This window comes from Pezoporus occidentalis, unplaced genomic scaffold (genome assembly GCF_034315485.1).
Source record: "Pezoporus occidentalis ecotype Australia unplaced genomic scaffold, CSIRO_AGI_Poc_V1 ctg91, whole genome shotgun sequence".
In the NCBI taxonomy this organism is placed as follows: Eukaryota; Metazoa; Chordata; class Aves; order Psittaciformes; family Psittacidae; genus Pezoporus; species Pezoporus occidentalis.
Genome location: NW_026916273.1, coordinates 2,416,029 through 2,700,362, shown reverse-complemented (window position 1 = coordinate 2,700,362; position 284,334 = coordinate 2,416,029). Strand labels below are relative to the sequence as shown.

Sequence of the window (284,334 nt, the reverse complement as noted above, 5' to 3'; positions counted from 1 at the left end):
CCTCGGCAGTGCCTTGGGATATTCAGCTTTCCCAAAGGACTCCCCCTAAGCGGTTCAGTGCCATGAAGTGGGGACAGGGTATCAAGCAGCCATGGGGACTGGGCGTGAGCCGGGTCCCATGTGTTGCTGTCTCATGCTCCCAAGTCTCTCATGTTGTTTGCTCTGTTATTGCTGATTCCCAGGGAAGCTGGATAACCCTGGGTAGCACCCTTAAGGCACCAAAGGCAGGAATAGCTTCAATTTCCCCTAAGATCACAAGCAGCTGCTTTGCCACAGCCCAGATCCTGTGCTGTAAGCATCTGCTCACCAGAGGAGATGAGGCTTTTCCCATGCTGATGCTGCTGTTTTGACCCTTGACACAAGAGGGGGACTTTGGTGGCAGTTGTGGGGTGGCTTTTGCTAACCAGCAGTGCCAGTGCCAGACTGAGCAAACCGATTTGCAAGGTGTGCAGTAAAGATGTGCAGTGAAGAGGTGCTCTCCACACTCTGCACTGCAGTGTAATTGCTTCTGGAACTGCTCGCCAAAGCTTATTTGGAAGAGGGTCTGAGTAATGGGCTTGAGTGGGAGCGACAGCATGCGAGGAGATGGCTGCCTATGCAGGAGGCTGCTGCTGCCTGTTGCTGCCTGCCCCTCAGGCTCACCACCTGTCTGTTCTCTCCCCAGTACGAGGTGTCTGGTGAGGAGCACCTCTACTCCGACTTCCCTGAGATCGATTTGTCTCAGCTGGATGCCAGTGACTTTGACTCAGCCAGCTGCTTCAGTGAGCTACAGTGGTGCGGGGAGCACTCAGAGACCGACTCCAGCCAGTACAGCACAGACGACTCCGAGCTGTTCCAGGTACTCCCATTCTCCTGATACAGGGGACCCCAGGATGGAGGCAGGAAGAGGGCAGGGGAGAGGGAGAAGGAAGGAACACACAACTATTAATAGGTCCTCCCCAGCTGATTAGTGCTCCATTAATTTCTGCACCAGCTCTAAATGGGGCAAGCAGTGTAAGGCTAATGAGGAGGTGGATGAGCAGAGGAGGCTGCTGAGCCAACCCTCCTGTGATGTATTATTAAAAAGGAACTGGAAGAACTACAGCTGGTGTGCAGCTTATCCTGTTCAACTCCCAGGATACCTGGGCTGTGGTGTGGGACAGGAATGTTCATTTTCTGGGAGCAAAAAGCAGCCCCTTCCCTGGCTCCCCAGCTTTGGCATCCTCCCTGTGTTTGGGTTTGGGTCCCTCTGGCAGAGGGTAGCTGGTTTCTCTCCTCACCAACTCTGGGTTACATTTTGGGAGGGAGGAGGATTTATATTTAAACAAGGGGAAAAAAAAAGCCATAAAAACCCCCAATATTTTCTAACCTGCCCACAATAACAACCCTCTGGCTTTTACGCTGTGCTGATGCTGTGCTTGAAAATGGTCCAGTCCAGCTGAGGGACCTTCATCACGAGATGCATATTTTCCGCTGAACTTCCTGGGGAAAAGATAAACAGAAAAGAAATGCAAAAGACAGGCCCATTAGGAGCAGTGGAGTATGATGAAATGTATCCCACTGAACTTGTATGCACAGTGCTCTTAGGCCAATAACAGGAGGAAAAGAGAGCCAAAAACGGAGCATCCTGCTGCCTTTCCCCGGAGCCTCCTCTGGTAACTGCGTGCAAGGTTAGGGCATGGAACAAAAGATATTTAATTTTCAAACAAGATGAGAGAAACACAGGAGGCTGCATGCAGTCAGCAGTCCTCTTTGCAAGCCTGAATTTACCCCTGTGCTAATTTTGTAGCTGATGTTAGGCTGCTTCTTGTTGGACATGGTTTACATTCAGAATATGATGGAGGAGGACCAAATAGGAGGAACTCCTGCTTACTTCAGACTTTCCTCAGCTTCTGCATCCTTTTCTGGGCTTTTATATCATATTTCCAGTCTGGAAAGGGGCTCGATGGGCTATGTGGGACTGGGAGGGCACTGGGATGGCAGGAGGTGCATCAGGCAGGGTGGAGCCCAGATGGGAAGAGGGGCCCAAGGGGGCAGGTTGGGGTAGTGGGCAGGGAGGACGCAGGAACAGCCTGTGGCCCTGCTTGGCCCAGTGCAGCCCCAAACACTCACAATTCTTCTGTCAGCATCCCCAGATCATGCCATTTGCCAGAGGAAAGAGATCAGGGGACCTGTAATATAAAGCCTATCTCGTTCTGGGGGCTATGCTCTGTCAGTAGGGTTCCTCACAGAGCGCTGAGTGCAGCCAGCTTTAAGCATGAGGGCTGAGAGCCCCTGTCGACCTGGAGGTGCCTGTGTTTGGGGGCTTTTAGTGAAAACAAAACCCATACTGCTTGTGCACGTTGTGGCATCTGGCCAGTGGTGGAGCCTGGGATGAGGTTCCCCTCTGCCTTCTTGTCCACTGGGCAGCCCTGGGCCAGGCTCATGACTCTTCACATTTTCTTTGCCTTCCCCATCAGGAGAGCTGAAAATAACTGGTTGTGCCCTCTTGGGCCTCCCCAGCCCCACAGGCTCCCATCCTGGCTGGATTCTGCTCCCGGCCCCCCTCCCATCCTGGGGGAATTTGCAGCCCAGAATCAGGAGGATTTGGGCAAGGAGCCTTTTAATCACAGATCCTTTATCTGCTGCTGTTTGCCCCATGGTGGGGTGGAGACTACTGTTGGGAGAGAAGATGCTCTGACTCATTATTTTCCCACTGTGGTTGCAGGAGGACAGATTGATGCTCCTGTTCAGATGGGTCTGTCTCCTCCTGTTCCCATCCTAGTGTGCTGGGGAAGAGCTCTCCCAGATCCCCTGTGGGGTCACTGGGAAGTGTGGGTGCTGGCGTGGCATCACCAGCCCTTCCTGCCTCTGGCCCAGCATCTTGGAGTCCCTCTGCCCAGCCTAACTCTCCCTCTCTTCTTTGCCTGTTCCTTTCAGATAATAGACAGCGAGAATGAAGCACTGCTGGCAGCCCTCACCGAGACATTGGATGATATACAGGGAGATGACATGGGCCTGGCTGCCTTCCACACTATGGAAGAGGGGGACACGCTCAACCATGCCTACACCTCGCCTGCCCCCTCCCCCAAACCCACCGCCCCGGTCACGGGGGGGCCATCCCCGGCCCCCGAGTTTGATGAGCTGTCTCTAGTAAGAACCCACTTCCTACTGTTTAAGGTGGATTTGGATGAGCCCCTGATAAGCCGGCTGCATGGGTATGATAGGAAGCAAAGGTCTGAATTTTTTCATTCTAGGCTTAAAACTCTCTTTAACCGTCAATACCAAAGCATATACTTGTATTGTATACGTATACATGTTCTGCATCATTGCTGTCACCTCCATCACCATCCTCACGGGAACAAGCTGTGTGTATACAATTATATATATGAAAGGGGTGGGGGTGGGTATTGAAAGGGTGGGAGCTGCTTTGGCAAGACCCACATCTGCTTTTAATGGGATGTGCGGATGTGGGGCTGCCTGGGGGTCTCCCCTAGTGCATCCCAGCTCCGTGCCCATGGGAATGGTGGCTGCTCCCATCCAGCTCTGCCTTGAGACCGAGCTGCCCACTGCTCTCGCAGGAGGGACAGAGGGGGCTCGGCCTGAGGGACAGACAGCCCATGCCCTTGGCTTGGGTTTGAGCCCACATGCTTTCTACCACAACCCCCTCGGGCTGTGTGGCCTCCAGTGTCTACAGATGTGGTGACCTCTTGGTTCCCTGCATTATCAGGGCTCCAGCCCTGCTGCCCGCTCCTGGCCAGAGCTAACTGGCAGTACGTGCTGCAAACCACCACCATCCCCAGTCCACTCCTTCCTGCGGCTCACGGTCCCCCCCAGGGACCCCCAGCCTGGCCCCCGGGTGTCCCCAAAAGCCGGGGCTGTGATGGGGAGGAGTGACATCCAGTGGTGAGAGCGTGCATTTCCACTGCCCTGCGCGGGGGGGTATATATCACACACGATATGTATGTGTATATATAGGATGTATACGTTGCAGGGGTGGGGGGGAAAGGGTGCTGGTTGCTTCCACCAGCAGGAGCTGCACGCCTAAAGCTGTGGGTGCCCTGCTTGATGTTTCCCAGCAGACCCTGATCCGGGCACCCACTATTTCTGTCACTCCTTAAAGTCCCCCCGATGCCTGCCCTGGGGCTCTGTGCCCACTGGCCAGCACAGGAGCCCCAGATCTGTCTCCTCCATGCAGTTCCCTTGCCCCTACGCAGTCGTCTTGCTGTTGAGCTGTTGTCACCTTCAGTTGTTAGTGTGACATGGGTGGAATGTGAAATGTTATTGCTGGGTGTGGGGTATGGGTTTTTTTCCTCCCCTAACCAAAAATGGGTTTGAGTAGAAAAAAATGATATGCTGACCTTGCCATCAGATGTGGTAGCCCAGGGAAAACCCCACTTCCACCACTCATGGGCTTGACAGAGCATGTTGGGGAAGATCCTTAACAGGTCCCACAGGGGCTTGCATCTACACAATGCCTTGAGAGCCCAGGCCCTCTGGATGTTTTGGCTAAATGAGCCTTGGATGGGACCTAAGCGAGCTGTCCAAACCCACCACTTATGACAAAGTAAAGACTGTCACCTCAGGGCAGAACTGGTAGAGTGAGAAGTTTGGATACCACAACAGCTCCTCTGTGCAATGAGAGTAGGGATGCCCCTAGGAAGTAAATTCCCCCATGTCCCCACCACCCCAACCTGCTTGGGGGTCCCTGGGGATGTGGGTGAATGCTGTGGGACCCCTTCAGGGCTGTCCACTGGGATGTGGGAAATGCCTCCCTGTGATTTTATTTTTCCTCCCCCATTTTTGTGTTGCACGTTCAGCAATGGACGTGTCCAGGGCAGTGTGAGCCGGGGGGCTGCTGCCCTGCCGGCACTTTCTCCTACCCTCACTGCGATGCCGACTCCTTTTCTTGCCACTTCTCTTTGCAGCTGAAGAAGTTGCTCCTCTCTCCATCACATGTGCCCCCGAGCTGTGAGGCGCAGCGGGACGGGAGCGCCCGGCGCCTGGGGACCCCTAAATCCCGACCCACACGGCCCTGCACAAAGGTACTTCCTTAGCAGGCAGAGCTCGAGACCACTCAGTGCCCACCTTTCATGAGCCATTCTACGAGAGGTCATCAAAGGATGGTATTGAGAGCATGGGTAGACTTTGGGCTGGGGCAGGGGCTGGGAACAGGCAGGGACCGTACCACCAGCACAGCAGTGCACAGTGTTCCTGTCCCTGCCTGTGCTGGGGCTGCTCAGCAAAACTTTTGGGCTTTGTGCTGGGCTGAGAAAGGTCTGGATCTCATTTGCACCCTGTGGGGTCAGGCCTCTCCTGGCTTCCCTAAGCACTGGCTTGTGAAAGCCCTGTGTGCTCCCTGGTTGTCCAGGTCCCCAGTGACCTGCAGCCCAAGAGGGGAGCCATTGTTATGGGGAGAGCCTCAGAGCTGACCCCATCACTTAAGATAATCTCCTGAATCCCAGCAGAAGTTGCCATCAAAGATTTTTCTACTTTGCTAATGGTAATTGTGCATTAGGCCCAGCAAATTAGATTGCCTGGGAAGAGAAGCAAATCCCTCCTGGGGAGAAGGAGCATCATTGCATGCTGGCTGGGGGGTTGCAGCACTCAGGGTGGTTGGAGTGCCTAGTTATGCCCTCTAGGATGTGAGGCTGACCCCAGCCACGTCAGGATGCTGGGGGACTGGAACCAGGGATTCAAAGATGTGCGGTGGCTCTGTCAGTCTGGGGGGCTTCTCCCGCTGTTCCTGGTGCCTGTGTCAGGCTGGGGCTGTGACCTGACATAAGCTTTCTCCTCTCTCCTCTCTGAAGGTGGAGGGTCCCCGGGACAGAAGGGTGAGTGTCCCGCAGGTGCAGAGCCGCAGCTGCTCTGAGCTGCACCGACACCTCACCTCTACCGCCTCCTGCCCCCAAGCCCCCCGGGTGCCTGAGGAGTGCCCCAGCAGCAGCCACCACCTGTCCCCTGGTGACTGCAACCATCATGAGGATGACAGCGACTTCAGTGAGGACTCTGTGAGCTCCAGCGACTTGGTGACACCCCCATCCTCGGCAGAGGATGGCTCTGGCAGCCAGTTCTTCTGTGAGGGGGAGATGCACTCGGTGGTGGAGCTCATCCGCTACATGCACACCTACTGCCTGCCACCAAGGAAGCTGCCCGCCTGTGACACCGCTGATGCCATGCCCCAGCCCTGCAGCAGCCCCTACAAGAGAGCCAAACCAGACTGCCCCGCACAGCCAGGTACCCCTGGGAGAGCGCAGAGCCAGCCAGGCTGCACCTGGCAGATGAATGGGAGCTGCAAGAAGCCTGGAGCATCCTTCTCCATCCTGAAGGAGCTGCTGGCACGGGACCTGCTGTGCGACGTGAGCAAGCCATACCACCTGGGCAAGCCTGTGTATGCTTCCCTGGTGCAGCCACCTGGCTCCTGCTCCCCTGTGCCACTGACCCGAGATGGGGAGGATGCTGTTGGGACCTGCACATCCAGAGCCAAAACAGCACCAGAGAAGGGTGAGCCACGGCAAAGCCCCCGGGCTGAGGCAGAGGCACTGCAGGAGCTGGGTGGCCATGAGGATGATGCTGGGAAGCATGTGGGCACCCCAGGCACAGCCGTGGGGAAGGTGGCCCGCAAGCAGGAGAGCACTGTTTATGCTGTACGTCGGTCCAAGAGACTCAACCCTGAGCTCGACCACTGGCTCTCCTTCCTTGACGAGCCACCCCCTGAGCTCTCCGTCCCTCGGGAGGCAGGGGATGGCCGCAGCTCCCGCGATGCCCTGCCCTGCAGACAGCCCATACCATGGCCAGCACTGGAGGGCTTCTCCCCTGAAGATCCTGCAGCTGAAGTGGAAGTGGGGGGCACAGCACCATCAGCAGAGCCCCAGCCCCTCTCCCTGGGCTCCCCAGGGGATGGTGAGGTGGGCAATGAGGCTGAGATCCGGCGCTGTGTCCTCCTGGAACAAGCAGGTAAGGGGCCTGGGGACTGCCACTCTGTTCTCCCAGCCCTGGTGTGCCTGCACTGCCTCTGGTAATGTCTGTGCTGTCCCTGCCATTGGCAAGTGCTACTGGCCAGGCACTTGTCACTCAGCAGTGAAGCTGTGAATGGCCCCAAGCACAGCAGAGCCCTGACATGTGCTGGTTGGCTGTGGGGTCCCATGCATGTGGAGTTGGGGGTCTGGTTTTGGGATGCTGTTTCAATACATGGGAGCCTTCTGCCTCAGTTTACCCATCTTTATAACAAGATGAATTTGCTGTAAGGGTGATGAGGCACAGGAACAGGTTGCGCAGAGAAGTGGTGAATGCTCCATTCCTGGCAGTGTTCAAGGCCAGGTTGGACAGAGCCTTGGGCAACATGGTCTAGTATGAGGCGTCCCTGCCCATGGCAGGGGCATTGGAACTAGATGGTCTTAATGTCCTTTCCAAACCTAGCTATTCCATGATTCTGTGATTCTGTGGTTTTATGAAGGAGTCAGTGTAGCACTAACCCAGCAGGGACCAGGCTGCCCCATCCCTTCAGGTCCCTCTTCCTCTGCCTGCGCACCAGGTTCACCTGCATCAGGGCCCCAAACTCTCAGCTATCTGCAAGTGCTTTGTGAGTGGGAATGTCCCAACCTTGACAGCGTTTGCTGCCTCACAGGCAGGCGGTCCCCAGACACTGCCAGGCCAGGGTGGGCAGTGGGGCCCTGGCTCCTGCTGTGGGGGCTGGAGGAAGGTGCACAGCCTCACTGGTAACCCTGCTTCTCTCCTTGCCTTTCAGAAACACCCAGGGGTCTCACACTGTCCTTGGCACAAACGTAAGTGTGCATGGGGCTACAGGAAGCCACTGTGGTGTGTCTGGCTGGGCATGTGTCTGCAGTGAGCGGGCAAAGCTGCTTGCGTAGAGCAGACTGAGCCCTGCAGTGGGGCGTGGGGCTGTGGGGAGCCATGGCCATCGCTTGGGTGCAAGGAGCTCACAGAGCCCTGGGCTGAGGGCAGAGCGTTGCTACCTGCCAGGGGCAACGTGCCCTGGAGCTGTGGCTGGGATGGGGAGGGCACACTTGCTTGCCCCTTTGCCCCTGCACCCCTCTGTGGGGTTGCTCCATAAGGCACGATGGGAGGGGTTGCTTGTAAGCAGTGGTTTCTCAGTTTCCTTCGGGTTTTGGGACAGTTTTAACCTAAACACTTTCTCCTTATTTTCTGTTCTCCAGTGACCCAGCCTTTGGGAAGAGAAACTTTGAGCCGATGCTGACTGTGGAGCTGTGTGGGACAGCAGGTAGGACAGGCTTTTCATTTCTTAATTTTGCAGAAATCCTCCCTGGGAGGGGGCAAATTTATCCTAAATTGAGCCTGGTTCATCAGCTGCAGCTGAGCCCAGCCACAGGGACATATTCGCCCCCTGGCCCAGGACCCCTTTTTGATCCACAAACACAGGAGACTTCCCATGTGCTGCCTCCACATCCAGGCGCTGCGAGAAACTCAGGGGTGTGCGTTTGGCGGGGGGGAGCTGTTCAAAGGGCCTTGTATGGCCCATGGGGAAGGGAGAGTCCTCTGGTCCCAGCTGGGATCAGGCATCCTTCTTTTTCCCCAAGTGCCAGTGAATGATGTCTTGGATGATATGTTCAAAGCCAGGTTGGATGGGGCCTTGAACAAGCTGGTCTAGTGGAAAGTGTTCCTGCCTGTGGCAGGGGGGGTGGAACTAAATGATCTTTTCAAACCCAAACCATTCTATGATTCTATGGATGTGGCTGTGGGGCTGAGCAACCTCCTTCTTTGCAGTGTCTGTGGTGCTGGGGTAGGATGGTGGGGGCAAAGCTGACTTCTGCCCTTTGTTCGTGTGGTCTAGGTCTCACACCACCCACCACTCCGCCATACAAGCCCGCTGAAGAAGACCTGTACAAGCCAGACATCACACAGGAGCTGGGGAAGGAGGATGGGATGGCCCCCAGCCCCGGGGGAGTTGGGGATGCAGCAGCCTCCCGGAAAGCCCTCAGGAAGCACCCTGAGAGGACAGAGCTGTTCGCCCACCTGAGCCGAGCTGCCGGGCGCCCTGTGCTCCCCGAGCAGCAAGGTGTGCTCAAGCGGCCCTTCTCCCGCTCCTTTGGGGACCACGACTACTGCCAGGTCATGAAGCCCGAAGCCGCCCTGCAGAGGAAGGTGCTCAGGTCATGGGAGCCCCCAGGCCAAGTGGAGACAGAGCACAAGAGGAGGGTCCCAGCTGCGCACTACCAGGGGCTGGACCTCAGCAGCAAGGAGGCTGGCAGCGAGATGCTGTGGAAGGATGGCGTCAAACAGCTGAGAGACCAGCAGATCAGAGCCAGCTTAACAAAGCACTTTGGCTTTCTGGACAGTGCTCTTGATGACGAGGACATGATCTTCTGCAAGACCCCTGAGTATGACACCGTCTTTGAAGATAGCTGCAGCGAGAGTGGCTCCCCTGTGGAGGAAGAGGAGGAAGAGGAGGAAGAGGAGGAGGAGGAAGAGGAGCATGGCAACACCAAGCTGTGCCTGCGGAGAAATCCTCTTTCCAGGACCAGTTTGCATTACTGTTCCCGGAGCAGGTCCAGCTCAGGGTCTTCCTGCTGCCGGTCCCGATCACCCACAAGCAGACGCACCTTCAGGTACAGGGGACTGTGGGGAGGGCACTTGGGACTGTTCTTGCCCCTGCATTTTTGCATCGGTCCATGGCAGCCCTGGCTGTCTGTGCTCTACTGGCCCAAGTAATAAAGGTGCTAATTAATGAAAGGGAAAACTGTTGAAATAATTGGTACTACAGCAGCTGCTGCAAACATCAGCCATGTTCAGAGAAAGCAGTACTGGGGTGTGGGCAGGGGCCAGAGCCATGCCAGGGCTAGGAACCCCCTCCAGAATTTATTAGAAAAGACTTTCCAGCATCCTTTCCAGTGTTCCCATCTCTCCCTGGCTGCCAGTGCTCCAGAGTGTCTGCCCGCCTGCTGCGACAACCCTGTGTACCTACCTCAGTTTCTTTTTCATGTTTGAAGCTTTCTCACTGGGTTCCCCCCAGGGCTGACCTCCTCTTCCTCACTTCCCAGGTGTGAGAACAGCGAACAGTGTCAGGGCGGGAGCAGGCACCGGGGCCAGATGGAGAAGAAACGGGAAAAGGCCATCGTAAGTGAGCAGGGACAAAGCAATCCCCAGCCCTCAGTTCATCTCATGCTCTGGAAAAGCAGTGGTGCAGCCCATTAGCCCTGGCTTCAGCAGCCCTTGGTGCAGGGCCAGTGTCAAACAAGGAGATAGGGGTGGAGGGGGGAGAGAAAAACCCAATATGAAGTGAAAGCCTCTGGCAACTGGCAATACAGAGTCCTTGGCACAGAAATGGCTGGAGCATCCCACACTGGTGCTTCAGCACAGTTGGCATTGGCAGTTAGTGGGGTGAGCTGGGGAATCCCTGAAGCTGCTCAGCTGTTACAGATGTGGTTTTGCTGCAGAGGCAGCCTCATGTACCAGGAACCTGGCTTGTGCCCATAGGTGGGAGCTGGATGCAGGGTGAGTGTGTGGGAAATGACCTCTTCCTGTGTAATGTTGTGCACACACACATGTTCACACATGCCCCTCTGGCATTTTATTTTTTCCTGCAGTGCAATTTCATTTTGCCCCTAGCAATTCTTGGGAATGCTTCCCTATTGCAGCCTGATTCCCAGTGCTGGTTTGCAAGGGCTCCTTGACAGCCCCATGTTTCCAGTGCCCATCAGCAGTGTGGAGGTGTGGGGTCATGGAGCCTGAAGCTTCTCACTTGCTTTGCCAGGGGGAAGGCCGGGTGGTGTACATCAGAAACCTCTCCAGCAGCATGAACTCCAGCGAACTGAAGAAACGCTTTGAAGTGTTTGGTGAGATCGTGGAGTGTCAGGTCCTGTCCAGGACTAACAGGTGAGTGGGGAGCGAGTCCAGGGCTCCAGCAGCTACACGCAACCCCTGTCCTCAGGCACCATCAGCACTGCCAGAAGGTGCAGGGTCAGCCCTGAACCTGGCCATGCGTGTGCGAGTGATGCAGTTGTGCCACACCAGCTCCCTCAGTCAGCCAAGCCCATGGTTTCAGTGCTTTGGGCTAAGAAATGCAGTGTGTGCCCAGGCCCAAGAGCATGGGGCGAGCCGGGAGGATGGAGGGACAGCAGGATGGAGGGTGCAGTGCTGGGCAGAGCTGTGTGAGAGGGGCTGTGGGGCACGTTGCATCCTGAATTCTTTCTCTGGTTGCTCAGGGGGGATAAATACGGCTTCATCACCTACCGGTATTCAGAGCATGCCGCCTTATCTCTGAAGAACGGCACCTCACTACGGAAGAGGAACGAGCCTTCGTTCCAGCTCAGCTCTGGTGGCCTCGGGCATTTCTTCTGGACCAGATATGCTGACTTGGGTAAGAAAGCAGGAGCTGCTTTTTCCGAAGCATCTCATTTATCATCACAGAGCTGTAACAGCACATTGCACTGCTGAACACTAGTCAGGCAAGGATCTTAAACATCTTCAGAGCCTGCAGGAAAAGCCCAGCAGCTGTCATATGGCTCACTTAACTGCTCTTAGCTCAGTCAAATGGCTTGGGAAACTAGGGGGAGAGAAGAAAAGCAATTGGTGTGAGGACCTGGAGTGTGTTGGCTGCAAAACATAGCCTCGCACCCTTGGGCTGCTGAGTCTCAGCTGACCACAGCCCATGCTGTCTCCACTGTGTTTCTACAGTGCTGGATGCTTTCCAGCAGAGAAGTCCCTTTCCAGTCATTAGATAAAGCAATCAGCAACATTTCATTAGCACAAGAGGTGATCTGGGTGGTTTGCTGCTCCACAGGACAGATTCACCACACTGCACAAGCATTTTTGAGCCAAAATGACGGCACTGAAATGTGCTGCAGTTGCATTAACTCTTTCTGTGCTGTACAGGCTTCTGTAGCACCTCCTGCCTCTCTCAGTGGCAATATTTGCCAGGTCTTGTTGGACATCAGCCCTTGCAGGTGGCAGGGCTGCAGCCTGAGCTGAGGGGCAGGAATGAAACCCTGTGCTAGTCCTGCAAAAGAAGTGTGATCCAGGCCTTGCTCAGCCCTCGTTGCTGTGATCTTCAGGTGTTTCATAAACAGCACACATTTATTTCTGTACCCTCTGCAGGGGGTGCAGTGGTTCTAGTGTCCCACTTCAGGCATGAGTGACTGAGACCCAGAAATTAAAGCGCCAAGTCTGGGCTTCTCTCTGGATGCTCACTTTGACACACGTGCCTGATCTTTTAGCACCTTGTAATATTTCATCTGCTCAGAGCAGCAGTCCCTCTGATTTTGCCCATTTTCATCTAAATAAATCCGAGCCCCTCATTTTGGGCAGAGAGAAGACAGGAAACAGCACCCCACGATGAAGATCGTAGGGTGGCTGTGCAGTGCTGTGGGTAGCAAGAGACAGCACTGTCCCCACTCCCCTTTGCATTAGTGCTTGTCCAAGCTGGCTCTGCAGCGCTGGGAGGCAGCATGCTGATAGCAGTGCCCTGCCATGCCTCAGTGTTCCTCCCTGCTGTTCCCAGATTGCAGCGCAGAGGAGTCCTCCCCAGCTCCAGTGAAAAGCAAGTATGAGACCATGGATTTCGACAGCTTGCTGCAGGAGGCCCAGCTAAGCCTGCATCGGTAACAGCCTTAACCTTGGAGGAATACCTCAATACCTCAGTCAAGGCACTTCCAATATGTTTACGTTTTCAAAGAAATTATTCAGTCTATGGAAAGCGAGAGAGAGCGTGAGAGAGGAGAGCACGCGAGAGAGAGACTGCTGTCCCTTCCGATCGATGTTTACATTGAACAAAGCTGCTTCTGTCTGTGAGTCCCCATGGTGTTGATGTCTCACTGCCACACGTTAGTCCCTCCGCTGCTGACTGGTTGTTTTAGGGTGAGCCTAGGAGCCCCCCGGCCCCTCTCCCCCATCCCAGTCTCCCCCGTGCTCCCGCCGTGGAGTTGCAGCTGTGTTCACCATAACATTTTTTTGTCCGTAGTGTGTGATGATGAAATTGTTAATTGTGAATAGAATCAGGATTATAAACTAATTTTTAATAGAAGAGAAAAAAAGAAAAGTATATACTTAAAAAAATGTATTTATGGCTCAGATGTACTGTAATTCAGATTTATTGTACCGCTTCCTTGATTTTTAACTATGCACTGTAATGAGGCACTTGCCACTCAGCAAATGGGGGGTCAAAGCAGAGTCACGGAGCATGGAGGCACCTGCCTGCCCTGCTGGCAAACCAGGGTGCTCGGTCATTGTGTCGCAGTCACCCTCTTTGCTGTCAAAGCCATTATTCTTTGCTTGCATGGTCTGAGACCCCCAGCCCCGGCCCAGCTGGGTTGCAGCGCCCGGATGCTGAGCTTGGTCCTGGTGTGTGCTGGAACAGGTGGGCAGTGGGGCACAGCAGCCCCATGCCATTCTCGCCATAGGGTCAGTCAGCTTTGCAGGCTTGAAGGAGAGGGGTGGTAGAAGGATGCACTACATGGCAGGCTGTGGGACCTATGCCTGGCAGCCAGTGCTGCTCCAGCCCCCTGCTGCCTTTGGAGCCACGAGAGATGGGCCAGGGGCCTGAGCTGGCCAGGCTTGATCCTGTGGGCACAGCCTGGGAGATGGGCACCTCCGGGTCCGTGCAAGGGAGCTGGCTTCTCTCTGGCCCCTTGGGCACTGGGAGATGAGACAGGCTGAGTGGCTTGCTTCCCGCTTGCTTCTACCCCTGCAAAGCAAGTGGGGCAAGAAGACCCATTTGTGATGGCCCCCAAAATCCAGAGGGGCAGGTAGGGGGCATGGCAGCCACACTGAATGCCTGCTCCACTGCCCTATCTGTCCTCTGCTCGGTACCTGATAAGCCATACACTTCCCCAGCACCCAGTTGGCACCCAGTGCCTGTGGCACACTTGCCTGCTCTGCCCCTGGCCAGGCACCCTCGGAGCTGCCCAGCAGCACTGCATTGAAGGCATGCTCAAGCAGCAGCCCCCCTGAAATTTGCTTGCAAACCTGTCCTCCATCTCCAGGTGAGGTGGGAGATGGAAAGAGCCCGCCAGTGGCTGGAGCAAACCCCACCGCAAACCGGCCAGAGGCACTTTTCTGGAAGGAGTGGGAACCTGGCTGCTCCTCAAGCCATCTCCATCATTTCCATTTATTTTTCAGACCCAGAGACCACTAGGGATTCAGCCATCCTATGTAGATAGAATATTATAGCCTTAACTCTGTCAATAGATTAGAGTCTCCTGGGATCTCCCTTCCCCATGACTTAGAGGTTTATTCTCATTTCCCTGGTGTGGGAACTATTTCGTCTTGCAGGGAGTTATGACCAAAGCCTCTGAAATTGCACAAGATGTGATGCTAAGAGCCTGAGCCCTGCCGAGGAGGCCCTGGGCTCCAGGGCCGTCCGTGGAGCTGGTGGGATCAGGAGCGCCGGCAGCGCCGATACCAGCACAGTTACCTGGCTATTCCTCCCCGCTTTCGGGAAGCCAAGGTTCTGACAACCAGCCCGGCAGTGCAAGGGCCCATGGGCCACTGCGGGTTTGAACTGTAGGTCCCCAACCTGCCGCCGGTGACCATCACTGCCAGGGAACAGCCCTTGTGCCATTTCAGTCTCAGCAGCAAGGTTTGGTGTCTCTCCTGCCACAAGCTCTCCCGGTTCCTCATCCCACCTTAGCAAACATGAGAAGCTCTGGCCAAGACTGAGCATCTGCTATTGGCAATTGCCTCATTGTAGCTTTGCCTTTTTCTGTCCTAGTATTTCCTCACAATGATGATGTTTACATGTGATTGCTATAGAGCTTATGTAGAATGTATATAGCGACACATTTAGGGTGGGTAGTACTGTCCTGTGCTGTGCTGTTTTTCAGAAAACAATCAATCCAAAAAAAAAGCAAACAAAAAAAAGAAGCAAAGTGGAATTCTTCCATCTACCACTCAGCCGGGCCCTGCTGGGGATGCATCAAGGTGGCAGAGGGTAAGGGTCAGTGCAATGCCTGAGGAAGCCCTCTCCTGGGGGATCACTCAGTCACTTCCCAAGCACTGGTTTTGGTGTACCCAGGTATCAAATTCCAAAGTTTTCCTGTGGCTGGACACCCCGGGTCAGCCCCCAGCCCCTGCTGTGCCTGGCTTCTGAATACCAAGGTTGGTGCTTGGGAAGGGGAGGGCTCATCCTGCACAGAGCTCATCAGCACTGCACCCATAGGGTAAGAAGAGATGCAATACGTGGTCTTTGTGGTGCCTGAAGCCTATAAGTGGGGTTGGGTTTTGGGGGAGGTTTTATTTGTTGGGTTTTTTGTTGTTTTCTTTCCCCATTAAATTGGGATGGCTTCTTTTCCCTCCCGCCCACGAAATTTCTCCAGGACTTATGCACTATGCTCAGAGGTGTGCAAGGTGCAGGGGCACTGTGGCCCATCGCTGCCTGCTCCAGGGGCTTCCCTCAAGGTGTAGGAATAGAGGGTGTTCAGCTCAAGAAGCACAGCTCTGCTGGGTTTAGAATCCCTCACACAGGGTTTGTGGTGAAAAGTTCCCACTTTAGTTGATTTTCTTTTATCTTTTTTAATATAAAGGTGTCTTTAGCTCACAGCGCTCAACGTCTGCAGAGAGGCAGGAAGGAGTGCTCGGGCACAAGGTGCAGGTGAGAGCTCACTCCCTGAGCAGCCCGTGACTCTTCCGGATGCTGACAGGGAAGCCGGGCAGGAGCAGAGCAGGGAGAGGCAGCCAGTGCTTTGCCGATGGCAACAGGGAGCAGGATCACCCTCCTGCAGACAAGCTTTACATCCCGCCCAGCCTGTGGCATCACAGCGGGTGCCCTGCTGTGGCTGTAGCTCAGAGCTTGGCACCCCAAAAAGGGAACCCTGGCCCCAGCTGCCTGTGAGGGCTGGGGCTGCGGGGCTGGTAGGAGTGATACTTCAGAGAGGAACTGGGAGCCAAAGGGTGTATTATGGTAGGCAATAAGTGAGGAGATTTATTTTTTTAAACATATATGACTATAGAATGTCCCCCATTAGTTTCCTACAGGTACTGTGGGGAAATGCTGAATGTGAAGTCTTCGTGATAAAATGCCCCTTTGCCTTTTTTGCACAGATTTGTCCCAGGGAAGCTCGTGGTTCAGGGTGGGATACTGGGTTCCTGACTGGACTCCAGCGGGTCCCTGGGGCTCTGTGGGAAGGAGCAAACATTTCTGAGTGTCTGGGCTGAATGCAGAGGACAATCCTGGGTGTTAGGTTCCATGCTGCCCCAAAGAAGAGGTTTCTCCCTACCCCTACTCAGCGCAGCTGACTGGACTGCATGTCATCTTCAATGAAGCGGCTGCTCAGTCACCATGTTACAGTCTTGAGTGATTCCAGCACTGGTCCGTGCAAAGGAGCATTGCAATTGCAGACCAGCACTGTTTTTCTCCTTTTTCTTTTGTTTTGGGTTGATTTTTGTTTCTTGGAGGCATGCTGAATACTGAGATACATCCTTGTACATCAGCTGAGCCTTGCCACCTTTTCTGTTCCAAGTGTTGTAGTCCATCCCTGACAATCTCAAGCAATATAAAGCCAAATGCAGCCTTTGGGTTTCATTCCTCTTCCCTCGCCCACCCTGGGGTCAGGAGGGGAGGCAGCAGCCTGGCCCCAGTGCCCACAGCACTGAGCCGAGGGCCACGCTGCAGTAAATACTGAGCTGGGGAGGGAGTGTGTGTATGCATGTGAGAAAGAGAGAGAAAGATTAAATTGATGCATTTCTTGAGAAAGGTGTAAGAATTTCACCTAAAAAGGGGCACATCTGCTTTGTTATTTATATTAAAACCCGATAAATTCTGTCTTTTTCTTCCTTTTTTTTTTTTTTTAAGTAAAAGGACACTGCTCATACTTACAGGGGCCAATTCTGCTTCCATTTCTCATGCCGAGTAAGTGCTACTTAACTCTGCAGTTTTCTCCTTGCAGAGTAAGTAGAAGCAGCGGAATTGATCCCTCTGTGATTAAGAATCAAGTTTTTAGTCTTTTTTTTTTTAATTGGTAGCATTTTTTTATATTTCACTGCATTTTTTCCCCAGTTCCGTTCTGTTGTGTCCTTATTTATGTAATATACTTTAACCTTAAAAGGCGGCATGGATTCCTATGCCTTTCCTTTATTATTATTGTTATTATTTTTAAACGAAGAGATTTATTTCTAGTGTGATTTAACTGTCTACCTTCTAAGACAAGAGAACGTTTTCTTGTATTTTTACATTGTCAGATTCTATAGTTTCATAGATAATTTAACCAAATCGCTCAATGTATTATCTCTATCTCTCCGGTGGGTATAAAAGTTCTATTTTAAATTGTGTAAATACTTCAGAACTGGCTTCTTTTTCCAGACTCCCCAGCCGTGGAGTTACTTGTTTACATCAAAAAGACTGTAGAATCTCTACGCTCATGTACTGTAAATAGTGAAGTGATCTGCCTATAAATAAACGATAACATATATACTACAAAGTGGAAACAAAAACCAAAAGGAACGAGTCTGTGCTTCTAATACTTTAGCTCAAGCCTGCTCTGGGAGGAGGTGCTTTTTGCTTTGCTAAAGGTGCTCCCCTGTGTTGGCCTGGCTGGCAGTGGGACAGTTGGGACAAACTGGGGCCCAGCGGGGGGGGCGAAGCCCCCAACTCACTTGCACCAACAGTGCCCTACTGCCAGAGATGCAGGAATATCCCTGGATATTGCTGTTTTAAGTGTGGCTTCTTGCAGTTTAACTCCTGCAGGAAAAACGTGGGCTGTCCTGTGGACTTTGGGAGCGGTGCCACTGCTGCAGGACCCATTGCAGAAGAAGCCTCCCTGACCAGGGAGGGTAAAAATGAAATGGGGCACGCACCTCAAATTTGCTTCAGTGGGAGTAAGAGAGCTGGATTGCAAGGAGAAGTGTGGAAAAAACTCCAGATGGTGATGCAGGAACCATGCAGTTCCCCAGTGCCAGGAGCGCAGTCCCACAGGAGCCAGCCTGTGCTCCCAGAGACACAGCCGAGGTGGCTGAACCAGCACAGGGTGTCCTGGTGTCCTGGGCATCATGGGAGCCCAGGCTGTGGAAGGGATGGATGGAATGCCAGGGCAGCTCTCCTGCAGCACCCAGCGCCCGGGAGCCCAGCACTAGCCATTGCCCAGCTTGGAAATGGTACACTGAATTTATTCGGATGATGCTGCTGGGCAGGAGGACCTGACAGGAGGAGGTCTGCAAGGTGCTGAGCTGGTTTGTCCTGCAGATTTGCACTGACTGAGGCAGCTGCCATAGACCGGTCTGTCTCTGGCACATACAAGGACTCGTGGGCAGGCAGCTGCTCTCGGGGTGCCTGGTGTGGGTGCACAAGAGCAGGGTTCCTGGCTGGCAGGGCACTGGGATGGAGCAGGGGCACACAAGTGAAGGGTCTGCAGAGAGGAACAGACCCACAGCTGGGGTTTTTCCTCCCAGCCTGACCTGCGCTGCGTTTTCAGGCAGCTTCCTGGAAAATACAAGACATTGAGTATTATCCTGAAAGCAGACCTAGAAATCTGAGGGAGCTGTTGGTGAATCACAGCATCATTTCAGCAGCTCTGTTAGTCCCTGCAATTACATCCAGCCGGTTGGAAAGAAAACCAATGTGACAGTTTTCATTTTGGTGTAACTTTGTGATAAAACATCTTTTCACACAGATGGGTTCTTGCTTTTGCAGCAGTTTATGTTGCTGCTCATCGGCTCCTGGAGGGAAGGGAGGCAGTGCTACCTACTGAGCTAGGCACTGTGTGCCTTGTGGGACGGGAAAATAAGTCAGTAATGGGCTGTTGTGAACAGGGGCAGCTTCTGTTGCTGACCTTGGCTGGTTGGCAGCATGGGCAGCACATGCAATGTGGGCATAGTGGTGGTGCAGGGGCAGTGCCCACATCTGCCTTGCTGAGGCAGCATCTGCCCTGGGCTGCACTGGCTTGGTGGGACACCCCTACCCCCAAAGGGTCCCACAGAGAGGCAGGGACACAGCAAGGCAACGCCTGGGAATGCCAGGCCAGGCTCGTGCTCCTGACCCATGTGAAGTGCCCATTGCTTGGGACCGATTTCAGTGCCTGGCAAGCTGTCCTGGGCTGCCCTTTGGAGTTTTCAGCTCCCACCTGCGCTCTGAGCAGTGGCATCCAACACTGCTCTGCTGCTCCCTCCTCCCAGTACAGACAGCTTCTGGGCAATGCAAGGTCTGTGCTGGGGCTCTGGGGGCCATGCTTAGAGTAACATACACATTTGCCCATCCTCTCCATCAGTCCCAGCTTGTTGCCCAGGTCCATCCAGGTGCCTTTGCAGGGAGGAATAGGGCAGGTTTCATTTATCCACTCCCTGCCACCTCTAGACCCACTTCTCTGCGCTACCACTGTAGCTGCCCAGAGTCCCAAAGGACTGATCCCAACTTTCCTTCCCATTTCCTCCCCAGCTTTTCAGCTCCCTCACTAACACACCTGCAGCTCCTGCCTCCTGCTTGCTGTGTGCCTTTAAATACTGGTGGAGTGCCTTCCCCAGGTGCTATTGGTTCAGGGGCATGTAATCGGTGTTCCCTCTTTCCTTCTCCTCAGTCCTTGCCTGGGTGCTGTTTAATCTTTCCTATGCTGTCTCTGCCAAGTACCTTTTCAAACTCAGACTTGGATCTCTTGTGTTTCTCAGCAGTTTCCTGCAGGTAAGAAAGCACCATTCTTTCCATACCACCTTTTCTAGCACTAACCCTGCTCCTCCAAAACCCCACCACCCTGATCCTGGGTTCATCCTGCGTGCCCATGGCTTCTCCAACGTGGCAGACAGCTGGGTGGAGGGATGACTTTTCCTTGCCAAGGGGAGGAGGCAGCAGCTCCCTGCTTGCAGCCAATGGTGCTTCCACTACTGGTTTCTGTTTCACTTCTCATCAGTGACTGCTGGCACTCCACCGCAGCTCGGGCTACATGGTGATGCCGTGACCAGGCTGGAGATGGACCTAACCTGTGCCATCTGCCTGGACACTTACCTTGAGCTGGTGATGCTGAGTTGTGGTCACAGGATCTGCAGGGATTGCACCCAGGAGGAACGCCCGCAGGACCGTTGCCCACTGTGCCATACCCAGGCAGACCCAGAGGAGGAAAGGCCTGAAGTGCAATGTGAAGAGAAGGGGGAAAGCTTGGGACAGCAAGATGGGGTGATCCTGTGTGACTTCTGCCTTCAGGAGCCCCAGCCAGCCGTGAAGACCTGCATGAACTGCGAGGCCTCCTTCTGCCAAGCCCACCTGAGCAAGCACAACACAAAGAGCCCTCTGAAAGAGCACGTCCTGATAGAACCCTGTGAAGCTCAGGTTTTGGCTGAGAGGAGATGCCCCCAGCATGGCAGGCTGCTGGAGTGCTACTGTGTGACAGACTCCGTCTGCATCTGCATGCTGTGCTGCATCATCAGCTCCCACAAGGACCACGAGATCACCACTCTGGAGGAGGCTTTTGGCAAAGCACAGGTAACAGGCTGCCAGGACAGCCCTTAGAGCACAGATTGCACTAGGAAAACCACAGGGACCTGGGGCACAGGGAGCTGCCTGCAGCACAGAGATGAAACGTTTCCTGAGGTTCAGATCTGCAGACTTGGGTTGGGGCTAAATCTCCAGCTTGGGATACTGGGCTTTTATTCCCAGTTTTGCCCTAGATTCCCTCTGGGAATGCAGGGATATAAAACAAAATGTTATGGAAACTTTCTTCCCACCCTGAGAAGCCAAACCAGTGGGACCGGGTGCACGTGACTGTGCTCCTAGTCCTGGGTGCAGTTCCAAGCCGAAGGTATTTTCAGTTTCAAAATGTCTTTCCTGTGCTTGTGATTGCAGTATTTGTCCAGGGCTACAATCTTCCAGTAAACCTTTATGATTCATTTGACCTGAGAGGAAGCAATCCTATGTCCCTAAAGCTGCTGGTCTCGTGCACTTGTGTCCATCCTATCCTGATACCTCCCACTGGTTATTTTTACAGGGTTTTTTTACTGAAACCCTGGAAGCAGTGAAAACCCACGAAGCTGCGCTGAATCACAGCATAGAAAACCTGCTGAAACAAGAGGAGGAAGTAAAGGTTTGTTCCAAGTCCAACCACCACTCTGGGGATGGTTGTGTGCTGGTAGCTGATAAGATAAGGTTTTCTTTTGCCCTTCCCCAGATCGCGCATTCCAAAGTGGTTTTAGTTCCTGGTGGTTTCTCAGTTATTTTCTAGGTTTTGTTTTTTTAGGGAGGATGATGAACAACTTTCTTACTTCCCTTTACTGGGAAGTACATTCTTTGTTTCCAAAGGGCATGTGAGCTTGAAAATTGCTATTAAGTCCATGCTTCCTGATTGGTAGGTGGTGGTATCACACACCATGCTACTGTGGTTTTATTCCTCTTTACAACAAGAAATCCCTTTAGGTTAGCCTGTGGTTCTAAGATGTTGATAGGAATGATGTTAAAAGATTGCCCCAGAATGTCTGGTTTTCACTCCCAGCATGCCAATACCTATGTAAAAGCTCTGGAAGAGCAGTGAATTTAACACAGGTCTCCAAATCCTAGCTCATTCTGCTGAGGCAGAATTGGCACTTGTCTTCCTCCACCAGTAAAAATGATAGGACTTGAAGTCCTGGCACTGGGCAAAGGTCTGAAGACAGAACTGTACTTGGCACTTGGTACTTGTACTTCCTCACCCATCCTTAAAGGGACCAAAGACAACTAATGCAGAATATGGGAATACAGTGGAAAGTCTTCAGCAAGCATCATGCAAGCTTCACTACTTTTTCATCTTTTTCTGGTCAGGTTGCCAGATGCTGGGGTACTTGTGTCACTTAGCCCTTCTGCTGTCAATGGGACATCTTGGTTTGTTGTCACGTGGACAGACACTAAGTTAGTATTTACTTCTCTGAGCCCAGAAGAGACCAGGCTCTTTTCTGAGTGAGAGTGATTGGGTTTAAATGTAAGATTCGGTTCCTAACAGCTTTGAAAGTGTTTTCTTAACAGACTGAGGAGGGCCTGCGGAGGGGTCGGCTGGAGAGCCTCTTCAAAGAGATGAGTCTGCAGCTAGAAAACAGAAAAGAAGAAGTCCTGAAAGCTCTCAGTCACAACGAGGAGCAACAGCTTTCTTGGATTCAGAAGGAGATGCAAAAACACAAAGAGGGGAAGGATGCAGCCAGCCGTGATGTACAGGAGCTGGAGGCTCTGAGAGATCAGAAAGACCTCCTCCTTTTCATCAAGGTACCTAACAGCATCTCCCTTGCCAGAGACACTCAGCTCTTGGGCTACCCTTTGCCTGTGCTATGCTAATTCTGCTTTCAAACTGTCTTTTACAGGCTTTTTCAGCAATTCAGACCAGGTAAGCTCTTCCCAAGGTGGTCTACTATCGCACTACACGTTGCTTTGGGTGACTGATAGCCTAGCCTGCATGTCCTGGGCTCACTCTTTGGCATGCTGGTGGCAAACTGAGCCTGAAGAAGCCCCAGAGGCCGTGTGTGACTTTTCATATACAGCACATCTTATTTTTCTGTGCCCTCTGCACCTATTCTCAAGTCCCATTCTGAGGGCAATTCCTGAATGTTTAGGTCCCTGTATGGGCATGCAAAGGACAGATGAGCTTAGTTATCCTGAGTCATCCTCCAGCTCGCATTGCCTTCTGCTTGTAAGAAGCAAATGTGGCAGGAGCCAAACATGCAGCACAGTCAAGAGTTTACAGAGTTCATGGCTTTTCTCCTGAGCTGTTCTCCCATGGTCTGCCCTGCTCCTCCACCACAGCATGCACACAGGCTCCCCCAGCCCTGCATTTTGGGTTTAGCAGCTCACCTAGGGCTGTGGAAATGCAGCACATCTCATCTGCTGATGAGATCTGATCATCTGATCTCATCAGCATCATTAGCTGTCCCAGCATCATTAGCTGTGCCACCTCATTAGCTCCTACTCCGAGGACAGAGGACTGCAACCGCAAACGGGATGCTAGAGTCTGTCCTGGCAAAGCTGGGCTGAGACAGCTGAGACAAGGTCCTCCATGGACAGATACTGTCCATACTTCAGCCTGCTGATGCTGAAGAGATCTGGAGTTCTGGGAGAAGACCAGTCAGAGAGGGAGTCCCTGGTAAAGCTGCAGAGAGAGGGGAGGGTGGAAGGTGCTTTCTGTGTGTCCCATCAAGGTTTGGTGTGGAGTGGGGGATGTAGTTGTTCACTCAGGGATGGGCTTGGGGATGGTTTTCTGATGCCTTCTGCTGCTCTTCTGATGTCATTCTGTATGTTTTAGGGAACACGAACCAGTTTCTAAGGATGCTGATTTAAAACCAAGGCCACCCATTATTTTGGATAAATTAACAACAGATGGTACTCTAAGGCTTTTCCAGCAATTCCTCTCAGACATGCAGTCCTTATTTAAATCACCTCCTGGTAAGTGCTCATTTCACTCTGTAATGAGAACATGGAGAAGCTAACAAAGCATATTCAGGAAAAGACTGTAGTAAACCACCAGGTACTCAAAAATAGATCTAGAAGAGCTGATTGCTAACACTTACTAGATGATCTTTAAGGTCCCTTCCAAGCCAAACTGTTCTATAGTATTCTGTGATATGACTGCATGATTATTTTCACGTATGTGTACATAAAAGGATGCTTGTCCCAGGCTTCAGTGCTTTGAACATTCCTTGAACATACCCTGCTAAAATGGGTTCTAGGTAAAGAGGTATGGATGTCCTAGGACGTGTATGGGAAGATTTAGGGAGAAGAATAGCAATAGCTTTTCTGTCTGTAGCACCACTTCAATTCAAAGCACGGGGAAATTTGAGAACTCATCACAGCAGTGGCAGGTGGAGTTTGTCTTATGACAAAATAATCCCCTCTTTGTGTGTAAATCTACTCTTTGTAAGACCAACGTACAGTGCTGGTGCTGTGCACAGCGGGAAGCCTGTCCTATTTAATTAGACAAAAAAAAGGTTTCCCTTGTTATTGCTGCATGGAGGGTGCTTGAGCCCTGCCTGACAGTGAGCCTAGGGTCAAGACCAAGAGACAGCTGGGGTGGGAAGGCTCTGCCCAGAGCATGTGTGATGTGCACACCTAATTGGCTGCCACCCGTACAGCCTTGGGTATGCTAAACAGAGCACCATGCTCATGGCCACTCCCAGGCTCGGTCTTTACCATCCCTGTAAGCACAGTCCAGACCTATTCTAGCTAGAAAGCCCCAGAGCCAGGTTTTCCTCATTGTCCATGCCATCTGAGCAGTCCAGGTTAGTTGTCCAAGTCACCGCTGCTATTTGTTTCCTGAAGGAGTAACTTCCACAGCAGAGAACACCACAGAATCGAAACGCATTGAGTGCAAGGGAAGGTCTGAATAAACACATTCTGCAAATTCCCGACTGCAGAATTACCTCCTTGTGCCTGGCCATGCTAGGAAGTTTTAAGAGTTCTAGAAAACACCTTCAAATGATCCTAAGCAAATAAGCATGTATAAAATGGCTGTGCCACTGCTCACATGTTTCTCGTCTGTGGAAGTTAATCTGGGAAGTTTTTAGAAATGCCTAATGAAGCTCTGCATCTGCAGGGCACTGATGGAAAATGAGAATCTCAGAGCTGCTGTCATTGGAAACACAAAGCAAGAAGACATTTTAAAATTGTGAAAGAGCAGTGTTTCTTGAAATGTGGGATCACCCCCTTTTAGAATTACGTGGGAGCAGCTAAGAGAGGTACAGAAGCGCTTTCAGTTAACATGCTTTTAGTGACTTGGGTGGGTTGGACTTGAATGACTTGGATAGGATAACTTGTGTTGACTTGGATTGGGAAATCCAGCCTTCAGCAACTGGGGGATGTGTGGTATCTGTGTGTTGGTTTTCTTTCTTTCTACAGTTCATGAACACCTGACAACTTCAGTGTGTCAAGAAGGCAGATTTGCTTTTGGGAGCAAGGCATTCCATGTGTCCCCATGGCACCTACCCACAGTTCCCAATGTGGATGCATTAACAGCCCCTATCCCCCAATTCAAGAGCAATGAGAGCTTCTCAGAAGGCTGTCACTTCTGGGAGGTAGACACTAGCAACATGAGACGCTGGATGCTTGGAATTGCTTGTCCCAGGTTTCAGTGCTATCTGGAAGCGTCTTCTCATTACCTCTCTCTGTTCCTAGATAAAACACTGATCACGGGAAAGCACTTTCCTACAGCCCTCAAAGTGATCAGGGTAGAGGTAGACTGTGGAAGAAACAGGCTGTCATTTTATAACGTGTCTGTCAAGGATGGAGATCCTACTGACAGTCTCCATCTTTTAGAGGCAGTAAGCATCCCTTTCAGCTACCCTGTCCATGCCATCTTCAAGATATTTGAAGGCTCTCTGAAGCTCCTGTAGTGATGTGGGGACAAGGTGCTGTTTTGTATTTCCAGGCGATCTATCAGGACTGCTGCTGCATGGAAGCTATGCTAAGCTGGCATATTAGAAACTGGAATTGGGGCTGCTGTGATGGCTTTATCTCTGTGAGGGCAAGGCCTCTGTGGGGTGTATCACAGCACACAGCTGCTTACCGCAAGAACTCCTGTCTTCTGTTAGTCACAATGGAAATGCTGTTAAGTTGTGCTTTTTTGCTCAGCTGTACCAAATTCTGTGTTGGCTGCATGCTATTACATCTGGTTTTTACTGAACAGCAGTTCAGTTCATAAAGAAGTTGAACTGCTACAGAACAAAGCAGCAGCAATGCTGATCTTTAATGTACAACTGAAGCCATCCCGTGCAGAAGCAAATCTGGGCTGGGAGGCGAGTAGAGACTAGGTGGTAAGACATCCCGTTTCCTTTCTCTCCACTGCTAACATCCCCTGTGAGGACTCTGATAGATCATTTACCAACTTTTTTGCATGAATTTTGGGTTTTCTTTTCACCTGTGCAAAAATCTCACAGCAAAAGGAACAATAAAGCAGAAAACTCTTGTGCTTTTATTCTGTGCCACACGGGGCCCGGATTAGTTTGTTCTTATGACTGTCTGAACACCTTGGGGAGGAAGAGATGCTATTCCTGCTTGTTCCCTGTGGTTCTACTGTCTTCAGAACAAGCCAAGGTATTTGCATTAAGAGGTCCAGGCAGGAGCTCTTCAACCTAGCAGAGGCAGTGAATGACCTCATGGGACACTACAGTTTTATGCGACAAAAGAAATCCTTGTTCAGGCTTAGAAGAAAGCGGCTGTGCTTTATCTTTCGTATTTTATACACCAAAATGATAGGGAAAACCATGCAGGCAGAGTCGGGTCTCTCAAAGGCACCTGCAGTGGCTGCTGCTCTGCCTGGTCTCGGGTGGTACGTGTGCAGAAGGTAAGCAAGGCTTGCGACATGGTGCGGGGACATTCCTATCCTACAGTGCCTTTACCAGCGCCCATTTCCCTGTGGCTGCAGGTACAAGACCGGCACCAACACCTGTCCCCTGAGTTCTCCCTGCTTTACCTTTAGGGCAGCACCTGTAACCGTTGTGGAGCAGAACCAGAGCAGAGGGAACCCCTGGCTCACTCACGCTCTTCTCACCCAGAGCTTACTACCTCGCTGGCCCTGCCAGGAGCCGGATCTCCCCGGGAGAGCCGAGCGTTGCAGAGCAGCCCCATCCCGCGCCGGCCCCTGCCAGCCCGCTGCGGGCTCGCACATGGAGCGGTGCCCCGAGGGTGAGGGCAGCGGCTGCCACTGCTTACGGGAGCGGTTTGGGGGTGGAACCTGGGATGGAGGAGAAGATGAGGGCAAAGGGGAAGCACTCGCAGCCTCAGGGCTGAGCCTCCGACCGGGCACGGTGCCGAGCACCCCCGCGTAGTTTCGTTTCTCGCAGACCCGCCAAGGCGTCATGTCCGCTGCCTTGCAAGACCTCGGGAAGAAGCCGGAAGGGGTGCCTGCATGGAGGACGAGCTCAGCTGCCCCCTCTGCCAGTGTCTGTACAGGAACCCAGCGCTGCTGCGCTGCGGTCACAGCTCCTGCAAACACTGCATCAACCAGGTGCTTGATGGCCAGCAGCAATCCAAGGCCCCTTACTCCTGCCCCATATGCAGGCACCAGCTGGGCCCATCCCGGAGCTGCAGAAGAATTTCCAGCTGTGCAGCATCGTAGAGGCGTTTACGGCTACTTCCGAAGGGCAACAGGGCTTGAGCTCTGCAGGGGAGAAGAAGGAAGAGGTTCCCTGTGACTTCTGCCTGGATCCGCCAAAGCCGGCGGTGCAGACCTGCCTGGCCTGCGATGCGTCCTTGTGCCAGGTCCATGTGAACAAACACAACACCAAGGCTTCCCAGAAGGACCACATCCTGGTGGAGGTGGGCGCAGGCGCTGCTGTGGCGGAGAGGAGGTGCCTGGAGTTGTACTGCCAGGACGAGGGGCAGTACATCTGCATGCTCTGCTCCATCGTGGCGTGCCACAGGGGCCACAGCATCATCACCCTGAAGGAGACCTATGACAAGAGGCTGGTAAGGGGATCTCTTCTCCCCATGGTCCCTGCGGGGACTGCTCCAAACTCCTGACCTGGAGGAAGAAGAGGGGAAGTGACAGGAAGGGCAACAAGGCTTTCTTGCTCTGGAAGGGGGACGGGGTGCGAGGGCAGGAATTTGCTTTTCATTTCCTCCCTTGTGTTGCCAAAGCAGCCTGACAAGCTCAGCTGAGGCAGTAGAGCAGAGATGGGTATTTGGGGCTGACCAAATCTTGCAGTGTGTGGTGACATGGGACAGCGAGCAAGAGGCAGGGCTTTGCTGTCCAGCACTGCCCTGGTGAGTGCCCATGGTGTGCTGTCCATGCGGCTACAGACTGCCACTCACATGGCATTCCTGGCTGGGACTGAAACGTATTCCTGTAGGGATTACGAAGTCTCTTCTTCCACAGAGCCCCCTTCCCAACTTTGGGTTGGGAAACAGGCCTTCCCACTCAAGTCGCTTCCCTCCATCTCCCTCCTCCCTCTGCCCTTATTTTGCAGAGCAAGTGTCCCCATGGAGATGTGGGGGCTCGATGTCCTTGCCTTTGAGTCCAGCTGCATCTATGAAATGCCCCAGAATCAGCTGAGACTGAGGGGTGAAACGCATTTGCTACGCTCACTCACTGCCTTGCGTTTGAAATGTCGGGGCTCAATACAGAGCCCAAGCAAAACACCCTGCAGGCACCCAAGCGCATGGCCATGAAACGCCTGGCTCGCTCTGGACCTCAGGACAGGTCCCAGCCTCTTCAGGGATTAGCAGGAAGCATCCTTTGCACTTTGAACTAACTTTCTTCCCCAAGTTACATACAAGTAGTTCAGGGCTGCCAAACAGAAGTGGGCTGTGTACAACAGCAACTATTTCCTTCATCCCTGGAGCAAGTAAAGGAGCAAAACTGCCCTGTCTATGGGGAGTCATCTGCAGGGTAAGCTGAGATCACAGCTGCATCTTCCTGTTGGGTTTGTGTTTGGTTTCTTTAACAAACAAACAAATGAACTCCCAGAAAAATCAGGGAAATGGGGAACGCAGCTCTTCAGAAGGCATCATAAAAGGGTTTTGGTGCAATAAACGTCAGTCAAATTTCATCAAGAAATGATGTCTTTCATTCTGCTAGGGTGAACTCTCAGACCTCATGACAAGGCTGCAGGAACGTAAAACAGCTTTAGCTACTGCCCTAGGAGAGCTTCAGAAAGGCGAGAACCACCTCAAGGTTGGTACCCAGATCATCACTAATTCAGAGCATTTTTCCTCCACCATTTCCCAGCAGTATGTGATGGCAGCTCTACTGCTAGAAGCAGATTCATAGAAATAGTCCAAAATAGAGAAAACAGTGGTATAAGAAACTGCCAACCTTTCTCACAGCCTCCCAGCATAGCTCTAGAGGAAGAACCATCTGGGAGACCCCACCATTTATTGCGGCTGCACAGGCCAGGAGTGGCAGACCACAGACTGCACATCACTATGGGGTTTCTTTAAAGTTTTCTACCTGCTGAATGAAAGAAAACCAATTTGAGTTTACAAGTGGAATTTCCGGTGTGTGCCGATACAGTTCTCACATTGCTAACTGGATTTTATCTGATTTTGTTACTGTATCAGGATTAATATTCATAACCTTCTGTTTAGTCAGATAGTCTAAGCAAATGCTTATTGTCCACTTCCTCCTAAAGCCAGTGCAAAGGACAGATAAAATCCTAATTAATTAACAGAGACAAAAAGCTGAAATGAGCTAGCGCACCATTCTGAGCCAGTGCACCATTTTCTCATCTGCTCATTTAGAACAATACAAAAACAGTGACTTCTCAGCTGCAAAAGCTGTTTGAAGAGATGAACAGTGATAATTGAGAAAGAGAAGACGATCCTGGGTGACATTCAATCTAATGAGAAAAAACAACTGGCAGATATTACCAAAGTGAAGCAGGAAATGGAACAGAAGAGAGATGAGGCTGCGCAGCATCTTCAGTCTTTGCAGAAGATGAGAGAGCAACCAGATATGTTCCTCTTTGTCAAAGTAAGCAGTGGTATTCTGTTTTTCTTCATGAATATGCCTGTTTCTCAGCCAGGTGCCTTGTCTGGAAATCATACTAACGATTTTTTTTCCTTTCTTTTGGCAATGCTATTTGCAGGAATTTAAACAGGCCAAGGACAGGTATGTTCCACCTGAAAACACTTGCTTTCTTCTTTACAAAAATATGGTGTTGATAACTGGAATCAACCCCACTGCCTGTGCCCCTCTGTCCTGGCACCGTGCGCTGCAAAGCTGCTCCCTGCTCCAGCTGAGCCAGAGGGCACCATGTCCACACAATTAATGCGAATGGAGAGGTATCTGCCTGCTGTTCCAGTGGTCCATTTCAGTTTCCTTGGCAGCTACATGGCTGCTGGGTTCTGGTGAAAACCACTGGCTTGTATTACCAGAATAACATTTTTATCACAGATGAAGCCCATAGGGTTCAGTTCACAGAAGCACTCCTGGGTGTGTGTTGGTGACACTCCTGCACCTAAGTCCCAGGAAATAGCCGTCACTGCAAAGGTAACTGGCTCATTCCCCACTGAGTTTTGCTTTTGCTCCTGGGCAAGCTTAATAGCAAGACATATTTATTATCCCTGCCCTTGAAAGTGATATATTTAATTTCTAACTTAGCACTTCCTAATTGATGCCTGGGTGTCAAGCTGCAATTCAGTGGTACAAAACCACACCAACTTACAGATCCACAAGAGATTTTGCTGCAGCACTGAAGTACCCAGCTGCATGAAGAGCTAGCTCAAACACCTAGCTGGATTTGAAGATGTCATCTTTATAACTTGTACAAATTAAAGCTGAGTTTGAACTCGGATTGTAAGGATAACTTTGAATCACCATGTACCTAGGGGCTGTGCTGGCAGCAGCACAATCCATTACTCACAGCTGTGCCACAAGTCAAAATCTAGCCTGTGGGATCAAAGTCATTTTCCAGAAGCCTGGACACCATTTAATATGTTTGGCATTTTCCTTCTATCACGACAGCGGTTGTGCTAGAACAGTAAGAGCCTGCCTGCAGCAGGTCAGAGCACTGTTGGCACAAGAGTACTAGCAAAATGCCTCCCCCTTTCTCATTTCCAGCATTTGAAAATCCCTGTTCAGGTTTGGAAAGCAGAAGTTACTGCCAAATATACAAATATAACAATTGCAACTCACTTAACCTTATCAGAGAGCTGCTTACTTCATACTTCATGTTGCCAAAGCACCCTTCTCTTTGTAGAGTCCTTTCTAACAAAGGAGTTTGTTAACTTTTAATGCTAAATGTTTTTCCTTGGTGAAATGACTGACTGTGCCCTAGGATTGTCAGTAAGAATTTCAGCATCAGCACGATGTACATGATGGTGGTGCAGCTGGATGAGGCCACAATTAACTGCTATCAACGCTTAACTTGGGACTTCATGAGAAACCTGGACTCGGCGCTGCAAACCCTGCAGGGTGAGTGATCTGACCCCAAGCGGAAAGCAACAAGCGATGGGTGGCTGATGGGCACAGAATGGTGGCATGTGTGTGCTCTTGAGGGGGCTGACAAGGATTCCAATGGGATCTTGGGACTATTGAAGTGGGGAGGGCAAAGAGGACAGAAAAACTTGTTTCTGGGGATAACAAGGAAGAGGTCCACTCCTAACTAGCATAAGGCCAGCTCCTTTTCATTTATCCACTCCTACCCCCATCTAGTCTGTCCCCAGCCATGAGATCTGAATGCATTGGCATTGCTTGCTTTGTAAAACACTCTTCTTGAGCTTTCTTAGGTAAACTCGCCAAACAAATTTGGTGGACCAGGTAAATCCTTTTCTTTACTTTCAAAAATGTTCCCTGCAAATTTTTCCAGCAGTTATTCATTTAAGGACTGTGTGGCCTGTGCTCCTCTGCATCAGTGTCAAGGAGAGCAGAGTCTAGAAGGCTGTCCCTCATCTCAAAAGGGGAAGCCTCTTACTTCATTATTAGTAAGATGTGATTTGTGTTTTACAAGGCACTAACATTCAGTCTTGTTTCTTTACAGTTAAGCTTCAGACACTGATAACTGCAAAGCGTAAGTGTTCAAAAAATACTAGTTATTCCTCAGGACTCTGGCCAGGGGCTGAGTCTTGCAGAGAAAATCTCTCACCTAAAAATGTGAGTGGCGTTTTGTTGCATGCCTATCCTCTCCTAGCCAGGGGTGAGGCCAGCAGGCAAGCAGCCTCAGAAGCACTTCCCAAAATCTGAAGTGGGCAGAAATCTCTGGGAACTCACCAGAGAAATCATTTCTCTTGAGCCTGAGGGAGAGACTGGGTTTGCTTCAGCACTCAGTAAAAGCGTGAGCCTGCCCGAGGGAAGGACTGTGGAGGGGTTCCCCCCAACTGAGCAGGAGCCGGAGCAAACCCAGTGCCTGAAAGGATCCCCACACAATTCCAAATGCTGCAGGAGATACTAAATCTGTAAACAGCATTTCTCCTCAGGCTAGCTCAGTGCTCAAATAGATTTCTGCTGCCTACAGTGGTGCATCTTTTCTACAAGCTTGTTTGCAGAAATATTATTTAGAAGTTATTTGATTTTTTTAATAGATATTTTTATTTGTGGCAACTAACCCCACCTTGTTTGTTTTTTTTTTTTTCCCCAGTAACTGAATTAGCTTATAAAATATGGAGCAGAGAAGCAGCACAAAAAGCAGGTAAGCGATTAAATGGAGTTTTAGTTACGCAGCACAGCTTAACCATACAGTTGTTTTTATTTAGAATTATGGAACTGATTAGACTGGAAGAAATCCCTTTAAGATCAAGTCCAACTGCTAACCCTGCCCTGCCAAGCCCACCACTAAACCATGTCCCCGAACATCACATCTGTTAAATACCTCCAGGAATGGTGACTGCACCACTTCCCTGGACAGCCTGATCCAGTGCCTGATAACCCTTTTGCTGAAGAAATATTTCCTAATATCCAGTCTAAACCTCCCCTGGCACAACTTGAGGCCATTTTCTCTTTTCCTATCTCTTGGTAACTGGGAGAAGAGATGGACCTTGCTACATCCTCCTTTCAAGTGGTTGTAGAGAGCAGTAAGGTTTCCCCTGAGCCTCCTTTTCTCCAGACTAAACAACCCCACTTCCCTCAGCTGCTCCTCATAAGACTTGTTGTGTTTGACCCTTCACCACTAAACATAATGCCAGCCTCAAATCTAGAGGTATATTTTTAAATCAGTGTACATGGCCATTTATTTGTCTTGTGAGCTCAATCATCTACAAACATACTAATGTCTGTGTTCTATACAGATCCAGACAGCTACTTAAAACAGGGAGGGGGAAGAGAAGAAATATTTTTCTGAGGAAATGCAATGCTGTACTTGAAAGCAACTTATCAAATATGTTATTAACATAGCAATAAAATACTACTTTATTAGTACAGTAAGTGAAACTTTTCAATCTTGTGTATTCCTGCAGCACAAATGGCACTGCCAAGCCCACTATACTTCAGAAGGCAGACCACAGGATCAGAGTCTCACAGACCTGCTGGGAATGAATGGGACTTTTGGACATCATCTAGTCCAAACCCCCTGTACAACACAGGGGTACTGAGAGCAGGTTACACAGGATTGCATCCAGGTGCATCCGAGGAGGAAACATTCCACGACCCGTACCAGTGACCTTCCCTCCTCAGCATGAACTACATGGATTGTCCCAATTTATCCTGAAGTAAGAGAGATGGAAAGAAAAAGTTAAATATTGTCAAAATGTCCTCTTCCCATGGGGACTTGCCAAGTGTCTTGACCTCCCCTGCATGCCTGCTTTGAAAGCAATTCTGTAGCATATGCAGATTGAGAAAAGAAGTGCTAAGAATTAACACAAACATAAGAAAATCTCCACCTGCTGCTGGCTTCCAAACTGTGAACTATATAATCTCATGGTACTAATGATACTTGTGTACTGTTAATGATGTCTATTACTACTACTATTAATACTGTCATTATGTGGTTAGATAACCAAAGAAATGGCTAAAGATACCGATAAGCAAGGCTGGCTGATTTTATACCATTGCTAGAAATTAATTGTTGAGAGCACTGTTTGCAGATGGCTGCAGTAGAAAACTGTTCAGGACAATGCTGCCAATTTAACACAAAGGATCTTTGTGGCAAATAATTACTTATCTTTGTATGAGTCAGCATCCAAGCCACATTTTAACACTTCTACAGAGCGCACAAAGAGCCATGCAAAATACCACGGTCACTAGTGTATGAAGGTGCTTTGCTGGCCACATCTCCATGTGTACAGATGTTATTTTTTAATCAAGCACATGCTGTGTGTTCCAGATGTAGCCCTTATTTCACATACCAACTTCACTGAAGGATTTCACGGACACTCCCAGGCAGGTAGGCTCACTCCTTGTTGCTGTAGGCTGCTCTGTTCCTAGCTGTGGTTCAGATCCAACATAGAGGTTCACAACCTGGGTGTTTTTTCTCCAAATGATAAAAATATTCTACTGCAAACCAGGGTTGCCAACATAAGCATTTTTAAGAAATAAAGGCTAAAGTTCAGGGTACTTCATATAAGTTAGGATTCATGGCCCTAACTCTATTCTGTCACTTGTGATAATCTACATATACCTAATTGCAGAGATTAAAAGCAATAAACTAAGTTTAAATGGACTCACCAAGCTGTAATGGATCCGCAGCCCTTTCTCTGCCGCACACATCAATTGTCAGTGTAACAGAAAGCACGTGGCCAAATTTGGGGAGCTCAGCAGTAGCTCAAGGTGACTTTGCAAGTATTCCCTATTGCTCAAAGCCAGTGAGACATGAAGGACAGCTGCTGTCACTCAGATGAGGCAAAAAGAATGAGCCTGTCCTTTGGCACTTTTATGACCTGGGCTCCTCTCTGGCTGTAAGGTAGTTATTTCATTCTAGGTGAAGGAGCCATGACCAGGCAATGTAGTTCAGTGCTGCTGCTGCAGGCAGCAAGTTACTGCACTGCTGCAAATCACTAGAGTCAGAGATTTACTCGATGGTATTTTAAGTCACACTCCCATCCTACGCTGAGGACACCTGGGAAATGTCAGTACTTCTGTCACCCTTTCTAAAACATCAGTTTAGCATTTCCTCAGTGAAACCTGCATTACAAACGTATTCCTGTGCCTCCAGCTACAGACTGCTGTGGGTGAACTGGAACACCACTCTTGCCTTCACTAGATGAAGGACAGGGTGGCTGGCAGCAGGGTGCTGATTCCTGTGCTCCCAGGCAGGTGTCCTCACCAGTGTGTTCCTAGATGTACGGTTACCCCCTTGCCTGCAAGAGATGTTCACTTTTTAACACCATTTCTGACAGCCTTTGAGAAGCAGTGATGATACTTTTTTCCCCAGGGAGGATGAGGTACTGATTTCACCTTTCCTGCAATGCCATCAGCTGCCAGAATCTCTAAGCCCCTGGTAGAAATGTCTGTGACGTGTTTAGAGGACGGTCCTCCCAGAAACCTTAGCCATGGACGAACATCCAGTTCTCAGGAACGGAGTTACATTCCCAAGAGCCTCTCAGAAGGGCTGGGAGCAGTCGAGAAGGGAGTATGTCTGCAGCAGGCTGGGTCAGGCTGTTTGTGCCCTCAGAAGAGCTCTGCAGCCCTCCTAGACGGTTGTAATGCTGCCTTTGAAGTGTCAATCACACATAATACAGTATTACACTAAAGCTGAAGTACTCAGCATAACTAAACCCCAGGACCAATGGGACTTATTGACCAAAGCAAAGACAATAACTGGATGGCTGGAACTTGCCTAGCATCTAATTTGCAGTGAAAAGTGCAGGTAGCTCTTCCCTGCTAGGCTTATCGGACTCAGATTTGGGGCTGATGTGAATACTTGCCCAAACATAGTAAAAGAAGGTGGCTATTGAGGCAAAATTGATGTGATTGAGGAGATAAGGACTTTATAATCACTGCTAGAGGCCAAAAGCAAAGGGTTTCATTTCAAGCAGATTGGAAAAAATACATTTTTTTTAATACTGCTGCAGGATCAAAAAGCTTTTGGATGAAATTAGTATCTAGGAAGGTAGATTTTCTGAGTTAGATACTAAGCTGATGGTGCAGTTTATTTTCCCCATACATTTGCCTGCTATAGTATTAGCAAAGATAGACTCCTCTGAGTTTGAGACATCATTTGAGTGATGAAGCAGAGCTGGAAGCCTGGAAAGGGCTGAGAAGAGACATTGCAGAGGGGTTTTATTGATGGAGCAGAGGGTGATAATAACACTGTCCTGTGCAGCCCCTAGAGCTCTGCTGTAGGACCAGGGCACAGTGGGGCTGTACGAGAGGGGCAGGGTGAGAGGGCAAGGTGGGAGGGCTTCCCTGGGTGGGAGGAGCCGGGATGCACCGGAATATGTGCCCAGGGGGACAAAACGGAGCCTTCTTCCACAATATTTCGTATTCTGAGGAACTGCCCTCTGCAGATTTGCTGTTCTAAAGGTGACAGGGCAATGTGGAGAACGGAGCAGCAGTCTGACAGGCTGACTAAGCGGGACAGGCAGATGGCACGTGTGTTTGTGTGTCAGCAAGCCCCAGCTCACTGTTCCTTGGCAGGAGATTCTGGAGCATGAGGAGCCCCAGAGGCACATTTCTCCAAGGCCAAAGGTCCCCTAAATGCAGAAATACACTAACCACAAAGCTTAACGTACATCAGGAAGAGGAAGGCAGTTGGAAGTTAAATGACAGAGTTATCTTAAATATTTACTTGTATTTTTCCCCCCACTTTTTAACAAATCATCATACAGTAAAAAGAAAAAATAATAGCAGTGAAAGAAAAAAAAATAACTGATTCTGGAAAATCAGTGCTTAGGAATTTTTTTAATATGTTATTTGTGCTCCAAGAAGATATTATTTCCCTTTTTCTTCCATGAAGACACGAGGTATTAGATGATCCAGGCTGTTCCACAGCCAGTGCCTCTAGAACAATGAAAACACTGTGACACTCATTGCTTGGTTTTGAGGGTTTTTACCAGGTTTGTGCAGGGTCCCTACACAGAAGGCTCCTCTTAAGGCTTTCAACACAGATCTCACTCCTCACAAGGATTCCCTCTGGTAGTCTTTTGAGTCACCACCCACTTAAAACTCAATTAAAACTCATGTGGAAGTCCCTAAGAGGACTGGGAAGTCAGAGCCACTGGTGCTGGGTAACCAGGGGAGAGGGAGTGCGCTGTTTTACTTCCTTTGCAACTTGCCTGTGGTACTTAGCATGACGAAACCCTTGTGGAGGGGGTACATGTTTGCTTACAACTGGAAATACTGTGTATTTCTACAGCAAGATTTATAGCACTTGTCTGACACCGAAAGAACGGGCAGGAATTCTGCAGGCTCGAAGTTGGTCTGGATTTCTCTGCCCATGTATTAATGGGCTTTTTGGCAGCTCAGGGTTCCACCTGAAATGTAAATATTAGGCACTATTCGATTTCAGAGGATGTCTGCTTTGCCGTGCAAGTGCCGAGGGACCTGCAGGAGAGACTGGGCAGGGCCCCTCTGCCTTTGAACCTCCAGTGCGGAGATAAAAGGAGAGCACTGAACAAAAACCTGGTGTTTCCAATACCAGCATTGTCCAAGTTCCTCTGCCCTTCCCAGTTGGAAGTACTCCCAGACACCGGAGCAACTAACACAAAGGGACTTTGAAAGACTCTTTTTAAATGAATAGTAATGGTTTCCCAAAGGGAAATTAGACCGTTTTCCCAGAAATTGTTATGGTTTCCCTATCTGTATCAGTTTAAGGTCATTTTACCTCCAGTTACCACCACATACCTCATCTTTCAACTCAAGAAGAGTGAGAACAACTTAATGAACTGAACCACGGGCTCTTCACTGGAGTTCCTCTGTTTTTTTTTCATTCCAGGTGGTTGTTTTGTGGGGTAGGGAGCAGGACCAGTGAGTCACCCTCAGCACCAGCCTTCCTCAGCCCGCTCCTAATTCGGAGCACACTTGATATTAATTACACGATAAAAACTGACGCTCGGGAGCGGCCTCGGAAGTTGGGTCCTGCCTGCTCCGCTGGGCCTCCTCCTGGCCCGCCCCGGGTAGCGAGGGGCGCGGCGGGGCCGGCTCGGCCCTTCCCTTCCCTTCCCGATCCCTCACGGGGAGGCGGGCGAGGAGCAGGGCTGGGGCGGTGCTGCCGAGGCGCCGGCAGCCGCTGCGGCCGCTCGGTAGGTCGGGGAGTCCCGCCCGAGGTCTGCCCGGAGCCGCCGGCGGCCCGCAGTGAGTGGGCGCTGTGAAGCGAGGGAGGCGTGCGGGGTGGTGCGGGATAGCGGGGCAGGGCGCGGGTGGCAGGGGCATGGCGGCGATGGGGTCTGGGTGCGGGCCCGGCCCGGCTCGGCTTCCTGGGGAGGGGGCTCCACTCGGACCCCGCTTTACGGAGCGGCTCGCCCGGCAGTGGCTCGAAAGAGGGAAATGGCAATGAAAGCCGGGGGCCGGGAGGGGAGGTCTCGCTGCAGGGGTGGGGGTGTGAGCCCGCGGCGCCGCTGCGTGCGAGGGAAGTGATGTTGAGACCGACAGGATGAAACTGAACGTTGTGCGAAAGCTTCCCTTTCGCTGTCCTGCGAGCTCCGACGTTGGCTTCCAAAGTGATACACGGGCTCTCAGGCAGAGCAACCCCCAAACAAAACAATTCCAGGAGTATCAAAAGCGCGTGGGTCCCTTCTTGCAGGTTTTAGAGTCTAAAACCCCACGTTTTTAAGCGCTCTTCTCTCCAGTGCGAACCCTGTGCATGGCGGAGCCGGACGGGTCTCCCGCACAACCCCCTGCCGCGCCAGCGCTGCTCCCCTCGCCGCTGCCAGCGTGGCGTGCTGAGGGCTGGCAGCCGCTGCCCCTGGGGCAGCCCGAACAAAGCTCCCCAGTGTTTTACCTTGGGTACCTAACGGTAAGGGCGGGAGGAGTGGCCTGGCTTGGAAATTACTTGCTGAAAATAAGAGTTAGCAAACTCCATAGCAGAGTGGGTTTGGTTGGGAACTGCTGGCGTGCTGTGCGAGGCGGCAGCCGGTATCTCACAGAGAGATCCGCCTCGGACAGGACATGGTATCCGTCACGCTCGATGTGCAGTCTCTTTCAGGGAGGGCTGGCTGCGAGCGGGGCCACAGGACCTTCCCGAACAGGCTGGTGGCTCTGTAAGGCTGGTGAGTGGCTTTACTGCTGCTGCTGCGCAGGAGAGCTGAGCTTGAAATAGGAGATTGGATATTTCACACAAACAAAGTTTTATTGCTTGGCTTTGTAGGTTTTCCCTCTTGAGTTAATGACTGGGGATTACTGTGCCGACAGTAGGGTCGCTCTGTGCCCAGTGTGTTGCTTAAATGTGGTGAGTGTGGTCTGTGTTTTATGGTTCTTGGTGTTCATACGATTCAAAGTCTCTGGTTGAGATACATGTTTGCAGCTTGGATGTTTTGTTGGAGGATGTTAAGGGTTTTGTCATAAGCCTGAGCTTTCTTCCAGGGTACATCAGTGTTATTGCAGTGCTTATCCCAGTGTACTCATGGCAGTATTGAATTTCCTTGTTGCTCCACAACAGTTAAGAGATTATTTGGGAAAGGCTCTTGTCCAGCAACAGTAACAGCAGAGATTTAGTTTCCAGAGTGGTGTGATACGCTTTCCTTTTATGCTCCTAGGGTGAGATTTCCTGAGGACCCAGAGGTAGTAGTCCTTATGTGGAGCTTGGATTTCTGATTCAACTGCTTCTCCTTTACATCTCTTCCAAAATTATTCATCTCTCTAGATTATATGCTTACTCCTTAGTTTTTAAGTGCATGCTTAAAAGTACATGCAGCTTTCCGTGTCTGGCAAGTGGGTGGGGGTCCCATACAGAGGGGATTAATGCGCATGAAATTTGGGAAAGTAATCTGGCAAACCGTGTTATGGAAAGAACGCTCTTGATTTAGTTTCTACTCTTAAATGCTCACATCTTAAGTGCATAATATGTTATTTCAGCAGGTGAGTCAGATTCACAATCTGTTTTCTAGCTGTCAGGGTGACTGTGAGCTGAGATGGAGAAAAGAAGTCTGAGCCAGCAAGGCCCTTTGCTCCAGGTAGTGTTTTCCCAAAGGCAGGTACTAGCTTTCCTCTGCTGTGTCATGGTGTCAGTAAGAAAGGGCCAGATGGGATCCATAAGTAGTCAAAAGTCATTATATACCAAGAATGCAGTACCTTACCATATCTGTATTTTATGGTAAGTCACTTGATAAGAGAGATGTACTGGAAATTTTCTTCAGGTCTGTGTTGTAGTCTTTTACTTTATGTCTTAAATAAGGCTTTGTGGCAATTGGAGACCCCTTGAAGATCTTACTCAGGCCAAAAGGAGCTTATAAAAGTGCATTCTAGGCACACAGATTAGTTACATATAAATAGCATCTTTGAAAGGGAAAAAACAGAGTAGCTCCCTTTCCAACTTAAATATACAAAATCTCCTTCAGTGTACTGAACCAAAGGGTGTTTGTTTGGAGTTTTTGGCAAGAACAAAACCCAGTTTTACTTGGCAAGTTTGGGCTAAGCGGTTACAGAAGTAATACAGAGCAACACTCTCAGGATGAAACGGGTGTTGGAAATGGTGTCATTTCCCGGTGTCCCGACATTGCGAGAGGCAGTGCAATGAAAGACCCTTTTCATGCCACAAAGAGAAAGTTGTCATGCAGGTCAAAGATCCAGTGTATGCTCGGAGTTTAGTAGCCAAGAAGAATGCTACTTAGAACATTTCTCTACTGTTTAGACATGACTGAGGAAGAACTGGGTGTATGCAGATGTTTTACAGCACTGCCCAGAACTGAACTGAACTATCTGGGGTTTGTGGTGGTGTTCCCTGACATGATAAGAAAAAAATCCTATGTTTGAGTGAGCTGTCTACAAGTCCTGGGTGAGGGATAGGGGAATCAGAATTTCCATTACTAAGATGCTAGAAAACAAACTCATTCAAGCAATTTGCTACTGTCCTGGGTTCAGCAGGCTTAAACCACAACAGCTGCACAAGAAATAGCCTGGGGTGAATTTTTCCCTCAGCTTTTACAGTATTGATTTGCTGAGCTTTGGGTGAGAAGCTTTTTGATTTGTAACTCTGCTTGTGAAATGAGTAAAACTGCTTGAGTAAAGACAACTACAGAATGTGCTTATGCAGAGTAGTGCAGACATGTGCTTTCATTCACTATGTTCACTTCATTTACCCTGTGTAGCATTCGCTTTTTCTTGTAAGTGCTATAAATAATCCCTGCAATTATATACAGGGGAGTGAGATTAGTAACCTAGAAGGTAGGGATGGGTTCTCTTCCATATGAGTTTCTTGTGGGATCTTGGTATGTAATTTCTTGCACTGCGTATTTCATAGAATAGGTGAGGTTGGAAAAGACCTTTAAGATCATCAGGTCCAGCCTTCACCTGAGGTTTCCTCTCAGATATTAATTCTTCATATGGCTCTTTGAGCCCATAGTTATTCTAAAACACATTAAAGATGCTGAATCAGAAGGCATTAGCCAAGGGACATTCATCATTTATAAGGTGTCTGTGTAGGTATGTGAGCCAGTAATTCTGTATGTAAGGCTGCAAGATTACAGTTTGGAATAATGAAGAAAGCATGCAGGCAAAACTAAAGCGTTCTTCTCTTACCTTCTGTTGTGCTAGGTGATTGACTTGTCTAACAAGAACAGACACAGAGGCATAAATGCATGGGAAAATTTAGCCCTAAAAATGTGTTTTTGTTTTGTTTTGTTTTTTTTGAGTTCTGGGTGAACTTACCCTTGCATCCAGAGCTGTTGGTTCTCCAAGTTGTAAGGGTCAGGATGAAAGGAAGACCACAGATACCAGAAACAGGACTTGAGTTCAGACTATGGAATTGTCCACTTAGGTCTCACCTAACCCAGTAAAGCATTAAACCTTTATCTTTGGAGTGTGACTTTCCTTAAAGCAGCTCCTCTGCCTGTGTTCAGAACAGCATGCACAAAGAGGAACGTGCTCTGCAGTTTTTGTGCTTAGAGCTGTTTGCAGCTTTCCCATTTGCAGACCACCCTGCAGACCCCATGCATGTGGTTCAGATGAATTAGGCAGGGAGTTGGAGATATGGCACAGGGCAGGAGCTGGAGGAAAGCACTGATGCACTACCAGCTGTGGAAAATGAAAGGTGGGCATTTAATCAAGTATCTTGCACAGAGCATGAGGCCTGGTAATGCTGTTTGGCCTGCCCTGTGCATCGTACAGGTTCTGATATCATACCAGGAAGGCATAAAGCCTTTCTTACACAGAAAATCCTTCCCTGGTGGTGCCATCATGCTATTCACAGTTTTGGAGCCAGGGAGGTCTCTGTGCACAGCACAGCTCCTTTTCAGTGCAGTCCAGCAGCAGGCTAGCCGAGTGAGCTGCGTTTGGTTGTTTGTAAGGGTTCAGGAACTTACCCACCAGTCACTTGCTGTCTCTGTATCTGAAGTGAATAAAACCGCTGTTTGGGAGTCCCAGTCTGCAGCAGCAGATAAAATGCCTCTGGTATTTTCTGTTGCCTATCTATCAGCATCAACCCTGTCTGTTGACTTTAGATAGCTGTCTGCACACTGTGACCTGGTAGCTCTAGTGAGAAGTATGTGACAATGTAAAGTGGAAGAGTTGGTTTGCTTGGGTTGAATTGCTTAATATTTAGAAGGCTGTTCTAGAAATCTCTGAATATTCTTATCGGAAAAGAGAAGCCAGTCTAAATGTTAAGTATTGCAGCTGCTTCTGCTCTGGTTTGCATTCCTTTGATATGGTTAGGATCATTTGCTTAGGTTGTTTCAAGACAGTAAGAACTTGGGTTGATATTGTCTTTCTAGCCAAAAGAGCTGTAGGTAGTTAATCTCGGTTTGAGCTAGCAGGCTGCTGGAAGCATGGCTGTGTGTAAACCATCATGTAGGGCTGATGCAGGGCACTTTGGATATGACAGCGTCAGACCTGGAAAGAGAGAATGAAAATTGTACCCTCCAGCCAGCTAAACTGAGGTCTAAAAGAAGACATTTCCTCTCTGAGTAACTGTAGGATCAGTGCCTTGTAATAGGCTGACTGCAGGAGAAGCTGGTAGGTAAGTGTCATGCTAAAACTCACTTCTCTCACTTCTCCTCTCATGCTTTTGTGAGACTTACCCTGAAAAGATAGTAGCAGGGAATGTACTGTAGCTACTTGTGAAATGGTGATTAAGTGAACCAATTTTAAGCTGTGGCATCCTCAGCACTGCTAGCTCCAGTACTGATTTGGTAATTAAGTGGTAAACATTGCGTAGAACATTAATTTGGCTGATGTTTGCACTGCACAAAGGTGTAGTCAGCACATAAGGGATATGTTGTTTATTAGCACTCCAGGGCTGCTAGGCAGTATTGGAAAGGGAAGCCTGGGAGTTAGACTTTTCAGGGTGCTGCTGCTGTCTCTGGCCTTGACCTCCACTGTAGCACCAGGTCAATGGGTTTCTGGCTGAGTTTTACCGACTTCAACATACAAGTAGTAGCAGGTATTGCAGCTGAAAGAGAGTTTTCTGGATGATTCTGGAAACTGGGGGTGCTGTCTGAATGCTGGCAATCACTGTTGGTATGTATCATCAAGTTTTGTTAGGGCTTGTTTTGTTAAGACTTTGCTCTTTCACAATGAGGCAATATGTTTTAAGTATTAAATGTGCTTTGATACAATTACCTTGTGATTATATCAAATACTAGAGCATTAATATGATTTCCACTTGTATTTGTTGTTTTGTTCAGATGTAATTTACTTGAAAGCCAGCTTTTAAGTGTGAAGAGCATTCTTTGCAATGTTGTTGGCTGAAAGAAAGCAACTGTTTAACGAGTGCATCTTCTTGGATAACAAATCTTTACAATATTTGACGGGTGTAATCTCTGCATTTTAAAATACATATGAGATTTAGACCAAGCTGTGCAGTGCTAGAAATATACTAATTGTAGTTAATTTTCAGCAACTGAATTGAAGTAACTTTTGGACTATAATGAACCCCATGTCTTATCTTTGTGTAGAACAGGTTGCAGGTACTGATTTTTATCAAGGAAGCCTCCCAGAGAGATGGTGCTGATGCATTCTTTTCCATTTCACAACATTGCCAGCTGATTCTATGGGATATCAGCTTCCCTCCTAGGAAAGGGGATTCCTTGTTTAACGGGGATATAATGGGGAGGCTCTTCGCAAGTTTGCTTGGAAATTGCTTTCTCTGTGCTGAGCTAAGGCTTGTAGCCCACTCTTTTCATAAATACTGTATTCACTCTATTAAAGAGTCTCATGTAGCACATTCATTTATGGTTTAATGAAAACAATCCTTCTTTGCGTTTTTAGGGAGTCCTTGAGATGACAGCAATGGCAGAATTCAACAGCATCCATTCAGTGACTGAAATGCCAGAAGGAGACAATCCTAAAAGTGGTTTCCATCATGGAATGTTCTTGGAACCCCAAGAGAAGAAGAAGAGCATGAAGGCTCTGGTGGTTAAGCAAGCAAAGAAAACTTGTAGCTGCACTCCAGCCAAAGTTAAAGACTTTGTTTTAAGTTTCTTTCCTGTCTTGCAGTGGCTTCCTAAATACAAACTGAGAGAGTACCTACTGGGAGACATAATGTCTGGTGTGATTGTGGGGGTCTTACTAGTCCCACAGTCAATTGCTTATTCTCTCTTGGCTGGGCAGGAGCCTATTTATGGCCTTTATACATCCTTTTTCGCTGGCATTATTTATTTCATATTTGGAACTTCCCGCCACATCTCAGTTGGCATCTTCGGTGTGATTTGCCTGATGGTAGGACAAGTCGTGGATCGTGAGATACAGAGAGCTGGCTATGATGCAGAGCCAGCAGCGCTCAGTGGCCTCACAGCTACAGCAGCATATGCAAACACCACCAGTTCTCCTGTGAATCGGACATCACAGGAGTTGCTCTGTGATAAAAGCTGCTATGCAATTACAGTGGGAGCCACTATGACCTTCATAGCTGGAGTTTATCAGGTAAGAGGAGGTGGACAAACAGGTATTCTGTGGAAATAGTTTTAATTCTTTAGGTCATTGCCACATGAACAGACTGCTGGGCTTGCATGTTTCCTTAATCTGCATCCCAGGGGAGTGGACACAAGGAGCTATGGAGATCTACAGTTCTTCTTGTGCAAGAAACTCCCGTGTCCTCTCCTTTTTTAATAGCATTTTGTGCTTGCATTGCTACTTTGTTGGGGACTGCAAGGACCTGCACATAACTACATGCTGTTCTCACCTAGTAACTCACTACCTTCCTCACTGTGACTTGGAGCTATTTTGTTTTTCTCTGGCTTATAGCATAAACCTCAATTTCATTGGGCCCAAATGTGGTGTGTCAGCTTCTCATTCCAGACTCCAATTATTTGCCTTTTATCAAAAATAATCTGGAAAGTAAAAGATTTTCCTGGACAGTAAGAGATTTCTCCAATTGATTTTTATTTGTCTTTGTGTCTGTAAACCTTGGCTCTTTGTCTGTTCAAAGCAAAACAATACCGAATATACAATATGGAAAGGATACTATTGAGAGGATAAAATGTATTTTAAATAGAACTTTTAATTATTACCTTATTAAAATATGTTATTCAACAATATTTTACCATTCTGTCTCTACCTAGTCCTAGAATTCACTGCATTTGTTCTTACGGTGCCCTCCCTCCAGGGTGATAGCTCATCACACTATACATAGGTGGGAAAGCAAACGTACATGTGCACTTGTTTTGGACACAGTCTTGGACGCTTTCCTGTGCTGCATGTTAGAGTTGAGTAATTTTGGCAATATTCTGGGACTCCTGGGGTGCAGTGGATTTTGTGTTTCATCACTGTAGGATGGATGCAGTTTTGGAGTTGTGCATTGTGCATAATATTCTTTGCAAGTACAAGTACAATTAAGTTTCTGTATATGAAGGAGTCAAATTACCCAAATGTTAGGTATATTCTATCTGCTGCCCTTTCAACTAGCATTAATAAAAATTAATGACAAGGCACTTAAAAATATTGTCTAATCTGCATTGCAAGAGTTTGCAGCTCATGCTACTCATGTCAGATGCACCAAGCTTTATGCAGTGCAAAGGACAGCTGTTATGCCACAGTCTGTACTTTTGTTGCAGGTTGTGAGCTCCAGTGTAAGTCAAAGACAACCAGAAAGGTGTTGGATCTTTGCAGAGTTTGCAAAGTTCAGAAGAACTTGAGAGAAATGGCAAAGGTAGTGGGAATTTCAAATGCTTCCCTCCCCACCCCAGGCTTGCTTTCTTGCCTGCTAGGGTAACAAGAAGTTGCAATCAAACCGAGCAAACAAGAAACACAGGTTCAGGGTATGAAGACCCCCCACAAAAGCCTGCTTTGTGTTAGAAATGCATTTCATTGAGGAGCAGCTGAATGCTGGAGGCTGTTTTCTTCATGCTTAGACCATGCCTTGTGCTCCAGAGTGGGCTCCAGAGCCCCGCAGTGATGACATGTCCAAGATCTGCATCTTAATCTGTTGTGTGGTTGATCCTTTCCAGGTGGCCATGGGTTTCTTTCAAGTGGGCTTTGTCTCAGTGTACCTCTCCGATTCATTGCTGAGTGGATTTGTCACGGGTGCCTCCTTCACCATCCTGACCTCACAAGCCAAGTATCTCCTGGGTCTAAACATTCCAAGGACCAGTGGCATTGGCTCCCTCGTAACCACATGGATAAACATCTTCAGAAACATACACAAGACCAACGTCTGTGATCTCATCACCAGCATCTTGTGCTTTCTTGTACTTATCCCAACCAAAGAGCTTAATGATCATTTTAAATCCAAGCTCAAGGCTCCAATACCAGTTGAACTAGTCGTGATTGTGGCAGCTACTTTGGCATCTCACTTTGGGAAGCTGAGAGAGACTTACGGGTCAAGCGTTGCCGGACGCATCCCAACTGGGTTTCTGCCACCCCGTCCTCCAGACTGGAACCTGATTCCTAATGTGGCTTTGGATGCTATCCCCTTAGCTATTATTGGCTTTGCCATCACTGTCTCCCTCTCGGAGATGTTTGCCAAGAAGCATGGTTACTCTGTGAAGGCCAACCAGGAAATGTATGCCATTGGCTTCTGCAACATCATTCCTTCTTTCTTCCATTGTTTTATAACAAGTGCAGCTCTTGCGAAGACTCTTGTCAAAGAGTCCACAGGCTGTAGGACACAAGTGTCTGCCATGGTAACTAGTTTGGTAATCCTATTAGTCCTCCTTGTGATTGCACCTTTGTTTTACTCCCTTCAGAAATGTGTCCTTGCTGTCATAACCATTGTAAACCTCAAAGGAGCCCTGCAGAAGTTCAGGGACCTGCCAAAGATGTGGCGTTTGAGCAGAGTGGATACAGTGATCTGGCTAGTTACTATGGCAGCCTCAGCCCTCATCAGTACTGAGATTGGTCTTTTGGTTGGTGTTTGCTTCTCTATGCTCTGTGTCATTTTCCGAACTCAGAGACCTGAGGCACCACTGCTTGGTTGGGTGGCGGAGTCCGAGACGTATGAATCCCTGTCTGCTTACAAGAACTTGCAAACCAAGCCAGGAATTGTGGTGTTCCGTTTCGAAGCACCCCTCTACTATATCAACAAAGAGTGCTTTAAATCCATCCTGTACAAGCAAACTGGGGTCAACCCAGTCTGGGTGAAAGCAGCAAAGAAAAAGGCAGTAAAGAGAATGCTTAGAGAGAAAGAGGTAGATTCTGGTGGCAACCAGACCAGCATCTCCATGGATTTTGTCTCTGAACCTCTGGGATTTCACACAATAGTGATTGACTGTTGTGCAGTACAGTTTCTGGACACGGCAGGAATACGCACGCTCAAAGAGGTCTGCAAGGACTACAGGGAGATAGAAGTCCAGGTGCTTCTGGCCCAGTGCAATCCTTCAGTGAGGAGTTCCCTGATCCGAGGAGAATTCTTTAAAGAGGGGGAAGACCACCTTCTCTTCCACAGTGTGCACCAGGCTGTGGACTTTGCATTGGGTGCACAGCGGCACAGTGGGACTAGCGTTTGTAAGAAGTAGCTGTGGAAAGGCAGCAAGTTGGAACAAAGCTTGGGGAAATAATGGTGGTGGGTCTGTATATCTGTGCAATATATATGCACTCAGATAAAATGAAGCAGAGTGGTTGTTAACACACTGATTACTTTGCGGTCTGTTTTGATGCTTTAAATTTGCCTGCTGGGTATAGTGATTCATTAGGTGATATTGAATGAAGGCAATTCTTAACTTGATTATGGTCAATCTGTGAATCTTAAAGAGTTTTCATATGGTTATTCATCTCATTTTTCTTCTCTCTAGAACTTAACATGTCTTGGTTCCCTTCTAAGTTTTGATCATAAGCCTCATAAGTCTTCATTGCAACCCAGTCTCTATGGATGGGATTTTGAAGTAGTCTGGGTACCCTGTCCATCTGAACAATGAGAGACAACTCATTTCTTGTCGCTCATTCTGGCATTGCTTTTCCATAACACCACACCCTTATATTTTCTAAGTAATGACTGATGGGGACTGTTTGCTCTAGTCTGTGCTGTTGAGTGATTGATGGGTGATTTTGTAACGTCCTGAATTTGAGACAGATAGATAAATGAAATGCAAATGTGCATGAAGAACTTTCTTAATGAATAGCTCCTAACAACCTGTCACCTCCAGAGGCTTTGCCAGTGTCTCCTGAGAGCCTACTACAGCCAGGCAGCAAGCCATGGTTGTCTCATTTCTACACAGGCCTTTACATGCCATGAAAGCTTGCCTTTCAGCTTCAACTTTTTAATGTTTTTTTATTCAGATGTGACTGTTTAGAAATCTTTTCATGCTTATGGTCAGGCATTTGTTTTCCTAAAATTTAACAGCTCTTAGAATTGTGGGCATTAGATACTGAAAATGCTTAATTCTTGAGTTTCAATAGAAAACAGTCCCTTTTAGCCAGTTTTATATGCCAGGCAGACAGGATCACAGGCACCAAAACGAAAAGGGCCAAATAGATATCCAACATCTGTCTAATTTTGTCAGTGTTGAACAGATTTCACGTGTGAATGCAGGTTTTGTTGACTGTAGCTCCTTTACTCATGCTCTGTCATGGGCTTTGTGTAATGGGGATGGACAGGACAAGAACTACAGCTGCTAGAAAAGGAGACAGAGAAATTCTGTGCTGAATGTTAGTGTAAATAAACCTTTGTACTTTGGCTTTAATTATGCAGAGCAGTGAACAGTACCTGTTCTTTATGCTAAAACACAAAAGCTGGTTAGGAAGAGGTTCTCTTTTCTTACACCAATAATACAACTGTGAAAGCAGAATTGAGAGATAAACAGCTTAAACTGAGTTCCAGCTGTATGTAGTGCACTGTACATCCTTGGAAGATGGTGGTTTCTCCCAGGTTCTTCACAGCTTTTTGAAAGCGAAAAGTTGCTCTATAAATATAGTATTCTCATCCTTAATCATTCAAGAATGAGTCAGGAGTCAAAAAGGAATAAAATGCCATCTGAATTATGAACTGTTTTCTAAATAGAAATATATTTTGAGTTTAGTTTTTTTCCTCGGATAGGAGTAGTAACTATTCTTCCTATGGAAGCCGGTATGTCTGTGACGTATCACTTCACACTAGGAGCTGGGACCTCAAGGATTAGATAGCAGAAAGATGAGTCCTAGGATCTGGCAGCGTCTGTATGTTACTGAAGTTAGTACAGTTTTGTAAGACATCACAGCAGCATATAGCAATAGGGGGGAAGGTGGTGGGTGGCTGTTGCATACATTGAAAAGGAGTACATGACTGAGATCTGTGCTTCATGTGTTTGAGAACTGGCAGTGTTAAGGAAACAAATCTCCCAAGTATCAGAAAATGCTAAAGATTCTGCAGTATTCAAAGCGCACAAATGGTGTTCTTTCTCAGCCCTAAGGCATGTGTATACAAGGAGGAGAATCCCAAACAGCCACTGCTGAACTTTTTTCTTTTCTGTAGTAATCTCCTTCATGAACTTTCTTATTCTGGGCTAAGAATCCTTTATGCGGTTTGGATAATTGTAACTGAATTGGTATTACCAGAGTGGATTAGCCTAAGCCATATAAAAGCAGTGAGTGGAGTTAACGCCTATGTACGGAGTGAGCGCAGGATGGGAATTATGGTTTAATTCCTCACCATACCTGTTTTCCATTGAGTTCCCATTCAGAGCCGCTGGGTTGGTGTTGAGAGAGCTGGCACAACCATGGCAGCTCCTGCAGCTGGGTGCTGGCTTGGGAAGGGTTTGGCACCATGGCTGCTTTGGCACTGTGCTGGGTGGTGGCAGGGGAGCTGCGTAGACCTGCACACGTGCATTCAGCTGGTGGCAGTGCTGTGTGCTGGGGGAGTCCCTTTTTGGCACAGTTTGTTCACGTTACCAGAAAGCATCTCTAGAGCCTCTGCCCCTTTTAGACACTGATTTTTTTTCAACTAATGTTTTTCAAGAGAGCAGAGCAGTGCCAGAGAGCAGAATGTCTTCTCAAAGCCCTGATGAAAAACTGCAGTACGGCCAACAGTAAGCAGTGTGTGCTGTTATTGCATGTTTCTGCCTACCCGCAGCTACGTGTTCTCACCCCTTTACCCCATAGGCATGGGCAGCTGAGAGGGAGAGGATGAATGAGCAGCTGGCCAAGAGACTTCCTTTGAGGCAGGTCAGTTATGGGTGGGATAGAAGTAAAATAGTAAATGGCTCTGGCTGATCCTTTACACTCAAAATTCCTCTCTCCTGTACTCTTTTCATGCTGCCCAGGTGGAGATATTTTGATCTGTGACCATGCACAGATTTGTGTAGCCAGATTCTGAGAAAGGGAAAACCAATAATTATTTATTAAAAGATATTCTTTCAAATCCATTTCTACCTGTGTCAGGAAGAGAGGAATAGCAGTGTTGCTTCCAAGAAGTATACACTTTACACAGCTAGCAGGATGCATATTTGTAGCTCCTGGGCATCTGTTTGCATAAAAGCACAATAAAATAGCCATAAATTGATTTTCAAATAATTAATTTAGATTACAGCTGAAAGATATACTGGGGTGATTTATTGTATTTGGCTTCACTGCTGTTTCTGCAGACATGACTGGCAACATAGCCTCTAAATTCCATTTTAAGCAAAACACAAGAAGCCGTACTAAAATGCAACAGCAAAAGCAGCCAGTCAACCAAAAGAACAACTTTTAATGTTCTTAAAGATAACATCCAGAGGTCGTAGTATTAATAAGACTAGATTAATACATAGAGCCCTGCTTAAAACTTAACAGAAATAGATGGCATTTTCCAGAGAGTTTGGTATAATAGAGAGTCCTTTGGATTAATTGAAGATTAGAGTTTATCATGTCTGGAATTACTTAGAACAGTGGGGTTTCAGCCATTTTTCTTTGAGGCATAGAATAATTTTTAACAGAGACATGAAACTGATTTAAGTCTACTGGCAAGAAGCACATTTTGCTTAAGTATGTTTATGGACCCTTTAGAAATAATCCAATTTCAAGTTTAAGAATTAGGTTAAAAATAGTTGCCCTCAAGAATTTGTTTTATAAAGGATTTTTGTGTATCTACACATACACATATATGGGTGTACGTATTGTATGTATGTGGATACACACACTTTTGCTGCTCTATTATGAATGCAGCAGGTATATATATCCAGTTATGCTTTTGCAGTACTTGGGTTCTGCCTTCTGCTGTTTTGAATGAACAGTGGAAAACATATACCAGATTTTATAAGGGGAAATTTGGTGCACCCACTGCCTTCTACACTTTCTCTTATCCCTGCCTCTCAATGTAATTTGTAATCTATAGGAAGAGGGAATCTTGGAAGGATTGTGTTTGGGTTTATGCATCTGTCAGCAATAGGAATGTTCATCCCAGGTGCAACCTTCAGAGCCCAAGGCCAGAGTGGGATATGGTGTAAATCAGTTAATCTCCATTCCCAAACATTCTAATCAGCAATTATCAGTCTAAATGAAGAATTAAGATCATTAGCACATTCATTAATGACAACAACACAGCATTATGGAAATTAACACTCACAGTCCCAGCTATACTAAAGACTCCTGAGAAATGTCTTTATTAGTCTCCTGCTAAATGTCAGACTCTATTTTTATGGTTATTGCTGCTATAGATAGTGGGCTCAGTTCCTCCTCATGTGGCGGTTGCACTAATAAATGTTTCACTTGTGTGAACGTTTTGACATGGAAACAATTTTCAGTCCAATTCAAAAACCAGGAAGAGGTACTGCAGTGGGTCACGTGGTGCTTAGTTTTGGATTTATAATGAGATTGCCAACCATAGTCTTGTGTGATTTAGTGATCCTGATTTCCATTGAAGCTCCATCTGCACCTCCCAAATTCAGTGTGAGACCCACCTCCACCCTCTTGACACTTCTGTGTTTTGCTGTAAGACTTTGCATATAATCAACAGTAAATAGAAGAATCATTGTCTTTGTGTATATTGCTATTACATGTGACCTGCCAGATCTTTTGGTGAGGATAAAGCTCCTGAAGAGAGTGTGTAAACCAACCCCACACCCCCATCAGTTCCCCACATGCTGGGGATGGGAGAAAGGGGGCTATGGGCAGCTGGCAGGGGAGTACCACGGTTTCTTTCCCTCCATGAACACACTGGAGCCTCAGTCTGGTATGGGCTGTGTGAGGGTTTGTGTAGCTGAAGGAGTAACAGTGCTGCCCAGAAAGGATGGATAAGGTGAAGGTGTCTTTATTATGGGGCTCCTGTGTTATGCAGCGATGTGTCTTTGTAATGAGTGTAATAATAACACAGGACCTAGTTCCTGCTCAGTGCTGCTGCATGGGTCACTGTCCTGAACTACATATGTAAGGTATATATGTCTCCATTTCCTTCTGAAAGAGATATAAAAGTCTGTTGCTGATGCATCTGAAATGCAGAGGTGAGGTACTGGGGACAGGAAAGCATCCTGCCTGCCACAGCATGGTTTTGAGCTGGGCAATACCCAGCTGCCTCCCACAGCCTTGTGCTGAGGTCACCTGTGTACTCTGCCTGTGCCAGGTCCTAGATCTAGGTCTTACGTGGTGGGTTCCGTTCTTTCTCTGGCCAGACCTCTCTTGAGAAGGCCAGCAACACTGCACGTCTCCTTGGGTGCAGTTCCCTGCGCCTTTTCACTCAAGGGCTGTGCCACCTCACTCTTCCCCACCATGCTTTGGCTACTTGCTGTCATCTCCAGCGCTGCTGGTGCAGATTGCATTTAAGCAACTAGAAGACTTGTCACCCACACGTCTCCACTCTGAAACCAGCGCAGGAACACCCATGCTGGCCCTGCAGCTGGGCACACTGGTCAGCACTGACCTTAACGTCCCAGCACAGTGAGGAGCATGGCTAGGCTGTAGGGAGCTGCAGGTCTGGAGGAGGATCATAGAAACTGGAACAGGAGAAAACCTTTGAGCTGAGGGTGAAACTCTTCAGGCAAATAGTTTGTTTTAGGGCATTATCTTATGTTGCTTGTTTTTTTCACATGCTTTGGAAAGGTGATTACATGATTGAGGTGATTTACATTTTGATACTAATATGGTTAAGCTAATGAAGCTGTGACAAGCACCGGCTGCTCATGCCCTCCAAGGTGCTTTGTATCTGCGTAACTTATTTTGCTTTGCTGAGTCTTGATACAAGATACTGTTGTGAGACTTCCATATTGATGTAACTGTCCACACTAGAAGAGCTTTGCACTTCTACTTGCTGGCATAGAAAAAAGGAACAGTATCATTAGTGCAGACTTTGCACTGTGAATGACCTTGTTAAGTCCCAAGAATGACTTGCACTTGGTTATCATGTTTGTAAGCCTTTGTAGGATCAGCTGCTCATGTGAAAAATTACCTGATCTTTTACTTTCAGTCAGATTCTATCTGAAGGAGAAATAATTCTGAATCTTGCTTTTTCTTCTGAGATCATTACAATGCTAAAAGTGAGGCCTCTGGTTAGGTAAAATGGCAAATATTTTTATTTTTATATATATATAAAAATTCATAGTATAATTAGTACCTTTCTGGTTTATTTTCTATAGATTGTATATGCTAAGGCATTTTGCTGTTCTCTAGTGGGCAAATACAGAAAGTATTTCAGCATTGGATGGAGAATCAAATTTTCACTGAGTATATTTACTGCCAAAAATATGTGTTTGAATTCCATCTCTCTCCAGCTTTGAAAGCACTTGGCTCTTAGTCTGGCTTCCAAATGATCTCAGGACTCCACAGGAAGATAGGAAGTGAAACATTTTGCTGGACTCGGGTGCAAGTTTTTTATGTCTAATTTTTAACTTAAGGAAGTACATTTTCTGTATAATTGAAATGCAGCTGAAACATGGTGAAGGAGAGGTAAAGCTTCATGTTTTCTGGGAAGCACATGATGCTTTGAGTTCATCGGCCTCTTGCGTCCCTGACCATCATGTCTGGTGTCTTGCTATGCTCCAGGGTATGATTTTTTATTTAATTATTTTAAATTCAGAGTAATTTTAGACATTTGTGACATAATATTTTTCAGAATAAACCAAATGGCAGATTTTGCCTAGAGTAGCTTTTTCAGGCTCGAGAACCATTTTAACCAAACAGGACCTCCTGGAGTAGATCACACTGGTCGTCTGACCCCTAACCAGGTTACAAAATGGTTTATTTGAATAACGTTTAAAAATTGTATAGAATGTATTAAGCATCGCTTCTTACTGTGACTAATTTGTGCAGTAAACCCAAGGTATAATGTTTCCCCCAGTGCAGTGGTGGAATCAAGGGTGCTGGGGGAGCATCAGCCCACGCTGGATGGCTAACACAGGCCTTGCCTTGTGCCCAGCATGGGGGAGATGTGCTGCCATCAGCTCCTTGTTGAGTGCTGTGCTCACCGACCAAACGATTGTGATCTGAATTGTATTTTGTCCATCATCATCTATTGTCCTGCAATCAGCTATGGTGTCAGAATCAGCATGTTGTTGACTCTCCTTTATGCTGTTAGCTCTCTTATCAGTTGTCATTTTTAAACACTAATGTGCCTTACTGTCATTGTAGAAGATTTGTTAGCAAGAATTTTCTATCAAATATGGTAAAATCTTTGGGATTTCTTGATCACCATTAAAAGATTGTATTTGTTTTTTCTGTTGTCAGACATGTGCTTACTAGCTTAGGAGATGCTGCAGCTATACATTTTAAAAAGAGAAGCCACACACATTTGAGCATTGAGTCCCCAGTCCCCATTTCTCCTGACAGTTGTGCTCCATCCCTGCTGTAAGGTTCAGTGTATACACAGCTGTGTGCACTGCTCTCCTGCACTGTATGGTACACACATAATAGGCACACATGGAAGTTCCCTGGCAATGAAAACGGGGCATTGACTGACGATATGTGGCCAGCAGCAGGATTTCACCTTGTTCTGACTTCAGTTCTCTGTACAGCCAGCCTGCAGCTTGTCTCGTAACAAGTGATAAGCAATGTGATGGCAGTGATGTGCCGTTTGCCGGTGAGCAGCACCCTCCTGTGGGCCAGGTGATGCAAGAAACGACGGATTTGTTCAGGTTTGGTGCTACTTGCACTTTACAATATGTGTACTTACAGCACGTGGTATTACAGATTTAGCCTTACAAAATAGCTGCAATGTATTTCAGTGTTGACATAACAAGTTATATGACTTGGTCAGGTCATGGCCAGTCAGTCAGAGCAGAAATTAGAGCAGCTCTGGGTGCAGTTCTGGGCAGTTACTGTGAGCATTATCATGTCCTTGAGTTCTGCAAAAGATTTTCTTAATCGAGCACTGCTCAGCTCTTACTTGAGGATGCCTTTTACCTTAGGAAACCTCAGAGCCCATGGTGTTATTTTTGTGTTGGTGCCAAAAGAGCCGTAGGAGCACTCAATTATGGGGAATGCCAGCAGGAGCTTTCTGCTTTTTTGAAAAGCATGGGACAGCCACTGCCTTCAGCTGAATGAGTGATTCATGCTGATACAGAGCTAAGGGGCAATCAGCAGCACCTTTATCTGTGCTCCTCAAGGCCCTGTCTTACCTGTGAACAACTAATTCTCACCAAACATATTCCTGCACTAGAGGAGACCCCCCAGCCCTGTCTCCTGGGTCACAGGCTGGTGGAAGCTGATTGGGAAAGGTGCATCAGGGATCCAGTCCATGCAGAGCCCTGCCAGTGCCTGGTAAGCAGCAGGCTAGAAACTTCCTGAGCACTTAGACCTTTGTCACAGCTTTTGCAGCACTTCTTCATGAAGCTTCCTTCACGTTTCCTTTACTATCATCTTGACTCCCACCACACCCTGTGGCAGCTTGCCTCACTGCTTTGTTGTGTGGAAAAGTTTCTCCTTCAGTTTGAAATCTAATAGGAGATCCAGTCTTGTATAGCAGGTAGTTGGAGATGTGCTGCAGTTCCTGGGCTTCTTACCCACCTGCAGGAACGTCTTTCTGTCCTGTGGTGTTGAGATGTACCCTCCATAGCTTGCCTGTCCACTGCCTTGGTGTGCCATGAGCTGGTGCATGCTGCTGGGAGAGCTCAGGAGCCCGCGCAGCTCTGCCTGACACAGAGCCTGCCATGCTGCAGTGGGGCAAGTTGTACCTACAGGTAGGGTGACCCTGTGAGCCAGCCAACAGCTACAGGGGGAAGCAGCATCCTGCCAACACGGCCTTGGTGCCATGGGGGGCTCGTGAGTAGCATACACGGGTCGAGCCTGAACTGATGCCAAATGACCTGGGCTGAATGCCAGTTCAGTATGAAATAAAGATGTGCCTCCCTGACTTTATTCCACTGCATTCATCTGTAATCTATTTAATCTGCTTACAGAGCCATTATAGCATTTTCAATTGCCAACTTGATCATTTGGAAAAGGGTCATAAGCACTGGACATTCGTCATGCAGAGAAAAACATGAAAACAGCATGAAGTGCCACAGAAGTTAGCAGGGAATTATTTTTACCCTCCTTATATAAATTGGGAGTGCTCCTCAAATGCTTACTGTGATGTGCTTGGAAATGTTTCTTTTCTCCATCTCCTAGGAGTGGGCATCAGTGCTGGAGGGAGGGCTTGTAGCAGGATGTTAGCAGAGTGGACCGCTGTGTACCGTCCTCAGTGGCTGCACAGTTGATGGGTGTGTGACCTCTGCAGCCACATTCTTTTAGATCTGCTACCTCTGCACTTAGTTGCTTTGCAAGGACATATGGTCCATCTCACAGCTTTCAAAATAGACTAAAAAACATGCCTTGCATGTCTGTCTGCACGGTTAATTGCTGGGAGTGAGCTGTAGCTTAAATAGTTGCTCTTTATCATGTTTATTTGTAGATTCCCTGGTCCCTCTCAAACTCTGGAGTGCTGTGACTGCATTACCATGTGCAGTCACAGGGTGAATGACATTTTTTGCCTCATAGTATTTGTGTCTGGAGAGAACTTCGTCTTCGCATTGCATGCTCTGCTGTGATCCCTGTGTGTTAGCATAAACTTCCTTGCAAAGTAGTGGGAAGCTGCAAAAGCTGTTCTATTTTCTGGGATGTCCTGGTGCGCTGGTTCCACGTTCTCTGTTGTTATCTCTTGCAGAAACGTGAATAATTGCTTCCCAAGAAACCATCCAAGAGGTTCTGTTCAGCTTTTTTGCCTTTGGATGCTTTTGTGGCATTTTGCTCTGTCTCAGCAGTGGGACCAATTCTGGGCTTATCTCCTTTTCCTTCTATTTCCCTTAAGAAAGAAGATGATTTGCAAATGTATATGTATTGACATATCATTTCCAAGTGGAACTGATCCAGCAGCCATCTGAAAAGACTGTCAAGTCCCATATCTGAAGGGAAAGACAAGCATCTCTCTTAGATACCTGGCACCATTACCTGGCTCACTTGCCTTGTTTTTCTGTAAAGCTGCGTGTGATAAGTAACTGTGGAGCAGAGGGGTGCAGCCGTGTACTAAGCCAGGCTGGCCCATTTATGGAGCCAAGACATGTGTGCTGCTATTTGACAGGCTTCCAGAAGCCAAACAGTTGTCAATGTATTTACAAGCCTTAAGGCAAATCAAAAATCCTTGTGCAGTGCAGTTAGCTCTGTTCTAAGGGAAATGAGTGATGCCAGCTCATCCTGCTAAACAGAATTGGTGCATTGACACAGTGGCGAGACTTGAATTTGCAGCACTTACCCACTGCAAAGTGCCTGGGTAACAATCTCAGACACAATTTCATGGGTTTTTTCTACTTTAGGATAGGAAAGACAACAGCCCACTACTGCATTTTCCATGTACCTGGAACTTGGACTTGTGCTGCTCTCTTGCTAGCCTGCTGCAATGGCTGTTGCATAGATGAATGCTACATTCCTCATATACTATGCCGTAAGTGCAAACTTGGGATTTCATGCTTTCTGCTTGTCTTGAAAACAGAGGGTGCCATGCTGCTGGCAGGCAACATACTGCCTACAGTTGCATGGTTCAGGCTGATACCATCTGCCCAACCCAGCCTTGCCCAGAATGGAGCTAAACAGTTAAGTGAGTTTATAGTGGCAATAAAGAACGGCTCTTCAAGTTGAGTTTGAAAACAAACAGTTTCAGGAGTTAGCTGTAGTGACCTTGCATTTGGAGCAGTGCAGCCTCACTCGGCTCAAGGTCACATGAAGTTCTGTTGTGGGTTTCTTTTTTAAGCTGTCTTACACACATATTCTAGATCAAAGGTGAAGTGTTTGCAGTTCCTGCCCTTGCCTCACCTCATGCGGTAGAAGTGGTTTCAGAGATGTACACAGTGCTCAGTGTCACTATGTTCTTACACCCCTTCTGCTAGGATGGCGAACATAAAATGACCTCCAAGCCACAGCCTGAACTTCCATCACAGAGAGGACTGCGCAGAACCTGCCCTAGCATGAAGGTTTGCTGTTTTGAAGAGTTTGGTACCGAGAACCTCTGCAGAACAGAAATGCATGGGGAAGCCAGCTGGGACAAGGAGCTTGAGAATGTAATTGCAGTGAAAGTATGGAATATTTTAAAGTTAAGTGTATAAAAGCAACTGGGAATCTGTGCACAAGAAAGGGAGGAAAAAAGTGTAGGGGAGGATGGCAGGGGAGGCACAGAGGCAGAAGGAATGGAAAAGAACTGCTCCCCAAAACCTATTCCCTGAGGAGGTGGAAGAGCATGGCTATATGGCTCATCAAGCAATATCAGGTAGTAAAACAAATCATAGTAAACAAAAATTCCAGATTATGTGAGTGAAGGTGGCAGTAGGAAAGAAAAGCAGCAGCAAGCTGTGAAGGCAGGGGAGAGGTTATAGGTAGCCTGGATCCTGTCACAAATGGAAAAAGGCTTTGTCCCGTTTTCATGGTGGACAGGTCAGAGATGCAGAACTGGAAATTAATGCTTCCTAAACAAGATCAAACCCCAGAGATGAATTGTGCTCAGATGTGTGTCATCCCAGCAAACACGCTGACTTAAAAGACCAGCCTGGCCAGCTCTTTGGTGACTGACTCACCAGTTCTTCAGTGACTGAACTTCAGGATGAAGGAACCACACAGAAAATAGAAATCTGGGTCATTTGTTGAGGAAGAAGGTGGAAAATCTAAATCAGTAAGTAGAGACTACATCAGGCAGGCCAAGACACATCATGAGCAATGTCTAGGAAGGATTATAAAGCATACAAAGGGATCATCTTTTAAAGACAGGAGGAACGACAATATTAAGGAAAGATACAGTCCATTACTGAAAGAAGGGGAAGGGGGGCTATCAACAGATGTACCTGAAAATATATATGAGCTGTGGAGGACTGGCAGAGAATAAAGAATGCATATAAATAGCTAAATACATTGAGCAGCTGTCTCCTCTACCATGTGCTCTCATTTCTTCCTGCTGCCAGAGAGCACTGATGTTTCTTATTTATTTACTTCTAATTACTGAGATACAGGCTTCCACTGATGAGATAAATGTAGCTCAGGATGCTCATCTTCTTCTTCTCTTCCCTCAGGGTGTCTCCCCAGCATCTAAATCAAAGCCTTATGAAAATGGCCCACAGCCATAGCTCATAGCCATAGCCTCCATAGCCCACACCATCTCCCTTAACGCTGTGGGATCTCAGCCCCCTCCCCAAGCCCAGAACACAGTCAGTGCCAGAAGCAGAGGAAGGGGCCGAGCTGCCTCACTGGAAGGCGTTATTCCTGCTCCATAGAGCAATGGCACAGCCAGCAAAATCTTGGGGACTAGGTTGATGGAAAAGAGATGGAAAACAAAGGGTGAAGAATGAGGTGAGTGGGAGTGTGTGCTGAGAGGTCTGGTGCAGGTTGTTTGCAGGGATCACAAGGGCAGAACAACTACAGCAGGTATTTATGAGGCTGCTGTTTCAATGCAGGATGATGGAATGTTACCTTTTTTCCCTGACTGCTAATGCAATTGATCGCCTTTACCTACAAAAGAAATGCAAACCTGCACTTTACCGAATTGTGCTTACTTCTGCAAAGCAAAATCCTTCATTTGTGCTAAAAAAATCCGCTCTGGTCTCTAAAAGCCATGTGCAGAAGGTGGACTGTGCAGGTTTGACACATCGTGAGTTCTTTATCTACCTAGAAGTACCCTGCATCATCATCACCCCTTTGCAGTCTGTGCAGAGCTGTGTCTAACAAAGCCACTGTGAAGCTGGTGCTTCTGGAAGGGGCCAGGCAGTGATACAGGCACACAGGGAGCAGGCGGGCAGCTACTGGGAAAGAAAAGTCATTCTGGAACAAGCTGTGCTTTTTGATTGGTTTCTGGAACAAAAGCTTGTCCAGAACAGATGAAAACCTGAGTGGAGAAGCCCGGCAGGACTTGGGCCACCATGCACTCTCAGTTCAGGGAGGGGCAGAGCAATAGCACAGGCATGAAGGTTTCTTTGCATCGTTCTCCTTGTTTAGCAAACACATCTCCAGATACCAGCAATACTGTTATCTGGCAGGAGCACTTCTCTAAACCCCTTCAATTATTCTTAATGGCCAGAACAAGTTTTCATCAAAAATACTCCCCCAGAACGATGTTTGTTTTCAAAATACAGCTCTGTTTGGCTGGCTGCACCATCTTCATCGGCTGGAGCTAGATAAAAGGGCCAATTGCTTGGCTGAGTAACTCAGATCTCTTCCCAAGGGAAGTGGCACAGGATCCAGAAGGAAGGCGAAGGCAACAGGTTTGCAGTCGTTAGCCTCAAGCTTGATTTGTTCAGTGTGTGCTGCGAGGTGAGGAGACAGATCTGTCCACAAGGGAGAAGCTCCAGGTAGTGAGGAAACACCCCGTGTGTCTCTGCAGCCAGAGGTAAGAGATATGGGATGGACTAGTGATGTGAAACAAACCCGTAGGGCAGGAGAATGGGCTTTCTCATCATCCCAGTTCTGTGTCTGAACTGCAGCCACTCTGGATCTCCTCTTGGGAGAGCTCCTGTCTGTGTGTATTGTTCATTTTTGACAAAAAGGTTTTCGCTGTGCCTGTATTTTGACTGAAAATCTTGAAGCAGCTCTGGGAGGTGCCTGTGTTACTTAACCAGACTGAAGAAGTGAGATGCTTTCATTCTGCAGACAGGAGCCCCTGTGATGGGCCTGTTTGATGCAAGTCAGCAATGTACTTCAATATTTTGAGGTGTTAAAGCAAAAATTACTTTGTACATTGCCTCCTTTATCCGTGTGTTACATTCCCAAAGCATCACTTGGAATATCCCAACATTTTCAGAACAGGTTTTGCTTAAGTGAATGTGTCATCAGGAAATGCAGAATTCCTGATGAAGTGTTAGGTTCAGTGAAATGATATTGTCTGATTTTAGCCCACTTTGCTGGACTGTTTCAAAACAAGAGGTATGTTGGGAGGGAGCACAGGGGGCTTTACAGCTCTGTCCCTGATGTGGGCACCTGTGCCAGTGTGAATGCAGTTCAAACCATGGTTTCAGGGTTGTGGTTAATCAGGCCCATAAATGAAAACCAATAAATTAACCAGCACTATGGGAAAGTGCTTTTCTGTTTGGTTTGTCTGAGGTTATTTTTATTTACGTATCCATGCAATCTGCATGAGCCCTGGAGCTAAGCAAAGCACCTTATGTACATAACTGCAACGCTTCATGGCTGCCTGCTCTCCTGCCTTAGCTCTCCTGGTGCAATGGAGGACACGTCAAGACAGAAGTCAGGACAGAGCAAAGACACACTGTGCTCCCCAGTGCCAGAAGAGCCTCCTTCAAACTTTATACATGTCAAACTGGAGGAGTATGAGCCTGCAGACTTCAGCACCAAGGAACTCATTCTAAAGAATGCCAGAGAGGTCTGCACATGCACTCATCAAACCATCATCACCTTCTTCTGTCGGCTGTTCCCAGTGCTGGACTGGCTTCCCTGTTACAAGGTCAAGACACAGTTGCTTGGGGATGTCATATCTGGGCTCCTGGTGGGGATAGTCGCCATCCCTCAGTCCATCTCCTACTCCCTCTTAGCCAACCAGGATCCCATCTACGGAATCTACACCAACTTCTTCTGCAACATCATCTATGTTGTTATGGCCACTTCACGCCATAACTCTGTGGGCTCCTTCGGCGTCCTGTGCCTGATGATTGGGCAGTCTGTGACCCGGCACCTCCAGCTAGCAGGGTACAGTGATGACAGCGCTGGCTCTTTGCTGCTGGGCAACTCCACCTCCTCCAGTAACGGGACGAGTGCCTGTGACAGGAGCTGCTATGCCATCACTGTGGCCCTTTCTTTGAGCTTTCTGGTCGGTCTTTACCAGGTACAAATATTTGCTGTTCTGCTGTTTCCTTTACGACCTTTCCATGCTAGGAACTTCTCTGTGCTAAAGATCTTGAAGCTCCTGTCTTGGTTCAGGCTTACAAGTCGTGAGAAACCTTTCCTGATGTGGCTAGACCCTGACACCTTTGAATCAAATGTGGTGATTTAGAAACCCACAAACACAACTGAAGGGGGGGGGTGGGTATTTCCTCCTGTATGACAGGCCGTGTCCTTGTATGTCCTTATGATCAGACACAGCAAGGGAGGAGAAAGAACCACTTTCCCACTACCCCAGTCCTGGAGCTGGGCCAGCTTCTGCTGCAGGTTAGAGCAGGTTTGGGGCTGGCAAAAGCAGCTCTCAAAGGCCCTGCCATCAGCAGGGGCTCCTTCAAAGCCCATGCTCCCTGGGGATGTCCTCACTGCCTGAGCCTTCCTGTCATTGAACAGCTTCAGGCTCTTGCACTGGGACAACTAATATTCTGTGCATCACACCAGTTATATGCCACTGAGTGATGTTTTGATGGGGCTGCTGCCTGGACTTTGTGTTAACTATGTGCCTGTATTGCTTGTAAGGAGACAGTGGTAGGGACCTTATAGGCTTCTTTGTATGGCACCCTAACCACAGACAAGTGTTATAGGTAGGTCTCTTTAGTTTGTCGTACCCCAGATTAACTACTGAAGACAAAGTACCCTGCCTCACACTGACTGCTCAGCAGACAGAATAGAAGTGAAAGCAAACTGACATAAATTGACAGCCACCTCTTCCAGCCCTTCTCATCGATGCTAAAGGTATGGCTGGCTTGCTTTTCAGATCCTGCTGGGGGTTTTACAGCTGGGCTTTGTGTCTGTCTACCTGTCAGAACCTCTCCTCAGTGGCTTTGTGACCGGCTCCAGCCTCACCATTATCACCTCCCAGATGAAGTATCTCCTGGGACTGAAAATCCCTCGTCATGAAGGGGTAGGGTCCTTCATCCTCACATGGATTGACCTTTTCAGATACATCCAGAACACCAACATCTGTGACCTGGTTACCAGCTTGGTTGCTTTGGCCATCATAGTGCCTGTCAAAGAAATCAATGACCGGTATAAGGAGAAGATGAAGGCTCCGTTCCCCATAGAGCTGCTGGTGGTCATTGTAGCCACAGTAGTATCTTACTACTTTAACTTTGAAGAGCGATACAAGTCTGATGTTTGTGGGGATATCCCCACTGGTTTCAGGAAACCCACTCTACCAGATATAAACCTGTTTTCCAGCCTGGCAGTTGATGCTGTGCCCATTGCTGTTATTGGCTTTGCTATGACCGTCTCCCTGGCAGAAATCTTTGGCAAAAAGTATGGCTACCCTGTCCGTGCGAACCAAGAGATGATTGCCATTGGCATGTGCAACCTCATCCCTTCTTTCTTCTACTGCTTTGCCAGCTCTGCAGCCCTGACCAAGACTTTGCTGAAGGAGTCCACGGGGACACAGACCCAGGTCTCTGGCCTGGTCACCTCTCTGGTGCTGCTGCTAGTGCTGCTGTGGATTGCCCCGCTCTTCTACTCACTGCAGACCTCCATCCTGGGGGTGGTCACCATTGTCAACCTGCGGGGGGGCCTGAGCAAGTTCTGTGACATCCCCCGCATGTGGCAGCTCAGCAAGCTGGACACGGTGGTGTGGTGGACAACCATGCTGTGCTCCACGCTGATCACCACGGAGATTGGGCTCCTCGTGGGTGTCTGCTTCGCTCTGCTCTGTGTCATCTTCCGCACGCAGAGGCCCCGAGCCACGCTGCTGGGCAAGGTCAGCAGCACAGAAATCTATGAGGACCAGTCCACATACAAGCAGCTCAGCAGCATTGCCAACATCAAAATCTTCCGCTTCGAGTCATCTCTCTACTATGCCAACAAGGACTATTTCAAGACTGTTCTCTATGAGAAAACGGGGGTAAATCCTGGCCTGCTGACTGCTAAGCACCAAAAGGTGGAGGCCCAGGCAAATGCAGACCCAGGCAAGAGAAAGAGCTTTTTCGGCACCAGGTTTGTCTGCCTGAAGCAAGCCAAGAAAAGGTCTGGGAAGCCTCCAGAGGATGCCTGTCCTCCCTCCCTAGACATGCACACCCTCATCCTTGACTGTGGGGCAATGCAGTTCATAGATACTGTGGGTCTCTCAGTGCTAAAGGAGACACGTCATGACTATAAGGAGGTTGGTGTTCAGGTACTCCTGGCCAACTGCAACCCTTCCCTCCGCCACCGGCTCCGGGAGGGAGGCTGGGCTGGTGAGGCAGACAGTGGTGGGCAGCTGGCTTTCCACAGCATCCACGATGCCGTGCGGTTTGCTGAACGGTGGTACCGTGTCCAGCAGGAGGAGAGCAAGGACAAGGATGCTCTCCAGGATGCTGAAGACCTGAACTTCCAGGTGTCTTTATAAAGCTGTGTGTAAGGACTGTTGCCTAATGGGGACAGGCTTGGGATGTACTTGAGAGCAGTTTTAGTCTGCACTCAGAGCATGCATAAAAGACTTTGATGAACTGTCAGCAGCAGGCATGGGGCAGGCATGGGGAAGGTGTGGATTTCAGCAGACATTGCGAATTGGTGGATAATCCGAGCGGCTTCTCAAGGGCTGTCCTGTGGGAGAGGAGCTTGGATGGGGTTTCACCCCTGTCCCTGTCGGAAGGGCTGTGGGGCAGGAGGTGCCGTGGGTGCCGGGACCCGTGTCTCGGGTGGGTTCTGGGGGGCACGATCGAGCCGCGCTGCTCGGCTGAAGCCGGGGCCGACCCCGAGCGCCTCCGTCCCTGGAGCCGCCGCCGCCGGGGGCAGCGGGGCTGTGCCGGTGCCCGCTGCTCCGAGCGGCTGGGGCCGAAGCGCTGCCTCTGGCCCCGGAGGAGGTGCGGCGCGGGGCGGAGCGGAGCGGAGCGCACCCACCGCCCGGAGCACTCGCCGGCAGGGATGTGCGGGAGCAGGGGGTGAGCGGCAGCACCTCCGGGCTGGAGCCGTGCCCTCGCTGACAGGGTGACATTCGGAGCTGGCTGAAAGGGCCCCCAGCATGGGACAGCCCTGTCCTGTGTTAGAGGTGCTGCCGCAGAACAGGTATCGCTGCTGCAGTGGCAACCACAGGAGGAAGCTTTGCAGGGCTCTGTGAACGACCCAAGCTTTACGCCTAAAAATGCTGTTCCCCGTGGCACCCTGGTATTAACCACCATCGGGCTGGTTACTGGGAGAGGGAGGGTTGAAACGGGACACTAAGGCAAAGGAGGGAGGAGCTGTAGGCAAGGTCTGACATCGACTCCTCTGAGGACCACTCGTGGTGCTTCCCGCTTCCCCGCAGGGAATCACAGCCCCAGGCTCGGAGGCCAAGCATGAGGGTTAGCAGCTCCTGTGCTGTGCCTCTTGGCTGTGCAGCTCAAGGTGTGCACCCACACACAAGAAAGGGGCTGCAGCCAGGAAAGCTCACAGACAGACCTTTATCTTGTTATGTGTCGATTCCTTCTGTGTGCATTTCCAGTGCCCATATGGTGGCCCAATGCAGAATAACTGGGGAAAGACATCCTCTCTTGTGGTGCATTCCTTTACAAATTGCACTGTGGAGAAATGAACACCCCAAGGCAACTTCGGGTGCTAGACAACAAAGCCACTCACTCACCTCCCCAGACGTGCAGCAGCGGAGGTTATGGCCTGATTGCAGCAGGGATGAGAGCCACCAGTCCCACTCGCTCCTTCACTCACTAATGTATATTCATCTTTTGCCACCTTTATTTTCAGACTGCCCTTCTCTTCCCACACAGCCAGAGTCAATGTGGGAAACAGATTGCAGAGGCTCATTTATTTTCCAAACACCCTGCTGCATGGAGTTTGCAGCTCCTCAATGGCCACAGAACAACAGCAACAAACTTGGCAACAGCAAAACACTTCCCTTACAAACAAAGAAAGAAGTTTCAGAGAGCTGCATAGGGTTCATTCAGCTGACATTCCTTGCCTTCTGTGTTGTGAGCTGCAGGGGAGGAGAGGTGCCTTCCCCTGCTGTTATTAATAGACAGGGGTTTACATGACTTCCATGGCTGGAATTACAGGTTTCTTCCCCATAAAAGGTATCTGACATCCCCACCTGCTCTTCATACACTGTAAATCAGGAAAAACTGTGCTGCAGCTTGCAATGGCTACGGTTCTCCCAGCGTTTGGAAGAATCTGGGCTGCCTTCCACATACACAGCTGGATGCTGTGCAGCTGCATGCACGGTGCTGTCACTGTCACTGGTAGCAGTGGGGCAGGGCAGTCTCACACCTCCAGCACCACTGGGCGCGCAGCCGGAGGGAGCCTTGAAACGGACACAGGGACCTCTCCTTCTGCTGGGCTGGGATGGGCAGTATCCTGCTGGCTCTGCTCTGCATCCTGAGGGTGAGTCCCTGGTGTGAGCTCAGAAGGCTCCGCAGTATTGCCAAGTGAGAGAATAGCTTTTATTTCATTAGCTCCATCTGTAAAAACACCTTCTATGCTGCATATTTAGTATGTGAATATTCTCCTGGCCTCATCCTGGAAATGCAGCACCAAAGATACCCCACTGAAGGGAACTCTAGCTTTGGCTAGAGCCACTCAGGAGCCCAGGGACAGGAATCTGTTGTAAATAAAGTGTATGGAAACAAAATCCTACTGGCTCTGCTCAGGAAAACGTGTTCTTGTGGTCAAAAGTCTGTTTCAAGTGGATTAAAGAGCATGGTATGCCCAGCTGCTTGGAGGTCCTTGGAGCAAGGGTGTGAGTGTCAGATGAAGGTAAATTGACTGAAGAGGCCAGTATGAGCCTTGCAGGGCTGGATGGACAAGTGTGCTCAGTGTTCCCTGGATGCAGCTGGGGGACAGCTCTTGGGGCACGCTGCACCTCTCTCCAAGGGTCCTTGCAGCCCATCACAGCCACTCCCCAGGGAGGCTGCATCAGGATTTTGCATCAGCCATGGAGCAATGAGTAATGGGGCAGTTTTGTGCCTGAACAGCAAGTCAGTAGAGGAGAAAATTCTTGTTAGCTGCAAGGATTATGACCTTCCTTCCCCTTTGGAATAGCACTGCCATAATTTTCTTTATAAGTGTTTATGGAGAAAATCAAATTGGTTTAGTTAGACTTTAGATGCATTTATGATCTTGGTGGGGTCATAAAGCCACAGCAGGATATAAAACCATTGCTGATAATTCCTGGGTATAGCCTGGTGCAACACAGTGCAGAGGAGATTACTGTCAGAGTGGCAGTTAACACAGCCCCCTGCAATGGGACGTGGCTGTTTGTGAGCAGTTTCTGCTCAGAGCTGAGAAAGCTGTGAAAATGCCAAAGAGATATGAGGCAGTTTTAATGGGATGCCTTCCCTGGGAAAGGAGAACTGAGGTGGCAGCCTCCTTCCCTCTCTTCTCCAGCCCAGAGCAGTTGGGATCTCGCTGGCAGACCTTGCCCAGGCTGCTTGCCCAGATCTGCCAGCTCCAGCATCGTCTTCCAGCCCTCAAGTCAAACCTCCCAGTGACCCATCATTCCTCACAGATTTCCAAGGTAGATCAGGGATAATTGCTGTTCTTATTTCAGCTCCTATAGCAAGGCCTTGGGTTGTAAATGACGTGGAGGAGAGATGGAGAATGACAAATGACATAGTCCAAGATCAGCTTATAATCAGTGTCATGGGAGATCAGGCTGGCCTCCTACCACCTGCATCTCCTGGTGAGGCAGATGTGAGCATGAAGGGACCACAGCCATAGTGGGCTAATTCCTGGTGGTGAAAGGGCTTCTGCTGAGGCCACAGGACCCTTGTCTGCCCCAGCACCCAGCTGCAACAACCTGAGTGCCTCTGTTTGCCAAAGGGCATCAACCTCTCAGCTGGGTGTTGACCCTCAACATCTCCCACCCAAGAGGACCTGCCCTTGCATCCCACTGCTGACCTGCTGGACCTCAGGGTGTCCCATGTGCTTCACCAGGGCCCAAGGAAATGCCATGCAGCTGAAAGCAAATGTTATCCCTCCTGGTAAGCAGCTCACTGGTTCTTCTCCTTCTCTCTCTGCCCCCTGCCTTGCTGTGAATCTATAAATACTCCGGGAGTGTGATAAATGGAGGATTGCTGCTAAGGCTTTGTCAGCTGCTGGTGGAGCTGACTGTGCAACTGTTAATTATGCCGCAGCAGCAGCTGGACAGGTTTAAATCCTTTTGATGCTCTGAAATGCTCCCTCTGGGGAAGCTTAAGGAATAAAGGTTGTCGTGACTCATGGGTTTTGCTTCCCCTTCTAGAAAGTGTACACGACACTGATTGCTGCATGGAGGGCTGTTCTCCTCACTCCCATTGCCTGTTCTTGGAAATACATACTCTGTTTAATGGCAAGAAGTTGATTCTGCAGATCTGTAGCTGCAATCAAGCAGTTAGCATGCTGCCCACATGTGTGGAGAGTTTATCCGTGAAAGCTTTCCCTAGCAGACAAAACTGGGTTGGAGAAGCAGTGAGCTGCAGGGGATAGCACTGGGTTTCTGGGGAGAAATAATAGAGGTTAGGGCCAGTTAATACCTCACTGGAGATAGCCTGGGGAAGAAGGAACCAGTTGACAGTGGCTCAGGGTACCATGATCCAGCTGTGTCAGGCTTGCCAGGCTGAGCTCTTGTGGGTTTCTGTGTCTCCATCTACAAGCTTCCTGCTCTGGATTGCTTTCTGGGTTTGCTGTGCCCTGTTTCTACTTGTGGTTCTCAGAAGAAAGGCTTTGCTCTGACACATGCATGACAGCTTCCAAATTCTTCCCCTGAGTGAGGGGCATGCACCCCAGAGCTTAAATCCTGGAGTTAAAACATTCAGAGTCATGGGACAGCTACATCAGAAACTCCTCCTAAGCCACTGGGTAAATACCTCTCCCTTTTTCTGCCTCTCACCCTTTAGTACAAAGTGCCCCGGGTGCTGTGTGGGTGCACTGTGCAGAGGTATCATCATGGATGACGGATGATGCCCTGGTGATATGAAACTAAAATCCAGTCAGTGTCTCCAAAGCTGTCTGCAGAGCCAAGCCTGGAGCTGCAGGGCTTGGTCCTAGCCACCCTGTCTGAGCTGTGTGCTCAACGGAAAGACAGGGAGAGGTAGGAGGACAGGTCTTCTGTCCTTGCTGTTGCACTAGCTGTGCCAAGTTGTCATTGCATGCTCCAAGTTCATTACTAACCTGAGCTCCACACATCTGCTTAAGAAGTACTTTCCACGCTTACTCGTGTAGAAGATTGTTCTAGGGCACTGTAAAGCACTGTTGAGTCCCTGTCACAAACAATAGGCTGCTTTCACAGATACTTCCTCTTGGACTTCTCCTCCCAACTTCATGACTGCATGTGATTTCTCTCGCGCCATCAAACAAATGATGTTGCTGGCAAAGGATGCTGCCTTCACCTTGCTGGCAGTGTGCACAGGGGTGGGTACCCAGGCACAGCAGCCTGTGTGCACACACACACGTGCACTTACACAGCCAGCCTTGTAGGTGTTCCTTCAGGCACAAAGCTGCTGCACCACTTCCCAGCCTCAGGTCTCCAAGTCAGGATCCCTGTGCAGAGCTTTCAGCACGATTGGGCTGTGAGGATTTGCCAGCAGAGCCTGGGGCCTTACCCTGTTGCAGTCACATGGAAAGGAGCCTCTAGCTCCCATGTCTCCAAGTCCCTCTGTGATGTTTGGACCCTGCTATGAAGGCTACAGAAGTGATGCAGCCTGAAGGTGAGAGCCTGGGGAGGCGGATGGGACCACATCACGCTGTTCCCTGCACCATCCCTGGCACATCACTGAGCATCCAAACCCTCTTTGCCCTCCACCTGCTGTAAAATGGAAGTGGTAAGAGCCACATCCCTGAAGGCTGCTACCAGGGCTCAAAACAGAGAGCTTTGCAAGTGATGATTTTGGTAGCATTTCCAGATTTTCAATAGTCAGAAACAGTGAGGGGAAGAGCCACAGCAGCTTTTGAGATGCAAAATCCCCCATACTACTTGACTGGGAATGTGCTCAATTTGTTTTTTCCACAGAATCTAAGAGATGGCTTTTCTCAGTGATATTCCTGTGAAAACGTGATGTTTTGATCTATATTTTAATGACACAGCTCAGTAGCCTCATTTTAACCAGCCACCCAGCACCCCTGGGAGTGCTGGAGAAGCAGAGGTGACATCTGTCCATCAGCAGCCACTGGCATCCCAGCAATCCTCTTCTCCCCTGCTTACAAACAGCTCTCCTCCAAAGGAGAGCAGATTTACATTAACAGCATGAGTGTCACCTCTTATCTCGGCAGCACCTGGAGCGATAAGGGCAGTTGCATGAGTGATGAACATTAATGTCTAAAGAACCAGAGCACCTTCCTGGAGAGGCTGGGAAATGCTTCCTCATGTCTACCAAGGGAGTAAATGTTGCAAAGTGCCTGCTTACTCTCCCACAGGCATAATAACAACCTTTGCATTACACACCCCATGCTAGATGCTTTTCTGAGCACTTAACAACCATTTGCCTGGACAAATTAGCAGCTGACACACATGGGTGATTGTACCTACACATTGGGAGATGGCCACTTTGGAAACATAGATGTGGGGAGAATCATCTCACCTCGCTCAGGCTGTGCAGAAGTAATTGGGAATGGTAGGCTCTGACGAAGAGAGGACAGAAGCTTCATTCCACCTGAGAGAGGTGCCAACAAGCAGAGAGGATAACTCATGGCTGGACATGCCCTGAGGATCCCAGCTCATTGAACAGCCCAGGCTGGCTGCAGGTAGGGAGAGGGTGTTCTTGTACATCCCTGAAAGGGGTAGCTGTGCCATCACCCCACCACCCACACTGCTGTACCAGCAACAGTCACATCCTGCTTCCCATAGGACCAATGCCAATCCAAAGGGAGATGCTCTCAGCTCTCACAGAGGGAAAGAAAAGGAGGAAGGACAGAGATTAAATGAGCTGAATAGGAAAACTACTCTGGGCAAAATTCCTGCAGTGTCCAGGATACCCACAAGTAGCAGGAGCTGCTGATCTCTGTGGTCTCCTACAAAATAACAAAGTCAACGCAGTGATGGGGAAATGTTTCTGCAATTGCTGGGTTGCTATTGAGCTAGCTCTGCTCTTTGCCCTTGCTTCATCCTCGCCTGGAGAGGAGTTGGATGGAGTCAATTTGCTCAACTTTGTGTCTGGTCATTGTCTGCCTTCTAGTAAGAAAGTTCGCCAGGGAGGGAGGTGGATCGAAGCACCTCTGTTTTACCACTGCAAGCCCAGGGCCTGTGCTGTCCAGCCAAGGCTCTTTAGTGACAAATAATGTTGCCCTCGGTTATTGCCAGGAAATGACCAGCCCCACTTGCCTGGTGGTGCTCCCTCCTAGTTACAAGTGTGTGCTTTGTTTCTTGATGTGCCATTAGTCACTTAGAGGCTCACATCTCACTAGCTCTTAGGACACCTCACTGGGGAAAGTGGGTTGGTAGCTCCTCCAGCTCCATGTGCTTTTGCAGCTCCTTTGCAAAACCACAGTCCTGCGAGGACTGCTGAGATAGGCACAGGACCTGCTCAGTGTGCCTGCAGGCTGAGCTGCAGACACTGCCCTGCTGAAAACCTCAGCTGGGGATACTACAATGCTACCCGAAGCGCCAGGGCTGGGCTGGCCTCAGGAGGCATCTTGGTTTGGCAACAGGCATCCCCCAGGGGCCAGGTAGATAAGGATAATGCATTGTGCAGGCCTACCCAGCCCTGCCATCCACCAGCATGGACAAGCTTGGCACAGCAGACCCCTTATGGCACCTTTTCTGAGGCCAGAGAGCAGCAACACTGGTACCAGTCCATGTGTGGAGTCCACACCACCTCCATATGTACCCTGCCCTGGCTTGAAGGGTCAAACACTGCGGCTTCCCTGGGGATTGTTTAGCAAAGAGGAAAGTAGTGTTGGGTGATATGTGTTTGTCATGACAGCCATGGGCCAGCTCCCGGTTAGATACAGCATATTAGGGGAAGAGTAATCCACCAGGGAAACCATTGATGTGCCAGGAAGTTGAAAAGAAAGGTAAGGGAGAATGAGGGAAGGACATAGCTCTGCTGGTCTGGCACAGCCAGAGCAGCTCCTCAGGAGGGGACACAGACTGCCTGGCCACCCGAGACATCCCAGCTATTAGCTAATGAACTGGCTCAGCTGCTGGTGGTGATGACTGGGACATCCAAGATGGGAACCGTGTGCCAGCGGGACTGAGGATAACAAGGAGGGGGCAGGACGGGAGGGGTTGGACATGGGCACGGACACAGATATGGACCGCAGCCTGGGGATTGCTGAGCTCCACACTGCTTTCTTGGCAGCCACCATCTGGCTGGCTAATTACTGCATGTTATAACGTCCTTTGGGAGTTTGAAGTACTTGTTAGTGCTAATAATGACAGTAATAGTCAAGATTAAAAATAAGGCAGCAAAGTGGAGAGATTGGATGCTCAACTGCACTGATAACCAAGGGGATTCCCCCTGAATCCTTCCCTTGTTACAAGGTGATGGTCATGGTCCCCCTGCATGGGACAAGGATTTGGGGACATTTCAGAAGCACCAAACTTCTGTCTCTGATTTGTTGTTATTGTCTCCTCCTTTGCAGGCTGTTTGCCTCAATTTCAATGAAAAGACAGCAGAGGAGAGTGAGTGATGGCCCAAATAATCTACAGCTGCTATCAAATCAAGGTGTGGGGGTAAGTGATGCTCCACAGAGCGTTTAAAGCAGAGGCTAGTGGTGTGAGCTCAGGTAAATGGTGGTGTTACTGGGCTTTTATGTAGCAATAATACAGGTCTTGGAAACTCAGAGAGGAATTTGTACTTGGTGCTGCTATCACTGAAAAAAGGTGAGAAACTGTTTTTTCAATGCTCCCCTAACAGGCTGTAATCCCAGTTTCTAGCAGCCATCAGGTGTCTGGTGCAAGGGTGGTGAGGGCAGGATCTCAGCTCAGGCAAGCAGGGGATTGCACGGTCTTATCCTGATGGGCAAAAAAGGAGCAGAAAGTGCTTTGTGTTCCTCTGTTTGGCAGCAAAGAAAACCTCTGAGGTTCTCAGCCTTTAGGAAAGCAAGAGAAGCCTCAAAGCAGGATGAAGGTGGTACAGATAAAAGGCAAAGCAGGGGGAGGAACTGAAATGAGCTTCATTTGCTTGGTCTAAAAAAACCTGAGATGGAGAGAATGAACTTAGAGCACGAACATGAAGCTGGGCTTAATGAGCTGAGCAGCTCCAGTCGTCTGCTGCCCTTGGAGTCTATGGCAAAATCCTGCAGTTCTGTCAGGTCTTGCAGTTTTGAGGCTCTTTGGTGGGTGCCTGAACAGCCCCTGCGGATCACTAAAGCCTAAGAAGATAGCTGTTGCATTGTTAAAAAAAAGCATGTAGCCCATAGAAGTAATGTGAGGAAGTACAGAAAAGGTGCTTTATTAAACTTAAAGGCTGAAAAAAGAGAGTCCAACAAGAAGAAAATCTTTATTTTCTTTCCTTAGTGACCAAGGGATGTGTTCCAGCAGGTAAAATTGTGGTTCCTGTAGAAACTAGACACAAGATTAAATGTATTGTAAAATACATGCCAAGCCATACAGCAGCTGGGACTCACAAAGCAGGTAATGGATAACAGGTACTAAAGTTCAATAAGCAAAGGAGAAATAACAGTGGTTAATGCTGACATCTCAAAGTTGTTTCAGTTTCAAACCATCCTTCCCAGGGAATCTGTTTGTCATTTTTCTGTGTTATGCTATATTGTTTTTTCAAGAAAAGAATGTTTAATTGGATCTTTGTGCTTCCAACAAATGCTGGCCCTCTCTTCCAGATCCATTTTTTCTCTAAAGCAGCAGTTGGCAGTGCTAAGAGTCCCCTGCTACTGCAGCTCTGTGCAGTGCTGCTTGGGGTGTTGTGAGCTGGTGGGAGAGCACTTGGCTACAAAAGATTTACTGTGGGTGTTTAAGTCTGGAGAGTATTTATTTTGAGCCAAGGTGGTACTCCAAATTAAAAATCAAGGCAGGTAAAGGTTGTTCTGGTTGTGGTGATGCGCAGCGAGGAGCCGGGCTCACCAGCCACTGGATGGCATTGTTGTTTCACACGGATAAAAGCTGTCGTGGCTTCCCTATGCAGTGCCCTGGGCACCAAGATTCAGGAGCCTCTGTGGTTCCTCTTGCCGTGGTATGAAGGTAGTCAGGGCCTGGGTGACACGGCACATTGGTAGATGTGCCCTCGCAGGGCAGAGGGCTTGGGAAGAGCCTGGTCAGTGCTGCGCTCAGCTGTCCCTATGGCTGCTGCGGCTGAGGCCAGGCTGGGGTCAGCTCCCTGCCTGCAAAGGATGAGCACAGCCCAGGGCACTGCATGGGGGAACCCTTCTATGGGCAGCCAAGGGTGACAGAGGGGCAACCTTTCTGGGTGCCCTTTGCATCCAAAAGGAGCTAACGCAGCTGCTGAAGTATCCCCAGTGTGGTGCATTTAAGAAGAATGAGGATTTAAGATCTGGGAGGTGGGCAGCCATGGCTTACATCAAGCAGAGGTTAAGGGCTGATGACACATGAGGTGCTGCAGACACAATGGAACCCTCTGTGTTTGCTTAGGTCCTGTGGTTACCTCCTATCACCCTTCCTTCCACCCTCACCTGTCCAGGACACTGTGCCTCTAAAGCAATGGGGTCATTCCTCTCCATGGCCCGCTTGTGGGAAGGGAATATTTTGCCCTTTGCTGTGGGGAAGAGGTGCTCAGCCAGTGTGCAGGGAAGAGCCCAGTGGATGGGAAGGTGCCTGCGGCAGACAATGCTGAGCAGGTAACGTTTAAAGGCAAGGAGATGTGCTCCTTTCAGTGCGTTGCAGAGGCTGGTGGCACGCAGGTCCCACCTTCACGTGCAGGCTGGGAAATGAGTATTTGCAAAGGAAATGTTAGACTGGAGGGGTTTGCTTTGCTGGTGGGGTGAGCTCCTGAGAGTGCTTCCTTGAAGCGTGTAGGCAGGTCTGCTACTAATACTGCTTTTCAACTACCTTCATAAGCAGGTCCTGCTTCCCCAGCTTGAAGACACATACCTGTTTATAGGCTCTTGGAGCTATCAAGATCCCCACATCCTGTGCAAGCACCTCTGAAGCAAACAGGAACATTGGTGTGTATTAAAGCATTGGCTTCATGAGAAGCCCCTGGGAGTGCTGTGTGAGCAGGGAAGGACTGCTCCCTGCCTCTTTCCACATGAGGAATCGAAAGCACCAGCTGAAACAGGCCTGTGGTATACTTCAGTTACAGAAAAGGGCACCTCACACAAGGGGTAATTCGTGCAGGAATCCTTGCTGCCAGATGCCAGCAGTGTATTTGTAATGCAGCAGGAGGAATTAATGGAAGAACAATTAGTTGAGGCAGCAGTGTCCTCTCTGACTGAGGGACTTGTTAACCACAGATTAGTGGAGGCTTGGAGAGTCTTAGCCTTTTCCTCAGGAAGCCACTATAGAGAGAAAGCACAGCATTAGAGGGACCGCTTTTATTCCCCAAGCACTATAATAACTGTGCTGAATACTGCTGGGATGCTTTATGCTGCCGTGGCTAGACCACAGGCAGTCATTTCTTTCTTTTCTTCTATTTTCCTGTCTTCCCCCCTAGAAACTGTATTCACACAAACAACACTCTGCGTGTGTGGCCTCGAAGAGGAAGTGCAGCAGCTGCTGCTAGTGAAAGGTGATTTCCTCTTGTGGAGCCCTTGCACCCCTGAGCCCAGCCATGCCCATCACTTCACTTAAAATCTCTGCTGTGTTTGGGAAGCTGCATAATGAATTTCCCTTCCAGGCTGTGCAAATGTTGTGATGCATTTTGCCAAAACCAGCACAGAAACTGCAGACAGGAGAAGTGTAAATGGCTGAAGGTTAACAGAGGACAACAAGGCACTACAGGTGAGTTAAATTTGGGTAGGGAATTGCTGGCATTTGTTTCTTGGAAGTGAGAACACTTCATTGTCTTCTGCACTTATTAGCCCCCAGACTAGTTCTGCAAATCAGGGCTGTGGTTTTCAGTCCTGGCCATGGAGGAGAACTCCATGTGTCCATCTCGTCAAAGCCCAGTCCAAACATGTGGGTATCACAGCTCTGAGATGAGCAGCTCTAGTTTAACTCTTGCTCTGTTGAGCTGCTGCAGATCTCCCAGTGTCATCCTGGAAACATAAGAGCAATCACTACAGTGTTTGAAAGCACCATTCTGGGAAGCCCCAGCCACCATGGCTGCAGGGGTGCAGGAGTGTGGCCTCAGGCTCAAGCACTTACAGCGCTTGTGTGGACATTGGCTGTAACTGTGTGCTAAACACACATGCAATTGCCAGAAAGGGTTTGCAAACCACCTGCAGGCTCCAGTCTGTTCTCTCTTTGAACAGCTCTGAGTAAAGAAGTCTCCTTCTTTTTTCGTCTGGGTTTTGGGTTTGTTCTGTGAAGATTTTTTGATGGGGAATTAATGGTCAGGAATAATGTTTCTTCACCAGGCAAGCAAAGGACTTGGGAAATAGGTTTTCCATCTCCAGGAGGAGCCTCAGTTTTCCTTTCTAGGTAGCCAAGGGCACTCCAGAGCAGTGCTGGGCTGCTGGCCTTGGCTCCAGCAGGCTCCCACCTCGGTGCTGACCTGAGCTGACCTGGCTGTGTTTCCAAGGCTGTGCAGTGCAGCATCAGCATGCGATGCTCCAAACACCACTGCCACTGTTCACTTGGTGGGGAAAGCCACAGTGGCAGCCTAAGGTTTCTGGCACAGAGCAGAGGGTGAACGCTCTGGAGAGGCCAAGGAGGGGGAAGGAAAAAGTCGCTCCCTGGGTTTATTTTTGTTTGTATTTTAATTTTAGGGCTGCTCACAAGTGGAATCGTCTACGTGCTGCCATGGAAACAGCAGCCTTGGTCCCCAGCACAGCTTGCAGCCATCTGCAAGGGAACAATTGTTGGCCTGTTTGTTTAAAACCATCCGGGGTGGTGCTGGGCGGTGTGTGGCTGGCCAAGGGGAAGCCACATGGGACATGACAGGACGTGCTTGTCACACTGAATAACACAGCAGACAAATGCCCACAGATGGGATCGACAGTGTCCTGTCTGGAGAAGCGCTGATGTGCAAAACTGGTGTGAATCACGTTGGTTGAATGACTGTTTGAGACCCAGGAACTGCAGCACATGGCTTGTGATGCTCACATGCATTCACCCTGATGGGTTTCGGTTCGTGTGGACCCCGGCAAGCAGAGGTCTGTGCATGCAAAGTCTGTGAGAGGCCACAGTGTGGGAGCACTGAGCAGGCTGCTGCTCCCGAGGAGCTGGATTTTGACTGCTCCGGTGGGAAACGGAGCCAGGTTAACTTTCTGCACGCGAACAGTTTGACTGAACACACCAGGCTTCTTGGCATGAAACCGGTGCAGAGGACTGAGCATCAGCCAGCATTTGCCAAAAATGCTGGGAAACCAGCTCCTGGCTTTACTCAGCCATGTGCTGGGCTTCAAATCTGTGAAGAAGAGGTTCTGTTTGCCGGCAGTTGCTCTACCTGAAGAGATGCACATAGAAAAGAAATGCACATGGGAAATGGCAGAGAATCTGATCCACACTAACCTCCTCCCTGCTTGGGTGGGACTATTAAGCCCAGGTTTGGTCTGCTGGATCATGACCTAAATGTGCTCTGATGTCGAGTGTGTATTACTCTGATCTGCTGTTGCCATGTGGAAAGTCACTGGAGAGCCCTGCCAGAAGGAGGTGTCCTTCCTCTGCTAGGAATGGGTGAGGGTACAACCTGCTGGCTGCCAGCTCTGCCCTTTACCCTTCAGAGGTCCTTCAGCACCATCAGTACCCAGCTGTGAGCTGCCTTGTGTTTCCTCACCCTTGTCATCTGCCTGGAAGACCAGTGCAGGCAGTGTGGAGGCTCAGGACTTTGCCTGGAGTCCACGGAGGAGCTGATTTGTCCCCATTGGCAGGAAGGGGAGCTCAAACAGTCTCCAAACACGTGTGCATGGAACCTGCTGAGCTGAGCTCGCACACCCACAGTCCTTCCCTCACCCAGCAGCCGAGCACAGCCCTGTCTGACACAGCTGGCAGTCATTCCAGCTAGCTCATGAAACCCCTTCATTTCTGCTTGTTCCCCTCTCTGAGACCATTTTCCTCTGAGATCCCCATGACTGCACTTTACGTGTGAATATTCAGGGGGAAAGATGTTGAAGCTTTTAGGCTCAGATGCCAGAGAAGACACTTGGCTGTGGGAATTTACAGTGGTTGACCTGACTGCAACTATCTCATTCAGCCAAGCAAAGAGGAGAGAAATTACTTGGTTCTCATCTACTTCATCTTCAGAAATATTTAATGAAAGAGGGAAAATAAATTGGGGGGGGGGGGGGCTTGTGGGCATCCTGAGAGTAGAAAAAGAGGTAAAATTAATCCTATCAATAATCCATGATGAATGATTCACTCAGCCTTTTTATTCACACTTGCATATACTTATCCTCATTCACGTGGAGATGCAGTACTCACGGAAATATATACAGACTCATATGCATATGAATTATGAAGCCCAGTGAGGGCTCCTACGCAGCCAGGGTTACAGGCTGGTGTAGCTCACATGTGGTAGGGGACTGCATGGCCCTCGCTTCAGGAGGTTTCCACACAGAGCTTGGCTCCTTGCTGCTTGCATTTTCCACATCAAGTTCATCCATGTGCTCTAGCAGGGATGAGGAGGGGAAAGGGTCTGTGTTGCCCTCCCTCCTTTCAGTGGGGGTTTATAGGAAGAGGGGCTCCATGCTGCCTGGTGGGAGAGGTGATGCCGGTGTCCCCAGCGTGCAGCTGCCTCCACGAAGCTCCCCTGCACTGAGACTTCCCTGTCTTCTGCCAGTTTATACCAGAATCTGGTCTCTGGTTTCGGCAGTGTGGTCCCAACCTCCCAGCAGCAGCCAGTATCTCCTGCAGTGAAGAAAGACAAGCACCCAACCATGCCTTGGTGCTGGGAAGCTGGGTCCTCTCAGCACTGGGAGGAATGGCAGGAGGCAGGAGATGTATTGCTGCTTCCTAGGCAGGTCTTCTTCATTCAAAATGTCTTTGCAGAAGAAAAGAACCAAGTGGAAATTTTTCATTAGAAACGGGATTTTTAAAAACCATTTAAAACAAAATGATGAAAAGTTCTGTTGCACATCTGTGGCTGCAGAGAGAGGATTGAGATGGACCAGGACTCCCTGGAGGAACTGGAGGAGTTGCCAGATGATGCTGAAGAGCAGAGGACACAACCCCATCAGACACTGCTCTGACTTGGGAATCGCTGTGCAAGTGCTTGAGAGGAAAACCCAAAATGTACCCAGAGTAAGCAGCAATGCCAGCCTGCGAGGATGTGGGAGCAGACGTGGCCTTATTGGAGGGAGGAGAAGAGGCAGCCTAGGAGAAACAGCCCCAGCATAGGCGCTGCCTTGCATCCTCTGCAGCTGAGCTACAGCAGCATTCAGCACTTCTGCAGGTACCTACGTCTGCTGAGGATGCTTTATTATCAACTGTCATTTCACCTCTCTCATCCTTAAATCCCTTAAATAAAAGGATTGTTTAGTAGCTTCCAGCTCATGGACTGTAAATGTGAAATTTGTCTCAAAAAAAAAAATTATTTCCCATAAAAAAGACAAACTTGTGCCCTGATACCTGACTTATTTAATATTCTGTCTGGATATTGTGGAATACTATGACTGGAACCAGGAACGAGGTAGGTGGTCTTACTTATCTCTGGCCATTTGAAAGTTGGGGCTGTGCAGTTGATGGAGAAAGAGGGTTTTGTAAAAGACAGCTCAAGCCACCCATTGCAGAGGGGCTGCCCTGTCCTGCAGGGAGCTGCCTGGCCCTGCTCCATCTCCAGCTCATGATGCCATGGTTGCCCCTTGCTTTGGTTTCTTCTCTGGTCCTGAGATAATAAATACCTCAAAGGGTTGCTCTGAGAGGGCATTTCAATGCTTACAAAAAAACTTCGTGCCCCTCAGATGAAACTTGCTTTGACGATGTCTGTATTATGAACAGTGGTAGTTACACTGTTCAAAGTGAATGCAAATGTTCTGCTTTAAACCTTAAAGTCAGATCTACCTTAAACTGGATATTAGGTTAATATATCCAGGTAGCATGATAAAGTGTGGGGAATAAACCCAAGTGCACTGCAAACAGTCAGGTTTCATACCATAGATGCAGGAGTTTATTTAAAGGCCTCTCCATTTAGGTATCACTAACATGACCTTCTTTTCAATCACTTCAGTTTTGAACTTCTTCCCACCTTAGGTCAGGCTGAGCACTTTTATCATGAGTCTCGGAACCTGGATACATGGCAGTGCTGCAGCATCCGGAGTGCTCCCTGGACTAAATATGAGTAATGTAAAGAATAGAGGGGGTGACAACAGTGAGACATAATTCTAAGTAAGGACAAGCACCAAATCAGCTGATGCTGTGAATCAGATGTAGACCAGAATTTTCCTCCTGCCTCGCCTCTTCACAATGGTTTCCCTCACAAAATGGACTGGGATCCAAACTGCTGAGAAATCTGAAGTGTTCAGCTTCTGCATCTGGACTTTTCAGCTTAGATCTGGGTACCAGGAGATGCTGTGGCCCAAGCAGAGTGCTGACTTCAGAGGTAACCTCTCAGCAAGAGCGGGGAAGCTTGCACTTAAAATCAAATAGAAAGAGAGAAGTTCTATGAAATCAAATAGAAAGAAAGAAGAGTGGGAGGGCTGCATCTAATGGCAGGTAGAACCATAAGAAACTTCATTTATTCAGGCTCTCTTTTCAATAAAACCCATCCCACGCAACTGGGCAAAGGAGACCGTGCTGTGTTCAAAGGCAACACACAGTGCACACCAAAAAGCTTCTCTGTTAACTTGATTTTATCTCCCTCTGTCTTATATCTGTGCCTGAAAGCACAGCCAGTGATTTAAAGCAGTGGCTGAGTTACTACTGCAGGAGTGAAGGCAGTGAATTCCACTGCATAGTGACTGTGATTCAGTCCTGATGAATCACTCAGCCACTTTTCTTCTCAACTAGATCTTTGGCTTTATTATTGTTACAGAAGGAAAAAAGGAGGAGGGAGAAAAAAGAAGAAAAAGCCACTGCCTTATCTCCCTCTCTAATCCTTTCCAATTTTTCTTTTAAATAATTTAATTACATTTTTATAGGCATCTCATTCAGGCTGAATAAACTGATAATCCTAGAGAGGAAGTGGCATTAAAAGGAGATGTGATGCACTGTGACCAAAACTGATGACGGCATTGGGGTTCAGCATGACTTGGTTTTGGGCTTCAGGAATACGCAGCGATGGAAGGGTCTTGCACTCCACTTCCTCCATGCATCAAAATCCATTCCCCACTTCATGGTTTGCATCTGATAAAGCAAAGTGAGTGCTGGGATCTTGAGACCAGGACTGCTGTGGAGCAGTGGCAGGTAACCCCACTCTGCTCAGGCACTGCTCATACTTGGGTATCTTTATGCAAGCTTCTGCAAGTGACTCCCTTGGCTCTCCATCCAGCCCACTCTGCAGACAGCAAAACACTTTGCTGTTGTAGCTATAGGTTTTGCCTGGATGGGGAAATGGTTCTGTATACACCTGGAATTCAGGGTGTAGATTATTACTCTCCTTAACATATTGGTGTTATGGGCACACCAAAGGGTCGGGGTGAGGAACTGGGTGGCAGAGAGAGCTCAACCAGGACCCAGTGCTCCTGCAGTGGATGGGTGCAGGCTGGGATTGCTGCCCAAACCTCCAGCAGGACACAACCAATATTCCTGCCAGCACAGCATGGTTTGTCCCTGGCTCTAACCACTGGTGCTGAGGAGATGGAGGCCCAAGATGTGAAGACCTTCCTCTGACTGCAGGTTTTGAATCTGCCTTCTAGCATTCCAGTTCTCTAAGTGCACATCAAGGCTGGTGCAGGAGTTTGCTGCAGTGCCAGCAGGAAAGGGAGTGCTCGGTTGCCTTTTCCATCACTCTCCAGCTTGATGGAGCATCTTTAATCCTGACCCATGGTGCTGCTGGTCTTCAATCCAGTGAAGCATTTAAACACCTGCTAGGAAAGTGCATAAACACATCCAGCTTCAGTTTGCCTGCTCATGTGCAAACTGCAGCATGTGCTTGGCTTAGGGCTCTGCACCCTGATGCTTTCCCTGTTATCGGGCTCATTAGTAGCTGCTGTTGGAGATTCTGACTGAGAACAATGGCAAAGGCAAGTGAGCAAATTGCTCTGAGGACTCAGATCTTGTGAGAACTGAGCTACCACCGCTGGTTCTATGAACAGACATCAAAACACATATATATATAAACTCAGTATTGAAGCTGGAGGCTAGAATAATGACTTGACCAGAAAGCTCATGTTAATACTACAGAGAAGGAAATGAAGCAACACAAATTGTTTCAGGAACACTTTAGCTTCCAGTTTTAAATGACCCATCTCAGCTCCACCTAGACCAGCCCCATCCACTTTGTCCTCGGTGGTGCAAGTCTGAGAAAATGCAGACAAAGTGTTTCTTTGTGAATTTGATCTCAGTTTTACTTTTCTTAATATTTCTCTTTATCTGTCTTTCAGTTACTATAGTGATGAACAAATGCATGCAACAAACCCGAGGCCTGGCAGCCTGGGAAGGCGTGTGTGCTGCAACGGCTGAAAATACCGCCAAAGTTTTGAGAAATCACTTGAAAGATGTTTGCCAAAAATGCTCAGATCTTTAAAAAAATGGGTCCTATCAGACAAGTTGATGATAAATACACAGCAAGCAACATACTGCAATTTGTTGAATGCTCTGGTTTCTCCTGCATCTACACGCTACCGAAGATGCCCCTTTTCCAGGTACAGGGACCTAAATTGTGATTAAAGGACATGAAATGGATTGCTACAAACCAAATTACTTCTCTGAACTTGTGTGTACTCTGGATCACCTCATTCTAGTGCAGTTCTCTTCTGAGAAAGGACAGCCTGAAGAGCTCACAGTCATGTCCCTCAGGGCGACCCACAGAGCCTGAGTGGTGTTGGGTAAGTGCAGCAGTCTGCCTTGAATCCACGCCATGGATCTCACTCAACAGACTCTCTCTTGGAGTCAAACCTGCTGATGTATGTAGCCAGAAGTTACATCAAGATGGGGAGGCCAAACCAAAGGGCCTTGCCCTGTGGATTTGGATTCAATTTGTGAGTTACCCACATCAGCAGTGGCTGTGGGGCACATTTCTTAGGGCACAGCATGGAGTCCACACAGTTACACAGTGGGAATGGAGGACACTTGTCTCGTGCAGACCTGGGAGCACTGGTGATGGAGGGGATCTAGCTAGACCCTGGAGCTGCAGCTGAAGCTGAGTGCTGGTAGTTGGAGAAATCTCTCTTCATTTCCAAAAGCAGGTCTGGTCTGAAATCCTGCCTGCAGCTATCAGTACCGAGCCTCATGTTTACATGAGATTTTTACAGGCACTTTCCAAAGGAGAAGCTGCAGGAAGGCAGTGTAGCTTGAAACCCCCAAAACACAAAGGGCAGATCCAGCTGTGGAAGGTGAGCACACCTGGAGATGCTGCTTTTATGCTCAGTCCAATAACAGGTATTGTAAAAGTTCAGATGATGAGCTGGTTGTGGTGGCCTTGTCTGCCAAGTCTGAGGTTTGTTGAGGGTCATAGGGCCAATTTTCAGCTGCCAAATCTCTATTTGTGCAAAGGAGCTGGGCTGACACTGCGAGAAAAAAATGCCCTTGCAGTGCGGCTCCAGTTCCCTTCTGCCATTTTCGCGCAGACACAAACAAACAAGCACACAGACCCCCGAACCTGGCTTTACAAGCCAAGAGGAGCATCACAAAGCCTTTGCCGGGATCGAGGGAGATTTGCCCTACCCAAAGATAAAAACTCGGGGGACACGTGGCTGCGAGCGCTCTGGGAGGAGGCTGCGGGATGAGGCTGCCGGGGGGCGGCAGAGCCACCTCCACCCTGGGCAGGACGGGGCGAGACGGACCCAGCTTTACGCGGCGGGAGCAGCGGGGTGCGGGAGGAGCGGGGTGCGGGCAGCCCCTCTGCCCGGGGCGGGGCGGAGCGGAGCCGTGGGGCGGGGGCAGCTCGTCCTGCGCTCCCGCCGCGCCTCGGCAGGCAGCGCCGCAGCCCCACGGGCGGAGAGCGTGGTCCCTCCTGCACGGCACCGCATCGCACCCCGCCGAGCCGAGCCCAGCCCGGCTCCGTCCTGCCCCGCCGCCGCGATGAGGAGCCGCGCCTGGGGAGCCGCGCCGTGCCACTTACCGTGGCTCGGCCATGGTAAGGCAGCGGAGCCCCCGGCGGGTGGGACCGGCCTGGCTGAGCGGGAACAGGGGCGCACTCCCGGGAGCAGCCGGTGCGCCTCGGCCCCCGGCCCCGCGGTGGTGCCGGCTGGGATCCGCGCTGCGCCCGCCGCTCCGGGGAGCTGCCCCCGGTTGGCTTCGCGCCGCCGTTTGGTGCCCACTGGTGGGGCTGCGGGAAACGCACGTGCGGGTCGGCATCGGGCGCTGTGGTCACCGCGTATCCCGGCGGAGAGGAGCCGCGCTCCGCGCTCCTGTGGGAAGCGGCGCGGCTTTGGGACAGTGGCTGGTGCGGAGGGGGCCGCAGCGCGGGTTGCCGGGTGTGATGCACAGGCAGGGCAGCGGCTGGGCAGGGGGTTGTTAACAACGGGTGTTGTTATCGGCGTGTGTGTCTGCCGGCTCCGATGCCTCTGCGCTTGTTCAACCCGTGATGTTCAGTGAACTGGTTGGAGTTACCGGTAGAGATCCGCGGGAAGGCAGGAAGCATTGGTGCGGCTGGGACCGGACAGGAGCCCGGTGCCACAGAGAAAGTTGCCAGGAAAGGAGCCTGGCCAGGATCTGCACGAGTGGGAAGCTTGGCTTTCGTGAAGGTGCTGAAGGAAGGGAGGTGTTTTCCAGCAACAGAGCTCTGGGGGTTCAGCCAGCTCCGTGCTCTGACAGGCATGTCCCAGGGTCCACAGTGCAAAGCTTTCCCTGTCACATCCGAGCTCAGTAGCGGTTCCAGGCTCTTGTTGCTGTGGCTAAGCGTTTCGTCACTGCGGAATGCCGACCTGCCTCAGACTTACTCCGAAGCTGAGGAAAGTTAGCATCTCTAAAGTGCTTTGATTCAGGTACTGGGATTGGAGCCAGTTTGTGGATCTAATGCCAGGAGAGACAGAGCTGTGTTTGAGTGAAAAACCAGTGTTATTTCCCCTACCCCCCCCCCCCCCCCGGCACCTTTCCTAGCTCCAAAACAAACTTCCCTCATAGAAACTTCATAGAAGGATGAGTAGCTAAAATGTGACCCAGCTGCAAGCTCTTGTGGCTTCAGGGCAGCCAGGAGGGAGCTGGGTCCTGCTTTGCCAGCTGTAAGCTCCTAGACAGCAGTGGCAGTTGGCCTGGGCTGTGCTTTGAAATGTGTGATGTCATTATGACCTCATTACTCTTTTGACATAAAATATTTTCCTTTTAACGGGAGTATCATGCTGTGTTTGCTCAAGGAGAATGAGTTTCCCTGGCCTGTGTTATAGCAGCTGACTGGTTTTGCTTGGGACAGCAAGGGCAAGGTAGAGTTTCTTAGATTACTTGGATTTTGTCATTGCAGTAGTGGGGGATGTATAGCCAGGCTGAGCTCAGTCTCTGGGAACCAGCTCAGGATTTGCATCCCTCTGTGCAGTACCACTCCTTGAGGCAGATCAGTGGTGTGGGAGCTGCTCCCACTCTTGCTCCTAGGCAGGGGGGACCCAGGGACCTGGTGTTCCCATCAGGAGAGGGACCTCTGAGATGTGCAAGGAGCAGCAGCAACCTTCCTCTCCTCTGAAATGATCTTCACTGCTTCTGTTCTTCCCCCTCAGGCTGACCTCCGCACTGTCAGTACTGTGCAGTAACGCCGTTGAAAAACAAACTTATGAGCGAACCTGTGTGTTTGTTTAAGGAATTAGTACTTACACACCAGGTATGTTTATCTTAATTCCTTAAACAGTCCCCTGCTGGGGATAAACATAAATACTTTCATTTCCTCAGTACTCCACAAACACTGATTTAAAAGTAAGAGGAGCAAGTGCACTGACTGCGCTTGTTGGCTCATTAAAGCCCTCTAGGAAGTCTCCAAATTGAACATGCGGCTCCTCTGCGCCAACTGTGTTCCTGTGAGTTCCATCAGTGGTTCTCCCCCACCTCCTCCTCCCTGTCCTCTGGAGCCAGCTGGCACACCTTTTCCACACTTGCCCCCCTTTTCCAAGCAATCCCTATCTCCAGGAAAACTGAGGCAGGACGAAGAGCAAGGGTAAGGGTGCCTGCCCACAGGGGTCTAAGTCCTTTGGGTGAGAACTGTCTGTTCAGACGTGGTGGAAGGAGTTGCAAGATGAATCTAAGGGAGGTATGGCTTGACATGGGTCAGAGGGCTGCAGGCAGCCTGCGGTGAAGGGGGTGCAAAAGAGGAGATGGGAATTCCCCATCTCTCCTCTGAGAGCGCTTCAGGTCTCTCCTGCTTTCTACATCCCTGCTCCCGGGCAGGAGGCAGTGCCTGGGGGAATGTAGAGAATGAGGGGGAATATAGATCCTGGTGCTGTGATGCACTGGGACAGAGAAAGGAGCTGAGCGTCTTGAGGTGAGGACCACGGTGTCCTCTGTGGTGACTCACCACGTTTCTGGCTGTCCCCCACACTGCAGGAGCAACAAGTGAAGGGTATGGTGTGTATGCTAAGAACATGTGAGGAGGCAACATATTGCCTTGCACATCCAACTGTCACACTACACAATATAGAAACACTCATTGTGGTTTGTGTTTGAAACCAAAACTGTTGTGTGAGTGAAAAGCAGGAGAGTGTTGTCCTCCCAGCACTTACTGTTCTACAGGAGCAGAGAAGCAGGGCAGGATTGCTCCATGCATGGTTCACAGACACTCAGCTTGGGTAGACGGAAGTAATCCCAGTTATTTCACTGAGGAGCCACACTGATTTAAGCTGCCCAAGGGTATAGCACAAGGACTGCAGTGCATGTTGGTATAAATACTGAGAATTCTGCATCTGAACATCTGGAGGGACAGTTTGCTAAGTTGATAGAGCCTCTTGTGTCAGGGCATGATGATCACTAAGCTCCTGAGGGTAAAGAAAATCTTCCCTCATGGGAAGACTACTAATTATCCACTTATGGCTTCCCTAGCACAGTTGCTGGAAAAGACAGTGATGAGTGCCAGGTTAGAGACATCCTCTGTTCGGATGTTGTCATTCCTGTGCTTCATTCCTCAGGCAGTCTCTCAAAAGTTTCCAAGTCTAAGAAGACGATTACACAAAATTAAATGGTATAGGTGTTTGTTTGGAAGCTGGTTGGTTGCTCTGGGAAGCAGTCTTTCACTCTGAGCACGGCCAAGAAGGATGCTGAGGAGCAGGGGGACCCTTTCTGCTTGCTCTGCACTGACTCCAGGTTTTCTTCCTACTGGGCTCAGCTGGTGATGGCAACTTCTACCTTCAGGCCTACACTTGTGGCCCACACTTGCCCTCAGCTGTCTTATCACTCATTCCTCCTCTGAACTGATAGAGGAAAAAAAGAATGTGTGGCATCATTTCTCACCGTGCATGGATTATGTCTAGGGTGGAAAAGGAGGGTGGTACCTTCAGGTCTCCAGAAGCCTGAATGCCAGCATGTTTTCTGCTCCTGCCTCCTGCACGTGTGTGGGAATAAAGCCATCAGAAAGGTAAAAGACACAGTTTAGGATGAGCTGCAGCTCTGAGGTTGCTGTCATGTGGGCACCTGGTTGTGGAGCAGTTTATGGGGAAGAGAAGGAAAGTGCTTTGTGGTTTTCACTTTTAATCTTCTTGCACTTCCGTTTCCTGGGGTTCCCTGTTCTCCCTGGTGCATTTTGTTGTGGGGCTGCCTTTTTGTCTGAAAAAGCTGGTGGTTTCCAGCATGATCTAACCTCTTTGCCTGAGCTGGTGCAGAGGGTGGATTGCCTCCCACAGGAGCCTTCATGTGTGGGTCACGAGAAGGGAGCGGGATGAGCCATATGCTTGTTTCTCAGCTAACATGAAACCAAAACCAGTATGGTCAAAGCAGCTGAGTTTAATATGGTCTTGTTGTGTAATTCCATTATATTTATTTCTATTAGAACAAATAATCTAATTCAGGCCCCTCCTCAACCCTAATGCGTTCGAGTGGCTGCAGACACATGGGTTACAGTGAGACACAGCCAGCAGTGCATGGTGGAGAGCAAATTACTCTGTAAGAAGACAAATTGAACTTTGACAATGTTATGTGATTAGGGGAACAATTAGAGAGAATAGCTGGAGGTGCACTCACCCAGGGGCTTGTGTGCTGGTGGAGATGGGTGGTGGGGTGGCAGCAGCTCTCCAGGGTGAGTCATCCCTGAGCACAGGGCATAGTGGTGCTGGGGTGCAGTGACAGCCCACCCGGCTCCTGCCTCCAGGCTGGGATGGGAAGGTAATGGTGAAAAGGAGCTTGCTGACCTTCTGCGTTGGTGATCCTGGGGTGTTCTTCCCATGTCCTGATGCAGACAGGAGGGTTTGCTTATTCATGGGCGATCTGGGTTTTACAGAGCCATGTCTTGGTTGTGCCTGGTGCAGCAGGGGTTGGATCTGGACCTGTTGCACAAAGTTGAGCAGGGAAAGTGTTTTTTCCTGGGTTCTCCCCTTTGCTCCTAAGATCCCTGGATGTGTATTTCACAGAACCAAGGCAGGAGTTTGGTGTCCTGCCTTCAGTATATCTCATCCCCACCTATTCCACCCTGCCCTCATCTCCTCCATCTGTAAAGGTACTCACACCCACAGGATTGTTTAAAGCCTGTGTAGGTGTAAAATCAGCCCTGCATGGTCCTGCTCTCACATGCACCCCCACCAGCAGCATCCCCACGCTCCCTCTGCCTCCCTTCCCAACTTGGTGCCTGTCTTCTGATCTCTGCCTGGGTGAGAGCCGTGTTCAGCCACATGCTACAAAGCTGAAGCTGTGGTCAGTGGCTACTGTTCTGCATTTGCATTGCAGCAGCACAGCCTACAGCTGCAAGCACCAGAGCAGCAGGGTAGGGACTTCACCCCAGCTGAGAGCGAGTGAAGCAAAGAGCTGGTGTGTGGTGGCAGCAGGGCACTCACTCCTCCATCTGCTCAGGCTCTCTTTGCTCAGAATCACATTGCTGTGAGGCTCGTTATTTTCTTTGACTCTTTCCCCCTGTTTCGGTTTGAGATGGCATAGACAAGTTCTGCCCTTATTATAGTTCCCATGGAGACAGGTTTGATGCTGTACATTAAAGGTGGTGAGGCACAGTCAGCTCTTGCCTGGGCCAGCAGTTTTCCCATTCATTTGCACTGCATCTCTCTCAGTGAGAACCCAAGCTCAGGGTCCCTGTCAGGGTCTTTGTCTTCAGAAACAAAACCCTAAACCATGTGTGTCCTCCTCTTGTTTGTGTGACGGGCACAGCAGCAGTGTCTGACTCTTGCTGCTGTTGGGCTCTGGGCTGGGGACACCTATACTGTGGCTTGTGCTGCCAGGTTTCCACCTTTAAGCTTGGAAGTCCTTGAAATGAGTAAATTTCAACATTATCCCTTTCAGCATGAGCAGCCGTTCTCACAGCATCTGTGAAAAGCTCACAATACTGCCTTCAAGTGCAGAAGGGTTAATTTGAATGGCAACAAATGAGTTAATGTATTTTATCATGTACCATGGCTGCTTTAACATTAGGAAGGTCACAGATGCCACTTTTAAAGCCTTTCTCAGAGGTCTCCCTAAGAGGACTTGAAGGATGCAGCTGAACATTGGATCCAACAAATGAACTTTTCCATGCATGAGTCTGCTTGGCTGAACAAGAGTGTGTACGATCAGGGCCTTATAGTGAGGTGAGTGGCAAGGTGAGATCCAGGCTGGTTTCAAATGGGCCACAAAAGCTGGAGAAGAATATTTGTGGTTTCTTTAAGTGATTATCAGCAGGATCAGTTAAAACCCTTGTTCTGAAGAACCCCAGCCACTGCCTGTGGTCTAGCAGTGTCCATGGCACAGGTAATATACTGTGTTACCGTGGTACTGCACTGATTTATGCCAGTGAAAGGGGGCTCAGCCATGGAAAAACAGATTCCAAAGCTGAAATTCTTGACCTCCTTGAAGTTGACAGTAATATTATCACTAATATAATCTGTGGATTTTTAAAGCTGGGAAAGGACTCCTGTGATTGTCTTGTCTGCTTTCCTGCCTAGAAAAGAAAGACACAAACAAAAGAAGAACCGTAGTTAAGGAAATGTCTCTGTGATTAAGTCTAAAATATCAGATGGGGAATCATAAAAAAGAAATAAGCCAGTTATTTTCTTTAATAATTATAGGAGACAAAAAACTCAACCCCAAGTCCTGCTTAAATGCTCACTTGACTGTGAAGATTTCCAAGCAGCCCATGTAACAGTGTCTGCAAGGACAGAATGAGGAAATCATTTCAGTGGTTTGACCCCTTCCTGGGGTGAACTCCAGGCTGTTCCTGGCAGTTTTGCTCAGGGAGAAGTCTTCTGGTTGGTGCAGTGCCAGGTGGAGTGTGTATGGGGAGAGAAGAGTCAGGGCTCGCTGCTGGAGACCAGAGCTGGCATGCTGCATTGTGCCTTGCTCTGTCAGCACGAATGAACGGCACCTTGGGAAGTGAGGTCCTATTTATGAGGCAGATGAGTAGGGACCGGCAGGAAGGAGAACAGGGGATGCTGTCTTTCTGGTGTGGGAGGGCTCTCAGAGAGGAGCCAGCCTGCAGCCACCCTCTCCATCCTTCCTTCCAGCTGGGCAGCTCCTTTCCTTCCCTGCTTTCCCCATCCCTGGAGCACTTTGTGCCATCATTCACACAGGGCTCAGCTGAATTCTAAACCAAATTTATTACAAATGTGCATATGCTAAACATTAGATACCAAACGGTCCCAGTGGACATTTAAAGAAACACCTGCCTGTATTGAATGGATTCCAGGACTTATTCTGAAGCCAGTATTTTCTGGGATGCTGTCCACAGAGACATGACCTGCTTGATGTCTTAGGAGGATATCACAGGCCTTTCCTGTCTAACCTTAAGTGAACAACTGGTATCCTGCTAATGCCTGTGAGAGAAACAGAACTTTGATGCTTCATCTTCTTGTTTGAAATGTGTCAGGAAGAGCACAGCACAGCAGCTTCCCAAGAGACGTGGGTGCTGTTTGTCCTACAGGACAGCACACTGCATGCCCCCACTGACAGCCAAAGGTGGAGCAAAGAGGTTCACCTCACAGCACGGTGCTATGATCTAAAGCCCCAGAGCATGTGTGGGAAACAAAAAGTTTTCTTGGCTTCCATAGGCTGCGCAAAGCAGTGAATACTTGGATGTGCGCAGTCTTTGTGCCTGGAGGAGCTGAATAGGGAGGAAGATGGAGGTTGGATGGGGCAGGCAGCAGGTAACTCAACATTTGGGGTTTGTAGCGCCCTTAAGAGATTTCTAGAGAAAGAAATATTTTCTAGGAAAAGAAGTCTGGTTTTGTGTTGCTTTTTATTTTTTTTTGGAAAAGGAACATACAGTCAGCGTACTGTGGGACACTTGTAAGGTACAAGAGACTTTTTTGGGCTGGATTTGCTTGTGACATGCAGTGCTATGGGTCCGGATGTCATCGCTCTGCATGTCACTTTTTGCCCTCACTCTGAGGAGGGTGGGTGAGTATTTGGTAGAAGTAAATGGGACACCCACTGTACAAGCACATAAGAGCTAATTGCTTGATGCCAGTTGCTGCTGGTGGAAAATGAAGTTCCCTTTCCTTCCTCCTCTTTGCCTTCATCCACTTTCCATTCTGGAGTTACCCATGCTCTTGGATCTGACTTTCAGGTCCTGTTGCACATGGAGCTGCTCTCAGACACAGGCAATTCAGCATCAGCAGCTTCAAAAATCTGTCAGTAGGAGCCAGGCTAAATAATCCACCCTGTCTTTTACTGTAGGGACATGGAGAGAAGTGCAAAGTAAGCATCTTGCTTCTAGTATGAATTTAAGAGCCTTGCTGGTAAGGGATAAATCACAGAATCTGATTAAAAACTAATTGCAAAGATGCCTTTTATGATGCATGGCTTTCTGTGCACTCTGCTTGGCTACATTTTCTTACTGTTTGGATCCCTTTTGTTTTAACTGACGAAAGAAAACAACCAGCCCTATCTGCACTTCTGTTTATACTTAATAAAATAAAGCAAGCATTACTTGCACAGTGATGATTAAAAACTAACCAGGGAAGTAGGAAATCAGAGGAAGAAAGGAATTTCCTTTCTTCTGCCCATTCAGCTCAGGATTTCTCTGATCCATTGAGTAACCGTTACCACTGAAGGAAGTAACTGCTAAGAGAGAGGAGGAAGGTGGGCTCTTCATGGGACAACATGGTGTGAGACCTGTGGGTTACTGTTTGTTGTAAAGTCAGAGCAAAGTGAGAGCGTATCTGTGACAATATTTGTGTGGTCCTGTGTCCATAGCTGTGATTGCCTTTCCTTGGGCAGCTGCTGGAACACCCTTCCTAAATGCCATGCATGCACCAAAACAATTTCTCTTTGCATCCTCCTTTGTACATATTAAAGTGCTCCAGCAGGGAATATCTCCTTCTTCTGTGGCTCCCTAGAGCATCAGCTCTTGTCCAGCTCTCTCTTAAACTGCACTGACCTATGAAGGGTATGAGATTTTCAGCTCAGTTTTAGGCACTATAGGGACAGCAGGAGGACGAACATGGGCTCTGGTCACTGGGCACTTTGCAATTCAATGCAACATGCATCTCAGATGTGATGTTTGGGGGTCATAACTTTGGGCTTTGCTGAGGTGTCTACTAGAAACACTGACATTGGGATTTGGGTTGGTTTTGCCTGGAATAGCTTCTTCAACAGTGACTTTAAAGTAGATATTCTGAAATTATCATGGGGGGAAGACAGCAGGCACAATGATGTTTTACATTACAATGCCATGACGATGGGATGCCAATAAACTGCCCTTAAGTTCGCATAGCATTATCATCTGGTGTATAAAATCTAGTTGGTAAATATACATTATATGAAAAAATGTCCTACTCAGCAAACTGTGCTTCCAGTGAATTGCACAGGAGATGTCAAAGAGAATTAGGGCTGTATTAAGGGCTAACTTCTTCAAAATAACTATTCTTTATAAAGGGATTTAGGTCAGGGACTTTTTTCAGTTTAAGAGCTGGCATCATGAATTTAGAACGGACCAAAAAATGAAGACCTAAGGGTGTTTGCATTTGAAATGGATTAGTGCTAGCTGGCAGCTTGAGTCCTGAAGGCAAACCCAGCTGCAAAATGTGTTAGTCCAGCCTGCCCTACTCAGGTGGGGAGGGAGAGAGCAGAACACTTGAGAAACCTTTTCACTCCTTCCCTCTCTGTGTAATGAAGATTCACTTTTCCTTGAGCTACCAGCTCTTGCTCCATTAAATTTCCTGCACAAGGGCTCAATTCTGACCCAGGCCTATACTGTTGGGATGCAGCCCACCATCCCTTTGAGCAGGTGATGCTGCTGGAGCCTCGCCATGAGGAACATGGCAGGGGCTGCGATAAACAGGTCTTTGTTAGCTTTAAAGCAGAACCAGGTCAATGTTCTGGCTTAGCAAAGTAAAGTTGGGGAACAACAAAAAAGTTGTTTCCTGCTCCACCAAAGTCACAGGGACCAAAAAGGCACTTGAGCTGCCTTTAAGAATGGAAAAGATGTTGGGCTAAGGAGGCAAGGCAGGGAAAGCTCCAGTTTGCTCCTATGTATCATTTGCCAGAATGATGGACATCACAATAACTAGGAGAGGTGGTAAATGAAATCACTGATAGCAAATAATGGCAGGGAACTATGCAGGTTAAAGAGGAAATGCTGCATCTCAGTGCCAGGAGATGGAGACTCTATAAATACTGGAAAAGATTAGCTAGAGACAAGAGTGTTGCATGTGGATTTTGTTTTGGGCTATTATCCTTCAAGATAGTAAATGAAGGAAAATGACATTTGGCAAATAAATTGGATTGCAGCTCTTGTACCAGACCTCAGGCAGTGCCTTGAAATTTCACTAAAAGACCCAGTTCAGGAAGTTTTCAGCCTGGTTTATAACTTGCAGAGATGATGAACAAACCTCAAGTGCATGCAGGTCTGGTCAGGGATGGATTCTTATTGCAGTCTAAGCAAGAGACTGGGTAAATAGGGGAAGAGTTGAACTTCACCACAATGTAACAGGAATTAATTCTGTATTGAAAATGGTTTGGTTACTTCTGCCCAGTGAAATCTAACACCTTCTGTTTTGGGTATTGCTTGGGAATCACATTTTCCTGTCTTTAAAATATAACCTTGGATGAGCACTTCAGAAGCTAGTAGGCAGAGACCACCTCACAAAGTGATCTATCCCAAATCTCAGCTTTCCAATGCTTTATCGTTCAATCATTCAGTTTTGCCATGTGCCACAATGTACCCCAGGCCTTTACTGAGCACTAGAGCCTTGCTGTGATGATGCTGTTGTACCAGTCTGGTTCTTGATGGGTCTCCCTGGGCTTAAGTGCTGAAGGCAGGATCTATGGGAGCTGTGGTTTCCTGGGGTTTTCTGGAACAAGTATGGGCATTGCTGAGTAGTTCTAGGAGAAGACAAGAATTAAAAGGTGGGGAGTGGGTTGTGAAGAGCATGGGCTGAGTATGGATGTGCAGAAAGCTCTGAAACCCCCTGGAAGGATGAGTAAGTGCTGGGACGTAGTAGAGATGATGCTCAGCATCATCTGCAAAGGGGGAGCTCTTGAACACTCAGCAGCTTTCTTAACATCTCTTACACTTCCCAAATGATTTCAGGGAAAATGTCCTGTTCTAAGGAGGGCATTTCTGAACATGTTTTTGGCCTAGCAGTGCTGAAAGCATTGCGAGGTGGAGGATGAGAGGTGAACAGGCTACAGTATGGCCTGAAGCAGATGGTGCCAAGTTTAGCTTCCCTGCTCAGTCTCAGGGGTCTGGACAAGGCTGCCAGCTTTGTCTTCAAGGAAGTCTTCAACTTTGCTTTAATCCCATTTTGGGGAAAGAGCTTTTAATTCCAGGACAGGCTTTAGGGTTGTCTCCTTCAAAGGACAGCATGGGGACCCAGCTGGCATCTCACATGTTTCCAGATTCCTCCCATTTGCAGCACTGCTTGGGTGTCAGGGTGTGTGCTCATCACTCTGAGCCAAGCCTGCAAGCCAGGGATGCTGAAATTTGCTCAGTGAGGAGACAAGCAGGCTTTGAAAGCTAATTTATATTTCCGGTTACTTTGTAATTCTCGGGTAGATTGGATAATTTCACATTTGGCATTTGATGTTATGTAGTCCAGGCCTTGCTGGTCTTCCACCTACAGCCGGTGGCTCTCCAGGGAGGATTTTGGAGCCCTTGGTGGGTGGTTGCTGTGGAGGGTGAGGGGGCACAGCCCGTGTACTCCTGTCTCGCTTTGCTATTCCTTGTGCTGCACTGCACCACCAGAGCCAGCCCCACACCAGGACTTACCTGGCCAGGAAGAAGGGCAAGGAAAAGGCTTGGGGTGGATGGAGGGTCACCAGCAGCCGAGCATTCCAGCTGCATGGCACATTGAAGATGAGGACTGTGCACAATGGAGCAAGCGCGCTCCATTGTTTATTATTAGCAAAAATGGTAATGGTGGCAGCAGCTGGACTGCTTCTCTTTGGCTCGTCCATGTTTATCTACATTCCAAGAGCTCCCTGCCTTACCCTTCTCAGCATCCCACCTGACAGGCGAGCTGTGAGGTATTCTGGGTTGTTTGGCCCTGCAGTGTTTCCCAGTCAGTTCCTCTCTCTTCCACAGCCACATTCCTTTTCTGTAGCAAACATCAGATCCTTCACTAATCTTTGGGTCCCCGGACATTTACTAAGAGAGCTGTTGTTTATTTAAAAACAAACACACAGAAATATTAGCAACGAGAGCCCAGAACAAGGATCTGATAATAGGGAACCCAAGAGAGACTGAAAACTCTAATCTTGGCACACAAAAACATTTTTAGGTGATGAAGACTTAAAAACCCCAGCTAAAAACAACAGCAAGAAACGCACCCCAAAGACTTCTGCAAAGAAAAATGGCAAACACAGTGCACACTGATTATCATCCTTCACTGAAGCTCCAGCCCCAGGCAAAAATAGCATCAGGCATGGGATGCTGTGCAGCACAGCCAGCGCTGCACTGAGCAGCCAGCGCAGCGAGGCAGGCCTGCCCAGCTCCACATCACTGCTACCCCTCCAGGGACAGTGTCCCTTGGTGGGGCTGTACAGTGACAGCCTTGTCCTTCTGTTCCCGATGATGCAGCCCTGGCTGGATGTGAGGTGCCCCCAGCACTGATGGAGCCCAGCATGGCCAAGTGAGGATGTGGAGAGGGAAGATGCATTTCATCTGCCCAGAGCTGCAGTACAAGGAGAGCCACATGGGAGGCTTTTCTCCAGCTCTCCCTACCCCTTGTCACAGCCTGCACATGCAGAGGTCTGCCCTGGCTGCTGGCCTGCCAGCCACAAGAGGTTGTCTTCCTCCAGGAGTTCGTGTCCAGCCCATTTCAGGTGTACTTTCATGTCCCCATGAAGCATCCACTCACCTCTGTGTTCCAGGGAGACCTCCCTAACTTGGCAAAGGGAAGAGGGTATGCAGTGTATGGTGATGGAGCTCATGGAGATACCTGCTTTTAAAGGAGATTTTCATCTTCCCATTAAATAGGGAAATAAGAGGTGGGTGAGCAACACTAAAAAAGGCTTTATAATTTAACCCCCAGAGAATTTGTATGGATTGCTGTGGAGCACAGGGCAACATTATTTCCCTCCTTTTATGGCAATTCACATTGCTTGTGGAGACTTCTTGGGGAAAGGTCTTCATCCCTTCAGCTTTCCTCTGGCTGTCCCTATACAAGAGCATTGCTTAGACAGTGAAAGCCTAGCAAGAGTTTAAATTCTTCTGCCCCCCTGCACTTTTTAAACAAGTGAATTAGGATTTCTATGCTGCTCAACTAAAGGAAGGCAGGGGCTCCTGTTGCTAGTAGGGGGGAGGCACTGCCAGACTGTTTGGAGCCTTTATTCTTGTAAACTTGTCTCCTCATCTATCTGGCCTTTGAGCAATGCTAAGCTATAACAGAAATCATTAGCAGTGCTCACATTGGTTGAGGAAAGAGTGTGGTCCAGGGAACACTGTCTTCTAAATTCTACAGTAAACAGCTGCATGTGAAGTCGCATCTTGATATAGTTGTGTGTGGTAAAGCTGTGCTCCCACATGAGGACAAGTTCAGGCTGATGGCACCCTGTACCCCATCAGAAACGCGAGGCACCAAGTTGTTACATGCCGTCTCTCAGGCATCTGAGTTTGTCAAAACACTCTTAAATGGAGTGGGCTTTGTCCTGGTACTGTGTGTGCTGGGTCAGGTGTTGTGTGTCCTCCAGCCAGCCCAGCACTGTGGATGGAGTACAAGGCTGGCGTAAATCTGGTGTCATGTGCTTGGCCGTGCAAGGAAGATGAGATCATGGGCTCCTATCTCAACATCAAGATGCCATTTTCACTGGTGCGAGTGTACAGATCTCATATGAATGAACATGAAGTCACAGTCATACATCCAGGCTTGATTATAAATACAGACAGTTTTCCTAAACAGATTTTAAGATCACACTGCAATCTTAAAGGGTTTCTGCTGAGCTTTCCCTAGCACGTGTCAGGCTTCCCTCTAGGGAGTCAACCACGTCTGCCTCTTCCACTGGCATGCTGGATGTGCAATGGCTGCTGCAGTGTGGTCCACTCTGCTTGAATTCAGTCATGAACCATGAAAACCTGCTGGAAGTCAGTGTGAGCCTGTAGCTCTTGGTTACACATCTTCACACCTCGGCTGGCAGAGGTGCATGTGTGTCATGTCAGGAACTGGGTGCAGAGAGTCTGCTTCCCATCAGCCCCTGGTGGGGATCAACCTTATCACAACCCCAGTGCCCACCTCTCCTGACCAAGAGGTTATGAGGATGGATCGAGTGCAAAACTCAGAAGTCACTCTCCTGAGAGTTTCTCCAGGACTCATGCTGTGTTCATCACAGTAACTGCTGGGGAAGATCCTCGCATAAAGATTGATGGACCTGATGATGATGAGTTGTGCTTAGGCAGGAATCACTAACTGCACAAGAAGTGGATGGAAAATGATCGGTTAGCAAGGTATTGGATGGGAAAGGATACAGAAGTTATATACAGAAATCAGGGAATCAACAAAACCCACCAACTAATGCTGAAAAAAAGCAAGCAAAGCAGCAGCACTCATAGAAAGGAATGTGATGTGCACTCATACAGAGGAATGTGATGTGCACTCATACAGAGGCCTTCCTTTCATCACTGTTCTCAGGTTTGAGAACTGCATTTTGTGGAAGGTATGGGAGAGATCAGGAGAGCTCTCATAAATCAGCAGGAGAAAAGAGCAGGGCTGGGGCAGGCTGGCCTTCATGTCAGCTTTGGTGTGGCCAGATTTGTGGTACTGCTTGCGAGAGGTAGGGCTGTGCAGAAAGGAGAGTGATGAACAGATCTCAGTGTCTGTTGGGGGTAAGAAAAGAAGTCAGCAATAAAATGCATCAAGAAAGGTTTAGGGTAGACCCTAGAATGATCCCTGCAGTCTCTCACCCTGGGAGACTGCATAAGGAGAACATGGAATCTCTACCCCAAACATCATTTACAGCAGGTTAAAATGTAGTTGGGTCTGATTAAACAGCTCCTCAGGGTCTCTCCCAGCCCTTTTTCTTCGTCTGATTTTTCTCTCCATGACCTAAGAATCTGTTTTACAGTCTGTCTGAAGAGAAACATGGAGCTGAAACAACTGAATGACAGACCCAGCAGATTTCCTTTGCAATGGTTTGGTTTTGGGGTGGTTTTTTTTCAAGTGACAAATGGAAACTTCCTGTGCGAAAAGCCTGGTTTCAGCATAGTCTGTATTTCTGTGAAAAAGCCAAGATCACAAAGAAAACTCATGGGGAAAAACTGTTTACTTACTGGATCTGCTGACTTGATGGTGGTCAGAGGTCTTACTGAATCTGCTAAGTTGGTGCTGATGAAAGGTTTTGATGCTGTTTTCCATTAGGAGTTCTACCTTCAGATCAAAAGCATGGTTAAATATAATAAACCAAAGATACAGATAACAGGGGAGAAGATTGTCTCAGATCAGTGCTTCCTGCTTCCCTGTACAGAGAGAGTTTATGCTTGTGCCATGGGTGTTTTTAAAGGTTATGTTGTAACTGCAGGTACTCCTGCTCTCTTCCTGAGTGTATCCAGGATGTATACCCAAATACCTCTTGGTGCTTACTTAGCATATAGTTTCCTAGCAGCTTCTCCCCCTGTGAACCCAGACCTTCTGGGAGGAAGAGGAACAAAGACAGACTTAGTGCATGGTGGGGGTTAATCCTGTATGAGCTGCTCCTTTCCACAGTCAGCTTTACCAAAGCCAATCTTCATCCTGTCCTCAGCAGGCTGGGAGCGGGCTCTGCTGGGGAGCTGGGGCTGCAGGAGCTGCATCAGACATGAGGCTGGTGCAGGGATAGCTGGGGAAGCAGAGCCTGTACGTTATTTGTTCAGCCAAGATAAATGCCATGATAAATTGCTTTCCACTTCTCTCTCTCCCTGTAAGATGGATGTATTTTTCCTATGTTCATCATCATTCAGTAAACAGGGAGCTTTTATAAGACCATGTCTCTAATTTCTATCATTAACAACATACGTGAAAACGTAAGGTTTTGGGTAGTCACCAATCACACCACTTACTGGTTATTGTAATGTCCCAACACTTTCCTTCCTCCTTCACCATCCCAAAACAATTAGTAGGAAATTCAGCTGCTGCCTGAATGGACACATTTTCAGCAATCTTCCTTAATTCTTTATTTACTGTAAAATAAGCAGGGAGAAAAAAAAATGCAAAATCAGTTCCTCTTCTGAAGATGGATTAGTTCTCTCATCACATCTCAGACTATCTCCCCTGCCCTTTCCCCTACTGTATCTCAATTTCTGATGAGCTGTGATGAAAAGCAGGCAGGAAAACATCTGATTGCTGCCCATGAATTCCTCGAGTGAGCTCATTTCAGAGGTAACCAGCGTGACAAAAGTTGAGCTATTTTCAATGAGCTCCCTTTATTAGAGACAGTGATTTGTACTAAGTGAGCTGAAACTTTGCTTCTGGATCATTTATAGCAGGACCTGATGTAATTTCCTGCCACGCAGAGAGAAAATTAAATGCCCAATCTGTTGCTTTTAATGAGGAAGGTTTTTAGCAGTGTGAATGGGATACAGTGAAGCAGTAGAGGTACTGACTGGTTGAGGCAGGGAGAAGCAGCCCATTGATGGAGAAGGTGAAGCAAGCTGGTGTCCACTTTATCGGCTGGTATTTCCCTTTTTAAACAGAGCCTTGACCATCACTGCTTCAGGAATAAAGTAGTCTCTGCTGTGAGCACAGACATCAAAACCTGGCCTCACAAAAAGGATCTCAGAATCTCACTGACATTTCCTTTTGATGCTCTGCACAGCCGAGCAAACAGTTCTCAGATCTGTGGAGTCACGGAGTTACGCCTGAGGGAGCACCTTCCCCTGCATTCAGAAAGCAGAGGGGATGGAGAGGAAGATGTCTGTGTTGCTGAAAAGCTTTATGCCAGCTCTGAATAACTGAAAGGCTGAGAGGGCTCTTCCCTTCCTGGCATTCAGCCTGCCCTCCTTACCCTCCGCTACCTTCACTCCTCTGCTGGAGCCCAGGATGGAGGAGGAGCAGCAGGAGGCATGTTCCAAACCCCCCACCAGATCAACAGTTCGTGTTCTTGTAATGGAATAGCAGAGAGAACTGTACAAAAAAAAAGACATAAATGGGTTAAAAACCGTCACCTCAGGTTGCTGAAGCTCAGAACGTTAGTGCCTTTGAAAACCTTTGGTCTGAGCTGTAAAAACCACTATATCACTATATTGCTGGATAATTTATCTGTGTATGAATGCTTTATGGGTCTTATGTCCTATGTCTCATGGTCCCTATGTAAAGGTTGGGGGAGTAATTACTTGTTTCCTGTCTTCTTTATTACAGAAGATCCAATCAGTTATAAATCCACATTTAACTTTAACAGCAAACTTGTTACCTGAACTGCTTTTGTATGTGACCAAGAGCCACATGTGTACCCAGAGAAGGCACAGAAATGAAACTGGTTTGGGGAAGTTGGTTCAAATGGTGCTGACACATTTGGGATCTCCAAGGTTAAGGATCGGGAGCTGGGGACTAAGGTCCAAAATCCCAATGAAACACATGCACAGATTGTAATATTCCTAAATCCACAGTCCCTGTGGCTGTCAGTCACATGCAAAAGCCCTCCTTATAGCTAGCTGCACTGCAGGTGATGTTAACTTTGATGACCCATTGTAGTCAGTATTTACAAATCCTACAAAAATGCTTTCATGCATCAGTAGAGGTGTTAGAAAAGATCTGGGGGGAGTCAGGTGTGCAGGAAGGTTTATTACAGAAGATCCAATCAGTTATAAATCCACAGTTAACTTTAACAGCAGACAGCGTGACCTCCTCTGTCCCTTCCCAGCCTCTGCTGTAGACCATATCGTCTTCAGACATTTTTACTATTGTTTGTCTACCATCACAGTTGTTTTGATTGTATGGGGTCTGTAGGAGGTTCCTGAGCTAGCAGAGTGCACTATGCTTGTTTAAAGGCAGCTCCATTGTCCATGGAGGAGGTGTAAGGAGGTGCTGTTTGCTGTACCGTGGGCAGGAGGTAGCTGGTGGGCAGGGCAGGAGCGCTTCCTCTGGGAGACCCCAGGGTTAAAGGCTGCACCAGAGGCATGTCCCTACTGCAGCTGAGATCAACATTCCTGTCTTTTCGTTGTCCTGAAAGTCAGTGAAGAACAGTTTTCCTAACACAAAAAGCTGAAGCATCTGATTCAGTTTGCTGTAACTTGAGGGGGCTGTTATTCATGAGCATCTTCCAAAAATCTGGAAGTTTCCTGCATTAGTATGAACTGATTATGCATCTGAAAAAAATCATTTGAGACAGAACAGTATTTATGCATTCTGCCCAGCTTGCCTGCGTATCTTTACTGGGTTACTACTGGTTTATTTTTCTAGAAAAATAAAAATAAAATATAATTGAGGCAAGCAGCTTAGTTACTGTCAAAGTGTTTTAAGCTCCTGAGCACTAGTGGTTTGTTAGGATTCATAGATTCTTTTGTCTTCGCTCCTTGCATGCTGCTGAGTACAGAGAACACAACCCAACCTAAGAAACTGATGAATGAGAAATGATGAACATCAGCGCTTAAGTGAATATATAGTGCTTTGTATTCACATAAACCTTTTGTGATGAGTACATAATATTAACATCTACGATTATGATAAAAAAGTCGGTAAGCTGATACCAGCACTCAAAGATCTGTGAGCTACGAGAGTTTCTAAGGGATTTACAGAGAGGTTATGGCCATAGCACTGTTAGCTGGATCTCTCGTGCTGGTGGAAATCATATTTAATTCTAAGGAAGGAAATAGGAAAATTGATGGAGTGGGAGAATCAACACTAGTGTTAAGATTTTTACTTGTTTTTTCTCAGGAATAATTTTTTGAAAAGGCAAGTTAGGAACCAGTGACAAAGTGCAGTACTGCTGGAGCCAAGAGATTTCAGGGTAAAATAAACTCTAAGGAGAAAAGTATGTGATGATAAATGTATGTGTATGGAAGGATCTTAAAGGATTGCTGAGAGCAAACAGCTTGTGCGCTGCTCAGGGACAGAAGTGATGGGAAGAGATTCCAGAAAAGCATAGATCAGACTTTCCTTGGATCCTGGAGAAAATGACAAGACTCATCCTGAAGAGTTTTCCCTGGAATGACAAATAGGAAGGATAAAAAGACAGAAATGATAAATTATTAGTCTTGGATGACCGTGAAAGCTTGCTTGGCTTGGCAATAATTTTTACAGATGGTTGTTTTGCCTGTGTTTCCCATTGAGAGACCATAAACTTGTGTCATGAACATATAACAAGCCTCATGTGACCTTCTTCTTCTTTTTTCAGTTTGTTAGGAAGAGGTGGCAGTTTTGGAGGTGGTATCTAGTAGTAAGATGTGAGAGCACGGTCACTGGAGGGCTGCCATCTCCCACTGCACTTGGCAAATCCTCTGTGGAGGATACCTATTTCTTGACCCTCATTCTGCCCTTCTGCGAGGTCTGGTGTTTTGTATTCTATAGCAGGGACCCAGGCAACTTGTGGAAGCTGATGGCAGTGTTTCCACCAGCTTGCCTCGGAAGAGGGTGTTCAGCTGTTCTTGCTGACTTTGCTATGAATGGTACAACCCGAGGTGAAACTATCTTTTGAATTGGGAAACAGCTAGTGAGCCCCAAGAAGTGTCTGGTTACATACTGCAAACAAGCCATCCAAGGGTGTACCCTAGCATCAGGATCTACCACCTTTTTAGGTGTTGCTGTACCAGGACACAAAACCAGAAGAGCAGGAGAGGTTCAGAAAGCTTTATGAAATATAAACCTAACCATGTTCTATATGCTTGAAGGAATTGTTCATGAAGGCACTCTCCTTGAGGCTTTTTATCCAATCTCATGCTTTCCAAATGAAGTATAATTCCATCTACCACGGCACAGCATTACTCCTGAGAGCTCATTAGCCTGTGTATGTAATGGAGATTCTGGAAGTATGGTGGATTTTGAGAAAATGATGGGGTTTGGGGAGGATTAAACTTTTTCCCCTTTGCATATGCTGTTGTGAAGAAACACCTTTCCTCCGTGGTTTTTTGGTTTCTCCATCCATGAGTTTTGGCAGGTCTTTAGGGCACAGGAAATTGAGGACACTGCCAAGTGTGTATGGACTTAATTTGTCATGCTGCCACTCACACGTGTGTCCCTCAAGCTGCAGGTGTGTAGGAATGTGCATGTAGAAACGCAGTCATGGTACTTCGGAACTGAGACCAGCAAATACAGTTGGCGTAGGCTGCCAAGGCGCTCTCCTGCTAGGAATGGTGCTTCTAGCTTTATGGTCTGCTGCCCTGTTTAGACCGATGGTGAGAGACTTGGTCTTACCTGAAGCTCAGGTGACGTTCTAAGCTGCCATAGCTTTAGAATTCAAGTATTTTCCTCATGCTTTTGTTTTCCATAAGATTTTCCACGGAACACAAGAAAAGTCCTTTTCTTCTGTTATTGGACAAATACAGTTCCATTGCTTAGTGTAGTGATCCTGTTTGCTTAAACAGGAAATAAATCTTAGTTAAAAGCCTTCTATGCAGTTGTTTTAGAGCAATCCTCCTCCAAAAAAAAATGCTGCTGTCCAGAAGATAGAAGTTAAATTATATTTAATAACAGAAATTTACAAAGCCTTATAAAAGCTTTTTAAGTTAGACAAGCGTTAGTAGCCATAACCAGTCCAAAGCACAAGCTAATTTGCCTACAGAGCGAATAAACATTTTAACAGTTACAGCCATCAAGAGCTGTGCTAGTATTTAGTCTGTTTATAGTTGTTTGATCGGATGGTGTTGAATTTGGAGAGATTTTGCTTGCTGCAGCAGGGTAGGTTATAGCTGCCACGTGGCTGGAGGGCGTGAGCTGGATGGCAATCAGACAGCAAACCAAGAATGATAAATCCCAATTGTACAGTGGGAGAAGGCTCTGGTAGTTTATTCTGGCATTCCGTACTCTTAACGATGGGTGACAGTTCACCACAGAGATTTAATGCCGCACGTCAGCATTGCAGGAGAGAAAAGTTCTGATCTTGTGGGTCAGTGCCAGGCCCTGACATAGGAACCATGCCTGAACTGCCCAGGAGCCAAATATTAAACTCAGCTGATCTAGAGGGTGTTAATAAAACTGTTCTGCAACCATGGCATCTAATTTTCCATAGCTGATCATCAGAAAACGGGTCCAGCAGGTGACTTAAGGCCACTCCAAAATGTGGAATCCTGTTTGATACTCATGAAAGGAGAAGACATTACTTGATGTTAATGCAGATGTTGTGCAGGCTCAGAATAGGGAAAAGCTGATTTCTAATCCCAGTTCTACTCCCAGATGGATTTTGTAGTCCTTGTTATGACCTTTAACCTCCTTGTGTCTGGGTTTCCCCTAGTCCATGTGAATGCAGTATTGTTAACTTCCTTCACTTGCTAATTGTGTGGAGAAGTTCGTTCCTGTAATCCTGAAATTTGTTTAACATAATGTGTATGATTGTCATTATGCTTTCAGTGGTGCTTCAGAGAGGAAGAACAGGCCAGAATAGAATAAGATAGAACAGAATAGACTAGACTAGAATAGAATCATTTCATCCCATGTAGACTAGAAGAATTAGGTTATGAAACAGGCAGGATGGGGAGGACAGGCCGGAGAGGAGCTGTACCTGGTTTGCATCTACAGCTCTTCAGGAGAGCATCACTTTTGTTTATACTTTTGAACCTACCCTTATGTTTCTTCCTTTCTTTCAAACACTGTGGTTCCCTCTCAGATGATTTATTTGGACACATGAATAAAAGATTGCAGCCACTGAATGGAGGTGGCTGGCATAGGTTGGCTATAGGGCAGTCAGGCATGAGATGTGTGTGGTCCCAAAGCTGCCTCACTCTACTGGCACAAACATACCTGAGAGGGAGGTCTCAGTGAGTGCTTCCGAAAGCTTCAAGACTGAACTGATGTAATCTCACGGGTTTGAAGCATCAAGACTGAACTGATGTAATCTCACGGGCTTGAAGCATCGTCAGAGCCAACAGAGCCATGCAGGCACTCCGTGTTCTGCACTTAGCTGTGTGGGCAGCAAAGCAGTAGTGGGGGAGACATGGGCAGCTGGGGGTGTAGCTGGAGTAGATGCTGTGCCAGGTCATGCCCAGATGTACATCTTGGAGCAAACAGGATACACAGAGGACAGCTCAGTGCGCACCCAGGACAGCCCTGGGCTCACCCAGGACAGCGCATGCAGATGCTTCTCTTGCACTGACATCACTGGGCTTTTCATGCTATAAACAACACTTCTCCTTGCAGATAGATTTGTAACTTTCCCGTCTTGTACATTATACAAAACAAGGAAATAGGTTTTTAAATTTCAGTTTATAATAACACTTAAGATCTCTGTATTTATGCTGGCTAAAGGTCAAATGAATGGTGCTAACAGTGCAAGTTAAAATCAAAGCCCTCAGTTCTGCTCCACACAAGCAGCATAACATGATGAAGGAGCAGTAGATGTTATGGGAATTCTAAAATAAAGGTCTCTGCCTGGGCCACTTTCATGGAGGACTTACAGGTTCCCTTAGCACCCTTTTCTGGCCTGATTGCTGCCTGGCCTGTTTGGTTCCTGGTGCTTCAAGGATGCCAAGGCTGCATTGAACACTGCCATCGCTAGCTTTTGATTCAGATGGATGAAAAAGATGAAAGGGGAAATAGGCACTGAATACATAAATGACTTTCCTAAGGGTGCAGGAGAACCGCAAAATAGATATATTGTGATGAACCTGTCCTGATAATAGCAGGTGATGGAGGGAGTGGGAAGGAATTACCCATCTAGTGGCTTAGCCACTTTTTGGTAGCAGCAGTTCTTGGCCATGCGTAAGGAAGGTGCACATGCAAACCCTTCATTTTCATTCTTTCCCCGTGGTTCTTCCTCTCGTGTCCCACCTCTGCTTGCACCCATATGCTAAAGAAGACAGGGACTCCAGATTTCCCATTAACATCATGTTAACCCAAACCCCACTGACTTTCCCTTCCAGCCTTGGGAAACACATCCAGGGAGCGAGGGTAGATATTCCTCTCAAGTAATTATCTGGCTTTGTTTCAACAACAGTGAAATTTCTTTCCTCATATCCAGGCTGTGTTGTGGACCCTTAAATACTGCAGCTTTGGATGGAAGGAGACTGGCAGACACATCTGGATCTTGTTTCCCAGCAAGAACATTTATTTTTGGCTAATTTAGTACTTTGCAACTTCTTAGGACAAGTAGGTTTTTTGATTCGCTTTATGATGGGCTGTGTAAGGATGAGTAAAAGTTGATTATTTCACTAGTGAAGAAAATAAAATATAAAAAAAGATCCTTTGGCAAACACCCACGTGGAAGTTTTTAAAAGCAGTCTCAAAATACTAAACTGCATCTGTAGGCTGCAGCTACTCCACCACCGTGTATCTCTGTACTCCATAGAGGGAGTACAGAATGACAAGAAACCACAGTAGCAACTTTTAAAGCCATTTTTTGTGCTTTTATAAATAGCTACACAATTTGCAGAGCAGTGCTGTATTGTCCCCATGCACCGCTATACTTGCTGTACTGCCACTGGAAACAAGAAGGAGGACATTATACACTGGAGCATGGTACAGATGTGCTGGGCAAGGTGTGAATTCCCCTCTGCATCTTCTTTTGCTTTGCTGTTCCTGGGGCACGATTCAGAGTCTGTGCAGTTGTTCAGAGCTGGTCACACTTAAACCCCAGCTGACACTACAGCTATTTTTGTTACATTTCATGGGACATATGAGTCGCACACCGTTGATTCCTTTGCCCACTTGTATTGCCTGAGTGACTAAACCACGTTTTCATTGCTAGTCTTTGCCATTGCAAATTCAAAAATAATAAGTAGTGCACATTATTCAGTTAAAAATCTGCTGTTCCCATGAGCTTTCTTACAGGCTAATTTATTTTCTAGAGTATTTACAGTAGTAGCTCTAACTGCCAGAAATCAGAGATTCTTTGTGCTTGGGAATAAAAAGTGGAAATTTCAAATCTTCTCGTAAGAAACATGAGAATTGCAAAGTGATTTTTTAAGAAGTTTTTTCCAGAAGTTCAAAATTAAATGGAGTGTGGCAGTCATCCCTGCTTGGATGGTGAGGAATGGGTGACTGGGCATTGAGAAGTGGACTCAGGGTTTTTCAGTCTCCTGGCAGCGGTACTGTCAGAGAGAATGAATGTGAGCTGGACCTTCCAGCCTCCACAGGAGATGGTCCAGAAAGGCTGCGATCCTTCAATGTGAGCACATCACTAGGGAGAGTGGCTGGAAAGCATGCAGGGCTGGACCCGCCAGTCGGTTTTTCCCAAAGTGCATACGGTGGGATGAAACATCTGGTGTTTGACGATATCGGTACATTGCCTCTAAAACATCACGTTTGGACCCCTGCAGGCTGCTCCCAGACCTGCAGATCCTCAGCACTTCCTTGCGGCAGCATCGATCCGTAATTCCAGCTCTGAGGACTTCAGCTGGGCTGGCCATTTGTTGGCCAGGGCAGTGGCTGTCCCGCTGTGCTGGTCCCCTTGCTGTTAAGGTGCGAGGCAGGGCTGACCACCCACCGAGTCCGATTGGAGGCACTGGTGCCACTGGGGACTGCTTACAGCTTCCAGTCGAGGCTAACTGGGAAATCAGATCTGTAAACACAGCCAGAGGAGAGTGGATGTTGTTTATTTAGCGTGATAATAAAGCAGCGGTGGGTTAGTCAAACAGTAATTAGCAACAGGTCATGCTGTAATTAGAGAGTCTATTGCAGTTGGTTACCTCTCACTGAATGCCACCAGTAAGTCATCAAGTATTTGGAGTAAGTAGGAGATTAGGATGCAAGTGCTTTCAGGCGCAGTTAGGACTATTTGAGAACATGCAGATCTTTTTCTTTGCCTCCCTTTATCCTAGCAATTAACGTAACACAAGGCTCTGAAGTGGCACTTGCTTCTCTCTCACTTGCACGAAATCTTGAACAAAAGCTCCGAACAGTTCTCTTGAGTGATTAAATCTCATTTGAAAGAGCTTGAAGTCTCAAGGGGTACAAAGGAGTAATTATTTTCTCTCTTACAGAAGAGGGGAAAGGAAAGTTCTGCTCTTCAAGCACAGGTTTGTATTTTACATATGCCTTTTTTTTTTCCTTCTTCTTGCTATTTTAAGAGTCAAGGTTCCATAATACTATTGTCTGAAGATCAGAAGTTTCTCTTGCTTAGACAGGCAGTGAGATTCTGGCGCCTCGTATGTGAAAGGAAAGAAAATACTTCAATCAGTTAACTGCATTCACGGGTTTTTGCTGAATCTTCCTTCCACTGAATGACTTGCTGTGTTTAAAGAATGGAGGACTGAAATCAGTGACTAGAGATGGCAAATAACTACTAGATAAATGCCACGCACATCAGTCTTGGATACATTACTCAATCTTCACACCCTTGGATGCTTCTGCAATGCCTTCACGTTGCAATTTCATCTTTTCAGTCATAGCTTTCCCCTCCATTAGCCTGGCTGTCTGGGGAAGCTCCCCTTTCTGCTCTCTGTTCATCAGCTCAGTTCACAGACTTTGCCTCCCGATAGGAGTGTCTGGTCCTGCTGTGCTGCTTGACTGCGGCAGTCAGAATAAGTACAAGCCAAATATATGCACCTTCTTGCTTGCCTGAATTTGTCTGGTTTCAACTTTCAGCCTTTGGAACATCTTCTGCCATCGGGATTGTCCTTGACTACTTGCAGGACATGCTAAGTCCTTTTTCAGCCTCTTCTGGGATAAACAAAATAGATTACTCTCCAGAAGCATCCTGTGGTAAAAACACCTCTTCCAGTTGTTTCACAAGGCTCATGGCTTTTCTCCTATTTATTTCCAGCTTTCCAACATCTTTCTTATGTGTCAACATCAGCATGGAGTAAGATACCATAGCAGCCTTGTACCTGCTTTCTCATTCAAGATTGTTCTGATAATTATATTAGCCACAAGAGTCGGCAGGCACTTGCATTTTGCTGCTGCTGAGTAGGGGCCTCATTTCCTTCTCAGAGCTGTCTCTTTCCAAGAGCAAAAATGTCTCTGTCCTGTAAATAGTTCCTTTATTTTGCCTTTCAAATATGTTGCCTCACCTCAGCTGTCCTGAAATGCATACTGTTTTCTTGCAAAATGTATCCAAGCAATCTGGATTGCTCTGTATCAGTATGCTGCCTGTTAAATTTATCAATTCCCTTGGTCACCAGCAAACTCTTAAGTGATAATTTCCAGGGATTTTTTCTTGACATAAGTAAGATTCCCAGGGGACCATACTAAATCCAAAATCATTAGGCAGTATTTACATGTTTGTGTGTATGTTTGAGACCCCTTGCCCTCCTGGGTTTAACTCTGCTCAAGAGTCTTGTATGGAGTTGGTATTGTCCTTGCTCCTTTATCAAAACCTCATGTAATACCAAATCAAATGCTTTTCTGAAGTCAGAGAATACAGCAAATTTTTACAGCATTATTATTGTTATCACTGAAAATACCAAGATGGCAAGTTTATTCTCCTCTAATCCACGCTGATTTGCCAAATTCTATTCCCCATCTTTAATTCCTGATTAATTGTATTCTATATGAACCATTTTATTATTGTGCTAGAAAGCAAGCTTGGATTGATAGTCTTAAAATTACTTAGATTGTCCACTTGAGTCTTTCAAAATATTAGTACACTTTTTGGTTAACTTTGACTGTCCAAGTTTACTGGAAATCAAGATCAACCATGTGTAAAGCTCTTTGCCCAGCTCTCTAAAAAGTCTTTTTTTCTTTAGAAGATGCCATTACCTGGACTTGCTAATTTTGAAGTGTCTAGCATTAGCAACTGCTGTTTAACCTTTTGTTTAATATTTGCAGGGATGGAAAAGCTCATCACCACATAATACGTTTCCCCAGAATAGAACAGAAGTGTTTATTGGAGGTGTCTGCTTTTTCTGAATCATGGTCAACAACTCTACCGTTTTCCAGCTGATCAACCTAACTTTTAATTTTTCTTTTTTTCCCAATATGCTCAAAATCCACCTCTTCTGCAGCCTACAGATTTGTCTACAACTGTTGCTGCTTTCTGACCATTTCCAAGCTTTTCTATGTATCCACACCTACCAGCTTTCCTGTTCTTCTCATAGCAGTGTCTTTTGAATATACTACCCAGCTATGACATCTGGCCCATGCAGGGCTGTTGGCATGGAGGCTTCTCTGTGCTTCGGGTCAATGACCTGGTGGTTATCACTCTCTTCTATTTACATCTTTTCTTCTGTTCTAGCTCACTGTTTTCACCTATGTTAAAACCATTAGATATTGTCTAAACTCTTCAATGCACACACAATGTCTCTTCATATATTCCTGCTTTGGCTTTTCTTCTGTTTGCTTCTCAGAAATACGAAGAGCTACCATGATCACCATTTCTTAATGCCATAAGCATTTCCTCTTAGTGTAGCACCATGATGTCCCATGTAGAAGTCTTGGCCAAATGTACTCGCCCTCATCAAGATGAGGGAATAACCCACAGAGCCAGCTCTGAGTTGAAGCCTGGTCCAGCGTAACTGCTCTTTCAGCACATCTCATCATCAGTAGGGTGTTCACCAGTCCCTCCAGGGGTAAAGCATTCTGCATTCATGTCCTGCCAAATTTTCAGCTCTTTCCTTTGGGGATCCGCTGATTCCTTGCAGGGCAGGAATCAAGGGGCTGAGGAAGCCTGCAATGAAAGTGAGATGCGATTTACCCATGAGGGAAGAAATGGCATGGGGTACATTGCAGACAGCCTGACAGAAACCAGCCTGAGAACATTTTTCAGGGAGTAGCAGCCTGAAATGAGCAGAATTTGAAAAATGCACTTGTTCAAAGTACGTGTCCTGGTGGAAATAACTGTTCTCAGTGAAAGCATTGAAAATGAGCCACATGACATTTCATAGCAGCCAGGTGCCTGGTGCCAGACACAGTTAGCATCTGGACAGCTTGTTTTACCTGGAGAGTCTGGCTGATGAGAATTCACAGTCTACCTAAAGCATGTCCTGTCATTCTTTGTTTGGAAACAGCCATTTGAAAGCAGCTTGCCCTGTGAGCTCTTGCATCCTTTTTACCCCTCCCATCAGGAGTGCCATAAGGCTCACTGCTTTAGCCCATGAAAAGATGACCTTCTAAGCCAACCCTCAAGGTCTCATAGCTCCAAGTTTATTTTGGTTTCTTTTAATGACCTGAGGGGGATTCAGTGAGTTAGTAATTTAATTTAAAGGAAGCTAAAAACATCAGCAGCTTCTTGGAATGTGCTGAGCTCAGCATAGTTTGGCAGGGAAAAACACTTCCTTCACATGCATGCTTCCTAAACATGGGAGCACCAGACCCAACTTCTGCTCAACCCCTGCCAGCACAGATGTTGGACCCACCCTGTCCCGATTTACAAGTATCTGCTCTGGGATGATTCCACCTATTGCTTCCACGTGGGGTGATGAGCCTGGGAGCTCATCAGCTGCAGCTGGGATACAGGCTTTTGTTTAAGTCCCATTGCCCTGGATGGCTGTTAGTAGTGTAGGGTATTGGTATGACTACTGGCACAGCATGGTTAAGTGTTGAGCCCCCAGAGGCTGTTTTAACTGCTTTGTACCAAGAAGAATTGCATATTCCAGTTGCTCCCCTCTGACAGCATCAGAGAAGGTCACTGTTCTACTGCTGCAGTATGTAAGTACCTACAATCATCTCGAAGTACTTCTGCTCTGCTATGAAATATTTAGAGCAAACCCTTGTGTAGAGCCTCTGTGCTGAGAATGTATTATAACATGTTCCCTCTCGCATCGTCTCCATCTTTCAGAAAAGTAATTAATTAATTAACCTTTTGACTCTCCTTGATGGTATCAGCTCAACTAGAAAAGATGATGGCTGTGCACTTTATTCTGTACGGATCTGGAGAGCTGTGCAGTCTCTAGGGGACTGTGATTATTTTAGCTTGCTGCACAACTAACTAGCTTTTTGAAGTGAGCCAGAGGCAGATCAGGTTTAAGATGAACGTACTTTGACAGTTTTCCCCCCAGAAGCTGTCATCCTTTAATGGAGTGTGAAGAAATGGCAGCAGAGCCATTAGTCAGGTTGGTTACATATATCTGCAGTTGGGAGCCCTGGGGATTTTGTACCTGCTTCATTTTCTAAAACACCCCCTGGAGTCATGGTGTTTCCAGCCCTGTGCAGGGGCAGCAGAAACCTGGCTGTGCGCTGCCTGTGGCAATCCAGAAAGTTGATGAGAGAGTGTGAATGTGATACCATGAGTTAAACTGGGTGGGGTGTGAATGTGATGCAATGAGTTAAACCAGAGATGTGTCTGTCGGTAATAGCTTCACACCTGCATTAGTTTATTTGTTTTAAACCCCCCCCCCCCACGTGTAGAGAGCTGGGGAGGGGATTTGTTTGGGTTTGGTTTTTTTTGTTGTTGCAAGGATAGTGCTTGTATCAGAGCGGGTTCGTTGGCACCCTTGAGCAGGAGAGAGTAGGGTCTGTGCCTGTAGGCTTTCATCCCATGGGTTATAGGTTTCCAGCCAAGTCTGTGATACGTCCTCTGCTGCAAAGGTATTTAGGCAGATATACCTCAGAACTTCCCATCAGTCAGTTCAGTTAAACAGAAGTAACAAGGAATCTTTAATGCTTGAGATCTAAGGCTTCATCTAAATTCTTTACACAGCTGAAATCACAGAGGATGTAATTCAGCACAACCCTACTGATTTCCTAGTTTTAGTTATACATGAGTAATTACAACATAGATACCTGGGCCAGGAAGCACTCTTGTTTCTGCTGAAGTCCAGGGGTTGCAGAACCATAAACACAATGGTTGGTGTGTCTCGGCGCTGGGCTTCAAAGCAGGAGGTGATTTCCTGCTTGTGTTTCACAGGCTGCAAAACCATCTTATGGCAGCAATAAAAACAAAGCACAGGAATTTTATTCTAACACAATAAAGTCATTGTCATGCATGACCTCCAGATGGGGGGTTGAACATACCCACCGCACAATGACCCATGTAGGAAATGGGGCAGGAGTTGAAGGCAGTGCAGAAGATGAGTTACGCTCTAGTCCCTCTGTGCTATGAATGAATCACAGTGCCTGCAGTGCGGTGGCAGCCTTGGAGGGCTCCTCTCTGCAGAACACAATGAGGAATCTCTCCTGGCTTGCCCATCTGCTTTGACTCATGGTTCTTCTTTGGCCTGGGTGATGCAGTGTTACCCAAAAAGGTCTGCAGGTAGGATGGGAATCCAAACAAGGAACAAAATAGGTGAAAAAGGTTCTCCTGCACAGCAGGCAAAGCAGAGAATAGTATCACAGTAGCTGGGAGTGATTCCAAGCTCTTCCTGTGACATTTCAACACTTGGTGGTAGGGTGGAGATGGATCCTTTCCCTGCTCTTTCCCTTGGCTGTCTCAGGGTGGCAGCTACCAGTGTGTACTCATTAGCAAAGCTCAGAACATCACAGCAGTGTCTCTGTGGTAAGATGAATGCCTATGATAATGTGCATTTTCCATGGGTTATTTTCTGTTTGCTTTAGGGGTTACCTTTTTAAACAAGAGGCTGGAGCCTTAGGCTGTTGCAAATGAGAGGTTTGCCATGGAGTGACACAGTTGCTGCCCATCATTGCCTGTAATGTTCTTGTTGGGGTATGGGTTAACCTCTGCCACAAGACCACTAGCACTTGTCTCTAAAGTTTGTTTGTAGTAGGAGGGCACTATACTGGCTAGTAATTTATTAGAGAATTGATAAAAGCAAGGATCCTGGGTAAAACATAGAGCTGTCTGTAGAGGCAGAGCCGAGTTAGGGATGGTGCTGGGCATCCTGTAGCTGCGGGTTACCTTTGGTACCATTACACCATGTCAAAGCTGAAGGATTTCCATATTTACTAGCATTTACAGTGTACATTTCCCTGCTGCATAAACAAAGTAAGTTTATTTGACTGCAGGCATAGAAAACACAGCTGGTGCCTTTCTAGGGCATTGGTCTCCATACACGGGTTCGTGCTGGTGGAGAACAAGAGTAGCTGGAAGGTGTTTTCTTGGGAGGGAAAGTTTACAGTGAATTATGGGGAAGTTTTATGACCTGTGAGCAAAAAAGGAAATATGGTAGCTTTGTACAAATCCCTATCAAACACTTACGGGTTCCAGTCCTTTGTGCTGATAAGGAGCACTAACACTGTGGCTTGTCCTGCAAACCCATTTGTGACAGTGTCATGGAAATCATGCCCGCCTGTGTTTCTACCCATGCTTCTGATGCACTTGCTGGGCTCGCCCACCCTGCTTGCCTTCATCTGTTGATCGGTATCCCTAACTGTATCTTCGTCTTTGAAAAAGACCCATGCTCTCATGCTAATGTTTCTTGTGGCTCCCTATGCTGAAGGTTTGATATTGCAGTCAAAGACTTGGAGTGTTTTGGTTACTAACTGATAGTAACTGCTAAAGGTGAGAGCAGTGAGTTGTGAAATTTCATAATACCACTGTCATGGTAAATAACCCCTCAGGTTTTATAGCTGCTTTCTCTTCTCAAACCTCTTATAAAAATGTAGCATGGTATAGACAAGGATCTCATACAGATGTCTCTGCACTGGAGCAAAGTCACCCTTGAATAGCCCATAGAAGCTTTACTGCTATAAATATCTGGTCCAAGAGAACAGGTAGGCAGAATTACTTCCATGTACCATTTCTAAGGGTACATCCCCTTATATTGTGCTGTCTGTTAGTATTTTTTTGGTACTCAAATATGGAATCAAAACTTCTGTTTTCTGAAGTGGAGAGCAGCTTGGTGTGAGGTTGAAAAGGCACAGAGGTTATAACTGAGAGGCTGTGAAGGCCAGGTTGACATGAGGCAAAGCCTGCCTGTCTGCAAACAGGAGAGCACGGGGTGCTGGCTTCTGCTGTGACCCTTGTGCTACCTGGGACTCTTGTGTCCTTCAGGAGCATGAGCCCATTAAACTCAGTGCCTGTGGTTTGGGTTGTCAAGCCAGAGGCTCTCTCTAGGAATTTAAATGGCTGTTTTGAGAAATAACTCTTCAGTGAAAAGAATTTCTTATGTCTACTGCAGGTGATGTTGTGCCTCTATTTTTAAGTGCCAGGTTTTGACCTGCTGGAATGCTACGTGATTAAAACCAGTCCAGAGCTCTGTCTCTGCTGACAGCCAAGGGACTTCTTATCAGCTTTGTCCATTGTGGGGAGAAAAGAGACACCAGTGACAGAGAAGGCAAGAAGTGCTGTGGGAGGGGGCAGTGCCTGTAGCAGAAATGGGTGGTGAAAATGGAACTATTTTGTCTGGGAACAAACAAGATGGATCGCTGGTATTTCCTACTCTTCAAGTGTTGTTATGGGCAGGATATTCTCTTGCAGCACTTGGAGGATTTTGGACTGCTCTACAGTTATGAGCTAAAGATTATCTTTGGGTTGAGGTGACTGTCACTTCACAGCATCAGTTTAATGTGGTTTGGGAAGATCTTGTCTGGTTAGCCTTTGCTAGCAGCTTCTCTTTCTCTGATAATGATGAAGATGGAGCTACAATAGAAACCACAGCCCCAAATGTGAAATATGGTGGGAATTGAGAAACTGCCTTTTTTTTTTATTTTTTTTTATTTAATCACAGCTTTAATTTGGCAGATGTTCACTACAGAAAGTGAGGAGCCTCTTGAAATCACAGATTGAGATAGCAGTAGTACTCTATGTTAGAGTGATTCCTCTGGCCTCAATCAGGAATCGCAAATACTGGATGAAAGCTAAATGACTCTGTGAACTTCCAAGAGTTTACACCCTGAGATGTGGAGGAGCAGTTTCTCAGGGAAGGCTAAACAGGCTTTCCAAACACATGTGGCACTGTTTTTTATCAGTCTACTGCTCTGTGTTACCCAACTACAATGAGTGTCTGCAGGGCATCTCTGCTGGTCAGAGGCTGCATCAAGTCATCGTTGCTGCACACCACACTGCTCTAAAAAGATAAAGCTGGCAAAGGATGAGGGAAAGGTAGGGTTTTTTTTTTAACCTTACATTTATAAAGAGAAGAGTGAAGTTGGAGAGCTGCACTGGGAAGTCCAATTCTTCACAAAGAGCATGAGACACTCAGAAACTGAATATAGGGGTTTTCTTTGTATCTCACTCCCTCCTTTGTGGTGCAGAAGGAACAGTATGATATTAGTCTGTTGGTAAAATGAAATGGGCTTTTTAGACTGCCCAGTCCACCCTAGACTCACTTCATTTAAGGTGTCACAAGTGATGAAGCGGCACAATCCAGCACTGCAGGAAATGGGGGTGTAAGTGTTCCAGAATGACTCAACTCTTCTGTTGTCATCAGTTCAGCAGTGATAGAAAGTGGAACTAGATGGGGCTTGAGTGGGTTGGAAATAAATTGGAGGAAGAATGTGTCTGTGTCTAAGTTAATCAGTGCCTTTCAAGGATGATGCCCTGCAAGACTGGTGTGGCTGTTGCTGTTGTCCAGTGGAACATTTTAATCTTTACTGGGCAGACCAAGTCTACCACTTGGCAGGTTTGTGGTCACTTAAGAGACTGAATTAACTGCTGGCCGCCAGCTAATTCCTTCCAGTTTCCAAGAAGCAAGTTCCTCTTTAAGACCTTAAAGCCACTGAGTGGTTTCCCCAAGTATATTCCCAACCAAGCTGTAGGGACATCAGTTTATCCATCTCCTTGTTGCATTTTCCCTTTCCTACCTCCCACCAGTGTGGAGGAGAGGAGGAGAAGGGGCAGAGGTAGGGGAGCATCCACTAAGGTGCCTTTGTGTTGTGTCAGGTGAAGGAGTGAGGCACAAGCATGCAGCTGGTCTCATCTTGATAGATGGGTGGCTTCTGGTTTCCCTGAATGCCATCAGTGAAGCCTTGCTGAGACTTACTACTCTATTGCTTTTGCCAAACCAGAGCCGGTCTCCTGTGCAGTGCTGAATAGGACTAGTCATACACATGTGGTGTATCTGTCTTGCTCTTGGTGGCAGTGATTACTGGAGAACAAAATGAGTTCTTGCCTCACAAGGGAAGTCTATGGAGCTGTCATTTCAAGCCTGCTGGAGATGCTGTGCCTGTATTTTTTTTTTCCATTAAAAAATGCTGCGCTTTGCTGAAGTGAAAATACTGCCAAAATAACAACTTCGGTTGAGTTTCTCTGGGCCAACAGTTCTTTGCAGAGGCCTTCTTTGTTTGGTCATTTTTTTTGTTTGAGTTCCATGACAGATTTTTTGTTTAATTCTGTTATGGAAGATTTCAGTCCTGGGGTAGATTATTGTAGTGAGCTTTTCACTGCATTCCCTGGTAGCAAATCTGAAGACAACATGTGTGAGAAGACTCATTAATACACAGCTGGAGTAAGGAAGCTCAGCCTGACTCTCACATCTGGGCAGGAGAGTGAACCTGTGTCTGAGCAGGAGCCTGTGCTCGAAGCCAGGAACCAGATCTGTAGGAGAAACCAGACCTGGAGCCCCTTTGGGTTCCATGGCAGGTTGTGAGCAGGGCTGCTCTCAGCAAACCCAGGATGGAAAGGGTCTGGAGCCCAGGAGACAAGGCCATGGGTGTGAATGACTGTTGCTCTCAGCCCATGCTGTAGAGCTTCCAACAGCTCAGGAGCTGTTGCAAGCTGGTTGTTTATGTTCAGGAAAACATGACCTGGCTGCATTGACCTGCATGGCTCCATGTGCCTCACCATCATGCATAACAGCAGAGAAGCTCTTTTGTGCTGAAAGGAATATATACATACCATGGGCCGGATGGCATAAGGGTTGAATTAGGAGGGCAGTGTTATCTTTGTGAGGCAGAGAACAGCTTCCTAACTGAGTATGAGTAATCCCTTTAATAACAAAGAATAGCACCAGCCCTTCTGTGTGAGCCAGATGTATTTACGGAACAACTTGTGGAGATTTTTATTACATGGTATTGACATCACTTTTCTTTGTGGGGACTCCGATGACTACAAGTCTGACCACTGTTGTGTCATGGAGAGAGCAAAAGGAAAGGAAGATTCCCTTTCGAAATCCATTATGGAAAAGCTGACAAAAACTTAAAAAATGTCATTGGGTTCGTGTCCTTTCATTATATGTTCCTTGTATGCTTCATCATATGGGGAAAGATGAAAGTAACAGCCCTTAAAACACCACAGGTCTCCTGCACAGTGGTGGCAGGTTTCTGATCCCAGAGGGCTGTGGAATGTGATGAATCAATTTATTGTCCGTTTAGACCCAGATGTTGCTTTTTTTCTATATTTGTGCGGAAAAGAAAACGTGTTTGTGAGGAGAGAAAAAAATGTACTTGGGGCTGCAGAGCTTAGGGGTATGTCAAGAACTGGAAGAAAAAGTAAATTGTATGTGAGGTGCAATATCATTGGCTGTCACACAAACACACCTAACAGCACAGTGAGATGTAGCTGGGTGTTTGAATACAAAATTCCCAGTTTTATAAAAATCCCTACAACCTTCTTTTTTTTTTTTCCCCCTATTTTGTACCAAAAATGTTATTTCTACTCTATAAATAAACCTAAAACAAGTGAAGAAAATACTAATGGAAACAAAATTTTTTTCCCCGTTTTTAAGTGTCACACATGCTGTGACTGAAGGAACAGTGATGCTGGTGCCTATATCGAAAAGCACATTTTGATGAATAGATAAGGCAGCGGTTCTGACACCGAAATTGTGAGTTTTGCTTGGTTTAGAAAGTTTCTGAAGGTATCTTTTAAACCCCGAAGCTGAAGGGAGTATGGGAGACCTGGATACTCCAGATAGGTGACATTTTCTCTTCTTGTGTTCTTACCCTCCACTCTTGCTGGCTCCCATACACACACACAGATGTCCCTTGTAACAGAACTGTAATAGGCATGGACTGCAGCAAAGCAATTTCATAACGTCCCACTGTAGCAGTAAATACCAAAGTCTCTGCTCTTCTGCATGGCAAAGGAACAATTTCCCCTGAATCAGTGTCAATAGACTTTGACTAGATTTTCCTTGTGATGTATCTGTGCTATCCCAGCATAAGTTTAATATCTCTATCTTATGTGCAGGGGCTGCTTCTGCCCTGCTCTGGATCCTCTTGGTGGGGTTCAGTCAAGATCTGTGCCTTCATGGTAAACCAGGATGACAACCTGCTTTTGAAGGATGCTGTAATGCATCTATGTAACTAGTGCTCACAGAGTGTACTGGCAGGCAGAGGAGGTGGGTCAGGATCGTATGTGTTTTGACTGCAGTTTATAAAGTGTTCTATTTGGTTCTTATTTATCTTTTTTGAAATGACAGGACAGGGAAGAATATGTTCCTGTTCCTATTGAAACAAAGCAAATTAAAGTTGGAGGTCAGGTAGGGACACAGATGACTTGATCAGAACCTCTAGACTGTCACCCATGTATTTGCAAAATACAGCAGTATATAAATCACTGGCTTCTGTAGTGCCTTTAGAAACACCAATTGAAGGCTTGAGCTGTAAATAGTGGCCAGATTCTGAAGGTTTCCACCCTCAGATAAAAACATCTTTTGACTTGAGTAAGTTTTGCTTGTAAAGCTATGTATAGTCTATACCTAGCAAAGTACTAATTCTGGTAAACTCTGAGCCAGGCCTGGGTAGTGGGTGTTCATTTGGAGTGTGAACCTGGCATCGTATCTAGGAAGCCTGAGTCAGAAACTTACCCTGTTTTTTTCCATTGGGTTAATAGCACCAAATGCACGAATTCTTTATTAAGATGGTGCATTCATTTCTTTGGAGTCATGATGGAATTTTGATAGAATTAAGAACCCCATTAATATTTATATCTGTGTTACTGGGAGTAAGTACATTTATTTTAACTTGAGCTGCAAATAATTTAGTCCTTTGTAATTACAGTACTGCTATTAAGTATTCATAAGGCTGTACAATATAGTGTCACAGGAAACCTATTTTAATTTAGTGGCAAGTCAATGTTTTAATTTTGTGTAAAAACAGAAACTCATTCACCAAGCATTTTTGCTTGTGTTTTTTTGCAAGCCTTTTATTTTTCATTTATTTCTAGAAACAAGACTATTTCAGCTGTGAAAGTCTTTGGTAATACATAGAGATGGGTCTGTCTGAGGTCATTGGGAGTTTTACCTTGAAGAAGGACAGGATGATTTAACCAAGGGTATTTATGAGCATGCCACTTCCCACACCAGCACCCAGAGCTCACTGGGTGAAGTGTGGCATGCTTTGTGCACTGATACAATGCTTTGGGTTAGTTTCTTAAAATCATTTTTCTACTAAGTCATTTGTAGTAGTTAGAGGAAAGATGCTGCTAGTATTTGGGGCAGGACTACACAGAACGGGACCTTTCAACCAGTAACACAAGGTGTCTGCCGAGGGCTGTGATAAATACAGTTTTTGATGTGGTATGCATGATATCATCTGACATCTGCTTTTTCTCCTCACCCCTGTGGAAACTGAGTGTTTGTCCAGAAGAGTCTTTTCTCTGTGCTGGTGCAGTGGTCCTTGCAGTAGTTTGCTACCTTGCTGCAGTTGAAATAATCCTTTGGGAATCTCGATCCCAGAAGTTCCCAGGAGAAGTGGTGACCATGGAGGGGGGGGGTGTTAGAGGTTGATCTTAGCTTTCAAATGAAGACTTGGAAGCTGATAAGAGGGGGAACTTTTTTTTTGGTTTTCGGTAGAGCCACTGTCCCGCTAGGACCTTGAAGCATTCTGTTAGCACTAAGCTATGCATGAATGGTGGTGTATACACAACCACAAAAGGTTGTCTATCACTTCAGCTTGATTTTGTGTTTCCAGGCATGCACCTTAGTGTTGTGAGATACAAATATGCCAGGGTAGATGACAGAAAACTGTGCTTTGACAGCTTTGCAATGGTATGACTTCATTTGACATGTCTACCAGACTTCTGTTTGCAAGAGAAGCCAGGACAGAGAAGCAAAATGCAGCATACGGGTGTCTTCACTGGGCAAATGTGCATCCGTGAGACAGATCCTGTAACTTATAACTGCCCTTTCTCTCTCCACTGCAGGACGAGGTCTCTTCTATGGACATTGAACTGCCAGCTACCTATGCCTATTGCCTGTGATGGAAGAACTTGATGTTAATGTGAGGTAGGATAAACTACATGGCTCCTCCTATACCTTGTCTTGTCACTAGCGAGCTGCAGGGGGGCAGAAGCTATGTGGGGTGTTTGCAAAGCTACAGGATGCTATATTCTGTTTGTAGACGAAGGTTTCTGCTCATGCAGCAATGCCTGCTTTGGGGTTTCCTGTAGCTTCTGTGATGATGTAGTGTCGTCCTGTTACTTGTGTAAATGTCAGATGTGACCACCAAACCCACTTCACACAAGGACATCAAACTTGTGACTAAACCCGTGCTGCTGGCCCAGACACAGGAGGAAGCAGTATTTCAGTTGCAATAACTCTTTGTGGAAACATACACCTCTCTTCTTAAAAACCACTTGGGGACTATCTGATGTCTCAGGTTTTTATTCTGGGGAGTAGTTCTTCACCCTTCCCCTGTGTGGACACTCAGGTGGCAAAAACATGGGGAAATGTCTTGGAGAAAACTGCTCTGACAGAGACAGATTCAGTGTATACACTCTGGTCCTGCAAGAAGCCTTTCCCTAAGGTGTTACTGAACAGAGATCAGCAGGAAATGCCATACAGAAAAGGTGAGACAGGGTTTTGCACCTCAAAAGGGATCTTGTCGTGCCACCCTGTCCTCACTGCTTTCTCCTCTTGGGCTTTCAGGTTGGGATGTGCCTCTGTGCAAGCCACAACCCATTCTCCCCAGTTGCATGCACAGAGTGAGATAATACATTTTTCAAAGGCAATTTCTATTCTTAATTAGCCCCTCAAAGTGCTGTACTATCAAAGAGAACATCTCTGGTCTTCATTCACCTACTCAAGTGTCAGGGAAGTCACCAGCAACTCCAGGTTGCTGCTTAATGCACACTTAGCAGGTTGCATTTATAACCTGGTGATCAATGCTGAGAGGTAATGTGTTTTCCTTAATGAAATTCATCTTGCCTTTTTAATACCAAGTGTAGTTAAATGTGTAGGCTACTGCTGTTTTTCTGTAAAGGGAATTAAGGTGCTGATACCAAGCAATTTTCCCTACAATATTTTCCTGCCTGTAAAGACACTAGGAAAAAAATCTTCCATTTCTCACTGTGGTAAAAAAAATTCCCCACTATACGTTTCACCATTTATAGAAGGAAAAAGTCAGTTCATAAACACCAAGGAACACAAAGAAACTGGCTCAGCGAGTGCCTGAACCACAAGTGCCTGGGCACAGGGAGGCTGTACTGGAAGGGAAGTGTGACATTATATTTATCTTATCCTTTTTTCAGTACTGTGTCATTTGCCACACGTGGAGACAGACATTGAGTAGGTCTGACTAAGCATGGGTGTTTTGAAGTGATCTGTTGGAGTTTTGTCATTCACTGTTTGTAGGAACCAACAGATCATTCTGTTTCTTCTTATTTTTTAATTTAATTTTAATTAAAACTTTCATTTCAAATTGTTTTTTATTTGGACCCAATTTCAATATAATTAATATTAATAACATAATATAATTATATTATATATGATATTTATAATTATTTAGGTTTATAATTATACATTATAATAATATAATATAATAGGGTCCAAAACCCACCCAAGCCAAAACCCAAACCCAAATAAAGCTGATTCCTATCAGAGTTAGTCTTTCTGTTCTGATACTTTCCTATACGTGATGTCACCTGAACTCAATGAGAAGCGCTCGGGAGGAAAGGGTTTGGGAGCTCCAGGAGTGCATGGACAGAGCTGCAGGGGGGTTTCCTTTGGGAAAATGCCAGTTGCACAAGCCTGTAGAAAGGTATTTTGGAGAGGGTTCCCTCGAGAGACTCTTCTCCCCTGGAAACTGGTTAGCGTGGCCTGACCCTGACAGGGCAGCAGAAGGACCTGTGAGGGGGAAAACCTTGTTTGGTGAGTTATTTCATCTGCCTTCCCATTTAGATGTTAAAAGAGGCACCGCAAGGCATTCCTGGGAATCAGATGATGGAAAACCCATGGGAATTTGAAAGCACTTGTGAATCACTATTGGGTCACTGTTCCGGAGCTGTTTGATCACACACTGTGGTCAGATCTCACTTTGTTATACATCAGGAATGATTTCTATGCTTTTGTTCCTAGGGCTTTTCCTGAGCTGAACTAAGGCAGTCCTTCATTCTGTGTGATTGGTTGCATAAGCTGACTTTGTGGTAGGCACATGGTTTTATTTTGACTCCACGCTTTCCAAACAAGAATTTTGGGGTTTGAGAGCTTTGCTATCAGCCACCAGTAAGTAGCCGATGTTTCTCCTTTAGCTGCCCTAATTCCAGCTTTTTTTGCTGAGATGTGAAAAACTAAATGTTTTCTGTCAAAGCAAGGACCTTCCATGTGCTGTTTTCCAGAGCTGTATGTGGTAAGCCTGAGAGGTGGGAGCGCTGGGGTTCTGCCTCCCCATCCCTATGGGGCTCAGGGATGCTGCAGTGGGAAGGCTGCATGAGAAGGGCAGCAAAGCTTGGGGAAATGGGAGATGTTTTGACAACATGATGACAACAGCAGGCTGTGAGGAGAGTGGGGACAGGTTGACTTTGTTTAGAGCTGAGCCTTGTGGAACAGCAGCATTTGGAGCAGCAAGTTCCACAGTTGTCCTGCTCCAGCCATCTGAGATGGCCATGGCCACAGAGCTCCTGCCCTTGACAGGTTTTGATGAGGTGCTCCAGAGGATGACAAGTGATGAGTGGCTTTACATCTCTGTAGCTACCTGAAGCACTGCAGGCAGCTTCATCTGTGCAAATGTTTTATTTCTGTGGAAAGAATTGGTTATGAATTTTGCAAAGGCTGCAGCGTGAGGTTGGAGACACATTCCTGGAAACTTTAGACAGTCTGCTTTGGAGCTTGTATTTGTCATAGCCAAGGGGGGTGGCAGACCTCATTTTCTTTAATTCTAGAGTAGAATAGAAAAATAAATGGCATTACATGTATTTGATCTATATTTTATAGAATTTTTAATTTTGTGTGACTTGGTGATCGTTATTGGACACATTTATTATAGGCAGTAGGCTAATGAGATACTGTCAAGTGGTTTGGAATGAAAACTCTGACACTGGAATTGGTTAGAGTATGGGGGTGGTGGTGGAAGCTATTCTCTTTATTCTCTTCGTTTCCAACACCTTTATAAAGCTATTAGCTGGGCACACTACAAACGAGTTCAGCAGTCCTTCCCCCTGACCAGTTGTAGCACAGTAGGCACATGGTGGGGCTGTTTGCTGCTGATGCCCTCAACCAAAGGGCAGGAGCTCCTGCAAATTCCTTCACTCTTACCCTCACTGGCACAAGCCCCTTCCTCCATCTGAAGGTTGTGATGTAGCACTTGCAATCTTCTCTTTGGAGCCAGAGCTGGCACAAGGGTTTTAGCAAGCAGGCTGCTGCCCTGCCTGCTCATGACAAGGTGTTTCTTGTAAATCTGTACAAACCTTCAAAACATGTTTGCATTTCTCTTTTTCAGTTTTTCTGTTGTTTTTTTTTGGTGCATTAAGACAATTTCACTTTCATACAAACAGAAGGATTTTGACAGCCTTAGAGAAAGTGGAAAAAGGTTGACTCTCTTTGAGCACAAAAGGAAAATATAGAGATGGTTCAGCTACAGTTTGTTCCACTGCACCTACACTTGCATTTCAGTGCAGAACAGCAGTAAGGTGAATCTCCCAGTCATCCCCACACATGGTCCATCAGTTCAGATCACATAACCCTTGGCAAGGAGACTTGAAAACTGCGTTCCTCTTGGAAGACACTAAACCAGCAGCTCTGCACCACACACTCTGCAGTCCACAATGAGAACTAAAGTTTTTGAAGCATGGGCTCAGACTGTGCAGCTTCCTCATTCAGGCATCGTGGGGACAATCAGGCAGGAGACTGGGCTAAATCCAAACTTCCAAATACCCCCTATGTCCTGCACAGAGTGGAGGTGTAGGGGCCACAGTACCAACTGCTTTGATTTGTTCCGTTGTGCCAAACGACCAGAGAAAATAGACATAGTTTCTGTGTACAGAAGTTACCTGGCAGTCCATGGACTCATTTCTCTGTGTACAAACCAGGCAGGTGGCTCTTGCAGAGTGTGGACAGGTACATAACAACTCTGCCCTTGAAAACTGAGAGGATTTCTGTGTACCAAGAAGGGCACCTGCAGACCTTGCTGAGCAATCCAAAAGGGATGGACTCTGCTTCTTTTGGGCCCTTGCCAATGTAGACAGCAAACGTGCCATTCATGGGGAGTGAGCAATGGCCTCACTAAAGACTATTAAAGTCTTCACAGACCTTTGGTAAGACTGTTATATCAGTATGGAGCATTGACTGTAACCAGGAATAATGTAAAGCTTCCCATTGGCATTCCAGCCTCCTTTTATCACATAGCAGATCAGACTCTTCTACATCACTGCGAGCACAGGTGACTTGAAAGCACACTAGTTCTGAATGGTGTGGTTTGCCATTCGTGTGTGTTTTCCCTTCTTTGAGCTCCAGCACTCCTTCTTCATTCATTCAACCCACTGCTATGGGTGCTGCACGTCAAGCCCAGCATTTCCAGCTCCTGGTCTGCCTCAGAGATGCTCTGCTGGCACATTCTGAAAACCATTGACCCAAACTTTTGCAAGAGCTTTGGCACAGAAATGCTCCGGTGTCATTTACGGCAGTGCAACAGGTTGGGAAGTTGCAGTTATTAACGAGAGGCAGTTTGAACATTTCTCAAACTGCAAACTGATTTTCATGCTCTGGCTGATGTTTCCGTTGGGCAAGCACCCTGCTATTGCATGCTAAATATCGACTGCAAAGTTGTGCTTCAGGCAGCTTTTAAAATGCATTTCTGTTAACATTTTAACCCCAAAGGCCGTGCTCTGGGCTTTGAGAACTGGACTGTTTTCCACTTTCTCACACAAACTCTTTGTGTAAGTCTGTGGACAAATCTTCAAGACTGACTGATTCTCCCCACTGTGACAAATGGAGTTCCATATGAGCTCCAGCACAAGCAGCTCTTAAAGCCCTTAGCTGGGAGAGGAGAAGCAGAAGAGCAGCTGCCTGGTGTTTATAGCCAGGACCGGGCAAGGAGAGCTGTGCTTGTCCTGGCTGGAGCCATTCTCAAACTCTTGGGCAACAAGGAGAAACCTCTCCTATTTGAATGGGTACTCCTGAGTGTGGGCAGAGCTGTTGTGTGTACTTCACACTGTATGAAGGCTTGCTGCTTCCTCGGGTGTTGGGGAGAGGCTGTTATGCTCTTGAGAACTAAGCTTTTGAAAAAAATCATGAGAAGGTTCAGTGCAAGTAAATAGCTTTTATATAAGGCTTTTTATTGTAGCTGTTGGTGGAGGCAGACTCCCTTTGCTAAATCAACTGTGGAGAAACAATGCATTATTTGAATTTGTCACAACAGTAATTGCTTTTTATTTTTAAGCTGAGCCCCCAAACCAGCAGAATTTTAGATTGATGTTAATTGCTTCCAAACTTGGCTTTATCAGCTTTAGTTTTCTCTGTTTGCTGCTGAAGGTGTTTTTGTGCCTTGAACTACTCTGGAAAACACAGAGCCCTCCAGCAGTACTGCGTGGGGTTCATTAATCTTGTCTTGACTTTGAGAAATGAGAAGCAAGGTGGAGGAACAAGGAATAAGATCAGTTGAATTAGTTGTGTTTGTTTGGAAGCAAAAATATTCCATTATTTAACCTAGCTGCTGTTCCCAAAGTCCTCATACAGAGGCATAGTAAACATTATTTCTGACAACAGACCTTCTCAATTATATGCCCTCTTGAATCAAGTTGTATATTGAGTGAGTCCCCAGTCCAGAGCCCTGCCTGTTGGCCCAAGAGGTTCCTTTCTCCATGGACATCAAGAAGTGGTGCTGTTGATGGCTGACTCTAAGATGGGTTTGTTACCTAAAGCTGGTACACTGGCAGGATGGCTGGCTGCAGAAAGAGGCAGAGGTCTTGGGTATATTCTTCCTACCCACACCTGGGGAAAACAGGAGCAATAGTCAGCAATGGGAGAGAGAGGGAGCAAAAGAGCTATATCCCTGAAATCCTGGAAGAAGCTAAGGGATGTCCTAGGAGAGGAGTTGGAGTGTGTGCTGCTCCCCACTTCCTTAAGACATTGGCAGCCAGCAATAAGGACTGAGGGGGGTGAGAACTGAGCTGTGAGGCAGGACAGGCAGAAAACTGGGCTAAAAGCAGTGGTGGCTATTTGGGCGAGGAGGAGGCTGTGCTGAGCGGTTAGAACAAAATAAGTGTCTGGTTTAATGGACCAAAGTGTATAAGATGGAAGGATTTCATGAAAGAGCTTGTGTGCTCTGACTGCCCTGCCAGGGGTGTTCATGGAAAGCAAATAACTTAAGATTCCTGCAGCAGGTTGCAATGTAAGTGTTTATTCTCATGTATACACAAACTCTTTACAAAACCTCCCCAGCTTCTACACTTTGCGTCATTAAATCATTGTTTATCTCAACTTCTTTGATCACATTTCTGTTAGGTGAAAAATACCATGCTAAAACATCATTTAACAGGACAAAATCAGCCTACAATGCTCTTCTTTTCCTAGTCCCCTTTCTAAGGGAAGATCAGCTCTAGTCCTCCTGTAATACCTGCAGCATCCATCCAGAGAGGTATTTGCTCATGCATTTCTGTGGAGACAGAGATACTGATTGAGAGGATTTTCTACAGAGTCCTATCTCCTCTGCCTGCATCCCCCAGGCAAGAATGGTGCAATGATCAGAGGAGCACGTAGATGAGGGCTCTGTGTTTTCATCCCTAGGTATACAAGTGGTATGATGTCCAGTTCTGCTTGCTGAGCTGATGTGGATGGGCGCATCTACTTCCAAGGGTAATGGCAGGCAGAACACACAGTGCCAGAAAAGAGTGCAGTAAAACCCTACAGATCCCTTATGAGGCAAAACTTAACAGTATTGATTTATATCAGCTGTAGATATGACCATGTATAAGCTGTGCTATTGAGCAAAATGACCCATTTTATAAGCAGCCATTTGAAAGGCGGCTGGTTGCTGGGTTTGTTTGGAATCACAGAATAGTTAGGGTTGGAAAGGACCTTAAGATCATCCGGTTCCAAACCCCCTGCCATGGGCAGGGATACCTCACACTAAACCATGTCACCCAAGGCTCTGTCCAGCCTGGCCTTGAACACCACCAGGGATGGAGCATTCACAACCTCCCTGAGCAACCCATTCCAGTGCCCCACCACCCTTACAGTAAAGAATTTCTTCCTTATATCCAATCTAAACTTCCCCTGTTTAAGTTTTAACCCGTTACCCCTTGTCCTATCACTATAGTCCCTAATTAAGAGTCCCTCCCCAGCATCCTTATAGGCCCCCTTCAGATACTGCAAGTTTAGCCTCTGTAAGTCCCACAGGGGCAAGTAGGGAATAGTCCATGAGCTGAGAGCCCTAAAACATGGGGCATTTCTGAATGTGCAGCCATAGACTTTGCAGTGTTTCCTGTATGCTGACAACGGGTGCAAGAAGAGGGGTGAAGCAGGAGGGCGCAGGGAAGGAAGGCACGGTGTAAGGGCTCACTTTTGTATTCTGTGCTGAATGCTCTCTACAGCCCAGGCACCACTCAGCAGGAGGAGTAGCTGTTACCAGCCTGGGTGCTTCTCATATTGTTCAACTTTTTTCTCAGTTTCTAGGGAAACACTTTATAGCACTATATTTATCGGAACATCTTTCCAAACACCTCCGCCAACACTTAATTAATGGAATTTTTAAGCCTGGCTCCAGCTTCTGCAAATTAATAGTGTGCTCCTTTACGGCAGCTGTGGAGCAAGCGGGACATATATACTCTCTGAAATAAGTTAGAGTGTGCAGAGGGGCAGCTCCACCATTTGTCTCTGTGTGCTAAGCCTCCCCAGGGAGGTAAGGCTGTCATGCAGCCTGCAGTGTTTCACTCTGCTTTTATTAGTGTGCCCTGAGGAGTCTGCAGAGATGAAAATGCCATTGTCAAAGAGTTAGGTCACAAAAATTAACTTTTTGGTGTATTTCAGCACATCCTTTCTTTAGCTACAGTGTCTCTACGCAGAGTGGCAGCTAGCGGAGATCTGAAAGAGGCTGTGGAAGGTTGTTAGAACAGTCCCAAAGCCTTAGGATATCCTGGGGCAAGAGCTAGCTCTAGGGCTTAGCAAAACTGGGCAGCAGATTGCCCAGAGCAAGAAAATGGGCTGTACCTTGTTGCTAGCTTTTCCCCACAACAGCTTCGTGGAAGGGTAGTGCTGGGCCCTGCAGCACCAGAGGCTTTCCAGGACACACTCCTTGACTTATCAGGGCTGACCCTCGACATTAGGCTGGCAAAATTCAATGTGTCTCCATGTTTGGGATTTCTTGAGCCAGCCATGCTCAGATGTGGCAAGTAAGGAAGCTGGGAGAGGATGTTAGGGTGTCTCTTAAGAGAGTTGTGCTGTAGAACTGGGGCTGTGTGAGAGACATGGGACACAGCTGTGTAAGGGTTAATAGGGCACCGTATTGACAGAGCCATGTTTCCTCATAGAACAGAGGTGATGGTGTCTCAGAACGAAAGGGTATCGGCTACAGTCAATCTAATCTAATCTAGTGGCTGGAAATCTAATGGCTTTTGCTCTCCTCTCATTGAGTTGAAATTCCCCGAGTTACTTTGGGAGAAGTACAGAAAGAGAGTCCTGAGGTCCTGGGTAGACATCTCTTCTGGGAATGCTGTCTTGGGTATAGGGCTGCAATGCTGAGAGTTCCGCTGAGCTGTTACCTACTGCAGATCCTGCTGTGATAGTGTGCAGCTGCAGAATGAGCCATTCACTGTTTGGGAAAGAGCGTTTCTACTACCTCAGATATGAAAGGTGTTGCAGCAAATCATTTTGTACTGTTTACTTGGCTGTTTCTAGGAGCTGCTATCAGGTAGTGTAAATGGCTGTTGATAGACTATTACCCTGGAGCACAGTGCATCTATGACACAGATAAGAAATGTGCTCCTTTTCTTAGTTCAGTCTTTCCACTATTTATTTTGGCCTTACTGTACTGTGACAATGAATCATCAGTGATGTGACTCCTTGGTCTGGCAACAGTCAGAGGTCTGAACCTCAGTCACTGGCTGAACTTACTTGCCCCATTGCCCCATCTGTTAACCAAGGACTTGCCAACCTGTGTCCTGTGTCTACCTCCTAAAGACAGAACACTAAGGAAAAGTATCTGTTGTCTGAACACAAGCTTTGCCATCTGGTGGACAGGAACCCTGTGGAGATGAAGCTTTCAGGGAGTCTTTGGGTGTTTCGGGTGAATCCATTGTAGGGCAGGTCATTAAAGAAAGGGTCAGAAAGAAAAACCCCAAGTTGAGGCATACTGAAAAATGTAGCAAAGCAATCGGTTCCTCCCCATCCCATGGGGAGACAAGGTGTCATTAGTACTGTGAACTGCTGGGATTACATTGCAAAGTGGCAATTTCAGTCCTTGCACTCGTATCCCTTCATACAACCCAAGCTACTAGAGGCCAAGCTACCTTTAAGCACCTGCATAGGAGGTGGAGAGATGAAGGGTCTGCCTTTTGCAGGTGACTTTTTATGGTTGATGAAGTTTCTACTCTGAAATATTGCAAGCTTAGTACAACCGTATCCAGTTCAAGTCCTTCCCAGGATATGGTGTGTGGACTACAGGGAGAATTTAATCTCACGCTTGACAGATGCCCTTCTATTTCTCACATCTGAGGAACAGTAAATTTGGAAACTTATATATATATGTGTGTATATATGTATATATATATATATCTGTCTATATCTCTATCTCCTTGCAGAGAAAAAGGCATTTGAAACAGAATATCAACACTGGAGAGGGCTACTGAGACAGATGCTGGGTTTCTGGCTCTCTGCTGGTATACCTGTGATAAATGGCCCAACAGCTGACCTTTCTATTGCACGTTGGCATTGCTATAAGCTCAGTGAGGAGTGAAGGAGAAAGAAAAGGGCCCTGTTTGCTTCTAAGGAAGGGTGGGTTGACCTATCTGTCTGTTGATGGGTCAGAGTGAAGGAGAGCGAATTGAGCAGGGCCTTTCCCTTCCTGCAACACATAAGCTTGCACCTACATGAGAGCAGAGGAAAGCTTACGGCTGTTTTGGGGTACCTGTCTTGTCAACTGCCTTAGGTTGGGCACTTGCAGTTCATCTCTAACTGTGGCTCTGTGTGTAGACACAGAGTATTGCCACCTAACAGCAGGCAGATTTTCCTTGCTTTTTCAATGACTCTAAAGCTTTCATGCACCCGGTATCTGCTTGTTTGTTTGCTAAGTGACTTTCACAGCCCAAGCGCCTCCCTACGGGAATATTGGATAGCTGTTCCAGCAGTGTACCAAATAGAGGTAAGAGCAGACTCCGCTGAACAAGAACATGTCTTTTAAAAGAAGTTGGTTCCAGATGTCAGATATGTATAAACACATTACTTCAGTTGGTCCCCTGCTCCTTAGCCTAATCTGGAAAATCACCCAAGCTCCCAGTTGGCTCCTAGAGCTCAGATTATTATTTTCCATCTCCATATCTCCAGAGTTCTATCTATTGGCATTTCAGTTCTGTTCAACTTTATCTTAAAGGTCAGGACCTGAAAATACAGTTTTTGTTTTCAAAGCCTTCTTCCCACAGTGAGATCATAGGCCTGTGGTGATGTGTCAGCTCATTGCTCACTGTCAGTAGACTAGTCTGGAGACTTAACCAGGGCTTGCTCTTTCATCCTGGGTTCAGCAGTAGCAGCCGTTTTTCTCCTTATTTGCTGGTGCAGTGCAGTGTTTTTGACTCTCAGCCTGGGAACAGTGCTGATAACACCAATGTTTTTAGTTGTAATGTTTACTCTGACCAAGGACTTTCTGAGTCTCATGCTCTGCCAGAGAGGAGGAGAAGCTGGGAGGAAGCAGAGACAGGACACCTGACCCAAACTGACCAAAGGGGTATTCCATACCACAGCACGTCATGCCCACTATATAAACTGGGGGCAGTTACCCGGAAGGGCTAGATCACTGCTTAGCTCGAGCAGGGTATCGGTTGGCAGGTGGTGAGCGATTGTATTCTCTTCCCTTGTTATTTCCCTTATCATTGTTATTATTGGTGGTAGCAGCAGTGGTTTGTGTTATACCTTAGTTACTGGACTGCTCTTATCTCAACCCAGGGGAATTACATTCTTTCAGTTCTCCTCCCCAGCCTGCTGGAAGCAAGGGAAGAAAGAAGGGGGGGGAAGTGATCGAGCTGCTGTGTGGTTCTGAGTTACCAGCTGGGCTTAAACCATGACACCTCATGAGCTTCCTGAGACCTATGAGGATTTATCTGGGAACACATAAGAAGACAGGCTGAGAAAGTTGGGTCTGTTCATCCTGGAGAAGAGCAGGCTGCATGGAGACCTCATGCAGCCTTCCAGTATCTGAAGGGGGCCTACAGGGATGCTGGGGAGGGACTCTTCATTAGGGACTGTAGTGACAGAACAAGGGGTAACGGGTTAAAACTTAAACAGGGGAAGTTTAGATTGGATATAGGGAGGAAGTTCTTTACTGTAAGGGTGGTGAGGAACTGGAATGGGTTGCCCAGGGAGGTTGTGAATGCTCCATCCCTGGTGGTGTTCAAGGCCAGGTTGGACAGAGCCTTGGGTGGCATGGTTTAGTGTGAGGTGTCCCTGCCCATGGCAGGGGGTTGGAACTGGATGTCCTTAAGGTCCTTTCCAACCCTAACTATTCTATGATTCTAACAGGTTATTGTCTACTTAATGGGAAGTGTAAGAGGAAAATAAATACATCTGACAAAGAAGATAAGCAGGAAGGACCTGATTCATTGATGTTAATTTAGTCAAGAAGTTCTCAGGACTGAGAACTGAGTGGTGAGGAAGCTGCCCAAGGGCTGTGACATATTTCTGAGCACACCCAGTTAGTTGCTTGGGTATTTGGAGGACATGAGCAAGTAAAGGATGTCACAGGAGTCCAGACAGATATTGAGTTACTCTGCAGAAAGGAGGCATGGGCTGCCAGAGAAGCTTCTTTGAGGCTTGTTCATCAAGATAAACCTCCTCGTTGCTGGTAGACATCCCTGGAAGATTAATAGATTGCCTTTCTTCTTTTGGAATTAAACTGCTTTTGTGGATTTTGGGCCATGCTACAGTGGAAGAATACATATTTTTTTCCTCCATTCCCTAGCAGCTTTGGTCCCATTACTGTCATTATTTGCAATTTCCATTTTTATGGGCCATAATGGGGATGTGATTTTCGGGCTGAGCTGGCAGCTACAGTGAAACATGGAGGTTTTATTTCTTGCAATTCAGCTACTGTTCAGTGTGCTTTCCTGAGCCCAGCAGATCTGGGACTAGTCCAGTGCAGGCACCTAGTGGTTTTGTATTGCTTATGTGTTCTCCTGTAAACCACGCTCTAAGCCCTTGTGGATGCTGTATCTTTGCAGCAACGTGGGGACCTATTTAGAATTAGTCTTAGGTGAGCACTGTAAGACAGAAGATTTCACTGGAGGTCAGAGCTGTAAACTGATTCAGCTGACAGTGTCCCTCACCTGAAATACCTGTTGAAGCTTGAATGAGCAGAAAATGAACCGCAAACCAAAGTAACTTTCTGCGCGCATCCTCAGTTAAAATGCACTTCAGCAGCTTTCCAGAAATGTCACTAATTAAAGTTTTCAGTGCTTTGTGACTGGCAGATCTACTGTTTCCAACACCCTTGCAGACCCCTAAGCAGAGAATTTAAGCCCAATGGGAACACGCTTCCCTGCTTGAGCAGCCTGGCTGCTCAGCACTGCCAGCAACCTGCTGACCCGGGGTTGGAAACTGGTTTCCCTGCTATGAGGTGGAACAAATTACACACAAAAGCAAATGCCTGTTGCAGTCTGTTTGCTCTTTTTGAGCCTTGTGTCTCTATGCTTGGTTGGTCCCTTCTCTGACACTTGAAAAGAACACTGGGTTTGCAGTGTCATTTTATAGGCGTATCTAAGATGCTGGATGCAGGCAGCTTACCTTTTTCTTCTTCACTTGTCTCAAAACTTTACTAATAGGGCCACATGGCACAGCTGACATGCCCAGCCTTTCTTCCTCCATAAGCTTTTAAACCCTTAAACTGATCCTGTATTTCAGCTCTATTTTATCAAATTTCAGGCCTTTGCTTGTTTCCAAGTATAGGGCAATAGGTTTTATTTCCAGTAGGGTATGCCCTGCTTTCCCCTTGAATTCTTCTTCTTCTCCCTTCAGAATTCTTGGACCAGTTTCCTCAGTCAGTGGCAGTGAAGATTATAGACCCGTGGTACCCAGCATATTAGGGTGTAATCTATTTGCAAGTGGTCAGTTATCGAACTGAAAAAGGCTTAAAATCAGTCTGCACTATTTTAGCTGGTAGAGGTAACAGCTTACTCCCAGTTGTGGGTCAAACCAACCTGTGAGTGCAAAGTCCATACCTGATGCCACCAAGAAACCTCGAGGTCTTTTCACTCCTTTGTGGGGAAGAAAGTCTCTTCTCTTCACATTGTTCTCTTCTGTAACAGCTTCCCTAGGAATCTTTGTCAAGGGCTTCTGCAGGTGAGCATGGTGAGACATTCCTCCTGGAAGCTCTTGCACTCGTTAGCCAAAGGAAATCACAACTGAACAAACACTTCCAGAGCTTCTTAGGCTGGCTTCAGAGAAATGTAGGGACTTCTGGGTGGGATCTGGGTTGCATCCGAGTGGAATGCTTGCACTTACTGCCTACAAAGTAGTTCCAACTGCTTGATTTTCCTCTATCCTGCTGCTTGCCCAGGTTGACATCTTCACTTGTTTATTTGAAGTGAGAAATGTGATGAGGCTTTTGTGGAGAGTATCCAGAACATGCACTTAGCTGGGGATATAGAAGGAGGTTTACATAAAACAAGAAATCTGAGTGCTCTGTTCTTGAATCAAGGACTTTCCATGTCCTTGCTTATAAAGGAGCCCAAATAAAACAGTGGTCTGGAGCCCAAATAAAACAGTGAAGTTCATACAAAATGAGCTGGTGAACAAGTGAAAGGTTTCTGGCTGACACCTCTGGAATTAGCTTTGCCAAACTCTCATCTTTATGGTAAAGCTCAAATTAAGGTAGCAGAGTTGGAAATGCATGACCTCTCAAAGATGACTTCTGTCAAGCTTGACCAATGTGTTTTATGTCGGGGTACAGGGAACTGGTTGGGCAGTTCAGAAATCAGGGCATTGGAGAACGGACTAAGGAGGCACATCTTTCCCTGGGGACACAAGGCAATCACCCCATCAACCACTGCAAGGGGCACACACCTTGGGAGCCAAACAGATGAACTCTACCAACAGTCTTCAAAAAGGAAGTGAAAGTGCCTCCTGCCATTGTTTTTTTAATGAATGAGCTGGGAACTGGTTTCATGTGGCTCAGAGCCACACAGGGTGTCTGTGGGGTGTCTCAAATGAAATGTGTTCCAGAAATCAATGTATTATCTTGTCTGTGCCAAGTCTTCCATTAGCAGGGGTAACAACAAGAAACTCTTTCATTCCTCTAGGTCCTTGAAACTGGGAAACTATCCAGGAAATATTAGAAGTTAGACAGCCAATAGCTGTATTTGTCTTTTATTGTCCCAAGCAGTGGGAAAAGTACACATCCTGGATATTTTAATATACAGCCTGATGCCAGGACTCTTCACCAGTTTTGACTAAATGCCTCTCATTTAACAATATTTCCCTGGCTGTAAATACTGCTTGCAAAAGCAGAGCAAAGCCTTCATGCTTTTTGATTTGAAAGACTTGCAACTTCCAGGCTTTTGGAAAAGATGGGAACAGAGATTTTTCCCTGGTTTTAAAATGAGAACTCAGTAAAAGAATGCCCATAAAGACTAAGACCTTCTATTGGGGTGTTTTCATAGAGTTATCTTTGGGGAAACAAAGGTTTGGGCATAGGGCAGGGCTAACTTGGTTTTTCTTGATGGGAAAACCTGTAAGACAGGGAAACAAATGCTTTTAGCCCAGGAGCAGCAGCTCACCCTTAAAGAGAAGTGGGCTCTGCTTGATCAGTCTCAGTTTTGCACATAGTTATTGCAGGAGGCACCACACAGGTTTCTGTGAGAAATCTGGGCACTCAGAGTATGTTTAGCATGATTTTTCCAGCTTATGCCTATCACAGAAGAGGTTATGTCACAGGTCTGCATCACTACTCTCTGTTTCTAAACTACTGAGATAAAGCTTGAGATAGTGATACATGTATGTGTAATGGTGACATTGCTCATGTCTCTGTAAAGTAAAATTCTTCTGTACAATAACTGAATTACAAAAAATCCTGTTTGAAAGTACATACTAGATTCTGTTTTCAACATTTATAGCATACAGAAGTGAAATGAATGACAATTAATGGGAATGCTGCTGGGAACTAAGACGCTTCATTAAATCAGATCCCCTGAGTATATAGCTATGCTGTGTTTGTCATTTGAACATAGAGCCTGCTCTGTTTAAGGCTTCTATATGACATGAGATAGACAAGAGCCACTTACCTGGAAAATAGACGGTAATCACATTATTAATATAGAATATATACCAAAAGTCAGGTTTATTTTTGTGCTTCTTTCATCATCTTCTGTTCTTCATTGAACTGACTTGTAGTTTGGAAGATGCAATAGGCTTAATTCTGAGGAGCAATTCTAATTGGGAACTGATCAAGGCATTTCTGATTAAAGGCATCTTCGATCTTTGGTTTTATTCAGCGTTTACAAAGGAAAAATGATTGTTACAACATCTCTGCTACGCTTTGTAGAGTGCCTAAATTCCTTCCTATGCCTAAACCAGAGATTTGATTTTTCATAATGCTGACCTCATTAAAATAAGTAGACCGTGCATATCCAAAAAGTATTGTTATGTTTGTGTGAACATGAAAGGGAAATATTCAGGAAGTGAGGGGTGTGTTGGGAGTAAAATGTAAAGACTTGAAAGTATATTAAAGGAACAAAACATAGTGCCAAGGTCCTGCAGCTCTGGGTAGATTGTGATTTGTCATTGCACAGGGCTTTGCACAAGAGCTCTACTGCAGTAGCTGTTAGTGGATCCCAAACAAAGTGATTGCAGCAGCTGCCCTTCCTCCATGTAAATACTGTCATCTGAATCTAATGCTAGTTTCATAGGCTAATTTTATCTTATATCTCAGGTGTCAGTCTAATGGTTTTCAAGGATTGTACTTAAATGCATCAGCCTCGCAGCGATATCCGTTCATATGTGGGTGTAAGTTATGTAACACTTGATCTGGGGAAGAACAGAGCCAGGTTTTGTCCTTTGTTGTATGGAAAGTAGAGACAGACGTGGCTGCTGGACTCCCACCTAACTTCCCTGCAAGGGGAGAGGTCCTGAGGCTCAGGCAGTTCCTTGGAGACTAGCTAGGTCTAGGTTTGTCTCCTACCTCTGTCACACATTACCCATGTAACCGTGCAAACTGCTGTGTGTCTCTCTCAGTCTCAGACCTTCACCTGTATGAAGATGATGATAAAGCATCTCATTGTTCAGGGTCATTCAGGGCCACATCCAGTTTCCATCTGGAAAAGGCAAGAACTTCTGCTGATGTAAGCCAAAGATATGGTATGGACCGTCAGAAAGCTGGCTTTTTTTTACTGGGTTTGGCTCTCAGAGCCCCTTATGCCTTGTCTGTCAGCCTGAATCTGAGCAGCCTCACAGCCCAGGGAGCATGCAGGGCTGGAACCATAGCTCATGCCTTGATGTCTCCCAGGGTCCCAAGGCTCCAGTGTGCACCCACTCCTGAATGGGAGAGTGCTCCTGGCATGTACTGATTGACTGCACAGCCCCCACACAGCAATTTTTACAACATTTAAATAGCCTGTCTTTTTTCTTCATCTTGACAATTGATTTTAATCAGTATTATCACCTGCTTAAAACAATTCTCCAAGCATGGCAGCATTCAGCCTCCAGGAGATATGTAGGAGCGGAGGTGTGGGATCAGTGATGTTATCAATAGTTTTGTTTCAAACCATTATAAAAGGAGAAAGCCTCATCCCTTCCCACCCACCCCACCGCCGCAATTTATTTGGTTAAAAAAGAAAGCACTCAAGCTAACCATATGACTGAGTTATTTTGATATGTGGAATGCTGTTTATTTCTGGCTTGTCAATACTTAAATTAATTTCAATCTGTTTCTAAAACAGAAGTGAAGTACATAATTGATTTGAATCTGTTAGAAGTTGTCCTGCCATCTGCACAGTCTGAAGTGAAGCGGCACAGGCAATGTAGCATTTGAAGTCACTAAAAGAAATTACATGCTTCTGGATTAATGCTGACTTATGATTAATATTTTTAGGTGGCAGTACAAAAGAATACGATAACAATTGGAAAGCCATAAATCAAATAATATCTTCCCTATTGTCATGTTTCTATACTGAGACATGCATTATTAGGTTTACCCATAAAATAGCATATCCTGATTTTGAAGTGTTTAACACAGCCTCTGATTTTATGCCTAGGAATAATCAAGGGAGTAGAAAAGAGGAGAGGGAAATGACAGCTTATCTGTGGTTGAAGACCACATGATGTCAGATGGACTTACAGATGTCAGCTGGGGTTACAGAGAGAAAAGCCATGGCTTAGTTGAAAACAACGCAGACCAACTCTTCCATGTATTCCCCATGCACTGAGGCCACTGTTAAATCAGGAAAGCTCTTTCACATGCTCCCACTGCTCCACGTTTTTAATCTCCTTCAGTGAGGATCACACACATCCCTTGTTATGAAGTGCTTACTATGGTCCCTGGGTACCTCCAGAAGATGCTCCTCCAGGTTACCTGTGCAGGCAGAGCTATTCCTCTCCAGTTTGGAAATGGGCTATCCAGCCTCCTTTGTATCAGCTGTGCTTCTCTGCCCCCAAAAGACAAGTCTTATTTGTTCAACCCTCACTCTTTTCCATCTTGCACTCCCGCAGGAGTGTCTGTGCATTACTCAAGGTGCACTGAGCCGTGTATTGGAGAGGTTTTTTCCTGTGGCAGTGCAGGGAGGTCAGGGTGTGATGTGTAACAAAAACCAGAGGAGCAATGTGCGTGGTCTTACCAACATGACTGATGTGTGTGGTTTAATTGCTGCATAAAATATACAGAAGCACTTGAGGTCATTTAGAAAAGTTGTGGTGTTTACAGGAAAGTAGAAACTGAGCTTAAAAAAATAATTACAATTTTTTTACTCACTTTAATGACTATACAGAAGAGCCTTTTAAATACATCCATGCATGGGTTTTAAGCATTCATTCCACATCGGTATTTCACCTTTTTCCTTAAGTGATTTCTATATTCCTACTAACCAACAATCATTTTGTCTGAATCTCATTTCCTCATAATAGCAAACCCATCAATCTCTGCTTTATTAAACAGGGAAGCATGCTTGGGAGCCAGAGTGCTCAGATTTGATAAAAGATGTTATGCAAACCATTGATTTTAATTTACAGCAATATCCACTTCTTTCATTATTAACAGCTTTGAATTACTGTGACTGAATAATTAACAAATATTCCTACTTCGTGATAGATTACTTAAAAGGCAGATGTATAGAAGCATAGCCCAGATGAACATCCTTCCTGCACCCCCAGTGATGCATATGCCTCTTTAATGTTCCCCAGGGGAGCAATGCAACATGGCATGAGAGAAATACTCTTTGGAGAAATCCCCCAAACACTTCCAAAACTATTATCACAGCAAATGCTTCATCGACAAGCGTGCCAGTGTGTGTTCCTGACCTGCTGGCCTCTGTTCAGAGCCCTGGCTGTGGCCAGCCAAGTCAAATGATGCAGAACAGGATGCCTGTGCTTTCAGGGCAGGGGTGCCTGTGTACACTGGCTGAAGCTGAATCACCCCTCAGTCTTTGAGCAGGGCAGCATCTGGTGACATGTGGCTCCGTGCCAACCCCCTCCCAAGGCACTGCATGGTTGAGTGAGAAGCCCCATCCACAGCTCACCACCCTGGCAAGGTTTGGGGATGAAGGAGGTGTCGCTCCCCCTCTGTACACACTGCAGAGTGTGGCTGCAAGGTGCTCAAATAAAGCAGTGATGGGAATTGTTTAGGGACAGCAGAAGGATGGGCAAAGCTAGATAAGACAAACCATAAATCTAATTCAGCCTGGCTCTGTATAAACTAAACCATCATCGTCCTCTTTACCCCTGTGCCAGCATGTGTGTGTGCCTGTGCTCACCCAGGACAAGGAACATCTCTTGTACGGCACTGTTCAGTGTGGTTTGACATTTTGTTTCACAGGTGATGCCACAAAGCAATGTTAGCCTATTGTGAAGGCTTATTTAGACAGGTACAATTACAGCTTGGCAGTCAAGGTGTCTTTGATCCCAGCATCCTCATTGTTCCTGAGGTTTTTCATCCCACCTGGTACTCAGCTAGAAGGCCTGCGGCTGAGACCTCCCTTTGAAGTTCTATTCCATTGCACTTTAATTTTCATGGTGTCTTCTGCTACTGAATGTTATTAATGAAGGCTCCAGCATCGGGTTGTGCTCAAAATACTGATGCTTGGCAGGTGTCTGACCTTCCCCAGCTGTGCAGCAGTGACCTGCAGGAGTCGGGCAAGCAGTGGGCACAGAGCCATGTGTGCACCTCTGGCAGAGGAGCATCACCCTGTGCATCTGTTGTGCATGGTGCCCATAGGGAAGGACCCGCTCCTGGCCACTCATCCTTTTCTGAAGGACTTGTCTGCAGTGCGGGTTCAGGTGTCAGCAACTCCCACCTTCCTGCCTTCCACAGTCTCCAGTGCAGGATTTGCTTCTGAGGAAAATAAGGTCTTGCAGATCAGCTGTATGTGGGGATGGCTGGGAGAGAGGGACAATGATTTCTAGCAGGGGAAGAAGGGACACCTATTCTAGGAGCAGCCCTGTGGTCAGTTCTTTAGGATGTCTTCGAATTTCAGTGTTAGAATAAGGAATTAGATGCCAGTTACTTTTAATTTTGAGGAAAGAATCTCTGTGTGGAATTTGGGGTGCTCGCTGGTGATTAAGAAACAGAGAAACTGGTTCTATTTGCTTGGTTTTGCGTTTAGCATGTTAGTATGAGACCAAGAAGGAAAGCTGCCCAGAGATAGTGTTCACCATGTACTGAGAGCTCAAAAGACAGACCAAAGAGAAGAAGGCCAAAGAATCCTCCACAAGTTGTTAAACACAAACCCACTGTGGTGCAGACCTCTGCGGCATGAGAGAGCATGCAAAGGTGGTACTCCTATATGTGTGTAGGTATTTCGTTTCCCACAGGCCACTGTCAGAATGATGGATTATGCAGTTCCTTTTGATCAATAGGAATTTTATTCTGTCAGATGGGAATAAGTGTGACTTGGGCCAGTGTAGGCAAATTGCAGGCAGCAGTTGCAGTGTAATTGCAAGAACTACAGGCACAAAATCCACTTGTTGAAAGAGTTGTCCAAGAACTAATGAGCCAAGGTATCATGAAACAGCGCTCTCCAGTAAAAACTGGGAAAGACACATTTAGTTCAGGCAGAGCCTCGTCAACATTTCTGCATACACTGAAGTATTTGCCTGGAGCTGCCAGCTTCTTGGAGCATTAATTGCCCTCACTGAAGTTGTGCCAAGTTCAGTAGACACCTTTTTCTAATGAAGTGCAAACTTTCAGATCCTAAATGAAAACACATCTTGCCTTTGCCTTTCTCCTATCTTAGCATCTGTAATTGGCTTGCACAAAAACAAGTGCTGGGTGAAAACCCGTGGCTATGTCTGACTGCTTCAGCATAACCCCAGAGACCTTCCTACCTTAAGCAGGACTATTTACTGACATTTGCACTGATAACCAGCAGGCAAAAGAAGCAGTCATGCCTTTACCTTTGGGTTTGGAACATTTATTCTGATACAGAAACCCACCTCCTTGCCTGATACCCTTCAGCCTTAGACACCCATTCCCCCTTGTCTGTACCTCTGCAGCCCACTTTCAGAAGGCCACGTGCCTGGCAGCACTAAGGGACATTTTGCCTTAAAACCTTGTAGAGTTGTGTCTACTGTATGTGACATTTATTAATCTTCTAGTTTTCAAACAGAAGATTATTGGAATTAAAAGCTACCTGTGCTTTCACAGGTGTGAAAGTACTTGGTGTATGGACATACATTTATGAAGCTAGGATATGCCAGTTGCCTTGAACCTCTTTCCTATTAGCCATATAATTGCACTTGGTTTTGAGCCTGCATGTGTCTGCCTAGTGCTATGGTTTTCTATGAAATTAGTGTGAGGCCAGGGCATCTCTTTTCCTGTTCTTTATTTGCTCATGAACACCCTCATCTGTCTCCCAGTGATGTATTGCCTTCTAAAACATTGAAAATCAAGAAATTCCTAAGGTATTGTTCATACTCAGCATGAAGAATTCAGCCTCAGCAGGCTGCGATCTGACCCACTGGTGCAGTAGGCAGTGGGCAAAAAAAGTTGCACTCAAAGTGGCGTTGCTTTTAGGGCAAAAAATTGAGACTATGATTAAGTGGATGTTCTACAGCGCAGACTCAGGGTGAAGGCAGTTCCTAGAAGCTTATTAACCGGTAGCAGAGGCAGGACTTCAGCAGTCTCTAATCTTTTTCAGCTTTGCCGAAACCAGGACAATTCAAAGGGATAAAGTGTAAAAGTCTGGGCTGTATTTAGTAAATAAGAAATGACCCTGGGGGAAGTCAAAGTAAATCAGAATAACAGTTCAATCTCTCAGTTACCTGCACGATCTCACAACATTAATCCTGGGTGCTGAATGCCAGCTCTGCCTGCTGTGAAGAAATTTCCCTGCTGAATTAGTGTCAAATGCTGTTCTTAATGCCAGTGTATGGACAAATACCCGTTCTCACCAGTGTAAAGTCATAGGGAAAGTTACACAAGATGGCAAAGGTTTAGAATCATAGAATCGTTAGGGTTGGAAAGGACCTTAAGATCATCTAGTTCCAACCCCCCTGTCGTGGGTAGGGACACCTTACGCTAAATCATAAGGATGCATTCTTTATCATCATTTAGGGTGCATTTTGTTCTGGATTCATATTTGGAAATACCTTTAAAAGAAAAGTGGCTCAGAATTTTGTTATAAAACCTATTTTATGAGGAATTGAACTCTATTTATTGTGTGCTGTGCGTTACCTCCCTGCTTTGCAGCCTTCAAAAAACCCAACTTTTTTGAGACATTTGACAAGATATTTGTAGAAATGCAAATTTAAAATAAGTCCAACATTGTGTTCTTGTGTTATCCTTCCTTGTTCTTTTCTTTCTTGTCATTAAATGAAAGAAATTACGGGCATCAGGGTAGAGGGATGTCAGGTTCCTTTTAAAACTTTATTTTCTTTTCCCTAATTGTGGAAAAAGAAAAACGAAAAAGAAAAAAAAAGCCAGACTGCCTTTTGTTCTGTGTTGCAGAGTGAAAGGAAGAGAGAACAAGGGAAAAGATTACATAGATTTCAAAATTGAAGGTGTAAAATGCTCATTTTGAGGAAAACCTTGAGAAGAATGGGAAAATGCAAGAAAACCAAAACACTTCTGCAGAGAAAATAACTTTATTTATCGAGGTGAAAAGAGAATGAAAATGTTTTCAACCAAGGCTCTGAACTGGAAGGGACTTTCAGAAATCAGGCACAGTTCACTGCAGCCCTCAGAAATGGGCTCCTTCACTGCACATGCTGGTGTACCCATCACTGGGAGAGCTGCGTGGCTGCGGGTGTCCTCTGCCTGTAGCCTTTCTGCTGATGAACACAAGCCTTGCAGCCTTCCCCATAAACACAAAATCTCTTTATTAATGGTCCTGGTGGGAAGGCTGCTTTGTTGTGTGGGGATGCTGCTCTCACACTCACAACAAGAAGTGCCCAAGCACCTTAGCACTGCCCACGCAACCCTCTCCCAGTGCCACTGCAGCTTCTCTTCTTTTCTCTTCTCTTCTATTTCTGTGTGCTCCCCAGTTCGAGTGAGGGCTTTGGCGTAGCGGAGAGGATTGTGCTGCTCACCTTCATCTCCGCCGTTATACTGATGGCCATCCTGGGGAACCTGCTGGTGATGGTGGCCGTGTGCCGGGACAGGCAGCTCAGGTGAGCCCACCCAACCAGGGGGAAATGCCCATCTAACAGGGCCCATGTCCACAGCTGAGGGCATAAACTGTCATGACAAGGGGTGTCTTTGTCCATACATTGCACAACTGCGATGTCAGACCCACACTGCCTCAGTGCCTCCTCATTCAGATTTACACTGGGGTGGTGGGATCGTTTTAGTATCCATACTCTACATTTTTAGCACTCTCAATGTAAAGAAACTGGGTAGAACAGTGAAAAACGGAGCTAATTCCTTGGAGAAGCATCTTGCCCTCTACCCCTCTTCCATCTCAGGTTTCCTAATGAGGCTATAAAAAAGCCATGCAGACCAAGGCCTGTGGCCATTGTGCTGCACTGCTGCAGCTTGGCAAAATGCTGCCAGTGATTTTGGAGGGTGGGGGAGTGTTTCCACAGGCACAACTCCTGTCTTGATGCTTTGCTGCTACCCTGGGAGTTGTCAGACCAACCTCAGGAGCAGAGTGAGATATTCAACAGCCTCTATTCATATTCTGCGTGGGTTTTTTAATGGATTTAATTCTATTTTATTGTTATGATTTAAAAAAGTACTCTTCAAGTTAAAATTACAGCTTCAGTCTAGATTCTTCTCCGTGCTTTCTGGAAGGATTTTCTCAATTTACAAGTTGAAATAAAGTTCCCCTTCTCCACCCCAAACTCTCCAATGCAAGCTGTGAGGCGGAGCCACATGCAGAGGCCTGCGAGCATCTATTTGCCTCTTCAGTGTGAGCAGAAAGATGTGTTTATGCAGGGAGCATGATGGATATTAAGCTATAAAACCCAGGAACAAGCCAGCAGTGACCATTAAAATGAGGACTACATTATGAAGAACCATTTAGTGTGATTAAGTGAATTAGACCCAAACAAGAGCTTAAATCTCTGTCCACATGTAAAGGATGCTACACTGAAACTATTCTATGCCCTAATTTTGTGATCTGTCTTGCAGGAAAATCAAGACCAATTATTTCATTGTTTCCCTTGCCTTTGCGGACCTGCTGGTGTCAGTGCTGGTGATGCCATTTGGAGCCATTGAGTTGGTTCAGGACAACTGGATCTATGGGGAAATGTTCTGCCTTGTCCGGACATCCCTCGATGTCCTGCTCACCACAGCATCAATCCTGCATCTCTGCTGTATTTCACTGGACAGGTATGAACAGTAGAGCGTAAAGAGTAATTACAGTTGCTTTAAGCTTTTTCAGTGTTGTTGCTCGTCAGCAGTAGCCAAAGGGAAATATGAATCTGCTGGGAACTGTAGAGCAATAAATTTCTCTCCATAGCTGATTTTGGCAGGAGGTCTCTGAATCCTCATGAGTATAGAAAAACTTGAAAAGAATGAGATTTGTATCGGTAGAGGAAGCCAGGTTCTCAGCTGCTTTGCAGCACAGCTCTGTTTGCATTAATGACCCAACGTGGCACATTCTCATTTTAAGAAAAGACACCTTAAAGATGGATCCACGGGCAAGTCCAGTGTGTTGTGCACAGGATGCTGTTTTAGCAGGGATATTGCCCTCCATTGCAACATCAGGTGCTGCTTACTGCCAGGGGCTGTGGGCAAGGCTTGGCTGGTGCATGGCTTCATGTGTTGTGCTGAACCCTGTCTTCCCAGGGACAAAAACCATTACATTATGTGTCTTTCTCTCTCCTGTCAAAAGAATATTTGACATATCTTCCAAATACTATCAGAACTGCTCTTCCTGCTGCTAGCAGCCATACAGGCAGACAAAAACCAGTATTACTAAATGACATTGAGACATATATTACTAGATTATATGGAGAAAGAGCAAAAAGAGCACACACAACCCCCCTAAATTTTATGGGCTATTTTTCTAAGGCACCCATTTGCACATCTGTATTAGTAAAGGCTACCGAGGATAGTAAAACTGGTGAAAAATATGTATGGGCTCTGTGGAAAATATTGAAAACTTCCTTTTCTTTAGAACTTTTATTTCAAAATTAAGATGAACCTGAAGTCTTTAACAATTTATGGCAAATAATTCTGGTTTACTGTTGTTTGCAGCTTTTCAGGGTAAATGGCAGAACTTCCCATATAGAGTAGGAAGAGTTTGCACAAGGTAAATACTTAGAATAAAACATTTTGACTGGCTATTCTAATAAGCAATATTTGCAGCTTTCATTTGAGCTGTGTGCTGAGATTTCAATACCTTTAAAAATGCTATTACTTATTATTACTAATATGGCCAAAATAACCATAATCATTCTCGTCGTCATGACAGCTAATATTTAAATAACACCTTTCATCCAAAGAGTCTGTACACAGCCAGACTTCAAAAGGTGCTTGATTAACTTCTCCACTGATGGGCAGCATGCCTTTGTTGTAGGACAGAGGGGCACCGGCACAGGCAGCATTGTATCCAGAGAGAAGCTGATGTGCAACAGCTACAGTGAGTTTCCTAATCTGGAAGTTTAGATGGCTGGAATGCAAATAGAGGAAGCTCATTATCTTAAAAACATTTGCACTTTGAGCCAATTACCAGTAAAGCAGATGTTAGGCACTGCGCTCTGTATGTGGCCTTGTTACATGAAATGTTGGAGTTTGATTCTCCAGGCTCTTAATTAAACAGGGGGCTGTGGAGAGAAGGGGATGTGAAGGGAAAATGTTGTTTTACCCCTCTCCTTCACCTCCTGATCTCTGACAACTGCAGGGATGAGAAACCTCCCATGTGGGGTGCACAGAAGGAAGACTCCCCCCTTTCTCCTGCCTGTGCTACCCTCTTGCAGAGCCCTGCCATGCCAGGAGCTCTTTCTACTGCTGCCTATCCCCATCAGTCCCCATGCTCCTCAGACAGCCTTGTCTGGGTGTGGCAAAGGGGTTGGGGACAGTCTTGGGTCTAGGGCTGTTGAAATGCATGGTTTAGAGAGGATTATAGCTCTACTCTTCCTTCTATGCTCTTTTATTCTCTGCCCAGGGAGTCCTGAATTCTCTCTGCTGGATGCAGAGCTCTGTAGCAATGGGTGAGCGTTGCTGCCTGCAGTAACACGTAGATAATTCCCCTTCTTTTGGACAGAGGGAAATAGAGAGATGAATCTGGTGACCCCCACACCATTCTCCCATCCCAGGACAATACTTTAATGAGTAGAATACTACATGGAAGAAGGGAATGGCTCTCTTGAAAGAAAGCAGGAGCTGTAACTGTGCTTTGTAGGAAACTAAACCTCTAAGCTTGTCCTACATGTCTTCTGAGGAGGTTTTGGGAAGGTGCAGTCCCTCCTGCACTGGCATCTGAGGGTGGTGGGCACTGCGCTTGAATGAGTCCCATATCAGCATCATTCCATTTAAGTGCTCGTCCTTTTGTGATAAAATTATTCTGCTTTTAAAGATTTCTGTTTACCAAGTGTATATTTGAACCTGTTGCTTCCTATTTCCTATAAGAATTCTTCCTATTTCTTCAGGATTAAAGTGATTCTTTAAAATAGAATGAAAAATGGACACAGTGGCTAAAAAGAAACCCAAACCACAAACTCACCAATCCTGGTGCCAAACTGATAGGGGCAAAAAAGTGTTTAGAACTCTGAATTTGAAGGTCCCAAGAGCTGGAGATCATCCTAAGTGTCACAGCAAAAAAAAAAAAAACAAACAACAACCAACCAACTTTAAGAAAATGCCTGTAGATTCATCCTTATAAATGCACTGACAGAGAGAAATCCCCCAATATTTGCCATGCCCTCGGTATTGGCTATGGTAGACTAAGCAGCAGTCAAAATGCTTGAAAAGAAGCTGAGGATGAATTCATTAATGAGTGCTGGGTGTGCTGAAAGCCTCTGCACATCGAGGGGTGAGGAAGCAGAGCTGCCTGGGATACAGAAGCACTGCGGCAATCTCTGTGACAGCTGACAAACCTGAAAGCACCAGATGTCAGGGAATTACTTCAGGACACACAAATGCTCTTTCTCTTTCACACGTGTTTACCATACATGTGCTGTTCTTTGCTGTCAGGCAGAGAGAGAGAAAAGGTTCTCCAAGCTGGTAGCTGGATGCAGGCATGGGTAATTATCACAGCCTTTATCTGTTGCTTGCTGCTTTCATGCTGAAGAATGACACCTCTGCAGACTAGCTGCCGAGCTGATCTAAATTTTAGGTAATTCTTTGGTACATTGTTTTTCTTGTTTCTCTTCTCAAAATGGCTTTATTGAGTGCTTGTCAGAGTAATGACCACCACACAATACCATTAGCAGAGCACTAACAGCAGCATCCCCGAGACGGACTGCTTCTCTCTAAAGCACTTGAATTTGCCATAGAAAGCTTTCTCTGTCTTCTAATCTCTGCAGGGCATATATACCTCTCCCAGCCATCCGGTCTTGCTGTAGGAGTTCATCTTTGCCACTCACATGAAAAAAGCCAGGTTTTCATCTTAGATATTTCAAAAGGTGTATTTCCTCTCCCAGTACAAGAAGGCACAATTATGTCTGTATTTGCTGACAGTGAGTGTCAGCTGAGAGAGAAAGCCCAAGATCTCTCTGTCTCAGGTAGAGTGAAGAATCTCAAGTCAGCTGCGTGGCTTTCATCACTTTCTATTTGATCAGACACTTCAGTATGAATCTGACTGAGTGCTAAGGCTGCTGGGTTCTCCCAGAGCCCAGTGTCAAGTTCAGACTCCTCACCATGGTGCTCGAGACAGACCAAGGTGCCTCCTGTAGCACTGGACTGGCTCTCCTGAACTGCTGTGAATGAAACTATTATGAAGGTGGGTCATTCCCTAGTCATCTTCCTCTCTTAAACCTGTATTTCTTCCTCTTACTGATTGACTAATTAACATGATTTTCAAAATACAATTTAGCTGTGGCCTGCTTGTGTCCTCCTGAAGTTTAACATCCACCTGGACATCATCCTTGAGCACAAAAGGAGTCCTAACTTGACCAGGAATTTCTATGCTAATTCCTGAGCTCTTTCAAGTCCCAAACAGTCTATTCAAAAGACTTTCTTCCTGAATTATCACTGTATATGTTATTTTACATTTCTGCAGTGCTTGCTCACCGGCATGGTCTGTCAGCCTGATTAGGTAAATCAGAAAACAGGTTGTATAAAAGCAATTGCTTTTCACCATGCAAGCAGCAGTCGTTGATGTCTGCAGATCCAAAACCCAGTGCCCCTTAGCTAGCAACATTGTCAGGTCTAAACATTCACAAAGACCAATGGCATTAATTTTTTAACCTACTGGGCCTGTTTAATAAACCATTTTCCAATTGAAATGAAACATGAGGTCTTTTCCTCTGTCTTTCAGAGGAGGCATTTGGGTAGAAGAAGTCAGGGAGAATGTAGGCACTTCGATTTTGGCTCTTAACACATCCCTAAGGATGTGCCATGGTTCATTCCTTGCTGCATTGAGGGAATTGAGTGTACTATCAGCAAGTTTGCTGATGACACTAAGCTGGGAGGAGTGGCTGACACGCCAGAAGGCTGTGCTGCCATCCAGCGAGACCTGGACAGGCTGCAGAGTTGGGCAGGGAATAACTGGATGAAATATAACAAGGGAAAGTGTAGAGTCCTGCATCTGGGCAGGAACAACCCCAGGTTCCAGTATAGGTTGGGGAACGACCTGCTAGAGAGCAGTGTAGGGGAGAGGGAGCTGGGGGTCCTAGTGGACGACAGGATGACCATGAGCCAACACTGTGCCCTTGTGGCTAAGAAGGCCAATGGCATCCTGGGGTGTATTAGAAGGGCGGTGGTTAGTAGGTCGAGAGAGGTCCTCCTTCCCCTCTACTCTGCCCTGGTGAGACCCCATCTGGAATATTGTGTCCAGTTCTGGGCCCCTCAGTTCAAGAAGGACAGGGAGCTGCTGGAGAGAGTCCAGCGCAGGGCAACCAAGATGATTAAGGGAGTGGAGCATCTCCCTTATGAGGAAAGACTGAGGGAGCTGGGTCTCTACAGTTTGGAGAAGAGGAGACTGAGGGGTGACCTTATTAGTGTCTATAAATATATAAAGGGGGAGTGTCACGAGGATGGAGCCAGGCTCTACTCAGTGGCAAACAATGATAGGACAAGGGGTAATGGGTGCAAACTGGAACACAAGAGGTTCCACTTAAACTTGAGAAGAAACTTCTTCTCGGTGAGGGTGACGGAACACTGGAACAGGCTGCCCAGGGAGGTTGTGGAGTCTCCTTCCCTGGAGACATTCAAAACCCGCCTGGACACATTCCTGTGTAACATTATCTAGGTGTTCCTGCTCCGGCAGGGGGATTGGACTAGATGATCTTTTGAGGTCCCTTCCAATCTCTAGCATACTGTGATACTGTGAACATTACACTTGTGCTGTGTCATGCTGCAGGTCACCTGTAGCCAGTGACAGTCCCACTTCCCTCTTGTGTCCTTTTCACAGAGATTAATTCACTTTTGCTGCCGTGGATTTGGCTGCAGTTCCAAACCTCCTCAGCAAGCAGGACAATGAGGTTTTTCAGCACAGCTTGGGTGGAGTGGTGGATACAGAATAATAGATCCGTTTTCCATACCAAAAGAAGGCTAAACCCCACCTTTTAATTCTGCCTATTTCTTCCTCCTGATTTTCTTCCTCCTTCCTTCCTCTTGCTGTGGCTGTCCTGGGAGCACCACTTCCAGGTGTGTTTTGGTCTGCAATCATCTTGAGAAGGGCAAGGAATAAATTTCAACATGACTTCATGTCAGTGCTAGAGATGAAAAGTGCAAATATCCACACTTCAGCCACATTTGAATAGATACAAGTACAAAAGTTTTCTAAATCCCACTATTTCTTGAGCACTTTGCCCATTTTTAAAATACTTCTCCTTTTGCAAACAACTCAAAGTTGTGCTGTTCCTGGTGTGTATCAGTTAAAATGTGGGTACCTGAGCGCAGTCTAATAGTGATTAATGACTTGGCAGAGTAACCATCCTCTAGCCCATATGAGCAGCTTACCCAGCAGGTGCTGTTCACTATTAGGATGTCACAGGCTAGCAAAGTCTCCTAATTTCCAGCTGCTGCATCAAATTCTCCTCTTGGGACTTGGACAACAGGCTTTCAAAGCATCTCCCTCACTTGTCCTGTGCAGACACAGCTGAGATTTGGAAGAGTGTCAGACAGTTTAATTTTTGTGGTATTCTGCAGTCATCTCCTAGCAACTTTCAGGTCAGCTCCAAATACTCACTCTGGTATGAGTAAGAGCAATGTGTCTTTCTTTTTCCCTCTTGTCTAGGCTTTAAAGATTGCTGGCAGAAACTTGAATTTCTGTGACAATTTTTGGTTGGTTTGGGGTTGTTTTTTCCCAGAGTGAGAACTAACTCCCAAACAGTGTTCATAGGACAGAACAGATGAAGAGGTAGTGGTGAATGGCCCTAAGAGATCAGAACAGGTAGACGAATGCCTGGGTGTCTGTATGGGGAAGGATGACTCAGCCCATCCTTGATGTATTTTCTACCTCCACAGCATCACTGGTCCTGGCAGCTAGGTTGGAGCAGCACTGACAACACTGCTTCCTTTACAGCACTTTATAGAATCATAGGATCATAGAACAGTTAGGGTTGGAAAGGACATAAAGATCATCAAGTTCCAGCCCCCCCTGCCATAGGCAGGGACACCTCACACTAAACCATGTCACCCAAGGCTCTGTCCAACCTGGCCTTGAACACCACCAGGGATGGAGCATTCACAACTTCCTTGGGCAACCCATTCCAGTGCCTCACCACCCTTACAGTAAAGAATTTCCTCCTTATATCCAATCTAAACTTCCCCTGTTTAAGTTTTAACCCGTTACCCCTTGTCCTATAACTACAGTGCCTAATGAAGGGTCCATCCCCAGCACCCTTATAAGACACTCTCAGTCTCATCTGAAAAAGTGTTTTTCCAAGGTGTCAGAGATCTCTCAGGGCTCGCTGAGTTGCTGTCAGTGGGCTGTGCTTTTCCATCATCTCTTTGGTATTATAATATAAATGAAAGATTTAACCTTGACTTATTTATTGCACGTTTTCTGCGTACGTATCCATTCTTTGTGCCTATGCAATAAAAATAATTGCACTGCATATAAACAGACCAATAAGCTGTGACAGTCTCCAAATATAGTTAACCTGTCAGGAAAGGCAATTTTCTTCTCCAATATTTGCAGTGCACTTTGCAATACAATCACTTCTCTAAGTCTTGGGGAAAAACAAAATCAAAACAAAAGAAACAAAAACCAAACCAAAGCAAAAGAGAGACACAGGTCGTAAATGTCTGTAGCTTGGGGTTAGATGAACATCTGGCAGCTCTGCTCTTCGGGTAGCCAAATCATATTGCACCTTCTCTCTGCTTCCTCCAGCTCTGCTCGTGTCCCAGCCTGTGAAGTCTCCATCTCTGCTCAGCACTAGGTACATTGTTTGCCTGGCATGTTTGAAACATTTGCAGATTTGCTATGTAACACACAGCAAAACAGACCAAACTGTGTGTTTGTATATGCAATGCTGATCTTACTGGAATTCAAACATACCACATAATCACTGCTAAATAGAGGCTAAAGCAAAGCAGATGTATCCAAAGAGTGTTGGAGCACCAGAGTGACAGATGCTTGTTGCACCATTTACAAACATTAATTAACATTAATGTACTGTTCAGACATCAAATTAGCACAGTCCCTTGAGAGAGATGATGTTTTAGAGACTCACAAACTGTGGTGCTCTGCAGTGTCAGTCTGTGGGGAAAAGAAGCCCTCTCCCTGTGCAGGGTGAGAGGAAGCACAGTGTGATAGCACATGCAGAGGGTGCAGGAGGAGTGCCAGGCTTTGAGTGGTAGCAGGACTAATGAGGTTTAGGTTGTGGCTGACTCTGCTGCCTCCTGCTCACAGTGCTGCATCACATCACTCTCCGTGCTCATCTCTTCTGCATGGCCTTAGAAACGATGCAGCCAAGGCAGTGAGGTTGACTGGCTTGCCAGAGGATGCCTGGACCACAGTGGAGCTCAGGGTCAGAAGCATGATGTCTTTCTCAAGGATGGGGAGAAAGGAGCTGTGCCCAGCAGTGCTCTGCAAAACAACTGGCCAGGGCCAGGGAGAGGTTATTAGTGGGGAGATTTATTAAATTACAGGTTAGGCTATCGGTAAGTAATGATTAGACAGTTGGCAATCTGATTATATGACACAAATTCCAGCTGTGGTTTTGTATCAGGCCACAAATCCCCTGTGCCCTTTTCAGTTGGAAAGACATCTGATCTCATACAGCTCTCGGATGCTTAAGTGGGGGAACAGAGAGGCTGCATGGGAAGGGGCTGAGGAAGGGCAAATGCCGCCAGTCCATGAGGGCTATGAGATGCAACACGTAACTGCAGAGTTATTCGTGTCGGCACTCAGCCTGGCGAGAAAACTGACACGGGATTTGCAGGATTCAGGTCCGAGAGCATTAAGAAAAATAACGGAGCAGATGGCCATGGCACACCCTTAGGGATGCACTGTCCTTTACTGATCTTTACAAACCCTCGAGAAATACGGTAATGTATTTTGCCACCGTTGCTGCCAGTAACCCTCAACACACAGCGACCCACACGAGGACCATGAGGGAGACCTCTCTCTGCGTTTGGCAATATACGTTTGTTTGTATTACTAGCTAAATTTATCCAGTCCCAATTAACTGTTCTCTTTAGCATTTTTCTCAGTGTAATTATCTCAACACCAGCAGGCCATTGTTTTTCTAATAAGAATTTAATTTTGTTGCATATAATCGTTTTAGGACTATTTTGTTTCTGGACCAGCGATGCACAACTTTGTTTTATTTGGCGCAGGCAGAGACCATAGTTTATTTGCTCAGTGGGAAAAAGAAGAGAAAGAGCTGTTCCCTCCAAAAAAACGTAACAATGTGGTTATACAGAGGCCAGAATCTGGCTTCACTGAAATATCAGAAAAACCAGTAGCGCTGTTTTAGTTTCACACAGACATAATGAATTGAGATCCTAGCTCCTTAGCCTTCATCACTTGGTCAGGGTTCAGCTGAAGATTCTGGCCCAGTGTGGATTCACTGAGGGAGAGGAAGAGCGTGCAGAACCATGCTCAGATTTGGGTTTTTGAGTGCTTCAGAGTAGAGCTCCGAAAAGACAAAGGGGATTTTCCAGCCTAGCACACTCCATATATATATACTGTGTGCCATGAGGAGGAGTGTCTCTCTTCTGAAATGAATGTCTCTGCTGCAGGAGTTTTCTATCAGTGCAGTTCAGCATCCTCAGCATCTGAGCTGTCTGCCTGGGGTAGCCTCTGGAGCCCCTCTGCCAGGTTCAGCCTCCTCCTGGCTGATGGGTTAAGAGCAGGGTCCCCTGTGTTGGCAGCTGCTGGAGCCTGTCTGTCTGCTGCTTCTGCTTCTTTGGCCTCTCTTTCCTTAGGAGCTCATAGACAAATTTCCACTTTGTTGTTTAAGGCATGGTTGGCACAGAGCCTGTATGGCCATGATTGTTGCACCCTGACTTTGGGATAGAGCTAGTAGAACCCACAGTTTTTCCCTGTTTTTTATAGATTATTTAAGGGGGGTAAAAAATTTGAGTGTTTGGTGAATTTTCCTTGTCTGATTTTGGCCCCAGTGATGACAAAGCATATAGTATATATATAATTGTACACATGCACACGACACCAAATGGTTTTAAATGTGGGCCACCCACGGAACCAGTCTGTTTAGTAAAGGTGGGTGTGTATTTGTCTGTCTGTGCTCTCTAAGGAGCTTCTTGTAGTGTACTGTCTACATGCTCATAGCTCAAAGTTGTATTGCAAACCAGGGAGATGTTTTAATTTTTCTCCAATGGCAAGGAATTATCTAATACAGCTAAGTACATTTCTGTAATGCCAGAAGGCAAGGAAAGAACAGTGGTGTGGTTAGAGCATCACTGATCCTGAGGGGGAAGCTGGGGACTCCACTACTTCTTTCTAGAGGTGTGCCCAGGGCAGCTTTTCTGCTGCCACTTGCTCGAGGAGGCACTTGGATGTCCAGGCTGATGGATGGCCAGATGTGCTAGCTGTTGTATCATTACTTGTTTCTCTTTAATGGCAGAAACTGGAGTATATTAATGTTATTGTACTGGCTGGTTATCTAGATTATTGGATCTTTGATTTCAGTCTTAACCACAGATAATAGTCGCAAATGGAATCTCATGGTGTTGGTGCTTGATAAACATGCAGACAGGCACTACCACAAAGAGCTGTCCTTGCCATGAGCCACAGCTAGAATATGCTGGTGTCAGATCTAGGCCACCAGTGTGTTGAAATTCAGTGCTGTTTCTCAGTCTTAGACTTTCTTGTCTACAAGAACCCGGAAATTATAATCTTGTAATAACTACAGGTGGCATTGCTTAAACGTTAACGTGCTTTTCAAGACTTATTTTTCCTGGAGGAGAGGCAGGCTATGATACAAGAAGCGTGCAGGCCATGCGTATGCATGTAGGTGTGGGATTTTTTCATACAGGCAAAATGGCAACAACACCCATGGTTTACAACACTTACATTTCTGCAAAAGCCTTGGACCAACACAGCAGACTCAGCATTCAGTTGTACAAGGCAAGAACATAGCTGAAGTTCATTTTCTGTCTATTTTCTCTTTGGCTTCACAGCTTTCCTCTTATCTGCCATCTCCTGTTTTCACATATATGCAAGTTTAACATTAGGCAAGCTGTCCATGATCTTGCTGCAGAGGAATATGATATTATGCCTTCTCTACCCAAAGTGCTGAAGGCTGTTAGGTACAAATGTGTTGCTGCTGTACAGTTCATCAGGAATTTCTATCTGCTTTCTGGTTTTATGTTTAGCACTGACTGTAAAGAGGAGCTCGCCGGCAGGCAAAGTGCCAGTCCTGGTGGGAAAGGATAAGATATTTTGCTCTTACAGCTCATGGATATTTTGTGTTTGAATGGCTGTGGCAGCTCCAGCTGATGATGTGAGTAGGAACAAGGAGGAAGTTGCCCCACAGACTGGGGCACTGGTCACTGAAGCCTGAGCATTTCTTATAGCTTTTTTGAATGTAATAGAGGTGCACTGGCATCCCCCTGGAGGTGCTGGGAGAGTGCTTATAACATGACAGGTCCACTGTTACGAATTGATCCATTTGGCTCTAATCAGTCTCCCATATCACTGGAAATTCCACTGGATGACCAGGGAACATCACATTCCTGTTCCTTGAGACAGAATCTGGCCACTGCACTGTTGCATAAAGCCAAGGTGACAGTTGGCAGGTCACAAATCCTCAGTAGCCAGACATATCTGCAGCAGCTATAAAGGCCATAAGTAAGGCCATAGGAGTGATGGATTTCTTCTTTTGAGCCATCTGTAAAACGTTAGCGTTTGAGTCATTCAGGTGGTAAATGTCTGATATGGGGAAGTAAAAGTATTTTAATAACCTTTGCTTTATGGAGCTACTTGGAAGTTCTACAGCTCCAGGAAGAGATTCTTTGTATTTCCCCTTCAGCAAGGAATGTCACAACAGAGGTGGAGGAGAGGATATGTTTTGCCTTATCTGCTCTGCTGTAAGAAACAGGGAAGTTAACATTTTCAGGGAACTGCAGAAACACGGTCTTGACTGATAATAGTAAGAACTAATATTTAATTAAACTTGGACATCATATTAATCATGTGTGTATATTACACCTTATATTCATCCATCACACTGTCATACCAGTACATAATAGTCTTTATGAGCACAGGAAAACAGCTTTAGCTTAAAAGAAAGCAGAAATGTAGAATAAAGAAATGTCTTTATTTCAGCTTTTGACTAAAACCACTGATAATCATAGAGACATGATTACTTTACTCTCAGTGAATAAACAGCTGCTTAAATGCCCAAACCATCATATATATCAAATCACCAGCTACTGCAAAAATTGGTGTGACTTCAGTGATTTCAGTTAGCACACACAGATTTCTGTCCTCTGACTCCTGGGGCCATTGAACGGAAATCCTGCTGAGCTATGGAAAAGTGGATGGTGTGCTTCCCTGCCTCCCTCAGCAAAATGTCACCCACACGCCGATTGTGGAGCCTTGTTACCCATAACAGTGCAGGGCAGCAGGAACCCAGCTCGACTTCTGAACACAAGGGAACTCATGGTAGCAGCAGTTAGCAAAATATCTATCTATCTAATCTTTTGACATGTAAGTGGAGGAAAATTGCTGCTGAATCACTGGGAGGGAAGAAATATGAGAGCTTAAGATGTCATTTTTACAGGCATAATTTTTACTCTAATGGCCTTTAATAGCATGTACAAGTCAGTGTAATGCTGTCAGCTGCAGCAGAGATAGAGTTATAGAAATGTAATAGCTCAAACTGCTTGGAAGAATAGTTTTCCTGCTGTAGTTAATTAGCAATGTATCGTGGTTTTCCTGTTCTGCTTGCTTGTTCAAGTTTTGAAATGGTAGCTGGTGTCTTGGCTGTTCTTTCCCATTTATTCATTGAATTTCTTCTTTTCCTCCTCCTGCAAATAAGTGTAGTGTCTTGGGACTTGAGGAACTTGCCATCAGGCACGTTACAGGACTCCTTTGATGTCCAGCACTGAGTAGCACTTTGTGTTAGGTATCTCTCTGACAGTAAACAATTAATGATGCCAGCTTTATCTCCAGTGTGTTTAGAGTCAGAAGAGCAGTTGCACATAATGCCAAGAGAAGCGCCATCTGTCCTAATAAGCGCTCAAAATCATTACCGAAAATACCTGTTTGAATTCAAAGGTCAGTTTATTTCCTGGGGAAAGGAAATCTGGAGAGCAGGGGGAAATTCAAATCCAATAAGCTCTAGCAACACAGGACGAGGTTATTCAAACACATTGTGGCTGTCATGAAGAGGGTAATTATCCTAGCAACAAAGGAAATATTTATTCTATCCTCTGAAATCATTAAGATACTGAAATCTGACCATGACGGTCTTCATTGTCTGATAGACTGAGAAAAATGCAGGTTGGAAAGGCCTTTGGAGGTCTCTGGTCCATCCTTCCTCTCAAAACAGCCAAACTTAAATCTATTTTCCTTTAATTGGGTCACTCAGGGCCTTACCCAATCGAATTTTGCATATATTTGAGGCTGGATACCATCGCTTTCTCTACTCAGATCCAATGAAGGCAAGCTCCAAAACTAAGTAAATCCTGCTCCTGTAAATTATTCAGCTCCTCCTCTTCCCTGGTGGAAGGAATGTGAGGGCCATGGTAGTGGGGACAGGAATCAGACCCACTGACTGCCATGGCTGCTCGTGTGAGCTCTACAAGAGGAACGTTTCACCCAATGCTCTAAAATAACAGTTACTGTCAAATGCAATATTTCTTTGGAGGTGAAACTTTTCAGAGGAGCAGCCTGATTTTCATGCACACACAAAACCAGCTGGGAATGTAGAAATGATGAAATTGAAATAGTTGAATGCTTCTTTCAACATTTTTCCCCTGTGACATTTTGAATCTTACTTCAGAGAGACTTTAAAAAAACCTTTTCTTTTGACACTTTGATATTATTTCAGCCCTTTGTGTGGAATATATCAACTGATTTTATCAAAATAAAGTAATTCAGTAGATTCCACATGACAAAAAAAAAAAAATCTTAAAAATTTTGAAAATTCATATATTGTTGTGCCTGTTTAGCACAAAACTTCTTGTTCTCGCTCAAATCTTGATGAAACAAATTAAGGACTTCGAGGTCATCTCTCTAATACATGCACATAAACTGTGTATATGTGCGTTTTCACATATGTCATACTTTAATGTGCTGCTGGCACTTAGAAATTCTCATGGGCACCTCCTCAGGCTAGTGGTCCAGCTTTAGTGTGTGCTTCCTAATTTTATGTCTCTAATTCATGATTCTGCTGACCTCATAAAACAGCAGTGAGGCTCTCTCTACACATTGTACCTTGATGTTGAGGCTTGACTCAGAAACATCTCTGACAGATAATTCATTCCCTTTATAGTCACTGAAAATGTGGCTTCATCTTCAATGCAGTGCTCATATCCTACAGGGCCCCATGTTGCATAACTTCTGTGCTTGCCAAACCTGGAAGCTACATCTACCAGATAATCGTTACTCATTCACTAAGAAAATGTATTCATCAGGCACATAGCTGAATGATATGTTTAGTTATTAGAAGACGTGTTTAGTTATTTAGAAGACCTGAGAATTTATGGGCACTTCATGTGTCTCAAGACCCCAGTTCGCTGTCACAGCTCTGGGCACATCAGTGCTGCCCTGTTTCTACAGAGCCTGCTGAAATCCCAAAATCTGAAGATCAAAAATATTTCATTGGGAACCTGAGGCAGACTGTCAGGTCAGGACCATCGACAAGCTGCAATAGGACGATATAGTTGCTCATCTGCCAAGCTTATGGGCATCAGCTAATTTCAGAGCAATTAGATTTCCAGTTTTAGGTTTGATATGCCTTCCTGATGTAGAAATCTGCTAGCAAGTGGGTAGCCGAGGGACCAGACAAACAGAAGAGCTGATTTATTATCTCTTTGTGAAGGCATTTTTAGTTCATGGCTAGTTGTTATATTAAGAGAAGGGACCTGTTGTACTATGAATATTACGGATGTTTCAAGAGGAGAAAAGAGTGTGCAGGGCATGTCCCCTTGACAGTGAAAAGACTAGAAGCCCCATTTGCCCTGTCCTTGTGGCAGAAGGTTAAAGTTCAGCCAGACAAGAGGCAGATTTCTGGGAGGTAGAAAGGGAACTTGGCTATGGAAAAACACACTTTATTTCACTGACATTTTCACAGCTTTGAAACACTTTTCTAATTTGCAATAACAGCTTTTGCAGTCTTGTCAAAATAAATGTCCATTGCAGTTAGGAAAACCCCAACATTTACTCAGTTATGGCTAAATGGGAGGAAGGTGTTCTCATTCATCACAGTAAGGAGGGTGCAGACAGCTTTGTGACTAACTGCAGAGGAAGAGGAGGGAGGAATATGAAGTCACTCCCTTGCTCCGTGACCTCAGACAAACCACAGCATTGATCTGTGCCTCATTTTCCCTAACTGGAAACCAGAAAATACTAGCTTTCCCTTGTAAGGCACTCTGAAACCTTATTTATTCCTGCTGTGAAAATATGCTGAGCTCTTTGTGTAAGAGGCAGTCAATGGAAACCGGCTACAGGCTCATTTTTTCTCTATTTTGAAAGGCAGGAGAAACAACCTGCAGAAAATGCTTTACAGCTTTATTTTTAGAAGACATGGATGTCTCCTTTGATGACTGCTGTTCTCACTGTTCTCCTTGCAGGTACTATGCTATCTGCTGCCAGCCTCTGGTTTACAGGAACAAGATGACTCCATTGCGCATTGCTGTAATGCTTGGAGGGTGCTGGGTAATCCCAACATTTATTTCTTTCCTCCCTATCATGCAAGGCTGGAATAGTATTGGCATCATTGATCTGGTGAGTAGCTAAGGGGGAACACCAACCTGATATCAAATATATTTGGTGCTGTATATTCTTCTTTAAAAAGATGTATTTGGAGAAAAGAAGGGAACAGAGGGGGTTTTTAAGGGGGTTTGAAATGACTCTGTCCTGGAAACATTGATACAAAGACAATGGTGGCCCTGGGATTGGATTTTACATCTACTAGTGAGTTCAGTGAGTAGTCCTGTGAAAACATGCCAAGCCCCAGCTGGCTCCTAATGGGTACCTCAGGAGTTCTTAGTTCCCCTTGACCTTCTTGCCATGCTAGTGATATTTGGAGAGCCATGAAACCCGAACTTCCCCAGAAGGGACAGCATTTTGGGCCAATTCTATCAATATCCTTGTCCTGTTGTGAGCCTAGAAGGAGGGGAGAAGGTGAAGTTCCCCTGTGCAAGTCATTTCAGCAGGAGTCAGTTTTCCTTGCTGCAGTCTGGCTTCACTTGCAGGATCCCATCTACAGGGGAAGGAGTTAAGAGCTGCAAATGCTCTCTCCTTCTAGTGTAAAGATGCAGGAATTAAAAATGGCAAACTGTGAAAACACTTTGTTTAGAAGAGCTTGCTCAAAGAGATGTGGCATCCTCTATGCCAAGTCTTAGCCAAGGAGCTGTGAATACTTTTTGGCTCATGGAGAATAACAGGCGCAAGCTGCCCAGCCTCTAGACAGTGTGATAAAGCCAAAACTGCTTCTAGCCAATCACCATCAGGACATGCATGCTTGCAGCAAGTTAATGATGAGATCTCAGACGATGGACACAATCTGCAGACTGCTGCCACCAGCAGTGTTCCTGGGAAGTTCCGTGTCACCCCCAGCCCTCAGCTGCCCTCCAGTTGCTGCAGCCTGGTCCCTTTCCTGTCCATTTGGTCCTTTCCTAATACCGCCTGTGGGACTCGGCTGTGTGGAACTTGTGCATCTGTGGTGTAAAAGCACACCCTGAACAGAGCAGTGAGCACTGCAGAAAAGCATGGCAGAGAGTGGAGTTGCTCCCCTTTGCTGTGTCTGAACTGGGGAGTTACACTGATTTTCACTGGCCAGGTTGAGGCGTGCTCTGCAATGCTGGAGCTGCAACATGGGATGGTCCAGAAGACCCGAGGGCCTGCAGTACCACAGAGCCCACAGTGTGGGCACAGGCAGGAGAGGCAGCAGTGGGTAAGGCAGGTACTGTGGATAGGAGAGCAGAGGGAGTACATAGTGTCAGAAAGTGGTGATGAGGTCTCCTAAGAAACAGGCTGCTGGTATTAGAGCTGAACTTCTTTCCTTGTTCTTTGTCCTTGTCCTTCCTGCCCCTGTCCCAGGTTCAGCAAAGGCAGTTCAACAAGGCTTCCAACTCCACCTACTGCATATTCATGGTCAACAAGCCATACGCCATTACCTGCTCCGTGGTGGCCTTCTACATTCCCTTCCTCCTGATGGTGCTGGCTTACTACCGCATCTACATCACAGCCAGGGAGCACGCCCGGCAGATCAGGGTGCTGCAGCGCGCAGGGGCCCCCACCGACGGCCGGCAGCACCACCCGGACCAGCACAGCACGCACCGCATGAAGACTGAGACCAAAGCTGCCAAGACCCTGTGCATCATCATGGGGTGCTTCTGCCTGTGCTGGGCCCCCTTCTTTGTCACAAACATAGTGGACCCTTTCATAAACTACACCGTGCCAGGGAAGCTGTGGACGGCTTTCCTGTGGCTGGGCTACATCAATTCAGGGTTGAACCCTTTCCTCTACGCCTTCCTGAACAAGTCTTTCAGACGTGCCTTCCTCATCATCCTGTGCTGTGGTGATGAGCGATACCGAAGGCCTTCCATCTTGGGGCAGACAGTCCCGTGTTCCACCACCACAATAAATGGATCGACTCATGTACTAAGGTGAGTGTTTCTCTGATGCTGCAAAATGCCTGTAGACACAAGAAAGAGTACTTCTCTAGAGTTTTTGTAGAGGATTGGTTTCACTTTGCATTTGAAATATCTGATTGATTAAATGTTTAAAAAGGAAGGGTGAAGAGAAGCAGCCAGAAATCCTTAGGGTGCTCAGACAACCTAGCTTTGTAGATGACAGATATGTGTTGGCATGCACACTTTCTCCAGAGGTGTGTTCAGGGAAGAACAGAATACAGAAGCTGTGCATGCATTTTGGCAAGCCCTGCTTGTCTGGTCTGGGGGGAACAACTTGACCCCATGGGGAGCACCTGGGGGATGCTGCCTGCTCTGTCTTCTCTAGGAAAGAGATCATGACACCTCCCATTGCCCCTTCTCAGACTCTGCCTTTGATGGCCCACCAGCCACTGCTGCAGCTTCTGAGCTAATGAAAGGCAAAGGATGAACTTCCCCAAACACTGTGATCCCGGGACACGTCAGTGGGTCTCTGGGAGGAGGGGGGCTTGCCATTTTGTTTGAGCAGCACAGCAATTCCCAGGGTGTCTGCCTTGCACTCTAACCCAGTCAAACTCCCAAACACTGCGGGAGCCCCAGGAGCTGAGCGTGTCTTGCATGGGCGACAGCCTGGTGTTGACAGTTTGGGTCCCAGTGAATTTGAGCCCCACACCATTCACCGAGTACCACAATGTGTTCATTGCAAGAGGAGAGGGTGTGGACTCTGCACTGTGGGGGTAGAGAGGGATTTGGAGGCCTCTGCGGTGTGAGACACCCTCTGCTGTCTTCTCCTCATCAAGTGGAGAGGTGGGAGGCAGAGCACAGGAGGAAGGGAGGGAAGAACAATGATCTCCCGTAATATCAGAACAAACTGCAGACTCTGGATAAAACTAGAGGTGTTTCTATGCAGCTTTCTAGAGGAGGTTTGGTTCTTTTGTTAGATGGATTCTTGGCTCTTCACATGCAGATAAAGGATTTGGTAACTCTGTGCTCGGAGCTGAACCTGCCCAGTGACTAAATCAGACACTGAGCACTTCCCAGCTGAGCCTCAACTGCAGGTTTGCCCTAAGCTCTCTTCTGCAGTGATTGCTGGCTTTGGAAAGAGTCTGAGCTGTTTAGTGGATGGGAGATGGAGCAGGACTTGTCACAGCCTTGAGACAGACCTCTCAAGCTTTCTAACTCATGAAGGACACTGCAACATATTTATCTTCTGATTAGAAACTGTTTGGGGGCCATGGTCCTAGAGCTGTCTGTGATGGATGCCTGGCACTGTGCCGTGCTCAGCCTGTGTTCTGTCAGAGCTATGCTCCCAGGGACAAAGCTGATGCTGTGGTTAGGAGGATTGAGGGAGCAGCCCTTGTTGGACTCAGCTCTCCATCCCGCAGTGAGCCAGCCAGTACCTCTGGCTGGGGAGCCGTAGGGATAAATGCTGGAAACACATCCCTGCATGGGTCTTGGCCACTCAGGCCAGCTGGGGAGGCTCTGACAAGCTGCAGTAAATGGTGGATTCCACCATGGAGCTGAGATCAGGCATTCCTCATTCTAACTTCTTGCTCCCACTTGTACCACTCTGGTCCCACATAGGACCTTTCCATGGAAATGTATAACAGTCCTGTCAATCTAGATGTGACAACCATTGTATGTGCAAGAAGCAAACCTGTGCAGGGCATCTTGTCCACTTCTAGCTTTTTGTGAGTACTTTAATGGATAAAAGCGTGTTGCTTCTCTTCAACATACTACACGCACAAATCAGATTACCTTCTGCCTTTCTGTGTTGCTCCACCTCTGCAGAAGGCACTTGCTTCCTGCTGCCACATCCTCTCCTCCCTCCCTGAATCCCTGGAGGGATTCAGCTCTGCGCATCAGCACTTCAGAGAGCAATTATTTTCTGTTGTCTTCAGCTTTGTAATGGATGAGAAAAGTGTGACTTCTTTGCCTGGTGCAGATTAAGCACCGATGCTGACAGAGGTGTGGGGATTAAAACAAACCAATGAACTGTAGTTTTTGGACAGTTAATCTTACTTGAGGAATTTTCATGTCTTCAGTGCTTCTCTCTTAAATGCAGAGAAGGTTGGACTCAACATGGATGGAGGAGAAATTTGGTGAGGTGGGCTCTCTGAAGATGTAATGTATATTTCTTTACTAGTTTGGATATATAAGGGATTTGTGCCTAGTAAATGGAATAGAAACCTTCCTGTATGGGCTGACTTCATACCAGCCCAACTGAGAAGCTGCACAGGGGCAGTGCCTGGCTCACACACTTCTTTTCCGACCTCAAAGCTGTTTCTTCCTGACCAAGAGCTGCAAATGGGGAGTGTGATTTTACAGCTGGTTTTTGTATCCTGGAGGGGGGAAATAGTGAAGAGCAGGAAAGACCTTGTGCTGGGTTCCTTCCCCAAAACCTGCAGAGATTAGTATTTTGTATTAAGTTGACATGGGTCATTTAGCCTCAGAGGGAGTCAGGAGTAGGCAGATTGGGGTTTTTAATTCCTTTCCACTTCCAGTCATGAGAAGATCTGAACTTTCCTTCCATCCTATCTGTCCAAACCATTCTGTCCTTGCTCACAATCAACTCACCGGTGCATTTCCAAGTGCAAGAATATGCTTGTCACTGTTAAAACTCAGGCTCTTGCTCTTGGAGGCACCTCTTGTGAGAGTGCCTTCTAGGGAAGGGACAGCAATTCTTCTATTCTTCTTCTGATAATTTTAGTGTCACAATGTTATGACATTACAATTTTGGGATTTTTCACATTTATATTAGGAATGGGAAAAAAAGAAGAAGGAGCAGCAGAGTGCAATAAAACACGTCAGCAAGAAGAGGCAGATGCTCTCACCACACCCAGACTGAAACCACTTGGGAAGCAGTTCTCATTCCTTCTTTCTTTTATAACTTATTTTTCAAGAGATCTATAAAGACTGTGGTGCTCTGGGTGGCCCAGCAGGGAGAGACTTTGTACAGCACTCCTTGGGCCAGACCCAACTGCAGTGACGATGGTGCAAGGGAGGTGACTGCACAGTGGCTCAACTATGATATGAGAGTGATCATAACTTTCTTATTTCCCTGGCAACCGCCTCACTTTAAGTTATGAACCGGAAGATGAGGAAAAGATTTTCTGTCACCATTTAGTTCTCGAACTTTCCACCAGCTGGTGTGAGAGACACCCATTTGTTGGGCATAGTAAGACGTGACACAAAGTGTGTTCTGAAGATGTCACAAGCAGCTGGGAGATAGGATTTGGTCAGAGTTGAATCTGTGTGTATGATGGGAAAGAGTATTAGAATTCAGTATTCAGCTTTGAGAGAAAATTTAGGTTTGCTGTTTTCCAATTTTGCTTTCTGCAAGCATAGGAATTGCCAGAACCCCTTTTCTTACCCCTGAATATTCACCTATTTCAATCCTGATGTGTACCATCAACTGCAAAATTCAGTCAGGACACAGGCAAATGGTGAATTGAAATTTGCAGGTGTGGCTACAATCTGAAATTCACACGCTATTCATTTTTCAATGGTTGAGATTGCAGCTCACATGTCATATACAAAGTTTTGTTTCTCTGGCTGCAGCACAAGTTGTGTAATTCATTATAAATATTTGCAATTCATAGCTCTAATAACCTGTGGTTTGGAATATCATTCATTGAGAGGACTGGGGAATCATTCTGAATAATGAGGGGATAGGAGAATTTGCAATGAGCACTCAACTAACGTATGGCAAAAATTAGTACAATTATTAATTGCAATAGAGATGGGTTTCTGGATGGCTGTAACATTTGTTCAGTTCTGTGCACCATGAGAGTGAAAACAAAATGCCATAATCATCTGAACAGTTCTGTCTTCCCCTTTAACCATATTGCTTGCATATCTTTTGTCGCACAGAGATATTTATGCAACACAAAACAACAAACTCATGCCTTCATGAATCATCAAACTCTCATTTTGCACAGGTGGATGGGAACTCAGATCAGCATTGCTTGAATTCTTGGAAAAAACAAGATCTGAATTTTGCCACAGCAAAGATGAATTTGAGTAACACATATTTGAGCAAGGATTGGAGTAGGCAAACTCTGGAATGTTTAAGTCTAAGAGTTCACTTTGGTGCATTCCCCATTTCCTCTCAGAAGTGCACAGTTCAGCACAGTACAGTGTATTGGTATCTTCAGGGAATGATACAGTGAGTGGTTTATTTACTCATTTTCCATCAGAGAGACAGGTCGTCTCAGACAAAGCCGATGCCAGTTTTATTTCTCCAAAGTAAAACACATCCTGATTTGCCTTTTAGAAGAGCCAAGAGGAACAAAGTGAAAAAAAAAAGCAGCTGCACGCTGGGGGCTGGAAGTTCATTGTCTTCATAAATACAGAATTACATTAATAAGCCAATCAGCCCACACTCGTGTCAGCACTCTGCAGGTGCATAAAACACTGGGAGAAGTGTGCAGTAAACCACGGCGTGCAGCCGGCACTCGACGCCAGAGCTCTGCTGTGGAGTCTTATTGGTCCCAGGAGGGAACATGAGTAATTGTGCCAGTAAATCTCCCAAACTGCAGCGAGCTCCGGTGCTTCCTGGCTGCTGCTGGAACTGGCAACACAGCAACTCAGGTCTCCAGGTCTTAGAAGTTTAGCAACTCCATGGCTTATGGATCTATTGGAATACAAATAAATCCACGCTGGCTGTAGGGAGGAGAAGGTCAGAGCTCCTATGGAGCAAAGGAAGAAGTGATGCGCGCCTATCAGTGATTTCACGGACTGCAGTTGTGGCTGGACTTAGAAAACACAGAGGTTAGTTACTCAGAGCTGCTTTCTGGTGGAACCAGCAGGTCTTTCTCAAGGATTTACAAGTAAAATAATTCCTCCTGTTCTGCCTCCTCCTGTTCCTCTTATCTCTTATCCTCCCTTAGGCACTAAGACAGCCGCAGAGACTGCAGAGCTTCCTGAGGCAGAATAACAGACTCGCTGCTGAGGTTCAGAAAGCCCCAGCAGATCCCACCGCTCCTCCGCAGCAGCAGCCAGTGGTCTTGCCCAGCCCAGCCCAGCAGACAGCATGGCCAGTGCAGGCTCCAGTCCTCTGCTCGCGTGCTTCTCCTCCAGCTGTCCTGAGGCAGAGACGTCCCTTGGTGGTTGGCAAAGCTCTCCCAGCACGAGTGCTTCGTTGGCAAAGGTGCATTTAGCCTCAGATGGGGACACACACCTTCCTTACCGCACTTTCCCATGGGACAGAGTGGTGGCCGCTGGCACCGGCAGAGGTATTTTGGAGGAAGGAAGGACTGTGACAGCGGGCATGGGGGGACAGGTCAGGCACAGCCAGGGTAATATCTCAGACCTCCCTGCTGGAGTCCCTACAACCATTTCAGTATCAGCAGAGAAGAATCTTGAGCCCTGATCTGCTGCTGCATGACACTAAATATTTGCCTCCCCTCTCTTTTCTGTGTTCCTCTCTCATACATGTGCATGGAAGCCATGGAGATGCATAATTGGGTAACCCAGAGGGAATTAATTTCTGGAAAGGAGATGTTTGCAGGCTGCGTTATCAGGGAAGTGTTACACTCTCTTGCGTTGGTGATGTTGGAAAGAGTACGATTTGCGAGGGCTGCAGTGGGAGCCTGGAATTCAGCTCCAGGCTGCAGCAGCAGCCAGCCAGGCTGGGCAAGGAAGGGCTTCAATGCTGCTTAAGGAAAAAAAGAAGCAATCAAAAAGTGAAGAAAAATGAGATATTTCAGTAAATGCACAACTCTTCTTGGATAAACTTATAAAAGGCTCTGATCTTTAGCGGGTGCAAGGGTGAAAGATGAAGGCTTGAATTCAAACTCAGTATGTCCTACTGCTCTCAGCTTCAAAGCCAGCTATCTACGTTGCTCATTCACTCTGCTGGGCTGCCTGTAGGCACGACCAAATTAGCTGAAAGGGTAAAATCCAATATTCATGATTCTTTCAGAGTTTCAGAAGATTTTTTGGCTTTGCTTTAAGGAGAAATAGGCAACCAGCAGGTAGGCACCTGGGTGCACAAAATTCACAAACAGGCCCAAGAAGGGAACAAAAGCCATCAATAACAAAAATGGTGGTTTAGCTTGGTTTGACCAAATTTGCAATTGATATGGAAGTGAATCTTCACCGTGACTTAATTTGTAAACACAAAGGATGCACGTCTTTGATTTAAAATTGATTTTTCTTTATTTTAGCACTCACTACAACATGAATACCCTTCCAAATCGTTCCCCCTTTATGCAAAGTGAACAGATTTCTCTGTCGATGTTCTGTGATTTGTTTTTCTTATCACTAAAGTATCATTTAGAAAAGAATTCCAGTGGCAGGATACTGCTGCCCAAAGCTATACTGTTACGTAGAACAAAACCAGGTCGTTAGAGTTAAAACTCCTGGCTGACAGGAACTGCCTAGGAATTTTGATGATGCTGCAAGATGATGGATCAGAGCTTTGATATATGTTACCAACTTCTTCGCTACAAGTTCATTAGCCCCAAGATGGATCATTTGGACTTGGTCTGCTCTTTCCTTCATTGCCTCATTGCTTGCTGTTTCACACTGGATTTCCATGGGTCATTTTGGAGGCACGGGGTAAGCAGCATATGTTTTGCTGTGCTTGTGAGACTTGGAGCAATTACAGGCTGCTAAGTTTGAGGATGCGTGTTGTAATTTCTCCATCAGTTGCCTTATTAATGGGTCCAGTAGGCAAGAACTTCACCCCTTTGTGAATGTGCTGATGAAGCACATTTTCACTAAGTTCTTTTTAGGAAGTTTCTGAGCAAAAGCTTGGGAAACACAAGAAATGATGACATACCCCTGCCACCTCCATCCCCTGCAAAGTTTGGGGGTTTATGCAAGTCCTTTGTTTTGACAGGGGTTTAGTGGAGACTCTCTGTTGAGAGACACAAGTAATTTTTTTCAGCAGAGAAACTGATGAAATACTGCTGGGGTGCAGCTCCTGTCTTTGTATATGTTTGGCCTGGAATTTTGATTTTTCTCATTGACGGCAGGGATTTATTTTGCTTTATCTCAGCAAATAGGTGCAAACATCATGTTTGCCTGCAAACCACCATGCTCCTGTGATTTGGTTAGCAGGCCTGTGGGCAGCCACTCTCAGCTGACTGTACCCTGCAGGGGCATTATCACATTGCTCCATGGAGGACCTGGGGGAATGCCTTTTTCTGTGCCTCGGAGGGCTCTGTCCTTAGGAACCCTTCAGCACTTAGCAAGAGGCACAAGGAAAGCTAATGAATTTTTTCATGCAATAGACATAAATCTTGGTAGACTTCATTTAATTTGCAGTAGTGTCATTTGTCATCAGCTGTGGGTGCCTGGATAAGCAATGCTGACATCCTTGGGTGCTCTCAGGCAGACCTTTTGACCAGTCTTTCACTCCTTCCCTGTTACAAGTATGCAAAGCCAGCATTAGGCATGGCCAAGAGTGTACCTCATGCAGCATGAGCACTGCTGGAAGGGTATCACATGGGTGGTTCTATGGGTCACTCTGGAGCCTGCTCTTTCCTGGTACAGAGCCGCACCAAGGAGAGAAGCCTTGTGAGAGCTCTTCAGCCCAAGGTGTGGAATATTATATCAATCAAAACATATAAAAAGGGTGACTTCAGAGGTGACAAAGAGTATTTCCTTCTTTCGGCACAGCCCCAGGGTTGAGCCCTCTGGGCAGTGCAATCAGAGATTGCTCAAGATGTGTTTTTCACTCTGATCATTTCGGTTCAAGTCTCAGTTCCCCATGCCAGCAGAAGCAGCACCGCATGGCTTCATACCACAGCCCGAGCATGGCTGGCTTGTTTTGCCTTGCAAAATGGAAACTGAGAGGGGATCTGATTGCTGTCTTTAAATGCATCAAAGGATAAAGACTGGGAAAGGAGGAGTTATTTAAACTAAGGAATAATCCTGTCACAAGGACAAATGAATATAAAGTGACCAGGAATAATTGAAAGCATGGAATTTTACAAGTTGCCAGCCATCATGGTAGTGATAGTTTGAAACAACCTCTTTGTAAAATTACTGGAGGAAAACGTCTAATTTTTAACAAGCTGAAGCTTTATGAATTTACAAAAATCATCTCATTATACAGTATGACTGTGCTAGCAGGAAGCTGCCTTGGGGCCCCATAAACTCCTGCTTTTGCCTTAATTCTGACCCTTGTGGAAACCACGAGAGCTGAACTGCTTCAGATCTTGTCAATACCTGACCACACCGCCTATGTAAATTCCAATTTTCTCTCCCATCCTGCTGATTTTACATCCACCAGGGACTATCAAGAGAAACAGAAGTTGTCCCAGTTTCCTCAAAGACCTCATGAACTGGGTTCTTGTGCTTCCTACCTTACCCTTCCCCTCTGGCAGTGGCTGCAGTGCAGCCAAGTTCGTGACCCTGTGGGTCAGCAGCTTGGTATCCAGAGGTGCTTCTGTCACATTCCCAGGATCCAAGTTTGGCAGACAATCACACCCACAGATAAATAGAAAGCAAGGACATTGTCCTTACATAATGGTGTCCAGACATTCTGATCTAGAATGTGATATAAAAAATCTGAGAAGACAGACTAATGTCTGTCCCACTGGTAAACGTGAGATTATGAAAAGTAGCTCTCAATTCTCCAAGCTAATTCTACTTTATGAGGTTGCAATTTGCAAGAAGTATGATGTGTTTGACTTGGTACCTACATCAGCATGGCATATATTAACTAGATCACCCCCTTGGTTTGTAAACCATATAAATTGCCATCTGCTAGTGGATGTATTTCTAGTCGGGACTCTTCAGGAACAGGTCTTGATCATAAGCAATTTACTTTTAATCTCCTTTCTGGAGAAAAACAAATAATTGCTGATAACATATTCTGATAGCACCAGATTAGATGACTAACAGTAATACAAGCGAGCAGCACAGGGCTACTCTGCCCTCTGAATTACTTGGTTAGCTGAGCACAAGGAAAATGTTTCTACAGTTACAGAAACATAGTCTTTATGGCTGTGCCTTTTTATGGCTGTGCCTCTTGGCACACTGAGCACAGATCACAGGCTAATAAAATGAACAGCCAGTGTGAAACAGGCTTCAGTGCTGAATATCAGCTCCCACTTGCTACTGAGCCTGAAAGGTGAAGGGGGCTGTTCCACAGACATGGAACCGATGCTACCTGCATACCCAGCCCAGGCAGGGTTGGCGGAGGGGTAACGTGCTCCACGAGGATGCTGGAAACAATGACGTGGTTAAAGGTTTCAAATAGAGGCTGTAGCAATATAGTCCTGGCAGATGAACTATTTATTGTCCACTAGAAAAGTAGAGAGACCAGTGCCACTTGTGCTACGTAAGTCTAATGCAGAGATGTGCAGCAAGGGAAAGACCTGGAGGTTTAAAGTGCACAAACTTGCATCAGACAGAGAGTATTAATTTTTTAAAACATAGATCATAAACCATGACCACTGATTCTCATGCAGCTTTCTACCACTAGAAATTTAAGAGTTAAGATTGTATTTCTTTGTAATAACCTCTCTAGTTCAAGAACAGGTATTGAACACAAGAATGAGTTCAGGGAAGACCCACAGCCTGCTCGTGCTGGACATACTGGGTGATGACTCCATACAGGAGTCTCTGCTGCTTGAATGACATGGTCTCCAGGATGGAGATGTCCTCAGCCCCTTTGCTTTCAATCCGTTGCTTTGTTGTACTAGCACTGAGGGCACCCAGGAGGGAGCAAGTTCAGCATTGCTCTGGGTGCTGCACAATTTCAGTGATGCTGAAATAACCCCTGTTACTTCTCTAAATACATTTCTTTTGCTCCTTTGCTCTTATTTCCCAGTTTCTCCTTCAGAGTGGGTATGTAATGGCATGTACAGTGCATACAGACATCTCATCCCATTCTGCTGTTTAAAGCTAGGCTGAACAAAGTAGTTATAAATAGTACAGGGAGACAATCTTGTACCAAGGAAAAGGCTCAGACCGGTGAATTAGAGTATAGCACTTATTAGGTCTTTTCCTTTGCTGATGTTGTTAATCGTAGTCAAGAGATAATTTGGGTTTCACTTAAATGTCATTATTCTATAAAAATATAGGAGATCATTAGACCCAATAACAACTGAACAAAAAGAGTTTTGTTGCTTCTTGAAGGAGCTTTCTTGTAATTTTTTATGAAGCTTTGCCAATATTTACAACCAAACTTATGTTCCAACTTCCCCTGCATGATTTTACAACTTGGCATCAGTATTCTCCACAGTAACAGCCTTCTAGTGTAACATTCACAAATACTGTGACTAGGAGTTGTGAAGGATCATGAGCAGGGCACAGAGTGCTATAAATATCAGGCTCAAACAGGAGATATCGGCTGAATCAGGAAGTGCAGGCTGAGATTATACAATCTGCTCTGCAGCATGGAAGATTCCCTTGGGTCTGGGAATCTAGATGTTCCACAACAGTAGACGTTATCACCATAAAAATAGTTTCACACATAGCCAAGTGCTTGGATGTGTGTTTCTCTGTGGACCATCAAACAACCTACAAACAAAAAGATGGAACATCATCATGTGCACAGCTGTCTTGTCCTTTCTTTCCCCTCTCCATCTGAAGAAAGATGTGTGTATTTCTGTATCTCCTAACTTCTTCAAGGAGGTTACAGCACAGGGCCCCTGCAGCAGCTCGTGGCACCCAGAGCTTCTCCATGCAGCTGATGTGCTGCCAAAGAACCTGAATCCACCCTAGGCAAAAGCATTTGCAATGGTCAGGATGTACATCCAGCATGGCAGTGCACATGGAGATGTGTGGATGGAAAAGCAGCCACAGCCATGGCCAAGCTGATGGGAAGCTGCAGTAAAGGTTTCTTCCCTTCCAGTCCCAGCACTGTCCTACTGTTTGCTCCCCTGTGACAACTGCCTGGGCCCACTGTCCACTGATGCTTCTGTTGACAATACATGAACCACTCATCCTTCTTAGCTCTCTTCCAGCAGCTTTCTTCTCGCTGTTGAAGTGCAAAGGGTAAAAAGGAAAACTGGGAAAAGAAGGTGGAGAGCCAAGGCCAGTGCTACAGCACGGCTGTTTGCTTCAGGTAGTAAAAAGTGCACACACACTCAAAGCTGCCATGAACAAAGGCAAAGCTGGGGGAGTTTTGGCCCCCTTTTATTTAACAGTAACACAGAAACATTTCCAGGCTTTTTCTGTTGTCCTGTAATGTCACCCCAAGGGAAGGGAGTGGGAGCTGCCTGGCTGTTCGGCACAGAGTTGCCTTTGGGCTCCTGCTACACAAACAGCACCAGGCAGGCAGCACCTGCCTGATCACAGGTATCAGCCACTTCCCACATCATTTCAAATCCAGACATTAGAGAAAAGGACCCCCACAGCCAAGAGCTGCAAAAGAGGAAAGGAGACTCCGGCAAAGTCTGGAAAATAAAGAGCAGGATTCGCACCATTAATTGAAGGCAGAAAAGTTGTGTGTGGGTGGGAGCTTATGGCAAGATATGGTAGTTGGGAACCTCTTTAAGCTGCACTCACTGCTTGAGATACAACCCATGCTCTACCCCTGTCGTGGTTTTGGGAAGGCAAAGCGTGTCTGTGCTTACTGAACCAACCGCTAGCACACCGCATGCAGCACACCGCCAGCTTGCGTGGGGGTGGACTGATTTTGTATTGTGGGTGTTTTCTAAAGTTATTGCTGAAACCTTTCTTTGTATTTGTAAATGCAATCAGCTTTTCATTGAGGTTGGGTTATCCCCAGGGTAAGAAGTCGAGACACTAATTTCTTTTCTCTCAGCTGTCATCTGTGAAGTCTGGGGTAAGGTTCCTCCTCCCACTCCTTCCCTGCTTTTTCTTTCCCAGGGATCGCTGCTAAATTTAAAAGCTGAACAGTTTTAAGACTTTTTCTTTTTTTTTCCTTTTTTCCTTCTGACACTTCAAAATTCTTCTGCAAAAAGGTGAAGTCTGGGGAAAGGGCATGGGGTGACCCTCGCTCCCCTCCCTTGCTCAGCATCCCTGGAACAATAGAGCGCTTATGGCATCTCATTGTGCTGTGTGGGCAGTGTGTGAGCACATCCTTCCCTGGTCCTCACTGACTCCACGCCAGTCCCACACACCAGCCAAGCCCTGCAACACCTGCCACCAAAGCAAACTGCCTGTCCCAATACAAACCAGCTCCTAGAGGGACTCCTGCCCTTGGCTAAGCAGATGCTGGCATCTGCACTACACTGTGTTGGAGGAGGCTGGTACCCTCCTTCATCCAAAACCCACTTGGTTTGCCACTAATCAGGGCACTGCTGAAGACTGGTACATGGCTCAAAAAATGCCTTGCCAGAGGAAATTGAGAGCTTTTGATAAGAGAAAAGCTTCTTGTAATTGTACTGAGTGAAATCAAGATACTTATCTTATTTTCAATAGAGTAAAGAAGGGATTAGGGTTTTAAAATACCACAGTTTCCTTCACTTTTAGCAAGGTAATCTCTTTCAATATGTCTCTATATTGGAAAAAGAGATTAGAGCTAAGATAAACCCCTTTTTGTTATCTGGCCTAACACAAGACTCAAGATCAGAACTCTTCTACATCAGTTTGTTTCTGTTAGGGAAGCCAAGGCACTGAAGGGCACCTTGAGCTTGGAAGTGACTGAAATATTAACTCACTTCTGTCTATTTTTAATTGTATGACTAGTGCCTTGGGTAATGAAGGCAACTGGTGTATTCTGGTGGGGCAGGAACTCACTTAAGGCTTGCTTTCTGGTCTGAGATTCACTGGGAGAACACCTTCTGCAGGAAAGAGTGGGGATTTTGTACTCTGTGGGCCATCCAGTGAAGCTGGGCTCAGTCCAACAACCCCAGGAGCTGCCTGCCTGTCCTTGCCACCCCGCATCCTGCTCACTCTTTGTATATATCACCATCACAACCTACATAACCAACCCCTGGCTCAGCCCTGCTACTCTCTGCAAAGCCTCTCTTAATCTGTTCACTGTTTATGAAAAAAGGGAACTAATCTTGTTTACACAAGTTTGGTGATCCAGCTGACAGTTGGAGTGCTGTCGGAGGATGGTGCTGGAAAGAAGGGTGCCCATAGGAAAAGCAGAATAAGGGAAGAAGCCACAGGGACTGCGAATCCTGCTGCAGATCGACATTTCCTCTCTGTGCAATTATTGTTGGGTTTCACTTCACTGTCTCTCTGATTCAAATGGAAACCTTAAGTAATTACATTAATTGTTGTCTTTTCCAATTAAACCTCTCTGGTCTTTGACATGCATGACTGGTTCTTATTTCTCTCAGCTTTGCGCAGCCAGTTTGCATAATGAACAGTGTGTCCCCAGCATTTTGCAATCGTTGGCCTGGAACGGGAACAGCTTCCACATGGAGCCCTGGAGAGCTCTGACTGTGCTCTCCCAAGGGCTTGAAGAATTCCTCCCTTGCTGCAAAGACTCGGCACCTACTGCGTTCTCCCATCCGCTTCCCTCCTGTTCAGTATCTACAGCTTTCCTCTAAGTTTCCTTTCCTCTCTCCTGCAAAAAATGTTGCAGGGAAACAGGAAAGGAGTGCATGACAAAAAACAGGAAAGTCATCTGTCTCGTGGGACTCATTCAGTAAAGGTGGTCTAGATTTCCCATCTAGATTTCCACACATTTCTCATCCTTCTAGGTCTCCTGACAGTAAAAGCCAGCAGCTCCTGTTCTGCACAAAGTGATTTGAATGGTAATTTTAATTGGTTTGGAGGCCTTGATGAAAAAGCAGGACATTAACTGCTGGGGAAAGCTCTAATCTGATTTTTCTTGAGTCTTTACTGATACAAAGCACCATTATTGGGCTGCCTAATTCAATCCCAGCTCTGCTTCCTGAATCAGCAGTACAATGCTGGATACTTATTCAGGTTTATGCACCTAAAGTAGAAAGCTTCTGCTGAAAAATGAATTTGTTCTGATGTAATGGTATTTAGTTGAGATTCTCAACAGCAGTGTCCTGTGCTGGGAATACAGGACAGGCTGACCAGCTGGTGCTGGGACTGGTGCAGTGAGATGAATGAAGCGTACAGGTTATCTGCCTCTCAGCTGTAGTTAGAACTCCGTTCACTGTTGCACCAGGGGCTGGGATCCAATGCCCAGAGAGGAGCCCTGCTGGCCATGGCACTGTGCTCCCTGCAGCTGGACTGCTTGACATCTCCTCCTGCCACATGGCAAAGCCCAGACCTATTGAAAACATATCACTTAAATAATTGAATGCAAGTTAATCAATTACATTTAGGTAAATAAATACATCCTTCATAATGCATGCTGACATACTGAATTTGATTCCAAGCCCCTTGGGACACTCTCCATTCATTCCAGAGGGCCAAGACAGGGTTTAAAACTAATTTTGGTACCTGAATAAATTCTATTATGGACAGCAATTTACTATCCAGCTACTTCCTTTCTGTTTCAACTGCACAGCTCCCCACCAAGACCTCTCCCTCCTCACCAGAGATTAGTGTGTTAGAAAGTCTCAGTCTTTTTAGGCATTGTCTATCAGCATTTGCAAAGAGCTCCACATGCCTTAGGGCTAGAAACGCTATATAAATCTAAGCAATTATTGTTCTAGTTTATTGTTCCTTGTGGCAGCAGACATCTCTCAAATTCAGGGCTAATTGTTTAAGTGCATTTTAATTTTAGGTTAACTGCTTTTTTCTTTTTAATTTTTCAGTAACCTTCTTACTTTCTGATTGCTGTAGGAGAATTTATGTAAGCATTATGTGAACCTCCTGTTGCTCTGTAAACTCACTCAGTAGAAGTCTTCCCTGTTGGTATAGTTAGATTTGCTTCTAAGGCTTTTGACAGGTCTGTGGGAGAGAAGAGCCCTGTTATTCACAAGACATTTTGGGCAACTCTTTGGTATCTCAAGGAAGGTATAAAGCACTTTCAGTGTATCTACTGTTATTAGATTGCCTTTTACCATTCTGCCACTTTTTGGATCCTTAACTGTTGCCTGTATTTCCAGCTTCTGGGTGGCTGCTGGTGCCAACCTGCCTGGTTCACATGCTTCATCAAATTCAGGTACCTGCTAAGCCTGCTGTGAGCTTCTCTGCAGTGCTCATCCACCTGTGATTTCAGTTCTTAGTCAGCTGGAAGCGTTTTTCCATCTTAAACTGAAATTTTCAAAACAGTAAATTCACCATTTTGAGGTTTTTGGGTTTATTTATTTGTCACAGCAAAGATTATAGTTGCTAACATCTGCTGCTCTGTGTGCATTTGCATCTTGAATAGATGACCTGACCTGTGAATTGATACAGATGTGGTTTTGGCTTGGCTTTGCCACCAGTAAAGATGCAGTATTTCTTTATTTATGCCATTGGGAGTACATAATGTCTTGCAAATAGTACATCAACCATTGCATACAGCTGAGTAAGGCTGTTCCTGTATTAGATGATGATTCCCAGTCCTTAGTTCTGCATTACTCTTTCTCTTCTGTGGCTATCACAGGCCGCTTCAGTGTTACTATCATCTATCATAGATGACAGCATTTTTAAAGTTCAGGTAGCCACATTTAGGAGGCAGTTTTGGAACTCATGTTATACCTGGCATAAGGTTCCTTCATTGATCACAACCCTATCAATGGATGACTGTTCTGGATTCTCCCTTTGACCCTATGCCTTCGTTTAGTCCTGATTAAACTACATCATTTCTCTTGCTTAAAGAGCTCATTGAGCCATACATGTTGCATTTCTTTTACCAATGACAAAGTAAGTGTAGTCCTCTCCTTTGAGATGTACAAGCTCCTTAGTATCTGAAGTCTTTTCCTTACATGGTAGGGATGAATGTGGATGTATTTTCTTACTACTGATGTCAAGCCATCTGAAATCCGAATACTGTTTCACTGTGAGCCTTTGTATTTTGCAGGCATTGTAATCAGAAAAGTAGTCATATTTTAAGAAGCAAGATTAGTAACTCCTGGCTGGGGGAACCTGTGACTGACACATGTCAGAGTTCCAAGTCTGTTTTCAAATTTCCAGAGACAAAACATATTCTTCACCCTCTGTAGTGAACATTTCCATGATTTCTAATAGCTCTCACTATTAGGTGTTTTTTTAAGTTCTGTTTCTTCTCTAAAAATATGTCTTTCTTTAATTTCTCCTGCTACTTCCAGTTAACTAATTTACTAAAAATTCCTGTCTCTTGATGTCTATATTCATGGCATCTTATGCACAAAGTCTATATAAGCAGTTAATAAAAAGCAAGTTAATCACCCTCTATTTTACAAATCCATATTTGGATTTAACCTGTGGCCAGCAGGACAAGAGAAGTGATCATCCCCTTGTACTCAGCACTGGTGAGGCTGTACCTTGAATACTTTTTGTTCAGTTTGGGCTCCTGACTACAAGAAAGACATTGAGGTGCTGGAGCATGTGCAGAGAAGGCCAACAAAGCTGGTGAAGGGTCTGATGAGGAGCAGCTGAGGGAACCAGGGGGTGCTTAGCCTGGAGAAAAGGAGGCTCGGAGAGACTTTATAGCTCTCTACCTGAAAGGAGATTGTAAAGAGGTAGGGGCCAGTCTCTTCTCTCTAGTAAAAAGCAATAGGACAAGAGGGAATAGGCTCAAGTTGTGCCATAGGAGGTTTAGACTGGGCATTAGGAGATACTTCTTCACCAAAAGGGTTGTCAAGCACTGCACCAGCCTGCCCAAGGAAGTGGTGGAGTCACCAACCCTGGAGGTATTTAAAAGGCTTGTAGATGTGGCACGCACTTAGGGAAGTAGTTTAGCTGCGGACTTGGCAGTGCTGGGTTAACAGCAGGACTCTGTGATCTTAAAGGTGTTTTCCAACCTGAATGATTCTATGATTCTACAATCATAACTTCAAATCCATAGTCTGTGAACTTCACAAGAGGTCTCTGAAGCACAGAAAATGTCACTAGCACACTCCACATCAAGTGTAATCAACTGTACTCTGAGATACCAGAATAAAGAAAGACTGGCAGTAATGTCTGTGCAGCTAGAATGAACTTTTCTAGTAATGTCTGCTATTCTGTGAGAATTTAACTTCTTACAGACCAGAGGCAACAGGTGAGCAGGAACACATGTTCCTATTGCCACCAGTATAATAGATCCAAGTGTAGAGTATTTGAAGGGTATAATGAGCTGCTGCTTTACATTAAAAGCTCAGAGCTTTCCTGAGCAATGCTGGGAGGTTGTAACTGTGCCCTGGCAGGAATCTGCTGCAGGGCTCCAGACCACCAGCAAAGAAGTTTAAGGGTGGACTGATTTGTTTAGATTAGAGGAAATATCATCTTCTTGATGCTTAAGAGGTTTCTGCTGCTATCCATGATGTCAGTGGCAACTGGTAAATCCATGGTGGGACTCGACCATCACACTCTGTCAAGAAACATGCATTTTTTTCTGAGAGATCATTTGGAGGGAGCGATAACATGTAAACATCTGGTCATAGAGAGGCAGGCTCCTTCCTCCCCGGATGTCATAAACTTGGCTCAAACTGAGCTTCAGCATTTTTTATGTAAAATGTTTATAAATTAACTCCAAGTACAGAGGCATTCTGACCCTAAAGCAGAAATGGCTCAGGCACAGTTGGATGCAGAGCTGCCTGAAATTGCTCAGTCTCATACTTTCACTGCAGAAAACATGAGGATTTTTGAGAACGCTCCAACAGTTTTCCCTTCTTCCTGCAGAATTGAAGTTTATCCTATTAGACTGAAGAGTTAACTCGTAGATAGATTCACTGGCATTTTTCCTCTTTCACCATGGGAGGAAGATGTGCTAGCTCTAGCAGCAGCTCAGTTTAGTTTAGAGTGCTTCCACATATACCAGAGTCAGAGACTCCTACCACAGTCTTCAGCTGGACTTTAATTCCAGAAAACACAGACACGGTACAGGCACAGGCTTTGAAATGAGTTTTGCACAACAGAGTAACCATTAGGATATAGCTGAGCTGCTTGAACTGTACTGTGCTGCAAAGGCAGAACACTGCTGGGGTCCATCCTGCTTTCTTCCTTCTCTTTGATGCTGTTTTCCGGCACACAAATCAAAATAACCATCTTGCTTTGTTAAACCTTTCTCGGCAGTGACTGAGCCAATCGTTTCAAAGTCAGTCGTGTCCCTCGAGGATGCTTGTTGATTCTGACTGACGCTTGTTAAGTGTCAGTGTCACTAACAGTCTTTGAAGAGATGTTCTTGCAGACTTAACAGAAGGGATGTTAATTAAACTGTTGATTTGTGCTATTCCATACGCCCATCAAACACAGCACGGTACTTTAGTAACTAAAGAGACACACAGTACTGAAGAGCATTTAGTTTTATCTATAAAGCTCTATCTATTACCTGAGAAGAATGTCAGGTATAAGCCAGTATCTGTTAGATGTTTTTGCAGCAGCCATCACTGCCTGCAGCAGCCTCCTTAAGTAACAACATCAAATACACCAGTGCTGTGGGAATGCACACTGAGGCTTATAACAGCAGCTGAAGCACCTGCAAATGCTGCTACATCTACTGTGAATCCAAGTGCAGCTGGATGTGTTTGCTTTCAAGATCCTTCACTTTGTTCTAGTTCAGAAAGATGCTCTTTCAGGTCGGTTGTTGATTCTTTTGAAGCTAGTAAAAGGCTTTGTTAGTGAGTTCATTCAATCCCAGGAGAATTCAGTATTGCAAAGGACCACTGACCCATCAGTCGCTAACAGAGCATTAGCTTTCCTATACCTGAAAACAGGCAGGTACTGAAGCAGTCCATAGTATCAGCCAAGCATTAGTATGGCATTTGCAAGTGCATCAGCTTACAGCTTACATTTTGCCCTGGAAGAAGGCAGGCCAACACAGCTTGGGAAACACCACTGTACAGGGTAACTCTTTCTGGACTGCCTTCCAGCTCATCCAACACATATATAATGTCAGACTAAATTTAGCTTATTTGATGCACATCTATTTGTATGAATGAAAAAGCCAAAAAGTTAATTCACATCTCCTTACATCCCATCATATTTTTATTCCATTTTTGTGCTTTGTCTTTGTGTTATGTCACACATCATTTAATATGACATCCTCATAGGAGCACTATCCTGCACTGAAGTCTTCTCCTCTCTCAAAATAAAGTATTGAAATTCCTTTAGCCTCAAAGTCTTCAAACGTCTGAGTCTTGGCAGTGCTTTTTCTACCACTGAAGCAAAGCCACCTCTGGAAAGACATGTAACAGCTGTTTTAAGTGCAAACCCTGGTAATATGTTTTGGGTTTTTTTTCAGAAGTGAAGGAAACACAACATGAATTTGTCACTTTGGAGGGATTGGAATGCAGCATTTGCTGCATGAAACATAGCCAAGCAGGCAAACTCGAGTACTTGTACCTAAGAAAAGACAAACCAAGAAGCCAGTTGTATCTTAAGTTAATGTTATGTATGAATAATTTTATCATTCATTAATCTGTCATCAGCCTGGTAGTGCAAAAAACCAGTAACGGTTTACATTAATGTATCGAAGGCACATGTAATATATTCCGTGTGATTCATGCCCTATGGTGCTTTTTTGACAAGTTTCATAGCACTATAGTTAGTATTCATTAGAAATAAAAGCACTTTATAACACTTTGATACAATATTTGAGACAAGAACTGAACAAAGCAACTACTTCAGAGGCAAGGAAGCAATTAGGAAAGACACTTCAAGAAGTGTTACCGAGAGATCTTCAAAGAGCTCAGTTTCATACCATTGACAACACAGCACCTGGTAATGGCAGCACTGTCAGCACAGAAGATGGAAACATTTGCTCGTCTCCATCCCAGCAGGAGCATCACATCCACCTCCCCAGCAAGGAGATGCACCTTCTGCAGCACCTCAGCATCCCTGGAACTCCCTTGTTACACAGAGCCCTGTTCAACATCTGTGATCATATGGGAGCGAAGAAAACAGGATGCAAGAGTCCATAAAAACAACAGCTCAAAACTTAGGGAATTATGTACTTCAGTTACACATCATTTCCTTCTCTGTTTTTGAAAGAATCTTTGTCCTTAATAAATATTGAAACAAGCCCATAAAAATCCTTTAAAATAAGCTGTAGGCTAAATGAATTTCCTCAGAAATCTCTCTTCCCCTATGCATGGGTTCACACGGGTTTGCCTTGGAAAATTTGTCAGTAAAATTGTGTATGCTTACCTTGGGCTTCTTACGGTCAGCTTAATTAATGGTTGAGCAGTATGGGCTGCTGTGCACATGAGGTAGGATGGCTCCAGAAGAACACCGCATGGTTGAAGTCAGTGGGTGTGTGCGCACACACACAGATTTACAAGCAAATATTTCAGGGTACCCCAGACTCGGTAAAAGTGCTTTGATTTCAGCAGTGCTTCTCCCTTTAGCTTTCAGTACAGACCTGCGTGCTGAGCGTTTTGGAGGCAATTAGATCCTTGTGATCTGCAAAATGTATGTATGCCTTTAAGTAAAAATATAAGTATGGGATAAAACTCATCTTCTCATCCCATAACTTTCTGCTCAGGTTCTTGGAAGGGTACCTGTAATGACCTGGATATATGAGGGGAGATGATACCCTAAGGCTGGAAAGGCAAACATAGGTAGCTTTCACTCCACTGCAGCTAGATTTCAGCTACCTTCTCCTCTTAATTCCCCAAAACTCCCTTTTTGGCCAGGTGTTAAGGATCAGAGTCCCCTTTTCTGATTCCTGTGAGTTGTTTGTAAGTGTGGGAGGGGGTCTATCTGGGGAAGGGACAGGTCCACAGAGAATGAGGCTTGTATGTAAGGACATGCAGCTGAACACAAATCCAGCAGCTCAGCACCCCCATGGGTCAGGAGGGCAAAAGGTTCTCTCCTGTCAATGAATGAAGAAACAAAAGGAATATAAAGTAGAAATAAAGAAGTGACCGCAGGGGGAACAAAGCACAAAGTAACTGAAATATTATTTGAAAGCCTACCTTACAGCGAGAAATTCACAGATGATCTCTTATTTGGTGCCCAAAGGGGAAGCTGGTCTTTAATCAAAGCTTCCAGAGGACAACCTTTAGTATAAAAGGCAGTGAAAAGAGGATCTGGTGGCTGAAATCTAAAATTGGAACATTCACATTGAAAATAAGGCACAGATTTCTAACAGTGAGGGCAGTTATTTAATAGAGAAAATTATCAATTACAACATGACTTTTATTTTACTTGTATCTTAAGAAATGAAAGATACCCCCAAGGATAGAACTGGTTGAGACATTTAGTAAGGTCCTGTGCTATACACAGACAGCAGGGTGCTTTTCATGCCTGGGGTAGCCCAGGTGAAGAGAACAGTGGCTTCAGGATCTACAACAGGGACCAACATATGCCTGTAAATCTTCAGACTCCTTGTCAATGGGCAAAAAATCCCCACTGAAATCCAAGGTAATCCCTATTTATAGAAAGGACTAAGCAGCTCTCAACTTTTCTGCATTGAACTGCTGCTGTTTATAAAAGAACTTTTCTTCTCCATTTGCACTGTATCAGGCTCATGTCAGCCAGTCAGGAGAAAAGTGCAGATTAGGACAGGAGATTGAGCTGCTGAGTGCATGAAGAGGCACTGGTAATTCTCCGTTACACTTCATAGGACTGGTGAGAGACCAGCAGTACCTTGTTCACAGCCCTCAGCAGTGTATTTTTAAAGCTAGCACCGGGTGCTGGCTAGCAGCCAGGTACAGTTATACCTTTACTAAAATTAAATAGTAACTGCTGTATTCCTGCACTGCAGTCTAACAAAATCAGGGAGCTTGACTATTACTCCCCCATCCCGACTTGAAAAAGCAGAAAGACATTTCCAGCATACTGGAGTAGTCAAAAGGTTCAAGGATCACCAGCCAGGGATCTATGGCAGGTCCACGTCGCCTCCATGAATCATATTTCTTAGCAGTGAACATGTCAGTTATCATGGGTAGAAATTAAGTGACATAGTTACTACTCCCTAGACTACTGTTGAAGAGATACAGGTGGCTTCCTCAAAAGAGGCTCCTTAAACAGAGCAAGTGATCTGGTCAGTACTCATGAAATTAACAGGAGGAAGACAACATGTAGCTATCAAATCCCTCCCTACAGCAATACTGGAGAGCTTTTAGAAAGTGTGCTCAGCAGAGAATTCCTGTTTAAAATCCTATCTGTGAGACAGGAAAAGGACATTCTCGAAAAGCTGAAGGACTCCCAAAGTGTTTCATGAAGAAGGACCCTACCTGGTGGCTCACACAGTTCTAACCCCATTGCTACTAGTGTAAAAATCAGTGTCTCTGATTTAGTGGGAGCCTTGGGGATGTAGCTCTAGCTTTGACACTATTGGAATATAGTGTCTTCTTGGTGTTTAATGTTGGGCTAGCTGGAAATCATTTTCCTATTAACTATCTGTGTTTTTTACTTTCTCTCCTTACTACCTCACTGTCTTTCACCTTTTCTGCACTAAAAGTGGCTGTTCCTCTGTCTCCAAGCTCCTCCTGCTCTTCTGCAGTAGACCAGCTCCTGTCTAACCATGAACATGCTCTGTAAGTCCTTTCTTTTATTACTGCAGCTCTGTGTGTGTCTGTTCTGTATTTATTGTAACATAATTGAAAGGATCATTTGACGTATAGCTTAAGATTTGTGTAGCAGAGGCAGAAACCTCAGCTGAAGGGAGATGTTTCACCCCAGAACATTTAGGGTGGGCTCATCGCTGCAGATAACATGCAGCAGGAACACTGGTTGTCTTTTGGTGATGGTTGACCTCACTCAAAGGGCTGTTCTACAATAGCACAGGGTCTCACCAGTAGGTACCACACAAATGCATAGAACAAGATACAGAGGACAGTCACAAGCTGTGATTCATTTCACATTAGGGCTGCATGACACCACATACCAGAACAGAGCTGCTTTCTGCGGCCCCTGGCTTGACCAACCTATGCATAAAGGATACAGGACTTCTAATAATTCTTAGAGTTTAGATACAACCATAAGAGGTTCTTATAGCAATAGGGAAAACTCCAGTACCTGTCTTAAGTCCATTAAACCTTCTGACAGCTCTGAGGCTTCTTCTTCTCCCAGATGGTGTGCAGGGTTCCAGCTGAGTTCCTCCCACAGTGGGACAAGCATCATGGGAATGCTCCAGGGACCAGGCAGCTCCAGACACATAGCTCCAATTAGCTGAACATTAAAAAGAAGAAGGGAATAAGTGTGAAATTGGCTTCCTGCTCAAGATGTTTCTGGAGAGAGTAGGGAAAAAGAGCAGAGCTCATTTTAGGACCAAAAAAATCCTGGTGGTTGCAATGGCAATATTCCTACCTTGAAACTGAGACTGAAAGTCACAAGAACTGATAGTTGATCATCCGAAGACACAAGAAAGCATCTGACTCTTCAGTGTCAGACACCCACAGCTGCTCCAGCATCTCAGTGTTACCAATCCCTCCACCTGCTCTCCACACCATGCTCTCTGCATCTAGGCAATGAATCCACAGACCTGGAGAGATTATACCTCCCAGTACCTGCAGAACCTCCAATTACCCCAACGGATCTGTGGCAGGCAGGGAGTTTCTCTCCTTTTTCCCTTCGATGCTTCTGTTTATTCCTCATTAGGACACTCAGACATTGAACAGAGGCAGCAGATTTCAACAGCTGCTTTAAGGCAGCAGAGTTCAAAGAGGAGAACGCAGTTTCTGTTTCTGCCATCTGTAACTCTCCGTAGCCAGGTTCCCTGGGTAGGACGCAGCATATGCAGAGTCAGAGCTGTCATCAGGCTGCAATCTGCTCCCTGTGCTGGTGCTCAACCTGCTTTTGAAGTTTTACACTGCAGAACTCCCAACCAGTGATGGAGAACTGGCACCACCCCTTCAAAGGCTGTTAGAAATAAAGGACATTCCTCAGCAACAAAGGGTTACCAAAATGCCTTTTTGAATGCAGTGGAAGCTGCATAAGTTGATAGTTTAAAGTAGACTAACACGAAGTAGGGACCTCAAGCACAGAGGCAGCATCCCTGGCTGAACAGGAAGGGAACACTGAGCACTTCCTAGAGAAAAGAAAAACTCAGTAACTTCCAGCATCCCCCAGTTGCTGGCCATCACTGAACCTTGGAGGATTAGGAGAAGACTCTGGGGTGTTTCAGAGCCAGTTGGACTATCCTTTGGGTCTACTTACAGGACCAAGAGCACCCATAAAGCTCCTTAAAGGAGAGGGCTTCTCACCCTTTGCAGTGTCCAGGGCATGGAGAGCAGTCTCCCTGTGATGACTGCCAGCATCACTCCACACAATATCATCTCCTGTGAGTTCAGTTCCTGGGCCTCAAAGGCTATGACAGCAGCTCCAGTTTTCAGCAATATTCAGGTCCTTCCCCATCCCCACAGACAAATACAGCTAGACAGGCAGAGAGGAGACAGAGCACCCTGTATCACTTGGGAGAAAGACAAAGAGAACCACTTCGAAGAGCCCAGGTACAAACCCCATAACTCCCAACCCACAAAGATTCCCTCAGCTGAAATAATTGTCAGTGAGAGCAGGATTAGCACAGCTATCACTGCCTCTCATAGTATCTTTCATATCCTTCCCTCACCTTTTTGATGAGCTCCAGGACAGCCAAGCACTAACAGAGCTCCTTTAATCACCGCACCTACTGCAGCACACAGCAGTGCTGCTCTCCCACGTTTACTCTTTTTATTTCCTCCTCTCCACGGAGGCACTTGGTGCTCATGAGGCTTGTTAGGCTTCCTGCTGCCCTACCCATCTCACTGCTCTGTCTCTGGTAACCCTTTCCTGGCCAGGCTCTGCATACGAGCACCCTGCAGCCACATTTCAACTATGAAAAGATGCTGTTCTACACCATTGAAGGACACCACAAACAAGCACTACCTCAGTTCGAGGAGAACTCCATTGCATATGAGCACTCCCAGTGGGGATTATAATTTTGCAATTTACCCCTTTACCTAAGCCAACTGTCATGGACCAGCTGTCTGTCTACACCTCGTTTTTGCATGTCTGTTAATAGGCATGCACAGAGTGCAAATGCAGCCTCAGGCCATCAGACACTTTCACCGTGTCATGCCGCCTGCTGGAAGGCTTCATGGGGGGACATAAACTGTGCTGGCACCCAGGGCAACAAGAGTGAGGTGGGGTGAAAGAAGACCTCATTCTGCTGGTCACATTCCTCTGAGATGTTTCTTTGGAAAGGGATGCAGAGGGCAAGTCATCCTAGTTCTTCTCAGTTGCTGATGTGCTGCTTGATATTGCTGTATGTAAGCAGTCATTGGCTTGGGAGGTGGCACCCACAGCACCTTCCTTTTCCTAAGAAGGGGTATTAGCCACAGAAGTTAAAAAATCATCCTGTACTGCATGTATATGTAAACGAGGAAACCACAGAAAATACAAGCAGGTATCAGTATGCAAAACCAGTGACAAGTCTGGAGGTGATGGGCAAGAAACAAGCTTTACTCTCTCTGGGATAAAATGACCTGAAGGCTGAACTCCAAATCTGGTTTTGCTCACTGAGCTGCTGTCATCAATGCCAGCCTGTCCAAGCGATGGGATGGAGCTGGAAAGCTGAGACTCACTCAGACTCAGGTTAGGAGGCTTCTGCAGTTTTTGCTTCAAGCAGGTTCGTAACTCTTCTGTATTCTTTGCATTTAGGGATCCAAAAAACTTTACTGGGCATTCATAATTAGATGGGGGTTGAACACAGTATTCAAAGTTCTAAATCTCAGACATAGATGTCTAACGTGTCTGTTAGTCCCTTGGTTCTGTATGTCAGGTGTTTGTGAAATGTCCTCATGTGAGTTTTTGTGTCTGCTTTCCTCTCTCTAGCCATTTCCCATCATATGGTCACATGCTCTTATCCCTGCATAAATACTGCTTGACATGTCCATCACTTAGTTGTAATCCATCTTGACTGCAGTTCTCCCAAATACCTCAACTGAAGAGATCAAGAAAATGGTGATCTACATTCTCCAGCTCTGTGTGCTGCTAACTCACTTTATGCTGAAATAATTAACCTCTGCCTGGAGCAATCCAAGATGAGGTGCTGCCAAATCCTGTGACCCAGTAACACTTGAACATAACACCTCTCCACTTGCTCTGCTCATCACAGAGATGAAAATCTCGATTTTCCATAGTGTAGTCAATTGTGTCTGTGCTAAACAGTTACAGAACCTTATCAGTCTGGTCTGGGAGGATTTTACACTTTCCTGGTTGAAGTGAAAAATACCTCCCTCCAGCTCATGACAACAGTGAGAGTAGCTCAGTTTCAGAAAGGAGCAAAGACAAAAAAGCCAAGTGCTACTGGCACAAGCCAGTTCACACTTGTGTGAATCAGAATCATAGAATAGTTAGGGTTGGAAAGGACCTTAAGATCATCTAGTTCCAACCCCTCTGCCATGGGCAGAGACACCTCATCCTTGATCAGCACAGTCCAGTGCTTCTTACACTGCTCTGCTAGCAGGAATCGGAGATCTGACCCCATGGCTTGGCAGGCTCCTTTACAGGATGGACTCCTGCTATCCTGGTTGTGAAATGTGCAGAGCTGTATTTCACAATTTGATGCTGATAAGGCCAGTCCTTATTTGTCGCAGTCTTTAAAGTCACCACTGCTTTCATTAGGGTCTGCAAAAAAACCCCCATGCAGGCTGCCAAGGCAATCTCTGAACCATATAATTCATCGGGAAGTCAATTTAGCTGTTCCAAAACATGAAAGTGTGATGAAATGATAAGCCCTGGCAGGCTGTAATGATAGAGTTAGTTAAGAACAGTACTTTGGTTGGGGCTGCCTCCCCGTTTAATGTGGATTACTCTCTTTCTTTTGTTAAGGAGGTGGGTGACTCTGCCTCAGTGTCACTGGTGAAAGATAATGAGAGGTTCCCTTTGTGAGTCAGAGCAGAGCTGGAGCATCGGGGTAGAATGAACCTGCACTACGGTGTTTTGGTACAAGTAATTGCTGCTAAAAAAACCTCACTCTGGGAGGAAGCTATATTTATGGGGTCTCCAAATGGATCTCCACAGGGTTGGTCAAAGGCAGAAGTCTTCCAACAGATTCATTAAGCCATGGCTGAGCTTCTGTGATTACCTACAGAGCCAGAGAAACACAAAAACACACTCCTATATTCCTGGTCCCTTAAACAGTTATTTACAAAGCTTTCACAGCATGCATTTCCTGAAATACTACAGAAAGCAGATCCATAGCTCCCCGAAATTGTATTCAAAAAGGAGGATTGACTGTGCCTTTGAACAATGATTTCATAAAATAATGCAGCACCTTGTGTAAGGTATTCCCTTCATGGGCCAAGTAAATTCAAAGCATTGCCAAGTCTTGTCTTTAAAATCAAATTAAAACTTAGAAAATACATGCTCAAAACTATGCAGATGTTTCCTCTGAGACTGCATTGTCCTTTAGAACCCTTTCTATTATAATGTGAATAGAAAATAAAGTTGTTTATATTTCTGTAACTCAACTCCATAATGCTATTTTAGCCCTTACATTAACCTCACTCTAAACCGCTGAATTACTTGTGATACCATCCCTAGTTGTTAAACTGAAGGCAAAATATGTACGTGGTAGGGACGCTCTGTGTAGCTGAGGATTCACAGCTTAGAGCAAGCAGCTACTAAGAGTGTGGCAGTAGTCTTCCGGCCAACCCCATGAGCCACTGTCACCACCACAGGTTATAACAGCTCTGGGCCAATTTAGGATGGGCTAGAGACAGAGCTGGGATGATAAAACTGCTTCTTGTTCTTCTGCTTCTCTTTTTGTCCTTGTTTATGTCCCCCAGTGGATTTCATCACAGTTGTTATTGATGGGATACTCAGTGAGGCTGCAGAAAAGTTATTTGAGATCCTGCTGGGGTTTTTATGAGGCTTAAAAGCACTGAGAGGAAAGCTGCCAGTGCCCGTCATAGGAACACACCTGATTCAAATGCTTCAGACATGAGAAAAAGTATTTTCAACCTGTAACAAACAACTTTTCTCACAATTACCCTTGGAGACTGCAGACCACTGCCAAGGGGAAGGAAAAGCTCATTTTCCTCTTTATACCTACCTTAACAATGCATTAGTGTAATAATAATCTCTGATAGGAGTTATGGCTGCAGTCATAGGACAGTGCTCTTGGAAATATGGTTCAGCAACACCGGTGAGGGGCTACACAATTTTTCAAATCATAAATCTTTCCATTTTGAAACTGCTCTCAAAGAGCAACTGGAAATACCCAGCCTAGATCTGACTTCTGGCTGGAAAGGGCAATAATAAGGATCAATGCTTCATTGCAAGCAGCACACTGGAATTAATTGGAAAGTGGATATCTGGCAACTTGCTACGTAGGTGCAGTGTGTGCATCATGCCCTGCGAATGCCACGTGCTTGTTCTCCAGGAGAAATTAATGTCTGATGTTGTGCAGCATTTACGGACTAGTCTGGGAGGGGAGTGCAGTGTTCTCCCACTGCAAAACCTTGACTCTAATCAAAAGTGAAGGAAAGAACAAGTTTATGGGGGAAATCAGGAGAGAGAGGAAGGCTTTCCCTTTTTCTCCTGTTAAAACACAGGGTAAAAGAGGAAACTGGCACTTGTGTATGTGCGTGTGCACGTGGTCTTGTGTCACTATATTCCATTTGCACCACTGCAACAGCCTCCTTAGCATTTGCAGGGAATAGCATCCTGGGGACCAGTGCTTCCTTTCCGATTGCCAACTGTAGCAACAGAAGACCATGCAGAAGCATTTCCTTGTCTTTTCCTCCAGACAACCACAATGGGAACTTCAAGGGTGCTTTTCCTTAAGATGGAAGGGATCTCTCAACCAAAATCGAGCCTCCATTCTCGTTTATTTCAACTAACGGCCTGGGAGTTGCACTGTGTTTAGCAGGACACTTGAGCATGTAGAAGAGCAGGGTCCTGCTGCAGAGTCACATCCTGGGGATGAGAGCCACTGCACCATGGTGCAGATGGCAGCGCCATTTTCAGAGCTATAAACAGTATCATTGTCATAGCTCTTTGAATGGTACTGCCATATGTACCGGAAAACCAGCATTTATGCTTGTAAGGGCTTTGGGCCAGCTGGATTTTCTCCCCATTTGGATGAAGCTGATCCCTGAAGTATCAATGAAAGCTGCGTGCTGCTTTGGAATAATTCACCCCCAGTACTTATTTTTGAGTGTCAAAGGATCATCACGTTCTCATCCGCCTCCTAACCTGGAAAACCCAAGTGTCCTGCACGTGGAGAGATTGCTGGTGCTTCCAACCTTCCCTGCTCAGTTCAAGAAGCAGCAGAAAGTTCATGGAAATTTTGATAGAAAACCAGTCAGGCTGTGCATGTTCTTCTTTAGCAAGTATGGTATTTTTATGGCAGAGCGTATTTGACTGACTGTATATGTCTGGGTGGGCTGGTGAGTGGGGGGAGAGAAAGTGCTCATTTTAATTTCAGGGGTGCGTACCTCACCTTGCTGCCAGTGCAGCCCACATTGTGCTCCCCTTCATTTGTACTGCTGAAGGAATAACAGCCATGTGCAGCAAAGGATGCTACAAGTCACACTGATGAGCAGCACAGAGCCCAGCAGTGCAGCAGTGTCATGGCCATACTACCCCAGGAGCACAGGGGCTACAGCATGCTCCAGCTTCGTCCTTGCTGCAAGTGTTTTGCTGTAATGTTCAATTTTTTGCTGACCCTGCTTCTTTTTGGCAAGGAAAAAGAGGAGGCCAGCAGCTCTGGGCTTTGTGGAGGAAACAAACTAGTACAGCCCTGTAAAGATGCAGAGGCAGGTGGTAGGGAAGGAAGAGTCCTGTTTGCCATGGAGCCGTTGCAGACACTGAGAAGCTTCTCCAGGAGCAGTGGTCCTTGTGTACCAGATTTCCCTGGGCAGTTGATCCCTTTTGAGAGATGCCTCAGACCATAGACCATAGCTGAGGATGCAGAGAAGAGCCAGTTCTCAGGGAATACATGTTTACGGAACAAGAGTGTAACTGTAAACTCTCCTGGGCTCTGGCCAAGCCTTTCAGCTGACAAATGCCAGATATCTCTGTTTAACATTAGTCTGATGCCTACTTCAGAAAAGCCTACAGAGATCTGAGAGCCACAGAACTGGGCAACGTGTTTCTGATTCTGTGTGTGTAGTATCAGCAGTAGACTGTGATGACTAATGAGTACAGGCATTTGTGACAAACGTGCAGTTTACTTGGCCACCCGTTTAGAGACATATTCTAAGACCTAATTAATTATTTCAGTTTCTGGATTAAACTATTGTGCAAAACATCCCATCAGACAGAGAACATTACATGGTATGTTACTGTAATTAAATAAAGCGATAACTGAGCTCAAGAGATGCCCGCAACACTTAATTAAGATTAATTAAGCAACATGATCTACAGCTGGAGAAGATGAAACTGTGCAATTCAAAACTGGGCAGACAAAGCGGCTGTGACACATTGAATTCATGGAGGCACATACTGGGAACATGCTGTTCAGTGGCACTGCCATGGCAGCCTCACCAGACGGGTTTATCGAATGAGGTTGTATTTAGCCCCTGAATACACCCAATTTTTTTGGCCAAACACAGGCATACACCTTAAATTGCTCGGACATTGGCAGCTGGAGGCTTGGTAGCATAGATAAAGCACTGCCAAAATATACACAAGACTTCCTTTACAAGCCCTCCCTGGGGCAGCAGCTGCTTAAGTGTGTTCTTCATTTCTCTGATCTTTGATAGCTGCACAGTTTGTCTGTGTAACAGAATTATCCTACACCAGCTGTATGAAATAGTTGAGAGAAATTAGCACCTCTTAGCCTATTCAGAATGGAAGGACAATTCCAGCAATCTCTGTCATCAGCTCTTACTTCAGGGGAGAAATCTCTCCTAGAAAAAGCAAACAAGAGGCTTATTTATTTTGGGCAAATTAAAAAAAAAAAAAAAAAGGAAAAAAGTCAAAACAAGTAAGCCAGAGATTTATTATTTTTTACAGGAAGTGGGGAATCCCTGCCCAGGAATCCCCATGTGACCTATTGCAGTTTCACACCTTTTCGGCTTCAGCTGTGATGTTCTCTTGCTATGCATGTACTTAGGGCATGCCCATGTCCAGGCAGAAATCTGCAGCTATTCTTGGGTCTCTTCATACATGTTTTTTTTTCCGCAGCTTCTGGTTTGCAAACCTAATGCCCATACAGTAGATCACCTCAATAGGTGGCCTCTCTCCATATTTTGTTTCTCAGTCATGACAGCCTCATTCCTTAAAATTTAGCTGTTATGTTAAGCCATGCATCCTCCTAAATATTCTGAGGTCTCAGTACTGCAATGTCCTGGTCGTGTGTCCTCATGGCATATTCACAGCCAGTTTGGGAATTCCCACCAGAGTTAAGTGGCCATATATTACCAAGTTTTGTAGCTGAAACCGTATTTTTCAGACTGCTGTTAATCACTGTGAGATCTTGCTTAGTGCTTTTCAATCACTCAAAAGATGTAAAGCTCAGCAAGAAAAAACACTCTTTGCACCAATATAATCTGCTGAAATTACTTTCATGTTGGTAACTGAATTGCTTTTTTGAATGGTATATGAGGTGATGAGTCTATCTGGAGCCACTAATCTGTGGTCCTGTTCAAAAGTAGTTTCCAGACTGCTGTAGAAACACAGGGTCAGTACAGTTGGCATCTCTGCTTGCTAAAGAAGGCTTGTATTTCAGATAACCCATCCTACAGTGTTAGGGAAAACACCGAGAGATCTGGCTGGAAGCTCAGTGTGGAGATCATGATGTGTAAACCCATTTGATAGGTCTGAAATAGGAACAGTCTGGGGCTGAAGTAAGGAGGTAAGCTGCTTGTTACACGAATGACCTTTGACTGAATAAAATTGCTTGTCATTTTAGAGTGTCTGATCCTGAAACTCTTGTATTTTCCTGACATAATTGGTGTGATTGTGCACTGAGAACTGTGAGCTTTGTGATCATCGCTCTTCTTCTAACACTTCCCATGACCATGCAGGTAATTACTGAGGTGTCCTGGGGGCTGATTGCTTTATGGCTTCCAGAGAAAGTTGAGGTTGGCTGCTTTGACAAGGTGCAGAAGCTGTAACCTTGAGCCAGTGCCTTCAGCATCCCAAGTCCTTTGGATTCTTCTGTCATTACATGTTGGTGAATTGTAAAGAAGAGAGAGCAGTGAGCTCCTGAGGCTCTATCCTTGCTTTATCCATACTTTACTGTGGTATACTCAGCCCAGAGGTTTTAATTAAACTCACTTATCTGCAAGCTTCAGAGTCAACAAGACATGTCATGAAAACAGGTGTACTGAATTCTGTAACAGGCACTCTTCTCTCCTCTTCTCATGAGCAACTGGAGTAGAAACTCAGAGCTCTCAGGGTCACATCTAGCTTAGAAAGGAACATTTAACCAGGAGCTCAGTGTTGATATTCTCAGTGTGACAGGGGATGTTTGGAAACTTTGAATTTCATTGCAGTGTATGACTGAAATCACACTTCTCAAATGTGCTCATTAGCCAAGGGTGTGACAACGCCCTCACCAGAGAACACTTTTCTCAGATATTAGCTTTAAGATAGCAGAGTTCTGAAAGGAAACCAGTGTCACACTTTAGACACCCAAAGATAAATATTTGACTTTGCTTACAAGTGATTGGTAGCACAAGTGAAAGGCTTAGAGGCACAGTGTGTGAAAACCATATGCTTTGGCCAAATCAGAGATCTCTATTCTAGGATAAATCATTTCACTTCTAAAAATAATTGGTAATGTCAGAAGTGCAAGCAAGGGGTTTAGCCTGAGCTAAATAATAAAATTATTTAGCCTGATAAAATAATAAAACCCAAACATCAGCAAATCCAGCACACCTCCTAGTATTTTTCTCCTGTAAGGGCTAATATGCCTTCATATTTTTATAGAAACAAAGATGAGTTTGCAGAAGAAGAGGGCAAAACATTGTGTTTTATACATGTAGAAAGTATCATGCTAATCATGCATGTGATCTTTTGCTAAATCACTGGGCAAAGGTCATCTTAGATTGCCTCAATGTAACATGAAGTAGGTACAGAACTGTGGTTATTTCCTAAAAGGATGGATCAGTGATTGTTGTAGTTGAGCCAAAGCTTAAGTCACATTTGAAACTTGCTAGGTGAAATGCAATTTTCTGTTCCATTTGTTACATGTATCATTGCTTTGCTTTCCCTCAAGAAGGGAACAAACATAAATCTGAGCAACGTTTATTTACCAAAGCAGAAGCTAAGGCAGAGATTTATAGACTATGTCATCTTCTCTGAAGCAGAAAATAGAAAGGCCCAAGAGAAGCCAAGGAAGGGCGTATCACAACTTTCAGAAGTCTGGACTTACTTGTTTGCTTCTGCACTTTAAATCTGAAGGCAATATATAAAGCAATGGACAGGTAGGGCCTGCAAGCTCTGTGAGCCCTGAAAGATACTCGTATCTGCAGAAGGACTAAAAGAAATCATGAAATAGCAGTAGTGTAGTGCTAACAGCTGATATATGCAAATAAAGTATTTACACATACAGGTACAAACACGAAGAGACACAGAGAGTGGGTGATAATCCACCAACTTATGCCAAGGCTTAGAAAAGCTGCAGTATGTTGGTCTCAATGATGCGTCTGAAGTACTGTACAGCATAGGACTGTGGTGCTCTGGACACCAGGTCCATAGGTTGAAGCGCTGGGGCCACCAGCGAGAGATTCATTATGTGAGAGGGGAAAGAAATTGCCCCTGTGGTTAGCCTGGCTCAGGAAAACCAGCTCTGCCTGGAGGAATCGACCTCCAAGGCAGCACATGCAGGTATTCTCAGAGTTTTAAGCCCTTATCTGAAAGTTCCCAGCTTGTTTTCCTAGATACCTTTGACTGACAGAGCAGCATTTTCTCTTTAAACCCTCGGGCAGCAACAGCCTCTGAGATGCCCTTAGTTACAAAGACACAGCAGAGCTCAGCCAGATAAGCAGATGTCTCAGGGAAAATACTGCATGGACATGGTCATGGTCCCACCCTGTAAAGCAAACCTGACCAATACAACCTTGTTGGCTTAGGCTGAAGGGCCTAAATCAGCACAAACTGAGGAAAAACACAGATGGGGTTTTGCTTACTTTATGTCTGGTTTTGGTTTTACATTTGAAACATTTTTTGTTTAAATAAGGTACTGATATTTCTTGTGCTCGATAGGCTATAAAGAAATTCCTAAAGTAAGCTAATAGCAGTTCTCATGCAGATAGAAGTTTCATTTGTGGATTGAAGGGAAGTTTTGCTCCTGAGGCTTGCTGGGACATCATCCTTCTTCCCAGGCACCTGTGCTTGGTTTCTTATGCTGCGGAGACCGCTTGTAGCTGTGCTAAGAAGAGTGGTCTTGCTGCAAGATTTGATGACTTTGGGTTTATCTATCCCATCTGAAGCAAATCAGCCTCTTGATTCTGAACCTATATGATTATTTAAAACATACAATGTTTATTGCCACAGCACAAATGGCAAGTATGTTTCTGATCTATCTTGACAGCATTCAGATTTATGTACCAGGTGCTGTTGTGGTTGTTCTCTGTCATTTGCAGGTTTAACTATGAAATGTAACTTGAATGCCAATAAAAATATACATTCCACAGACCCATTCCAACAATCTCCAGAGCTTCATATATGCTTAAAGGACTCAAACTTGGCTGAGTCAATCTGAAGACTCATTATTCATAAAATAATTATTTGGGTTTTTTTTGCCTGCATTTCACTTTACATCAAGTAGAATAAATGGAATAAATGACTCCTTTCACCTGAAGCTAAATTTCCCCCCCCCAGAAACTGAAAGCTAGATTGTGTCATCTGGGGAAGGAGTATGACTCTATCAGCCATACATCCTTTACTGTGTGCATTTCTCCCAGCTGATTGCCAGATATTTTGATTGCAGTAGTTACCTTCTCCTATGATCAAAGTCAATACATAGATCAATACAGCTCTGAAGTGTCATGTTCCAATCTACAAGGCATTTGTGTATCAAAGGTTCTCAAAAGGGATTGCCAAGGTCTCTTTTCAGTTTCTGAAAGCCACTAGAGAATAAATATCTGCTTTGATTATGCTCCCTAGTTTCTTGGATTCCCTTCACACTCCCCCAAATTAGAAACTGTTTGCAGCTATGCTCTTTCCACTTCAGATTTTTCCCTCTCCTGACACTTGGAGAAGCATCCTTGGACATGCTGTTTTCGAATGTTCAGACTGAGCTTGGCATTATTCTTTTGGACCTCTTCAAAACAGATGAGGTTCTGCTTATGGTGCTCAGATAAGAAATTTTTTTTAGGTCCTTCTTGCACACAGAAGTTCAGAGGGTCCCTGAGCCTGGAGGGAGCAGTAACTGGCATCACTCATACAAGATCCTTGCTAGCAGATGTCCAGGAACTACTCCTGTTGCGATTGGAAAGGCTGAAGTCACATAACAGGCTATTATCACAGGATGTTTGGGGATATAGCTAACAGAAAATGAGGACTCAGCAACCTCTGAATCATACTGAAATGAAGGAGCTGTCAAAGGCACCTCCTGTCCTCCCCAGCACACTCCTGAAGACGATATAACCTAGCTGTGAATTAGCTCTTGGCAGGGAAGGTGGATGAGCAAATGAAGCATCATCTTTCCTGAAGAACAACAGGGGAATGAAAACACAACCACCAAGGAAGATGTACTTACTGAATTATTTTGGTATTGTTTTTAACCAAGCTAAAAATGAGGATAAACTGTCTATGAAAGTGATATAAGGAATAAATGTTTGCAAGTTGGGCATATATAGAAACACAGAGTATGATGTGGCGCATGTAGGGTCCGCTGCTGTTCTTGCTGCATTGAGGAAAAACATGGTATGCACTTATCAAACCAAGATTGTATGGAGGGGAATATGAAGATTTTACTCAAATCAAGCACCCACTGCCAATGTCACCATCTGTGGAGTGACATTTAATCCTAATAAAATGCTTGCAAAATAACAGTAGCTATAAGCACAGCTCAAAAGTTTGCCAATTGTAATATTTTTCATAATATGACATGTAAAGTTTTACAAATTCATACCTAATAGATTGTAAGATAGAAGCAGTCTCAGTCAGGATTGTGCTAGTTATGCATATCATAGAAAGGCAAATTGAAAAACCTTGGGGAGGGCGGAAAGAGGATTGGCAACTCCCATTCAACACATCAGTGAAACTTGGTGTTTACTACCTGACCTGTCTTTCCCTGGGAGCAGGATGTGTAGTTGAGAAAAAGCAGCAGCTACTGTAGCCAAAGAAACTTTAAGTTAGAAGTTAAGAACAACCTAAACCGAAGTACATAGTAGTTGAGATGTTAAAGGCACTAATGAGGATCTTTATTATTAGTTTTGGTCTTAATACTGGGTTCTTTTATTCCATTAACAGAAAACAGGATTTTCATATCTTACCATTATTTGCCTTAACATATTTACAGTTTCGCAACACAAGTTTCACGATACCCAGAAGATACTAGGATACCAAACCATAGATGTTGCATGGGCATATGTGTGAACTGGCCCTACAAAAGGCATGAAAGGATGATATGTACCCCGGTGACCAGAAAACTTACTGGCAGGCTGTGGAGTAGGAGGGAACATGCGTGAGCCCCAGATGCTGTGAGGGAGTTTGTGATAGTTTGTTATTCAGAAAGGAACTTAAACTAGTGACTGACATTAACAACACGCATATGCTATAAATTGTTATAAAACATGCAATTCTTCATAGAAAGCCTTGTTTTGACACCAGAAAGTTCTGTTATTGCACACACAAAGTAGGCACATGAAATGATGAAGAATTTTTTGCCAAAAGACTTCAATAAACTGCAATTGTCATTTTTTCACTGGATATGTCACCGCAGAAAAGCCACCCATTCCCCAGACACCTACACTTCTGACACTGTGGCACATTTGAAGCCTGACAAGCAAAAGACAGTGTTGGGTCTGATGGCTGCTGGTCTGTGATACATTTGGGAATTGTGATATCTCCAGGGCACAAGGAAACCAATCCAGGTGTTTTTGCCACTATTTCGTTCCACAGGTTTGACGGATGGCTTGTGGCTTTTTCCTAGCAGATGAAAGATCTAATTGTGCCAATTGCAAGTACTCAATTTATTAAAAGCCATCCATTATCTTTCATTTGAATATTCCTAATTGATCTTGCTTGTACTTCGGTAATTGAAACACCTTACTTAAAAACCAGAAGCCTATTATGAGCTGTCCCATCTGCAGGTAGTTATAAACCACTCTTGACATGCTGCTGTGTATTTCTAACATAAGTGAGCACTTCCAGGTACTCTCCTAATTATCAGATTGGGCCTCTTATGAATGTTGCATTAATTATGGTGTAAAAATGAACTGTAGGCCAAAATCTGCAGGTAATTAGAGCATATAATGTAGTGCCAAAGTTAACATTAATGAGAAAGAAATGGAAATACAGAGTTAATGTGAAAAAAAGGGAAAGTGCCTGTCTTCTGCAGCATGGCATTGAATGGCCTCACTCATTTGCTTACTTGTTTACCCTGGTGTTTATAACTAGCAAATGGATTTAACTCACTGGAAACAAATAGCTCCTTTGTCAGTTTTAAGGTTAGCTTATTTTCTGTTCTTAATTGCCCAAGTTTTTGTTTCTCTCGTGAAAACATTAACTCTTACAACATTAACAAGTTGAAAATCTGTCATGGAAGAAGTCTACATCTCTGGACTGACTCCATCATCTTGGTTGCATTAGCACATGAAGTAGTCTCTTGACGAAACCACTGTAGAAACACCCTTTGGATGGCCAAAATTAGGCTGGATAAGGTCATGGCAAGTCATACAGCCCCATCAGCATAGAGGTGGCATGGGGTAGCTGATAATCTCTGTCATAGCTCTGATGCATCCACTGGACTTGTTAGAATGAGAAAAAAGGTACCTTTTAGCCCAGGTTCCTGGGGACCCTCCTGGTGATGCCTTCTTCAATCCTGGTTCACTCTGACATGAGATCCAAGGCTGCTTCTCCAGACTTTGCTCCAGCAGCTGTAAACAAAAAGCAAAGCAGGCTTATTTTTAAATTATGGCACCATATGCTGCTATTTTGCAGTAGTCAAGTTCAGTGCTCAAGGTGAGGGGTGTCTTCAAGCCCTCCAGCAGGGTCAGGAGGGGCACTAGCTAACATCAGCTTTCTGTTTAAAGATCCACAGTGCTGCTCAGCACCAGGAGCTGGCAGGGGCAGAGCTGGGGGTGGCAGTGCCCCAGCAGGTCTCCATGAACAGGGTGGAGGGGAGCTGGGAGTCGTTATCCCTCACACATCCCAAGTTGGGTGTTTTTCTGCATAGGGGAGCTTGTGATTCTCATCCTTGCACCCAGCCAGAGGTGAGATACAAACTGCTAATCTTTCTAGTGAGAGGAGAGCGTGATGCATTTGGGATGTGCTGGAGGAACGTGGCAGCTATTGTTCTGACACGATTACAACTGCTAATGGTATAATGAGGCTGATTATTTTTAATGTGAGTTTTGCTGTTTAAAAACTGCCACGTTTGACAGCTCTGGAAGGCACAAGCACCTGCTTGAGCATGAAAGGGAAAATGCAACCGGGCCATGGGAGCAAAGGGCAACAGCAATGAGAGTTTTATCAGCTTTCCAGGAAACAGAAACTTCATTCTCAGTTAAGTGTTGCTGCTTCGGGTCAGGCTGATAGAAAAAAACCTCTCTGGCCACAGTGATGGTGTGTTTTAGGTACGTGGTTATTTGGTTCACTTAAGGTTCAGCTGAGCCCTGTTGGTTCATGTCTGAAAAGCCACCAGGCCACCCGCATCCCAGTGATTCTGGCTCACAGAGGAGACCTGGTGACCTTCACCCAAAGTATTAAATTTTCCAATGGTAGCACTGCTTAATACTGACAAATTTAGCCTGTCCAGCTGCTTGCTACTGAAGGTTTGGTTTCATAAGACAAGAGCTAGAAACTGGGTAGGCAGGAAGATAAACAAGCTATACACAATATGCTCACTGAATCACATCCTGTATTTCTCACCTCTTCCAGGCCCCACTCAGAGATTGTTTGCTGTTCTTACTTAAAAGTTACTAATAATCATCTCAGGCATGTCATAGTAACATCCATGTTACAGTTAATAACTGGACAACAGTGACAAACATCAAATGAATGTTCAGAGCAATCTCCACCAGATGCAATGTAAAATAAACTAGGTCAGTGTAGGTCTGGTCAAACAGGCGCAGTGCCTAGCCAGGCTAGTTCATTCCACTTGTCTGTAATCATGTCAGGTAAAAGTGAGATGCTGAAGTCTAAAAGAGGACACCAGTGTTACCTGGTCAGCAGAAGAGAGGGCAGCTGCGGTGGGCGCTGCTCTGTGCAAAGGGAGCATCCTGTCCCGACACCAGCCCAGCATCACAAGCACAGCACTGCAGAGCTGCAGCGAGACCATTACAGCACAGGAGGCTTCAGCCTTTTGAGTAAGAAGTGCTAAAAGAACTAGAGGAAAAGTGGAATCTAATTATTGTGACAGCAATGAGAAACAGGAGGTCCAAAGCAAGCTCAGCCATCTCCCTGTTTTTACTTCTCCAGCCTGAGAGCTGGAGTTACAGTCAGTGACCCAGAGGCAGGATATTCCCAGCCTCTGAGGGTGCGAAGGATTTAGTAGAGGAAAGAAGTTCTTCAATAAATAAACCACCTTTCCTACAGATGTAGATTGCTCTGTCCTGGAAAGCATTTCTGACATTTTAAAATTGGAACAAACTATTTTTATGTGATTAATTGCTGCTGCTGGTGCACCATAGCCCTGAACCAAGCTATGATTTAGTTGTACCAGACACATTCATGTTTGAAATGACACAGTGCTTGATCCAAAGAGGCTAAAAATCTAAAGACAAAGCATACAGAGTATTATTACCTCTATTTTATCCACAATGAAAGAAACACCATGGATTGCCCACAATCAAATAGGAAAAGCACCTCTGAAGTCTTGAGCTGACCTGAGTGCCCAGTAATCTTCCATTAACAGTTTCTTAAAATAGCTCACTGAAGAACTTAGCTGATCTCTGTTCTTATTAGCACACACTTAGCATTTGTCTATTTGCTTAGCATTAATGTACTCATATTCCTGTTTTTAACTTTTTACGTCTATCAAGAATGTAATTATCATCTCAAGAGGTTGTTATTCAATACAATGAGCCATTATAACATTATGAAAAAGGTTTTAGCCAGTACCCAGAGATAATGACATATAAAAATATGTTCCTTCAGCCCTATTTTTTATTGAATTTGACTCTGTTTCTTTGCGGATCTATGTGAAATGCCTTGGCTGACTGAGGCCAGGCTCCTAATTAGTTATCTTCATTAATCAGTCTCTGTCCAATCTATTTCCTGTGCCAAGTGAAGGGTTGTGTTTAGCACTCTACCAGAGGGACCAATATGATTTTCCTCCATTCACTGAACAGGGGTCTTCTGAGCAAAGGACCAGTGTGCTGGGACTTAGCTGTTGAAGTTAAAGTAGCTTTAATGGGTTTCTATGATTTTTCTTAAACCAAACTCATTAATAGAGCCTGGCAATAAAAAGAATAATAATGAATACTTGCAGTTTGAGGGAAACAAACCGATTGGGTCAAATTCAGCAAATGTGTTCAGCAGGAGAAAATGAAAAGGAAACAAGATGCTGAAGTGTTTTGACATTTTATTTCAAAACCATATTTCAGTTTATTATTTGCCTGGACTTTTCAAAGGAGCTAAACATCCTCCTTAAAGAAGATATGCTTCTAGTGTAAACACACAGAAATAAATGAACTAGAGAGGATTCTGGTCTTGTTTTGCCAGGAAAATAAAAACAAAAAACATTTCTATTGTACATCAACCTAAAACAGCAGTGCCTGTGTGTGGGTGCAGTCATGTATCCACCAGGCATTACCTGCACACTTCTGCTTTTGGATGACATCCCTCACGTAGCTACAGTGACTTGCCTGATACTATACAGGAATACATGGCCCGTGTTTGACTGAGGTGGCCTGGGAACCTGTCCTGGATCTTGCAGGTCATTAGAGCAAGTAGCAGCCAGAGGTGGCTTGTAAAAGTGAGAGAAAAGTCAAGTTTCAGCTAAGGAAAACATCCTTCACGAACAATGCAACAATGGAAGAATAAAGGAGAGAAGTAAACGTATCTAGATGCTTTGTTTCCTGTGACTTGTCAGAATCAAAGAAAGTAGTTTTTTTTCCCCAGCAGCGTGTTTCTCTCACTCAAGGGCTTTGCTTACTTGCAGCACTCTTTGCTAATTTTAAAAGGAGGAGGCATGTAGAAGTCTTATAAAATGTACTGAAGGCTGGATTATGTGGGCTGGAGACAGCTGGTTTTAAAACCTCTAGCTGAAATTTAGTAAAGAATGATGAGAGCTTAGTTCCCGCTCCCAAGGTCTGAGCAGCAATATTTGATTTAAAGATAATTAAGATATTCAGCATAACTGCTCAAGAGTGGAAAAAAAATAAACACTTGTCATGAGATAGAGACAAATTTGTATTTACATTTGGCTACAAAGGACTTTAAATTCTACATTCCTGTCAGATCTGTATAAATAATTTAGCAATCCAAATGTTTTTCTCAGATCCGAATTTTCACCATTTAGCTGCAATGGGAAAACTGAACTTTTGATGATATTTCTGTGGATTTTACCCATGTGTTTCCCAAAGGGCTGCATCATCTCAGAGGAGGAATGGTCCACTGGTATTTGCTTCTGTTTATCTAAAAGATTAACTAATAAGTTAAGACTAGGACAGACTTCAAATTTGGCTATGGCATTTTAAAAACTTAAGAATATTTTCTCTTTGGTGCTGATGCTGCTTGAGAAATCAAGACCAGTGACTAGGTGGGTTTTACACATAGATAAATTACGAACCTTCCCCAAGACTGGAACAGAAGACACTGAAGGCAAAGGACTGCCCCTGTTGTAAGGCTCATTGCAGAGGATGGATGTCACTTTCTTTGCCACGTTACTTGCTTTCCTGGGCCTGGCTGCAAGGGGACAGACAGATACCGACCATGTCTGGTCGTCTGTTTCCCCACCAGAGCTCCAGTAGGCAATTTAGCAAATCATCTACCCCAGCCACTTTACCCAGATAATCATACCGTATCTGCAGGCTGTCAGCTTGCAATGAAGAGAAATCAGCAGAGGAGGAGGGGATGGAGACATCCGTCTGCAGTGCAGCCTAACAGCCCCCAGCCAGGAGCAGCAGCCAGCCATACTGACGGCAGCACCATCTGCACGCCTGGGTTTATCTGGTTTGAAATCCAGCTTCCTCCACCCTGCTTGGTTGGGAACACACAAGAGACAAACATTAAGTGTATCATCTCTACAAAGTTAGATGGAAATATATCTGATATTTGGGGGAGTTCTCTTCGAGCAGTTTTCACTGTGCTTTCTGAGTTCATGCACTCTTTTTATATTCATTGGTTTCTCACACATTTAGATGAGAGATTCTCTTTGAATTGACTTCTGTTGGACAAAGCAGATCACAGGGAGTCATGTGGAGGTGCAGTGAAAGACCTACCTTTATTAAACTCACCTTTGATAAAACGCTGGTCTCCTCTGGCTTGCAGGTCAACCAGATGCAGCACAAAGATGATACACAAAAGCTTAAACCTTATTGCTAGGAAATCCTGCAAGTATCTTGCTCATCTCAGAAACAGGAAGAAATGAGAAACCCACAAAGAAAAATCAGGAGCTATTCATCCTGGAAGTATTAGATCTATTGCTAGCTTTGTAACATTGAATATGAAACTCATTTACATTGTTCTGCAATGTTGATATGTATCAATAAAACAGAGCAAGCTTGTAATTTCTGCTTCCATTTTGCCACAGTAATCATGTTGTGTAGGTAGGGGGTATTCTTATCCTGCTATAATGATTTTCTACTGATGGCCAAATGTGGAAGTTCATTTTAGTGGCTGGAAGCATGAGTCATTCAGCTCAGAGACTGCATTTATGAGAAAGCTTTTAATTTTATGGAGTCTATGAACCTGGTAATGGTGAGAGGGACAATTCTGTACTGGCCTTTTGAAAATTAAAATCAAATGTTTCATCAAAATACATTTAATTTGGATTGTGTGTTTGGATTTTTTCAGCAGGAAATGAGAACAAAACAACATCTTTTGCTCTCATTGCATTTTGGCATTTTGTGTATTTAAGATTTAAATTTTCCTCTTTCAAATTGAAAAATGTCACAGATTATAATATCAAATTCCAGGGTTTCTTGGATTTTATGTTGATACCCCTCTCAGTTTTGACTGTTTCCAAAGATTTCCCAGTTTTCAAAAATGTCAAAAACATCTTTTCAGGGAGACAACAGCATCGTCATCTTTATCCTTAGCTCCTGTGACCCTGAAAGGCACTCCAATGGCACAGGCTCTTTCCTGCTGTTCTAGAAAACATGTCCAAGTTTATTCCTGGCCCACTGTGATTCAAGGTGCTCTGTGTGAACTTTCTTCGGCACATCGATCATAGATACGGTTAAATAATGATACCAACCAGAAACCATACTGCATTTAATGGTATCTCTATCGTCTACAGGGAATCATTTACTATGGCTTAGTGACTGCCATAAAACACAGAATTAAAAGACTGTTTTCTACCTGCTCCTGGAACGGGAATAAAGTAAGCAGATGCATCACTGTCTGGAATAACTAACAAACAGTCATCTTAAGCTGTTCTCTCGTTCCCTTTCTTTTATAGTGCATTTATGAATTATGTTGTTTGCATTTATAATTATGGAACTGAACAGACGGTGGAAGGCTTATTTCAGAATGATGTGTTCATTAAAATAACCTACTCTGCTCTGCCAAATGATTGTTAACCATAAACCCAATTGGACATTGAAGAGAGTTATTTATTCTTTTTCTGTAAGTCCATCAGAAAAAAATGGGGCTTTGTGAAATGGACACGATAGTAAGTGTGAAGCTACAATAGTGTTGCATACATCCCAGATAGGAAACCGCAGAGGAGTTTGGCAGCTGTGACTTAAAGGCAGAGAAAGATAAATTGTGGACCAACACAATTTTCAAATCTAAGAAAAGCTTAAATTCTTTATTCAATTTGGAAGCTCAATTCCACTTAAAACATGGCTCCAGACAGCTTCTACCTATGTGCAAACTCTTCCTAGGGTCTATCGTCATTACGCAGTTGAGTACAATAATGGTAGATTCCATTATTAAAATGGCACTCTCTGCTCAACAAAGTGTACATCTTCACAGTTTATCACTTACAAGTACCACTTACTTTTACATAGTAACATCTTGTCTTTCTCTAGTCCCAACAATTCTAGGGGGTGCTTCTGCAAATAACAAGATGTTATTTGCTTCGTAGTGTAACTGGGAGTATTCATCACCTATTTGCCTTCCTTCTTGGAAATCCTATTATACTGGCTTCACTTTTCAAGCTTCAAGTATGTGATGGATCTGGAAACAATTCTTTTCATTTCAACTCCTTTGCAATATTTTATATCTGAGACCTCCTGCCCCACTATTTTTACATCAAGACTTAAGGATCTGATCTGAGCACAGGTGAAAGCAGAGGCACAGTGTCAAGATTTCTTTGTTCAGATTGAAGGAATCTCTGCTTCTCCAGTTCTGGACATTATCCAGGCTCTGATTCCTGGCCCTCAAATCTCCTTATGAATATGTTCTACCCAGGCTACCCCAAGATGCCACTTGTGGCAGATCATCATTCAGTGGGCAGTCTGAGGGCTGTGCGCTGGTGAGCTGCTCAGAAAAAAAGGCTACAGCACTCCTGTCGTGGTTTAAACCCAGTCAGGTAATTCGTTCGCTCACCTTCCCCCCTTTCTTGCCCTCCCCCTGCTCCCAGAGGGACAGAGAGGAGAATCGAAAAGAATGCAACTCCCACAGGTTGAGATAAGAACAGTTTAGTAACTAAGGTATAACACAAATCACTGCTGCTACCACCAATGATAATAATGATAAAGGAAATAACAAGGGAAGAGAATACAACACCTCAGCACCAGCTGACCGATAACTCGCCCCCCAAGCCCGACCAAGCTCCGACCGATACCTCCTCCAACCCTGCAGTCTCCCAGACCCTCCGGCTAACTCCCAGTTACATCCTGGGCATGACCTGCTGTGGTATGGAATACCTCTTTGGTCAGTTTGGGTCAGGTGTCCTGTCTCTGCTTCCTCCCGGCTTCCCCTCCTCCCTGGCAGAGCATGAGACTCACAAAGTCCTTGGCCAAACCAAAACATCGCTATCAGTTCTGTTCCCAGGCCGAAAGTCAAAACACTGCACTGCACCAGCTACCAAGAAGGAGAAACATGACTGCTACTGCTGAACCCAGGACAACTCCTATGCCTTAAAGCTTTGCTCTTCTGCACCAAAGCAACTGGCATCTCTTGTACCCCGCGGCTGTGGCACAGCCATGGAGTCACCAGAATTTTGCAGGCAGAACTCAGGGGAAGCAGTGGAGAATGAGATGCAAAGGTGCAGGACTCCTGTCTGCCTCCCTGAGCCTGCTGGGACCAGAACCAAAGGAGAGAGGAATGGGAGAACAGTGGAAAAAAATGATTGGGCTCATTAAGAATAACCAGAAATATTTGTGTTTTCTGGGTTGCCTCTGCAACCATTGTCACTACCTTCGAAGGTGCAAACTGGCTGTACAAAAGCTGTTACTAAGAAGTTTTCTGGGGTCCTGGGGTAGTTTCTAGTTGGATATGAAGGAAGAAACATGTTCTGAAATGTTTCACTTGGAGTGCTGTCAATCAACAACTGGAGCAAGGAGAAAACAAAAGAGGCAGCACTCAGATGAGTGCTCACTCATGCAAAATTGCCAGTAATGCAGTGGTTAGATCAGTCACCTTGAGAAAAGGCAGAAAAAGGCCTTGAACATGAATTGGGAGCTGCTCTGTTTTGAGGTTTTTTATCTTTCTGTCTCATGAGAAGTTGCAGACTTGCTTCACATCAGAAACAGGAAAATATTTGAAACTGTGGCAATTTTGGGGGAGCGAGAAAAGCATTTCTTGTACCTCTGATTTTAGCTTGAAACTCATTATTTTTGATCTAGCAAGTAAGTCTCTATAAGTGCATGTTTCTCTGATGCTCTGACTTCCATTAAACATCCACTACAACCCATTAAATCTCCTAATTGTAAACTAAATGAGCCTGTAGGTTTTTTCAGGGATGCATTGTCTCCAAAAGGAGCTTGCCAGAGCTCAGCACAACAGATTTCTGCTCAGTTTGGACTGCAGCGCGCCACTGTCAGGGAAACATGAATGGATTTTGACTTTTTAGAGTTTCACTTTTGTTTAAATTTAACGCTTGGTTTGATTTGAAATCTTTCATTTGGAATGAAAGCAGTTGGCAAAAAGAATGTTAAACTAAAAATATTAATTTTCACGAAAACAGCAACAAATTGCAGTGCCTTTACAGAAAAATTCTGCTTGGCATTTTTTACAGAATTATTGGGGTTTGATTGTTTTTTAAAGACAAATTCATAGAAACTGGCACAAACTCGGGCAAATTTCCAGTACCACAAAACCTCCACATTTATTTCTTTACTTATTATTTCAAATTTTCAATAATGCCACAGTTAAAACTTGCTCCTTGCCTGACTCTGCCTGAATTCCCTGCACCAATCCAGCAGGGAGTCATTAATGAACCACCAGCCGCAAACCCCAAATCCCAGGACAGGAATGTCTGAGGGCTGCAGTTTCATTTCAGTTTGGGGCAATTTTCCTGAATTATGTGAGTGTGGGGCTAGTAGGAGACTCTCACAGGTAGAGCATCTATAAGGTCACTGGTATGGCCAGTGGTGGAGGATATTACAGACTTCAAATGATTTAGTATGAGCAGCTAAGAACAGTACTTACTTGAAATAATTTTATACAAGATTTTTCTCTTCTATTCTTTATTTAGAAACTCTGTCATTAACTATCCCGCATTTATAATATAAAGATTATCAAAAAGATTTGCCAGTACAATGAAACTTGGTGCTTATCAGCTTTGTGTATGATTTATGTCTAATCCCCAGACTTTGCAGCCATTTGTGTACCCAGCTGAGACCCAGGCTATCCTGGCAGTATCAGTAACACATACATACTACATAAATGTACCCATCCACCTACTTCTGCAGCAACACTGACCTCTTGATGTCTGAACATGTGTGCAAACTCTCTTTTCTCCCTGGTGACAATGTGTCATTCATTTTCCTGGCAGAGGGGCAGTGGATTTAGGTGGCTAAAGTCCCAGGGAACAGCAAGTTAACAGCTCCCTGTATCCACCCCAAAAGACAAACCCTTCCCAGCCCAGCCCAGGGACAGATGCAGAGCCTCACCTCAGTCTCCAGTGAATGTCAGGACAACAGGAACCACCTTCTGCCAGTTCAGAAATGGAAGTAATTAATAATGTAAGCAGGTGTGTTACTGAACTGAGAGCAGACAGCTGAGCATCCCCAGTGGCCTGGGATGGCTGCAGCTTCCTACAGCAATTCACCTCCATTCCACCTGAAGGCTTTGCTGTGCTTCCACAGTCGTAGGCATTCATTTTGTTCATTTTTCCTCTGCTGTTACTATGGCCCTTTAGGTAAAATAGTTTCTCCTGCCAGGGTTAAAGGGACAGAGGCTGCTGGGGGAATGCTAAGCCAAGCGTTTGTTCAGAGGCTTTGGGAAGTGCAGGGATTCAGGTGTAGCTGGGAAAGGCTGTCTTTGCTCTCAGTTTGTTATTAATGAGCAGTACCTTTTAATGCGATCCAAACCCTCACAGTTTCTGTACCTGCGAGGGGCACCTTGCCCTTTGCAGCAGCCACCAGGACTGACTGCCCACAGGCTGATGACCTTGGGTTTGCAGGGAGTTTAGGAAGGATGGACACGAGTGGTCAGAGCAAGGACTACCATTAAAAACCAGGGGTGTAATTCACAGGTAAACCAGCTGCAGAAGTGCAGGCTGGGCTTCCCCAGCACTTCTGGTGCAGAGGAGCTGTGGGTATGTGTAACCAGCGTAGGCAGCTTTACACAGATACTGCAAGCATGAAGGGCTGGTAGGAAGCATTTTTGGGAAAGACCAGATACCTTCCAATTCCCATCCATTCACTGCTGTCCAAAGAGTCCCAGGCACCATCTCCAGACAGAGGCTCCCTTCTGGAAACTGGACCAGTGGCTGCAGGCTGTGGGACAGGGGTGGCACACACTCCATCAGGGTATTGCTTCCCCTCCTCCTGGTCATGCTCTGCCAAGGAAATGGATGCAGTTAGGTTTTGTGCTCAGAGCCAGGAGCCCCAAATTGCACTGCCTTCCAGTAGACAAGCATGATCCTGGGGGACAAAGCTGGATGCCAGGGATTTGCCCATCAGGAGAGGGCTAAGTAGGGATGTCAGGCTCTGTGAAAACCAGTGACTAATTTTCATTACAGTAAGGGAAGCCAAAGACCAGCAATTTTTTTGGATTTGCTTCCTCAACAAGCTGTGCAAGTCGGTGTGTGGGACAGCTCTGCAGGGAGCAAAAGTGGAGAGATCACAAACAGCTGTTGCATCCCCTTGATGTTTTCTCCTCTGCTCTCTCCAAGTTCCCAGGATAATGCTGGAGTTCCTTGTTCTGGTCGTGGGTCTACAGAGGGTAAACCCACACAGCTCCCCTCTGCTGTGCTGAGAGCTAATTCAACCAGTTAATTAAAGAGTCCATTGGACTGTCAGAAGCAACAGGAGATGCAGAAGCAATTATCTCCAAATTGGTCATCATCACAATTAAAGTACCATTTGGCAAGTATGTGAATAGCCTGCAGCAGGGTCCCTTTATAGGTAGTAATGCCTTTTCATTATTGGGCTTTATTGCTGGGTGGTGGTGTTTACAATCTGGGTAAAGCTGTCAAGTGAAATGACAGAAACGCTCACCCCCAGTTCTGGGAGGAGTTGGTTACCGGGGGCAGAAGCAGCCTGGGATGCTATCTGTAATTCAGCTTGGTAGCTTAACATGCCGGTGTATACAAATCCCATCGAAGGAACTCATTAGGCGGGAAAGCAGAGCAACTAATTTGCTGCCCATAATTTATTTAATGCATTTAAACCTTTTTCATTTTTTTCCTGCTCACATATTGTGTCTTCCTCAGCTGTTTTCAATACTCAAACCTACTTGATAAATTCATCTTGAAACATTCAGCCCACACATGCAAGGTCCGAGTGTTGTGTTCTTCTTCTGGTCAGTAAGATAAATCTCAGGGTGCTTAGCTTCTCTGCTGGGTGGGATTTGAGGCATTTTAGCTGTGTGTTCCTCTAGGTGAGGCAAAAATGAGTGCAGCTTTGCTTTCTCTTTGAAGCTTGCTCCCCTTAGATACTGATGCCTGAAAAATTAATTGTGTTTTCAGAGAGTAGATCAGTTAGGATGTGATGGTGTGAAAAAAAAGCAGGCCTGTTATAATCCTGTCTTTTATCCAACACTAAATTGGTGCCCTGTAGCTGGTGGGTAGCTTTGAAGGGGAAAACTACAGTATGTGAAAACAATGCTGGCAGCACAAACCCCTGCCAGCAGAGGATTCCTGTAACAGTTTCTTGGAGGTGCTGGTAAGATTTTTAGGAATGATGTGCCAGCGCCAGAGCAAGACATCACCCCTGCAGTGTAGCCGTCGCACCCTGCATATGAATGCTCTTTCCTCCTCTCCTATCGTCCTCTTTCCCCACAGGGTAAACAGCTGGAATTGTTGAGCTAACTGCCAGAGGCTTCAGACTGACACTTTGTGCCACATGAGACCCTGGGACACCTTAATGACTTCTTTTTAGCTTAATGCATCTTTGTACCAAATGGCATCTCCTGCTAAATTGCTGATCTTGCACAACTGTTTTCTGACTACTGCAGAAGAGGAAGAAGAAGAAAGGTTTGGCTCTATGGATATCCTGTACGAAGTCAGCTTTCAGTGCCTGTCTGTTGTGCTTCTGAGCAAGTCCTGAGTTGCTCTGAACTATGTCTGCCTTGTTCACAGGGCAGGGGGTATCCTGGCTCTCATCCTTTGTATCACTGTTTGTAGCAGACCATGCTAGAGGTCTCTCTGCTGGATGGCCTCACACAATGTGCCATGTCTGACTTGCTATATAGAATTAAAATTTCATTATGACTTGTATGCTTCACGGTCATCTGATAGGAGTGTCTGTTCAGTGTTAGATGCAAAATGTCTTTTCTTGTTTCTTACATCAAGTCTGTATCTTGTCGGTAGAATTAGCACATTTATTGAAAGTTATGATCATTATTTGAAGTGATGGAGTACTAAAGGGGGATGTTCCGTGGATATATCTGCACATACAGACATCTGCATTAAGGCAGCCTAGCTTGACCATCCAGCATCCAGCAGTACATTAGGGGGTAGATTCCTCCAGGTATATTCACCAGGGAAACCCAGACAGGCAGTACAGTTTATACCCTGGCTTTCATTTTGAGTCCATTGCTGATCTACTGGAATTAATGGATAAGATATTTGTAGGATCTTCAGATCATCTACTTCAGACATTTCAGTGGCTTGTAAGCAGCTTAATTAGGAGCCTAAGTCCCAAGTACACTCAATGGAGAAAGAGATGCATCCAGATAATTAATACCAAATAAACTGATGTCGTAGGATCAGTTTTTGCATATGTAGACAATGAGGAGTTCCTGACCTTTTCTCTAATGATTATTCAATCAGATCCTGAGGCTGACAATGCTTCTGCTAACAGCAGAACAGGTATATTCTTCTATTTATTTTCTTAGGTTTTTTTTTTCTTTTTTTTAATGTTGATTGGGATGCAGATATTTCAGGTATGTCTTAGACATTTGTTACTAAGAGAAACCATACGCCTACATCTCTAAACACTCAGGAGAGGAAAGTCCTAACAGACACCTGATTCCCCCAATAGGCATTTGGACTAGGGAAAGGTATATGCATCACATGATACCTCCCAAGGACATAAGACCTGAAGAGCACTGGTAAGTGCTGTATTTAGTAAGACAATACTAGAGACTACTTACTCTTGTAAGTGGAAATGCTCTGAAATGTTGGTCTTCATCTCAAGTATTCACTTTCCAAGTTAGTCTGAAATGATCCTTGACATGCTTGTACTGAAGACATTAACTGAAGTGCCTGTAGCTTAGTTCGCCTGCAGAGGATCAGTGCTTCTTAGTTCTTCGGTCTGGTTCCTTCTCATTACCAGATGCACCTTAGATACATGAAAACCAACAGGTTCTTGGTTTTCAGCGATTGCCTTGACTGCATCAGACTGAAGATTTAGTCCTGTCATGGAACAAAGTAGGGATTCACATTTGCTTGATGTGGGATGTGGATATCTGTAAGATGTACTGTCTCTTAAGATGTACTTCAGGGTTTTTAAGAATTCATTTTACGTAAGCTTATCCTTTTAACTAGCATAAACAAATTGTTCTTTGTGTTTTTCCACTTTCAGGTACACTGTTTTACATAATGGGCATCATCAGGAACATGAGAAGCTTCCCATCCACAATGACCCTGAATCCCAAGAGTCCTGTTTCTAGTCACAGTCCTAGATGAGGAATAGCTCGGCTGAAGGGACAGATTCCTTTAGGATAACCAAAGGATTCATGGACAGCAGGACTTTATGAAAAATTATTCATCTGCATTGTCATGGTGCCTCCACCCCTGACTTCACATGAATATCCAGCTGCATGTAGGTAGATTGATGGGGGCATGGGAAGGTACATGAACAGAATGGCTGAGGAGGCTTTCCTGTATCTGCAAGGACAGCTGGCTATATGACTGTCTCAGAGCCTTACTCCAGGAGTGAGCTGATATCTGTCAATGTAAGGAAACAACACAGATACAAACCACCCAGTGCATGGACATGGGCTTCCGTTATTCCTTTCCAGCTGCCATCTGTGCACAAGCCATTTCTGTTCTGTGATATGACCTAAAAGATTGCAAGTTCTGGGTAAAGCCCTAACACAATGTGAGACCAAATGCCCGCTTTATCTGTGCAAGATCCTACCCAGCGGTGACTGGATACTGTCAGGAGAGAAACATCACCGTTTTCTTTAGCAAAATAAGAGGAAGTGTTTGCCCTTTGATTACAGTTACTGGTAAAAGGTCAGCACAAGCTGCTGATTCACCCTACCCTTCAGAGCTTTCTTTGTAAATGCTTTACTGTGCTTCCTGGCCAAATTCTTTGATAGAAGACTCATTGAGCATAAATAGTGCCTGACAAGCTGCAGTGGGACCTACAGGACATTTCACTGCTAACAGAAGTCTCTACAAGCACTGTATCAATCCAGCCCAGCTGCTAAAAGACAGCAGCCATCCTCTACCATTCAGAGGCCAGTGAAAGTGATGTGGCCCTCAAAGCCAGAGATATCCTCATCTGAGCAGACTTTCGGCATTCTTACCGAGAAGAAAGGTTGGCCAAGAGACAGAGTCAGTCTGTAATAGATCACCAAGTGCCATCTTGAAAGTTACACCATCTAAAAAGCTGCATTAAGAAGATAGACTTCTATTTGTGTTTTCCATCTTTATTTTTCTATTTGTTTCTGTTCTCTTCCAGTTGAAGTGAGAAGTTTCAAGACTTTCAAATATCCTCATATGCACACCTCTGTTTGCAAAGATCTCAGTCTTTAGCTGCTTCCTGCATGTAGATGTTGCTATGTTCCTTGTGAGCTGCTTCCACCTTTGCATGGAAAGGGTAGGCAATACTGTAGACTTCACAACTTTGGGAAGATGATATTCATGCAGTGGGAAGTATGCAGGATGAAGACTACAAGCCTCTACCCTTTTTAGATGAAGATCTAACCCAGAGATGCCACCCTGGGCCTAGAAAATAAAATCGTACTTTGTTATATTGTGTAATCATGTACAGATATTTTTAATGTAAAAAGAAATGGTGACATTATTTATTATTTTTTATCAGGAATGTGGTTTTTTTTTCATTAAAAGCTTCTAGACCCAGGAGCTTAACATTATATGTATTATTATTTAGTAATATTTCTGTTGCTATGTGACAGGTATTTACTGTAAAACAAACAAATCCTGCTTTGAACAAAAATGTTGCTCAGTAGGAAACAAAGTTGTGCATGGTAAGAGCACCTGGCTTCCTAATCATGGTGTCTGACTTCTTTAAACACTTCTTCCAAACAAAAGTTGCTGACAAAGCTTTACATAATATTCCTTTAGGATTCAGAAGGACACTGGGCAGAAACAGCTCTAATGAGAAGACAGACACTTACCAATGCAGAAAATCGCTAGCGGTTAGAAAGAGACAAACTACTGGTGTTTGTGGTTGTAGATGCCAATGGGAAGAACATGAGCTGTTTGAAAAGATATGGTGAGATAGTTTGAACCAATTCCTGGTTCACCATTAGGAACAGTTTGGCAATGATCTGTTTTTACACGGTTGTGTTTCCAAAAGAACTTGTTATCAGTTCAACTCTATTGTTGACACCAAAACAGAGCAGTGGGTGAAAAAATTGGCCATTATTGAAAGTCTGGAAAAAAATCCATCCAGGGCCACTTCATTCCCATGATCTACATCTCTGTGAAACTCCTCCCATGGGGTTTTATCTGGATTTGGATATGCAGGACCGCAGGAGAGACTGTCTTGATTTCACCTCAAGTATCAAATTTCCTAAAGAAATCCTGGAAAAGCTTTTTTCTCTGTCCCTATTAAAAAGCATCAATATATTGGTGTGAAATCACTCAGTGATATGGAACCCGCAGCATGGGGATGCTACAGTGATGGTGTTCTTTGTTTCTGCTGTTGTCCCTGAAGTGTTTTCTCTGATATTTTTATGTGCTTTAGTAATATATCTCTTCTTAATTTAAAATGAACTTCTCAACATTGTATTTTACTCATGGGCAATGTTCAGAAGGCTCTATCAATGAGATCAGCAGCTCACTAGCCAAAATCAGAGAATCATAGAATAGTTAGGGTTGGAAAGGACCTTAAGATCATCCGGTTCCAACCCCCCTGCCATGAGCAGGGACACCTCACACTAAACCATGCCACCCAAGGCTCTGTCCAACCTGGCCTTGAACACCACCAGGGATGGAGCATTCACAACTTCCCTGGGCAACCCATTCCAGTGCCTCACCACCCTTACAGTAAAGAACTTCTTCTTTATATCCAATCTAAGCTCTGATAATACAATCATCAAAAGCTCTGACAGAAAAGAAAGCCTCCAATTCTAAACACCATATTGGAATGAAATACTAAACACAAAAGGTCCATGTTCTGTGTCATCTCTGGCTAATTGCTCACTGGACTCAGTAAACCTGTCATGAATGACCTGGCGGCTCCTGCTGAATAAGTCAATAATCCTAGCAACGCTTCTGTGAACCTAGGAAATGATGATGTCCATCATCATCTAGTGGAAAGTGTCTGTGCCCATGGCAGGGAGGTGCAACTAGATCATCTTTAAGGTCTCTTCCAACCCAAACTATTCTATGATTCTGTGATCAATAATATTAGAATTTCTATGGAAAAGAAACTGTCCAATGGAAAGGACCCATACTCCATTTCCATTGCTAAAGGTAGCTGCTCCTGTAGCCTCTGGGTTCACCTTCTCATTGACCATTTTGGCTAGTGGTGTCAGAGTCTTTGCCTGTGCTGAATGATGTGTAATGCATTGGCTGTTTCTAAAAATAAAAAATCCTCTATGTACATTGCAGTAAATTCCAGCTCATGCTCATTTCTTGTACTCTTTTCACTCAAAATAGAAGATGCTACCAAGTAAGACTTCCCACCTGCCTCACAATATACTCAAACAGCTGTAACAGCAAGGGAGAATCTGGCACCATCACTCTGAAAATGCTGATGAGCTCTTGGGTCACCACACAAGTTCCTAATATTTATCTACCAGAACAGTCTCGCCTCCTCTTCCAAGTCCTCATGCACCAGCTCTTTCTCCCCACACTTTTGCTTAGGTTGCTACTGAGCCCTCTTTCTCCCTTACCTGTGCTGTGTCCACCTCATCTCTTATTTCTCCACTGAGATGTCACTGCTATGGGATCATACACAAGAGAGGTACCTGCACATGGGGAGTAGGATATAATTCTGTGTGGCTCTGTTTCCCCTAGTTTCCCAGTGAATTTGACAGAAAAAAGATGCTGCCTTTCCATCTCTTTCCTGCCGTCTCTCACAGATATGCTCTAATAACTGTGTATTTATTTCTTCACAGTACACCAGTACTCATGAGCACATTATCACACCATCACATTTATGGGCTGGTAACACTTGATATTTTTTTGAATGCAGTAAGCCTCAGAAGTGTTAGCATGATGCCTGCTGTAGCTGTTTTCTTGGACTACAACTGATTACACTTTTCCTCGCCAGAGGTAATGTGCTAGCAGAACAGCTAGCTAATAAGAAATTGGCTGGCTGGGCTTTTGCTAAACTGTCTTCAGGAGGCCAGTCTGTTGGCACAGTTGTATTTCCATATTTCTGTATTTTCCTAGGCTCCAGAAGCATTTCAGAGATCTTGCATGACATTTGATAGCAGGATGTGTGCCCAGATAAGCAAACCCAAAGATGGATTGAGGTTACTTGTGCTGGAATAGGGAAGGAGAGCAACAAGCTGACTGCTTCCAGAGGCAATTTAAAACCGAGCCTAACACTAAACCCATGGGCTATCTGACTTCAAGGGGGCCCTAGACAGTGTCAGGGTGCACAACACACCATGAAGTGAGCCATCCTTTCTATTAAGCAGCTTTTCATCTCTCTCATACCCAATTTACTCTGATAGAAACTAAGCCACAGCCATGCTACAAGTAAAATTCAGAGACATAATAAACATGTCACCAGTGGAAGCTGTGTTCAAAAAACAGAAGCTCCAACAAAGAGTGCAGAAGAGACCATACACTTTAATTAGCTGATGATCAACACTGTCTGGAGGGATGTGAAACAATAACTGGATGATACATGCTCTGTAAATGTCAGTCCTTGAGGCAGTCAGCAGCTGTGTTGCTTAGTGAGATGTATGGAGATATGGCTGCAGCCCAAGTGTACTAGCAGGTCATGCTCATAAACACCATGCAGACAGACAAACCCTTATGGGGAAGTGTCCTTTTGACATTATCCTTCACAGCTCTTTCAACACTGAATATCTTTTCGGTTTTTAGTCTTGGAGAGGGCAATGAAAAGAGAAGAAATTGTATCTCAGCAAAACATTCAGAAAAATGGTTCCAAAAACTCTCAAAAGCCTTCCCATTTACTTCAGAAATGTAGTATGTGACCTGCTGCTATTGCAGGATCCGATGCCCATCCAAACACAGTAAGAAATGGAAATATTTACTACTATGGCTTAAAAACGAAGGCAACAGCTTCCACTTGCATTACACCAAGGTATGTTGCCTTTGTGCCTACACTCCAGTTGCAGTGTATTAGCATTGCTCAGAAGGGACTCACAGTGGAAACTGAGGGACAGTGTTACAGCTCAGGGGTATTTGTAGAAATGTGTGGGAAGCCCTTACTTGTTTCCCACCCACATAGTGCCTAGCCCCAATCTACATTTTCCACATTCAACTTGTTTGAAGGCTAAAGTCACCCCCCAATCTCAACATAGAAGTGTATAGTTCAAAGAGAGGTCACGCACGTGCAGAGGACTTGAGCAGAAAACCCAAACTGGGCACACTGAAATCCTCTTTCTCTATGCTCTGTTCTCTGTACATTTCCAGTCACAAGCAGATAGCGGGGCGCATACAACTACCATTTGCTTATAGAGATACTGTCATATTAATAAGCTTAATTCATTACTGGTTATGATTTACTTACAATCATAGGAGCCCACACCTTGGCCTAGAATATCTACCTGAAGGAGTCACAGGTTCGAGAGTCACTGTGCTGATGGTTGAACTTGCAGAATGAGTCCAATCACAATGCAAAATGGATTCACATGAGCAGTAAAAACCATTCTTGGGGTCATCTTGATTCTGAGCAGCATGAGTCCCTCACTCCAGAGAGTCTCTTTTTCCAAACTTTGGTCCTCCATGAGTCTCTGTTACAAGAAAGGACACTTCAGGGAGAATGTACATTGGAAACGTGTTAGGTAACCACTGAGAACTTGAATGTGAGTCAGAGCTGGGAGGGCTAAACGATACCTTGCCTTTGACTTCAGCACACTTTACAATGGCTTTTATTTTACCATGCCTTCTCCTACTGTCCCCTAAACAGGATCAAGAACTCTGTGAATAACCAGTAGCAGTGTATTAGTTGTACTTAAATGCTTTTGCGCAGCTCAAAATAACTCTCAATTTAGGTATTACTAAGAAATACCTTTGACCTAAAGATCATCTGATCCACACCAGGATTGTGGCTTTTAGCATGAAATACACACACAAAAAAAAGTCTCTGCCCAGCAAAGATGAGGAAGAATCAAAAGGTATTTAAGGTATTTATTGGCATCGGCCTGACTGAGTAGTGTGCAACAGAACTAATCACCTGGGTCGAAATTGTGTCCATTCAATTCCTAGCACAGATGAAAAATACATAACAAAGCCAGTAAAATGATGGTTTCTTGGAGCAGGCAGCCCACGTATGGCAGACTCTGAGTCATTCTGAAGAGTTTTCCTCACCCATCTTTGTAAATGCTAAAGCCAAGGAGAGCATTTTCTTTCTGTAACTGTCAACTTTAAATCCTTCATTAGTTTAGGATTCAATCTTCTTCTCTGCATCAGATTTTCTGAGGCATCTCTGAGTACTATCATGCCAAAGGCAATTTTCTACTAATATGAACTGAATAAAAATATACAAAAGCTTTGTTTTCTTTCAATTTTTATATAGCTTAAATCTCTTAGAATTCAAAACAATCATATTCATTCAGCATCTTATAGATTTACCTTATAACAGGAACTTTGTCACCTAATTATAAAACCAGATACAATTTAATTAGAATTTACCCAATATTGGAGTTCCACTACTTGTTAAACTGAGCTGAAATTGCCTTTGCTATTAGGAAATCCAGATTTCCTGTGAAGCATATGCTTATTACTTAAATGATTTCAAAGATTTGGCAGAAGAGCTTAACATTGTTTTAGTGTACATTATTTGACAATTTACAGAATTCTGTCTTTTAAAATTATTTGTATTGATCTTCTGAAGTTCTTTTAATCCATCATTAAAACCCCCCAAAGAAACCCTAAATATGTTTCCTGGATGTCCTGGGTTCAGCAGTAGCAGTCATCTTTTCTCCTTCTTAGTAGCTGGTGCAGTGCAGTTTTTGACTTTCAGCCTGGGAACAGCACTGATAACACCAATGTTTTCAGTTGTTGCTCAGTAATGTTTACCCTGACCAATAACTTTTTCAGTCTCATGCTCTGCCAGGGAGAAGGGGAAGCCAGGAGGAAGCAGAGACAGGACACCTGACCCAAACTAGCCAAAGGGGTATTCCATACCACAGCACGTCATGCCCACTATATAAACCTGGGGGTAGTTACCTAGAAGGCCCAGATTGCTGCTTGGGTCAGGCTGGGTAATGGTAGGCAGGTGGTGAGCAGTTGTACTGTCTCCCCTCGTTATTTCAGTTATCAGTATTATTATTGGTGGTGGTAATAGTGGTTTTGTATTATACCTTAGTATAATAAGAGGGAAATAAAGCGGGGAATAAGCGAGAGGCTGCGTGGTTCTGAGTTACCGGCTGGGCTTAAACCATGACACTGGACCACAACAGAACGGGAATGCAGTGCTAGCTGATGCTCCTTACACAACAGCTGTAGTTCCAAGGTCTGTTTCTCTAAGAGATACTGTGAAAGGGGCTGCTTAGTCCTCTGGGACAAGAGGAAAATGTATTTCCTTGCTGGATAAGTATCATAGTTGACTTCCTTGAAGCTTTCTTCCAAGTCAAGATAAAGGAGGCCCCAAATGAGGACCTCCAGCTGGCATAAGGGGTACTTCAGTCAGGCAACGATCCAGAATATCAGAACTAAATCCCTTTGCAGCAGCCTCAGTAATGAATCTGTTTTCATATTCCTGACAGCTGAATCCCACCCACCAAACACATCTCTTGACATAATGAGTATCTGAAAGGGCTGTCAAACCATATCAACTATCATCTTTTTATCACTAATCTCTAAATCCAACCCTATTCAAGGGCACCCCTCTATCTGTGAAAAACAGAAAACACAAAGAAGAGTCTAGAGCGTTATTGCAACAACTACTGCCAGTGATGGAAGAACAGCTATTAACCCAGAGATTACTTTAAAAACTACATAGATTAACACAGATATGTTTATTCCATACCAGTTTCCATGACTGTGCCCCACTATGACATTTGATCATTACTCTCTTTGAAAGAGTTCACTTGCTACTACCTTTACAGCCCTCAGTGGGAGTCCCAAGATCATTATTGGTAATCATCTTCACACAGATATTCAAGCTGTGAACATGTGTGCTCCTCTTGCATAAGCTTAGAGCAGCCAAGAGAGGCGAGTTTTCTAGCCCTGAGAGCCTACATCGAGCTCTGCGTCGCCGGCTTGGCTCCCTGTGGACAGTCTCACCCAAGAGTACAACTCATTTCCCATTTCAAACTGCCAGATTTTCTACCCTTTGCTAGACCAAGCATGTTTAAACTGAAAGCCTCCACTTGCTTGCTCCCTTCCTTGCTCAACTGACAGGCTGGAAAGAGGAGTGCAACAAAGCCAGAGTCCAACTTTAGTATAAAATTGGATTTTTTGTACCTTTTTGCTCCTGGAGAAGAAACAGATTGAGACATAGATGAGGAGATTAATCTACATCAGGAAATACCCTTGAGCAGAAATCCGCCTTTGCAGACATCATACCAAAGGAAGTAGAAGTTTTTCCCTGCAAACAGAAAGCTGATGATTTTGTTCTATAACAAGTCTGCAATGGAGAACAGTTATCTCAACACCTTATGACTGTTGATGAACTAATGGAAACTCTTCAGATTTGGCTGTCCTGTTATCACATGCAGTGCACACAGATACATACAAATGCCCTGTCTTCCCCCAGACAAAGGATTAAGTTTGAATTGCTTGAACTAGTAATTCAGAGCAGAAATCACATGCACGGCAGGAGTCTGTAGCTGCTTCTAACACATTGAAGAGCTTAGAGACTGGTAGGTGGCAAAATTCTTACCTCTATCAACTCTTTATACCTTTTCCTAAAATAAAAACCTTCAAAATCCTTCTCTTTCCAAAACCCATACACTGATTTTGTCTTTCTCCAAAATCAGAGAAAAAAAAAGCAAGAACCAGCATACTGCCCATCTCCGCGACATGATGTCTTGTGCTCCTCTCTCCATAGCGCTCACACCTCAAGCATGCTTTCTGCTTTATCTATTTACCTTATGCACTTTCTATTTAGATGACATTTCTCAGGCACTTGAGGTACTCACAGCCATGATTACATCTTTCCAGATGAACTGTTATCAATGCCAACTTGCTGTGGGGAAAGTGAATCACAAAGCAGTTCAAGCACTTGCCTGCAGTGGCACAAGTCATCTCAGACTCACTTTCCAATGGGCCAGTACCTGCCTTCGGCCAGCTGAATTAGGCCTTGGAAGTACTTCTTTCTCTTCACTGACTGTAAGAGGAGACCCCTGCCACTACTGCATCTGCACTACGGGCATATGAATCTGACAAAGGTATAACCCACCAAGGAAGCGTATTGTTGGCAAGGACTGTTAAATCAGAGCTAACCTAAGGAAGATAATCCTTCCTTCCTGTTTGATTCTTTCCCTGAAGCCACATGCACGGAAAGCACATGAGGAAGCAAGGGACAGAAATTACATAATCATATCAGAGTTTTGTTTGTCATTTTCCTTACCTATCAGATTCAATGTTTGCAAAGCTGCCTTTGAACTCCAGCAAACAGCTTGCTTTGATATCCAGATGCAAATCACTTTGATAAATGGGCTGTAAATGGATTTCATAGTTCATTCCAAAGCTGACACACAGTAAAGCTAAAAGCCCCAGCCAGAGTGTCCTCTGTTGTAGAAAGACAAACAGAGCAGCATCACTCAGCCATGTTATCTGCAGTGACAGCAGCCTGCTTCCCCTGCCAGGAACCAAGAGAGAGGCGTCAGACTGGACTTCAGTGTGAAGAGGAAAGCCTGTCACATTCAGACAGAAGTCATCTGGACTGCTTCCTGAGGGAAGTTTAACAATTAGGCAGTCCTCCACAGCTTAACATGGCAATTGAGTAATAGACTGACCAAAAAGGAAGCAAAATGGAGAGATGGGGAGAAGCTCAGACATAAAAGATCATATCCCTTCACAACCTGGAAGCTGCAAATCAGAATTGCTACAGCTTGGTATCTCTCCATCTACTTCTATAAATGTGGGGATAGTTTTCCAAACGGTATATAGGGTCTTTTGGAGATATATATAGGAAATGAAACAGACATAAGGTATTCTAGGTGCTGCCAACTTTCTTAAAAGAGATTGTTAACTGTGGCATTGTACAATACATACTACTTTTAAAAGTCTAAATATACTGTGCTGTACCTTTTTTGACCTCCTGCAATCAAGTTGCTTACGCACCAGCAAAAGGAAAGGAAGTGATTGATATCCATTTACTTCATCTAGAGCTCTGATAGAAGGGTATTTATTTATTTGAATCACCTGCTCTTTGCTGACGAGGAGGTCGAACCTGTGTCACCAGGACTCGCATCTCGCACAAGGAGTGAAAAGTGTGTCTGAAAAGAAAGTTCCATTTAAATTAAAACAAGAGAACGATTCTTGACCCCAAACGCCTTCACTCTAAACCTTATTTTCTCTTAAGTAGTCAAAACTTTGCTGCCAGAACTCGCTAAATCCAATGGGACATTGCGGGAGCCCCCGCTGTACGCAGCCAGGGCTGCAGGGGCGTTCTGCGGAGTGGCAGCCCAGGCGGGCAGCGCCCCCTGCCGGCCTCCCGAGCAGCCGCCGGCCAGTTACCGGCACCCAGTCGCTGCTGCCAGAGCAAGTCCAGCAACAGCGAGGTTATAGATACGGGTCTGGCCGTTTCAGCGGGATTACAGTGGCAAACGGTCTCAACAATCCAACCTGGAGAGCTCAAACATGAACACCGGTTTGGTTCCGAGTCCTGCAAAGGAGATGTAACCCTCATGGGAAAAGATTTAGTGTAACGAGGAAATCTCAGAGATGGCCTAGCCCATGAGCAAAGGGGGTGTGGGTGAGGCTCGTGCTTCTTACCGGGTTTCAGCTCCCCTGCTCTCACAGAGTTGCTGGTGCAGTCATTCCTCTTCAGCTGACAGAATCAACAATTTGCAGAAGAGAACACGACTGCTGCACACCCCCCATCAGCAAACCTGGCTGCTGCAGAGCCATCTTTACTGCAAACACATCCCCCAGAGCAGAGACTCAAGGATCCACAGAAGAAATCAGACACCAAAATGACAGCCGTAACATCTTGTCCTTCAGGAAACAAACCAGAGCATCTCCAGCCCTCACAACCAGGAGCTGGCAGTGTCCTGCGTGCATGGCTCAGACCACTACTGAAACCAGAGACTGGCACACAAATTCCAGTCTGTACAGCAGCTCCTGCTGATACAAACTATACCTGTTCATATATGAATAATAATTATTTATTCATTTAACTAACAAAGGTTGAGCAGGAAAGTAATTCTTTTCATCTGCTTTACTCCTTCTTAAATTCCAGATACTGGACTTAGTGAAGAGAACAGCTCCCCTAGCCAGACCACGGATAAAATCAGTCAGTCAGAGCTCTCATGAGACAGACACAATGAATTTAGTTGCTATATTACTACTGTGTGCAAAATGGGTGTAATGTTTAAGAAGTTAAAACTATTGCAAGATTCAGTTGCTTACAGAAAGAAATATTGAATATAAATATGTATGTTATTTGTATAAATACTTCTCCAAAAGGCTAAAGTTAGAGATGCCAGATGGAGATCTGGTGCAACATGCTAGAAAAGCAGTAACATTTTCCTGTACATGCTGTGTTAAACAGCAAACACGGCTGAATCAATGAGTCAGATTACTTGAAACACTTCTAAAAAGGGTCACAGTTATGTTTTGTCTGAATATTACTGAATATATTATCTGTGGTTAAATATGTTACGACTAAACCATTAACTTTGATCCTGCATTAAAACAAATTTCTCAGCATTTACATCATTATCTGGTATTTAGCACTCCACCTCCAGTTAGAGAGAACACATGCAAGAGAAATGCTAGTGTAGCAAATCTCTTGCTGCTTCCATTAAGCACCATTCTTTTCCTTTAATGTACTTCCATTTCCACATTATGTCAGGATTTTATACAGAGGGACATATGCGGTGTTGAACAGTTTTGCCTCTTCAACAGAAAGAAGCATCATAGAAATCCCCAGTAGTCATATTTATACCAAAGTTCAAAACCTGAAATCCTTAACAACGATGTGTAAAATCACGTCATGGTGTAAACTAATCTGCTCTACGGGTTTCACCACAGTAAATTAGTAAACTGTCACTTGTCAGGCTGCAAACTCAGCAACTTTAAGAAAGCATGAATGCTGTATCAGGCCATAGATGATGGTAGGGCACGTGAGAAGGTGCATTTCTGCAGGCACAACTGTTGTACGCACACAGTGTTTCACAGCACAGCAAGTTAGCCTTTAAGAGGTCTCCCACCCTCACATGGCCCATTACTAATAGCACACAAGCCACCCAGTTTAATACTAACTATATGTGCATTTTTATACCTGTATAGTGGACTTGCAGCAAATTCTGGTCATATACAGAAACCATCTACAGATGCTGTGGGAACCCGAGGCACTTCCTATATACAGTAAAAACTAGTCAGGGGCAAAAAGCAGCAGCTATTTACTGACTGTATGGAAAAATCTGCATTCATGAGTGTGCATGAATCAGCTCAAAAGTTCACTGGTTGAGTCAGATGGCTCCTGTACTGACGCAGCTATAACTGAGCAATTACATGTCCCTTTTCCTGCCTATCTTAAGGGAAAATGGGGCTTTCAGCCAGTTAGTGTGTGTAGATTTATGGTAAAGAGAGTGGAACCAACAATTAGCAACTTATTTTTCACATTACAGCATCAAATACATTATTAAAACAAAACCTAACGGAATAAAATGCTTTAGGAACATACCTTCTGTTCCCAAGGTACTAAATGTGGGGCTTTTTCTTTCCCCCAAAATGTTTTTTATGAGCTGTAGAAATTACCACAGATCAACTTCACTCTTTTCTTTTTCCTGATTTTGGCTTTCTTTGCAACAGCTGTAGAATCTTTCCCTTTGAAAAATGCACACAAGACACAAAGATTATGCTCAACAGGTTTACTCAGACTGAACTCTTAAATGCTCAAGAAAAAGGCACAGATTAAAAGAGACTCTGATGATTCTTTTGAACACAGCAAATGGGACTGTGTTTGTAAGAAAACAAAAAATACTCTTGTGAATTGTATGGGCTGAAAAATTCAAATATTCTTCCCTGTTTCTAATTATTGGCCTTCATTAAAATGAAATTTAAATTAAATTGTATAAACATATGAAATAAAGTCTCGGTATTAGGAAGTTTCTGTTTCTTCTATGTACAAATCTTAGTATACAATTTTTACTTTTCATTATACATTTACTACATACTCTTTTCCAAACTGTGTGAGAGCAACTGCAAAATAAGTGTTTCATGAAAATGCTTTGCATTTGGAAGGAATCCACCTGCTTTCTTGGCCAGCAGTGCCAATCAGAATTTTGAGACATGATGACAGAGTAAGGAGAGGATCCACTCAAATGTAATCATCCTCTACTGGTTCACCATTGACATCACAGTAATGGATGAAGATGGCCACCACACGCTGGAATACACCTTTTTTCATCTGTCGCAGCTCTGAGATCTCTTCTCCTATTGTTTCCATGCAGATGTCTGCAGACAGCTGTCCTTTCCTTCGGGGTGCATAAATTGTAGCTGTGGAAGGCACATAAGAATAAGAACTAGAATATCTCCTGTAACAAAATTCATAAGCAAGTCTGTTTTGCATTAAATGAGATGAGTCTTGGAAAACAAAGCAAAGAGGAAAATCTTCCATTGAGCAACTACATTTAAGAAGTATTATTCAAGCAGAAAAGGAATTCTGCATCCCCCATATTTAAACTTTTTGATAGCTCCAATACTGATCTAATGTACACAAAGTCCATATGCCTGCGAGTGAAGGAAACCCCAGTGTGTAACAAAGCCTTCCCTCTGAAATAAGTCCAATGTACTTTCAGGTTTTCAGTGATCACTTCAATGTTTTATAAACAAGAAGAATTAAGATAAAGCAACAGTCTTTTTTTTCTTTATGGCTTTAGCATCATATTTAAACTATTTATTCTTTTAAATCAAACAGATCCATTTTTTTATAACTCAGACCACATACTGAGTCTATGAATCAGTTTCAAATAAAGTCTATGTTTCAGGTAAGTTTCAAATTAAGTCTATGAATCAGTTCCAAATTAAATAAAAACAAGACAAAGAAACAAAAAACACAAACAAAAGAACAGAGAAACATATAGCCAAAAAAGACTTCTTCCTCACTCTCTTGAGCTTCATTCCCTTGAACTGGAGCTAAAAACAGGAGCCAAAACTATGTCAATTAAAAATACCTCTAATGAAGGAGTTTCCAAGATTTTCCTAACTAAAGTCGTGGAAGAACATATTTTTCCCTGCTATCAAGCAAGGTTCTTCATTGAGTCCTAGGAACTGCCCACTATAATATAGTAAGACAAGCTCCAAAATAGAAAGAAAGTGTATCTATCCTAAACCCGTATCATTTCTGTTGCCAGAGTTCTTCCCTCATTTCTCACGAGTTTCTGAATCCCAGTTCTCTTTGCTGGACTCTCTTCAGCCCATCATAACAACCTTTCCCAAAGTAAAGCCAGAGGCTGTAGTCCAGCTAACCTTTAATGCCAGAAAACTCCACAGGACTACACATCACATTAGCCTCGTGTGTGTTTTAAATGCACACATTCTTCTGGATTTGACAAACCCATCACATTTTCAGGCTAAGCACCAGATAGGTCATAAGAATTAGAAAACTGAAAAACAAAAGAATACATTAGGACCAAGCAACACGTTAAAGTTCTTTGAACACATCCAAAAAAAGATTACTCACTTCTCTCATCATCCTCAAAGTCATATCTAGCATAGCTGTTCGGCTCTGCTGTTCTCAGTGATCTTAACCATGGGAAATCAGTAATCATGGAGTAAGGGGCACCATCCACAATGCCTAGAAGACAGGATGAGGATACGAAGAGGACAACGTCACTCCTGCAGCATCAGAGCTCTTCACAAAGTAAACTTCACTAATTTTCATAAATTGGTGACTGTAATGAAGGAAAAGCACTTCCTCACTTCAATTCCTCAAAAGGTCCTCCACTTTCTTCATAATAGTTATTATTCATGTTAGCAAGAAACTGATCATCAGCTTCCAGGTCTCTATAAACACTCACCTTCTAGAGTGTAAATATCTCGTCCCCAAGGGTACTTAGTGTATTTCTTCAGGTCTTCATCAGTTCGTGTAGCTTCAGGGAAGAACTCATATTTAATAAGCTCTCTGGAGAGGAAGAAGAGATTACAGACAGTAGGGATAGGAAATGTGAAGGCAGGAGGGAAAGAAACCAAATGAGAAATCCTGTTACACAACCTTTCCTTTAATGAGCCTGAATCCACAAAAACACTCCTCTAAGACCCTTACACAAACTCCGTATGCAGTCCCTTTGCTTTTGGGAGTAAGCATAGAGAGTATGTAAGGTTTACACGAGAATTAAGCTACCTTTTAGGCATAGCTTTCTACCTGTAAGGAACAATCCAACACAGCTGCAACTAAACAATCATCTTCCCCAGAAACAAACCTTCCTTCTTGGAGTAAATCAGTTTTTCTCTTTTTTTTTAATAAAAGAAACTTGTTTTCACGCTTGAAGATACCCTTCAGCCATCCTGACTAGTTCAATGTTTAACTGCATCACTGCTGGATTGAACCAAATCAGAGAATTCGACGGTATTTTTGCATGGTTAGGTTTATTTAAGATGTACCTAATACAAAACGTGGACTGGCATTGAAATTCTACAATGCACCATCTAGAATTCAACAACAAACTGGGTTTTTATTTGGCTAACAAAATACAGCCAAGTCTACTGCTTGACTGAAGCTGGAGCTGCTGAATCTGATTCAGCATTAAATGCCTCTTTTGTAAAGTTACTGAAGGGCAGCTACTCACTGGTTGATATTTGCTATTGTGTCCATCCAGCTCCGAATGCGCACCTTATTGCGTACATTAGGTGGGTTACTGAATTCATGAATTATGCAGATGTGGTATGGGTAAGGGCCACTAAATATCTTGTGCTCCAGAGTCAGCGTGTCAACCTGTGAAGGGCAGCAAACAGACTCGTAACAAAGAGAAACAAAAAAGATGTGATTTTAAAGTCAAGAGCAGACACCTATCAAACCCCCCAACTTCTGAGGGAACATGTCCAATGAAAGGAATTTTAACAGCACACACAACTAAATACATGACTAAGCAGAGTAAAACTTTCTGAGAGCAGCTTTGCCAATGAATCTTCAAGTAGTTGAATTTGATGGGAAATATCTATTTTCTGATGCATTTTTCAACTCCAGTATGTAAGTAAACTTTTATAAAACTCCGTATTTTTGTTGCAGCCCCCAACACAAGAGGGACGTGGACATGCTCAACTGAGTCCAGAGGATGCCACAGAGATGCTCCAAGGGCTGGAGCACCTCTGCTCTGGAGACGGGCTGAGAGAGCTGGGCTGGTTGAGCTGCAGAAGAGAAGGCTCTGGGGAGATTTTAGAGCAGCTTCCAGTGCCTAAATGGGCCAACAAGAAGGCTAGAGAGGGGCTTTTGACAAGGACCTGTATGGAGAGGACAAGGGAGGATGGACTTAAGCTGACTGAGGGGAGATTTTGATTAGATACTAGGAATTTCTTCCCTGTGAGGGTGGTGAGGCTGCCCAGAGAAGCTGTGGCTACCCCATCCCTAGAAGTGTTCAAGTCCAGGTTGGACAGGGCTTTGAGCAATCTGGTCTAGTGGAAGGTGTCCCTACTTGGGGCAGGGGGTTGGAACCAGATGAGCCTTAAGGTCCCTTCCAACCCAAACAAGTTTGGGATTCTATAATAATGGTCTAAACTACATTCACTTTCTTAGAATTTGTTTCTGGCATTTCTAAGAGCTAAAGCAAGAGGTTTAGTTTCAAAGAAAAGCTGATTTTATATCAAATCATCCCTCCCTCACTGGTCAGGTAAACCAAGCCAGAAGAATTTCTCAGCATGAGGGAAGCAGCATCAGAGTATAATACAGAATGCTCTGGCTGAAGTGATAAAGTAAAAAAACCCCAACATTCCAGATCTTAAGTTAAACTCTCTTAATTACTTGTCAAATGACCTCAACAACTCACTAGGCGTCAGTGTTTACATCTCCTACACAGTCTGGGGGAGGAAAGGGTGGCTCCCAGTAACACAACTGTCTTTGCAACACTGTTTAGCATCAGAAGACGATGCGGCTTGCAGCAAAGCAGTATTCAAAACAGTAATTGCTGTTACTAAATCTAACAGGACATAGTTAAAGATTCCAAATACCTATGTCGTGCTTCTGCTTACAAATAACTTCAAGCTGACTTAGCACATCTAAGTTCTTACAGTTACTTTTAGTTATTCAGTTTGGAATGAATTCAATGCATCAGTTTTTTACAGGATCTTCTAATGCAAACGAATATTGGAAAGAGTAGCATTAAGTCTTAACATTCAGTATCATCCAGGTACCGCATTCTGCAATAAAAGCCTTGATAGGCTAAAGTTTTAATAAACAAGTTTCTCAGAGTTCTGTTATTGTAACATTTACATTTTGTGGGTTATTGAAAAACACATGAAGCCAAAAGTGGTAAAAGAATACAGGCAGAACTTCAGGTCTGTTCACAATTAAATGAAAGCTGGCTGTGTACCTGCTGCATTGGACGAAGATAAATGATCCGGTTTCTTTCTGGTGGCATCCTGAGAATCTGATCTAGTACCTGATCCATGTTTAACTTCTTGCACTGGGCATAGTCAAACCGATTGACAACTGGTGCATTTTCTACTTTTAAGTGTTTCAATACACGGCACCGGGTAGCTATAAATCGACAAACAAAATTATTAAAAGAAATGAACCTTAGGAGCCAACTGGTTTGAAGGCAAACAAGTAATGTAACTAACAGACAGTTACTGAAGTAGTTTGGCTAGCTGGCAACTTCAGTGTATTGAAGAAACAGATTAGCTGTCCATTTCTTCCACATTATGATTAAACTTTTTATTTGTGAACTTGCAAGAAAAGTCCTTTTAGAAGGCTGTGTCAAATTTAATCTAACAATGACCTTTTCCAGACTTTAGCTCAATTCATAAAGGCCCCTGAAACGCTCTGTGGCTTGCCACAATCGAAAACCACAGACTTCAAAAATCAGACCAAATAGAGAGTATTGTGAAGCCACAGAACATAAAATCAAGCTATTTCCTTTCTATCAATGCTGCTCATGTAATAAAAACTCAATTCAAAATTAATGTGTGTTCTGAGAAGCTCTTTATTCTCAGAAGTTTCTGAGAAGTGTGTTCTTTATTCTGGAATAAAGAAATGATTTCTTCATTCCCTGCTATGTAGAGATACCTCATTTCAGAAGAAAAAATATTATTTAATGTAGATGTTGCAGAAAACAATAAATGATCCAATGCTGCAATACAGGACTAGTCACACACACACCCTGGCATGTGAATCTAGTACAGCCTAAGCGCCATAATTGAAAACAGATTTTTATCCTGTCAAGGAGGAAAGTATCATCATGTCAGCTAAAAAAAAAATAAATAAATAAATCCATGGAAGTAGGAAGAAATGAGATTAAAGGCAAGGTATCAAGTTCATTTAATCAACTTCCAATTATTCAATTATCACTCTTCAATAAACATCCCATCTTCCTGTCACATAAATTCATTTGTTGATTTTCAGATGTTAATCTTTATTAAACTTGTTACAACTTACAGGGAAAGAGGCAACCAAACTGAGAAGCAGTAATATTTGTCATTATAAGCATCAGTCTGACACATAGCAATGCAACTGATGAATATAAAATAAGCAGTGGACTGACTTTAATTCTTGCAGAAATTTCTAATAATGCCGGATGGAGGAGGGATGCATGACATTAATTACATACCATGTATGAACATCATTTTAGGGCAGTCTTTCAGTACCAAATCTGTTATGCCACAATTGGTCAAGGTGATTCCAACAAGGTTTTTGGATTTCAAAGTCAGAACCTGGTGAAAAGAAATAAAATAATAATTAAAAAAAAAAAATCTATGTCAGGGTGAAAATAAAAGGAAAACTAACATACTGCCAGCTGGAAAAGGCTATTAACAGGATTCTAATCAAGCACAAGAACACCCAACCCACAAACCACCCCACAAGGCTGCTCTCTCAAAATCACATATTTGAAGAAAAACCACATATCCCAAAATATCTTTTATTCTAACTACAAAAGCTGTAATGCATCCTAGTAACCAGAAAAGCATTATGGGACACATTTCACAAAAGCTATCTTCTATCAGTGAGGTTAAGTTCTTCACTGGACAAAGACAAGAATACAAACACAGGCAGGTTCCTCTACAGCACAGCTCAGAAGAGAAGTAAAATTTGATGTTCAGAGTCACCCTCTGAAGCAATCTCATGCTCTGCCAGAATATAAGCCTTGGGTATATTGTGAAGCCAGACCCTGCAATTTTTTCTTCCATGACTGAACTTCACTCCAGAAGAGTTAACTCATGTTACTTATATAATAAGAGAACCTCCAGTCTGCAGAGTAACAGCTGAGTTGCTATGTCCAGAGGTAATTACATATCCTATGGTTCCTTTAACAGCAGTAGCCTGTGCTGTCATTTCAAAAACAAATGCCAGAGAATACATTTTTTTTTCCCCTTCTCATCAAGAACACTGGGGGAAGGCAGGACCTCTTGCAACACTATAGCCGGGAGCATCTGACCAAACTTCAAGTTTAGCTTTAACATATACTTTGTTCTCCTTGGGCCAGTCACTGTATTGCTGCACCTCACAGAGAAATTTCCTGTGTGTGGTTAGGACCAAAGAGAGCAGCAACATCATTTATAACCCATCTGGCTCTACACAGAAGACAAGCTTGCATAATTACATCACTGTTCATTGGCATCCCCAGCTAATAAACCTGTAGCAAGTAAAGAAAAAGACCTTACTTGAACATGATCATCTTCAATAACCGGGTCACTTGTACTTGTGGACTTGTCAGCTGTCCTTTTCCGCTTTGTGGTTTGCCGCGGCTTTGGCTTAGCCACCTCTGGGAACAGAAAAGCAGAAAAATCTTTCCTTTGTATCCATTTCAGGATAACAACAGAGGCACTCCCTAGCTGCAAATGTCCAATAACAAAACCTGTTTCTTACATAAGGAGCCAAAATACCTGAGTATGGAAAATAACTCACTTCCTTGCACAAAAAACACTTTCACGTTTGTTGCTCTGAATCATACATACTAAATAATTTGGGCACAGGGGGTGGGCTCCTTACAGATGAAAACACAGGAATGCTGAACCTTTAAGCTCAACATCGCAGACAGATGTGGAGCCAAGAAAAGAAGATGAACTGTTAGGTTACACTTGGCTCTCTTCAGCACAGAGAATATCCTTGATAAATATAAGAACTGAAATATCTTTAAATTACATTTTAAAGTAATGTTCTAAATATTAGAAATAATCTCAAACTACTTAAAAGCCTGCTCTTTATGACCATCACTAAGTTCTTCCCAATATTGCAAAGGATGCCCAGGTATAAAATTCTTTGATGATCCCGAACTGCTTCTTGCTCCATTTCATGCACCAGTGACATCAAGTTCCACCTTGATTTAAAAGATAAAGCTTTGAAAAGAAATTATGACAGATGACCACGCTTACTTCCTATAGAGAAAAAACTGCCCTAGAATTGATTTTCTGTGATTAACATCACAGAAATACATTCTTGATTTACTAAATCTTGATTTGACTAAATTCTTGATTTTACTATATCAAGAACATATTTTATTAAAATTAATCTTCTTTTGACTTTTTTGTTAAAATACACGGCATGTTCAAAGATCCACAATCAAGATATAAGTGCGAAATATTAGAGACTATATATGAGCTACGCCATGCTATACTACCATTAACATTTAAAAAAATACCTCTTTTCCTAAGATCATCAAATTCCACCAATACATGCAAACTATTAATTAACTTGTGGCATTCATTGAGCCCATGAGCTCCAGAATTCAGGCTATTGCTTTAGGGAATCCACAGGTTAAAAGATATAACACCAAAGTACTCAACTTGTGGCACCCATGAATCGTCCACAGGGAATTTTTCTGACAGTTCCTAGAGTATCTACATAGTGAAATACTTCCTTAACTTTCCAATTTTGTGTTGAATTGCTCAAGGTGCAGCCTAAGGTAAAGAAATCTTCACAGAAAAGTTTACCACATTAGACTTTTTATAATGCGAAAAGCTTGCTTCCCTACAAAATGTAAACTGAATCAAGTTAAAAAACCCCACATTTTTTACAAGAGAAAGAGTGGCTCACATCTTTACTAAAGTACTAATCAAAATGACACACTTCAGTCATCTTTCAGTCAGTCTGGGGTGATAATGCTTTTAAAATTTAACTCTCTTTAATATTTGACTTATTCCACTGTTTAATATGAGTAAATAATTTAAGAAGGAAAAAAAAAATACTCCTATCAAACATAGGTTTGTTACAGGAACTGAAAAGCACAATGCCGTTTATGCTACAATAATAGAAAATGCTCAAGGTGCATTTTTAAACAATTTATGTGAGAAACATTTCCAACTCTGTAACAGAGCACTTTCAGGTTATACTGTAATGAGTTTATGTACTATGCTTGCGAAGAAAAGCACTGTAACAGCCAGGTAGAAGAAGCCTCACTGCCCTATGTATTAAACACAGATTTAAAAGATAAAAATGACAAATCAAGTCTCATATTCTGCCTCAAGCATCAGCTAGTACCTGGTGCTTTGAAGAGGAAAATAAGTGCGCAAGACATACACATAATTGTATGGAGCTGGGAAAACAGTTGACTAGGCTAAATATAGAAAATACTGACAAATTTTTCTCCACGAGCAGAACAGATCTTTTTCCTGACTAATAACTGAAACATGAAAACAGAGATACTTTCAGAAAGATACCCTAATTTAATACTTAGATCTGACTGACTTCACTTCATGTTTTGGCAATGGATGATGATAGAGAGGAAATATTATTTTGATTTTTGTACACTAATTACTAGTCAAAAATGGAGCAAGGTAGAAAACAAACATTTTAAATTTAATAGTAGGATCAGTTCCTCAGTCTGAGATGCATCTTGCTACAGAACAATATTCTAGGTGATTTAGATTTCACTAACACCTGGAAATATTAAGATAAACTGGAATAATACTAGGACGTACTGGGTTTGAATCATTCCATCTCAACAGAGATATGAACTTCCTATCAATCTTTTTTACCTCTAGTGCACACAGTTCTCCAACTAGCACATTTCACTTTTCTGTTTCATTTTACTTGCCAGATATTTTCAGGGAAAAATCCTGGATATATGAGGAAATTATAAAGCGGGCTATGCAAGACTAAGATGATTATTTTGGAAAGTATGTGTGGAAGAAACAGCAAGTTCTTCTCTCACATCTATTCTTTTCTCCCAACATTTCTGGCTTCATTTCAGCCCTTCAGGATTTTGGTTTTATTTTCTCGTTTTCTTCGGTTTACATGATGTGAAGCATAAACCTATTTAATAAAAAGACAATCTTCAACAAGTTTGATCATAATGCCTTATACACTTGGAAGCAGAAGCCAATGTGCAGCTGCACAAGCTTAGCTCAATTATAATCATGGCCTTCTTCAATGGTTGATAAAGTATCAGTTATAAACTTTTGCCTTTTTGCTAACATCTGAGCGTACCTGCTGTCTTCTTCCTTTAAAAGGGAGAATTTTAATGAGGGAGACAGTCTTATGTTTCAATGAATAACAGCCTTCACAGGAAGAGAGAAGCTGTCAAAAGAAGTTGCATTTGGTTTCCAAACGAGCAAATCAAACACTGTTTAGCATGTATGGATAACACACACACAGATACTTCCATGGGGAAAAAAGTCACTGGCACTCTGTTATTTTACAGAGATCTGTTATTTCACCTAGCTATGGCAGTGGCCAGTCATTTCTGTTCCATCAACATTCCAACCCTTTGACAAACCACTTAGTTTAAAATTATAAATTAATAAACTTCATGTTAAACTTCAGTATTATCTGCGGCTGATGCAGCTGTTCAATACTGTCTTATGCCAGCACAGTAGTGTACACAGAAATTAATACATACATATAGGTCATACCTGACTCCGACACCAGAGGGACATGGGACAGCCTGCTTCTAGCTCTTGTTAGTGGTCGGCGAGGGTACTCTTCTTTATACTCCATCTCACAGCTCCTTTGCTGTGAGCCTGTGCTCTCCCCCTCAGCAGCAGTCTCACAGGCACTCCCACTAGTCCTCTCATCACTTGTCTCTCCCAGAGGCCTGCAGTTTGGCAGAGTCCTAAGTGCAAAATCTGATCCAGTGCTGTTTGGTCCATTCCTGCAAATTCCACTTGTGGATGGGCATTCCCCATCGCAACACCTTCTAGTCCTCTGTTGTGCATCCCGTGGCTTGTAGCAGGTACACCTGGAACAAACATAGTTCTCCTCAGTCTCTCTGTCGCTGGATTCTTCACTTTTACAAGGTGAGCAGGCACACTGCCGGGACTCATCTCCAGTTGCGGGACTGGTGTCTGCAGAGTGGCTACTAGCTGTCTGTGCAGAGTCAGGGCTAGGAGAAACAGCACTGCAGGAGCTGGATGCTACCGTTGATCCTGTAGCATTACTGCAAACTGGGTGAGAATCTTTGCTTTTGTTCCTTTCAGGCATGTCACTTGCTGCTTTCATGTCTGCTTTAATCTGCTCACTTGTTACTTGACAACCTTTTTCACAGCTGCTCTCCTCAGTATGTAACTGCTTTGTCTGGCCCACTTGGCTGGCACTACATCTCTTCCGCAGGGGTGTCTTGCCTTTACCACTCACTGTAAGGGTTAAGCAAGAGAGAGCAATGAGACAACCTAAACCACAGCTGAAATAAATGCTGAATGTTACTCCGTTATACACTACTTAAAACAGAAGGCTGCCTAGAGGCCAATGACAAATCTTATCACACCATGCTGCTATCTATTCACATGTTATGGGAAGTAATAGTATCCCTACACAGTTGCTGGATATCTGTAGTATCTTTTAGCTATTTTTGCAGTGATGTGCTAGGGTGTTTGTCAGTAAATGAGATGTATGTTTGCCAGAGTGACTTAATATTTTCCACAAAGCAGCTAACTGGTTAAGAAAAGGCTAAAGCACAAAAATATGAAGAACACGCTGCTTATAGGCTTCCGTTTTCTTAAATATGAGGAATAAATCTGAGGAATTAAACATAGCTAGGCCTAAAGTTTATGCTTTCAGTAACAATCCTTAGCTCCCCCTCCTGGGTATGGAAAGTGGCGCCAATAGGTAACAGTGGTCTCAGTTTACAGATGAATAAAAAACCCATAGTGAACAGTGTACAAATCACAACTGGAACTTAACGTCTGCTGTCTTAAACCTCTCAGCTAATTACACTAAACCAAGCCTGAAAAAGACTTTATTGGCACTACAAATATTTATGCAAATCGTCTCCAATAACAGGTTATTTCAACCCTTAAACCAAAACTGACATCTATGCTATAAGCACAGCACTCTACAGATTTCAAGGTGAAAACTACCACTCTTGTTGAAATGCACTAAAATGACAGGGGGACTGATGTGTAGGGAGATTGCTAGTTACAATAGGAAGATACTTGATACATTATAGCTTTGATATATCCTAGGCTTTGCAAAACTTAAGCCAGATCAGTATATTTCTCAGTCCTACACAATATAGGATATCTATGTTAACTGCTTAGCTAATTAAATGTTCATTAAGGCTTAATAGTATATGTACTTCATCTGTCAACTACTTATAGATCACAGTTCAGCCTCCTCCTATCTTGCATATGTACAAAACTACTTTATTTAGAATACAAACTACAAGAAATAGCATGTCATCTCTGTTGCTGGAAAGGGCATATGTCATATGGCACTGGACCCAGGACTCAGACTTAATGTCACAGATGTGCAGCTTATAGCAAACACTCAAAAGACAGGAAATGTCTTTTTCTGTGTCTCTTTATAGTTGTCATACTACCATGAAGTTCTAGGCCTCTGAATGAGTCATAATAATATATATATTACTATTACTAGTAATAATGTATACAAGCACTGTAATAGTCAGGGCTGTACAGAAGTGAAGGCTACAGTACTGAACATCAGCTCGAGAATCCTAACTAACCCTCAAAGCTTCCATCAAAGCAAAGTTGATCTTAAAGTTTCCCCTTCAGGACACTCCCCCAGGGCTACCACAAACCAAAAGTCAGCTTACAACTCTCAAGCATTTGCTTCAGTGGTAGCATTTTGTTTCAACAGCAGTGCTTTGACAGATGAATCGGACAACATAGCTGCAAATTTGGCTTCACAGATAGGATAAATTCTGTGCACTTGGAAATCCAAAAGAGAAGCTGCAGGTTTCTGCATGCAAATCACTGCAGCACCACCATTTTTGTGTTTCTGTATAGCAAGTATGTGATTGGAGCTGAGATATGTGTCCTTACACCTTCGTTCTAGATTTGTAACAGGAAGAAAAGAGTAGGGGGCAAATAAACAAGCACGCCTGTGACAAAGCTAGAAATAAAAAAGAACAAGATGGAAAAATAGACGCTTAAGAATAAATATTGCTTAACAGTGCCCAGGAACCCATCTGTTCCACACCTGAAGTTTCTCTAGTTTCCACTTGATCTCTGCTTTTCTCTTCTCCATCAGAGTAATTCTGTGCAATGCTGTTAGAGATGCAAGCTCTTGAATTCCCTATGTTTTCTTCCTCGTCCTCACTGTCTGAATCATGGACTGTAATAGGTGCTGCTTTTACAACAGGCTGAATGCCACTTGGTCCTGAAAACAGTAGAAAAATGCCAACAGTTCATGTAAAAATAAGCCAAGCTGGATAAAGGGCTGAAGAACTTTTCAGAAGTGTTTGAAAAAATGACAAAAGATTAAACTGATTGAATCTAGCCACCCATCCTGTAGCTCCCTCATTAAAATCCAAAGATAAGAGCAAAACACTACATTTCAGCATTAAAGTGTCCTAGTTTGGAAGAGTGTCACAATGTAAGACAAACCAGTGGTTTTCTGTAATGTTTCTCTGCTTGAACAGTTTAAAGGTTCTTCCACAATAGCATGAGTAACAGCACAACCACGTATTACAAGCAGTCCCTGAAACCTCCACCACAAAGGCAGAAATGTCGGTCAGAACATCTGCAATTATCCTTCTAAATCCCACGACGAGCAGTGGGAAGAAAAAGCATGAACTATCAAGCTTCAGTATAAATGTGCTTTTTTAGTTACCTCTCTTGGCTACTAAACAAAGGCATTAGCCCATCACTATGATGTATCTGCCAGTGAATAACACCAGAAATGAAGTTACATAACCTTTTCAGGAGTTACTGTGACAAAGAGAACAGATCCAGCTTATGCATGTGTCACTTCATGTTGCTGGCTAATTACTAGAAAATTACGCTGTCCAGCAAATAGTGACTATAAAAGGAATCAAGACTTCCCTATGTCATTAATGTGTGTCACTAATGCAAATTAATTAACACTGGAACAAGTTGTTCTGGCTCAGAGGGAAAAAAAAAGGCAAAAAAAAAATCCACATGCTGCAGTGAAATAAGTCAGGCCATTAACACCAACACAGGAACATGATGAGCTCATTCAGCCCTTCTGAGTTTTCTATTATACTGGGCACAAAATAACACTTTGAAGAACAAGATATTTTACTCTATATGTAAAAGAAAACTGGAGAATGTAAAACAGGCTTTAGAACAGAGCAGATTTCTTCACAGCAGTAAGCTGTGTTAGCAGCATTACTGCAAACACACCAGACAACCCAGCTAAAGAAAACCAACCAAAACCAGACTTATGCTGAAAAGTTTAACCCTTCTCAAGAAGAGGATTCCAAAAGGTAGTTTTTTTCCAAACTCAGAGTTACCTGCTTGCTCTTCATCAATCTCCATAGGAACAACAGCCTGACTGTGAATTGGGAGCTCACTCGGACCTGGCCCAGCAGCCATCCCTTCTTCCTGTGCCACCTCCTCCATCTCATTCAGTGCTGAAAAGATTCAAGTGAGGTCAAGAAGAGGAAACAGAATGAACAGAGCTCATAAGCATAGGAGGAATTCAACCAGTACCCACAGAGAGTCACAGAATCAAGAAGTAAGAAACAGCTGCCTTGACTGCTTCAGAGACTCTCTAGGTTGCACAGCCTCTCATAAGATTTGTTTTGTATCTCTCTAGCCAAGGCCCCATCCTCATTTTTGGGGTTTACTTTTCCCAAATTTTCAACTCCTCATCAGAAGTCTTGTTCTACTGCAGTAAGTTGTATAACCTGGATAACTTCTGCCTTTGCTGAGGAAGTTTAAAAACGTACCATCTGACACTGTGATGTACTCCCAGCTCTCATCAGAGGAGCCTAGAAAACACTCCACACTCCCACAGATGAGTATCACATTGAACTCTACATTGCTAATATTTGTACTGACACATATCATTGAATTGTAATGTGTCCATAACAACTATTAGATACAGTACAAAACCAGCTTTTAACTCACAGGTATCAGATGTGCAGACAGCCCTCAGAAAAAGGTTAGTTACATACTAGGAACTGAAAATGCCACAAGCTTTCAATGTATATTCCTGTCTTCTCTAGGACCCTAACTTAAGTGGCAATGCAAATAAAATCACTTCCTACAAAGGATCCAGAGATCAGAAATTACCCTCAGCTGCAATCTGCTGCTCTTCCACTTGACCATCTTGCCGCAGTTCATTCTCCTCATTCTGATCATTTGGGTGTTGGTGATTGTTGTGGTGGATGTTTGGATTATTGTTATTCTGGTGGTTGTTGTTGTTGTCATTGTCATTGTTAGAGTTTTGATTGCTGACGAGGGCAGATGAGACACCAATTCCTGTGCCTGCACTTAGGCCCACACGAGCACAACCCTGAAAGCAAACAGGAACTATTAAGACTTGAAAACACAGACACATTATCTCAGCAAGATATCCTAATGCCCACAGAAAAAGCATTTTGTCATTAGTATCCAGGATAGCAGAATAATATGCACGTGAAGAACAGGGAAACTGTCCCTAATCCTTCCTTATGCTCTTCACTGCAGAGGTCTATTTTAAGTTGGGCAACCCAGAAAACTTACACTACGTTAAGCTCCTAATAAAAGGGAACTCCACAAAGCATATAATCTTACTTTATTAAATGATATTTCATTTGCTATGAAATCATATTACATCAATACAAATAGCAGATTACATAGTCTTCCCAGAACACAGTAGCCTCGAGATAGAATTAATGATCAAAGAAAGCAGGTTTTTATGTCAGCAGTTTTCATTATGTTACAACAGCTGATACAGAGATTTGTCTTACGGTGTGGGAGAGGGGACAACATGAAGAAATAAAATTCCTAAGCCCTGAAAGGACTCCAAAAGGAGAACAGTACCCCAAATTCACCACTACAAAATCTTAAAAACCTCTTAGCATTGTAAACAAATCCCAAAGTGTGAAAAAAAAATCATAAAAAAGCAGCAGCAAAATGAAGTAGCAGCAGAGACCTCAACAGAAACACAGAATCAATGCCAGTCTTATTTCCTGGTCACAGGAAATGCCGCTGCTCCCATCTGTAGAAGCAGCATCATTCTCCCTAACATATCATGACAACAGCAACTGCAAACCAAAGTAGTTTATTTACCAAGCTATTTAGTTAATGACAACTTTTAACAGAATGCATAACAACTGGAACTCACCATATTTCCAGTGAGCTGGCAACAATAAAAGCAAAACCATTCCCTGACTCACCTTAGGAGGTTCACGGAACATCTGGTCCAGAGAAATAAATTCTAAGCTTGGTAATAACTCAATGAACTGACTAAAAGAATCCAGCTTTATTGCATGGCATCGCACCAGGGTGAGGTCAACCAGTCGGGTCCACCTTGAATGATCTGCAGAAGAGAAGAAATGCATTTCCTGAAGGATTCCTATCTCAAGTTTTCACTATACCCTTTTTAGGGTAGACATCTTTTGTATCGCCATTCTGAATGTTATCAGCATCACTATGGTTTCAAACCAAGCATGATCTACTGCATTTACTAAGACACAGAACACGCAGTACTATGAGCAGAATAATCCTGTTTAAGCGTCACAGCAATTCATATAATATCTCCAAAATTTTAAAGGTGTGCAATACCTGTGATCCAATTATTTGGGTTATGTAGATGTGGGCAGTTGTAAATGACCAGATACTTGATGCAAGAAAAAACTTCATTTACAGCCTTCATACCAATATCTGTAATAATCCCCGGATTTTCAACCACATCTGCCAAGCCATACTTCACTAAGTCTCCATTGGTCATTTTACCTATGGAAAAGATAGTAGCAAACAGCAGTGAATTTCAGAAACTTGCCTTTTATAGCATGACTTTCTAACTCCCTATTTAGTCCAATTTTGCAAAATGGATCAGGTTATTACTTCAATAGTTCAATAAAGCTGAGCCTTTCCCCACTTGATTTCAGGAAGTGAAGAAAAACATATTCTGAGGCTGTATGAGATCAGCAGCCTCAACATGGATATTTTAATGTTCTCTTCAATCACTCATAGAAAATGACTGAAAACACACCCACTTATTTAATCCTTATATTTGCCAAATAATTTATATACATAAAAAAATACATACACTGTAGTAAAAACTCATCTACATATCCTAAATGAAGAGTTTCAAACTGTGGAAATTCCAGTTCAGCCATCTTCAAAGCAGAAAAAACACCGTCTTTGGTCAAGGAAGGCTGGATCCGCACTTCATGCAACCTGAATGCAATTAAGAATTGCTCCTATTAAAAGGGATGCCAAAACACAATTGCTATAGAAACCACTCAAGTAGACGCCCTCTCATAATAAAATGTAAACATTCTTTCAATGATGGCGGAATTATGAGAATATTTGTTCTATCTCTGTGGCAGTATTTGTCAGCTACAGAGCAATATTGTGAGAATAGCAGCATTGCACTTTTCAGGTATCAATCTAAAGCAGCAGATTATGACACAGAGAGATTCTGAAACAGACATAACTCCAGTTATTTTAACCAAGGAATATGTTATGTAAAGTGTAAATGCGTATTCTTTTAATTTTTGAAGGTGGTTCTCCTGCTTCATGTTCTTGAACTTCGTTACTAAGATACTTATTTTGAAAAAGGAGAAGCAGGAAAAGAAAGATCTGATGGCCCATACCTTCGTGCAGCAGTTATGATGAGGTAGCCAAGATCCACTTCAAGTGCATTCTTGCAAGCTCCCAGAACTATAGTGTGCAAATTCCTAAAACCACCTGACAAATGAAAACAACCCAAAACATTCTTTCACTTCAGTCACAGATCAAACTTTAAGCCTTATACATTTCCACCACTGTTAACAAGTGAATTAACATAATGCATCTTTTTTCTGGAAATCAACAGAAACACCTTTGCATCCAACTCCCTTCCCATCCTGCTAGCTTGATTCACCAACACATGCAGCTGGAAGCTCATAAATCAAGGGTTAACTGCACTTAAAAGATCAAAATGATACTCAATACAGAGATATATTTAGCACCATAACCATAGTTCCAAACTTGATACTTTTAAAATAATGATCAAGAAATGATATGCTACAGACAAAAAAGCTAAGCTTCACATATCTCCAGTATTTGCTAATATTTTTATTCATTTGTTGGAAGCATGAGGGATAGGAAGTTTCATACCTGATCTCCAGCTATCTTCTACCACATGCTGGATAAGTCCTCCAAGAAATGGAACACGAACCAGCTCTAAATGCTCCAAATTTCGAGCAGATGCCAGGCCTGTCACTAGAGGAACATACTTCAGAGAATTTGTGGGTCCTACATAGAACAAACCAGTGTATCATATTAGAGAATTAAAAAATTTCCACATATATCCATCTAGGTCAGGAGGTCAACAGAACTACACAGCACCAAATAACATACAGGAAAGGTACACATTTCTACCCAACACCATGAATGTAACTGACTGTTTTCAGAATCTTGCATTCTAGCATTTCCATTTACAGTTGGGTCCTACACACTTTAACAGAATTACATCTCCTGCATGTTAAAACATCCCCTCCATGTGTGAATCCCTCTTACCAGCACAGTTCCTCATGACAAAAGCACGTAAGCTGATACAAAGGAAATCTTTAAAAGGCTGTGGTTTAGTGAGCCTCACCCACTTCAAATAAAGGTGCCTCAGCATTGGGATACAAGGAATCTCAGGGACATTCACCCCTGTAAATAAACATAAACAAAACAAACAATTCAAACAAGCTTTAAACTAGGAACTCCAGGATCAATTTCTCTGGATTTACATTATGGCTTTCAAAAGGAAGCCTGTGGCTTATGAGAAAAGCTGTAAACATTTGAAACACCTCAGTCTGTCAAAACAGCTTTTCTAAATTTTGCCCTGTGGATCTGTTATCATGTATATAGCAACTAATACTTTTAAAATGCTATGTGCCAAATTCCGTCTCTTAAAAAATAATTACAATCTGGCAGAGTTTCAAAGCCGCTAAATCCCCCTGTGTTGAAGCCAACTACTTCACCATTACCACACTCACCTACTAAGTGCAAAGTCTGAATTTTAGCTCCTATAGGAATTTTCAGCTTGTTCTCAGGAGGAATTGGAAAAGCACCATTACGATTACGAAACTTCCCTAAAATGTGAACTTGTGGCATGTATGTCCAAATAGCTTCCACCAGCTCTAAATGAGAGGTCTCAACACCCTGGATAAAAGGAAGCAAAGCAAATGCTCTAACACCAGTTCAAGAAAACAACATCCTCTTAACCATGTAAACATCTCAATAACACACCATACCTAATGCAGTGTGTTATTTCACTTTGAATTTGCAGCAAGTCTTGTCTTTTTAAAAGCAGAGGAATCAGTTTTATTTCTGCACTTAACAGCACCTGTGATTCCCACTGGTACAACTGAAAATAGTACTCACTTGCAAATATGGTCACAATTAATTGCTACTCTGCACAGCCTGATCTGAATACAAAGCCCAGGTTTGAACACAAAGCCCTGTAAGCAATGAGTCCCTGTCACATTTCTTCTGCTCTGTTAACATGCCTCACCTCAACTGCTGAAGGAGGTTCTCTCTCAAGTCTAACCACTCACCAGCAGATTTGGACAGGCCTGCAAAGCCTCTAAAACTCCAGGAATGCTGAAAGCTTCATGGCCACGGACTCTGCGTCTTTCAAGATACCTGGGATGAAGACCATAAAGTTGTTCAATGTCTGGCATCTTCTTCAGCAGCGTTAGGAAACTGGAATCAGTGAAACCTAAGATGACAGCAACAGATTTGCCATTTGTGTGACAGCAGACACCTAGCTGTAAAGGGAAAGCCAAATACACTGTTCTCTTTACATGGTAGTATAAATTGTACAATGTTGAAAGATACTCTTCTGGCTTGAGCTTTGCAGGCTTGCTATATGTTTCCTTCACTGGAGTTACATGGCTGCAGGGTTAACTATACTTTCTCCCTTCTCAGATGAAGCACCTCTGCAAATTGTCAGGCTTTTGTCTCTGTCTTTCCTGGTGTGCCATTTATCAACTATATGGCTCAAAAATGCTCAGCTGGCTCATCTATGTGCAGCTCATCATTATTCACCACAGCTCACAGTTCTCAAAGAAACAGCACCGTTTCTTAAAGCAAAGCATTTCATTCTACCATAAAACAACACAAACAGGATTTTAAACTAGTAAGTTACCTTATTTACAGCTATCTTAGGTTAGGTCTAACCACCTACCTGATATCAGCCTTAACAAATCTAACTGTGCAGGTCCACTGACTTTCAGAATTCACTCATTTCAGCTCTCACCCCCAACGAATCCCAGCAGTGTAGATTAAATCCAACAGAAATCCTAATACCACATAGTTGACCTAGGTTGTCAAATTTATCTATTGATTTGAAGTTGGCTTGAGGTGTCACATCAAAACTTATTTATTCTTACATTGTTAAGTGTTGGCGGATGAGTTGCTCTCTCATTCCATTGTATTTTTTCCTGCCTGCATGCAAACAGCCTCTTCTTGGATTAACCCTTGGATAAACTCCCTTACAATAATCAGACAAACACAGACGGTATTTACAGATTGCTACAGAAAAACCCTGTTTCTGCTACAGCAATATCCAATATATATACACACACACATAAACACACACATGCCCAGAGGAGTTTTCCAAACCACTTACTCAAGGAGGCCACCCAAATCTCATAAAAGTCAAAAGGAATTAAACAGCTAAGTCCTTTTACTGCTCTTGAAAATTCACCCTGCAGACATCATTATAAATGGCAGTACAGCACAGGCGGTTTTGATCAATACCATTTTAATGTTGTATCCTGAGTGAGTGTATTACTCACCAGTGGGCATGTATTCCCACCAACGGCCCGCACATAGATCCACAACCTTCACTACTCGCAGATAAAGAGTGACTGCTTCCTTCAGCTTCCGGGACAGGCATTCCATGCACATGATATCCTGCAAGGGAAGGTACCTTTGGGAGAGGAAAAAATACCCCTCTGATTTATCAAAGATGGATCCTTTTTAATTTTTTCCAAACTAAAGAACATCCCAAGCATGACTATACAAATTCATCTATTTCTAACTTGATAATATTAACTCAGACAGAACTGTCAGACTGAACTTTAATAAAGCATGAAATTTTGCTTAGCAGAATTTCAATTTTTGACATTGAATATAAGTACCTGAGGTACAAGTATAATATTAAAATGGAGAGATGCTTTAGTTCTCTAATAAATACCGGTGACCAAACCTTTTGCCACAATAGTTTCTACATGCTTTAATTAAAGGTACTTTAATTTTCTCGTACATACTAGCATGCTCAATTTGCAAACATTTAGAGCTACTGTTTTTAAAGAATCTGTCCGTATGGCATTGTTTTGAATATAGTAAGATGAGTGAACACCTTGGAGGACTGTGCTGTAGGGAAGACTGTATGTTCATTCAAGTTCCCTTCTGCACAGTATAAAGCAGATGAAACAATTTCAAATCTTGCACCTCAACTATGTACTACCTGAGATACATTTCTGCACTGAAATGGATATTTAAGCACTTGTTACCACACACTGGTGAACAGAGTTAAATAATTTATTTCTTCTTTGTTCTATCATCCATAAAAATTAATTTTCTAAGCATCCAAATTAATTCTGGGACTGAAATAAACATTTATCACCCATTTTTATCCAGTTTTTATCCACCAGTTCACTCATGGTACATCTGAACTCTCTGACTACTATGTGATACAAGCATCAATACAGGTAAGAATGGGAAAAAGTAGAAAACAATATAATAATAAACAGTAAATTGACATCTGACAAGCCACTCACCTAAAGATGTGACAAAGCACCTCATGAGAGAGTTGGTTCATGTAATCTTTTGGCTCATCAGCTTTGGTAGACTCAGAGCCTTCCCTGTTCACTGAGCATGGCTTCACATTTTTCCGTCGGGGACCCATATTTGCAATGGTTTCTGATGAAAGGAAATATTTACAATGTTACATACATTCAGTGCTACTGAAAGAGAAAAGAACAGAAAGTAAGAGGAGGAAACACCAGTTAAGTTCTGTTTGCTGAAAAAAAAAAACAACAAAACAGCAAAATGTGCCAACAGACAAGACACAGGACAGACAAATTAAATAACAAAAAGAAAAATTCTTCCAGCAAGTCAGTTTTCCTAGCACAAGGTCTCAGACATAAGCTGACAATGATTAGATAAACTAGAGAGTCCTTCTAAGCTAAGGGAAACTGACAGAGGAAAATCACAAGAGGTTTAATCAAAGATCAATTCTTTTATATGAATAAAATGTCTTCAGAGATACCACCCTGTGATCAAGACAAATCACAGAAAAGCCATGCAGAGACTACAAAGGTTACCAAGCAAATACCAACAAGACATTCTAGTGAAAAAGAAAGCTCAAAGTTTCTGTTTGGCCGAAAAACATATAATTTTCCTTTCATAAAAAATGGGCTTCTACCAATCATTCACAAAAAATAAAATAAAATTCCCTATTAAAGATGCTCAAACCAGCTCTTCTTAGAGGTCCAAACACCAAATAAAATATTCAGGTCACTTAGTTAAAGATCAAAGCCCCAGAAAAACTGAAAGACCTTGCCTCAGCAACAATGTGCAGGATATCCTCTCCTCTTTACTGTGCTCATGTCTACATTGTTCCTGCAGCACACAATATAGGCAAAGAAGTACTGAAATAACAATCGTATGTTTCATATAAAAACATACAAACCAATTACAAGAAGTAAGGAAGAAGTAACTAAATAAATACAAAGTTAATATTAACACTAAAATAACTGAGTTAACACCTCATGCATATGAACAGCAAGAGAAATGGCTTCACTGCTGCTTTTTAGCTAAGGAATGCTTTCGAGTAAGTCAGGTAAAGCATCATTAATGCAGTAAACCTGTTTAGCAGGTTGAATAATAAAATTCAATGGAGAAAGAACTTTAAAAAAGACCAATTTTGGAAAACTTAACAGAGATGCTTCTGTTAAGGCATTCACTGTGATGTAAGAATATCACAGTGTTTGCTTCACATCACATGAAAGTGGCAACCGAGAATTAAAACAAAGTACCTCATGAAAATGAAAAAGAAAACATACAGGATTTCTATGCTGGCATAAAATTTGAAATACTGGTAGCCTCACTGTGATCTAATTATTGAAAAACCTGCACTTTTACACATTTGCATAGGCATTTTAAATTAACAACTGTATGATGTCATAATTAACTTTATTTTTAAATGGTGATATTAAAAACCGAAATTAGCACCTTCTACCCATGAATAGCATGAAACATGTCTCTGCTCTTCTGAACTGGCTGGGACATCTCCAGCCAAAGCTAAAGACACTGAGCGTGCGGCCCATACACACACTACCCTTCCTACTGGTACATAGCGGAAGGGGTCAGTATGCTCATAATACTGCACTGTAATGTTGTTCAACCTCACGGAGCCAAAAATTGACTTCAAACTACTCATGAGATTGGATTCCGATGAAAACTAGTATTACACAGAGTCCCAGTGAATGTCACCTGACTTAATTTGAACAGAGAGCAGGATACCACGTAAAAAAAATCTAGGCTGATGCAGACACATGATGGAGGACAATACAGCAGCATCTAAAGAATGGCATTAAAACAACTGTGATAGAAGGTAAGAGAAAGAAAGATATTAACAGACTGACCAGTATATACAGAAAAAGACTGAAAGAATCCTGTAAGACTTCAATGTAACAGGCACAATCTACCCCCTGAGTTTGCACTGTAACTTAGTTTGGCTCCTGCCACGAAGTAACAGGGAAAAAGAATGACCTAGTCTCTTATGAGGCAGCAGTTTCCAGAAAACAGATGATACTATTTTCAGCTAACGTCTGCAGCTTTAGAATCTCATTCTACATTAGGAAGCTGACCCCATTAAAAACCAGCAACAGCAACGAAAAAAAACCAAAACCCAAGCTAAAAAAAAAACCCTTCAGGTATTTTCTAAAGCTGACAAAACAGAGTTTTGCTCTCTCACACTCAATTCACAAGTATATGTATGAAACAGCTCAATGGTAAGTAACTACTACACCGACTTTAAAAAGGTTAAAACCTCTCGGGGAGGCCTTCAGAAAGGACTGCTTTAGCGCAAAACGGGGAGAAAACAGCTAGAAGCTGCCTGGCAGGCGCCAATTTAAGGGGTGTTTCCTTACAACCTAGAGGAGCAAAAACAACAAGAAAAAGAACAAGTTTATTTTTGCTGGATAAGCGATATAAAAGCAGGTTTCCCCACAGCCGCCTTCGCTGCACCAGCCCAAACGGCGCCGTTCCCTCAGCGGGGAGAGAGGGGGTGAACCATGGGCGGCAGCCACCCCTAACGCGGTGTCTCAGGGCTCCCCTTCTCGCGGCAGCAGCGGGAAGGACAGCAGCTTTCCTCAGGACCTGTCACACCGGAGAACGGCTCCCACCAGCCCCAGGCCGGGCCACACCAAGGCCGACGTGCTGGACACAGCCCCAGCTGGTGAACGGAGACAGCGGCACCGCTCCGCCGCACCGGGCCCACCCATCGCCAGCGGATAAGGGGCTGTAGCCCCCAGCTCACAGGGAGCCGCCGGCCAGCCCCGCGGCCAGCCCGCGACTCCTTACCTGCGCTCAGCGCCGCCCTGTTATTGTGGCTGCAGGGGGAGGGTTAACCCCGGCAGCCGCTTCCTGCGCACCCGCTTCCGCCAGTGCCGCAGCGCTTCCGGTCCCACTTCCTGTGCCGGCCATGTTGAGGGCAGCGAGGGGAGGGGCTTTGCTGCCGACATATTGAGTGTGGCGTCGGCTTGAGGGCCGCCATGCCGGTGGCGGCCGCAGCCCGGGCAGTGACAGGATGGGGGGCTCCCGGTCAGACCCCCGGGAGCACCAAGTGCCCGCTGAGGTACAGGGCCATAAACTGGGTCTTTTGAAAGGAACTGAGAAAATCCTGAGAGATTGGTGATGAGTTCTGTCATGACAACAGCAACCCTACCTGTGTGGCACCTGTGAGGGGCTGTGGATTAAAACATTTGGACCCTGAAGTCGCCTTACACAGATAGGGAGAGAAGTTTAATTTATTAAAATTATACCCTAATGCACAGTTCTGTATGAACTGACATGTGGCAGTGATACATAATCTGCAGAGGCTTTAGCCTGGCCCCAGGAGTCCTGCTAGTTGCCTTTGCCAAAGTGTATTTCCAGCGTTTTGTGGGTCTATATTTAGGCCATCTTTTATTCAGTGCATTTGGATGGATCCCAGCAGAAATCACGCTTTACTAAACATCTTGGAGGCACATTTCATAACTTCATGTGAACACCAAGGAATTCTGTAACAAAGCCCATTTATTACTGAGCAGACTATTAGTGGTTTACTGTGAAGGCCAACAGACAGAGAGTAACAGTTACTGGTCTAATGATCACCCCAGAATAACCCACAACACTGCAGTGAAATATGAAGCAACAAAATCAGTTTTCAGATTGACTTTGCAGAATGAGTCACTGAGAAGTTATTAAGAAAACCCACGTGCAGGATGCATTGAGACCATCTCTTTTGAGGGATCATACGGCAAATGCATGCAGTAGCATTACATTTAGTCTGATGTTACCTCAGCTGGGAAATGGCTTCAGGAAATGCTCCTGTTTAGCTTTTCCTCCTATATGTTAGAGGTAATTCTCATGACTATAAAAACCAAATAACTATCCTGTCCAAGTCTTGTTTCTCTTCATCCCTCAGCTAACTTCTCACATCATCACTGCTACCTATGGCAAAGACAACAGGAGCATATACTGGCTGATACCTCATACAAGCGTCTCACAGCCTGGCACGTTCCGTTTGTATAAGATCATTTGAGTACACTGGAGAAAAAGCAGAAGGCAGCAGGAAAGAATGAACCAGTGACAGGAACACATGCAGGACAGAATTTAAGCTGGTTGCTAAAAGGTGGGAAATGCTGCCACTTGTGCTACTGCTGAACATAGAACAGTAACAGCTGTGCAAAGAGGGACAGACCCTCTTCTTGGCAGTCAACGTGGATTTTAAATGAGTCAATAGCAGCATCAAAAAAGTTTAGACCCCAAAATATGGGGAAAAGTAGGCAAGTGTGGCCTCCTCTGAAAAGGAAACAAGAAAAGGGAAACAGTAGTTCATCAATAGCAGGATTCAAGTCTAGTAGTTATTGTTCCTGCCTTCCTCACAAAGGCTAGTGGCATGTATTGAGTGGCAATAAGAGGAGACTACTAAAAAGACACAAGAGAGACAAAACTGAATTAAAAAATTTGGGCAGGGCAGTTTGGTTTAACTGTCATTTAGACTTATGTATAAACAGCCACAGTATATGAATAGTTTAGTGGTTACAAGATAAACAGCAGAAACCAAAACCACCCTCTTTTTTTCTTAAGAGGAACCCTGTCAGCACATAGATCAGTTATACATGGGTCTTCAAAAGCAGCTTGCTGGTTCTATTTCTTTTTCTCTCCACTGCTACTTATAAGAAAGTTTAGAGTTTGAGTCACTTGAGTATATCTAAACTAAAACCCAAAGCAAAAGAATTAGAAACTTGAGATGCTGAACATCCATCAGTAAAAATACTGTTCTGGTCTTGGTCAAATTTGAAATGAAATAGTACACTGCATCACATATAGCATACTACTGAGAAGTTTACAAAGTTAAAAGACTATTGTTTCTCAAACTAATATCAGAGCATTGCCTTTGCTTCCTTTTATGTAGGGTGTTGGGATGTCTTATTTATGGCTGGTGGAAGCTATTTGAACATACACACTACAAGTTTATACTGTAGGGAGGTTTCATAATGTTATTTCTGTAACACAGGTATCATTGAATCAAAAATAAAAGACTTAAGGGAATTAATGCATTCCTTTAGGCTTTAAAGAAAAAAAATGAAACAAAACAAAAAATCAAAAGCCTACAACCCACAGCCTCTCAATACTTACCAGTCTCTCAAAGTGATGTTCCTAAGCTTTAATCTTCTGAGACAATGAATGCTCTCCATCCCAACTGATGACAAAATTAGGTACCATCCTCATATGAAGTGGTTAACAGTTTATGTAACACTTTTCTTGTATCTGCACCTATCCCATCAACATATTTGTCAGAAAATACCTTAACATTCCCTAAACTCCAACAGATCATCATTCCCTTCCAAAGATAATCTTTCTCTCTGTATTTATAAGAAATTGGTGCCAAATGTGTCTTACCTGCATCACTGAACCAGTAGTTAGTATTTTTCTCCTCTCTCCACAGTTGATACCTGATAAAAGCAAATCAAAGGTATTCTGACATGCAGGGCTCCTTTTACATGTCAGTAGTATTTTCATCAAGGTTTAACTATCTGACGTCACATTTTTGTGTCTTCTTCACTTAGAAATATTCTATTTTAACAAGGTTAAAATTTGAGAGAATAAGTTCACTTGGAGGGGACTCCCTTGGTTTTGTCATTCCCCTGTTTGGAAGGGTGTGAGTCCTTCCCTATCAAAATCCTCAAGCCCTCCTGTAAAGCCTCACTGAAGTGTAGTCTGTAGGAGTAAATGCAGCTTTGGTCCTTGCAGTTACAGGCTTGCTCACTGAAGGAGTGAAAACTACCCATGATAGTGGGTACATTGGGTACAGCGGCAGATGCAAACCTATTCTTCTTTTGTTATGGTCTGTGTCAGGTGAAATCACCTTTCAGCTGTGTTCAGAGAGCAGAGATGTGCTGGTGGGAGGCTAGTAGCTACAGATGTGCTGCGCTTCTCCCAGGAGGTGGCATCTCAGGGGCGTAGATGGGAAGAACAGCCTTCCCCGTGGCCACATTCCTCAGCCTTCAGGTGCTGCTTCTGCGAGGTCTGAAGCTGCTTGGCCAAATTGACATAAGGTTTATGTAACACACTTCTCTACTCTGCAAAGGGGCTGTTGTTCTCTGGGGGATTAAGGGATCATTAACCTTCGGGAATGAGATACTAGAGCTGTCATGCTTGTGGCTGATGCATTCTGACTTCCTGTTATCCCTGAGAATATCTAGGCATAACAGGGGGAAAGCATTGTAATTAGTGATCCCTGGGACCATCTTGTGCTGTAATTTTGGCTTGTGCTGGAATTAAGTCCTATTAAGAAAAGAAAGAAAAAATGTTAAATCTTTTCAGTTTTTCAGAATTTTAATGTGTATCTCTGTGTTTGCCTGTGTCTCAATAGCTTAACACACCTCATGTCCCACAGCTTGCAAAATATCCCTTTATGGACAGTTAATTCATGTAACTCATAGTGTCTATAACTTGCATACAAACCTTTGCATTACTAGAAATTGTCCAAACTGTCAAAGCATTTGCAAAATAGAGGTTGAAAATCTCACTATATGCTTAAGAGTTGTCCAAAGACACTCAGATGCCCAGTTTGGATTACTATTTAAATCTGATTATGCCTCCTTCTGAGTGATTCCCAAGGAAGATTGTTACTTCCTCAGTTTCCCAATTCCTCAAGTAACTGAATCCAAGAACACAAATGTTACCAAACTTAAACTTTTAAGATGTCTCCTTCTTGGCACATGGCTGAAATAGAGTGCTGAGAACTTCACTGATATTTTGGTAGTGATATTTTCTTTATCAGTTCGTGCAGCCATGAGTTAGAGAGTGTAATAGAGTAAGACTTTATGATCTTCAGATCAAATAGTTGCAAATGTCTTCTGCTTACATTTTCTTAAGTTGTGACATTAAGTAACTGTTTTGTTGTTTTCTGTTGGGGTTTTTTGTTGTTGGTTTTGTTTTGTTTTTTTATTCCCCTGAAAGACTTTGTATTATTAAAAGATTCAGAAGCACTGGATAACTGTAGTAACTAGAAACACTCAACAAGCATGAGATAGATAACCTTTGAGCTATTTAGTGTAAAAAGCCTGTGCAGTGTCACGCTGGTTTTAGGGCAGAGTTAGAATGCAGCTCTCCAGGCTGAACAGGCACTGATACACTATAAGGAAGCCAGCTGAATGTGAACTACTATATTCCATTATACTTCACCAGTCAGTTACCTGATATTATCTTCAATCCAGAGACATGGGATTCTGATCTGACCTAAGGAATGATTTATGCAATAGCAACTGTAGAACACAGTGGGCAATTTTTCATCTTGCCCTGATGCCTTTAAAAATGTAATTACTGGTGTAGGAGTCATGGGACCTGGATGTTGGTTCTGGCTCAGTCATACATCTCTGACATATAAGAGGCTTTGATTAAAGTGTTTATGTTTCCCCCAACAGGCTGCTCTCCAGATCAGTCTCTGAGGTCTTAGGCATGGGGTCTATCTCTTACATTGAGCATGTGGAGCACCAATGCTCTTCATCTGCTGTACTTATATGGTAGAACAATGACAGTAACAACCGTATCAAAAGATAACAGTAACAATATGAGAAAATACACTGTGGACTTTATGGATGGGTGAAGTAGCTTTATTATAGCACTGGCATTTTCTTTTTTGACAATCTGCCCCATCTGGTTTTCAGGCCTGTGTTTCATTGCCTTTTGTCACAGAAGTGAAAAAAAAATGTCATAACACCTTACTATGAAAATCCTTCCTTCTCCTCCACATATAAATAGCTACATCAAAGATATGTGAGCACCTTTTCAATGCAAAGTTTTGAAAACTTTAATCCTCAATAAATGCAAGGAGATGTCTTCTCTTATTCCATTCAGTGCCAATATCTGTCTAGCTCTGTTTTATTTTGTAGCAAACAGGATCTGAGCATGTTTCATCCCCTCATTCAAGCTATGTACTTTTTTCCTTCCCCATATTTCTATGTCATTGCTCCATCACACAAACTTGGCAGTCCAGATTGTCTGGACACTTCAGCATTTTCTTCAGATGCTATTTACAGCAATTTGCAAATCATGTGCTTTGCTCTGGTACGTGGCAAAAGCTGGTCTGCTTCTCAGCATTATCTGCAGCTATGGGCCAGCATGTGATGCTTACAGGAGATGATAAAAAGCACAGACACTCTGTGTTGGGAATTATTGCTCTCAGCTGTTCATGTCAGAAATAATCAGAAACAAATTAAAGTTCCAGGGATCTGTGGTAGATGCAGGGGTCCCTGGTGGACTGTTTTAGATCTCTAACTTACAGGGCTTTGTGGATGTGCATTGGCTGTGTGGGAAACACGGTATCATAGGTTTGGCCCACAGACAGAGTCAGTTAAGTATCTCAACATACTAAAGCAGATGGTGTCAATACCCATTTAGGCTGTAACAAGCCAAGCTGGAAGGCAGAAATCATCCCCAAATTGTCTGCCGGATTTTTCTGACATCACGATAAACATCAGAGTTTGGCTTTGTTTTCTCATTTTTTCAGTCAAGACGCATTTACAGCAAGATGACTTGTTCTGAGAATCTTTTTGGGTTGGCTGTTCAGAGCCACAAGCCTTTGAGCTATGAGAAACTTACAATATTACCTTGTTCATTTTCATTCCTACTACCTAATTGCTGAGACCTCACTTCCAGATAACAGAATTACTACAGTGGTGGCTTTAGCCTGTGTCCTAGGATTGAGAGAAGAGTTTTCTGCCTATGTCCTCCATTAATTCTCTCATTCAATGCTAGAAGAATTAGGTTCCTTCAGTTTCTCAGCTTGTCTCTTTAACAAGAAACAACTCTAGCTGATGAGCATTAGCATTTCATCCTGGCAGATTTTTCTGCTGCCACTGATTTATCTTTAGTTGCAGTACCAGCCTACATCCTCATGCTTTATACGTATCCTAATCCAAAAGATAATAGACCCATCTGATGAGCCTCTTTCACCAGCCCATGCACACAGCCCTTAAGTCTTGCTGTTCTTGTGCCAGAGGTCATGAGCACTTGTGGCTCTAGCCAACAATTTCTAATTACCTTAGTACAGATTTACAATTCATCTCTTTATGAGCAGTATATCTAATTAATGTTAATATGAGCAGTCTATCTAAAGAAGAAACTAAAAGTGCATTGGAAGTACCTGAATAGTCTGCTGACCCAATGGAGGAGTTTTACTGCAGTGCTTTTCTAGTCTGATGTCTTACTTGAAACATCAAGACATAGCGATGTCACTAGACTCATTAAGAATATTTTTAGAAAATACTTCAATGGTACGTAATGTTCATATATTTGGCCAGAGAAAAATGGAAAAAGAAAACCCTCTAATGTCAGTTTACATAAGTATTTTCCTAATATATGCCACCATTCTAGCATTCTCTGTCATTAATTCACAGAAGTTTACACTGAGTTGAAAGAGAGTGGGAAGATAACCATATAAACCACCAAAAAAGTCCATGTGACTTTGTTTATGTTAGACTTACAAAGATTTCCAACTACTTTATTTCATAGAGAAGAGAAAACTATGCCATCTGCACCTGACCCTTTATTAGTGTTTCGGACAGCCTGTAGGATTCTTGAGTATGTGGCTTAGCTGAATAAATGGAGTCTTTTCCACCAAGAAAAAGAAAGAAGGCAGTATGATCAATATGTTTCACTACAGATTTTTTTCAGCTGACAGATGTGTCCTTAGGAATCAGCAAAGATTATATCAGAGAATCATAGAATAGTTATGGTTGGAAAAGACCTTGAGATTATCTAGTTCCACCACTCCTGCCATGGGCAGGGACACCTCGCACCAAACCAGGTCACCCAAGACTCCATCCAGCCTGGCCTTGAACACTGCCAGGCATGGAGCATTTGTCACTTCTTTGGGCAGCCTGTTCCAGTGCCCCACCATCCTCACAGTAAAGAGCTTCTTCCTTATATCACTCTGGTTTGTGCAGTAAAGTAAGCCTTGACAGACAACAAGAAGGTACAGACAAGTGCTGTCCAGCTTCCTGGTTTAAACTCTTCTCTGAGCTTTTTTCTCCTGAAGGTTTCCTCTCATTTTTCCTAAGATTTGTAGTATTTGTTACATTTCACCTTTAGCTGTGTTAATATATTTTACCTTCCACAAAAAATAAGCCTCTTTGACTTGAATTCCTTCTCAGCATTTGACATATTCATCTGCAGTATCGTCTATCTACTGTCTTCCCTTTCTCTTTTAGGGGTAATGAAGAGATGAACAAAATTCAAGAGATCTTATGGGTTGTTAAACTCTAGTCTATATGTGTTGATCTCTATTTGGTGGATTCCTGGGTCATGTTAAAACACCGTCCATTGGTTCTGCTTGATAGTCCCTCATTTGCCTGTGGTGCTGTCACTGCCACCATCTGAAAATGCTTGAACATGGCAAGTTTCAGGATCCATGATTTACTGCATCTCTTCTTCACTAATTTAGAAGGAAGATCTGCTTTCCAAAGCAACCATGAGCACAAATTACTTCTGAAAATATGTCATTCTGATGTCTTAACTTCAGCAGTTGGGACACTCTCGTAAAAAAATATGTTTTAAACATATCCATCAGAAAGTAGTGCATAACAACATAAACTTCCCACAACCAAGAAACATTAATGATGAAGAGACTAATTAAAGAAATATATGTGATAGAAACCTCTTACTGTCTGTTGCAGCTCTCTTGTCACTGTGAAACAAACATTTGGCTTCATGGAAACAGCCTTTTTTAACAAAGTGCAAAGATGAAGAATGTAAATGTGATTTGTTCTGCCAGCATTTCTGGAATAACATTGATAAGTTGGCACTGTAGGGAACTGTAGCTTGCTTGTAATAAACTGTGCTTTTTCTGTTTCATGAATGTCGTGGTTTAAACCCAGCCAGGTAATTCGTTCGCTCACTTCCCCCCCTTTTCTTGCCCTCCCCCTGCTCTCGGAGGGACGGAGAGGAAAATCGAAAAGAATGCAACTCCCACAGGTTGAGATAAGAACAGTTTAGTAACTAAGGTATAACACAAATCACTACTGCTACCACCAATGATAATAATGATAAAGGAACTAACAAGGGAAGAGAATACATCATCTCACCACCAGCCGACCGATAACTCACCCCCCCAGCCCGACCAAGCTCTGACCGATACCTCCTCCAACCCTGCAGTCTCCCAGCCCTTCCAGCTAACTCCCAGTTACATCCTGGGCATGACGTGCTGTGGTATGGAATACCTCTTTGGTCAGTTTGGGTCAGCTGTCCTGTCTCTGCTTCCTCCTGGCTCCCCTTCTCCCTGGCAGAGCATGAGCCTCACAAAGTCCTTGGCCAAACCAAAACATCGCTATCAGCTCTGTTCCCGAGCTGAAAGTCAAAACACTGCACTACACCAGCTACCAAGAAGGGGAAAAATGACTGCTACTGCTGAACCCAGGACATTATCCACCCCTTATTCCATACCATTCACGTCATGCTCAGATCCCACATTTTCAATACACCCATCACTCCACTCTTATCTAAGTGCATGGACTATAAAGCTATATCCCTATAAAGCTGCTGAGTCCATCTGGTCCATGATGTCAGGCTCCATCTCTTGTAACAGTCTTCCAGAGCAGGAGAGACTGTGTGCAGTGTTCACACTCGTGAATAACCTGGGCAATAGTGTCCATTGCTAAATCCACCCCTCGATCATGAGTCCATCTCTATGTGGCATCTCTGCTCTGATGGCTTGAAGTGCCATGGGCCAACCAGGCTTAAAATAATTCACTGTCCCCTTAAGCAGTTTCTGCAGCTTGTTGCTGGGGACTCCACACAGCTGCCTTCCATCTCCGATGCTTCCAAAGCACTGGAGGGGCCCAGTGGACTAGATACTTGCCCATACTGTCCCACACACCCTGCCACTCCTGGCTGTCCAGCCTTGGGGAAAACCTCTTGGTCCCCCCATATCCTCGTCTAACCCCAGACAAGACCCAAACCTGACTCTGCTTAACTTTTGAGATCAGACAAAATGGTCGTGGGTAGAACACAGTCTGTGTGTGTGCCAACATGCTGATCCCCATCACGATCAGCAGGCAGGTGCCAAGGATACCCAAAGGCCATTCAAAACCTTCAGAACTCTCAGTTGATGCTGCTGTACTTGTCACTGGGGCTGGTGTAGCTGCTGTACTTGTCACTGGGGCTGGTGTAGCTGCTGTGCTTGCCGGCGCTCCCACCGCCAGCTTCTCTTTTCCTGAGTCCAGCTCTTCCTCCTCTGCCTTGCTGGGAAATGCTGCGTGGTCTCCTGCATCCTCCTGGGGCTCGGCAGGCGGCTTCCGGGAAACGCTCTCGGCCGTCGCGGGGCTGGGCTCCTCCGCGGGGCTGGGCTCGGCCGCGGGGCTCGGCTCGGCCGCGGGGCTCGGCTCCTCCGCCGCCTTCTCCCGCTGCTCGGCAGCCCCTTCTTTCTGCTCCTCGACCGCCCCGACCTCCTCCACCGGCAGCCGTCCCCTCGCGGCCTCCGGCCCCGCTCCCGCCGCCGCTTGGTCCCCGGGGCCGCTCTCCCGGGCCGGTTCGGCTGCCGCCGGCTCCCGGGGCCGCTCCCCCTCGGCTCCCCGCAGCCTCACGAAGATGGAGAGTAGGGTGAGGGCCAGGACGGTGAAGAGCAGCCGGACGGCCAGGTACAAGTCCACAGCCACGTCCGTCCCGCCCTGCTGCTGGAGCCCGCCCGTATTACAAGCCATTGCCATAAAGCACAGTGAGACAAGAACCTTAGCCCAAGCCCCACACTTGATAAACACTATCACAGCAAATACCGGCTCTAGTAAGTTACAACATTCTGAAGCTGTGAGATCAACAAGAACAACTCTGAGAGCCAATAAATCAGCATTGTGACGAGTGACTATTAATCCAGTCAAATCTGTCGTTATCTCAACCCTTCATGCCCCACGTTGGGCGCCAAAAACGAACTGTCGTGGTTTAAACCCAGCCAGGTAATTCGTTCGCTCACTTTCCCCCCCTTTTCTTGCCCTCCCCCTGCTCTCGGAGGGACGGAGAGGAAAATCGAAAAGAATGCAACTCCCACAGGTTGAGATAAGAACAGTTTAGTAACTAAGGTATAACACAAATCACTACTGCTACCACCAATGATAATAATGATAAAGGAACTAACAAGGGAAGAGAATACATCATCTCACCACCAGCCGACCGATAACTCACCCCCCCAGCCCGACCAAGCTCTGACCGATACCTCCTCCAACCCTGCAGTCTCCCAGCCCTTCCAGCTAACTCCCAGTTACATCCTGGGCATGACGTGCTGTGGTATGGAATACCTCTTTGGTCAGTTTGGGTCAGCTGTCCTGTCTCTGCTTCCTCCTGGCTCCCCTTCTCCCTGGCAGAGCATGAGCCTCACAAAGTCCTTGGCCAAACCAAAACATCGCTATCAGCTCTGTTCCCGAGCTGAAAGTCAAAACACTGCACTACACCAGCTACCAAGAAGGGGAAAAATGACTGCTACTGCTGAACCCAGGACAATGAAGAACATGGCCCCTGAAGACAAGCCCCTCCACCATTACTCCCTGCACACACTGTACATAAAGTTTACTGAGAGAAATACACCAGGCAGAAACACAGTCTCTCAGGTACCATGTAGAAGGTGACCACACTCCTCACTGTACAAGCTTTATGTTCCTTACATACTTGTGTGGTTCAGCATTCAGAGCAATAGTCAGTCCTGTGACTTGTGAAGAGGCTAATTAATTCTGACTTCAGTTACAAAGAGAAGGGGGCTGTGGTCTGTGTAGAATCATAGAATCGTTAGGGTTGGAAAGGACCTTAAGATCATCAAGTTCCAACCCCCTACCGTGAGCAGGGACACCCTACGCTAAATCATATCACCCAAGGCCTTGTCCAACCTGGCCTTGAACACTGCCAGGGATGGAGAATTCACAACCTCCCTGGGCAACCCATTCCAGTGCCTCACCACCCTAACAGGAAAGAATTTCCATCTTACATCCAACCTAAACTTTAAGTTTGAACCCGTTACCCCTTGTCCTGTCACTACAGTCCCTAATGAAGAGTCCCTCTCCAGCATCCCTATAGGCCCCCTTCAGATACTGGAAGGCTGCTATGAGGTCTCCACGCAGCCTTCTCTTCTCCAGGCTGAACAGCCCCAGCTTTCTCAGCCTGTCTTCATACAGGAGGTGCTCCAGCCCCTGATCATCCTCGTGGCCCTTCTCTGGACTTGTTCCAACAGTTCCATGTCCTTTTTATGTTGAGGACACCAGAACTGCACACAATGCTCCAGGTGAGGTCTCACAAGAGCAGAGTAGAGGGGCAGGATCACCTCCTTCGACCTGCTGGTCACGCTCCTTTTGATGCAGCCCAGGATACGGTTGGCTTTCTGGGCTGCAAGTGCACACTGAAGCCGGCTCATGTTCATTTTCTCATCGACCAGCACCCCCAAGTCCTTCTCCGCAGGGCTGCTCTGAATCTCTTCTCTAAACTCTTCACCCATCATCATTAGTCTCAATATTTAATTTTCCTATTTTAGCCTGGCATTTGGCTAACACTTGTTCTAAATTGAAAACCTCAATAGAACATCAAAGCATCTTCTGCTTATGCTTGCTGAAAGATGAGGGTTAAATCCAAGGTCACAGGTAGCACCTTGTAAGTTTCAGTGGCCTTTGAATGATCCAGTGTTGAGTAGGTTTCTGATGTACTAAGAGCACCACTGTCCCTTCGAATTTGAAGCTCCCACAGTGGGGAATAAACACCACTCCATCCCCAAAACAGTATCTAGCATTCTATCCTGCTATCTGTGGTTTCATGGGACACATCTGTGACAGGGAACAGCACATAATAATGGTAAGAAATTTATTTGGCCAAGATTTACAGCACATTCAGTAGCAACTGCCTTTTTTTTTTTTTTTTTTCCCCCAGAAATACAATGCATTAGGAAGTTGTAGAGTCAGGAAAAATATGTCCCTTGTTAAATACAATCATTACTTAGAATTATATAACAAAGAAATGCAGAGTATTTACTTTTTATGGTGTTTGCTTGGTTGGACAAGAACACTCTATTTACATACTTAATCCAGCACTTCATTAATCCTCATTTTTTCCTTGCATTTTTTGTTGTTTTCAGCTTTATCATTCTTTCAGATGTTCTATATGCACTAAGTGTAATAGGCAATTACCATAAGAATAGTTCAGCCAGGTCACATTATAAATCAAACTAAAGACTAGAGCTACATCAGTGTGTACTAGCAAATGAAATAGAGCCTCTCTTGTCCGGAGAATCGAGTATCAGACAGCATATGGCACCTACATTCTGGTTCCTAAATTTCTTTCATGTGTAACCCCAGTAAAGTCAATCATTCATAGGTTTTAATTCTGGGAAATGTATTTCCGTGTCTGACTATTCAAGTGTAAAAGGCAAACTAGTTCAATAATGAAGATATTAAGGATGTAAGAGCAGAACAGAATTCTTTTCAGATCTAAAAGCTGCCAATTTGTCAGAAGTGAACAGTATCATTAATGATGACATTTAAATGCAGGATTTAACAGAGGCACTGCTATGAAGTTTATACAGTCTTACAGTTTAACAGCTTTGCTTCATTTGAAGGGAAAAAAGAGAGCCAGACTGTAGGATCAATTCCAGGAACATGAGGCCATCTAGTGGAAGACAACTTTTGTCTTTCAGGCTTTTTTTTTTTACCTCTCTAGCTCCTGCTCTACAATTATTTTCTGTAACTTGGGAAGTATCTCATTTGTGAATAATGGATGCAATAAACTTATTCTCTAGAAAGGTCACCATGGACAAAAAAAAAACAAGTCAACGTTTATTTTAATAAACATGCAGACTAAGTAGCTAAACAACATGTATGAATCAGAATTGTATAGATGTGGAAGAAAAATGAGCATGTAAAATTTAGCTGCAAACCTGGTAGAATCAAAGCACTACCTGGAAAAGCTGAAGCCTTTGGAAAAAAAGCATCTGTAAAAGTTTGAGTAAATGAAAGAAAACACTTCAACAAGGAAAACAGAGGCAGTGCCTGCACAGACGTGTCCACTAAGATCAGGTAGCACCGTCAGAAGAATAGGGCTCATGTGAAAACCAATTTGCTAGAGAAACAGAAATCCTGAGGAGTTGCTTTGCAGGGAGGACAGAAGTGTCAATCCCAACACTTGGGAGCAGAGAGAAGCAGCAAATGACAGAGCACAGCTGAAAAAGCTGCTGTGTGCTTTGTTCGCCATCACCAGATCAGGCAGAATGAATGAAATTAAATTAAGAGATTGTGATAAGGCAGTGTAAAGCTGTTCTCAGCCCTCTTCTCTACCATGCAGAATCCATTCAGCATGCCCCTGCTTGCTTCATTTGTAAGGTACCTCTGCTTTTCCTGCAAAGAGAAGCAAAGACATACACATTGCAGAAAATAAGCTTAACATTATGCACTAAAATATCTCTGAAGCCCTCAGCTAACAACTTGCTAAACATAAAAAATACTATAAACATTTGTAGGAGGCAAGAAGACACTGATCTGTAAGCATTTTGCCCTTTAAAAAGTTGTATTTTATCTATAAAAAGCTAAGTATCCTTGGTACTACTTTTGAATTCTTAGCTGACCTGATTTGGGTTCAGGTGCCTTGATAGCCCTGTGTTGTTCATTGGACTCTTCTTTTTACTGTCTGACTTCTACCATTGTGCTAGAATAGGAAGTTGCTCACGCAAATATCAAGGTCATTCATTTATAGCAATTGGACCTTATTGGTGGGAGAAGCCATTAGGCTATAAAGATTAAACAAAGGAGCAGAGGAGTAGTTACCCTGACAAATATGACAGCAATTAGGTACACTGGAAACACCAGACAACTGAGCTAATTTCAGTTTTTGGCATATTCAGGAGTAATTACATAGTATTGTACTTACAGCACTGCTTTGCAGAAAGAACACTTGTTGTTATATGTTTTCCCATCAGAGCCACAGAAAGGTTGATAGAGTCTTTCACAGTAAATAGGTCTTCCTCTCTCTAACCGGCTGTATTCACTGCAGTCTACCTGCAAATAGAGTATCAATTTTCTTTGAATCAATCTTTCTCACATTCTCCATTTATGTACAGAAATATTGAATATATGAAATTTTTGGACAAATTTGACAGCTGCTTTAGAACATCACAGACAAGGGGTTCCACCATCAGTATTTGCTGAGCCTAAGCCTGAAGAAATAAATGCTCCTTCTGAGAGAGATGTGTGTGATGCAACCCATGTCAGGTACTGAGCACATTTAGAGACTTTGCTGTCTATCAGTATAAGAATAAGTCACTGGAAAAATACAGCCCTTTTTCCACCTACAGAAAAGAGAAGTCAATATTTTTCTCTGCCTGCTTGCAATTGTCAGTAAATTCAGATGAGATTAGTTCTTGAGAGTGGGAAGGGTTTCTGTCTCTTATTGCACAAGTATCAGCTCTTTATGCTTTTTACACTGGTGAAAGGATCTGCCCAGGTGGAATTAAGTCCTATTTAAGTATTAGCATGAAAAGAAATTGTTGAAAGGCCTTCATCTGATAGTGGGGCTGTATTCATTACAGACTTACATATGAAAATGGGAGTACAAACTAATAAAAGAAATGACTGAAAATGCTCCTGTCCTAGTTTTGGAGCTTTATCTTCTGTCAAGTGAATTCATTCCTAGTATTTGACAAGCAAGAAGTCCTTGTGCACGGCACATATTCTACTTAATCTGCTATTTGTCACCCTCAAAAGCCTAGGATTTGCTTGCCTAGGAAATTGCCTGTCCTTATAGCTGCTGTTGTAACTAAAATGAGCTTTTTTTGGTGCTAGTCTAGTGACAGTTTGAAACATCCCAGTCTTTGGAAGGACATTATGTCTGCAGCTTTTGCTTTCTGAAAATCTAGCCAAAATATGTATTATAGATTTATATATTTAAAACAGAACCCAGCTTTGCTGTTCTCTTCTTATGGAATGTTTTTTTTCTGCCCCCTTCATTCTAATTCTTAGTGAAGGACAGGACTATTACTGCAGCCAAACCGTGGAATTTATTACAGATTATATGATTGGTTTTGTGGTAGTCATTGCCCAGGGTCTGCAAATGAGTGAAGTGAGGAGCTGTGTGTGGTCAGCCCCCTCAGCAGCCTGGGCCATGGCTCAGCACAGACTGAGAGGTCTCCAGTGGCAAAAAGAGTCATTACCCAATCACTCCTTTGGGAATAATAGTCTTAAATCTGGGGCTGCATATATTGTGCTAATATGGGAGCAGATCTGTGTGTGTGCAAATTTCCCCCATGTACATCTGTGTAACAGCTGGTGAAATGGGGAAGATACATAGTTTGGTGTGGAGAGTGGAACAGGCTCTTCTTGGGAAAGAATGGATGTCTTGGTGTAGTTCTAGGCGTCAAAAGCTGCATATATTGTGCTAATATGGGACCAGCTCTGTGTGTGTGCAAATTTCCACTCCCTGCTACTGTCCACCGGACTCTGAGGGGGCTTGTCTCTGCTTATCTGAGTATCATTTGATGCCCCATTTCTCTCAGAGATTGACCCCAAGATGGGCACTGCAGCATAGTCAGAAATAAAATCTCCAGCTACATGATTTAGGATCCGAAAGGCACCAGAAACAAAGTGTCATCACCAGGTAAATAATAAAAAATTCCTGATTTCTCTCACTTAAAATTTGGCCTTGCCCAATTTGTTGTCCACTGGGCAGTACAAGTGAAAACATCTGGAAGTTCTCAGGTCAAGTGTATGGAAACCACGTATCTCAAACTCATGGATTTCTCTCTGAAATCTCAATTATTTGACACCATTTAATTAGGGATTTCTCTCTGAAACCTCAATACTTTGACACCATTTAATTAATGCTTAATATGTTTTTATCTGACCTCATGTTTTTACTAACTACGTATTTTTATAGAGCAATAAAGGAGAAAATTACTCACCTCATTCTCTTTGGCAGCATCTGCAAGGCAAGCAGAATCATAAAAGATAAATTAAAAACTGCTGTTGATGTACATTCAGTTTGCAACTAGCATGATTTCCCTACCAGCCCTTCCAACAACACTACATCTCTTACTAGCTTGAAAGTGAATACTTGGGTTTTAAGTGTTTAATAAGCTGCAGGTGTCAGAACCTATTAAACAAGTGGTCCTTGTTGTATTTCTTACCTTAGAAACCTGTGTCAGCAGCTAGAACAGCCTATGCTGTGGGAGGGGAGAAAGGATATTGTTCCCCTTTTCAGCAGAAAATATTAGAGACCCAAAGTCAATGTTATGTTCAATAGCCAGTCTGTTTAGGATAAACAAATTGTAGAGCATGCCTGGGTTTTAATTCCCAAGTTTATTTAAAAAAAAAGTTAAATATTGGATGTGGCTGTAAGCAAATCACAAGGTCCTTTTCTGCTTTGGATTTCTGTCACTAATGAGGATAGTATCTTCATTGCAATACAATACTAGGTATATATAATAATAATAATGCAATTGGATCATAATATCACTTTAAAAAGTGTTTTCCCTTGCTGGTTCATATGTATTCTAAACTATTGGGCAGAAGGACTGGCTCCTATTTTGCATACACATGGCATCTGATATAATGAAGCCCTGTTCTCAGGTGGGACTTCAAAAAGCTTCTTCAACACAATGACATGTACACCTCCCAGAAAGTCATCAAGTAATGCTGGCATGTCTCCATTGCAGTGACACACTTGTTACTTTCTTTAGGAATGTATTTTGTCCTGTAACTGTCATTCTGTGGCTTCCAAGGGATAAAAGTGATCAGGCAGAGGCTTCTGTACAGAAGGAGCAGGAAGAAAACATACTATGGCAATGCAGCTCTAGCATTTGTTTTTCTGACTAAGCGTAACTCGTTTTAATTTTTAAAGCCATTAAGCCTTCCACTGAAACTTCCTTTCATGGAGCTGCTTACAACTTCCCAACAAATAAAGTTGTTCAAGGTGAAGAAAACCAGCAAAAAAAAAAGTGCTCCATGTCATGCTTCAGTCTGTCACCAGAACTGTGACTGAATTGTCATTATTCTGGAATTGGATCAGATGTAACCCCCTCCCATAAAAATATTAAGGTGCTATTTTTTCTCTGGTAACTTTTTAAAAGCCACTATGTATTTGGGAGTGAATGCAAAAAAAGATGTGGCTTAAAAAGTATCTATCCATACAGTTTTAATGTAGACCAGATAAGTTAAAAAGTTCAAGGAAAGGATTTGCTGGAATTCTTCAGGAAACAATATTCATTTGTTTTTCTGCACTCACTGAAACACTGACAGAACAGTTTCCATCAAAAGCATGCCATTTCACTGAAATTGACATTTGTCATGAGAATTTTGATTTTAGACAATTTTCAAAGCAAACTTTTCAGAGCTATTCAAAATGTAAACAGATTATTTTGGCTCATAATATTGATTTTAACATTTTCATTGTTTTGCTTCTTTAATGCTATTGAACTGTTATACTACTGGCAGTGAAGATTTGGACTCTCCGTTTTTGTAAATGTACTTATTCTTCTTTTTTTTTCCTCCAATTTTTTTTGTTAACAAGAAAAAAAAAAAAATTGCCAAGTGGAGGCTCAAGAACTTGCTCCCAGCTCCCTATTTTACCACAGAGCAACCTGCACCTCAAAGCTCTCTCCAGCCTAGCAAACTAATATCATTAAGAGGTTATTCACGGCCATATTATATGGCCAATGTATAATCAACTGTCTTCTGCTTGGTCAGTGTGGTAGGAGAGGCACCACATCAGCTCCAAGCTCCCTGCTCAGATGGAAGAAAAAAATAAGTAGGTAAAAACCTGTTTTAGTTCTGAGGCTTTACAGTTCACTTTTTACTTGCACTGTAGAATACAGCTCTGATTCACACCATCATCAAAGGAATAGGTTTCATCTGCTTAAGTTGGAATTTCTAAAGCTGGTGCACTATTTTTTGAAAAATAATGCACAAGCATAAAATTTCACTTGCTTTTTGCTACCCAACCATTGTTTTTTATCCCAGTAGACTGAGAAGCTTGCATCGTTTGAACAGGAGAATATATCAGAAAATAAAATGGTTACTCACTTGCTAAGCAAAGAACTGCCAGCGTGAGAAGCACAAAGACACCTGTTATCTTCATGGTACTCATGGGTTCTTGACTTGTTTCACTGCTAGCCTGTGCTCTTGGTATTCCAGTAAGATTATCTGAGATGTGTATTCCTGTATCTGTGAGAGCGGATATATATATATACATACACGCACAGAGCAGGAACCCTGATGATGAAATCCCCCTTGTAGAGAAGGTAATTAGAAGAAGGTGTTGCCCATGGGTAGTGTCAATAAGAATGTCTTCTGTACAGCATGAAGGTCATAAGTACAGGGCAAAGATGAGTGTCACAGCATGGATTGTGTTGATACAGGAGATGTACTGTACTTTGGTTAAGCTCCTTGCCTAATTAACTGTTCCATGTCCATTAGCGAGTTCAGGGAGTGACTCAGTAAGGTGGTTACTTATTGCTGTTATTGCCATATTGACCCTTAGAGTTGAACATAGTTCCCAGGGGAAAAATTATTCTCACTGGGTGTGTTTCAAAAGATTCATGCCAGTAGAACTGAAATGCATAATTCCTAATCTCTTGAAACTTTGGAGAGCCTTGTCACTAGCTGTGGATAGAGGTGATGCTGGTTACTATGGCCATACATGGAGACCTTTCAGACTGCTCTGTGGCGGTAGTCGCCGCTTGGAAAAGTCTGTGTTTCACATGAATACTCTCACCTTCACACACAACTCAAAAGATCCCCCAGTATTTCAGTGTTCTTCTGCCTTTAACGTTCCACCAGTTCAGAGATCAGAAGCAAAGCTTTGTGACAGAAGGAGCAAAAACACTGCATTGCACTGCCTAGTGAAGTGACGAGTTCACAGCCGTTGTGCATCCTGCTGAGTTGCTGCCTACTTTGCTGTCATGGAGATAAGGAGAAGATTTTTCTGCCTGCCCATCTTCTCTTTTGCTGCTATTTCCAGCACAATAGGTGTCATATCATGTGGGATCCTTTAAACAAATCCAACATACCAGTATGTTAGTGACTTAATCAATAGGCATAATTTTCTTCCTTTTTTAACACATGCAAGGGGTTCAGTTACAATGGGAGACTCAGCTCTGAGTCTTAATTTTCATAAATTTCAAAATTATGAGGAGTTTTGAGCCTATAGTTTGGTTTGAACCTTCCAGAATTGCCTTCTCTTTAGCGATTTGCAATGTAGATTTGCAAGTTGTTTCAATATGAAAGATCCCTGCGCATCATTACAATTCACAGTATTTCAGTCATCATCTTCCCTACATCACAAGATAGCCTGAGGCTTCTTCCCCATGCAGGAGTTAGGGTCATACATGCTAATTTCACTTAGACAGAGGGACTGAGAGCGCTTACAGAGAAGGTGGTGATAGGTCAAGTAGAACTTGGGCCCCACTAATTCATTCAAAAAAAGATAATCTTGTTTCTAAAGAATGTAAATGATGAATAAATGGTTAATTTCTCATCACTTAATGGGAAAAAAAAAAAAAAGCAACAAACCAGATGCCATCAAATTCCAGTTCCAGGACAGACAAAGATCTGGATTGAGCTGCAGGCCTGTAGATTTTTTTTCTTTATATGCCCTTACTTCAGAGATTTAATTGTAAGTTATTCTTTATTCTTAATGTCGACATCTGTGCATATTCCTCTGAAGTGGAGATGGCAGAAGACAGGCTGTAATTTAAATGGGGGTTGGTCTGGATTCTGCTGCTTTGTGAAATTTTTGTTCTGGAAAGCCCAAATCTTTCCTGAAGAGCTTCCCACAGAGCATGTATAAACTCCTGGAGAATATTCAGGACATGTTTGCTGGTTGATGGACAATTACCAACATTAAGCAACAAGAGCAAAACCCCAAACCACCCAGAAGGTACTCCTTGTCTGAATAGTTTTGAGCAAACAAGTCTCTTGAGAATAGCTTCAAACTATAAAACTGCAGCTTGACAGAACATGCAGGTTCCTTGACACTGGTATGAGGAAATCTGCCACTTTGGTTACACTCTCTTGCCTAATATGGTGCTACAAAGTCTACTGTCTGATGCAACCTCAATATCCATCTCATCCCTCTAACAGAAGAATATAAACATCTGTTTGCAGTCTTCTGAGTTGATGCAAAAAGGTTTTCTGAGGATTGGTGTGGAAAGGAAGAGAGGACTTTTGGAAGTGGGAGGGAACTAATGGGGAATGTAGACTTTGGATCAGATTTTTCTCAGTATCTGAAAATTACCTTGCTATTGACAGGATTCCTTATGCTTATTCTATGACCCGTAACAGAAAAGCCATGGTGTGAATGTTTTCTTTCTGGTAATGTTTAAGTTGTTTGATTAAGGCTTTTGAATCAAATTAAGATTCATTTTCTGAGCAGTGGACCTTAAGCTTAGTAGGGCTTGCCCAGGCAATTCACATAGGAAGGATACAGTTCTGACGAGAAGCTGTGACATATTGTGACAATATGTGACATACTGTAGGGTGTGCAAATAGACACTAAATATAAGCATGGCACAACAGGGGGTCAGCTGAAGTTCTGGAGATGTTAGCATTTGGAAACATAAAAGCTATCTTGAAGCTTTGAGAATTAAAATGCCATGCACAGAAAATAACAGTCTGTTCCACTTTCTGCAGTGCGGTAATACTCATGCAAAGTCTCAATAAAAAGTAGTGTCACAAAACATTTATTGCACCTCCCATTTAAAAGGATACCCAGATATGTCTGTATCTATATGCCTAAAAAAGGGCAGAATTCACATTAGCCATAATAGTCACCATTTGACTGAAAAAATGCTTCATTTGAGGCGTCTTTCTGTCCAAACTTGCAGAGGCTTGTTGTTTGCCCTGGTAGTCTTCATACAGAGCTGGTCTAACAACCAGCTGTCATCCTGTCATCCTCAGGTAGGCCAAGGGTTCACCTAGATCACAGTGCTGTCTTTGAGAACATTCAGCTCAGCTCAGAGGAGAACAGAGCAATTCTTTTGATGGGCAAGCTGAACACAAGCAAACGGTTTGCCCCTACAGTGAACATTTCCAGCTCTGCACAGTAGGCTTTATTAGTAAGAATGTAATTATCAAGTGAAAAAAAATCATTGTTTCCCCCTGTTCAGGCTGCATCTGGAGTTCTGTGTACAGTTCTGGGCTCCACAGCACAAGAAAGATACTGAAATACTGTATCAAATACAGCGAAGAACCACAAAGATGTTTAGAGGGATTAAGCATACTAGGAAAGACTGAGAGAAGTGGTTTGTTCAGTTTAAATAAAGAAGGGAAAGTCTCACTGTTTTCTTCAGCTACGTTATAGGGATGTACAGAGCAGTCAAGAGCCAGACTCTTCTTGGAGGCTCACAGTGAAAGGAAGCAAGGGAATAGAGCAAATTGCAGCAAGAGAAATTCCAATTAGAGGTGAGGAAAACAAATTTCACAATGAGAGCAGTCAAGCATTGGAACAGGTTGCCCAGAGACATCACTGGAGAGACTAAAAAATGGATCTGTTCTTACCGTGATTTGGTGGTGGGGCAAGGATGTAGGGAACCAAGAGCCCTCCAGTGGTCCATTCCCACCTGAACTGATTCTGTGATTCTCGTAAGTGAATGTCATCTGTTGCTGACAGTCAGCTACTTTGGGACTTTGTGGCATATTGTATTTGTCCTTATGAGTTCATATTTCTAGGTTTGACAAAGCAGACACTGAAAATAGAGTAGGACATTGATTTGATTTTAGCTCCTCAGAATAAAAAAGTTGTTGGGAAACAAGTGTTCAGATCTGTTTGGTTACAGCTGCTTCCCAGAGTTGGATAAGTAAGGCCTCTTTACCTAAAAGAAAATCTGAAATCTGTGGTAAATACTCTGTTTGGATTGAAAAATCAGGAGTGAAATCTTGGCCTCATCAGCAGACTTGTACTGGTTTCCATTGGCCGGGACGTCCTGTTTGAATACATGTACGTTAATTGTGGGCCTCTGGTAATTTTCTACTTTCCTTATTGTATCTTGTCTTTTCCCAACTTCTTATCTCTCTGAATTGTTATTTAGAAGAAAAAGCAGTTGCTTTTTGAACACATGATTATTCACTTTAATGGGCCTGTTACATCTGATGTTATGTTAGTTTGTATTTTTCTGAGTGAGAGCATTTGTCACAATTATTGATGCATTGCTTTTATTTTTGGAGCCCTGAATGGCGCACAAATATGATGGCAAGAATGCTGCTGTAGCATGTCATTAGCTAAGTGCCTGCTTTATTCTGCATGGGAGGATGTTATCTTGCTGCATTCCAGAAAGCGCTGGTGGCAGCAGCTTGTTCCCATTCATGTGGAGTGCCTCATAGTGAGGACATCAACAGTGCTGAAAAAAAAGGCACATGGAACAACTAAAAAAACATGTTCTCACACCCCATGTATACCTGCGAAGAATGCACAAGCCAAGGTAGATGTTGGTACAGTCACGAGTGGGAATTGAGACCTGTTAGTGATTCCAGTGCCTGTTTACACGCAACCCAGTACACAGACTCCATCAATTTTGTTGTGGGTGGGTGGTTAGGGTTGTCCACCCATGTGCAATTAATGTATCAGACTTTTAAAGTCTTGCTCAATGGAAGATTTGCGAACCAAATGATGTATTTCTTAAGGCATCAAACCATGCCAAAACATTTGGATATCTGCCTGAAGGAAGGTGAGTTTCCCATTTTGCACACCTTAAGAGAGATCAAAGAAGGGTTTAGTTAAAATTGCAGCTGTCAAGCTGGGACAGGTCCCCACTGAAGCTTTCAGGTGTGATTTTAGAAAGTAAAAATACCCAACACCAGACTCCCTGCAAAGGCTGGAGCTGATCTTTATTCTTTTTCTTTGTATCTTCTGATCTCTTTAAGGTAAATTACAAGGCTGTGATACCTACTATTGTGAAACTACCTTGTGAATCCCTTGAGTTACTTAGTGTTATACCATTGATGTTTCTGAATGACTTGATTCTTCACAGATATATGCAAAACAGGCATTAGCAGCTTAGTACTTAGTTCTGAATGAATTGGACAGTGAGCTCTGAATAGGACTGATTTTGAATCACACTCTATTTCGTACTTCAAGATCTAACTTCCAGGCGCTTAGCATTTCAAAGTTCTGTCACACTGAAGACAGTCAGTCAAACAGACATATTTGAGGAAAGCTTTCTTTTAAGTTTTTTCATGTCTCAGAACAAGGTTAGAGGACACACATTGGTGTTGCCTGCATTAAAAATCTTACCTCTATTTTTATAAAATCTCTTATAAAAAAGAAGCTACGACTTAAGTAGAAGAGGCATGAGATGAAGGTCAACATGAAAGGAGGGGTGGATGTGAAGAATTTGGACCTGAAATCTGTGCTCTTTCACAGAACCCCTAATCAGACCTAAGCCTCCCCCCCTCTTTTGCTGTTAGCAGTCTCTGCTTACCCAGCTGTAATGGGTGAAGCACTTAGAGGATAGCAAGCTCCTACTGTAACCTATTAGTGCCTCATTAAGTATAGCAACTATTTGCAAAGCCTTCTTTAAGATGAGGATCACCCACAAAAACCCCTGGAGGCAATTAGTCAGTCTCAGTGCAGTGCAGATTTAGGGAGGTGTGGTAGGCAAAACCTAAACCCACATGATGAATGAAGAGTCTGAATAGAAAGCTAGAGGAGCTGCCCCTTCCCAGGAGATTCCGGCTCACTAAGACAGGGGTCCAGTAGAAGACCTATTATGTGTCTATATGATTAATAACTATAGTTGCCTCAGGAATAAACATCATTCTATAATTTTATATCAAAGAAGCTTTGATGCAATATAAGGCAATTTTTTACATTGTGCAGCCTGATTGAGTCTGCCCATTGTGACATTTAGGAGAAGGTTTCCAGATCGTTTGCAGTGCAACCAGCACAGGAATTAAGATACAGAAGTACAAGGATTAACAGGCACATCAGCTATTATTTTCTTGACTGGATGGGTTATGTTCAGAAATGATCTCCAGTGTATGGAGGCACCATAATGAATATTTGCACTGTGATACTGACACCCTTTTATAGAATCTAGAGAGTTCCCCAGAGTTGGGAGACTGACAATTTCTAGAACAGATACTCAGGGGCACCTGGATCTGTATAAGGCCCAGGATATGGATAATCAAGGACTGAAGCCAACTTCAAGCTGTGCTTTGCTATTTTTCTGAAGAATCATAGACAATGACTTTCCTCACTGAAGCTTCCTGCAGGGAGGTTTAACTCACATTGTGGGATCAAGGCACAGAAAGGCATTTTCCTCCAAAGATAATAGTTTCATATAGTCTTTATCAGGATACTTGTAAATTCAGCCTGAGTATTTCTGGGAGTGAAAATGGCTGAATTGAAGGTGGTGAGAGGTTTCAGTGACTGGTTTCAATGGTGCCGGGGTTTCAGCCCAGATATTCAAAGAACAGGAAGGTCCTAATTCTGAACACTGTACCAACAGTTTTAGAGAGAAACCTCAAAGACCTCAAGATACGTGTCAGCCTAGTTTCAGTTGCAAACCTCCTGACCACAGAGGCCAGTGAACTTCAGCGTGCTCTTAGGCTGCAGAAGAAACAATCCTTTCTTGGCCTGCAGAAGCGGGTTTAGAAGAGACTGACGACTAAGAGGCATGACTCTTCTGTGTTCTCTTGTACACTTTTACAAGCCATGAACTTGGTAGCATTAATCAGTAACATTACTTCTCCCTACAGACATTGCCTCAAAAGTAGTGTATAATATACTGGTAGGAAGGTGAAGAGTGATATAAACCATTCTCAAATATCATAAGTAAACCAAGTTTTCTTGTTTTCAGATGTATTTATTATTAGCTTCTTTGTAAAAAAAACACAGTAAATTGCATTTATAGCAAAAATAAGATGTGCACCTTAATAAATACTAACAGCACTTGTAGCTAGATTATCAACAGTTTTCTGAAATACCAGATACATCCCACATTTCAGTGTCTAATATCTTAAATTACCACCTAAAGTTGCTAAGACTGGAAAAAAGGAAGCACTGTCACAATGGAAGCCTGTCTTTAATTTCAGTGATTCTCTACCAGGGATTAAGGCCTAGATCTTCAAAGATATTTTAACGTGTTTCGCCCTCTTGGAAGTCAGGACTTAGGTAGTTTTACAAAAATGTACAGGCTTCAACACTTGCTTCCACCCCTTTCCAGACCTGGGCACTTACACTGTAAGCAGTACAGAACCAGGACTTGATTTTTTCCCCAAGGTTCTGTGAAGGCACCTAACATGTTGCAGAAGTAGGGCAATACTTTCAAAATGAACTATAAAAATCTGTATTCTAAAACTCTGTGTTTAACATCCACAGATAAAACCAGTTACCAATTGTTATCTGAGGTACCAGATAAACTGCAGTTTTTCTTAAATCATTTAAGCTGCCTTGGTTTCAGTTGCAGATTCATGACTACTTGTGCCCTGTGGCACAGCAGATCTGATTTAATGTTACTGTCAGAAAACACCACTGCAAGAGATGCACTGGGTACAGTTGTGTCACTGAATAAAGGGCCTCTAATGATCACAGGCATGAAAGAAAGGAGTTTTGTTGAGGAGGTGTTATATTCAGCTACTGGCCCCCTTTTTCTTTCATGTTCACCAGAGGTGGCAACAGCAACAGGACTTTTCCAACCACAGCAGCTCAAAGCTTCCTCCATCGCCGCCGTTGCAGCTTGGGCTCAGCTGCAGTCATAGGCCTTTAAGAGTGATTGACCTCTCAGGCAACAACCATTTGCAGTGTTCATACCTGGGCATCAACATGATGTAAACACAGGCAGTGGAAAAACTCCAGCAGCAAACATTGCTAGGGCTCAGAACTTGCAATTCCTTCTGTTACTAAAACACCTGCCATCACACTGGCCAACAACGATGGCCCAGAGACATGATACGTGGCTGCCACATGCAGCCAAGGCTTTCTGTGCCAATACATTTCAACACAATAAATAATAGTAAATTAAAATAAATAGGTTATCAAATAATTAAACAGTTAAATAATGGAATACTAAACCAGTTCTTTCAGCACGTTACCTTCCGAAATAAATTAACACATGAAACAGTTTAAATAGCAATTTAAATGCCATCATCTGGCATTGCAAGTCATGTCAAGTAAATAAATAATAATAAATAAATAAATAGAAGCAATACAAGAATATGCAGAACCTATAATAATGGCTAACAGCAATGCACCAAAATACTATGCATGTTAATATAACATGATGTATGCTAAAGGCATTACTAAAATCTAAGGAATTTAAAAGAGCTGCCAAAATCAGGACCACATCAATCTATTCCAAAAAAAAAGTAAGCATGGCTTCTTAATAATCTCAATGCAGATTTCCTTCTAATTATGTTTTTGTGCTAGTTCATTCTTTGTTTTCTTTAGGAGGACTGTGCCTCCTCCTAGAATCTCTTACTGGTTATCTGTAAAATAAGAGAAAGGAAATTTATGTAAGAACTAAGAATTATCTTCATTTCCCTCAGATATAGATTTTTAGTCCATTTCTCAATAAGGGTTTGCTGGTCTGAGCCATCCAGTGAAATGCCACTCCTCAATTGCTCTAAAGGACTGCAGACCACGCAACGCAAGGCTCAGGAGTTCCCGTGTGAACATGACAGAAGTGTGATCTCATTTCAAATGTTTCAATAGGGCTACGAGTTTACAACTTTTCAAGAGTGTGACTCAGGATACTTGGAGGTCAGAGAGATTTGCATCTCCATCTAAGTGAAAAAACCCACCCCAAAATTACATAAGAGAGGAAGAAGAGAAAAATCTGCATAACTCTTTTGGGTGTTGGGTCTGAAGGAGGATATTTCCATATTTAAAAATATGTTTTGACTTGGAAAGCTGGGCTGAGAGTAATTTAGAGCTGTCAGAGAGCACTGATCAATTCACAGAATAAGGAAACAGCCATTTCTAGGACTAGCAGAAGCTGCTTATAGCTTTTCTTTCTAATAGCACATATCTCAGAGCTCTCTCTTACTCCCTTTCTTATTTTACTGGTAGAACTTGGCTGTATATGGGTTGTCTGCTGCATTTGGATGCTCAACATTGATTCAACATTGGCAACAACCAAATGCTCATCTATTTCTTAGGCAATATTTGTAAATGCCTAATGGGGTAGAATGCTACCTTTGTCCATGAACCTACATCTATTGTTTCCTCTCTGATTTAAATGGATTAAATAACCAAACATTCAGGAGACAAAAATGTCTGTGAGGACTACGAGGAATTGTGAAACAAATGAATATTTAAGAAGCAGAAGTAGTTCAATGGGCACCTTACTCTCCTAGGTAAGGAATCACCCCTGCTCCTCCAGCAGGAGGTTCTGTTAAGTCTTACCTGCAAAGTGAAGACCACTCACTCCAGGATGAATTGTAATAGCGATCCCTGGCTTGCACAGAGATCTTCCTCTTTGGCCCAGCCACTGGAATCTGAATGGCCTGCTCATCAGTGCCATAGACCTGAACGGGGCACAGCTCCATCAGCAGATTGTAAAGGTCAAGCAGAACACACAATAAAGTGCCAGACAGACTGCAACAAGCACATATAACTTGAAAACTCCACTGGCAGTCTGTTGTTTCCAAGGCACCAGTCTTCACCCACAGATACCAAAGTCATGAGGACTTGTGAAATCTTAAGCCTCAGTAAAAACAAACTAAAAGCCCACTTTCCACTGGAGTTAGTGTTGTAAAGTGATCCAACCCCAGAACTCAGTCATTAAAACAAAGGGTTAACTTGTTTATCTGGGGTTTTCTCTTTTTTCTTCTTCTTCCAGAGTGGGAACCCTAAAAGACAGACGTTGCTGCTTTTCAGTATCGCTGAAATTTCCACTGAGGGCTTGTGGCTGCTGCAAGAAGCACTCCCCGCTTCTCTGCTCAGGGACAAGGAGCTCTACTAACGCCACTAAAATCAAGGAGTCAGCACTAACGGGAATAGCCCCATCTGCCGGTACACGCTTGCTGGGTTGGGTTTTTTTCACATGAAAGAAGACATCCTCTAGTGTCTGGTTTACAAACTGGAGTGCTAATTACATCGCTTTACTTTTCTGACTGCTGGACCAAGGAAGAGCAACACTGCAGTTAAGGACCTGCGCTGTGGTCCACTGATTTGTATGTTTCTTTCCAGTTCTGCTTTTGATTTGTCAACCTAAGCAAATTGCCATACTGCTGTCATGTACCCTTCAATGTGTATCCCATGAGCATGAGCAAATGAAGCAAAACCATTTTGTGATTTCAGACTAACACAGAGTAGCAATGATTAGTTAACAATTAACTGATAACTGGAAAGTTAGTGCCCAAGACGTCAGTCTGCACCAATCCCCACAGAAATGCTACCAAATGGGTCACTGGTTCCTCATTTGCCAAGTCACCCACAAAGAAAGTCTGAGCTACCCAGGTAGAAACAGCACACAAGGAAACCAGTGCAACAGATCCTAGACTTCTTGGTTTGGAAATGGGGATTTTCCCAAGTTAGGACCCACACAGCCTACTAATGAATTAGTAATCACTTTTCTCACACAAACACAGCTATGCAATGCTGGGCACGATTTTATCTTCCCAGTGACATCAGCACTGCATCCACCCCAGAGTGTGTTGTTTGGATCTTACTGCTCACAGAACTAGGAAGAGGTCTCTGTGCCAAGACAGTACCCTGCCACATTTGGGTCTCAGCACCCTTTTTTATTATTATTATGTTTTTAATTTTAGTCCATAATTCTTGCATACTAAGTTTATATTATTTATACTGTCTGTTCCAGCAAGAAAACTGTGTTTCAAATGCTGTATCTCTACCTGGCTGTTGCGTTTCTTTGTACTTTCAACTTTGACCCTGAAAGTCAAAGGGAAGTAGGACTTAGGTGTGCTCCATGTTCCGGGATAGGTCCAGGTCACTGTTCCATTTGTGGCCACATACTGACACTGGGGTGGGTCAGGTTTTACTGCAAGAGAAGATAGAGTTTGCATTAGCGGCATAATATTAGATGTTGCTATACTACTGTTGGTAGTTTTATAGGAGTCATCTTTTGAGGGCCCCCATGAGATTAAAAGAGGGGTAGACATGATCGATATGAATTGCCTTGTATGCTTCTTATGAAAGCTTAAGCACACTCCCAGAGTCTCTCCAGGTTAAGATCCTTCTTTTTCTTTGCTCAGAGGGTTGCAGAGGGCTCTGTTGGACACAGAGGAATGTCTTTAGGCCCTGCTGACTGTTAGGACATTCAGCAAAGCATCTGTTTCCATAGGATCCTGCTTCCTTTTCCTGTGCCCTGTGGCATCATGGACACAACTGGTCCTCTTCTTTCCTGTCAGTTTCTATTACCCTGCCCTGGATGCCCATTTGTAAGAATGTATTGGGGGAGAGCATTAACCATTATCTGGGTAAATCTGCAGTTCTCAGAGAAGAGGCTGCTGGGTTATTGGTTATTCTCTGACTTCTTTCGTATCCCCCTTACAAAACATCTCCATCTAATAAAGAAGGCTACAGAAACATCTGGGAGATGCAGTGTTTGAGGGTTTGAGGTCACAAGCTAGGAAAATGTTGCTTCTTCACTTCCTCATCCTCTTCCAGACTGCTGCTATGATTTGTTTTCCCCTGTTCCTGTAACTGGGGGCTTGATACAGATTTACAGTAGAACAGGGCAGGGATTCCCAAGTTTGGTTTGATCAGCTCCCATTGTTAGTTCCACTATTGGCAAGAATAAAGCTAAGACTTAATCATGATTCCTGATGTACTCACTGATATCTCTGATGAAGAAGCTGCTAGTGTAGTTCTCATATTCCACCTCATCAATGACCTCCAGGAACATCTCAATTGGCTCGTGCTCTTCAGCAAAGGGACAGTAGCTTTCTTTCTGGCACTGGGCTGTGTATTCAGTCACTGATATGTCAGTGTGAGCTACAGGGCTGCTGCAGATTATGTCTCCTTGAGAGCTGAATACAGAACAGAGAAAAGTACTGGAAATGCTGGTTTGTTCTGAGAATTTGTTGCCACAAGAACACCATATAGTTGGTAAGGTAATGTTCTGATGTTGCCTGGATCATTTTATGGCTGTGCTTCAACAGCTAAGGGACAGTGGGAGTTCTTAGCTCTTACATTTTCAGTGCTGTATTCATATTAATGTAAATCACAAAAGCCCCCCTGCCTTAGCAGAATGAATTAGGGTTTAAACCTAAACCAGGATATCTCATTCCTTATTACCACTGTCCCATGACAAGCTTACTTTGTTCCTTAGCCCTTTCCAAAGCCTTGCTGGAACAAATAAGAGAAGGTTAAAATATATCCATTGGGAAATAAATAACAAAAGCCACCTATAAAGTACTACCTGAATCCAGTTCTATTTTTGCATTAAGCAAAATAAAACCCTTTGCAGTTGTTTCTTCTTTAACAAACTGAAGTGACGTTTGTTTAAGCCCTCCATGTTTTGGAGAAACCCCCAAGAGTAGTGGGAGGCAGGAAATCCCCATAAGGTTCCCCTCACATATTTCCCCTGCAGGTTTCTGTAGCCTTCCTCAACAGAGACTCGTCAGTGGCATGTGGCTTCTGCAGTGGGTGCAGTCTCCCACTCCCCTCATTGCACTGGATCTGCTGCAAAGGGACTCAGTACTACAATTGTTTCTGCTTTTGGCTCAACTTCCTCTCTTTCCCCAGCACGAACTGGTTTGTTATTGCTTAAGTTACTCTGTGGCTGTACTGTAGCAGCTGTAACAGTCCAGTGGGGGCTGGTCCATTTTCAAGCCTTTATTAATTTCTGAGCAACTTCCATGCCCTTACTAAAGTTAGTCCCAGTGATGGCTCAAAACATTTTGCACATGTTCGGACTCTGGAAGAGGGATTCCTCGCCTTCTACATGTCCGCAGCAGCCTAAAATCCAGGATCTCCTATTGAGAGTAACACAAAGGGTGTTCCAGCCTTACTATGAGGTTGTTAAGGAAAGTACAAGCTTTTACCCTTTTAGACTTCTGATTGTGAACTTCACATTTGGACTCTCATTTTCTGTCATCCATGAACATACGAAAATTCCAGAGTAGTTCTTTGCCTCACATTTTAAAAACGTCTTGTTTGGTTCTAGATGGAAAAAGACAGAAAACACGATTTATTTAGTCTTTTTGCCAAAGAGGTCAAAGCAGAGAGAAAACAGTGATTCAGTAGGCTCCCATCTACTTTGGTAGCTGGTGGGTACATCAGCAGACACAGTCTCATACTGCCCTTGGGCAGCCACCTGTAGTTAAAAGCCATATAACCAGAGTCAGCAAGTGGCTGGAGGCTGGTTTACATGGGCCCACATTAACCACATCTACATGGCTATTAACAGGAGCTAGAGCACACCCCAGCTGTTGCAGATAGCTGTCAGTAAGAGATTTATATAGGCAAAGCCATTGTTCCTTTCAAAAAGAAACATTGGCGCTATTCAGTTGGTAAAGCTCTGTATTTGTTATGCCATGCATTGAGAGTGCTTGCAGTGGATCATCTCTCATCTTCACACACTGGGGCACTTTGTGGGGAATGTTTCCAGTGTGAGAAGTGAATGAGGCCTTAATACAAGCATGTGTTTTGTTTCTGCTGCCCAGCACTGCAGACTCTCTATATTCCACCCTGGATGTAGCTGACTGGCAGATCAGCCTACTGCATCTGGCATATGGGTCCAGGAGTCAGGGAAAAAGCCTTGGAAATTCCTAAGTTCTTGGCACAACACTAAGGAACTGCAATATGAGACACAGATGAGCGAGGTTCATGCAGAAAATGCAAAACATCACAGGCTTGCCCAGTGGGTTAATTGTGGATGGAGAAGACCAAACGACAGCACTTAAAATCTAGGTCAATCCCTGGTCATGTCAAACCATGTAGCCCTGGTTTTGCAAACTCGCTCCTGAGTGCTGGGTCTGTGAGATGAAGGCAAAGCAAGTCACTTGATTCCCCACCAGAAAAGCAGTGGCATAGTATTGTTATCCTGATTCTAATCACTCCTAGAGAGTCTAAATTAATCCCATGGCAACAGATTCCTATGCTGCTCATCAGCTGCTCCATGCACAAACCCACAAAAGTAGTGCTTTTTCCTTCACTGTCAGTAAAACATTTGAAGAGGACCCATTTTAAAGTAGGTGTTTCTGGCACATTTCTCCAGAGAGCTCCCTCTGGACCTCATAAAGTTCCAAGGCACAAAGCTGAACAAGATACATCACAGCATATGATGACCGTACCGTCAAAACTTTTCAGAATTGACCTTATCATTTGCCCACTGGAGTCTATTTTAGTTATGAGGAAGAAATCATAGCTGACGACTTCATGGGTATCAGCTGTCAGACAGGTATAGTTGCCAGCATCTGGGAACTCTTTCACTTCAGCAATCAGAGTCCTTCCAGTTCCTTTCAGCTCGCTGTCCTTTTCCCAGTACACTGGCAGTGTCTCATCAGATGTGTTACAGGTGAGCTCCACTCTTTTAGCTGGTGTCTCAGTATTCCACTCTGATTCTATGACGTACACTGGACATTGCAGAGAAAGACATGTTAGCAGCTACTCATACCTAACAATATAAAGATTGAGCTGAGCCCTTTTTTCAGCTCTACTTTCCAGGAAAACCACTAACAAATCTCTGGCTTTCTTGCCCAAGGCCTCACCATCACCTGGAAATCTTAACTACAAGAAGAGGTTCGACTTAAAAAATCTGTGTCTCTAGAACCTGCTGATCAATAGGGCTGACATTTTAACGGAAGAAGTGATTCATTTATTTTTTTTTTCCATGTTCTCAGAGAACCTTACAGCAGTTCATAACCATAAGAAGTAGGCACGTACCTTTATTTTAAAGGTGAGGATGCCAGGACACACTGAGCCCAGGTATTCCTTGGGCATGTGGCATGTGGCCTTTCCTCACAGAATGGCATGTAAAACTACTCTGTGGATTTAGAGCTGAGCTATGATTCTTTGCCTTCTTCAGCATCAAAGTCTGTGAGAAAGCAATAAGATAGATGGGAGCTCTGGGCAGGTGGTTTGTATTTGCCCGTAGCTGTTGTTGTTTTCAATTTTCCGCAGGGAACAATCTGTGTTCCTATCACCCTGGTCCCAGTGGAGCAATTACTAAGAGATGGGGTATGACTGAGCTGAGCTACAGCAGAGCCAAATGGACTACAACAGAGGTCTTTTAACTGCCATCTGGTAATTCTGAAGAGCCTTGTTGGCCTTTCCAAATCAGAAGACATACCACATAACAAAATAATAATCCCATTAAAGAAACATTATCTTCTCTTGTCTCTTTGCTAGAGAACTTCACCTACATTTTTATGTGGCATCAGTTCTCAAAAGTAACTCTCATTGCTCAGATACACTACTGCTGTCACAGGCTTCCCAGCCATGCTC

The 284,334-nt window shown here is 44.8% G+C and overlaps 9 protein-coding genes and 4 long non-coding RNA genes across 23 annotated transcripts in view; 7 read left to right on the top strand and 6 right to left on the bottom strand.

Annotated features, from left to right (window-relative positions):
- The window catches only part of PPARGC1B (PPARG coactivator 1 beta), a 43,987-nt gene extending 31,261 nt beyond the window's left edge, over positions 1-12,726 (top strand). For both annotated transcript variants that reach the window (XM_062605341.1, XM_062605342.1), the window contains exons 2-12: positions 665-838; positions 2,899-3,111; positions 4,887-5,003; positions 5,769-6,915; positions 7,706-7,742; positions 8,136-8,200; positions 8,771-9,545; positions 9,978-10,053; positions 10,691-10,812; positions 11,142-11,296; positions 12,437-12,726. In XM_062605341.1, the coding sequence (XP_062461325.1) occupies positions 665-838; positions 2,899-3,111; positions 4,887-5,003; positions 5,769-6,915; positions 7,706-7,742; positions 8,136-8,200; positions 8,771-9,545; positions 9,978-10,053; positions 10,691-10,812; positions 11,142-11,296; positions 12,437-12,540 (2,985 nt within the window). In that variant the 3' untranslated portion in view covers positions 12,541-12,726. The remainder of the gene's footprint in view (positions 1-664; positions 839-2,898; positions 3,112-4,886; positions 5,004-5,768; positions 6,916-7,705; positions 7,743-8,135; positions 8,201-8,770; positions 9,546-9,977; positions 10,054-10,690; positions 10,813-11,141; positions 11,297-12,436) is intronic.
- A 6,700-nt stretch (positions 12,727-19,426) lies between these two features.
- Positions 19,427-25,769, top strand: LOC134156922 (tripartite motif-containing protein 29-like). Its single transcript, XM_062605349.1, has 7 exons — positions 19,427-19,537; positions 19,764-20,332; positions 20,835-20,930; positions 21,842-22,075; positions 22,171-22,193; positions 23,106-23,245; positions 24,119-25,769. The coding sequence occupies exons 2-7, from the start codon at positions 19,823-19,825 to the stop codon at positions 24,184-24,186; spliced, it is 1,071 nt and encodes a 356-aa protein (XP_062461333.1). The 5' UTR covers positions 19,427-19,537; positions 19,764-19,822; the 3' UTR covers positions 24,187-25,769.
- An 858-nt stretch (positions 25,770-26,627) lies between these two features.
- On the top strand, positions 26,628-33,878 carry LOC134156920 (E3 ubiquitin/ISG15 ligase TRIM25-like). The gene is given in 9 exon segments (XM_062605348.1): positions 26,628-26,853; positions 26,856-27,262; positions 28,374-28,469; positions 29,036-29,085; positions 29,087-29,267; positions 29,383-29,405; positions 30,574-30,710; positions 31,025-31,055; positions 32,687-33,878. Coding segments are annotated over 9 exon segments (1,155 nt in total). The 5' UTR covers positions 26,628-26,702; the 3' UTR covers positions 32,766-33,878.
- Positions 33,879-38,413: 4,535 nt separating this feature from the next.
- SLC26A2 (solute carrier family 26 member 2) lies at positions 38,414-47,450 on the top strand. 3 transcript variants are annotated; one of them, XM_062605345.1, is made up of 3 exons: positions 38,414-38,553; positions 43,527-44,180; positions 45,704-47,450. In XM_062605345.1, exons 1-3 carry the CDS (start codon positions 38,491-38,493, stop codon positions 47,207-47,209), a joined length of 2,223 nt encoding a protein of 740 aa, XP_062461329.1. In that variant the 5' UTR covers positions 38,414-38,490; the 3' UTR covers positions 47,210-47,450. The 3 variants fall into 3 exon arrangements, with proteins under 3 accessions (XP_062461329.1, XP_062461330.1, XP_062461331.1); XM_062605346.1 differs by lacking the exon at positions 38,414-38,553 and adding an exon at positions 39,209-39,277; XM_062605347.1 differs by lacking the exon at positions 38,414-38,553 and adding an exon at positions 39,294-41,924.
- A 2,128-nt stretch (positions 47,451-49,578) lies between these two features.
- LOC134156918 (sulfate transporter-like) lies at positions 49,579-64,709 on the top strand. Of its 2 annotated transcripts, XM_062605344.1 has the most exons (3): positions 49,579-58,114; positions 61,227-61,857; positions 62,668-64,709. In XM_062605344.1, exons 2-3 carry the CDS (start codon positions 61,240-61,242, stop codon positions 64,261-64,263), a joined length of 2,214 nt encoding a protein of 737 aa, XP_062461328.1. In that variant the 5' UTR covers positions 49,579-58,114; positions 61,227-61,239; the 3' UTR covers positions 64,264-64,709. The 2 variants fall into 2 exon arrangements, with proteins under 2 accessions (XP_062461328.1, XP_062461327.1); XM_062605343.1 differs by lacking the exon at positions 49,579-58,114 and having other exon boundaries at positions 59,152-61,857.
- Positions 64,710-72,076: 7,367 nt separating this feature from the next.
- Positions 72,077-77,887, top strand: LOC134156862 (uncharacterized). Its single transcript, XR_009962098.1, has 4 exons — positions 72,077-72,642; positions 73,279-73,395; positions 75,572-75,675; positions 76,605-77,887. It is a non-coding gene; the product is annotated as an uncharacterized LOC134156862 (long non-coding RNA).
- A 6,015-nt stretch (positions 77,888-83,902) lies between these two features.
- Positions 83,903-217,006, top strand: HTR4 (5-hydroxytryptamine receptor 4). 3 transcript variants are annotated; one of them, XM_062605351.1, is made up of 7 exons: positions 83,903-84,010; positions 121,336-121,417; positions 144,233-144,358; positions 145,320-145,520; positions 160,512-160,665; positions 161,983-162,551; positions 213,776-217,006. In XM_062605351.1, exons 2-7 carry the CDS (start codon positions 121,392-121,394, stop codon positions 213,861-213,863), a joined length of 1,164 nt encoding a protein of 387 aa, XP_062461335.1. In that variant the 5' UTR covers positions 83,903-84,010; positions 121,336-121,391; the 3' UTR covers positions 213,864-217,006. The 3 variants fall into 3 exon arrangements, with proteins under 3 accessions (XP_062461335.1, XP_062461334.1, XP_062461336.1); XM_062605350.1 differs by lacking the exon at positions 83,903-84,010 and adding an exon at positions 111,917-112,061; XM_062605352.1 differs by lacking the exons at positions 83,903-84,010; positions 213,776-217,006 and adding exons at positions 111,917-112,061; positions 165,316-165,941.
- Positions 180,347-187,048, bottom strand: LOC134156896 (uncharacterized). Its single transcript, XR_009962108.1, has 3 exons — positions 186,985-187,048; positions 185,433-186,275; positions 180,347-182,343 (listed from the first exon to the last, which is right to left on the bottom strand). It is a non-coding gene; the product is annotated as an uncharacterized LOC134156896 (long non-coding RNA).
- LOC134156925 (uncharacterized) lies at positions 198,487-210,791 on the bottom strand. Its single transcript, XR_009962130.1, has 3 exons — positions 207,710-210,791; positions 200,298-207,141; positions 198,487-198,906 (listed from the first exon to the last, which is right to left on the bottom strand). It is a non-coding gene; the product is annotated as an uncharacterized LOC134156925 (long non-coding RNA).
- Positions 210,932-214,258, bottom strand: LOC134156924 (uncharacterized). Its single transcript, XR_009962129.1, has 3 exons — positions 214,174-214,258; positions 213,345-213,606; positions 210,932-211,692 (listed from the first exon to the last, which is right to left on the bottom strand). It is a non-coding gene; the product is annotated as an uncharacterized LOC134156924 (long non-coding RNA).
- Positions 217,007-226,568: 9,562 nt separating the features above from the next.
- Positions 226,569-251,066, bottom strand: FBXO38 (F-box protein 38). 4 transcript variants are annotated; one of them, XM_062605337.1, is made up of 22 exons: positions 250,789-251,066; positions 247,980-248,121; positions 246,993-247,126; positions 245,748-245,911; positions 245,187-245,352; positions 244,720-244,857; positions 244,318-244,455; positions 243,813-243,906; positions 243,263-243,393; positions 242,776-242,946; positions 242,388-242,530; positions 241,300-241,522; positions 240,516-240,635; positions 239,240-239,419; positions 236,716-237,435; positions 233,527-233,627; positions 232,476-232,578; positions 231,240-231,406; positions 229,503-229,648; positions 228,735-228,838; positions 228,398-228,511; positions 226,569-227,211 (listed from the first exon to the last, which is right to left on the bottom strand). In XM_062605337.1, the coding sequence occupies exons 2-22, from the start codon at positions 248,105-248,107 to the stop codon at positions 227,033-227,035; spliced, it is 3,564 nt and encodes a 1,187-aa protein (XP_062461321.1). In that variant the 5' UTR covers positions 248,108-248,121; positions 250,789-251,066; the 3' UTR covers positions 226,569-227,032. The 4 variants fall into 4 exon arrangements, with proteins under 4 accessions (XP_062461321.1, XP_062461322.1, XP_062461323.1 ...); XM_062605338.1 differs by lacking the exon at positions 250,789-251,066 and adding an exon at positions 248,765-248,789; XM_062605339.1 differs by lacking the exons at positions 247,980-248,121; positions 250,789-251,066 and having other exon boundaries at positions 245,748-245,835; positions 246,993-247,122.
- Positions 251,067-263,266: 12,200 nt separating this feature from the next.
- LOC134156849 (serine protease inhibitor Kazal-type 6-like) lies at positions 263,267-269,937 on the bottom strand. Its single transcript, XM_062605225.1, has 4 exons — positions 269,007-269,937; positions 266,888-266,907; positions 264,862-264,989; positions 263,267-264,332 (listed from the first exon to the last, which is right to left on the bottom strand). The coding sequence occupies exons 1-4, from the start codon at positions 269,173-269,175 to the stop codon at positions 264,287-264,289; spliced, it is 363 nt and encodes a 120-aa protein (XP_062461209.1). The 5' UTR covers positions 269,176-269,937; the 3' UTR covers positions 263,267-264,286.
- Positions 269,938-276,645: 6,708 nt separating this feature from the next.
- IL12B (interleukin 12B) overlaps positions 276,646-284,334 on the bottom strand; it is a 13,018-nt gene continuing 5,329 nt past the window's right edge. Inside the window, exons 3-8 of one of the 2 annotated variants that reach the window (XM_062605260.1) lie at positions 283,182-283,463; positions 281,931-282,048; positions 280,720-280,913; positions 279,777-279,922; positions 278,326-278,447; positions 276,646-277,406 (exon numbers count right to left, since the gene is read on the bottom strand). In XM_062605260.1, coding sequence (XP_062461244.1) covers positions 277,403-277,406; positions 278,326-278,447; positions 279,777-279,922; positions 280,720-280,913; positions 281,931-282,048; positions 283,182-283,463 — 866 coding nt within the window. In that variant the 3' untranslated portion in view covers positions 276,646-277,402. Of the gene's footprint in view, positions 277,407-278,321; positions 278,448-279,776; positions 279,923-280,719; positions 280,914-281,930; positions 282,049-283,181; positions 283,464-284,334 lie in introns of those variants that run through there. The other variant, XM_062605261.1, reaches the window with a different exon arrangement.

What these genes read in the sequence shown, in the direction of transcription:
- LOC134156922 (XM_062605349.1), top strand. Translation starts at nt 19,823, where the DNA reads ATGGACCTAACCTGTGCCATCTGCCTGGACACTTACCTTGAGCTGGTG. An exon ending in AGGCTTTTGGCAAAGCACAG is followed by an intron (nt 20,333 to 20,834) that starts GTAACAGGCTGC and finishes TTATTTTTACAG; the next exon opens with GGTTTTTTTACTGAAACCCT. An exon ending in CTTATTTAAATCACCTCCTG is followed by an intron (nt 23,246 to 24,118) that starts GTAAGTGCTCAT and finishes TGTTTCCTGAAG; the next exon opens with GAGTAACTTCCACAGCAGAG.
- SLC26A2 (XM_062605345.1), top strand. Translation starts at nt 38,491, where the DNA reads ATGACTGGGGATTACTGTGCCGACAGTAGGGTCGCTCTGTGCCCAGTG. An exon ending in CAGTGTGTTGCTTAAATGTG is followed by an intron (nt 38,554 to 43,526) that starts GTGAGTGTGGTC and finishes TTGCGTTTTTAG; the next exon opens with GGAGTCCTTGAGATGACAGC. An exon ending in TCATAGCTGGAGTTTATCAG is followed by an intron (nt 44,181 to 45,703) that starts GTAAGAGGAGGT and finishes GATCCTTTCCAG; the next exon opens with GTGGCCATGGGTTTCTTTCA.
- LOC134156918 (XM_062605343.1), top strand. Translation starts at nt 61,180, where the DNA reads ATGTACATAACTGCAACGCTTCATGGCTGCCTGCTCTCCTGCCTTAGC. An exon ending in TTCTGGTCGGTCTTTACCAG is followed by an intron (nt 61,858 to 62,667) that starts GTACAAATATTT and finishes CTTGCTTTTCAG; the next exon opens with ATCCTGCTGGGGGTTTTACA.
- HTR4 (XM_062605351.1), top strand. Translation starts at nt 121,392, where the DNA reads ATGGAAGAACTTGATGTTAATGTGAG. An exon ending in GAACTTGATGTTAATGTGAG is followed by an intron (nt 121,418 to 144,232) that starts GTAGGATAAACT and finishes TGTGCTCCCCAG; the next exon opens with TTCGAGTGAGGGCTTTGGCG. An exon ending in GTATTGGCATCATTGATCTG is followed by an intron (nt 160,666 to 161,982) that starts GTGAGTAGCTAA and finishes CCCCTGTCCCAG; the next exon opens with GTTCAGCAAAGGCAGTTCAA.
- FBXO38 (XM_062605337.1), bottom strand. Translation starts at nt 248,107, where the DNA reads ATGGGTCCCCGACGGAAAAATGTGAAGCCATGCTCAGTGAACAGGGAA. An exon ending in GATTGATGAAGAGCAAGCAG is followed by an intron (nt 239,420 to 240,515) that starts GTAACTCTGAGT and finishes TACTGTTTTCAG; the next exon opens with GACCAAGTGGCATTCAGCCT. An exon ending in TAAAATGATGTTCATACATG is followed by an intron (nt 231,407 to 232,475) that starts GTATGTAATTAA and finishes GTCGATTTATAG; the next exon opens with CTACCCGGTGCCGTGTATTG.
- LOC134156849 (XM_062605225.1), bottom strand. Translation starts at nt 269,175, where the DNA reads ATGTATATATATATATCCGCTCTCACAGATACAGGAATACACATCTCA. An exon ending in ATGCTGCCAAAGAGAATGAG is followed by an intron (nt 264,990 to 266,887) that starts GTGAGTAATTTT and finishes CTCTATTTGCAG; the next exon opens with GTAGACTGCAGTGAATACAG. An exon ending in TCTTTCTGCAAAGCAGTGCT is followed by an intron (nt 264,333 to 264,861) that starts GTAAGTACAATA and finishes TTCTCTTTGCAG; the next exon opens with GAAAAGCAGAGGTACCTTAC.